Source organism: Phalacrocorax carbo, chromosome 1 (genome assembly GCF_963921805.1).
Source record: "Phalacrocorax carbo chromosome 1, bPhaCar2.1, whole genome shotgun sequence".
Classification (NCBI taxonomy): domain Eukaryota; kingdom Metazoa; phylum Chordata; class Aves; order Suliformes; family Phalacrocoracidae; genus Phalacrocorax; species Phalacrocorax carbo.
Genome location: NC_087513.1, coordinates 138964719 through 139245897, shown reverse-complemented (window position 1 = coordinate 139245897; position 281179 = coordinate 138964719). Strand labels below are relative to the sequence as shown.

The following is a 281179-nucleotide window of genomic DNA, read 5'->3' as shown; positions in this document are numbered from 1 at the left end:
TTAGGGAATATGAATTTCTTTAATTAAATGCATGGGTGTTACACTTAACACTAGAGAGAGTTCTCAGGGTGGGACCTATAACATACCATCTGTGGAATACAAAGGAAGAAATTACACAGTGGTTAGTAGATTCTAAGCAAACATTTTAAAAGCATGACAGCTTCCTTTGGTTTGCTTTGATAAAATAGAGAATATTAGGTTTCTGTTCGCCAGAAATAATTTCCTTGATTTGGTGGTGTTTCTCAAAAAAAATAAAAATTAAGGTGGTGGAAGAACTTAGAAAACACTACAGATCTCTATAATTTTAAGAGCCTCGGGGATTTGTGGAAAAATTTAATAGGGTTTTTTCTAATTACATTAAGAACTTTTCATGATTGCACACAGAAGCCATCCAGTGTTCCTCAGAATCCTCTTTTTCGTGAAGCACAACAGTTGTCAAGCAAAGGCAAATGAATGGCAACATTAATATTCTTGACATGCTCCAATATTGTGATGATGAATGCCACAAAGGAGCCTATAAATAAAAAACATAATGAAGCAATAACGTAAATGGAGGTCATGGGTGTTCTTTCCCCCTCCTTCACTGTTATTAGCAAAGCACTTAAGCATGTCCTTAGCTTTAGGTATGTGAATAGTCCCATCAAAGTTAATAGTACTATTCACATGTTTAAAATGAAACATTTGCATAAGTGCTTTGCAGACTTAAAGGCTTCAAGTAAAATGTTTTACCAAAACTGAACTCATCTTGGATTTAACAAGAGCAGTGACACGAAAATAAGTTTCCAAGCCCTATGTTATCAGCCACTCTGACCTGCCACCCAGAAAAGCACTGATGACAGGTAGAATAATCCGTCAGAGGTCACACACGAAGTCTATCACAGATATTTTTTTCTTATCCTTTAGAAACTCACTGACTACAAAAAGTTTTCTTCTCAAGGAAAACTGCTGAGAAGGAGGAACTGTAGATCTGCAGCCTTTTTACTTTAGAATGGTGGTGGGTAGTTATCACTTTGTGTAGGGCAAGGTCTGAAATGCTACAGTCCAGGAAACAGCCACAGCCACAGATTCCTGCCTTTTCAGTGTCTCACTGATACTTCTCTAGACGCCTCAGGATCAACAGCTACTTTAAGAGCTTGTTGTCATGGTAGACTTCCATCATTATGGTATTATTTATCGGATCAAGACATGTAAATACCTGCAGGGGGATTACAGATGTATTGCTTGTCTGAATAACTGAGCAACTCATTTACACACGGGGGGGGGGGCGCTAAGGAAATTAAAGCCTAATGAGCAAAGATGGCAAGAACTGCCAAATTCCTCCAGTGTACATCTTCTGATATCAATCTTTTTCTGAGATGTTTCCGTTCTTAAAAAATTTACTGAAATAAGAACTTCTCTGTTTCTTGTGATATTTCAGAAACTTGTTTTCCAATCCAACACGTCAAGGATGGTTTTAGTTTTGACAGAATCTAAATGCCTGCATATTGTACGCATCCTCTGTACAATTCCTTAAATAAAGTGTTAATCTTGCAACACAGTTATCATGTTTGAGCACTGTAACAAACATTTATGAGTTAAAAAAATTAATATATTACTATTAAACTATTAAGAAACCCAATAAAACACTACTATCGCCCATTGTTTTCACTGCTGCAATACATTGGATGTTCAGAAGAGTATAAAGCGTTCCTCCTCAAAGAATGACAGACCTGCTTGTGCTTATTCTGTTGCACCACTATAGGTTAAACAGACTTTTGGAAAGCAGTCAGATGAGCTTTGTAGATTTGATCAATCATTGCATTAGTTAACTGTAATAACATGAAGGTCTTGATCACCAGACCTTTAAAGGGTAGTGAGTTACATAGCTCTTAGGCCTGCAGCTGCTGTTCACAGCCTGACTCAATAATTATTAGAAAATTTTATAAATATAATTCAGCATGTAAGATATTCTTAATATGAACATTTTAAAAAGCTAACCTGAATTAATTTATTTAAGAAAGACATATCAAGGAAAAATATACATGTAGAAAGAAATAATTTGGACCAAATCTGGCTTCTGTTGACCAAATCAGAAGACTGTGTAACTCTGGAGGAAAAAAGAAGGTGACTTGTGTCATGAGATTTTATCTCATTTCTAAGTTGGATTTTTTTTCCCCATGGGAGAGAGTCATATTGCAAGTCAGAGTACAGCTCTTTAACTTTTCATGCTCATCTTATTCTAAACAATTTTAGGTTGAAAACTCTTCTTTCTTTTATTATATAAAAGCATCTTATTCAATATGGCTTGATACCCCATGACTCACATCCCACCCTAGGATCTATTTATATATGGAACACACTTCAGTTTCAGATTTTATGATAGGACCACTATATCATGGGCTCCAAGAAAATGGCAATGTTCACACATTGAAGGAACAGCTGGCAGCTGGTGTTTTTAAGTTGGTGATGTATGAACTTCTCCTCTTCAGAATATCTCTGTGAATTAGTTCAGCTTCAAACTACACTGAAGGACGACAAAGATATTAAAGAGGAGCATAATAACTAGGACTCACTTAAGCCAGCAAAGTCCATTGGGGTATCTGACTTGAACCAGCTGAGGCACCAGCCTCTAATTTTTGAGATACATGCTGTAGTAATTTTGGAAGCATAAGCTTTGCAAACTGTAGTGTATAATTATGATATTACATATAGTTTATTCAAAGACAAGACACCTTGAGAAAATTATGTTACTTTTGATCATATTCTCAATAAAATTTTATGTGTTGTTTAATTAGTACTTTACAATTACAGTTCAGCAATTTTATGGGAGCTTAAATTTCTTGGCGTGTCTTTCCAACTGGGTAGGAAGAAGAAAGCAAAATACATTATTTTTCTTATTTTCTTTCCACTACTGTATGGACTTTAGAGACCAGTAACCAAAAAGAACTTCTGAAACATCAACTTTTCTGAGCAGCTTGAATAAAAATATTGTTTATTATCCTAAATCCAAAAGCTGCCTGCAGTTTAAAAGTGAAAAACAATTCCTAACAATTAAGTATGCACTTCAGAGAAGAAGACGTCATCCAGACTAACAACACCTTTTTATGTCTTCTGCTTCACTAACTGGTATTCCACCATACTTACCTTTTTTCTGCTGTTTAATTTAATGTTTTTATACAAGGTAATAGTTATGGGAGAAAAACAAAACAAAACAAAACCAGAAATAAGAAGAGAAAAATATAGCCAAGCGATCAGATAGCATAATGGCACCTTAAAGAAACATAGTGAGAACACAGCTATGAACTAGTACTTTTGCACTACAACATGGTCTGTTGCTACAGGCTAGTATTAGTCCAAGTATTAATATTCTACTGTCACAGGTACAAGCAATTAGGCAAATTATATGAGTTTAAAAGACTTGCTAGTTAACCTACAGAAAACAATAAAAATGACAAAAATAGAGTATCTGAAAGGAAGACCCATGGCCACAACACAGAGTTTTCTTATCACTTATCTCTGCTATTCTTTTATTCTCATCTTCACCTAAAATCATGCCCCAAAATGTCAAGTATCAACAAGTGGTAGAATTTTTAAAAATATGTGTGAAGTAAGATCTAGTGGGTCGTAAAATATAGTATTACAAGGAAAACCACAAAATAATAGAATCACAAAACCACAGAATCACAGAATGGTAGGGGTTGGAAGGGACCTCTGGAGATCATCTTGTCCAACTCCCCTGCTTGAGCAGGCACATCTAGAGCAGGGGGCACAGGAACGCGTCCAGGTGGGTTTTGAATGTCTCCAGGGAAGGAGACTCCACAGCCTCCCTGGGCAGCCTCTACCACTGCTCTGGCACCCTCACAGGAAAGAAGGTTTTTTCTCATATTGAATACGTGTATACATACAGTTTTTCCAGAATATTTCTCTCCACTTCCAACTTGCCTTTATTTTTCCCCCTGCATTTGACTTCTGAAATGTTTTGGTTTGCTTTTTCTTTGCTATTCTCACAATGTGTTTTTGATATATGCTAAATTGAAAGAAAATATAAATCTTATTAAATCTGTGATTTCACTGTCCTGTTAAGCTGTAATTTTAAAATTTTATTTTAAATTGACATTCATTCTTTAAATATATTTTACACATGCTGGGAGTAAGTCAAGAGAAAATTAAAATCTAACTGGCAATATTTTCACTTAAATGTACTTATTCATAGTTATGTGACAAAGTTCATTAAAGCTAAAAAAACATGTCAGCCTACCAGGTCCTAAAAATGTCCCTGAGGCTATCCCTCACTCAGATTTAATAAAGCTATTTAAAAAACTCGAGGAAGGAAGTTATATTTTAAATGTTTTTCCTTCTTTTTGTTTTGAATTTCCACCTGTACTTTACACTGGAAATTAATAGAAAGACAAGCACAGTCTCTTGATTATCATCATGTCAGTCATTTAATCTGGTAACGAGTTTTCTCTTTCAAAATTCCCATTTTTAAGGTGTTGACATTTATGGTCTTCAGACAGTTTTAATGAGGAAGAATTCAACATACTATGAGATACTAAGATTTTAACTTTTCGTTTTCAGGAATTCATACTGCCTGTAATGAAAGTGAGAACATATTTTCCCACAACTCCTCCCATCCTCAAATTTGGCCACAGATGTATAGATGAATGATGGTATATTTTCTTTTCTGAACACAAGTAGCAAAGGTGGAAAGACTTAAATTGCAATACTTGCAATATAATCATTCAGCCAATTATAAATGTCTGTGGTATATAGTGATAAAATAATCACCATAGGTTTCTGGAGAAATCATAAAATACCTGGTTTGCTTCTTTTGATCAGATAACAAACCCAAGTGCAAACAGGAGAATACCAGATGTGATCATCATACCTTGACTTTAGGAGCAGCTAACTTACAGGATATTTTTCATAATCATTCTAAAATGCATGGTCTGACTAAAACCACCATAAATTAAATGCACAACTGCTTGAATATATCACATTCACTGGTTTGCTATCTAAGTGGACAGGTAACTGAAGTGGGCTCTCCAAAGAGTCAGAATAATTCAATATCTTCAGTAATAACTTTGATGATGGAGAGCTGAAAACAGTTACAAAACGTTACCACAGTAAATGGTTAATAAATCACAAGTTGTATTTGAAGGCACTACTGTCATTGATTCTACTGGAAAAAAAATTACAAATCTCACATAGAAGAAACAAAAGGCAGTTATGTCATTTGATACATTGCTAATGAAGCCTTGAAATATTGCATCTGGTTTTGGGCATCACTTTTCAAGATTTTGGACAAGCTAGGTAATGTCTGCATTACATTACTGACCAGTACCTAGCTAACAAAAAATAGCTAAGAAAAGAAGCTGAAAAAAACAGGCTTTTAAAGTTTAAATATGCAAAGATTAAAGACCAGGGACATCATAATAGTTTTCCACTAACTAGATAATATATGGAGACAAAACTGTGAAAGATTTTTTTCCGAGGTCATGGAGGACCAGAGGAAAACTATCCTTTATTTTTTTTTCTCTTGTAAGAAAAATTCAGAATACATAAGGCTTTTTGAACTGTTCCAGATATTAATGAGAAAGGTTATACCTTCATAAAAGGTTATCAAAAGGAGGTTAGATAAATATCTTCCAGAAAGGTGTAACTGTACTTGATACTAGTTCAGTGCACAGACATAGCTAAATTATCTGTAATTGTCTCTTTTCCAGCTGTGATTTTCCTGACACTGTAACCCAACAATTATCCAAATTATCAGAGAAATGTTCATTAAAGGAAAGAAATACTAAACGGTATCCACAAACCCCCAAGGTTCATAACATTATAATCTGGGATGCTAATGATGCCTGTCAAAATTGGCCAGTTTTTAAAATCCTATTGCCTGTTTTTGTTTTCTTTTAATTTTGCTCAACTTAAATTGATGGCATTTTCATGATGATGTTTTAACAGATCAGCTAAAACGGTTCTGTCTTTTAGATAAAGGATGGGGGATTTTCTCCATTCTGAAAATATTATCCTGAATGGGTTTGGGTTTTTTTAACTGTCTGAAGAGGTTTAGAAGTCTCCCCTATTTCTGAAAATGAAGGTTACATAATGGACACTGATATGAATTCTTTTCAGTTACAGCTCATTGTTATTTGACAGTGAAACTCATTTAGGTCCTGACCTCTACATTGAGAAGAGGGAACCTGCTTTTCCTGTGCCTTTAATATCTTTCTCTTACACCTTATTTGCTTCGCAACACACACTCACCACTTTCCCTTCCTCTACAAGATGGTACAGTGAAAGAAGCCATCACCAGAATAAAATGCAGACAGAAGAGGGGCCACAATTGGAATATGCTTGGAGACAGCGTCCTTCATAGCAGCTGAGAACAGCAGCCGAGAGGAAGCTGTGGCAGAAAAAGCTCTCCAGTCCAGTGTTGGGCTCCCCGGTACAGGAAACACATGGACATACTGGGGAGAGTCCAACAAAGGGCCAGAGTTCTGACTAAGGGACTGGAGCATCTCCCCTATGAGAAAAGGCTGAGACAGATGGGACTGTTTGGCCTGAAGAAGAGAAGGCTCAGAGGAGATCTCATCAGTGACTATAAATACCTGAAAGGAGGGTGTAAAGGAGATGAAGCCAGGTTCTTCATGGTGCCCAGAGACAGGACCAGAGGCAATGGGCACAAACTGAAACACAGGAGGCTCTGTCTGAGCATCAGGAAACACACTTTCACTCTGAGGGTGACTGAGCACTCTCAGAGGTTGCCCAGGGATGTTGTGGAGTCTCCATCCTTGGAGATACTCAAAAGCCATCTGGACATGGTCCTGGGCAACCGGCTGAAGATGGCCATCCTTGAGCAAGGGAGTTGGACCAGATGACTTCCAGAGGTCCCTTCCAACCTCAGCCATCCTGTGATTCTGCAATACTGTGACAGGGAACAAAGCCCAAGTGGGCCCTGGCTGCTGCCACCCACCCCACTGCTGGGAGCCTCCCACTCCCTCTCAGCCCTTGACAGGAAGAGGAAAAAAGGAAACAAGCATGCTTCAAATGTGACTTTTGTGGATTTCATCTGAATTCAACACAACTACTTTTGTTTTGTTTTGTTGTTGTCACTTGTTATAAGGGAAACATACAGCTTCTGCAAAAACAGTCTTTTCAAGTATCACAGTATATTTTCTCAGGTTATAATTGCATGTAGACATCAAGTAAGAATGGGGGAAACGGAATATGGAAAAATCACTCAAATTAACTAACAACAACACCCTGATGGTCTTAATTGCTTGTTCAAATAAATCCCCATGATATGTACTCTTGTCACAATTCATATATCTGTCCCTAATATTTTAGAGGACTAAATAAATGTAATCAAAATTATTCCCATATTCTTTACTACCAATTTCTGAGAGACCAAAAGCAGATCAGATGAAAATATTCAGAAAGAGATTGCTTTTCCAAAATTCCCAGACCACTTAGGCAGACAAAACATTTCTTGGACTTTTGGAACAAGAGACTAACACAGATTCAGAATTCATTTCCATAATTTGTGCTACAAGACATATTTCTACTTATTTCCACTAAATTTTGCCAAGCGGCTGATCCCACACACACAATTTATCCTTCATTTCAGATATTGAATTGCACTATTTATTTTCCTTTTCAGACTCTCTCTTTCTAAAGAAAAAAAAAAGGTATAAAGCAACTTGTTGACCTCAAAATGACAAGAGGTTTAAAGCTGAAGAAAAGTAGTGACAAACATTGATAGTATTAAGCTAACAGGCTAAAGCTAAAATATTTTACCATGTTAGGAAGTCTCAAAGGAATATGTGTAAAGTCTCAAAATCAATATGAAATTCACATATTTCAACACTCTGAAAGTTTCTATGCCGCTACTGCATAAAATTCAGTTTCATCGTACAGACAGTTGATAGTAAGTGTGGACCAAATGAAGTGGCTTGAAAATAATCTGTACTGAGCCAAAAAAAGCCTGTTTATACTATGCTTAATCTCTTTCCAGATTCAGGGGAGTATCACTCCTTATCACAAACAAAAAATAAAAATGAGCTCAAATAATAACTTGGAATTCCACCACTCAAAATGTTTTTGTTTTGTATAGTACATTTGTTATAATACAATAAAACAGCAAGCTAAAGAAATAATAAAGTTACCAAACAGTTAAAAAATGTGCATGTTAGTTTTCCAGGTAAAACATGGAAACATTCTTTGAGATTAAGAGTTAAAAGTACAAAACCAAGTTTTCTCATATAAAATAATTAAAATGTTATCCTTTTCACTTATGACTCTTTAAGGGTTAAAACTGATTATTGAAATAAACCTTATTTTCTATGTTCCAGTATTTATTAATTCTTTGTTTTATTTATACCCAGCTGTTCAACATAATTTAGACTGCTTAGACATAAGATGTGTGAAGATCTGATCTGACTCTCAATACCTTAGAGGTTGTATCCAGTTAGCTAGAGAAACCTCTAAATCAAGCATTGTGGTTTAATGTCAAGCCTTTAACATATACCTAGTCTGTTCACTGCCAAGCAACATTTCTGTCAGATGAGTTTGCCTGATTTTTTAATTATTATTTTAGCATCAATCAAAGAAAAAGAATCTTAGTCAGACACAATAAGACCTGAAAAAAAGATGGAACGATTTGATAAGAAATTAAACTGAGATAACACCAGCTGAATTTTAAAAGTGGGATTCAAGGTACAGTAACAACTGAAGCAGTCAGAAGGTGTGGAATTTGTAATAAGGTCATGGCATTCATGCAAATATGTAAAGAAAGTGACTAGAATGAGTGAACATCAAAATACTTTGCTAAAATGTTTTCCAAATGCTAAAGTATTGGTTTGGGTTTTTTTCTTTTTCTTTTATAGCCCTGATGGAGATGTCATGTCCCTCTTTCCATCTCATCCCCATTCGGAGCAAGGACATTAGGAAACACTCAGCCATGACTGATCCCTTAATCCAGTGCTCAGACTGGTGGAAATAGACTTCCAAATCCTAACTTTTATTTTATTTCCCTTAAAACTGCTAAGGAGTTCCTTCTTTTGCCTAAGATGTAGACTTGATAATTAAAGTCTGCTAGGTTGATACTAACAGAGATAGTTTTAACAAACACAATTTTAGTCATTATCAGTTTGCCTTGAAGTCCCTAGCATTTGATCTCAGTCTCACAAAATAAACCCGTCTTTTGCTAACAGCTATTTATGAAACTGAAGCTGCCACACCTAGATCTCTGACAGATACTTGGTAATAGAATTTCAATCAAAAGCTTTTCACACACTGACATGGCTGAGCTTTGGAGCCATTTGGATCTAAACCCAAATGTTGTGACTAAGAATGGAGGTAATTGATCACAGAAGTTCAAAACTCCCAGCTTCACCCAGCTGTTCTGCCTCCTGTTTCCTGCACTATTGTTTGAATGATATTCTTTTTTCTTTCTGCCAGCTATGTTTTATGTTTAGACTTTAATCACATTTTAACAGTTGTTACATACATATCTTCTGACTTACTATCTTAATTTACTTTCTTTTTTGGAGGAGTATTTAATAAATCTAGTTTCCTATTCTGACATTACTGCTGTTTCACAGATCTTATACAGAGTTGTTTTTAAGTGCCCATTGTTGTTATAATGATTAATCTTTATCTCTCCAGCTTTTTCTTTTAAACTGATTTTAGAAATTTATAACAAAAATTTTGTGATACTCCTCATGATGCATGTTTTCTATCAGATAAGGATATTAATGCCTAATCACTGAGTTGGTTGGAACTCTGGCTTCATCTATACTTGTTAATTGATAATGGACAGATCACAGCCCCAGATACTGTCAATGGGTATTCATATAATTATTTTTTATCACTGTTTGAAGGACATTTTTGGCCTGGACTACCCAGCGCCCTCTCAGGAGGTGCTTGGGCATGGACAGTGCTTAAACTAATGGGACTGTGTGGGTCAGGAATCATATTAACCCACTTTATTGACTGGTATACAGGTTGCTCATAAATCTATGAGGTGTTAGAGAACAAGATTTACCAGAGAGGTGATTTTTTTCACCTATTTTCACTTCCTGGTGCAAAGTCTCCTGGGGTCCACTGGGCAACCATAACAGGAGACCATGTTCCAAATGCACCTTCATCAGTACCAAGTAGAAGGGAATAAACCCTTTTTCTCATGAGGGTTACTGTGAGTTTCCACTTAGTGCTTCTCAAATCCATACAACATATACATTCATGAACACCTTAATTAGTCTTTGCAAAGATGCTGAAAAGAGGTGTGAAATCAGTATTGCAATCTGATACACCATTAATCCTAAATAATATCTCTGATGACAACCTTATAGGATATTTATAGAAATTCAATTGTAATTCAGAAGTAGTCCAACAGATAAAAGGATCTGTCTTAACTCCATTTAAAGTCTGTGAAAAATCATACCTAAACCATATGATTGTAAGATAATGCAGGTTGCAATGACCTCAGGAGGTTATTTAGCCCCAACTTCTGCCCAAAGTAAGGACAGCTTGAGGTCAGACCAGGTTCCTTAGGTAACTTAAATGAAAATTTTGTTGGACTTGTTTTTCAGTTTGGTACCCCTCCTTCTCCAGAAACCTTTCAACTGAGATTGAAGCAAGAAAATAATCTTCCATTTTCTCATAGCATTATTAGTGCTTTTCAAAAATAAGTCTTTCTGAATACTTTAACTTGATATTGCTACTATTTTAACCTAAAATAAAAGCAAAATAGTATCTGTAATACAAAAATAAATTCCACCTGCAAGGTGCATTTCTCCATAACGCTGGGTTTTCTAAAAACAGCTTGATTTATTTCTCATCAATCTCAGTCATTTACCAAAGAGTGTTAGAGGTAATACACAATGTTCTTGTGAATACTTATTTTAAAGATCACTTTTCTATCAGTTAATTGCTTGTTTATAAATTACCTGAGGTATGCTTTTATGGTAACTTGAAAAAAAGTTTTAAGTAAAGACATCGACAAGAAAAAAGATCTAGAGGAGGAAAAAATCTCCACTTAGTGGGGTACTTGGTGCTAGTACTTCAATAAGTGAGGGAACAACGTACAGTGTAAGTCTGATTCTGATTATCCCCTCAGCTACATGAAATAATGTCAGAATCCTCCGAGATACATGTGAATCCATCCTCTAAATGTAATATGTGTTGCTGTCAAGGGCAACTGGAAATGATGCATTATTTGTAAATATGTATTTGTATTTGTAATGCAAACAAACAAACACACACAGAGACCAAGAAACTGTGATTCATAGAGGATCTTTTGATGGTACATAAAGGTTCTAGCTTTGTTAATATTATCTCGTGGTATTGTTCTTTTAGCTATATGAAGCATAAAGTATGCCTTATATATGCTTTTTGGATTCTTGCATTTCTATCTGCATATATATAATTCATATATATATATAATCCATATACATATGAATTATATGAATAGTAATTTTATAGTAGATAAGATGCTACCTTCGTATCTTCAGGTACAGTAGAAATTTTCTTGCCATGGGTGATATTGTCATAGAAATTAATTACTGTTACAAAAAAAAAAAAAAAGAAAGGAAGGAAGGAAATTCTTTCAAAGTGAGTTTATTCAAAGCAGAAAAAGATTTCCCAAGGAGGAAGATTCACTGTAGAAGAGTTGTGTCCCAGATCATAATCACAGTGAGGCATACACACTCATCAGTATAGTGCATGCTCCCAACCCTTTTACAGAACTACAGATATGAATGGATTAAAGTAAAATGTATCACAGAAAAAGAACATTTCAAAACAAATAATTTATTACTTTTTTAATCTGTTCTGCTCTATAGGTGACAAAGAATAACATGAGTTTCTAAGTCCAAGCCTTTTATTTAATCTACTGATAGATAATAAATGGAGTATCATTTTAGAGAAATCACGTTGACCTGTCAAAATTTCATATAAAAAGCTTAGCCCTGTTCTGAGTAGATTTAGGCAAATCTCATAGAGCTACAAAGTCAAATCAGGACACTGGGATTTTGAGCCCCATGCTTAGAATCAACTGGACTCTGTAATAGGTTCTCTGGCTGGAAGATACTCAGAAAAGCTGTGTAGAAGCAAAAACCAAGGCTAAAATTCATTATGGAGTATATCCTTGAAGCTAAAATTTAGGAAATTTTTTTTTAAACCCTTGAATCAAAACTTTAGGGAAAGATGTTCCTTTAGTCTTCCACTGGCCTTAGCCAAAAAAAAAAAGGTTCTTGTGCAGACTGGAAGTACAAGCAGTTTAATACAAAATATCATTTATACATTCAGCAGTCTTGATATATCACAGACGCTGTATATTCAGCAAATGAAGAAGGTAAGATTCAGGAACAACAAAATAATAAATCTTTTATATTATTTCAATACAAAAGGATCTTGAGGATCTTGACAGGAGTTAAATACATCATTTAAATCTAATAATATCCTTCAATGCAATAGTATACAATTCAATACTCAATAATATTTAATTAAATAGTGTCATAGGAAGGAAAAACAGTGCTAAAGTATTGGATTTACAGCTTGGTTAACCAAGGCAAAAAAGGTTAATAGATTTGCCCCAAATCACAGAACACCACATTACCAACAGTTTATTTAGGATATACACAGCCATACTATTCAAAGAAGTTTCCTTCACTTACACTTAAGGTAGCTTCCCATGATATCTTGTGAATGATGAAGATACAGTTATGCTGAAGACTTATGAATGCCTTAATGTATCTTAATGGCTCTTACATCCTAGAGGCCCGGTCCTACAAAACAGTCAGTACCTCATAACACATTTCTGCTAGCCAGAGCCCGTACATCTATCTATTCTTACACAAATGTGAGAATGATTATACATAGCAATGTATTTATGTAGACTGTGGGAGAAATGAGCAAGTCCCTGAAAGACCTCTTAAGGAATTAACTCTGGAGCCTTAGACTCCTGAAGATTACCTCTACTGGGACTTCAGGCCTACCTGTGCTTAAGGGTCGTCTTTTCATTCTTTAGTTTCTAGGATTCCCATTCACTGAGGCTTCTGATGGGACTTGTCCTGAAACTTAGTTAAAGCTGCCTGAGCTGTAAGATGTCCCAGTTGTAGCTTCCTTGCTACGTATTTTGTGCAATTCATCACGGATACAGTAGAACATGGCAGAGTATAAACACTCCTGAGTTTACTGTAAAAACAAACAACAACAACAAAAAAAATCTGTATGGGTCCGCTGCTGGCTAAGGCACAGGAGATCTTAGGAGATTGCCTTCTTTTCTTGCCACAGAATTCACACCAGATGCTGTGCACTCAGCTGTGGGCACATTCAAAGTATGGATGAGGACTTTATTTATCTCTGTGATACAAATCATGCTCCTTACATAAGAATTATACAGATATCTTACCCAGAAATAAGAGGGGTGTCTTGCAGCCAACATTGTATGAATGTCTGCAGTAAAAAAGGCAAGGTCAGGGAAGCATAGACAATGTGGTTTGGACTTGAGAGTATGGGAAAACATGAGAGGAGCACTGTGAACTGCCTTTAATCAGTATGGTTCTGGTCATCATACAGTGTGCAGGGAAAAGACTTGAATGTAATCCCTGATTTTCCTGCCAAGGAAGCCATCCGGCTCACTCAAAAGTAGAATCTGAATGTCAGCTGACATATCAGAATATGGGTGACTAGGGCGTGGGTCTGAAGAAAAACTGGAACCCACATTAGTATAAACATGTAGCAGCTGTGCAATCAGCTGTAGTGTAGGTTAAATTCACCATAAAATTCACGATTGTGTAAGTTTCTGCAGTTGAATAATTTTGATTGTGAATTTCTTCTCTTTCCTTTCCATATTGAAAGAAGAAAAGATCTGAAGATTACCTGAAAACGCAAACTCCCAAAGCAATTGCCTAAACTGAAAGATAAGCCTCACTGGGCAGAAAATACAAATAGCTTGGCTATGACAAAAGCTTTCAAGAGAAATTGCAGAGATTTTCTTTGAAGAGAAAAAAGTTAAAAGAACAATACTGAAATAAAATTAATGAGATTAAGCTCCTGAAACAACAGTGGTGTTCAAAATACTGTTGAAGTAAATGTCTAGCTGTAATCAATGAGAGAAAAACACCTTATGCTTTTACAGTTTGGAGCAGGCTCTATCTGAGTAGATTAGAAATGATGTCATTTTGCTTTAGAAACTAGATAGAAATTTGGGGTTAGCAAGTAAAACAGACTCCTCTGGCTACTTAACCTAAAACATAGTTAAAAACAATCATTCCTGAAGCATGTCAAACTCATGCACAAACATTCATAAATTATAGACAGAGTGAAAATAGCACAGAACAGCTCTCTTGTGCTCTAAGGTTCAACAGGATTTTGGGGAAATTGACAGGGAATTAACCTATCAGAGACCAAAAGAATATTGATAGGACCTCATCAGAGAAAGATTTTCCTGTCCTCTCTCTTCCCACACTGTTACAGAGCAACTTTCATCCCTAGGAGTACCATTTCCCTCAGAACTTAGGTCTTAGATTCACAAGTTTCACCAGCCTTAAAGGTGGGAAATAAGCCAATGTGTTGTATAGGAAACATTATTAAGATACTATTTGTTTAAAAAAATGGACTGGACAAAGTAGTGAAAACTGTATTATTGAGACCAATCCTCTCTTAGCAGGGGCATGACATGGAGATATTGCATTAGTACTGAATGGCTATTTTACATAGCTGAAATTTTGCAAATGCAAAGAAGGAATTTATAAAAATAAATGCTGGGGGAAAACATACATACTCCTTTAATATAAATCAATATTGTTGACAGTTCACTTGGACTTGTTACCAAAGAGTTTCACCAATGAAGGTGGCATATTCTAGGAAGATGTCAGTTCAGACAGGAAAGAAAGAAATACAAAAGGATTGCAATGGGATGCTCTAACAAGATAATTCCATAAACTTTGTGAGCTGCAAGCCAAATCAGATCATTTAACATCATTCAGTACTAGTAGCTCTTTGCACCTAGCTCTAAATTTGTCAGTGGTGAAATAAACTGTTTGCAGCCTAATCTTCTGCCTCTGTGAGGTTTTGTTGTGTTTTGGTTTTTTGTTTATTTTTTTTCTTTCTGATACTAACATCTAATCCTCCACCTCTAATAAAAGGATCTCTCTACAAACAAAGCACGAGCTCTGACTAAGCCTAGTATTACTGCCAGTGACAGTGGCTCATCTCCAAAATTGGATCCAGAGAAGAAAAGAGCAATAGGGGTCTGTAAAACTCAAAGGAATATGATTGTATTATAGCAGAGAAGGATAAGTGCTTGACTTACTGTTCTCTGACATCTTTACCAGCTGTTGCAAAGAGTGTGATCCATTCTCTAGGCCCTGACACAGGGCCTAGGATGTTAGTTTCTGGTCCTAATCCTGCCCTGAAGTGATCAAAATGCTTTAAGGACTGTTTTCCACTATTTTTTTCCTGCCATACTTTTTACCTTATCACCTCTCTGTTGAGAAGGATATAGTGATCTCATTGCAATAGGAAAAAAAATGCTAGTAATACATATAACCAAATTAGCGAGTTGCTAGTTTAGCAACTTAAGGCAAATAAATTTCAAACAACTATCCTAAGTTAGTACTATTATGCTCGTGTTCTCATATACAAAAGCCAACAGTATTTCTAATGAAAATGAAATGCATGTGATGTTTGCTGGTGTTAACACAACTGTAATACACTTTTAATTTTGTTCTCATACTTCAGCCACTAGATTTTTAAAGCTGCATTGAAGCTAAGAGTAAAATCTTGTAAAATAGCTAGGGAGGCTTCTTCTGTTCGAAGATCATAGGATTTACTAACCTTTATAAGAAGTATCTGCTGCTGGCTGCATTTGTAAATGATACACTATGTTAGATAGTGTTTCATTCTTATCAAATATGGCAATTACTGTGCATTTCTTCCCTGCAGAGTGACTAGGGCTGCTCAGGTAAGTAGCAATTCACTGTTATGAAGCCATGGCCCCTTATAAAATAATTTAAGACTATTGAAAAATAGTAGCATCCATCACTAAATGGATTAATAGTAGCTACTTCCAAGTTTACTGTTCATTCATAGTATTGGAAAATAGCACCTTTAGACATTCTTATTTTCATCTGCTAGAAGAAGCGTTGTTTACTGCCAGTTGACATTACAGTAGCTCTTGTACATTTGCCAAACTCAAACTTCGTCTCTCTTCAGTGGCTATTCCAGAACGTCATCATATATCTCAGTTAAATTAAGAATACCTAATCCATTACACTGAGAATTAACGTGAAGCAAGTGTGCGAAAGTTCAGTACAAGTACATTACTTATAAAGAGCAACAGGAGAAAGTATTTTAGAAGTAGTTGGTGTGTCAACATATAGTAACTGACGAGCCTGAGAAGAAGTAGCACTGGGAATCTCAGATTCTTGCAGATGCTTCCAAATGTCATCTGCAGAGGTTGATGGTGGACGATACAACTGCTACCTTCTAGCACAGGGTTCAGTAGCCTTTTTGTGTTCACTGGCCTGATGTAGTTGCACTAGTATGAGTACATTACACCTTTAGTATGCACTACACAACTTGCTTCTATGAACATTGCTTCCAAAGCATCATAATTTAAAAGAATGTAGCTTCTGGACACAGACAGTGTACTGTTTAAAAGCATAGGTTCTGTTTCTGTCACTGGAATATACCATGTTAAAGGACATGTTATTCCTTCTCCACAATTGCACTTCCCATCTTAAAATACACAGAAAGATAATGGCTTCCTCTGTAAACAAGCAAACAATGGCAAAGTGTAATGTAAGTATTGACTTATTTTAAGAAAGTGTCTAGAATTGTGTCCACAACATAAGAACATCGAAAACAAATAAACACCCTGCTCTAATAGGAAGCTTGCGCGGTCTGGTTCAAAGACTTTGACCTTTTTCTTGTTGTAGCTGTAAAGTCCAAGAAGATATTTTGCCTTCAAAATCCCTACAGTCTCACTGCCTGACATTAGCTAGAGAACAACATCCTTTGTCCCTAGAGAAGACCCTGCCCTCAGTGTCATATATTGCATAGTGCAGAGCACATTGTTGGCAATGAATGATCGTAATAAAGGCATTTGACTTCCGAATGCAGCAGCTAAATGTGTAAAAGACTAACTCTACTGGGAAAAGAGGAATAGGCAATTTCCAAAATGTTCTGCTCCTGATGCGTGTTAAGCTTTCTGGCTGTATAGGTTGAGTGGACCGCAGCTCCCACACAACCTTGTGCCAGAAGGCACTGATGAATGCAAGTTTGGGAGCAAGCTTCAGGGGAAAAGAATGAAGTGTTTTCAAAAGTATTCCAGATGACTGAGGATCTACATGACATGTCCTTCTGAAAGTCACAGTAGTCAGCAGAATATCCCCCACAAACATCTTGCTGCTGGAGACATAGATGTATGTATATGTATACATACTCACTCCTCATCTTAAGCATTTTTGCTCATTGTTCTTCTCATTAATTAGGTAATTAGAGGTGAAATCTTTGACACTGAAGCATCTAAAAGCTGCATCTCTGGGTATAAGTTAGCATGTCTTGATTTCCTTGATAATTTGTAGTGAGAATTAAATAACGAGAACTCCTTGTCCTTTCTTAAAATAAAATGAATGTAATACTGTGTAACTAGTTATTTTTTGAAATGTTAATAGAGCCTGAGGGACCACCTAAGACTTACCCATCTCAGTTGGGGCAGGCAGACTAGGCAAGATGAATCCCACCAGGCATCTTTAAATTCACGTGAAGAACAAGACCTCAGTAACTGAGGTAGACAAGCAAGCAGAAATCTATGAAAACATGAATGAATGACAAAGCTGAAAGCATAAACCTGAAATGTGATAGATAGCAGGAGAGGCATGCAAACAAGAAATCAATGACTTTAAAGAAAGTTATCGGAAACATGGCAAATTTATCCTAAATGTATTTTTAGTTTAATTTCTCATTGTTGAGGTAAGGCTTATAGCAGTTTCTGTCTGTGGTTTTGGAGGGTTTTTACATTTGAGATATAATTTGTTATGTGTTAACCCGATTCTTGTGTCCAGGTGCAAAATGAGATGAAGTTTTGCTTTTTTCTCTGTGTGTAAACTGCCCTACTTTTGCTGAAATCAGCAGAGCTATTCCAACTAACTTCTGCTAAGGATCTCTCTACAGCCCTGAAATAGGAGGAAGGACCACAGGTGGAAAAAACCTATAAGTGTAAGGAAAAAAAAGACAATATTCAAACACAAGAGTAACCATAGCAAAAATCTATTAATAACCAAAGCACCATAGGAAATGGATGTTAGTGATGTATTTTAAAGAAATCATCCTATCAACACAAAAGGGAATCAGCTAAGAGATAAGGAAAGATAACTATTACATGGAAATGTAAATTTTATTTTATTTGATACATAGTTGCTATGATATTTTCATGGAAGGAACACTTTTCAAAGGTTAAATCAAAGTTGAATAATTCTTACCAACTCTGATGAAACTGCACATGCTATAGTGATGCACATGAAGGGGCACAATGGAAAGCAGAAAGGTGCTTGGGGGAAAACTGGACTAGTCCAGAAAGCTGTCTACCTTTGCTGGAAGAGTAGAAGCAAGAGCATTTAGCAGGCACACATTTGTGAGTGCTTGTTTATGTAAATGTTTGAAAGTGAAGCATAATCCAAAAGTGGATATGCCCTACTAAATCCCTTATTAACTCTCCCAGGTATAGCAACCTTAATGTTTCACGTGAGCAGATACCTCTTCAGACTCATGCAGAGAAACAGGCTCTCCTGTGTCCCATCATCTATCATAATCCATGTCTATCTGATGATAAATCGCTCTCACCAAAAGGGAATCTATTGTTGATTAAATGTGATGTGCATATTTCAGCAGTTTGTAGCACTTAAAGCCTGAAGTTTTGTACGCTTTCTGATTTATCCCCTCACTCTCTTCAGAAATACTGAACATATTCTTGAAGTGATATTTTTTACCTTCATTTCTAATCCTCAGAGATACTGTGCCAGCTTATCTAGTCAGTTACATTATAGTATCAAATCAAGGTTACTGTCACAGTGACACAGAGGACAGAAAACTTATAAAGAGTAAGAAGCTATCCTTCGTAAGTCAAAAGGCCCCATGATTTATAGCAGTATAAGATATGCCTTTATGGAAACTAACTTTGCTTTTCAGGTGCCTTTTTCTAACATGATGAGGCTAAAAAGCATAAAGGTAAAATTGAGTTAAAAATGAATTCTTTATGCAAATGCAACATTTTACTTTCAAATTCCTAAGTACAATTATCCGTCATGTTCCAGAAAAATGGTGATAACTAAAAAAAAGCAGATAATGGATACGTACTGTAGCAGACCAATTATAGTGAATGCTAAAAATTACTTCTTTACAAACTCATTCTCATCCCCTTCTGTTCTTTTGATTTATGTGTCATATGACTTTTTAATCTCTAGATTTTATCCTTTTTTGAGATACCCCACTAAGCGGCTTACATTTAAGGGAGGTTGGGAAATAGAATTGGCTTTATTTCTCTATAAGGCAGATTGTATCTTTCCCAAAGACTTTTTTATGGTAGTTCTTTGCAAAAGATATTGCTTGTGCTCTGTGGATACCTGCAGTATTCATCCAAATTAGTCTTGATGTTATACAAGAAGTTTCTCATTAAAGGTATAGGCAATAACTGTTTGCTTTTTCCTCCAAGATTATATCAGCAACATAACATACCAAAGCTATCTGGCAAAACTGTGATGTTTCTGTGAAATGAGGAGGAGACAGATGAAGGAAAGATTGTGGTTGAAAGGATGAACAGTAGCTCTCAAAATTTCACGGAACAAACAGATACCTTAAACCTATTTTAGCACAGAACTTCCAGAACCGTATCAGGTTATAACTGTGTACAAAGATCCAATGCTGAGGCCAAAAGGCTGTGCTACAATCAAGTTTAAAACAGCTGACCATACAAAACACAGCTCCATGTATCTTTGCAAATATCTCTTTCCACAGTGCTTGTTACAACATCTTAAAAAGTTCTAAAGAATTAATTTTTCTTATATATTTCATTTTTATAAAATTAGAATTAGCACTTACTGGATAGACATTTCATCTGATTCCAGTTAAAAAGCAAGAGAAACATTCCACGTCAATTAACAGCAGGTGGATTATGTCATGTGTATTTTGTCAAGTTATCATCTCATAGAACCTAACAGATAATGGGGAAAAGCATTTTCATTCAGATACTTTATTTAGCATTAGTAAGGAAATCCTGTGTGTCTGTATTTTATGACTCCCTATAACACTTCCTAAGGGTGTAACATTAAAAAAAAGGTTGCAGAAAAGAGGGCAAGCTTCACATTAAGGCTCTCTGGGTCTTTTGTCAATACCTTGCAATTGTAGACAGATACTAGATTCTCAAAATCTCATTCCTATGACATGTTCTGCCCGCTGCATCAGCATTTATTACTGAAGCAGTCACAACAACTTGTTTAATGAATTCATGAAACCACCATATCTATTATGTGAGGATTCACCAAAAGCAAAGAGGTTTTAGACTGAAACAAAATTGAAAAGCAATGATTGTTTTCTGTGACAATGTTTGTTTTCTCTGTGGTCATCAGCAATGGCTGCTATATGGGAGCTCTATGTAAAAAAAAAAAAAAAAAAAAAAAAACCACACCCCTACCAACCCCCAACTATAATTAGAACAAGAATTATCTTATTGAGCAGATAATTTTGTAATGGTCTTTCCATTCATGAATGGAGTTATAACCCACAAACATTAAAACATTTCCACTATGAAAAGTAAAAGCAGTAAATTTCAGTGATCCTAGTTATGGTGAGCCCTGAAACAACTGCAGTTTGCAGCAGTCAAAAGTTAAGATTAATATTTGCTAGCAAATCTGAACTCTTAAAAAAACCAAACCAAAACAGAAAAGCCCAAGCTTCTTACTATGTCTTGATGAAGTGGGTTTACTTTGTGACTAAGTGGTGATGAGGAACACTTGCTCATTAACATTCTAGTGGGAATTTTCTACTTATCCACAGGAAAGAATATTAACCAGGTCAAGTCCAAATCACACAAGTTGCATGATACCACTACAGCATTCAACCTTCCCAACATAATACCATGTGTCCAGTTCTTAGAATGATTCCGTTCTTTCCCTTTACTACTTCTCATGAAATATGACGCAGGTACAGGCAGCACCTGATTTTTTTTAAAAATAGTGCAATTTCTGCTACAGTCTTTGCAGTGTTTTTAAATGGACAATTTGAAATCCAGAGAAAAGAAAAAACAAAAACAATCTAGGGCAGGAAAGTTGTAGTTAGTTGTAGACATACCACATAATCATTTGGTGCGATATTCTGCATACAAACTGTGGTACTTATTCACATTTCCAGTGTTGAAATGATTTATCCTGACTGCTAAAGCCCCTCCTTCATGTTACACAGAAGCTCAGTATATACTGACAAAATGCAGAGCAAAGAAACCCATTTGCTTTGTGGCTAAAATATTTTGAATTCTGCATAACTGTGCCATGAGAGAAGGTATACCAGTAATTATATTGTAACTAGTTTTTTTTACCTTCTTAGGCATTGCTTTGATCAGTTGTCACTTATTTTTTGTTTAAATAGTTTAGGGAAAGCAACAACAAAAAATGTATGCAATTATTTTTTAACATTGCAGAGAAGTCTGTATTACTGAAAACTGGTTTTCAGTACAGATACTTGGTATTTCTTATTCTTATTGCTTACTCTCTATTTTATTTCTGAAAGTATGCAAGTAGTGAGAAAGAAGGAAAACTTAAAATCAATAAACCAGAAATTAATACATTACTATTTTGCTTTTCTGTTTCTTAGTGAGGTAAGATTTCAGTATTAAGAATACTTACATCACTTGGTTGTTTCATTAAATGACTTCTATGAGCTGTGTCACTTAGACAGTCTTGTATCCTACTTTCCAGAAATAGAAATAGGACAAGTCCTTTGGTCAAAAAGCTCAAATTCATCCAAATATCAAATGTACAGCAGCTGTTCTGCCTGCACTAGATTCCACTAACTAGGGAGACTTAAGTATTAGACTGCAATGACGTTGGGAAGAGTCAGAAATAATCATTGCCATTTGACTTGGTTAGAGATTGCATTAAAATTCTCCCACTGAGAATCACACCTACCTACCACACACAACGCCAAGGTTTGAGTGTAGGTTTGAGACATACACCTGGGTCAATGCAGACATGCATGAAGAGTGCTCTGTGAAGCCATAGTGGCTCTGCCAAGTCAAAAGGATGCCCTGGAAGAGCCACTAGGGCTCTATTAAACAAGAAGATAACACAGGAAGAGACGTGATGAAAATGTAGGTGAATTAATTTTTTCCCTTTTTTTAGTTTTGCTTTTTGCTCCTGACATCTTTGTTTCAGAAGGTTTTCAGGTAGTACCATATTTAATATACAATATTCAAGCAGTATGAAGGAAAGGAGGTAAAAAACACCAAAGTAGCTTTTGACCTTTTCCCAGCGTTTTAATGCTGCTGCAAATAAAAGAGGTGAACTCATTCCAGAGAGAAAAATGCTTCATACTGTTCTCTCATACAAAAGCAGTATTTTTTTCAATGAATCAGCTGAGAACTAAACTGAAATTACTCTTTTTATAGATAAATAATAGAAGCCCTCTAGTAAAGAGGTACAGTGGGGAGATGGATCATCTTTGTCAATCACTGTCTGAATAGCAGCTGCTGAGTAAAACTGTTATTTTGGTTGCTAATGTTTGATAAGTCAATTCCATGAACCTCACCAAAGACAAATAGAAAAAGAGATAAATCCATTCTGACCCCACCCTTTTTATCTAAACTCATTAAAAGAAAGCTGAGCTTTAAAGGCAATGCATATTTTAAAGGTTTGCTTGGTTTTCCTTCTGTGGGATACAGAAATAAAGGAGGGGGAGAGAGAAAAACATGCAAAAATCTAATCAAACTCAAATTGTGATTGAAGTGGCATTGTGTCTTTAAGCATTGATTGGCATTAATCTCTACAAGTGTTTGTATTCTATGTTAAACTGTCATCCTGTTTGCAATGTGGATTATGCTCTGATATGATCGGGGAGTCTTGGACTTGCCCCTATGTAATACTATAAAAGACTCCTACACACTTTCACTTGGCCTGTCCCTCCTGAAGTGAGACAACTGTTCATAACACTGGGATCTACAGAGAGTTTTTCCAATTGTTTATATGGCATCAATTCTGTATTTTCTTCCTTGTTTGTAAGTCAGGTTGGTCTAGACTGATAATAATTTACAACCTGAGTCTGAAAACAGAGGTTTAATAGTCTTGAATAATCTAAACTCTTTCCAGTCAAACAGTGGTGCTCAACCTTAAACCCCAATGTCTTTTTCTACAAACAGCTACAAACATTTATACAAACTAACTTTTCAAAGTAATATGGAAGCACATAGTACTTAGCCTTTATATTATGGGACACATACTTCACACAATGCAGCTCTCTGTCATAGAGAGCTCCCAATGCAAGAGGCTTACCAACTCGGTTCATCCACCCAGTGCTACACAGAGACTAATCATCTGGATCCTTCCAGCCAAATAGCAGCCTTACCCCACTGCTGTGCCTGAGCTAGAGCTGTCTGCCCTTCAGGACTCATGGGAAAAGCCCTACCCACTTTCCCTTCTTAGGGGTATAATCTGCTTCTTAAGTAGGACAAGTGTGAATATGCTTCCCTGAGAACTGGTAAGAAAGTCTTCCCAATTAGCACTTATTACAGCTTTAGATGGCAAGTCAGGGGGGAGGGAAAGATTATGTCTCTTGGAGGCCACAACTCATAATTTTGAGGGTAACTAGTTAGCTATGAGTAAAAGCCCAGCAAAAATGCATGGTTGTGTTCACTCCTATATAACGTTTGAATATTTATTAGTAATTTTAAACAGGCCTAAAACTTGCATTATTTATAACAAATAGAAATAGCTACCACAGGCAGTTAGATTTTAAGGTTCTCATGTAATCCTATAGCACACAGCCCCGTCATCAAATGGGCATTTATCAAACTGCTGCTTAACTCCATAGCAGATTCTGAATTATCATGCTAAATTTTTGCTTCTTTCAACTGCGTTCAACCTCTGTTTATGTTATGAGAAGAGTGTTGTGTTCCTGAGGGCACCACCAGCCCTGCCTGTCCCTGCCCAGCCCCCCGGGGCCCCCCGCATCCTGCCCAGGACCCCGCATCAGCCCCCCGGGGCCGCCAGCCCCTGCCTGCCCCAGCGCCGCCGCGGCAGGGCCGGCCTCCAGCTCCCCACAGCCCCGCCCTGCCCGGCCACGGGCCCCGCCGAGCCGGGCCCACCCGCGGGCCCGCGGCCCGGCCCGGCCCCGGCCCGGCCCCGGCCCCAGGGAGGTGCCCGATGGCGGGGCCGGGGCTGCCCCGGTGCCCCCCGGCTGCCCCGCCGCCTGGCTGGGCTGGGACGGGCCCGGGCTGCCAGGCCCTGCCCTGGCCCACCATGGGGAGACCCCAACCCTCCTGGCCCCCAGGGAGCCACCAGCCCCAGGGGTCCTGGTAGTGAGGTATGGTTATTGTGAGCATGTCCAGTACACAAGATGAATCAACAGAAAATGATAGGACACTTCAGGTCTTCTTTACATATGATCCAAAGAGGAAGACAGATAATCTTCTTACAATCGTAAGTAATCTTTCCAACTGATTAGATGGAGAAATTTTCTCAATATTTTTAAAGAGAACTGTAACCTCCAGAAAATCCTTCATCCCTCCAAAGAACCACATGCCAAAGAAAAGAACAAATGTAGGCCTCCTTAGTTTTTAATTCTGTCTCTAGAACATCCTAGAAGTTTGTTCTTTGATTTTAGCTGACATATTTTGCAGCGATCAGTCCTTTGTTCTTATTTAAGTTCACAAATGGTTTGGATCATGCAGTTTTACAGAATCTGGTGGGACTCTGTACTGAGGAAAGGATGTACCATATCTATCACATTGAAAGACCAGGACTTCACATATAAACCAAGCCTCCCACCCTGAAACAACCAAAAAAATCAATAGCCAATGAAAGAGCTGATAGGAGACAACTTTTTCTGTTCAGTATTTTTTTGCTTTTAACATCATTCCTCTGTTCATTCTTTGAAACCAAGGAATCTGAATGCGTTGCTTCATAGACACAGTGTGTACTACAAAATACAAGAAATCCCTTAATATTTCTAGCATTCCTAATGAGCAGAATCTTCTGCATTAACCTTTCCCCATCATTGGCTTGAAAAGCTATCTAAACTAGGCCAGGGCAAGAAGTATAGAGCTTGGCAGTCTTCAAATCTCCGGTGAACTATTTCAGGGAGTGCTAATTACAAAGCAATAGCGAGAGCATGAGCTGCTTATCACTGCTGAAGCACAAGTCAGCATTTGTAAATGGTTCACTCTGACAGCCGTCTGCTATCTACACTCCAAAGATCTCCCTTTTAATGTGCTAAAGCCTATCTGATAGCAAATCTCTTTCTCTTTTCCCACATTAACTGTTAAATACATATAGTCTTGTTTGCTTTGTCTGCATAGCTAGTTAAAATAGTAGTCCATAAACTTAAAATAGCTGCATGCATACTTAACTAATTCACCAACATGCAAGGGAAATACAAAACCAGATGTTCCTACAGGCACCTAGGAACAGCTTATCCCTACAGCATCATTAACCATATCACTGCACGGACTGGTTCATATTTCTATTTCATTTCTTTTTATGTCCAGATTTTTATGTCTCTCACCTATATTGTTGATTCATGTTAAAAGACATAATTAAAATTTTTATTTTATAAATTATTTTCTCCCTAGAAGGAAAAGTCTTCTTTAAATTTTTAAAGCTAGCTGAAAAAGTTAGCAGTGGAGTCAAAGTTGAATCAAGCTTACTTAAAAGGACAACTGATTATTGAAGATTTTACAGTTAATGGCGATAACATGAAGAGCGTTGTTCTAGAGGAGATGCAAAAGGAAAAGACATGCTTAAAGAATCTTTGAGCAGTATCACTCAATGACTAAGTGGTGTTTGATATTCATTAAATAGGCAGGTAACTCATAATCTTTAACTGGTAAATGATTAAACTAACAGTGAAAAATTAGATTAAATTTGTGATGATTGGGAAAACTTTTAACCAGAGGCAAGCCAAATCACTACAAAGTAAACTGAATGATCTCAGGGGAAAATAAATTGCTTTAATGGACATTATATAAGGGGTTTCATTAAACTTTTTGTTCTTGGTTTTGTTTTGAATACATACCTTATTTTTTCTAACAAAGTCTAATATACTAAATAAGAGATCATCCTGCTTACTGTAAAATATTATGAAAATCAAGCAGGAATTTCAGGTGTATTCTACTGTTGCTTCTGTTTGCAACTAGACAGAAATGAAAGATCTCTGTCATCTTGAGAATCATTGGTCACTGCAGATATACAAACTTTGTGTGTTTCTTTTATATACGTCCCAAGTTACCTGGCAAACATAAGGAGTTCTTTATAAGAAGGAATGACTGCAGATTTTTGATTGTCATGGTTATATGTTCTCAGTACAACTTTCTCCTGGGGAATGGAAGAGGTCCCTGGTCATACCTGCCAAGCTTCAATATATGTTTATGGCATGCAGCATAACATAATTCATAGCATTAAAGAAGAAAAAATAGAGGGGAAGGGGAGATAGTGTGCAAGATGACAGAATGAAAAAGTAGTTTGAAGGTATACATCCTTCAAAAGCAGGAAGAGAAAAGAACTAAGAATAAAATTGTGATTTCAGAAGTTCCTGATGTTGACCTAACTCTATTTCCATCAAATCCTTTGTGTGTAGTCTCAATGGGAATAGAAGTAAACTAATACTGAGCACTTTGAGTACAGAGTGGCACAGACAAAACAGTCAACAGGGAACAATTGTTCATTGTCTTTTCTAATCAAAGTTCATAAATATCAAAATAAACCATTTTATTTCAGGTTTAAAACAATAAAAAGTATGATTTCTTCACACAATGAAGAGTTAAGCTGCATTTTTACTACAGGATGTTGCAGAAGCAAAATCTTTATGACTGGACAAACTCACAGCAGAAAATCCATCAGACTATTAAACACAAAACCAATACCTCTCACTTCAAGCACTCACTCTCACCCGTTACAAATATCTGAAGGATGGGAGAGTATCTCAATAAAATATTATCTTATGATTGCCCTGATCATATATGACTGACTACACTATTCTCCCAGTATTTAGTATGGCCATTGTTGGAGACAGGAATTTCAGACTGATTTATGCAGCTGTCCTAGGTTTCTGAAAATAAATAAATATGTGTACCTGAAGTTGATGTCTTTCTGAGATGACAAAGTGTTTCATTAAAAGTGATAGGATATTTAGGAAGTAATGTATCTTAGAAATGTATTTTGTTCTTTTAGTGTGTTTGGGCAACTCAAACCACTTAATCATTGTAACTCAAATTACTTCCAATCATATTCTTACAGACTGAAAACTGATAATCAAAGACAATTTGAGTTCTCACAGTCAGAAATATGAAGGAACTGCTACTTTATGTGCCCATAATATCACAAGCTGCTTGAAGAATTAGGAAAAAAGAAAAAGAAACATGGCCTTATTCCATTCACTTCGAGATAATCTATTCTGGAATGCAATAGGTTTCTCTGGCCTGAAAAACTGAATTTCCATTATGTTTTAAGGGTACTCATCACTCAGAAAGTAGTTCTGTTCCAGACATGTAGTAATAATGTAATTAAAATGACTAGTGCCCTTGTAATACACATAAAGTAATTCACATGTTTTCACTTTATGATCCACATTTTTATCTGATGTAAGCTGGTAAAAGGATAGAATTACACTGTCAATACCATTACTGCTAAAGTCTTTCGGCTTGCAACAAGAACGGCTTAGATGTGCTCTTGTCAGGAGATGGAAGTAAAAGAAGCCTGGTGAACTCATACAGACAGATGAATTAATGTGCATGCTCTGAGAAGTTATACCATGATGATGTAATGATAGATTAACAACTAATTTCAGATTTCACTGAAGTTCTGCATTTGTTAAAAGACTAAAAATTTCAGCTGGTCTGAGTTTTCTGAGGAATCAGATTTTTTTAATTTAAAACATTTCAATACAACAATATTAATTATTAAAACCTTCTGAAGGAGTACAGGCAGAATTAATTCCAAGGTTTCATGCCAGCTCATGTGCCACACCACCAAGAACCTGACCTAGTCAATTCTGCTAAATAGAAGAGGACTGATCCATGACCCTGAAATCAAGTGGCAAAAACTGATTCCCATCCACACTCATTAAAACTAGTCTTGTGTAAAGCAGATTGCCCATGTGTGTACTGAAAAGCTCTCTGCCTTGAATCTCCCCTGGGTCCTTTGTGCTCTATTTGATGAATTAATAATTTTTTCTGGAAATGTGGGGCATGAGGCTCTCTATAGGTTGCCTGAGCATACAAAGCTGTTGAGAGAGAGATGGACTGTCTAAAGGAAAAAAAAATCAAGCCTGGTGGTGTTTGTTAGTACTGCTTTTTGAGATTTGTGTCAAGGCCAAGAGTGCAGCACCAGGCTCTGCCACCGTTCCCTCTCCTCAGGCTCTGGCTGCCTGTTCTCAGGTCAGCTCTGCTGCAGCCCAGCTGGGTAACCTGGGATCGAACTGCTGGGATAGAGATAGGGCAGAAAGTCCTTGGAGACGCCTCATCAGGGCCTGCCCATGAACCTTGGCTCAGGAGATGCATTTGTGCTCAGGCCCATACAATAAGTGCTTGCATTAGCAGTTTTGTACATATGCTTGTACCTTGCCAAACCTTCTCTGACTCATGAACTCAACATCCTTTAGCCTCAGACCTGCCTTGTCACTACAGATTTGTCCAGCAATCACTTGGTGGTGGCTGGCCCTATTTGTCATTTCCCTGCTTTCTTCCATGGGTACTGTGGGAGTAGGGTCCTTTGCTGACACTGCCACCCCCTTTGCCTTGCTGTCACCCTCTGTTCCCAGTTCCCTTTCCCTTGCAGAGCAGCTGGCTCTCACTGCTACCTGACCATAGGTCCCCAGAGCTCAGGCCCCAAAGGATGACAGCTAGGAATTGCATTGGCAAGACCTAGTCAAAGCAAGTGTAAACAGAAACTGAAAAAAAATTAACAGCTGAGCTATGTGGGTAATCAGTGCATGTGCGCTCAAACTTATTCCCTGTCCCCCTTTTCTATAGCAAACCTGCCTGGCCTGTGATTCTGCCTTGCTTCACAGTGCAGAGCCCTTCAAAGGCTGCACAGCTGGGAACCTGGCAGCTGGAATGCCCTCACTGTGCTGGTTCCACCCTCCATTTCAATGTTGACAGCAGATAGCCTGGAAATGGTGAGCCTGTGCCTCGCACACGCTCAGGGGAAGCGTCTCTCCAGAGTGTGCCTCGAGCCCCTCGGCGCAGACACCAAGCTTGAAAGTGGCAGCTCATGTCCAGAGCAGATTTGCTGAGGGAATCAGATCACAGAAATAAAGGAGGACAACATGGGGTAAAATCTTATCCTAACATGAAGTCAGAATTAAGCCAGTCCTGGCGATTTCTGGTGTTTTCAAGGTATCAGTTCCTGGTACCAGTTCAGCAAGGAAAGTAGAAGCAATGAGAGCCCAGATATGAAGTAGGGTTATTCAGGCTTCTAATTTTTGTCACTAATGTGGTAGTCCTAAGGTGATAAATTCACTAAGGTGAATCCTGTGGGCTTGGGCTGAAAGGGTTTGAGGCTTTCTGGGGATCTGTAGCTCCAAAAGTATTAATCTCCCAGTGCTCCTTTGCTTTGCTGGTGCTGACATCCAGCTAGGAGCCTGGAGAGCCCTGAATGGACTGAAAACACTCTGAGAGCTTCCCACTGAGTGCTTCCTCATACAGGAGGCTTGTATAGAGGAAAATGCTGGGTGAATGCCATTGATCAGTAAATCCTATCATCATATCTGATTGCTAGGTAGGTAAAATTGGTTTTCACTGTGCAGTGCTGTATATGAACTTGGAATAAATCCATAATACAGCATGATAATTTGTTTCTTAAATAAAAATTAATTAATTTTGTGAATAAATTATTTTGAAAACATTATTCCAACATTTCTAGGTAAAGTTATGGAGATTTTTTCCAGCAAACTAGTTCATTCTTTTTGGCTAATAGGGATTTTTTACTCAAAAAATAATAATTTTCACTTGAAAACCAAAAAGAAAAGAAGAAGTGAAGATGGATACAAAGAGTTTAACAGCTACTGGGTCTCAAATTAAAGTATAATTTAATGTTGAAATCCAAAATCTGCTTCTGTTTCTGTTTCCCAAAAAAACATAGCAAAGAGAAAACATTGGGAGTTGGACTCAATGATCCTTATCGGGTCCCTTCCAACACGTGATTTTCTATGACACTATAATTCTGTGATTTTACAACACAGCTTGAGGGCATTTCCATTATATAGTGTTTAGTTTATAGAATATATAGAAACAATATTTTATTGCTGGTTTTGAATGTGGTTGATTTTGCAGTCCAAACATTACTATCTGTCTTAACTACAACCTTTCTTAATTAGCCTGTAAGTAACACTTTAATAACAGTAATCTAATTTAAAATTACATTTTTAAACAGTTGATGAAAGGCCCACTGTTATTCAAAGTAGCAATATAAAAGCCCCATTTTCCTAATTCCAGCTACAGTAAAGAAGGAACTGTCTAATAATCTGTAAAGTCTAATAATATCTAAAGTAAAAAATCACTGTGGACAATACCTGAAGACTACCGAAGTACACTTTTACACCTGACTAAACTAAGGTTCCGCTAATATAAGGACTCATAATATACTAAGCAAGTCTGAAATTAAGATTTTTAGCTCATCAGCCAATGCAAGATTTTGACAAAAGCCTCGACATAATGGGGATGGTGTGGGCTTTCTGATCAGAGAGAGTTTTTTAATATGATAGTTCACATCTATATTGCATTGTGGAGTTTAGTCATTTGGGAGACAGCAGTCACTAAGAATGCATAAAACTGCTACTGAGATACCAATGGACTGAACTGACATGACACAAATCTACAAATAGCATGTGTCAGAAGTGAGAAATGGCTAATTTTTTTTCCTGCTGCAATATTTTCCATTGGAAAATGCAAATTCAGCAAAATCAACTCATTCTACAATAATATCCATTTCATTGACACTTCTGTTGAAGAACTGTACAAATTATTTAAGAAGGTCAAAGAAATAGATCATATCGACTTTTGTATTAATATAGTGCAATCATTGTGTCAACAAAATCAAACCAAAACATTTCAGCCTTACCAAACCCAACCTATTTTAAATACACTTAAGTGGAAACTTTTTATAAAACCAAATGAAATGTTTTCAATTTTCCAGAATGCTATTTTTGTATTCCATATTTTTAATTCCTTTTGGTTCAGAAAATGCAACTGTCAAATATTAGAAGTGTTGGAGTTTAAGAAACTATTGTTCCATGCTCTGATGAACTATGCCTAGAGAAGAAAAAATTAAGACTGCAAGAAACCAGTAGTAGGGCCACAATTGTTTATAATGACTAATGCTTCTGAGTGTTCTATTTGGCTTTGAAAGTACCAGTTTCTCAGAAAGTGATGGGTCATATACAACAGGATTTATCTTTAACATGTGGTTTGTAAACTTCCCCAGGCTCCCCACAGCTGATACAGCCAAAATATATTCTCTCTTAGTTAAGAGATAAAATTAAATAAGGAAGTAAAGTTAAGTTTATCTCTTAGTTAAGACATAAAATAATTCACCTCTTAGACTTCAGTAAGAAGCATATAAAAATGCTATTCATTCTGGTAATTAAACAGTTTCAAGATCCATTAACTGTTTTTCAACCCTATCGATTTCTTGTTCACCATCCTTTTTATTCCTTCTCAGTGGAGTTGTAGACAATTTCAGAAGTTCTGTCCATAAATTGCATCACATTTATAAGTTTTTTTTTCTCAATTGCCTTTCACAGAACCCTTTGAAACAGCTTATACAAACCCTATATTTTAAAGCACTGGATACCAAGTCAATATTCACTGAAGGAAACAGTGATGTACTCCATAAACATCTTTTTACAGATCTTGCTTTCATGTAAAAATAAATTTTCACACCCTTTGCCTGTGGAAGTAGCCTTCATTCTCTAAATCAATAGATTTCTGTCTTGTTCACTCTGCAGTCAAGAGAGACTGAACAATATAACACCTGCAGAGGTGTGGATGGCTTTCATCTGAATAGGATTTTAACTTCAAAGTCAGTATTTGACTTTTTAAATGCTTAGGGTTCAATTTCCGGTTTGTAACAAACTGCAGAGAGTTTGTAACCAAAATCACAGTTTAGTTTCCAGTTATTCCTGTTTCAGTAGGAGTAAACCTGAGACTGCTTGCTTCCCAATGTACCTGCAAGGAACTACAGTCTCGCCACCTAGATAAGCACCCCGGGGAGCAGCTTTCTGCACAGCTGGTGCTGCAACTGCAGTAAGGCTAGTCTGGCAGGGAGAGAGCGCGTTCCTCCAGCTTCTTTGCTGCATAGGTCTGTCGAGGGAATTACAGCCTTGTCCCAGGGTTCACAAGACAATTTAACAAATAGATGCCAGGTGGCCAAACTTGTATTTTTACATGCAGCATCTGACACATACATGGGATGCTATGCAATCTTACTTAGGACAAGCAATAAAATGTCTTTTTTTGTTGTTGTTTTACACAGGTGAGTGGAAACCAAATCAAACTGCATGCAAATCAATTTTGCCCTTCGTTCTCTGTGGTCCTTAAGTCCCAGCCATAATTATAACCATTTCTATAGTTTAAAGACTCGTTGACTTCTGATGGAAAATATTGACAGACGTTCAATACTGGGAAACAATCTGCTCCCTCATGAATTATAATGACAGAGAGCCTCCACTCTACCGTGGTGGAAACACTGATTAAAACAGTTTTGCTTATGTTTCACACTTATGATAAAAATTGTTTGTATAGATTTTCTTGTAAAAGAAGAGAGGCTATATTGACAAACATGTGAGTATCTAATATTATCGGAAGACATTGCTGAAAACACTTAAGATTTTTAAAGTATAAAACATTGGAGACAAAAATAAAAGCAGGATTAAAATTGTAATGGAACTTCCTGAGAGCACTGTGAAATAAAATAAAGCTGAGATTGTCTCTTGGGTTCCAAGTGATATAGATAAGTATCTGTATCTGAAGTGTGATGCAACACCTCCAAACTTAGTGTATGCTTATGCTGTATGAGTGCTTAGCCCCATTTTTTCCCATTTACCAGGACTGTTCACGTGTTGTGGATCTTAATTTCTTTAGGTACCACAAATTAACCTCAAGTTCCTTGAACCAGTGGCCCAGGCAGACTCAGGGGAGTCCCCCTGCTGTGAGAAGAAAGACATTTACTTCCATATTGCTGTGCACAGATAAGTCAGCTTATGAGAGATGCCTGAGAGGTTAGATGTGGTTAGGCATTTCCCACATAGGGTGTGGAAAGTTTGAGCACAAGGTTTTTGTTCAGCCTGAGGAGCATGCAGTCCCAAAGGACCATCAGACTGTGGGCTATCCTTCCTTGGCAAAAATGAGAAGAGTGACTTTTTGTTAGGACAGGCATTTCTATAAGTACAAAAAAAGTACAAAATATACTTTTTTCACATTTTACACAGCAAAAGCAGTATAAGTAATAAAAAGAAAACAGAGTAGGACTGAAAACATTTTTTCAAAATATGTAACTTAAAAAAAGGTTAATATTCCTGATATCATTTTTCTTATGGCTTCCAAAAAACAACTCTTAAACATCACTAGCAGTCTTAGAAAGTCTTCAAAAGGATAACACATACTAAAGAAATTCATTAGTTTGATTCAGTAGGGTTAGCAGCCATTTCATGCAGGCTTCCATATCACACAGGCTGTAGAGAGCAGGAAAAGAAGGCTGTAAGAATACAGCTGAAAACTCATGGAATATAAGGTTAAATCTACATCAAGAATTTGATGCTCAAAAATTCTGTGCCTGTGACTTGATCACTGTGGTGGAATTTGCATTATTCCAATTAGAAATTTGAACAAGTTGAGAATTTTAGATATAAAAATTCATACAAGATATAAAAAATTATATAAAATTTCATGTCCCATAATAATAAGAGAACTCATCTTCACAGAAAATTATGCTTTCAGCTAAATGAAAGCATTTTTGTTCCAAGAATTTCATAGCATAGTTTTGAAAAACTAAGTTTTGTTACTCTGGTGGGTTTACCTTGGCCAACTGCCAGACACCTACCCAGACACTCTCTCACTCCCCCTTTTCAACAGGACGGGGAGAAAATAGGATGAAAAATCTCATGTACTGAGTCAAAGACAGGGAGATCCTGTACCAATTACTGTCGCAGAAAAAACACACTTGATGTGGGGAAAATTAATTTAATTTCTTGACAGTTAAAATAGGTATAGATGGTGAGATACGAAGAGAAAAAAACTAAGACACTTTCCCTCCACCGCTTCCTCCCAGGCTTAACTTCACTTCTTCATTCTCAACTATGCAGCCTCACCCCATCCTGAAATGAGGGTTATGGTCTCCTTCTTCCTCTCCCTGCTCCTGCATTGAGCTCCTCTCCACAGGCTGCAGCTCCTACCAGGAGCCTGCTCCAGTGTGAGCCCTCCACTAGCTGCAGCTTCGTTCAGGGAATATCCATCTGCTGCAGCATTATATCCTCCAGGGGCTGCAGTGTGGATATCTGCTTCACCATGGTCCTCCATGGGCTGCAGGGGGACAACCTGCTCCACCTTGGCCTCCCCATGGGCTGCAGGAAAATCTTGGGTCTGGTGTCTAGGACACCTCTTCCCCCTCCTTCTTCACTGACCTTGTATATGTAGGATTGTTTCTCACACATTTGTATCCTCACTCTTTTCTCTCACAGGCTGCCATGAAACGTTTTTGCCCTTTCTTAAAGATATTTTTCCAGAGGTACTACCAGCATCGCTGATGGAACCAGCTGGAGTATCCGGCATAGAGCAGCCCCAGGCCTTTTCTCACAGAAGTCAGCCCTGCAGTCCCTCCTCTACTACTAACACCTGTACATCTACACCCAATACAGTTACAAAAAAATCTGACACATCCTTTCTGAAAAATAGAAAATAGTTTTCAATTAGCTTTTTCACTTCTTCCTCAGTAAAAACTTCGCAGAAGGGAGTGAGCTGGTTTTACACCACATTGAAGCTTTCTTCCTTTCTTGCATTTTAATGCTTACAAGATTGCCTTTTTTCTTTTTCCATTTGCAAAAAAAAAAAAAAAGAAAAAAGAAAAAGCAGACTTTTTCCTGACTGTGATTAAAAGAACCATAAAATTATGGCTTAAAAAGCCCTATGCATTCTATTCTGTATTCTGCAAATGTTCCTAATTAGCTCACTGGCTGAAGTGATAAGATTCATTAACAAAATGCAGGGGGGTCTGGTGTTTTGTTTTCCTAATTAGAGGTCAAAAATCCTTGGAACAGTATCGAACAGAAGTAGATGCAGGACATACCTATAAGGCACAAGAAACATACAGCTCAGAGCCGTTGGAACATGTGGATGTCAAAAATGTATATAAATTAAAAAAAAAAAAAAGCATTTGTAGAAGAAAGCTATTAGAGGCTGTTAGAAACAGGGATTTCACTCTGGCTTTATCAGCTGATAACATAATTCTAATAGCACATAACTCCTTTCTTCTAAGTACAAGAATAATTAATATGTTAGGACTGAACAGAAAATAAAGAGTACCTGCTGGTCCGTTTATTCCTGTGACACTAATAGCTCCAAAAGTGCCCCATCTTTGTGAGTGTAAACTCATGTATAGACTGTTTTGCCATTTGTGCAATTAATAAATTAATTTCAGCAGAGGATGACCCCCAAAATAACTCTGTTCCTATAAATTGGAAGGAGGAAGAGCTATTCATAAGGAACAGAAAAACAGAACTGATGGAGGAAGAATTTAAAAATCCCAAATGTAAAAGAATATACCGTTCTAGCTCCCCTATGCCCAATGATGCATTTCAGACTAATTTTAGAGGTGAAAAGCTGCAGTAGTTGACCCTGAAACCCTAAAGAAAAGTTGCATTAGTTTTCCATTCTACCATGTGTCAGAGGATCAGTTGGTAATTCAAGACAAGGCAAGGAAGTTGTTTTGGCTACGATATATGCAGAAAGTAAATTATTTGCAAAAGGATGGTAGCATTTGTTCTGTAATTTCAGTGTGTTTGGAAGAGTGCACAGAGGAACTATAGAGAAACTACAGGCTCTTCAGTAATAATGCAGCTAATTAATAACAATCCATTATGTCATTTATACTATATAAAACTTAACTTTTCTTTCAGGAGCCAGATGCACTGCTCAATAATCACTCAGAGCAAAAGGGTTTTACACTTTTAAACCTCAATGCCTAAGTTCTAGCTGATCTTGTATCTAGCTGATGTTGTATGACTTCAACATCTGTGCACTCCAACTGGTTCCAAATGCCTTTTTTAAAAAGTTACTGGTTTTTAAACTGCATTTATTTGATTGAAGTTGTAGAAGCAATTTAAGCAGCAACCTTACACTGCTATTTTTAGTCTCACTTTAGATTAAAACTAACCTCCTTGTTCATTCAAGCAAATCTACACCACTAGATTGATTATAAATTGGATTGGTGACAGTAGCTACTGTTTCACTGGCAATGCTGAAGAACTAGAAAGGTACAAAGGGCAAGATTTGCAAAGTCAACTTGGATGTGTATATGTCTTGTTAGGTGTCACTGGCAATTACGAAATCCAAGTTATTTGTCACCTACAATTCTAAATTTCTGTTTGTGCAGTGAATGATTGAACAGATTTTATGCTTAGTTTTCAGCTAAATTTGAGACTGATTTGCAAAACAACCATTCTTATTATTTCACTTACCTATGTACTCTGATTCAGTAGCTATGCTCAGGGCTTCTGACTCTGCATAAATAAAGCCAAGAAATTACTTTTCAATAAGCAATTAGGGTTTGTGTATTAAATATGGAAGATCAGATGAAATTCCTTTCTTTAATCTTTGATCTGGAGTATGAATTTGTACTTGAGTTTCTCACGTCCTCCTTCCTTGTCGGTAAGGCAGCACAGGCAGCAACTTATTTATTCTTACTCTGGTCTGCTTTATGCATGCTATAACACTTGCTTTGCCAGAAAATAACAATGACTCTGTGGACAGATGATTAGCACAATCACCAGGTCTCCAGATCCTCATTAACATCCTCCTCACTGCAGAGAAGTTCAACAAGAGAGACTTTGCCACACAGTAATATACCTCAAAGAGACATATAGAGTCAACTCATGCATAAAAGCTTGTTTCACATGGTTGAAATGAAGATTAAAATTAATAGAATATGGGAAACCAAATTTTTAATTAGAAGACATGTCTGGCAAGACTATCCAGTGTCCAAAGTGGGAATACTGTTTTGCAGCCAGAAAGATTTCTGTCTAAAAGTTAGATGTCAAGTTATTGGACTAATCAGTTAGACTCTGTCTATGGTATTTCCTAGCAGTTAGCCTGGGTGACTCCCTAGTGAGCATATGGATTTACCTGAGCCTAATATCTAGGTGTCTGCCTCCTCCTGTGATTGTAAAGTATGTATCCCTTATACATTTATGGACCCTGTACATATATCCTTACACATATATCACCAGGTCCCTGAGGGCACTACCAGGCTGTATTGTCCCTTCCCAGCCCCACCTACTCCCCACCTCACCGCCCATGGGCCCAGGAACCCCGTATCAACTCACCCCAGGGTCATCAGTCCCTGCCCCAGCCATGTGGCTGGAGTGCCAGTCTCCAGCCCTGTTTCTGGCCCTGCCTCCCAGGAGCACCTTGGCACTCCTCTGCAGGTAGCTCGTCTCTGGGCAGACCCTCAGGTGCCCCCCTCCTTTTGCCCCTTGCTGGTGCCCCTGGATGGCCTCTGGCCCTGGCTTATTGCTTGCTGTGCCTGGGGTTTTCAACAACCCTGTTACCACCACATGGTGCTGCCCACCCTGTGCAGGCCCTGTGGGTCTCCTCCCCTTGGAGAGGGCACAGCCTGTGATGGGGCTACCCTCAGCCCCCAGCTCCCTGTCCTTCAGGGAGCTGCCAGCCCTTGCTGCACTCTTACATGTATATCCTATGAGCTTAATTAAGAGTTGTGTATTTCACTAGGTACATTACCATAATATTGTGACACTTAGTAATCTTATATTAAATTCCTGTTGGAAATATAGATCCAGCTCCTTGCTGAACAGTAGGTCCACCAAAGTTCTTCAGGGAGAGCAAAAGAAACCCAAGTGAACCCAGGCCTAGGGAGAGACAATGGCTGGAAGAAGATGTTTGATCTCCAAATGAGATTCTTGATTTGGGGAACAAATCACCTGTATAGAGCATGTCAGCAAACTCTCACTTGGACAAAAAATGAGACAGAAAACTCCATAGTCTTGAACTGACAGAGAAACCCTTGGTATCCAAGGGGAATTGATTGCATATTTCTGAAACATTTCTAAAAGGCAGAAAGTTATAGGATTCTTTCAAAAGTATAAATGCCTGTTATATTCCCCCAATCCTTAAGTTTCTGTGAAACAAAGTGTTTTAAAGATATCACCAACTTAACCCACAATGTCTCTTTTCTACCCTTTTTGACTGAAAAGTGCACCTAGGCACAAAAGTTGTGCAGTCATCTTGAGCTGCATTTGGGATGAGTAGCCAGCTAACCACGTCCTGGGCTTCAGGGGTTATGAGCACTGTGCTAACATCAAGAACCACAGTGCAGTTCCTTGTCTTCAGATCGCTGTCCCTAAAGCTTAGTAGTCAACTGTGAAAACACATTGTTTTTCTCCCATATGTTGATAGTCATTGATAGCTACTTCAGGCAACCTTCTCCCCTTCCCTTCCCTTCCCTTCCCTTCCCTTCCCTTCCCTTCCCTTCCCTTCCCTTCCCTTCCCTTCCCTTCCCTTCCCTTCCCTTCCCTTCCCTTCCCTTCCCTTCCCTTCCCTTCCCTTCCCTTCCCTTCCCTTCCCTTCCCTTCCCTTCCCTTCCCTTCCCTTCCCTTCCCTTCCCTTCCCTTCCCTTCCCTTCCCTTCCCTTCCCTTCCCTTCCCTTCCCTTCCCTTCCCTTCCCTTCCCTTCCCTTCCCTTCCCTTCCCTTCCCTTCCCTTCCCTTCCCTCCCCTCCCCTCCCCTCCCTTCCCTCCCCTTCCCTCCCCTCCCCTCCCCTCCCCTCCCCTCCCCTTCCCTTCCCTCCCCTTCCCTTCCCTTCCCTTCCCTTCCCTTCCCTTCCCTTCCCTTCCCTTCCCTTCCCTTCCCTTCCCTTCCCTTCCCTTCCCTTCCCTTCCCTTCCCTTCCCTTCCCTTCCCTTCCCTTCCCTTCCCTTCCCTTCCCTTCCCTTCCCTCCCCTCCCCTTCCCTCCCCTCCCCTCCCCCTTACCCTTACCCTTACCCTTACCCTTACCCTTTCCTCTCTTCTCACTTTTATGTCTGGCATTAGAAAGATTCTTTCAGCATACTAAATTAGTCTGATTATTTTGGTCTGCTAAGTATATATCTCATAAAAGGTGCATCCTTTACATTAAAGGCAGCAGAACTGGCTGTTAAACAAGCAGCCAATTCCTCTGTAAAATATTTGGTTGTCCCCTGTGCAAATTGATTAAATCAAGATATTCACTGACTAAAGCAACAGTCTCACAAACTCTGCAGCAATCTCCCTCAAGTCACTAGAAGTGTCGTAAAGCACCAAGTTAGAAAAAAATATGCTGTGTGGGCTAAAATCTCAGACATACTCAAGTGTATGCCTATCTGAATGTCAAATTTCTACTACAATCCCTGTAGCCAGTGCCACTTACTTCTGCTTAAAGTCATGTTTCTGCTGCCAGACTTATGCAAAGTCAATGCTGCCTTCAGCTCAGTAAGCAGCTCAGAGCTCAGCTCAACCTCAAGCTTAGACAATCCTTCAAATCAGTCTTGTCAGTGGCATGAATCAATAGCAGGTGTCAATTACAGAACAAAGAGAACTTTCCTAACGCACTGCCAAACATCTGATTGTGTTACCCCAGAACAGTTATATATTTAAACCACAATAATTTTCCAGTGTAATTCTGAAAACAAGGGAGGATTCCTGCCTAACCAGAGCTAGACAAGTGAGAGACCTGTTCTTTCCCTGCAGTTCAACCCTGGCTTGCCTAAGGCAGTTGCCCTCTGAAAAATCTCAGCTAAGGCACGTACCTTGTGGCAACAAGACACCTAGGAATTGGGCATTGCAAAGCCAAAATGCCTTCAAAGTCCTGGACCTACAGTATTATTTCCCCTAGATTTCTTGTTTTCTTCAGATACATGTTTCATTGGATTTCTGAGCTTCATCTGGGAGCACAGGAAATTTACCATGTCCATTGAAGTTTCTGATGCCTGAGACCTTTGTTATAATATGCTCCAAAATGTGGATCAGAAGCATGCTCCATGAACTCCATTGGCCATAAATTGCACTCTGCATGACAAATGGAATAGCTACTCATCTGAAATGTTTTAGAAGTCTCTATCATTCTGCTTGTTTTTGCAATTAAGGTAGGTCTGCAGATCTTTTGGTTCAAAGGTACTCCCCCTTTACTCAAATTTAAAACTTTTATATTCTGATGTTAAAACAGACTTCAGGCTATTGTGGCACTCCGGTTAGGTGAAGAGAACAGAGTGGCCCTTTTTCACATAAATTGCTATTTGTTTGAAGCTCTCCTGGCATTTTACAGGCAATAGAGAAAATGATAAACCTTATTTTCTGACAGATCTGCAGTTTTAGGAGCTTTGTTTGTTTAAAAGAAAGGTTTGTCCTTTGTAAAAGAAATGATAATCATACATCTTTTCTACTCTGTTCTGGCTATTGGTTCCAAGAGACACAATAAAGAATCCAGATGTGGCAGAAACTTGCAAGTTACTAAAGTTTTTCTTTTCATTTAAACCTTGCATTTTAATACATCACTCCTTGATGAAACTCAGGAACTGCTGATCAACCAATAGATACCTCATACCAAGCAGGAAACATTTCAGGAATTGCTATACACTTATAAAGTCATGGGACATATAAGTTCCCATAAGAGATTTGGATCAGAAAAAAGTGCTGTTCTCCAAGCAAGTCTTAAAATAGTCTTAACTTACCAGATGTCCTCCATGAATCCTGGGTATTTAAAACTCCTTTAGGAATCTAGCTTTTTTCAACTGGGAACTGGTGGAAATAGAAAGCTCTCAATTTACTAAATACCTGATAATTGTATCTCATCTGATTAAGCACCATCGTTTCATGGCTTTGTATCATATTTTCAGTGTACAAAATGATCAATGAATTCCTCTTTTAAAATTAATTGCAACACTGGCAACAAATTGAAAAACACTTTGCCTCAAAACTGGATGAAAATATATTGGTTTATAGAGACAGGGATTATCAGAAGAGGGAGTTGACAAAATTGACCAGACATGCTTTGGTTGTTAATGCTGTGTTTAATAACACTATCAGCTATTAAGTTCTGGCACCCAAAGAGTCTACCTGAAAGTCAACTGTAATCTTTAACATGAACAAATATAAACAGGACAAGGTCTAAGTTCAAAAGTAGATCAGTACTATTTACCTGGAGTTGGCAGAAAATGGCATCAATAAATCTTACACTTCAGTTGACTTAACATGGTGCCTTTGTGTCAAAATGAAATGAATTTTGTGAGCTACTTGGATTTTAAGGTATTTGGACATAAGCTGTGTTTCACTGTTTTTGTTTTGTGTTCCAAAAAAGTTTTATTGTGTGTGTGAGTGTCTCCATAAGAATTAAGTCAGGCAGAAAGTACAAACCTGTGACTTTGAAAAAGCAGCAGTCTCTCCTAAAAATGACAGGACCTGGGGATATATAAGTCTCTAAAGACACAGAGTCTTTTCAAGCACTGTACAGAATTCTTTAATGAGTGTTCACTGCAGTTATATACTTGATACGATGACTCAAAAAAAATGATTTGGTGAATGGAAGAGCAGACTCACTAAATAGACTGATAACGTCAGAAAATCATAAGTTCTAAGGCAGAACATCTAAAATTGACTTGAAAGTTATTTGGCAAGCTTTCTAGTGGCATACACTCATAAAGGATATTAAAGAAATTAAAACAGGGTAATTCATAAAATAGATTGTGAGTTTAAAAAAAATCACAGAATGGTTGGGATTTTTGACATTCTGAAACCAATGTAAATTATTCCAACACAATAACTGCCCCAAACCTTTCAAACTCTGGGTGTATTATGGGTATTCCCAGAGCATCCAGTGAGATTTTACCTTCTCAATAAATTATAATATTATTAAAGCTGCACTAATCATCTGTATGCTTTCACTTGTATATGATTGTACTCTTTAAAGCAAAATAGCAGAAGGACACTTTGCTGTGTCAGGATAATAAAGTCTTCATTACACTCAAGTCTAGTCCAATTTTTCTTTTTCTTTTTCTTTTTTTTAATGGAGAAAGCTATTGCAATCTTTGCTAATGTTACTAGGCAATGAAGAGACTTAAAATAAGCATGTACCCTAAGGATATGCATTAAAGAACAAGCTCATGCATTTTTTCACCCTGGAGGAGGTGGTAGGTTTGTGGGTCACTGATTCAGCAAGACTAAGATAGAAGCAGGTGACCTGAACACTGACTTTTGCAATAGCTAGAGAGAGAGGTTAAAGGGGAGCTGGTTAACCTTTACATCACTACCTACTATGCACAAATTGCTTTAACAAAACTCTGCTTCCTGAAGCTGATGGCATTCAGTGCCTTTCCCATACCAGGGCATTCTCCTTCCCTGAAAAGCTATAATTTTGGTCTCTAGCAATGTCTCAGACCTATTTCTTTTTTTTTTTCCTCTCTTTTTTCTCCCCCCCCCACCCCGCGCCCAAAGGCTGGTTTAAAAGGCTAACAAGAGGGAGCAACTGCCGCATTGCTGCCAAGAATATTAATTGACTATTTATGGTTGAAGTGAGCACTGGGGCCTTCATGTCTTGGCCATGCTTCCCACAGCTCTTTTCTGTTTCTGGGGGCAAGAGCAGGGTTTTACTCACAAGTGTTTCCATGACTTCTAGAGATTCCAGTGAGGATAAAGTTAAAAGCATTTCTTTTTGCCCCCTTTTAAGTTAAGCTTCCTTTCCACTTGGGAAATCGACACTTCTTCCCTTGTCCATTAACTTCCTCAGGTTTATGAAAAGATGATGGTGAAAATAAAACCACAAACTCTCCTTTATGATCTCGTGTGATATGTGAAAGTATGTGGATGGTCTTGTGAGATATTCGTTCCTTAATAACTCTGATTTGGGGGCAGACAGGCAACAAATAAAATTGAAATCTACCTATAGCTATTTTAGGTTCTTAGAGCCTCTAAATCAAGACATATAATGGTCTAGACAACACTTTTAGAGTAAAACAGGCTATTTACTCATTGATCTTCATTTTTTCAGAGGAGAAAAAAGGCTGGAAAATGCGTGAAGCAAAATCTTGTTTTTCCTGATCTTGACATCATAATACCAGGGGTGTTAACTTACCTCTTCTACGGTAGGAAACAGTGGTTGGGGTAGCATTTTGGAAGTCCTCACCTCAGAAGTACTGAAGAACTTTGAAGAACCACTAGAACTGAGACTCAGAAGCCCCTTGAGTATAGTCATCAGCAAATTATTTGCTGAGAGAGCTTATACTGGAAAACTGGTTATAAAAACAAAATTAAACAAAAGGGAATAAAACAAAACATAACACTGCTGGTTAAGAGGAATTCAAGCAATAGCTTTGGATGACTAAATGATAAAAGGGTAAAAAATGAAATATTGAGATAGTTCATTTGGGCAGTTCCAAAACACTGTTTTTCATTCATGTAGAAGTGAAATTACTTTGATGAATGGAATTATCCCTAGGAAACCTAATTAGGCAATCTAGTCTCATCTCTTCTGCTTACCTAATTCAGAAGAGGTCCTTTGACCAATTTTTCTCACTGTGTCAAGGATTTCTTTTAATATTAGTCTATAAACAATTTTATATGAAGTAAATCCGTTTCAACATAATCTATGCAAACAACTCAGTGTCTCTTTACAGCTGATTTGGTAGTTGCTATAAGGAAGAAGAAGGCTTCAGAGATGAGACAGAAATGCAGGCTTTGTACTGGGTTTCTAATATCCTATCATAATAGGATAACCACGTGGTAGAAGTGGAGAGAGAGATCAGCTGCATATTTCTGGTGTGGCAGTAAATGTTTGCTATTGCCAGAAATGCCCAGGGAAAAAAAAAAGAAAAAAAAAGGTTGCCATAAGTCATTAGCTTTTAAATGAGTTGACGATCAGGAAACAAAGTTTGGAGTGAACCTCAACTGGCCTTTTTTTTCTCTTTCATTCTTACGACTTCCTGGAAATTTTTACTAGAAACCTAACTTATATCACCAGTAATCACCATTTTCCAGAGGGAAAAAAAATTCATTATTTTCCTGTATAAAAATAACATATATAAAATATTATATTTTTAGGTCAGTTTTATTAAATATTGATAAAGCTTCAATTTGTTTTACCACAGGAAACCTCAAAGTACTGGGCTTTGCATTTGGACTAGAAAGTGTTGAACCTTATGGTCTTTCTCAGTTTCTCCAAGCAGTGAATTCCATTATTTTATTCTAATCTCCAAAAATATGACAACTCACCTCCTTTCTCATGGGGTTAGGCAGTTAAATTCTGAGGGTCAGAGAAACCCTGGCCCTGGTCAGAGACTTGGAAAACACTAGATAAAACATTAAACATGACTCAGTGTTCTTTCTATAACAAGTTAGTGCCAAGAGCAGAACAGTGGATGTAGGTACTCACTGTGTTCAGGCTTCAGTAAGCTTCATCATGATAATTAATTCATGAGATAAGGAAGGTATACATGATTAAGGTTGTTTCAGCACCAAACAAAAAGTGAGAAGAAGTGTCTTAGTCCTGGTGTTTGTGTATAGGTTGCTATTTATAAGTCCAGGTTCAGAGGGTTGTCTAGAAACCAAAGGCTGTTTTGATGATTTGTGCGACATGTCTTCAAATGAAGAAGCGAATATGATGGAAAGCTCCCTAGGGGTTTTCTTCTGCCTGCAGGCATAACCTCTTTCTTACTTGGATTTAGTTTCAATTAACTCCTCGTCAGCTATGTGCTGAGCTCAGCCAGGCACCAAACCAGTCAGCAACCTTGATAAGTTGCAACAAACAAACAGATCTGAATATAATAATAAAGAATGTACCAGAGCACATCATATCCCAGCCTTTCTTTCATGTTTTGTTTCTAACCACGGGTATGCTGATTCAGCATTACTCTGCATTTTTGCTATTTATGCTCCCACACAGTGTCTGCAAAAACGTACCTTCTCTAATCTGATCATCTTTTGCATCCTTTTTTTCAGTGGCAGTGAACGGATCTCTACACATTTGTTTTATATATTTTTATGGGCTACGTTGTTTTGCTTTCTACCTTGACGTTTGCTAAGTAACATCTAAATCTGTGTATCCCCAAGACACCTAAATCACTTAAAACCTGTACAGTCAGCAACAATATCTATATTTATTATTGTAAAAGGGTTTGACCCAGGTGACTAATTTAAATGCAGCCATAAAAAAAATGTTTATCCAGAACAAGGTACCTCTTAGAATGTATCTGAAAACTGCCTGGAGCTGACCTGACAAAAGGAACATCTTTAAATGTTACCGCTAGTAATGACCTGATATTAAAGTATCTTTTCTGTGCTATCACTTGAAATCCAGCTTCTGTTTTACTTTCATAGGGTTGTTTGGTATGTCAGAAACTGGGATAAAAGACACTGCCTACGTCAAAGCTATCTGACAGAGAATTCAGCATCTTATTCGAGGAGAGCATGATGATGAGACAAACTTCTTAAAAACAACCCCAAAACTCTAATCAGGAGGGTGCCTTAGGGTACCTTGGGGATCTGGACTTATTCTAACTGCTTAATGGAGTAGGGACCTAGACAAGTATTCCTAGTACAGAAAAAAGCTCTATCTCAGAAATTACTTCAGAGGTCCTTTTATGTACCTATAATGTTCCTACAGGCAATGTCCACTCATAAACTTTGTGTGAATCTGACAAGTCTGGGAGAAATCATTACAGAATTCCTCAGTACATGTAGGCTTGTTTTTCTTTCGCTGGTTAACACCTGGGAAGGTCCTCAGGAACCTAAGCGGTATCCAGTTTCTTCTTACATATCAAGTAGGATGTGGGGAAGTTACCAAGGTAGTTGCAGAGGCCTATCATACAGAAGATAGTCCTTTCCAGGAAAATCAGAATGGAAGATGTGAATGGCATCTCTCCATCCAACAACACCTTATTTTAGTAAGTAGTCTCAGATACCACTTCTCCCCAAACAATAGGTTATTTTTGCTATATTCATTGTACAAGTTAATATTGACCTAGCATTGTAATAGTGGTAATAATTTCCATCTGTGTTTGTTACTGCTGAAAAGGGCTTTTTTCTCCCTTTTAGGTATTACAGAAGAATGTGAAAGAGTACAGACTGAGTTTTTACTGGCTTTTGTCTAACACAGCATGATGAAATCTGGTCTAAGAAAAACTTATAACAAACACTGTACGTTATGGCTTGTCTTTGAGTATTCCTGCAGACCAGGTGACACCTCAGATGCCTGCAGAAGGTGCCTTAAGAAGGATCCCCACTGATAGCCTATTAAAATGTCATTTTCTAAGCAATGTGTGGCAATTCAATGCATTTCTATGGTAACTAGAAGGAAAGAAGCCAAAATACTTCAAGTTGTATCTTCTTCCTTTTTCTTTTTTTTTGTTTAGTTTTGTTTTGTTTACAATAATAGTGTTCTCATAAGCAAGGGGGAAAGTAGATTGAATCAGCTAAGAGCAAGTATTGCATCTACTAAAAGCGGTAAATATAAGTAGCCAAGTGGCAGAGCAGAATGTAGTTACTGCAGGACCATGGATATACTTCCTTTTCTAGGTCTGGTAGTGCTCAGTATTTTCATTAATAACCAGGATAGTGGAATAAGGTGATTAGAAAATGTTAAAACGACATTGGTCAGGAGGGGGACTCGGGCCCTTTGGAAGACAGCCTCAGAGTTCAAAATGATCTCTGCAGTTTGCCATGAACATAAGTTGTAAAGTCCCGATACTAGTGATAATACCAAATGGGCAGTGCTTACTAGGTAGACAAGCAAAGGAGAGCAAGATTGAACTAAGAGGTAGCTAATGAGCACTAGTGGCAATGGAAAGGCCTCTGCTGGTCATTATACATTGATTTCACAATGGCATTCAGGAAAAGTTTAGAATCAAAATGACACCATCAAAATTACTAAAAAATTTAGAATATTTGAATGTGAAGACAAGTAAAAGGTATTTGCCTCTGATTAGAAAAGACTGCAACTGAATTTTCCAGTATAAAAGGTTGCTATTAATAAGCATGATAAATTGTTCTTTATGTCCTCTGAGTGCAGTACATTAAGTATTCAGCTTAATTTACAGCAAAGAAAATTTTGGATAGATCAGGAAAACACACTTCTAACTATAAGGATAGTTAAAAGTCAGAACAGGCTGTTTAATAGGCTGCAGAAACAGTATAATTTCAAGCTTTAAAAGAAGTCATATAAGCTTCTGTCAGGGACTGCTTGGCTGTACTTTAATTGTCTCCAAACAAGGAGCTAAATGATCTTTTGAGTTGAGGATTGATTCTTCTTTCTTTTCCATTTCTATGCTTTTCCTGTTTAGGAAGGTTTGTTCTTAATAGAGAAAATTTACTTTTCTGTTCAATATGAGCTTAACATGAGCCCATGATGATTTCTCAGGTTCAAAACATCACACCCAGTTTATCAAGAAACCTGAAAGCTATTAGGTTTATAGAAAATTCCCCCTATCTTGCTTAGCTATTCTTGACACAGCAGTAATAATGACACCGATATGTTAAGCCAGGTTTCTGCTAGATCAGCTACTGGTAATCACTAATACCTAGAAAAATTTTAAATAAAAATATTAAAATAAAGCATACATATGATGATAAATTGTAGAAATGGAGGCAAAAATTACTAGTTACTAGTTTATTAGCAACGTTAAACTGAATCTTAATGTAAAGATAATGCAGGATTGAGTGAAAAAGCTTTAGAAAACTATTTAAAAACCCTGTGAAAGCTACAGAACAAAAGTTGTCAGCCTTTGAAACATTACCTGAGGAGCAATTATATAGCCAGAACATCATGTAGCCAGAAGGGTATCAACAAAACCTGAAGGACATATCTAAGAAGGAAACAAAGAAGCTTTAGAACTGCATGCAATTGTTACTTAAACCGTGGGTCATGCTGAAGCTATCAGAGGCACAGAAATAAAATGCAGACAGAGAAGAAACTAAGAGTCTTCCATAATGAAAGGACCAAAACAATCCAGCTTCAGCAAACAGACAGAGATTCTTACAAGCACAAGGGTCCAGCAGAAGAGAATGACTTAGAAAGATCCCCCAAGATAAAGTAGAAGATCAGAGTTTCATGGTCACAGAAAAAAAGCATGTCATATCCACCTTCAAAATCTTGGAAATAGCTTATTAATGCATCGCTTTAGACTGAACTGAATAGGAACTGAGCAATAAAACTTCCCTGTATCAGTTTAGTTATATAATAAGAGAACTCAGCTGAAGAGGAGTTATTACTTTGTCCAAGAAAATGTTGGTGCTGCCTCTTTTTAAGTTTCTAGGAATCAAAGAAAAAAAAAAAAAACTTCATTAGCTACTTTACTAATCCTTATGAAATATTTCCTATTGAGATCATAATGTTGATGTAGCCAGATTCTAATATATTTATAATACAAGGGCAATGAAAAAGTTTGCAATCTATTCTTCTGATATATATAAAGCTGACTTATTCCAGAAGACTTATACTACAATTCATCTTAGTTGTATTAATTGCATAAAACTAGGCTGCTGAATGAGAAGATAGGTGGAATGACTGTCAGAAGGTAAAAGCTGAAAGAAATAATCATAAATTCAGGGAAAACAATAAAAATTTATAAAATCTGAGTAATAAATGGCTCTCAGGAGAATGCCACAGTGGTGAGGTTAAAATCTCACATCTCATATTTCTAGCTCAGTTCCTTAAGATAGGAATGAACATTCAGGAAAGGAAGTCTAGCTAACATAATGAAAGAAAGAGACAATATTCAGGTGTTATTCCTAAGTATGAGGTTTATGGAAGTCAAAATTACAATAATTGAAGGTAAAAAAATGAAAATACATATCTCAAACATGAGCAGATCAGTAGGATATCACAAATGTAGGGAAGAATGTTTGTGCCTTTCATGGATATATGAACTATGATATTTCCCCCAAATTATCCAAACCAGAGACAACAACTGAAACAATTCATCTATACATCGCATAAACTGAAGTCAGTGTCAATTCTCCTTTCTCCTCTTACAAAAGACTGTTAAAACCCATGTGGAGTATTGTATTAAATTTCATTTTCTTGCATTAAAAATTGTGGAGATATTCTGCAGTTAAAGCATCCCGATTGATCTGGATATTCTAAGAGCTTACGTGTTCTGAGTGTTCAGAGGAGCTGTAGGGTGGAATTCTGAGAGATCGAGAAATGTGCTATGGGGTAAAAAATAATGTTTTATCATTATGTTCTTGAATAGAAAACTCTGTATTTGGAAAATAAGGACGGCAGTAAATTTGGCAGAATGCTTACGTCACGTGGAATACCACAGAACACTAGCATTCAGAGAAGTTAGTGAAACAATACTGAAATTAGACATGCTCAAGTATTTTGTGTTCAAGAGGACTCTGAACGTAGACAGTATAGGCTGACAGGTGTTGTTATTGCTATGGTAATTTATAAGTACTTTAAGTCTTTTACCCTGTCACATTGGCAAGTATAGCTGTAAGGAAGCAGACTGTCCTGTACAAAAATCCACTCCTGAATAAATAATTTCTTTTAAATCACAGTATTGGAACATGGAATAAGAATTTTTAAAATGTTTTAATTTCCACCAGTGCATACTGCTGAAATACTCAAATGTCATATTTTGCAATAAAAATGCATGAAAACAAAAGAAACTGAACTGATCTACTTAACTACATTTTCTTGAAAAATAGTCTCTGTGGCATTTTCTTCTCAGACAGAAAACTGCTTGTTTAAGTTTCTGTCCTATCATAGATCCAACATTCCTTTTATTGTTCCACAACTATTTAATTTTAATGAACTGTGCCTATGTTTTAACATCCATCATTCTTATATTGTTTTGGGAAAAAAACTATACAGAGCCTAAATTTTCAGTTCTGCAGAAAAAAAAAAGTTAGGACAAACATAATAAAGAAACAAGATCCTCTGAGACAACTCCGGTAAACTGCAGGAGAGAAGGAAACTAAGAAAAACATTGTACAGCTGCTTTTGGGTGTCCAAACTGAGAAAAAAAAAATAGTATATTTTTAAACCAGAAGAGCGCTCAGCACTCTGTGGAACATAAAATGTTTTCAGCTGATCAACGAGAAATCCTAATTACTTTTAAATTTTGAAAAAAATTATTTCCTGCAAAAAAACTTGCAATTTTCCTCGTCACATTTAAACAAATCTTATAAAAATGCACATGGACATCTACAAAGGAGCACAGCATTTCATCTGTACAAGCTGAGTTCATCAACTCAGTTTGCTATCAGAAAAGTATCATCAAATTACACCAGCTCAGGTCTAGGCAATAATTTATATCTATTTAAACAAACAAAATCTTGTATTTTTATTTTTTCTACTTAAAATACTTGTGATTTTATTTATTATACTTAAAAGACTTGTGTTTTTTATTTATTCTACCTAGTACTAGGATTAGATTACCACTGTTGCTCCCCTCACGAGCTCTTTTATTATAAACTGGAAATGTGTAATAGGAAATCAGTCCCATTGTTGCTTTCTCATAAAGGTGTATCCTCTTAATATGAATTGTAGCCCATCCATGTTCTCAATCTTTTAATTTTATCATTTAACATCACTGAAATTCAATATGTAAATGAAAGGTTTTAGCCACAGGAGAAAAGATGAAGCCAGCCAGACATGGACTTGAAGCTTGAGGGAGAGAACCGGAAACATTGCACTTCATCTTTCTGCAGGGCTTTCCATGTTCAAAGTGCTGTATGAGCATTCATTAACGAAAAATGTCTCCTTTCATCCTCTCATGCTAATTACTGAAAGAAGCAGCAAAATGTTAGTAGCGGTAATGTGCATATACACTGCACAATATAGTACTTTACCATGTATTAATTAGCATGAGAGTAGGAGAGAAAACTTTTATTGGAAATATTCTGGGAATGCAAAAGCAGCAGGAAGAAAAAATAGTGTTCCAAAGCACTTGAAGGTAACAAGACAGAAAAGCCAAATAAAATAAGCAAATATGAAGAAAATAGCTGGCTGCAATATTTTGTTTTTTTAAAAAAAATTTTCATAATGAGAGGTGAGGTGTTTTTTTAATGATGAATCTCCACTCAGTCTCATTCATCTTGTTGCCTATATTCACGGAAGAGTTGCTGTCTGATGACTGAACCTCAATTAAATATTATTAGTAAGTCGTCTTCCATTATAACCTTGTTTGTTCCCCATAGTGAGCTTGTAAATTGCACAAGTTGAGCATAGCGCCTTTCTCAGATGCCGTGCAGGGTGAAGACTGTGATCTCTCAAACATTTCTTGGAATTTCTCTCTTCCCCTAGGCAGTCTCTAACTGGAATTTTAATGTGATTTTCCACTGGTTTGTTTCATTTTAGAAGTCTGTGACAACACCTCTTTTTTGTTTTAATCAATTTTCCCACTAATTTTCTTTTTCAATGAGAAATGCAAAACTTCATAATGCTTTTTAGAATAACATCTGTTCATTTCCATGGAGAAAATCTTATTTTATCTGTTATTTTCTCATTCCACTAGTAACTAACAAGTGAGGAAAATTGAACAATCTTCTGGCAGAAAGGAGAGAACGAAGAGTTATTTTTTCCCTATATGTATGTAAAGCTAAAGTTATATAGTTGTTTAAAATTCTACCCAAGAAGTTGTATTTACATACTTTGAAATAAAAAAAACCAAACCAAGAAACTATAACTGTTCAAAGATAATAGTCTAAATACTACCAAATATTTTGCTTCAAAACAAGCATTTTGATTAAATAAAAATATCAATTCCTGTACATCAGTCTTACATCCTTCAAAGCCACACATGGAACATGCAGCTGAATTTTTCAACAACACGAATGCTTAGTTGAGTAGGATATGGCTTTTCTCCCACCATCTTCTTTAAGGTTTGAAATCCTTGTGGTATGGGATACTCCTTAAAAATATAATTCACATCTGGATTCTGAAGTTTTTAGGCACATAAGGGAAGACAGAATATCCTAGCAAAAGTCAGAGTTGATTGAGAGAAGAATGCAGCCATGTGGAAAATCTTATTACCAGATGTGATTTAAAAACATAGATGAGGACTTAACAAAATGGAGTAATAATCTGATGTTTATTCATCCACAGATGCAAGGGTGTGCCTGAACATTGCAGACTGATTCAATGGACTGATATACTGTAGGTATGTTACGTACGTTCCTTACTGATTTGTCAGAAGGTTTCTTCCCTGACAAAACCCCCTCTTTTTAAATTTTTTTTTAAGAGTCAATTTCAGCTTCCTTCATGTCTTTGTTAACAAAAGAGTTAATTGCTGAAAATTGCTCTGATATGATTTTCCATAAATACTTCATAGTCTGCCTTTTATGTGCTGTCCTAACATTAAAAATACATAATATATTTTGGACAACCAAAGAGGTAACAAGCACAGTTAGTTCTCTGTAAAGCCCCGATATATATCTATGATATTATAAAACAATTGATAAAGAGCAGATATCACTAATAAATGGTGTCAATCAGTATCTCTGTGCTTTTCAAGTAACCAGATTTAGGATGAAGGTCTCTGTACTCTGCAATGTGTCTCCAGGGTATGGAGATAACTATGGTCATTTTTCTAGGTTTTTTTTCCCTGCTAATTATCTGTCTTTCCCAAGAGAATCAAAAATTCATCTCCATTGTAGAAAAATATCATACTGTATAGCAGGAAAATGCAATGAATTTAGAATTTAATATTCAGGTTTTAAGTTTAATTCATCACACAAACCTTACACACTTTGCCTTCACTAATTTTAAAAAAAGTTTCAGTAGGGATACTTTTAGACTTGCAGATAGAAAATATTGAATTATATTTGAATACAGAAGAAAAATCTCAATAACCAAAAGCTCTCCATGTCACTTTGCAAGTAATTATTTTCCATATAAGTAATTGAAATTCTGAATAATTTGTGAATCTATTTCATTCTCAGAGATTAAAAACTAATTGTAACCTTCTAAAATCTCAGATTTGTAATTCTCAGTTTTCTGCCAGCAAAGTGTTAGGATATACTGCACTGAGCTCTACTCTGTAGCAGAGTCATATTTTGCATGCAAGTGAAATTATTTATTTACAACATTTCAGTCATTTTGTGAACAGTGAACTTTGGAGCATCAAAGACAGCAAAAGAAACAAATAAATGAAAATGTTTAGAGGACAGACTCTTCTTCATTTATATCATATATGCCATCCTCGCTTGTATCTTATCGATGCTGCTACTATGACAAAACTCCAAATAATTTTCTTACCTGAAAGCGGACATTAATATCTGTCAACCATAAATCAGGTGAAACACTGAAGATTTCTTCCTTGTTCATACATTCAAATAACAGAACTGTACAAAGTAACTCTGTTGTGGAGGTGTTGGTGGTTTGGGATTTTTTTTTCCTCTTTTGGTACTCTAAGAACATTATTTCTAAGTAATGAAATAGTAAAATAGATAGATATATTTTATTCTCTGGCATCTTTTGAGAGGTTTATTTAAAAACATAACTACACTGTGAGAATATAGATACTGTTTTAAGAAGACTCAAGAGACACATTCACATAATCATCAGCCTTACTGCCCAAAGTATTAAAAACGGGACAATTTTATCTTTTGAAGGGGATTTTACTTTCATTGTTTCCACATTGACTTTCTTGGACTACAACACTCCTATGTGGATGATTCTGCAAAATACTACAGTTTAAAATACATAGGCATAGATATCAGATACAACAGTGCCATCTAAAACAAGCATCACCCATAAGGAATTGTCAGACAGGGTATCTATTGGAAACTAATATCATAAAAGTCCACACAATTTTTATTACAAAGCTATTGAGACCTTGCATGTATCATCCTTGGGATCCCAGCATCTGGAATAAAGCCAGTAGAAAAACCCACAGACACAGAAATCATTAGTGTATTTTCCATTACTGGAGACTTTAGCTAGCAGCGACTTTGCTCCAGTTCTGTGCTGTGCATTGTGCCAGGGTTTCTTTGCTCTATTTATTAAGCTGGCAACACAGGCAATGTTAACTCTGGCATTGAAATTCTGTTTGCAGTCAAAATTGGTTGTTCCGGTCAGAAAAGCCAAGCTGAGAAAGTAGCAGCATACTGATCATCTTGCAATAACTTTCCATCCAAACTTCCTTGCAGAATGTGAGGGAGGAAGCGGACTTTTCAGCATACAGCCAGTGAATGAACTGTCAAATCTGAAAAACCAAGCTTTCATTCAACTAAGTCGTATCATCTCCTTTTAACCTAGGGGTCTGGTGGGTCCAGTGTGCTGAGGTAACTAAGAAGCAGTGGTAATGGAAAACTGCCTGTTGTGGGGAGGAGGGATGCTCAAAAGAACAAGGAGGCCAAGATCCTGGCAGCAAAACTTTTCCTGTTCCTATCACGTTTCTATGGCCTGTTAACACCATATGCAACTATTCAGAGAACTACAATGTTGGTCAGAATCCACGAAATCTGCCCAAGGCAGGAGCAGTGGTTTATTTAGATTTGTAGGAACGATGTAAATATATTTGGATGTCATCTGGCCTGTTCCCTAGCCCAAAGGCAGGGTCCACTGAGAGTATTCCAAAAACACAGAACAGATACTGTAAAAAGCAGAGACAAGTACTCATAGTGGGTGACTCTGTTAAAAGGCACTGAGGCACCCATCTGCCGACCTGACAGGGAGTCATGAGAGGTTTGCTCCCTTCTGGGAGGTGAGATCCGAGACATCGCTGAGAGGGTGCCACAACTTGTCAAGAGCACAGATTTCTATCCTCTCTTACTCCTCCATGTGGGCAAAAATGATGCTGCAAGCCAGAGCCTGGGCAGAACCAAGGAAGAATATAAACCCATGGGTGAGCAAGAGAAAAATATTTGTGCCCAAGTCATTTTCTCCTCCATCTTCCCCATTGGAGAAAAATGGGCAACTAGAAATAGGTGAGTACTGCAAATCAACTCCTGGTTATGTGGCTGGTGTCGATGTGAGGGTTTTGGCTTTTGTGACAATGGGACATTCTTCAGCAACCATAGCCTGCCAGGGGGGCATGGAATCCACCTGTCTGGAAGGGGCGAGGGAATCTTTGGCAGCAGGCTGGCAAACTTGGTGAGGCGGGCTTTAAACTGAGGGATTTGTGGGGTGGGGGACAAAGAGGCAATACTAGTGCCGTCACACACAATGGGGAAATAAGGCAGGACAACCAGAGCAGTGACAAAGGTGCCTCAGCTGCCTCATGAGATGACAACCAGGAGACCAACCACTTCAAGGGTGTGCATGGCTATAGAGGGTCCTCGTGCACTTCCCTGTATGCTCAAGTACCTTTCTGAAATGCCTGTACACCAACGCATGTGGCATGGAGAATAAACAGGAGGAAGTAGAGGTCAGTGTGTGGTCGCAGGGCCATGATCTCACTGCAGTCACAGAGACATGGTGGGATAGCTCACATGACTGGAATGTGGTCATGGATGGCTACAGGCTTTTCAGGAAAGATGAACCAGCAAGGCGAGGTGGGGGAGTTGCTCTTTATGTGAGGGAGCAACTGGAATGCATCGAGCTGTGCCTTGGAGTGGAAGGGGAACAAGTTGAGAGCCTGTGGGGAAAAATTAAGGGACAGCCAAATATAGGCGACACTGTTGTGGGTGTTTGCTACAGGCCACCTGATCAGGAAGAGGTAGTTGATGAAGCCTTCTACAGGCAGCTGGAAGTAGCCTCACAATCGCAGGCCCTGGTCCTCATGGGGGACTTCAATCACCCTGATATTTGCTGGAAAAGCAACACAGTGAGCCATGCGTGATCCAGAAGGTTCCTGCAGAGCATCAAGGATAACTTTTTGATGAAAGTGGTGGAGGAGCCAATGAGGCAGGATGTGCTGCTCGACCTTATCCTAACAAACAAGGAAGGGCTAGTTGAAGATGTGAGAGTTGCGGGTGGCCTTGGTTGCAGTGACAGTGAGATGGTGGAGTTCAGGATCCTGCATAGTAGGAGCAGGGCAACAAGTAGGATTACAGCCTTGGACTTCAAGAGGGCCAACTTTGGCCTCTTCAAAGACCTGCTTGGAGGAATCCCATGGGCTAGAGCTCTAGAAGGCAGTGGGGACCAAGAGAGCTGGTCTGTATTCAAGGACTACTTCCTCCGAGCTCAAGATCGGTGCATCCCCAGGAGGAAAAAGTCAGGCAGAGGAGCCAGGTGACCTGCATGGATGAGCAAAGAGCTTCTAGATAAACTCAAATGGAAGAGGGAGGTTCACAGTATGTGGAAAAAGGGACCGACCACTTGGGGGGAATATAGGAATGTTGTCAGGGTGTGCAGAGAGGCAACAAGGAAGGCCAAGGTCCACTTGGAATTAAATCTGGGTCTGCATGTCAAAGATAAGAAGGGCTTCTTTAAATACACCAGCAGTAAAAGGAAGACGGGATGCAGTGGGCCCACTGCTGAATGAGGTAGGGGCCCTGGTAACACAGGATGCAGAGAAGGCAGAGTTACTGAATGTCTTCTTTGCTTCTCTCTTTACTGCTAAGGCTGGTCCTCAGGCATCCCAGCACCCAGAGGTGAGAGAGGAAATCTGGAGAAAGGAAGACTTCCCCTTGGTGGAGGAGAATTAGGTTAGAGATCATTTAGGCAAACTGCATCCTCTCTGCACCTGTGAGTGCAGAGGGAGCTGACAGATGTTCTTGCCAAGCCACTCTCCAACATCTTTGAAAGGTCATGAAGGACAGGAGAGGTGCCTGAGGACTAGAAGAAAGTAAACGTCACTCCATTCTTCAAAAAGGGCAAGAAAGAGGGCCTGGGAAACTATAGGCCAGTCAGCCTCACCTCCATCCCCGGGAAGGTGGTGGAGCAGTTCATTCTGGAGGACATCTCCAGGCATGTAGAGGACAAGAAGGTTATCAGAAACAGTCAGCATGGATTCACCAAGGGAAGATCATGCTTGACCAACCTGATAGCCTTCTATGATGGTGTGACTGGCTGGGTTGATGAAGGGAGAGCAGTGGGTGTTGTCTATCTTGATTTCAGTAAGGCATTCGACACTGTCTCCCATAGCATCCTCACAGGCAAGCTAAGGATGTGTGGGTTGGATGAGAGGACAGTGAGGTGGATTGAGAACTGGTTCAACAGCAGAACTCACAAGGTCGTGATCGATGGAGCAGAGTCTGGATGGAGCCCTGTCACTAGTGGTGTTCCCCAGGGGTCTGTGCTGGGTCCAGCCCTGTTCAACATATTCATCAATGACCTGGACGAAGGGACAGAGTGTCCCCCCAGCAAGTTTGCTGATGACACCAAGCTGGGAGGAGTGGCTGCTACACCAGAAGGCTGTGCTGCCATCCAGCGAGACCTGGACAGGCTGCAGAGCCGGGCCGAGGGGAACCTCATGAAATTCAATGAGAGCAAGTGCAAGGTCCTGCACCTGGGGAAGAACAACCCCATGCACCAGTACAGGCTGGGGGCTGAACTACTGGAAAGCAGCTCTGTTGAGAAGGACCTGGGAGTGCTGGTGGGCAGCTGGCTGACCCTGAGCCAGCACCGGGCCCTTGGGGCCTAGAAGGCCAATGGTATCCTGGGGTGCATAAAAAGGAGTGTGGCCAGCAGGTCGAGAGAGGTTATCCTCCCTCTCTCTTCTGACCTAATGAGATCACATTTGGAGTACTGTGTCCAGTTTTGGGCCACCCAGTTTAAGAAGGATGCGGAGCTGCTTTAGCAAGTCCAATGGAGAGCTATGAAGATGATCAGGGGACTGGAGCATCTCCCTTATGAGGAAAGGCTGAGAGACCTGGGTTTGTTCAGCCTGGAGAAGAGAAGACTGAGGGGGGATCTCATCAATCCTTATAAATATCTCAATGGTCAGTGTCAAAATGATGGGACCAGACCCTTTTCAGTGGTGCCCCATGACAGGACAAGGAGCAATGGGCACAAGTTGGAACACAGGAATTTCCACCTGAATATGAGAAAAAACTCCTTTCCTGTGAGGGTGCCAGAGCAGTGGCATAGGCTGCCCAGGGAGGCTGTGGAGTCTCTTTCCCTGGAGACATGCAAAACCTGCCTGGATGTGTTCCTGTGCCCCCTGCTCTGGGTGTGCCTGCTCAAGCAGGGGGCTTGGACAAGATGATCTCCGGAGGTCCCTTCTGACCCCTAGCATTCCGTGATTCTGTGATTCTATGATTCTGCGATTCTATGATTCTGCATTTGCCTATCAACAAGTGAAGCTGATTTTGGCAATACTGAGCTGCAGTCAGTATCTGCTCTGATAACAGCTGAGACATAAAAGTCTAAATTAAAAAAAAAAAAAATTCTGCTCATCCTATATTTTGCTCTTTCTTGAGAAGTCCAGTCACTCAGTGTATTGGTGAAACTCACTGTCACCACAGTTCATAGTTCATTATATCTACACTAGTAAATTAAATCTGGCTAAGGCATGGTCTGAAGTCCAAGCATGAGAGCACCCCTTCTGCCCAGAGGTTAGCTTGCTTTTGGGCATGGCTTTACCTTGTGCCAAATAAAACCTGCTTGAGCACTGTTCCAAGACATAGTACAAGCCACAGACATTTCCCAATGTTCAGACAGTAGAGCCTGTGGAAAGATGAGAGTTTAGTCACACAGGTGTAAACTGTGCTGCACCAGGGCCACAAAACAGGATGTGGCCAGGTTTTTTTTTAATATTAGTGCAGTTACATTCACTAGCAAAGTGGGTCAGAAATCTAATTTTCCTTAAACTTTTCTCATTTTTGATGGTCTGGGATTGATCATGTCTTTCTTTTGGCTCAGATTTGCATAATTCCTGTGGCAGAAGCAGGGATACATCCTTGTCCATCTGCAAATCCATATTTCTAGCATCACAGAATTCAGGAGTCAAGGATTTTCAGTACTTGAACCAGATGAAAAGGAGGCTCACAGCAGGACCTGAGGCTGGGTCCATGTTTTTCGAGTTTCATCCCAATATCTGAATCTCAGGACTCTGCTTTATGATACCCAGCAAGCATTTACTGCTTGACTCTGTCTTTGTGGCATTTTGTTAAAAAGGTAATGTTGCGTTCATATCCCAAATCCTTTAGTGCACTCTGAAATCTGTCTAATCAGTCAAATTTCCACATTCACAGCATTTACAAACAACCTAGGGCAGCTTGACTGCATGGATTACATGCCAAAAAGACACAGTATAGTCACCATAATGCGGCAATAACAGCACTCCCAAGGTTGCTTGTGACAACTGGATGCAAATATAGGGAGGTGCTTATTTCTTTTTCAGGAGAAAAGATTATGCATTACAATAAGGAGCTTGTGCATTACATAAACATGTACAACAACTGCATTTTGAAACCATTACTAACCATTTCTATTCTGTTCCAAGCAGTTCCATATCATGCTTCAAAATTTCCTTGAAGTCTGCCAAAGGCCCTCTGAATACCTCATAACGTTGACCTCTTCCTGCTGAATAATCACATACGCCACCCCACCATCAGTATGCAATTATATAACATTCCTATGGCAACTACAGCAACTGCTTGCATGGAAAATGAGTATTAGAAGAGTAATATATTTTTAGCCATCTTCTAATGAAATTTTGCTGCTGAAAATCTCAGAGGAATGGTACCACTGTGAGAAAGTGCAGCTCCTTGTGGCACAGCAAGGACTGCTCTTTGAAACTGAGGGCTGCTATGTTATGTGGCTACTGGGATCCTAATGAACATTTTCACCTAGCACTACTCTCCTAATCTGAGAGCCAAATCAGATTTGTATTCCAAGACATTGCTTCTAAAACAATAAATCAAACTGAAATATTCCTTGGCCATCTTCCAATGAGCTGCTAAATGCTAGTTGCCTCCAAAAAGTAGAAATCAGCATCACTATCAATGCAGAAAAAAATAATTATAAAGCATATGGCTGTGATCTGTGAGTATATTGTCTCTACATATCTACATTTTCCATTCTCTTTTACTGTCAGAGCCATTTTCAAATGGTCTGAAACACTGATGAAGAACAAGAGACAGATTAAGATTAAGATCCCTTGTAATCTTAATCTGTAAAAAAAAATCACTATTTTTCAGTGATTTCAAGACCTTAGACCTCACACAAAAACCTATAACAGCAACCAACTAGATTCTCTAGGTGCTGATTTGGCAGTATTATGCCAATTTGCACCAAATGACATCTAGTGTGTTACATTTTGCAACTGTATGTGCAAAGTTTGGGAGTATGATAGCCCTGACGTTGAGTAGACAAATACGTGTTCAGTATAACAAACTGTTGCCTGCCTGTATATTTTTTTATTACCTAGCATCTGGGCAGGTCAGAAACGCAAGCATCTACTCTGTCGTTTAGGAAGAGCTTTTGGATTTCCTACAGTCCCTAGAGGATTTTGGGTCTTCTAAACTAATCAAGGATTTATGAGACATAAATACTACATTATGTCTGTGATAGATGACTTTTTTTCCCCGCTAATGATCCTCTGGCCAGTCTAAGAGCTGAGGAAGGTTGTTGGATGAAAAATAGATATTGTAATACATTGCCTGAGGACTGTTATACCAGAGAGAGAAATGAAGGACCTTTTCCATGGGTGGTCATACAACCGTAAAATAGACATGTTTTTAGATATTGTGATTGTGGAAGCTTATTTGTTTTGCATATTATTTGGATTTTAATGAATACTAAAAACATTTTATGTTCAATAACTTTGTTAACTGCACAAAATTTCACGTTGTGCAGAACATCTAAGGAAAAAATGAAGAGATTAAATTAATATAAAAAAGCTCCACTGGCACAGATGAAGTCACAGTGGTTTATATCAACTGAGAATCTATCACAAAAATGAGATGTGGCTAATGGTTGTGAAGTGCACTTCTTTTTGTAAATTGTGGAAGATGAAAATGTGATATTTTTAGAAGCAATATTGTAAGAGACAACTTATGCATACATGATATTAATGGCATAAGACATTAAGCTCTGAATGATTGCTTTTCCCTGCTTGCATACCAATGCATTATTTTATATTTAACTGATATCTCAGATGGGTATCTGTTCTTTTGGCTCCTTTATTTATGTAAGATGTTTTCTTCTTTTTCTCTTTTACAAGTTTTGTTTGCTTGCCTTGATATTTTTAGGGTCTGCACATTTATTCTGGGAATAGGTTTTGTTTGTCAGGATGAGTCATGCCCACCCTCTTTCTCTCATCCATACAAGCACACAGGCAGAACTGAAATGTCCCTTGTGTCTTCAGTGCAGGAAGACATTCTCTTGGTAACATGTAATTTATTTCATCTAATAGATCCCTTATCACAGGTATACAGTGAAGAAGAGCTACTTTGACTCCTTTACAGGTGGGTTTGGTTTTGGTTTGTTTTCTTTTCAATCCCAATGGAGATAATCTTTGCTACAGTCATACTCTTTTTATGACCTGCGGGCTAATGTAAAAGCTGTTGGGTACCTTACTCTTTAGTAAAATACATACTTATTTACTCTTAACATAATTTTACCCTGCTTCTCAGATTGAGAGGTTAATATTCGGTGCATGACCATACATTGCTTTATAGACGATGTGCTATATGTCTCCACTGAGAATTTTATCTTTCATGATTTTTGTAATAACAGTGAAGTTTTTAGTACTATTGTGCATTTGTTTTGTACACAAGTAATATTTCATTCTGTTGCATCTCTCTGTACTTCCCTTGAACTGAAATATATGCAGGATTGCTATCAGTTATCATAACTGTAATACCTCTTGCACTTAGGACAGTGATACTTTTGCTCCCTTGACACATGCACACGCATGTGATGCATACATGTTGCAGACCGGAAAGTGATAATTGCTAAAGACAATAAATTGGAAATACATCTGGTTTTATAAGCATGTGTAGCTATCAGCATTTTTTAATTTTCTTTTTAGAGTTACATTTATGGCTAAAACTCCATGTTAAAACTGTAGCTACTGACTACAATTAGAAAGTAGGTTTCTCTGGATAACTAAATCGGCATAACCACGGTAAGCATAATTTACTAATTTTTTTTTTTATTCCAGTCCTGGTCACAATATGTAGGATAACCTTTTTGTTCTACTTTCAACTCCCACATTTCACTCAACTTTTCTTAAATTGGATTAGAATCTCTTGAGTAGAAGCAAATACCTTGGTTCCTTAAATTCTCTGTCAAAGAAAGAAAGCCTTTGAAACATAGTGGAAGGAACCATCTTTAGGTTTATCTGTCCTTTGCTGTGAAATCTGCCAACCATTTTCCAGAGAGGATGTGAAAATAGGAGGAGTTGGTGAGGAGGGAAACAAAAAACATGTAAGAAATAAATACATATACTTTTGTTTGTATTTCACTTTTTTAACTTCATGGTCATAAAACCGAAACTAATAATTACTTTTAAATTTGTGTAATTTATAATCTTTTAGTCCTTTCAATTTGTCTGCACCGGTCTTTGTGTGGTAGACTCACAAGTACATTAACCTCAGCTACTGTAAATCATAACAGCGCCATAGTGGATGTATGAAGTCTGTAAATAATTACATTTTTGAACCTTCAGAGTCACAGGGATATACTGAAACCACAGGAATACATAGAAATGTAGCTTGCAGCCTTCTTATCATCTACAGATTTGTCCACTGATTCTAACTGAACTTGAGAGACTAAGCTTGCATGAATTACATATAGAAGGATCAAGAGAGGCAGATGTAGAAGGGAAAGCAAAATGTATAATGCATATACATCAGTTCAATGCACAAAAGTGATCTGATGAATACTTTATAAAGCTAATTTATAAGTGCGCCCTGATTCCCTCAGTGTGCACTGTTTAAATTCAAAGTTTGCACATCCTGTATGGCATACTTAGATCATATCAACACTCAGAGCATTTTGTCTCATTCCCAGCAGCAGAATGTGCTTCTTGTACACATTTTGCAGAGTAAAGTGAGCCCCAATGCTAAGATACACAAGAAGGATATTGCTGTGAGCTTCCAAAGTGTTTTGGCTAATTTCCTTCAATTCTTCTCATTGCTTAAAAATTGAATACATACGAGAATTTTTGTCAGCTTAGTTACAATGTTACTGTTAATGGCTTGATGAAGAAGTTGCAGATCTCACACACAGCTAATGTAGGCTAAGACAGAGTAGCTCAGTTACAAGGACCACATCAGTGGATGCATTATAATTTACACATCCACAGCCTTCTTGAATCATTGTTCCTGCAAAGTAAAGAGAAGGATGAAGATGAGTTGCTTAGGAAGAGACAGGAAGGACTTCTGTCTTTATGGAAGAGTGATAATTCCAAAAGCATACTTTAAAAAATACCTCCCTTAGGAATGGCATGTTCTAACCTCAGAGGAAGCTCATCCACAGATTACCTCCAAAAAAAGCCTAAGTAGGGCCTGGAAACTTACGGGTACAAAACCTTTAGCAGGCATGGGTTTCTTAAGAGAATCAGTTGCATTAATTTTCAGGTCAAAAAGAATTAACTCTGTATTGGGAAGGATTCTTGTCTTCTCAAGCAACAGTTAGCTGATTCATAACTACTATCTTCACAAATGCATAAAATGTACAAAGTTAAGGATACAAAATATTATGGTCAGGTCTATGGAGCTGCACATTTGTCCAATGCCTGACTGTAGCTCCAGACATGTGGTGAAGGAAAAAAGGACCATGAAAACTAAAGGACTATGATTAAAGGTAAGTAGTTGTGAGGGACTGAAAGAAGTAATGTCTCAAACATTTTTGTAATGTTCTCTCTCTTTATTTCCCCCACCCCCCTTCTTTTTCTCTTCTTCTTATTTTACAATTATTCTTAATAAACCCCAAAGTCAACACTTTTCCATATTTTCAAGTTTGAGTTGCCTTTCCAAGTTCAAGTTACATCTGCATTGAAATAAAATGTTTAATTGATTGTTTAGTGTTGATTCACCTTAATTTAGTCTGAGGGGATCATTAGAGCCTCTGTCACTCTCCCTTCTCCTCTCGGGTTGGGACGTGACAGTAGTGTGTATACAAAAGCATGTATCCTGATTTGTCTCATGAATAAGACATTCTGCCAACAAGAACTACCAACAAAAGTAATACCTTTATGCAATGAAGAATATATTTTCCCAGATCTTTTCCAAATCCAATATATGCTTATAATTTATTTTAGATTTATAATTATTTTTTACTTCTCTAAGGTTGGATGTATTTAAAAACTAATTTCATTTAGCTTTCCAGTCAAATTACTTTTTAAAGTTTTCATGCCTTAGTTAAGTTTTTGCTATAAATTCTAAAAGGAAATTTTTATCTTAAGAAAACCTCAAACCCTGGTTTATCTTTCTTACATTATTAAAAAAGTTTCTCAGCAGGGTTTTTTTTCCTCTTGCAATGTCTATATCTTCAAGTTTGGCCATATAGTCTCTTTTCTAAGGAAACGTTGAAGAATTAAATGCTTAATGGGCAGGATACTACAAACTCAAGTTCCAATAATTACAATAAAGTATTGTGACTGTAAATCTGCATTATTTCTCTCATAAAGTACCTGTATAATTGTCCAGACAAAAAAAAAAATCAAAATTGCTGACTTTCTAATTTCTAATTGCTAACTTTTTAATGCTAACTAAAATTCAAACTGCAAATTCAAGCATTTGAAAAACTGTAGATCTTAGAAGATCCACTAGATAAGGTTACATTTTCTGTTTCTACTGCTGAGGGCAGAAACAATACTTTCTGTTTTAACAAAATGAGGAGAAAAATCCCTCAGCAGAATATTTTGGAGCCTGTAGCCCTTTGGACGACTATGACATTTTCTGTGGAAATCTGTGCTACACTATTAGCACAATATACAGATTAAAATACATGAGGCGGGTACGTCTTCAAGGACATAATATATGCACGACGGAATAAAAGAGAAATGTCACTGTAGAACAAAGAAGTTAGTAGGGGTGATTCTCTTAAAATCTTTCATATCTGGGGGAGGTGGGGAGGGAGGCATCTTTTAAATCAAAAGGTCATTTAGGTCTAGCATTCTAGAGCATTCTGCTACACAATCTGGTTTGCCCTCTACGTTTTTTCCATTCTTTCAAGTCAATGTTTTTAGCACTCAAAAACAGGTGGAAGGAAATATTTACATTGGAATGTTAAATAATTGTTTTTTCATTCTTTTGCTTAAAAAAAAAAAGTATGCAAAAATGGGTATATTATGAACACATACTTATGTACAATCTACACATATACATAGCATCACAGAATCGTTCAGGTTGGAAAAGATCTTTAAGATCATCAAGTCCAGCCATAAACCTAACACTGTCAACTCCACCAATAAACCATGTCCCTAAGCACCACATCTACATGTCTTTTAAATACCTCCAGGGATGGGGACTCAACCACTTCCCTGGGCAGCCTGGTCCAATGCTTGACAACCCCTTCAGTAAAGACTTTTTTCCTAACATCCAATCTAAACCTCCCCTGATGCAACTTGAGGCCATTTCCTCTTGTCCTATTACTGGTAACCTGGGAGAACAGACTAAACCCACCTTGCTACAATCTCCTGTCAGGTAGTTCCAGAGAGCGATAAGGTCTCCCCTCAGCCTCCTCTGCTCCAGGCTAAACAACCCCATCTCCCTCAACCTCTCCTCATCAGACCTGCTCTCCAGACCCTTCACCAGCTTTGTTGCTCTTCTCTGGACACGCTCCAGCACCTCAATGTCCTTCTTGTACTGAGGGTCCCAAAACTGAACACAGTACTCAAGGTGCGGCCTCACCAGTGCCGAGTACAGGGTCACAATCACTTCCCTGCTCCTGCTGGCCATGCTAGTCCTGATACAAACCAGGATGCTGTTGGCCTTCTTGGCCACCTGGGCACACTGCTGGCTCATGTTCAGCCGGCTGGCAACCAACACCCCCAGGTCCTTTTCCACCAGGCAGCTCTCCAGCCACTCCTCCCCAAGCCTGTAGTGTTGCATGGGGTTGTTGTGACCCAAGTGTAGGACCCGGCACTTGGCTTTGTTGAATCTCATACAATTGTCCTCAGCCCATCGTTCCAGCCTGTCCAGATCCCTCTGCAGAGCCTTTCTACCCTCAAACTCCTGCCCAACTTGGTGTTGTCTGCAAACTTACAGAGGGTGCTCTCGATCCCTTCATCTGTATCATTGATAAAGGTATGAAACACAACTGGGGCCCCTGGGGAACACCGCTTGTGACTGGCCACCAACTGGGTTTAACTCCATTCACCACCACTCCTTAGGCCTGGCCATCCAAGCAGTTTTTTACCCAGCGAAGAGTACACCTGTCCAAGCCATGAGCTGCCAGCTTCTCCAGGAGAGTGCCATGGGAAACGGTATCAAAGGCTTCACTAAAGTCCAGGTAAACAACATCCACAGCCTTTCCCTCATCTACCAAGGTGGTAATGTTGTCATAGAAGGAGATCAGGTTGGTCAGTAAGGACCTGCCATTCTTGAACCCATGCTGACTTGGCCTGATCACCTGGTTGTCCTGTACATTCTGTGTGATGGCACTCAAGATGATCTCCATAACCTTCCCTGGCACCAAGGTCAGGCTGACAGGCCAGTAGTTTCCCAGATCCTCCTTCCAGCCCTTCTTGTAGATGGGTATCACATTTTCTAACCTCCAGTCAGTGGGACCTCCGTGTTAGCCAGGGCTGCCGATATTTGATTGAAAATGGCTTGGTGAGCACTTCCGCCGTCTCCCTCAGTACCCTTGGGTGGATCCCATCCAACCCCATAGACTTGTGTATGTCTAAGTGGTGTAGCAGGTCACTAACCATTTCCTCTTGGATTATGGGGGCTTCATTCTGCTCCCAGTCCCTGTTTTCCAGCTCAGGCAGCTGGGTAACCCCAGAACAACTGGTCTTACTACTAAAGACTGAGGCAGAGAAGGCATTAAGTACCTCATCCTTTTCCTCATCCTTTGTCACTATGTTTCCCCCCACATCCAATAAAGGATGGAGATTCTCCTTATACCTCCTTTTGTTGCTAATGTAGTTATAGAAACATTTTATTGTCTTTTACTACAGTAGCCTGTTTAAGTCCCAGTTGGGCTTTGGCCCTTCTAATTTTCTCCCTGCATAACCTCACAACATCCTTGTTGCCTGCCCCTTCTACCAAAGGTCATAAACTCTTTTTTTTCCCCCTGAGTACATAAATAGCATTTCTTACGTTGAATTATGAACTATTTAAAATAATGGTCTATTAACCTGCTTAATTTGAATATGACATGGTGAATTTGATAATGGTTAGAAATAGTAGTCTTCATCAAACTTTTAAATACTGTTACAGATGAGCTAGACAAAATATTTTCCCCTTCTCATCAACTCTGGTATGACGATCTAATGCTTTTTTTTTAATTATAAGTACTTTAATATAAATAAAGTAAAGATTTGGGAGGTTTTTTTAAGCAAAATAAGAAAATTATCCCTTGAATCCTCCCCCTGGTCACACTTTTTTGTTTTTGTTAGTACCTTATTAAGAGCAACTGTAAAATGATTAATATTTTCATAAAGCTTTTATGTCACTGGTTGCATAAGATCACTATGGGGACAACCTCTTCATTCACCTTACCATTCCTTTTTCCAAACTGAAAAAACGATGATTTGTCTTTTCTGGAGGGAGGAAAAGTTAATGGCTATATTGCCACCACTGTTCTCTGCATTCCTGTGAGCAGGGGTATTTCTGAAATTCTTTTTTGAAAAAAAAAAAACCACCACAAAACCCAAACCCATGAAAATTCATTGTCAAGGTATTTCCTGAGATATTATATTTTACATATTATACCTTTCTACCTTAAGAGATTTAAAGCTGAATCTAATTTGGGAACATAAATTGTATTTTATAGTGAAAGTTTCACAATACAGCTGTGTGTCTCTAATACCCATAAAGAATGATGGTTGTCCAGAAAGCTGTACTATTATTTTTAAAAATTGCTGAATTGTTTTTGAGATTAATTCATATATCTGGTACTAAAAAAGCATTAAAGATTATGCCTGGCTGTTTTCTCTTAGTAAAATAACTTCACTTAGCAGACCTGGACATGATGTAAAACGATGTTTCAACTCAATGTTTCAATGGGATGAAAGACTGGGAACATTTTTCAGCAAGGGCTAAACAGCTCCTAAAACCCATTTTCATGGATTATGAGGCAAAGTAAAATTATTATGCTCTTCGCATCTGATCTACTCCTTGACAGACAACGAAATATTTCCCTGAATTAGGTCTTGCATGAATTAGGCACAAATTTAGAAAAAAAACCCAAACAACCAAATGAAACCAAACCAGAGAACTTTCTGATTTCAACATTTTGAAAAACAGTGAATTCAAAACATCAATTGACAAGTTGTCCTAGCAACAGCATCCTGTTCCAAACATACCTACTTTCTAATCTTAATTTTTCTGTCTTCAAATCTAAGACTTCTGTCTTACAAAAACCCTGCTAAACTGAAGAGCTTCTCAGAGTTTCCTTTCCCATAGCAGTGGCACGAGTGATGAACCCAGAGGCTACTCTGCTCCTGCCTGACATTTCTCCAGGCACACGTGCAAGGCTGGCTTCAGCCCTTCTGCTCACGTCAGCTCTGCCTCTCGTACAAGGCAGAGGTGTACAAGGGAGCCCCCCAAGCACGGGTGCCCTTCTGGATGGGGGTACCCAGCATGGCAAGTGCCTTCCAGCCTGGGGACCAAGGATGCCTTTGCTGGAAATGGGGGTACATGGAGGGGTAGGGGGTGTGTTCTCAGTTCTGGCTTGAAAATTAATGTGTTGCTGGGTCCCAGAGTACAGATACTGTTCAGCTGCGTGATAAAAACACTTCTGGGCAGACTGGCTGCCTGAGCCCAGCTGCTAGAGGGATCCAGACCATAGATGTGTACATATATATATTCTCAGTAGCCAACCTCCGCCCTGCTCAGGCAGGGTGTGGGACAGGCTGAGTCCCTTAGGGCCGCCTGTGTTTGTGCGAGTGCTCGGTGTGTCTGTCTCTGATACCTGTGCATCTGACAATTTACTGAACTGTACTATACTGAACAACGTATGTGGTGAATATGTGTGCTCGGCGGGCATGTAGCTGCTGGGAATACATGCTCAGCCTCACTGCTGGCTGGACGTGGGGGCATGGAGCTGCACCTTCCCCACTGCAAGGTTTTGTAACTGCTCTCCGGTACGTCTGCTGTTGCACGGGAGGCCCACTTCCTGAGGACCCACCCAGTGTGATCCTCAGCGTTTTCAGAGCTGTGGCTTACCAGAACAGAGTTCCTGTGGGAAAGGACTGCATTCATAAACACTTTACTGAAAGGCACAGTTCGTAACCTGTGAAGATTTTTCTTGACCAGTATCCAGTCATTCTGCCTCCAACTGCTTGTTCCCTCCTTCTGTAATTTGTGCATCATTTGAAGACTGTATCAGTACTTATTTCCCCCCAAGACATTCATATCCTTGTTAAATAGCTTAGAGCCAAAAACTGATCCTTGTGAATCAACGTTCGTAGCCACTTAACAAGTCCTGCTTATAATTACACTGTATTATTATTTAGATAACTTTTAATGGGCTTTATGTATAGCATGCAGATTTTTTTAATTGTTTCACATTATTTATCAAGATACTGTGCCGTATCAGGTCAGAATAGAAATCCAAGAATATTACAGCAACGGTTCTTTTACAAGTCAAATTTGTATACAGGAAAAAGCCCTCAAGCTACTTCGACAAGATCTGTTTTCCAGAAACCTGTGTTGATTTGCATTAATTAAATTACTCTCTTTTAGTTCTTTATACACTAAGTCCATATTAGGAGTTTAACTTTTTTTCCTTAGACTGATTTTATGATGATAAGCTTATAACTAAATAGGTTATTCTAGTTATTATTTTTAAATATGGGCACAACATTAATTTTTCTTCCAGGTGTTTCCTGAATGTCCTCCATGTTTCAGTACCTTTGAAAATCAGCCTTGACAGTGTAGATAACTCCTCTGACACTTCTGTTATAATTCTTTGATTCAAATTACATAGGCATGCTGATGGAACATCCAAGTAAGAAGGAGAAAGAGCTTAACATCCTTCAGAGTAACTTTTGTAATGGAAATTTTTTTTATCATTGGCTATGACGGGACTGTATGATCTGGATGTTTCCCCCCCCAAAAAAAGAAAAGAAATACTGAAGGAAACCTTTTACTTTGTCCAATGATAATTGTTGTGGATTCATTATATTTTATTTTATTCCATGTTCAAACACAAAGAAGCCGTGCCCCAAACAGAAAATTAGCTACACATTTTCTTTGCTGATTTACTACCCTTGAAGCTTTGGGTCCATGACTTAGGACAGTGTGTTGGAACACCTTTGCCATGATGGGCACGGATGGGAGCATTCCCAGGAGTCCTCCTGAAGCTCCACAGTCGCATTAGCCCGCAGCCAACACACAGCAGGGAAAGGCACAGAAACAATTTCACTAAGCAGCTGAAGGTTTGCAATCACATTCAGCTCACTTCACTATGTCTTTCCTTTTACATTGTCGTTGGTCACATTTGCACTGGAACAAAACTGAAAAAGAAGCTGAATCAACAATCTAAACAAAATTCATTTGATGATTATCTTTACCCTTCTCCATCCCCCTAGACCTGAAGTATGCACTGCTGTATCGCTTCCAGTTACCCTGGATGTAGGTAGGCAGAGAGGGTTTTTTTTTTTTTTCTCAGTCTTTAATACTTTTTATTATTATGAGATGCTAACTTCTTATTGTGTTGATCAGAGGAAGTACACATAATAATCCCACATGACTAAGCTCCATATTTGAAGGGATAAAAGATAAAAAAAAAAAAAAAAGGGATAAAAGAGTTGTCTCTTTGTAAAGAGAATGGACAGCTAGGGATTTACAGGTATTCTAGATTTAGGAGCCATTTTTTATTTGCTGTTACAGGTTTTACTTTATTTTATATGAGTTTTTAATCTTAACCAGAAGTTTGTAAAACTTACAGCTATAATTAAAAAATGAAAGGATTTGGAATATGGGTAAAATACAGCATTTGGGTAGATTTGACATATTCCTTTCAATGGTGATTAAGTTGTGCAGTTACAGTTATAATATTCCTGACAGCAATGGTCTTATAAAAAACTAGTTACAAACGGTTTACTTAAAATATTATATAATAACATTAAAGCAAATTTCCCGTTAAAGAATCCAAACGCATCACTAATATTTTCCCAATATTTCAAATCTCTGTTTACATTCTGGCTTACAAGTTTTAACTTTTATGATGCAGAATTATATTTTTGTGTGTGCGTTTTGTGATTAATTGCATCTGCAAAGCTCATGTCTGCTGATTACATCTGTAATCAGCTGTGCAATCAGACAACTAAAGGAGCTGAATAACTCAACTAGTTCACATACACTTCCAAAAAAACCTGTAAGAACAAAAGGGGAAAAGTATGATGCTGTCATTAGCGAACTATAATCAAAGAGTTCACGGCTATGCTTTGGACTTTAGAAAGGGATATAACTCTGTAATGGTGACAGTTCTCACTTCAAGCATTTTGGGTACACAGACAGTTCTGCTTTCCTGGTGCAAGGAGCCCTGTGCGCTGAAGGAGGCCCCTGATGCCGAGTGAGCTCTGAATTGCCGCCTGGCCGCTCTGCAGTGATCAGTCGATCACTGATCGTATACGCATTTTGCTCATAGCTGTTGATACCTTTTTGCTGTCCTTCCCTTCAGAGAACATGACTAATGGCAGCTATTTTATCATGTAGAAGCTCTTCCAGCATACGATAGTCCAGTTATTCACACCGACTGCACATGGCAAGTGTGGCCCACGCAGTGGGTTGGCTTTGTATTGCCAGGAGTCGCAGTGTATTAAGTTTAATCTTCAACATCAAAAGTGATTTGTGTTCAGCTCACTAGCAATAACTGTGCCAGCATGCTGGGCTGTAAGCTGAGAAATCTGAGAATGAGATTCACTGTAAAACAAAGATCTAGGTAGTGTTTCCCCAAAAGACCTCTTGATGAGGTGACAATTTTTACCTTTTGACAAATAAATCTCAGGTTGTTTTTCATTTCATTAGAAGAATGCACTTTTTCCCTTTGTACATTTGAAATGGCTTATGTTTTCCCTGGGTACCTTTTAGGTCAGAATCTGATATCAAAGACAAGGTCTCTGTCTAATACATAAGTGCAAACAACTGGTTCCTTGGAATTCTTGGAATCTTCAGTTTTGAATGGATTGTCTAAAATTTTATCAGACATTTCTTTGGACATTTTACTTACAAAGAGATGAGTTACTGAATAAACCAGACAAGAACAATAAATTTTTACTTTTTATACAGGTATTAACCTCAAATATTAAAAAAGAGTAATAATTTGGCAAGAATAGTTAAGGGGCTTTTTAATTATCAAGGCAGGTAGGATATTTATTTGAAGACAGCATTTATCTTAATACTTTTGATGTAAACCTAACAGAACCAAAAAATACCATACCGAGAATGACACCTCAGCTGTGGAACCCAGAAGGGAAGATGGCATTTAATCACTAGTATTAGAGTCCCATGTACGTTGACAACTTCTTACGTTCACAGATGAATTCAAACAAGCCATAGTGTTCAATCATGTAAAAAGTATGGATCTACTGTTAGGAATTTAAAACTTATTTTAATCCTTGCATTTAACTTTTAGCACATGCTAAACCCAAATGTTTCTATGTGGTGGGGGAGGGGAGGAGAGGTAACAGGGTGAGAGAGGGAGGTGGGCTAAAAGGAAATTGCCTGCATATACTTGTGTGATGTATAGCCCATTTAACAGAGGATTTTATGAGCTGCAATTACCTGTACCTCTCATGAGAGATATTTTTCCTTCATTCTAGCCATCACAGTCAAACAAGAAATGTGTGTGGCCCCCTTATCACTACCACTGAACCAGGTAGGCAGACGGTGGGATGATTTCTCATAAATCATCATAGTCTGCAGTATTGTTTTTAAATTTTCTGTAGAGCTGTGTGAACAATTCTACAGGGCATGTTAATTTACATCAATTAAGTGTTGATCAAGTTTGCTGACCATCACAGCACAAAGTGGATTGGACATTTAGCTATAGAATAAATTCCGTGCAAAGCAGTGTTAGAATTCTTCCAGCAAAAGCCATCCCTCCTGGAGTCAGAGGTTTGTCTAGTCTCTGATGTTCACTTGTCCCTAACAGGGGGTTAGAAACAGCATGTCTGATAAAATACATTTTACTGGTGCTTCTCTGAAGTGACTACTTTGTTCTGCAGTTACTTAGTTCTTATAAAGAAACCAAAAATCAAGCAACCAGCCAACCAAAAAGAAAAACCCAACAAAAAAAAAGAAAAACCCGACCCAACCCCAAAAACTAATACTCTGGAGAAAAAGACATCTTAATAACACCCAACAAGGCCAATACTATGAACGTAATTTCAGATGGCTTAATAGAAAGAAGAGCGTAAGCAGAAAGGTTTGTAAATTATCAAACTAAGAATGTAGGGATTTGTATAAAAATCATGGGCAGATTAGAACAAATAACTGTGATAGTTCCCAATGGATGGTCCCGGTCACATTTGTGAGAGGATGTCTCAGATACTCAGATGTAATCACAGATACACTCTCCTAAATGTGCAGTCTTTGGTGTGGTCATTATAGCAGTTAGAAGTTGATATAATACATGTCCAGATTATCTACAGAATAGCTAGACAGAATAGCACAGAGATAGAGGTTGCACTAAATCTTAGACCACAGGTGAGGAAAATATTAATGCAGTTAGCTTGCTCTGAAAAGAAGGCTGCTTCATGTTAGGTGCTGTTATTAGCTAAACATCAGACTAGGTAGTCTACACCCAGTTCAGTGTCACTGGAAAAGGGAAGGTAAACCTCCCTGTGGGGTGCTCATATTAAGCGTTTAGTCCTTTAAGCAGCCTCTCTCTTTAAAGCAGAATTTATGATGGTAAGGGTTTACTTCCTGGGGAAGGTTGATAATCTAAAGAAATGTTATTGAGAAATACCTTGTATTTTTAAAGCCCGTGGAGTCTCCGCTTGGAAGGAGAAGAGCCAAACAGATCTCATAATCATAAACATCTTACAGGGCCAAACTGGTGGTTCACTTGACTGAGAAGGCTTGGAGTCAACTCAGTGGGCAGGGTGGCATTCTGCGGCTTTCTTTCCCTTCTTTTCTCCCTTCCTCCCTTCCCTCCCTCCTTCATAGAGCTAGATTTGGCTGTTCACTTCCCTTCAGCAAAATTTCACATGGGTGTGAACTTCACTAAACATCAAGCACTCTCTGCTGAGTTTATAAGTATTAATTTTATATCAGATACAGCAGTGGTTTTAAGAAGTGCAGATGACAGCTGTGCACCAGCTCCTTTCATTCAGATGTCAAAACGTCCTTCGTATCAGAAGAGGTTTACAAGCTGTTCCTAATACCCTTGAGTCTTTACTAGAAAATCAGAGCTGAAAGGACCTATGCCCCATACTTAATGTCACAAACCACCCTCCTTCAACCATACGCACAAAAAATTAACAATAATTTGATAAGATAGCCATGGAATGTGTTTAGTACGCACCAGACAAATGCATTTCAAGCCACAAATTTTAGTTATGTGCTCTGTAACCTTGATAAAATCATTACTAACCACAGTTATATAACATAGGCAAAGGAAATATGATAGGATGAAATTATACGATTAATAATTTTCCTTACAGAAAGATTTGCTTTAGAGAGGGTAAAAAATTCCACCTTGTTTTCCTCCCTCATATTGCACTGGAAAACATACAAGTCCCTTTCCTAATGTATTCGGTCTGAAGAAAGTGAATGCCATGGGTTTTACATGTTTCAGATGCAGCCATCAATAAGAACAATGTTGAGGGCCATAATCGGTAAGTTTACAAGGCTGCACTCATAGGCCACCAGGAAATCCATTTTGACTTAATCAGCTTTCCAATTTTTCAGGTAAAATATAGCACTTCTGGATCATATCCAAGCAATGAAGACACAGTAATAAAATGATTCGATACAGTTTGCACAGTCTTCACAATTTTTAAATCAAGGTAGTATTTTAGCGAAGATTAACACTTGGTTTCCCTCATCTTGTGCACCCCATTCCTCCCCCTTTTTTGGTACTGCAATAGAAACTGCGCCCTCCCTAATTAAAACTGGCTTATGACATCCATGTGTATGTGGATATTCTTCAGGAGGTTAAATGTGTGAAATATTCGTATGTGATAAAAATAGTGTTTGCTGACATTACATCCTGTTACAGCAATAAGACATTTCACAAGGTACAACACTATTGAATGATTTTCAGCATTTTATGAAGCGGGTGTCGTGGTTCAGCCTCAGCTGGCAACTGAACACCACGCAGCCGCCCGCTCACCCCCCCCCACCCCTGTGGGATGGGGAAGAGAATCGGACGAGCAAAAGAACTTGTGGGTTGAGATAAGCACAGTTTAATAACTACAATAGAATGATGATGATAAATGATTATGATAATAATGACAGTAATGTTAATATAATAAAAGGGAAAAGGAAGGAAAGGGAAAACAGGGAAAAAAACCGCAGAAACACGAACGATACAACCGCTCACCACCCGCCGACCGACGCTGCCCGTCCCCGAGCCGCGATTGCGCCCTCCCTCCCCCGGCCAGCCCCTCCCAGGTAGCATACTGGGCATGACGTTACATGATATGGAATATCCCTTTGGTCAGTTTGAATCCGCTCCCTTAGCTGTGCCCCCTCCCCTCCCAGCTTCTTGTGCACCCAGCAGAGCATGGGAGGCTAGACATGTCCTTGACTAGTATAAGCGCTGCCCAGCAACAGCCAAAACATCTGTGTGTTATCTCAACAGGTTTTTTTCCATGCTAATTTCAAAGCACAGCACTATACCAGCTAGAGTGAAGAAAATTAACTCTATCCCAGCTGAAACCATGACAAGGGAAAACATTTTTTTTCCTCCCAGTGTAGCACTTACCTTCTCTTTCTTGAGCTCACCTACCACGGTTCAGTGCTTGAGGTGCTGAGTGTCTCAGCTGACTAACTAAAGAGCATGGAAACTGCAGCTGGGGCAGCCACTGAGAACCGCGGTTGTACTGGTATGTCACAGAGATACGCGTTTGAATTTCTGGCAACGTATAGAGAGAATTTTCTGCAACTGAAGCCCCATTACATTTCACATATTTTTGTCTACCTCTAAAGTTCATAAGCAATAGAGAAAACTGCGAACACGGATAAAATTTGTGTATCTGAATTTGTTATGCCAAAGCAATAATGGCTAGAAGAACTCCTCCCCTTTTCTTGACCTCAGGCACCTCCTCTGGGAGAATCAAAGGAGGCTCAGAATGGTTGACCTGTGTGGCTCATTTCTACTCTGCCTTCAGAAAAAGACATTAGGAATAGAAGTATGTTGTAGAACTATCACGTTTACGTTCTTCCCCAGACAAGCGCATCTTTGTATGAGGAGCCCATGGCGAGTGTGTTTTTCAGATCATCAGTTGTAGATCCACATGATCCCCTACTAAACACTTCCTTTCACAGAAAGTAGGAGGATGACCTGGACAATGAACCTCTAGTTTGACGCTCCTAATTCTTTGATTTTATCACATTTGAGTGTAAGCTGGCAGTTTAACCTGCAGTTATACGGTGATTTGGATTGCATACTGTTACTATTAGACACATTGCCCACACCCTAGGTATGTAGGTAGTAATCTATTAAATTAATAGCAAGACATCCAGATGATAGAGTGCAAACTGCTTTGTCAAATCTACAGGAACTTAAGCCTCTGTTCTCCAGCTTCCAAAGTTCTCTGAATGAGGAGGAGTTGCTGGCTAGATAGTGTTATTGCTCTTTGTGAAATGAGGAGCAAATGACACCACCACAACACAACTTTTTAAAGTAACCATGCATGATATCATTGATGAAAGACAGTTGAAAGTCCATTTCCAATATCACTGTCTATGAGCAAATTGCTCTAGTTGCCATAGAGGTGTTGTTGACTTCAAAGACATGAAGAGTTCACTCCATCAATATGCAGTTTGAGCTAAAGATGATGGAGAAAAATGGTATGCAGCAGGTTTTTTTCAGTTGCCTTCAAGCTGATGACATACCTTTCTGTTTTGTAGTTGTTCAACAAATCCAAAATTTTGAAGTCAAAACTGAAACATTTTCACAATCTTAGCAGCATCTGAACTGAGGCTTCAACTGATACATTTTCTGTATTTATTTGTGCTCTGAGGCTCATCAAAGTTGATTTACACATCTTCTTTGATCCTGGATTTGAACTGCTTCATTTTCTTTGGACCTTGATTTTAAGAAATGTTTCAGGAGGTTGACTCTTATCTCTATAAACCTCTGTGCCACATAACACAATGTCTTTGAATATGTTTTTGACCTGGGTTTTGCTTCTGTTAATGCAAAGATTTTCCCTCCATAATTACTGGTTTTATGTTTTTGCTAAGGACAAATGGAAGACTTGACTCTTCTGTTTCCTCTTCCTTCATTTCATTGGAGTGTTTGGTTCTAGATGCTTTATACCATGGGTTGCTTCCTTGCCTTCAGCTCCCTTCTTCTACCATTTTTTCCTCCATCAAATAATGCCCTCCCCGCTATGCTTTGAATAAAAGAAACCTTGGATATTGACAATGATCCTGTTAATTTTTCACTTCATGTTCCAGTTGCACACTGCAGATATTCTGGGGAAAGAGCTGCAAAGAGAGGGGTGATGGCTGAAATGCTTTCTCCCTGCTGAGGTTTGTTTTCATCACGAGAGCAAGTCAACTTCTAACATATGATGGCTTAGAGCCCACAGGCCAAAGGGCTGAAGAAATGAAGAGACCAACAGCCTTTCTCATGCTACCCCCTGCCCTCTAAAACCTTTTTTATTTTTTTTGTGCTGAGCTACCTGAGCCACTGGCACACTCAGAGAGCCCTCCTGCCGGGGCAGGCTCCTCAGCTCTTGGAAGCTCTGGTACTGGCTTTAGTTTGAGTTCTCATCCACTTTCATAAGGTGATTGGACCTACAATTTGTGAAAACTCACCCAAAGGGAAGGTTAACATTAAGTGTTGATGACAGTCATGTTTCTCTTGGGACACAGAAGTGTTCTGAGAGAGCTCTTTTTCCTCCAGTCCAGTGTTTCCATTTATTTCCACTAATTTGCCAAAAAAACCCAGTTCTGTCCTCTCAATGTCAAAACACAGGAAGTTCAGTAATGTTACAAAATGGTAAACTAGAAACAAATAAATGGAAACAAATTCATTAGAAAAAAGGTTTCTATATTTTCATTTATTTTTTGTTTAATATTATTCTAATATTAAAATATTAGAAAGAAATTTTTCATATGGCCCAGGTAATTGTGGAATTTAGTGCCTAGCTAGAGTTTTTGTGTCTAAATTTATCAAGAAACAAAGGAAAAAAAAATGGTTTTCTGTATGGATACCCAGTATCTAGAGCTAGTAATAAAGCAGAAAATTTCAAGCTTCATTCTCTAATTGTTAAAGATATGGATGAATTTTAATGCAGAGGAAGATAATTTACTTTCTTCTTACTGTGAAGTTTCTTGCAATTTTTTCCAGTTTATCTAGTTTGGCTTCTGCTGAAGACATTTTTTTGAATATATGCAACATGAGCTTGATTCTGGGCAGAGGTTTCTATGCTTTAACTATACCATTCTTTAGAAAGACACCTAATCCTAACGAGGAATGAACATCTCATCTTTTTCTGATCTTTATTTGTAGAAGGCAAATACCAAGCTTCACAGAAGTCAGACTGAATTTTTAAATTCATGCTGTTCCAATGCAATGAATTTTCACCTTAATGTATCTGCTGAAACTCCTGTATATGTGTATCTTCGCAACGTGGAAATTCCACCAAGATTAATCCCATTGGAGTTCCAGTAAAATGTAAAACCTAATTCACTTGTGAGGCAGAAAGGACTTTAGGTTCCAATACAACACTTTATACATCATTGACTTTTACATTTTTATTTTTTTTTTCAAATATATTTTCATGTCAGATTTTAGCTCCATCTTGCTGCACTCATCCTATTTTTCCAATGGTAAAAACTTGGTCATGAAGTTTTGCCTTTATTTTGTGGAGGCTTGAATTCTTCTCAGGATATGCCTGAAGCACATGTTCTATATTAAGCCAAATAAAACTATAGGTAACCTTAGAATTAAGCTGGTGCTTACTTTCTATGCTTAATAAAAAGAAATTAAGCATGCACTTAAGTATTTGTTGGGATTGAAGTCTGTGTGCTGAGATGGAGATGACAGGATTTTTAAGATTACTATAGACGAAGGCTTTAATTTTGTGTAATCTCTTGATTTCTCATTCAGTCAAGAGAAAAGCTAACCACAACACTGATACCCGCTTTAGTAACAGTCAAATGGTTCAGCACAGGACTGGGAAGTTGGCCAACAGAAAGCAGTAAAGTACATGGAAGGGAATTATACTAAAAGGAGGGGAAGGTTATATCATATGGTTCAGGTTCACAGATTTCAGTTTGGGACAATGATCTGACTGACAACTGTCAGGTGGAATAGTAAATTCATGGAAGAATAATTCTAAAGGATAGGATTTAGTGTCGAGTTAAGAAGTGATAGTTTTCCGACTATTAATTCTCAGCAAAAGATAAGGCTATTAAATTAGAACTGCAGGATATGCTGATCTCATCACGGTGGTCATGATGAAGTAATTCTGATTTTGTCAGTGATATATTTATTAATGTCTCTACATCGTTAAAAAGAAAATTTAAGACTTTGATGACAGTTCCTTCGAAGTAACTGTAAATGAGATGTGCTTCATTTTTATTTTTTGTAAAACTCCCTAGTTAAATTAGATATATGCAAAACTTTGAAAAAGTTACTAATTACAGCGTATTAAAGCTTGTTCTACCTAGTAAGTTCCCTGGTGGAATTCAGTAATTATGAACGAAGGGGATCCCAACAGGCACCTGTTTTACACTTGAAAGCTCAGAATTAGTGCTCTACAGTAACACTTTCTGTTATGTAATGTAAGTCAAAGAAGGAATTATACAGCCATATTTCTGTTATCTTGTCTGGAAAGAATAGAAATGGGATTCATACTGGATGGTATAGGTTGCTGTCACTGTACAAACACTAATGACTGCAATATCCTAAAGAAATAACATTATATCCCAAATACCTACACTGAAACAATATTTACCCTTTTTTTGAAAAAATGTTTCCAGATCCTTAGATGAAAAGCATTTAACTTCAAACCTTTGTACTGTAAGTACTGAAAATCTTCTGGACCATCTAGGTCATATTTGACTGACCATATGAAACAAAATTTTCTTAATGTTTTGAGGTATGAACAGACTACAGTAGCAGAAAATAATAACAGACTACATAAAAGATGTAAAAGTTTGCATTTTTTTTTAAATCCAGGAGGAAAAAAAATGGAAGGAAACTCACACTGATTATTGAAAGGTCTATGATTCATTAAGTTTTGTTCCTGGTGAAAAAACCTTAAACCTAAAACAGTTAAACACCAGGAATGCCTAGAAAAGATTTTTGTGAGGAAGATCATAGATAAATAGATTATATTAAAAAACAATTAGGTCAGAGAATTCTTCTCAAAATTCATGGAAATTATCTTATTTGACATATATCATGCTCCTTGTCTTTATGGAGTTTGATATTTTTCCAAGATTTTGGAGCACCTTATGGACACTCAATTAGAAACTTAGTTTTTTAAATGCTGAATACAATTGCTTATTTTATAGAACCCTACATAAGATAGCTTTCTTTAGAAAAAGCAAAAGACATTGTTTCCACCCTGTCATACATATACTTGCGGATTCCAGCAAAACCTGTCTACATGTCTAGCGTTTTCTGAAGAGACCCTTACCCTTGTCCTGACAAGATGCCAGAAACAGACAGAAGTAAGAGGGTTAGACGACAACATAAACATTTTGAGGGAATTATGGTATCCATGAAAATAAATTTCAAGTATTTAAAGAAACCAAAACTACAAATTCTGTATTTTAAAAATAGATAGCAAAACTCTCTGTAGGGAACTTGGCAGAAAAAGGGCTCAAGAAAGAGGTAAGAATGCAAAAATACAGATGGCCTACAGAAAGCTATTTGGATACAAAGGAGTTAAGGCCTTAACTTTATCAGAATCGAAGCACGGAGACAGGATGGATTCATTTCACAAGAATGAAAGGGAAGCTATGTGGCAACATGGAAAATGAGAAGAAAATAAAGAACTGAAAGAAGGAAGATGGAGAGCATTTTGGTTGAACTGTAGGATCACATAACCTTGCATAGCTCCTAGCAGGCGATCACCGTGCCAAAAAAGATAGTGACAGAATTATAGAATAACAGAGGTTGTAAGGGACCTCTGGGAGTCATCTCATTCAACCCCCAAGAAGAAAACAAAATAAGAAAACACAGAAAGAACAACAAAAACCCTGCAAATAACTGGAAAAAAAAAGAGACAACATGATACAAAGGGGAATAGGTGGGCAAGTACAGGATGAGGAAATGGATAAACAAGTTGATAGCGATAACTTTATAAAAAAAAATGTAATGGTATAAAAGCCAATCCAGAACAGATTTATGGTTAAGATCTAAAGAGTAAGTCACTCAAGTGGAAACAGATCAAGAAGCTTCCAATGCGGTTACAATAAATTCTCTAAACAGTTTCATAATATACCCAGAAAACATTATGATATGCAGGGAACAAGGCTGGACTCACTTTACAAGATGAAATGCTGCTTTAATTTAGCATTTATCACAAGGACAAATCATTAACAATCCAGTCAATTTTCAAAGGTACTTTGTGGAAGACTTGGTGTTAACAACATTTTTGTGCTCTAGTTTTGAGGAAGAGAGGAAAAGATGCAAAACAATCATAAAACTGTAACAGAATTTCATTCCACTTTACCGACCTCCAGGCAAGTGCATGTTCATAGCCATTAGGCATTAATCATATGCTGGTAAACCAAACAGTTCTGGTTTGAAATCCTCCATGGAGCTCAGCAGTAGTGTTGCGTCCTTTTTGAGATCCGGATTTAATTTTTCATCTGGAATCATAACCACTTGCATTCCTGCTGCCAGGGCTCCTTTGACTCCAAGTGGTGAATCTTCAAACACAAGACACTGAGAAAAGAGGAGGTGAGGAGAAAAAATTAAAGAATAATGTTACTAGGAACTTCTAATTTTTTGTTTTAAAAGAGAAAATGATGCCGCATAAAACTTAGTAGGAAAGATAAATTCACTTCCTGGCTTAGACACCCCTAATTAGAACAAGGGCAAACCTCTCAGTTTGAACATCTGCATGGTAATTAACCTTAAATTCATTTCAATTCAAAAAAACATGAACACACATACTTAAATCCCAGCAACTGGTTATCCAGATGTTCCTAAATTACTGTTTTTACAGGGATGGGTTTAAGCCCAAGCTTAAAGTAAAGTTAAGCAAGTGCTTAAATACCTTTATAAGCAGGCAATTTAACTCTACAAGACCAACTTTACAACCTGCAAAATGGTAAAAGCAGTGCTTTCACTTACAGGTGTGGCTTTTTCTACATACACAAGATGGGGGAAACTATATTACCTAGGTCAATATTAGGACTTCGGATGAGGGGAAAGTAAGACAGAAGTCACTTATCAGAAGAGTGCTGTTGAATTCATGCTCTGTTTGCTTAATTCCTCCAAAGCAATGGTGAGAAGGAAATTCAGCAATTATACTGGAAGGGTACTTTTAGAGAAGAAACAGTTTAGTCAGGTAAAAGATCCATGTCTTACAACAGTCACAATCATTTGAGATTGCAGTTTAGAAGCAAATTTGTTAAAAATAGTCAATACATTATTTGCATTAATTTTGTAATTTAACACCAGAGTTTTGAATAATAAATATATAAAATAAATAAGTATACAACAAATTATCTAGTGTGAACTTTTATACAATAACAGGTAATGCCTCTGGAGTTCATTCCAGAATGTATACAATGAAGCATCTCCTCTTGACATTGCCCAGTCTTGAGTCTGGATTTTTGGTATTGACAATCCAAAGCAATCCTTGGCATCCAACCATTTGAAAAATTCTGACCTACACTGGTAAGTGGTTTCTATCACTTCTGCAATTCAGACTGCATTAATTATCAATAGCATTAGCACTGCTACTACTAATAATACCAAAATTACTGCCACAACTAATTTCAGTAATTCAACACAGATGTTGGGATGGTTAGTGCACTTTTCCCCACACCCATCAGACAGTGTAACTCTGTCTTATCACAAATTTCTCTTCTATATATTAAGCCCTTCTCTACAGTCTTTATCGATCTACCAAATCCCTTCCTACATACCCAGGATGGATTTTCTTATCCTTTCTTCACAACACAATAGACTGTGGCAACTAATAGTGAATGGGTAAGAGTAATGACTTGCTAAACTTAGTTAAACTTTTGACTGAATCCAGACTGGGAGAACACACAACAGCATATTGACTCTTCTATGCTTTCTAACACACAACCATTTCATCAGGGTAGGCATGTACAATGCTTGTCTGTTCTGGCTGTGCTCTAAGAGAACCAAGTTGCAACCTGCAGAAACCTTATTATGTTCAAGGAAAACATTTTTGCAAGATGTAGAATGGTTTGGGTTGGAAGGGACCTTAAAGATCATCTAGTCCCAACCTGCCCTGGACACCTTCCACTAGACCAGGTTGCTCAAAGCCCCATCCAACCTGGCTTTGAACACTGCCAGGGATGGGGCATCCTCAACTTCTCTGGGCAACCTGTTCCAGTGCCTCACCACCCTCAGAGTGAAGACTTTCTTCCTTAAATCTAATCTACATCTACCCTCTCAGTTTAAAGCCATTACCCCTTGTCCTATCACTACATGCCCTTGTAAAAAGTCCCTATCCAGCTGTCTTGTAGGCACCCTTCGGGTATTGGAAGGCTGCTATAAGACCTCCTCAGAGTGTTCTCTTCTCCAGGCTGAACAACCCAAACTCTCTCAGCCTGTCTTCATAGGAGAGCTGCTCCAGCCCTCGGATCATCTTCATGGACCTCCTCTGGACTCGCTGCAACAGGTCCATGTCCTTCTTATGTTGAGGGCCCCAGAGCTGAATGCAGCACTCCAGGTGGGGTCTCATGAGAACAGAGTAGAGGGGGAGTATCACCTCCCTTGACCTGCTGGTCATGCTTCTTTTGATGCAGCCCAGGATATGGCTGGCTTTCTGGGCTGTGAGCACACATTGTCGGGTCATGCTGAGCTTCTCATCAACCAACACCCCCAAGTCCTTCTCCTCAGGGCTGCTTTTAATTGATTCTCTGCCCAGCCTGTATTTGTGCTTGGGATTGCCCTGACCCATGTGCAGGACCTTGCACCTGGCCTTGTGGAACTTCATGAATTAAATGTCTGCACTATATATACCCCTCTATATCAATGACTGGAAGAGGAAGATGGAATGAACACTTTCTTTCTGCTTTCTTTTCTTTTAAAAATATTGATTCTTGCCCATCAACGTGTCAGCAACCAATTGGTGTCTGCCAAGAGCAAGTAAAAGGTGCTTTCTACCTTGCATGTAATAAAGTACAAATTAATGATTTTTAGTGAGCCAACGGAATCACATCAATCTCTTTAGTGCTCATTTCCTTTGTACAGTCATTGAATTCCAGTTTGAACAATGTGATATTTTCAAACATTGATCATTATCACTATTACTAACTACAAATATGTAACCAGCTGATCCTGAAAAGCTTGGAACAATTGCTATTAGAATGGAAGCGTGGTTCTGCCTATAGGTTTTGTTCTTAACAGTACCTTAGTTTGTGACCCTAAGCACTCTGAGGACAGTAAATGAAATGCTGACAGTCTTTGCCTTTTGAAGAGTAAGTTTAAATATTGCACAGAACAGCATTATTAAGGCCTTTCAGAAGCCTTTTCTAATCCATCCCATACAAAGAAAGGTACTTCACTGCTCTGCCTTGAAAGACCTAATTGACTTCCATGATGTCACTAAGCTTACTGTTCCGAAAGGAGCCAATGATTACAGAAGGCAATATACATATTGAAAAGCTTAAATAATTCCCTGGAACTAGAAGCAATTAAAATTCTTAATTACAAAAGAAGCCAGGCAAATGACCCATAATTCCAGTGGCTTCAATGTTACAGGAAATAAGTGTACTAGGTCTTCCTCTAGTCTTTCTTGCTACTGACACTTATTGTCAACAGCACAGCAACATTTTTAATGGATGACAAAAAGTTTAGAGGTTCGCATACAAAATGGATTTATTAACTTTGCTGCACAGAGATGTTATAAACTGTTCACTGTCCCAGCCCACCCACATACTAAATTTAGAGATATGAAAGCAGCCAAGTTCTTCCGACTTTGCATAAGTATTGCAACATCAGCATCGCTCCAACTGAGAGACAGATGAGATTTATACAGACTTCAGCTGAGATTCTGGCTGCTTCTCTGCATTATTTCTAAAACTTGTGTCACTGATCAATACTACTGCTATGAGATCTCTCAAAAGGTCATGCTAATATAGGACAGTTTTCACTTTGGAATGAACTAGATGCTTAAAAAAGTAAAGTAATAAAGCCTACGAATTTATCTTTCACTCTATGAATCTAGTAAAACAAAAATTAACACTTAACCAAAGGAAGAAATAATAAAATCACTGCATCATCTCATTTCCTCATCTTCCTACACGGAATTTAAGAATATAAGAGAAGAGTGTTATTTAGCCCCTTGGTATATACAGCAGGCCCTCTCCAACCTACATACTATAAATGTCTGGATGGAATATTTATGTAACTAACAGGTATATCTATAAGTGTTATTGCTATTAGTGATAACCAAGAAGTCTGCAAGGACAAAAGGTTAAAATCAGTTTTGAAATTAAGATTTTGAAAAACCTGTGAACAGAATATATATGCACAGGGAGTGCTTATCAGACAAATATTCTTGACTACATACGACACTACTGTTATCAACTCTAAAACAGAATGAAGGATGAAACTAAAGACAGCATAATTTATACACATAGAACTCATCTGCATATTAAGCACTACAATTTACTGTTTTATAACAAATTTTCAAAAAGCTCCACTACAGACCAACTGTGTTACCAGTGTGAGTGACCCAGGGATTTTCAATAACCGTAATATAATTCAAAATACAACAAAGACCCATCTATATCCCTTTCAAAATATTGAGATACTGAAAAGGCACTGTTTATGATTTATGGGAGGTCATGAAAATTCACACAAAGAGAGAGGAAACATCAACAACTTCACTAATATGTCATAACATGGATGCTGGGCTATTTTTTAGGTAACTTTTGTTTTCTTTCCTCCTATGCTTTGATATACAAAGTATCTAGAAACAAGGGGAAAATGTATTTATGGGTGACCCATTTACCACCAGAGTTACTTAAACATTATTGAATAAATGCATTCTAAGCAGCTACAGTATTTGCAATTTTGGCCTCCCACTGTGTTAACTCAATGAAGAATTAACAAAAAAAAATAATGAAATGACTTGATTAATGTTTCTCTCCTAATCTTTGAACTTACAGTCTTTCCAGAAAAAGAGTCAATAGCAATAATGAATGTAATTTCATTTTATTTTAAGGACATATACCGATTTGACTAGCCAGGGATAAGAGAATCATACTAAATATGCTGTTTAAGAAAGTCGTGCAGCTTACAGCCCCATGACTTAGTTCCATTAAGGAAAATGAGAAGTAAGCCAAGATGTTTTTAAATGCTATAACAAATGAATAAACAAGCTGGAAACTTATAATCAAATGAATTAAGCATCAGAGTATCCAGAATACTAACTACCAGCCACCATTCTTTATGATTCAATGATTCATATTAAGAACTGTTTGGTAATTGTACGCACATATGCTTTTTAATTCAGATTTTTATTAACTCGCTACTAGAAGTACATTGCAGACCAGTACAGGAATCAAATTATTTACCAGGAGACTTATAAGATAAAACAAAAAATCACTAGCATAACTTAAAAAAATGAAAAGGAAAGGCGTTACATCTGCACATAATTAGATCACTCTGCATTTCCAGCTCTTGCAAAAATGACACTTTACATTTCAGCCCACACGAGCACCTACTCTCTCACAAATCAGTTCACAGGATGTTATGTTAAGGTGGGCCAGAAGGAGTAGACTGGTTTGGACAGGGAAAAAGGAGGAGAAATTTCAAATTTCTTGCTTGTTTCTAAGACTCGATCAAGTCAAAGAAAGTGCTTCTGTGAGTGACAGTCGGACCCAGACACAGCGGCTCTGTGAGGCAGGGAGAAGGTCACATTTACATGCGGGGTTACTCTGATCATTCCGGATGGCTGGAGCACTCTTTTCACAGAGGACTGTGTGTTTAGAGGACAGCACACTGGGAACTTTGTATGGCAACTTGTGTTACAGGCCTCAAGAAATTCCCAGGCATTTCTGAAACAGTGTCCAATTATCCTGGCAGCAGAAATCTAACTCAATCAACTGCAGCTTGGATTAGCCATAGAAGAGTATTGTTCTTTTATGGAGAACACAAGGCAAATACTCAAGATGCTCTCTACTGAGGCTACTCATACTGCGTAGCATGCTGTATTTTTATGCCACTTATCTCTAAAAATGGCCTAAAAAAGAATTCTGTGCAATGAAATAGTTAATTGGTACTGCCTTCCCTTCCACACAGAAATAGCTTTACTATAACCACTTACTTTCTTGACATGTAATACACAACATGTTCAAGTAACTGCATCTTGCCTGCAGAGCTCAGAACCACAGGATAATTTACACTGGAAGGGATCCCTGGAGGCCATTTAGAAACAACCCTTACTCAATGCATGTCCAGCCCGAGCAGGCTGCTCGGGGCCTTGACCAGGTGAGCTTTGAGTATCTTCAAGGATGCAGATTCCACATACCTCCTGGGCAATGTGCTCTTGTATTTCACCATCCCTATGGTGAAAATGGTTTTCTGAGCATCTAGGAGGAGTTTCTTGTGTTCTAGCTTGTGCATGTTGCCTACTGCACGATCACCCTGCACCTTGGGAAAGAGGTTGGCCCCATTTCATGAGCAAACACATCAGAGAGACAAACCAGATACATCCAAAGGAGGAGCTGTTTGATGAATCCAAATTCCAAGTATCAAACTGAAACTGGGAGTACGTATCAAAAGTATTCCCTGAATAAACGCAATGATTTTTTTGCCTCAGGGAATGTCTACAAAGTTGCAGGTGCAGCACAGTAGGCTGACGATGGCAGGTACCCTGCCTGTTTTGTGTAGCTGGACACCATTGCTTGCCTATAACCAACTCAGCAGGAGCTGCAGAAGGCAGCGGATTCTCATGGAGCAATCCAATTTTTTCAAGCGGTACAATTTTTTGCTAATAGTTTCTTTTTGTTCTATAATGTCTCCTTGACCAGAGTTACTTTCCCACACAGGAACACCAGCCTGCATATAGAAATGTACCTTAATCTGATCTAAACATCATGTTAATTATTGCATAATCTTTGACAAAAGTGTTAATAACAACCCACATATGCTTCAGACAGAAAGTAATTTCCTAATTTCTTCAGGAAAGAAAGAAACAAAGAAAGAAAGAAAGGGTGAAAAGTAGCATTCACCTTTAAACAGGTTTTAATTGGGAGTGAAAAAAAGTCATGGAAAAGGTCTTTTTTTCTATTCAGTACAAGCTTCTCATTGAACTGTACACAACACAGTGTCACTGGTCTGGAGTGACTAGGTGAGATGTAGCTGTGTTGCACTTTAACTCTTCAGGGCCAGGGACAAAAGCGGTTTTCTTTCAAACTTCAAACAGCTGAAAGTTATCTTTTAGAGAATATTTAAGATTAATAGCATAAAACTCGAAGCACGAAGCCACAAACTAGCACCTTTAAGTAGAACAAACAAAACACTAACAAAATTCTAATTACAATTTACTTCATATTTCAACTACAGGAAACAAATACTAAAAATGGCAACTCTTTGTTCTCAATATAGATTTTCTAAGAGGAAGGTGGACAGCGAAGGACAAAAGTAAGTTGGAAAAAATACTAACTTCTAATTTGTTGAATTTCAGTAAACGTGAACTGAATCGTAAAGACCTTCTGTTGGAAATCGGCTTTTGTAACTTATAAAAGAAAAAAATAAACCATTTTTTATGACATTGCTTGGAAGAATAACTTAATAGTACTGGCTTCACAAAAAACAAGAGAACAACAGCAGGGAATTAAAACCTGGTTTTACTCCAGTACAAACCAGACCCAAGAATTCCTAAAATCTTTAAAAAATATAGTATCTTGGAGATAGTCACACCTCATAAGAGGGTTAAAGAAATGGAAAAGCCAAAGAAGAGGAATAAACTAAAGATAATCAGCGCTAGCAAGAACCATTAGAATCTAAAATAAAAACACTGTTTTGAAAAAGGAAATAAATTAACACCATAAAGGGATACAAACCTGTGAAGCTTCGGATTTTGAAACACAAGAGTTCAAAGGTTTGACTCTGGGTCATTTTAGGGGATGCTTGCTAAAACAGAATTACTTCAATGTTTTCTTTTGAACTCATTGATATTCAAAGTACTATTTCCACTAAAGTATGAACTTGTAAAATAGCAATAGTAGCAACATTTTATAAAATTAGTCTGTTACATCTCTGCAAGGATAGTATATGCTTCAATTTATTGAATTTCCATCATATACCATTAGATTAAATTCCATGTACAAGTTTAAGACAAAAGCAAAAGTGACCAAATTAGACAATTTTCTCCTAATCAGGCTCCTAACCTGTTCCTAGGAGGTAGTTTCAAAAGCAGCTGAGCCAAACCATTAGCTTGCTGCCAATGAGAGATGGCTTCTTCCTTCTTTTTCTCTAATCTCCTGTTAACCGGTGTATGCTTCCGTCTCCTAGTGATGAATGTTGCGTTTGTGCGCCCTTCCGTGAATCAACTCTGTAACCTAATAGAAAACTATTCTCCTATTAGGCTCATAAACTGGAGAACAACCACGAAACAGCTGGGAGTGAACAGGAAGACTGAAGAGGAACATAAATCCTCCTTTTTGGGCAGTGTTTAAATAATAGAAGGCTTCATCCCTTCATACTAGTCCTACTCCTGGCATGCCTTGCGTTTGCCTAAAGCAGTCTGTATGTGTAAAACAACAAAATGGTTGTGCAAAGTTTTGCAGAACCTGCTCTTTCAACACAAGCCCAACTGTGGCATGGGATTACGGTTATGAACGTTGCAATTCCAAAATTTATTTTGCCATAGCAATCTAAAAATACCACATCTGAAATGAAATGCCTTATTACACTGATCATCAGATCTATTTAAGTAACTGCCCTCATGATTTCAAAAGATGATTTCTCAGTCTCTTAGTTGTGAAAGCTGCTTTGACTGTGCAGGCAAACAGAGCTCAGAACTCCAAATTTCTTACAACATTTTCTCTACCTCAGAAAGTATTCCTGTGTGCTAAAGACAGTATTTCTAAAGAACATGAAATCTACCATCAAAAGTAACAGAATTAATAATAAACACCATACTTCTACATATACGATGTATGATATACCCCTTTTCATCTATTTATTATGAGAAATACTTAATTCAATGGAGATCACTCTCCTAACCCTGAATGAGGGATTAACTTTAAGTGCACAGCAAGATCTACTAGATTGATACCATTATTATCCTTAAAAAAAAAGTATTAAGAATAAGAGGAAAGTTAAAAGAAAACATCAAATTATTTTTTTAAGAGTTCAGTAGAGAAGTAATCTCTTTCACATTAATCTCTAGCTTGTTTTTATCAGGTTGCTGTGTTTATTTTAGGAAAGCAATAATTGTCCAGGTATTGCAAGCTATGAAAACTGTAAGACGGAAAGCCTGTGAATATCAAGCAGTTTTACGCGATTAAATCATTAAAACAGACTACTCCTCTAAAAAAATTTTCCCACTGTAAACTCCAAGTTCAAATATTTCTATAAATATGAAAATTAACATGCTTTAAAAATGAATTTATATGTAGAAAGTTATTTAAGTCTTAATCTCCTGTGGCAATGCATGTCAAGACACTTCTGTCAAAATTCCCCTAATAATATAATCTAGCTATTTCAAACACTGCATGGAAACACTTTTTTAAAAATGCATTGATGACCCACAGTTATCAAGCTATCCCTATTTTTCTATTAGACCAGCTCCACCAGATAAGAGGATGCTACTAGTCACCTCAACCAAAGGCTATCGGTTCTTATTTTGACTCGAGCATGCTTACAGGCAGAATAACAGGCCATTTTCAGTGAAAGGAATAAGGGGCGTTAAGATGTAAGTGAATGTTTCAGTGTAAACAATGAACAAAAACAGGAAAACATGCTGTGTATGTATGCATGTGTATAAATATATGGTGTATATACAGTCTTTATTCAGATAGTCTCTTTCTCTGTGGCCTAAGGCTTATTCAGTTTAATATATATTAGATTAGCAATTAACAGAACCATGACACTGGCTTAACATTAGTATTAGTCTGGGAATCACCAGCCATGGTATCAGCAACTAACTACGCTTGTCACACAACTTCTGCCATGAGTAACTTCTTTCAGGTACTCTGTTCTTCAAACAAGCAATTTATAATTTCTGAGTTTTCATCAACTTTTTCTTAATATCATTTGTATTTTAAAACCCTCTCTTCTGTATATTTCAATCAGAAGTAATATCCAGCTGTCAATAGGGTATAAAGCTGACAGATGACAGACATATATAAAAGGAAAAATACCACTTATCTGCCTGTAAATCAACCTCTCATGGGAAAAGCCCTCAAAACACTGCCACAGGCCATATGCTTAAGTGAAAACTATTTGCTCATCCAACACAATAAATATTTTATATTAAAAATAAGAATCAGCACTTACCTAACAAACCCACTGATCTGAAGTTACTGCATTTGCTGACCTTAAACAGTTTGAGTGAGTCTTTAGAAAAGGTATGAGGGTTAATTTGCCATTTAAACTAAATGTGTCCATTTCTCTGTGATGGTTGGAATTGTTACTCTAAAGCTTGCTGCCATGTTATTGTGCTACTATGTTATGGATCACAGATGCCCACACATAATATACATACAAACTCACATAGAAAATAAGCAAATGCTACATAAATCTTGTATGGATTCACAGAATCACAGGATTACTGAGGTTGGAAGGGACCTCTGGAGGTCACCTGGTCCAGTCCCCTGCTTGAGCACGGACACTTACAGCCAGTTGCCCAGAACCAGGTCTAGACAGTGTTTTGAGTATCTCCAAGGAGGAAGACTGCCACCTGTCTGGGCAACCTGTGCCAGTGCTTGGTCACCCTCTCACCAAAAATTGTTTCCTGATGCTCAGAGGGAACCTCCTGTGTTTCACTTCATGTCCACTGTCCCTGGTCCTGTCACTAGGCACCACTGAAAAGAGCCTGGCTCCACCCTCTTTGTATCCTCCCTTCAGGTGTTTATACGTTAATAAGACCCCCCCCCCGAGTCTTCTCTTCTCCAAGCTATACAGTCCCAGTTCTCTCAGCCTGTCCTCATATGAGAGATGGAAAAGTCCCTTAATCATCTCTGTGGCCCTTTGCTGGACCCTCTACAGTAGCTCCATGTGTCTGTTGTACTGGGGAGCCCAGAACTGGACACAGTACTCCAGGTATGGCCTCACCAGTGCTGAGCAGAGGGGCAGGATCACCTCCCTCAACCTGCTGGCAACACTCCTCATCATCAGCCGCCTTTGCTGCAATGGCACGTGGCTGGCTTATGGTTAACTTAGTGTCCACCAGCCATCATAACTATCGTTTTTTTCTGAGAGTATGAAATCAATTTGCTTTTCTTTCCTGTTCAGAAGTGTGCAGCCACACTCACTGGTGCAGAGACAGATGGCACTGTAAGGGAACTTCTAAATTTAAAGGTTTGAATGACAAATGTGCAAAAACTACAGACAAAATATATTGCTAAGTGACCATTAGAGAACCTATGCTGAGAATATAAACCACACCATTAGGAAGTGTCCCAGTCACCCAGTACTGACATAGACATGTTTCTTCACAATTAAGTCAAAGGCAAATTTCGTTCTCTGCAAATGCTTGCAGTCAACTTACAAACAAGCACCTGAATGAGAGTTAACGTGCCTATAACACATACGTATTTTGGGAAAAAAAAAACCTAAGTCATCTCTGCCTAAGCACAGGCCACCCCTCCTTTTTAAAATCAAATTATGTATATTTATATATTAGTAAGACTACCATGGCATATCACAAACAGGGATTTTACATTGCTCTAACCATCGCAACACATGACCTGAAAGAAACCACCTCTAATACAGCAGCATGATCAGTTCAGAAATAGATGCTGCCACAGGTATTGCCAAGAATCTGGATAAACTGACAGGCAGCTGAGTGCTACCAGCAGCATTTTGCTGATAACTTGGAAGCTTCAGCTCCCAGACAGTATATAAGGATTCCCTTGGGAAACCAGACTGCAGCAGGTATGCCCAGGTGACAAAGTACCACTGCCATGCAATCTATTGAAAGGTTCTGGCTACCAGGTAAAATATGCTGTGACTACAAAAAAAAAAGGAGGACAGGTTGTCAGGTGAAGAAGCAGAGAATCTCAAACAGCATGATTCAGTATACAGGAAATATCTCAAGTAATTTTTTCCCCTATTTTTTTCTGATTAGAAGTTGTAGTGTTTTCTCTCTCTATTAAATTTAAATACTTTGCTAATCGATTTCAACTACTTCTAGTGAGATACAGGTAAGATTCATTACTGAATAGAGGAAATTTATAAATCAGATGGCAAATATGTCTAATGAGCGAGGACTGAAATTTCTCATCCATTAAAACTGCCTTGGGGATATATGTTCTAGGTTTGCAGGTCTTGAAGGTGTAGCTAAACACATCTGTTTTGTATTCTTCAAAGGTTTGTAAGTTCTAGTCTTAGCAAGGAAAACAATGTGAGAAAAGGCACAAAAACTTCTATTTTCTCCATTGACCCTGCGTCTGCACATAAAACACTTCAATACCTTCAAAGCCACAGAGAAAAGTCTCCTCACTGACAAGTAAAGCAGTAATTTAACAAGTAGTTCTATGGAATATCAAGAGATAATGGGTTAAAGCCAGAAAGAAACAATTATTCTATCTAGAACAACTGTCATTATAAGCTCAACCAGGCCAAGTTTTAATTTTGTTACAAAAAAGAAACTGGAAGAAAATCTTACAAAATCAAGTGACAATTGTTATTTTGAGCTTCTTCAGATTACCAGCATCTTGCATCTAGATGGAGAGCAAAGATGTTGCTCATGACACTCTAACTGCTTTTCTCAATCAGATGTTCTTGTGCTTAGCAGTAGCAGCACGCAGGCTGCCAGCCGATGTTCTTCACTCCCACGTGTTCTCCTACTTCCCTATCAACTAAAAAAGTTTTTCTGCTTTGGGTGCCTTTCTAACTACCCTCCTTGGATGAAAGAAGCACAGCTTAGGTGGTCAGTTTTTAATTAATAAGGATCTTTCCTTCCAAATATTCTGTGGTTATGAAACATCACATTACTAGTAAGTCCAAAGAGAACCTATAGAGCATTAGCAGTTAAAATTGCCAACGACGTTTCTACAGAGGGGTATCTGTACATTTTCATATCTAGAAATACATATATATTTGCACATCCATATACAACATACGTTAGTTTATGAAATAGAAGTGCTCATCTTTGCACACAGGAAGAAGCACAGCAGGAGCAACAAGGGCAGGTGGGGGAGCCTGAATCGCACCCTGCCCCTCTGTTGCCAGGCCCCACAGCAACCATCAGCCTACTAGCAGCTCATCCCTGTGCTGCCTGATGGCGAAGGAGGCCCAGGGGCAGGGGGAGCCCCAGCAGCACTGCAAGGGCAGTGGAGGCCCCTGGCCCAGCCAATCCTGGTAACACAGGAGCCCACGGGGGCCCTGGGGCTGGGCCAGACCCACCCAGATGTGCCAGCAGGAGAGGCTCTCCACAGGTTGGGGCACCCCATGGGAATGGGGAACAGAGGGGGCTGGTGGGGTGTTAGCCAGCCATCAGTCCATGTGCCTTTCTGTGCCTGTGCCAGCCAGTGCAGCTTGTTCTGTCTCCTCTAATTAAACTCTATTTCTGACAGTTTTCCTAGGCAATGGCTTACTATTGTGCATGCACATGTGCGTGGAGATCTCTGTGCTGGCCCTGCCATGGGACCAAGGGTCCCACGTGCCCACAGTGCAGCACCTGCAGCGAGAGTGTGCAAGTGAGCGTGCGAGCGCTAGTGAAGAGCATGCTGGACTAACTGGCAAGTAGGTGAAGTGGCCCGGGAGCCAGGTGTGCCTCTACAGGTGAGAGCACAAAGAGCGCTGTCTCTTAGAGGACCAGGGTAGGCATAGGGTAGCCCTGGCCAGCTGCTGTAGAGACTGTGGCATCTGGGGCTGTCCGAGAGACCCATCTGTGTGTGCACGAGAGACTCTCTGTGAGAGGTGATGGGGGGAGCACAAGGATCCAAGACCACTGGCTGGGCTGTGTCTAAACCGTCCACGGCGTGGGTGTGGGTGAGAGGAAGGGGAAGGGGAGAAGGATCCACACCGAGGGCTGGGGTGGGGCAGTGGCCTTGAGGGCTCATGCCACCAGGTGCCAACAACTGGGGAGACTGAGATCTGGGGCTACATGAGTGCCTAAGGCCAGCTGCTGGAGGGATCCTCATTGCACATACCTACATATTTTGCACTAACAGACCTTCATCCTGATCAGACAGCGTGGGGAACAGGATGAAGCTGTTGGTGCTCTCTGTGCTTGTGTGAGTGCTGAGCATTTCTGCTGCGCCGTTCTGCAGGGCTGGCATATGCAGGTGCATATGTGCGTATCGTAGACACTGTGTGTGCTCGTGTGACTACTGGGAGTATGTTCTCAGCCTCACTCCTGGCTGGATTTGGGGTCATGGAGCCGCAGCCTTGCTGCTATTGGGCTCCTGGATTTGACACATTTGTTATATACAAATGCATATATGTAGTATATGTAGTTTAAAATATCTATCTGCATGTATCTCTATACAGATATATATCTTTATACAGAAAAAAAATTGCATGCATTTATAAAGCTAAAATCAAATGTAGTAAAATGTCAAGAACAGTAATTCAGGAAGGGTTGGGGAGAAAAAGGCAACTTACATGACACTTTGTCAGGACTGAACCAAACCCCCAGGGTGATGGGGATTTGGCAACAACTTAAAATGTTCTTAAATTCAATATAAAAGTACCACCAGCATAGCATCAAACATGTTTTGGGAAGATATTGATAAACCAAAGTTAGTAGTCTTAAATTCTACATTATCTGATATTTCATTGTTAAATGTTCGATCTAATTCAAACAGATGCAATACACTTTGCCTGTCTGAATGATATCTAATTGGAAAAATCAGTGGGTGACATCCTTGCTAAAATTCCTAACAGATTTAGCAAAATAAGCAGTAATTCATATCCCACACTTCCATGTGATATTGCTGATAGATACTAAAGTATCTCCAACATGACTGAATTTATGTATCACAGTACAGTGTACCACTGATATTTGTACCCAGTTTCCTACTGTTTTCTCCAACTGCTTCTATCCTAGAAACTGCTGCTGAATCTGAAGAAGGCACACAGGAAAAATTGAGACAGATTTTTGGTTTTATTCTTCCCAGCGTCCTTCTGTATTCTACTAAAAATCTGTTTCTAAACAACTAACAAATAATTTTCTGCTTTTAAAATTAATCATGACATCAATAGCCAAGCCCTAAATACTTTTATGATACTGCCTCCCAAGCCTTTTAGGAAAAGATATTCTAGTTGACTGTTGTTGCAGCTGGAATATATGGTACATTTGTCCCGTTTGTCTGTGCATGAAAGTGATAAAACAGATGAATCCAAAGGATCAACTCAGGTACAGGCTTGAAAACATAGATTTAAGTTCTCCAAAATTCATAAGCTTATTGATACTAGCAAAAGTATTCTGCGAAAAGCTTATGAAGTCAACAGAAGGTTTGTCACTGCATAGTCTGCACCATGAACATGTATACTTGTTGAAGAACCACAGCATTTTTAACTTTTTGCCAATTAAGGTGATTTTTCTTTATGCTCTCTGCAACAAAACAAAAAAAATCAACCCCAAACTGTGCAGAAGACTCGTAAATAAAGGCATTTGCAAATAAAATGAAAGCCACAGTCAGCTGGAATAGTACTGAGCCCTTTGCTGTATTCATAAAGAAACGCAAAAAGCTGTTTGGTTTGTTTGTTTTTGTCAGGCAACACAAGCTTTTAATATGTCTAGTCATTCAGACCTTCGATTGAGATTTATTAACCTGTCAAACAAAAGCGATTTTACAACATATACAATTGCAGTTCATTTCAGAACATTCATTGCTCTGTAAACAGAAAATCCAGATTTTCCTTAAACAATCTGTCCCTTTTCTTCTCCTTGAAGCAAGAAGAAAGTCATGGTAGAGAAAGAAATTCTAAGAGAAACAAAAAGAAGCGTTCATGAACTTGCTTACACAAAGATATAAAAAGTCTAAAGTTAGAAATTAAAACAGACTTTTTCAGTGACTACCTCTACTGAAAAAATTCTTTGGTACCATTAACTTACATCGAACAAAATCAAATTGGGGCATAGAAATGAGAAACAGTTTAAAGATAGTCATGATACTGAAAGGAGGATGGCCTCGGCCCAGGAGACGATGTCGATCACCCCCCACATTTGGGTAATATGGATGAGAGGGGAAGGGGAAGAAGAACAGGGCCACAGCTCTCTGTTTACTTTGTGTGCTTTGTGCTATGCAGCCTCCTAGCCATGAGTTGAAGTTAAAGAAGCATCAGGTTTCTGTATGCTCTTCAAATCTTTGAACACAGAACAAAATGACAACTCCAAGGAAATCTGAATATTTGTGGAAGGCTATTTGGCTCATAATTTAATATATATCTGTTGAGCAGAAACTTGACTATGAAATTCTGTCACTATTTAGTATCAAAATTCTCAAATATGCAAGGATTATGTTTGAAAAGTTTATTAGTCATTAAAATTTGGAAAGAATAAAACAGAAGGATGCTGATAAACTTCAGGAATTCCAGCAGAGAGCCATCAAGATGGCTGGGTTTCTAGAAACTTGCCGTACAAGGAAATGCTGAAGAAGAGCTTGGCTTGTTCAGCCCAGGGAAGACTTCAGGAGGGCCAAAGAGCAGCTGCCCAGTATCTCCGAGGTCATTAATGAAAAGATGGAGACAGCCTCTTTACCAAGGCGCATACTATGAACATGAGATGATGATCCTAAATTGAAATAGGAGAGGTTCTGTCTGATGAGATACAAGGAGAGAAGGGGAAAAAAAAAAAATCACAGCAACGATTAAGCGCTGGAAAATGTTGCCCAGAGAAGCTGCGTGGTCTCCGCCCTCAAAGGCTTTTAAGACCTGATTGGACAAGCCTGGAGCAACCTGGTCTGAATTCAGTATTGACCTGCTCTTAGAAGGTTGGATTAGTTACTTTGCAAGGTTCATTCCAACCATAATCACTCTACAAAAGAGTTAAAACAATGTATTAAGTATCATTAAGCATCTCTCTGCTTCACTTTTCAATCCCTCAAAGAACTGGATATTGACCTTTTGTACGTACTGCATGTTAGAGCAACTATTACCTAAAAGAAGCTGTGCCTGCCAGGCCAAAGGGAAATGTTTTCTTTCTTGTACACTCCACTTCCTGGCATCTCTGCAATACAAAACAAAATCAACAGATATCTGAACAACTGAAAGATTTTTCTTACCGTAAACTAAGATGATTCTATGATAACATAATCAATATTAACTTTAGACATCTTTTGACCTCTTAGTCTACGGTTAGACTATGATGAGGACATCTCACTTCCTGAGTCAGGGGGTAGGGAAAGTGGGTAGAATAAGCTGATGTTCCCAGATGGGAACAAATGGGGCAAGACTTGTCCCAACAGAACTGCAGTAGAAAATATGGGAGAAGATATGATACTGTAGATCTACTGTAGATCCTACAGTAGAAATGGAAACTAGGATGGAAGAGCTCAAATGGCTGTGAGAGATGTTTAGAAAGGAGGGTTTTTATTAGGAGACTGAAACAGAAGGACTAAGATACCTACCTGGAACATCTACACCTGAACCAGTTATCCAGTCTCCCTTCATGGAGAGAAACATGTGATCCCAGGGAATGCGTTACTGCTCTTTGGGAATAGGGCCTAATCTGGTAGCCTGAGAGCAGGGAGGCAGCTGCTGCAACATGCCCCCTGGACCAAACAGTAGCTAGGCTAAAATGTATCCCCAGCAGGTGCATGCGCACAAACACATACATAAATATACATAAAAATAATACATAAAAATACATGGCTAGCCACACAGATCAAGGCAGCGACACTCAGCACTTACATGAACCCACAGACTCATTCAGGTGGCTCTTCACTAGTGCTCGCACACTTGCCCACACTCAGTCCAGTCACTGGCACTGGAGATGCATGGGGCCCTGTGACCTGCGGTCCCACGCCAGGGACTAGCACTTGTTTTCATCCAGCTGCTGGCACCACTGACACATGGCCCAGGGTCTAACTCCAGTTGCTGGCCACACACAAGGAACAGATGCCCTTCAGCCACAAAAAGAGTTAGAAGTAGAATTTGATAAGACGGAACAGACTGCACTGGTCAGGAGAAGGCCATGGCCAGGCAAGCGTGTCACCTATTTACACACATCCAGCCTTTTTTATCCCCTTATCCCTCTATTTCCCCGTAATAAATCCTGAACAATCCCAAAATGCTTTCCCTACATCCCATACTGTATGCCATGCCCCAGGGAGCATTTCCCCTCAGTCCAAAAGGGGATCCAGTGTTGATCCACCTTGATTGGTCTCATGGCTGGATGATTAACCTTGATTGATCTCCTGGACAGCCCTGGGAGGGCCCAGAAAGGTTGTCCCTCCTTCTGAGTCCTTAATCAGGGCTCCTGTCTGCCTTTGGGACTCTGTGCTCCCCTGGCCTTGTGGGGATAGGCCTCTGATGAGCTGATGGCTCCTGTGGTGGGCCTGGGAACAGCCAGGCAGGGTGTGATTTGGGATCCCCCGCTTGCCATTGCCTCTCTGAGCCCTTTCATGGGTCTGCAGACGAGCTTTTGTCACACAACCTAACAACTGCATCCTGTGGTGGATCTTCCTTAGGATCTATCCAATTCTATGCAAGTTTATGTCTTGATTCCTAATACGTAAGACCAGGAATCCAGGTAGTTTCTTTCGAAGGTCTTTATAACTAGGGTCTGGCATACCATACACTATGCTAAATATAGAAATCAATAGGAGAAAAAGAGATGCTCAAATTGGACACCCTACTCTTCCTTTCTTCTCAATGCTGCTATTATTCCAATGTTCAGTTTGATCCTAAAGCAATACAGCACAGCATGTCACAAGCATTATTATGTCTTCATACTGCCGGGTAACTGAAATCCTTTTATTAAAATACAGCATTCTGTGATGGATTTCTTCATCCTTGGACTGATGTTGAGCCTGAAGCTCTTACTGGTAATCACTTTACACAAAGCCAGATCACATACTCAACTCAGACAGAGAAGCTAAGGACTCAATTCACAGATTTTTTAAAAATGGTGTGAAAGCTGGTGAGACTGAATTGTTCCTGCAAAGAATGGATACATTTCAAAATTTCTGAGAGAAACTACACTGAAGGCTTTTTCTGAATAATTGACTTATGGAACGTTTTATTCATCCTTCAGTAACACTGTATTCTTAAAACAAAATCAGTTCCCCAAAACATCAGAGAAACAAGCAGAAAGTTATTCCACGTAATATTAATCATCTTAAAGAAATTTAAGGCTGTCATGGATTTACACCACAGCTGTAAAGAAGAGCTGTAAATAGTAAGATATCAGTAAAACAGACTTCCACCAGCCTACTCAAAGTCAACTATCATCTTTCAAGCATACTTGCTCTTCAATTGATTGCTAAGATGATAAGAAAAAAGTAAGTGACAGGAGAAAGGGACAGTAATAAATTGTCCAAATGCCTTAGAATTACTAGCTAATGCACGACAGAATAGAAGATGAAACTCCAACATCAGTGTTTCTGAAGAAAACCTCTTTACTTTGAGAGACACGCCAAAGCACACTTTTGCAGCTGACTTCTTTCCACTATCTTAATGAGATTTTAAATTTAGACATGTAGGATCCTAAATGTTTGAAGAGTTTTTGCTGTAATGTTAGCCCTGTCACATCATCTACCAATCCTCTTGAGACAGAATGCTTAGCCTCAAAAAAGTAAATCCTTTTACTATTTCAGTATATACATCATTAACTTATCTACTGTTTCCTCACTCTTCATCTACACTCCCTAAAAAATGTTTGGGAAAGCATGAAGGACAAATGTGCTACTGCACGCTATTAACTCTTCTTAATTTATAATGAAGCTATATAGATTACTTAATGCAGTCACAAATTCAAGTTTTCATTTTCACCTTCAAGGGCCTATATTATCTTACCAACAATTACTGTATGTCTTGCTTTTATTTCCTTCTACTCCCTAGACATCTTCTATCCTTTCACTTAATTGCGTTCTTTATCTTTTTCTCCCACTTTCAGCTGTATGTCTTATATTATGCTGACCTCTGTGCCTTGTACAATCTCCATGCCTACACTCTTCATCCTTCTTCGGCAGTATCTTTAAAAATACACTCTTTCAGGAATCATTGGTACATTCACTCCTTCCTCTTCTTATTGCTGAGCTATTAACTGAAATTTGTCTTGCTCAAAACACTTTTGCTCCTTGTTGGACCAGGGTGGCAGAGAATACAGCTGCAAGCTAATGCAGAACTGGCTGATTCACTTCCTAATTCTATCATAAATTAACTCTGTTAACTCTTTAACTCTGAGGAAAATGGAGGGACGGTACTTGCTTGCAATCTGAAACAGGAACTTGGAACCTTGTTCACTAAAAAAGCTACAACATTCATCAAATAAATGCCAATCAGCGTGCATGTGTGGGGAGTGATTAGTTTCTACAAGCTACATCTATACTTCTTATAGACTTAGATGTTTATACGTATTTCACAATGCTTTGCCAGTTGTCCAGAGCAGGCTCCATGCCTATCATCCAGTATACACGGATTTGATGCTTCCCCCCCCAGGGTTTAATATGTACTTAAATACAAATGTGATGTACACAGTGAGCAGCCATGGCACAAAAACATGAGGAACCTCAGGAGCATTCCCAGGTCTAGTAATAGTCATAGTATGGTAAAGTCATAGCATTATTCCTGACTCCTAGAACACCTGACTGCAGGACTCCCAGCTTCCCAAACTTCAAACACCTGCCTTACACAATATAACTCTTCATCAAAGTTATCATATGACCATTGTACTAGTTATTACTATAATTAGAAAATATTATTATCTCCTGAGGAAAACATTAGAATAACTGCAAACACTTTTTGATGATGTTTAAGAAAAAAAATATTCTCAATGAAAATTTTTTGCCTGAAAAATTAAAAACTCACAACTGAATGCAATCTTTGAAGGATATATCATAGCTAATCTGAAAACTGCAAATGCTTTCTACCTAAGAAACATGATCATTCTTCGTAGAATAAAAGGTTCTGTTGGCATTCTCTTGGGATAACTGCATTATTGAAAGTGAAAAGCAGTAAGATAAGTTACATACTATTATGCTTTTTGCCCACGGCACTTTTTCTGAAGCAGTAATATTTTGAGTCTGTAACAGCTTTGAAGCTCAGGACAATGGGTTGCAACCTCTAATGTTTCCACTCTTTAGTCTGAAGCTGCAGGATGCAATAACGTGTTCTGGAGACAGCTGCTGAACAGATCACTGTGACCAGGTATCTGTTCAGGAGAAAGGGGACAATTTCGTAACGGAGGAAAACAAGATACTTTCAGTAATGGATGAAATCTCATCAGCTAGTCTTTGCTAGTCAGCAAGACCCTGAGGCTTTGAAGCAACTATACTGTGAAGGAGTTACTAACATTAAAAAACATTTCTCATTACCATGCTACTATTTTAGAAAGTAGTTGAAGATGCATTTTAAAAGAATTCTGGTGTAACTCAAGGAATTATTGACTAGTAATCCTTACCTCTATACTTGGTAAAATATGCTGATGATACAAAGTTATGCAGGTTAGCTGGGATGAGAAACATCTGTAAGAAACTTGGAGGGACAAGGTAGTCTACTGGGCAGTCAATTGTCAAATGAAATAAAATGGTCAAGAAATGTAAGCAGTACACATTAGCTGGAAAAAATAAATGACAGGTACATCTTGTAACATTCAGTTTAAGCACTGGCATCACTGTAGACAGCTCAGTAAAAGTTCAGAGCTTGGGTGATACTGTATTTATTAATAGACATATATAATGCTGTCTCATCTGGAACACTACGTACTGTATGCCACAGACATTATTCCATGTTAAAATGTGTTCATAGGAAAGGTCTGAAGAAATGCAATCAGAATGCTTGTAAGCAAAAGAAAAAAACCAAACCAAACCAAACCAAAAAACCACAAACATCCCCCCGCTCCACCACTCCCTCCAAAAAAAACAGAAAAAACCCACAACCCTTTCAGATGGTGAGAGTCTGAACAGAAGTGTTTTACCTACAGGGCAAGAAATAAAAAGGGATGTGATGAGTAGTACTTAAAATACTGAGTGGCAGATCAATTGCTTCTTACCTTTCTCACTAGAAACATAAAAAAACCCCTAACATTCAATGAAGTTAAAAGGTGAGAAATTCAGAACATATGCAAAAGATTTACAGAATTCGTTGTCCCAGGTAGTCATCAGCCTCAAGACAAAAACCAAATACTATGACAGGGTTACTAAATAACCGCCCCCCCCTCCCCGGGAGCAACAGAATTTAAGTGCACAAATTAAGTCCCTCTAGCTAAAAAGCCATTATATATATTATATATTATAATACCTCTGGTGTTAGCTGTCATCAGAGATGGTACCAAATAAGATGGACACTGAAACTGAGCATGAACAGCAATTCCTATATTCACTACTGTTTAGACAAAAAAGAAAAGCTTTCTTTGATGGAATAGGAGGTCAGCATTTCTACCACTGCTTGGAATTGTTTTCTGCTTTAAATTAGAATTGCTTCAGTCTTACTGAAGCTTAACTTGAACCATTTCCTTCTTGGTGTTGAATCATGCTATTATTCTAAGATGAAGAGATGCTGGAATGGAAATGTTAAGCACCCTTTTGTAGCAGATAAAGCTGTCACTCCTTCAGCTCTTGTGTGTGCTACAAGGTCTTTTATCTTTATACCACCAGTCTATCACAATAATAATAAAAAGAAATTCTCAAACATTACTTTATAGAGTACAATTTGTAATCATCTTGTAAGTGCACTTATTTTCTGATACGGCAATCAGCCTGAGCAAAAGGCTTTGCCCTGTTTAGACTATAAATAATTTGTCAGTGTTAATTGATGGTCCTGTATGTACGTTTTCTGCAACTGTGCCAAAAAAAGACTCTTACAAGTTCTTTACCACGCATCAGAATAAGCAGAACCCTGTCACAAATACCAGCTCTCTGAAAATTACCTACAACCGCATCTCCACAAGTGCAAGTAACTTAAAACAAAACAAAACAAAAAGCAGCAAACAAATGAACTCTCCTTCCCCAGCCTTAGTGCATTAAAGCAACACATAGTTGAACTTAGTCTTTCAAAGGTTTCTGGAGGTCTCTCTATGACAATAATTTACAAAGGAGCAACCATAAAAATACTGCTAACAACGCAATTCCTTGTTTCAGTTTTCATTCTTTGTCCTGAAACTGTTGAAAAACATTGTTACAGCAAGCTCTGGGGTGATTACAAAGGTAACTTGAGATACAGAGGATCAGTGCACTAGATCTTTTTGAAAGAGGATTTATTCATGCTTGCTATAACCCAAAAGACATTGAAAACATTTTTGGTGAAAATTCTTGTTAATTAAAATCTAATTATTCAATGACTGCTCTGTTTAGTGTCTCAAAAAAACGCTCAAGGTCTTGAAAGAAAGAAAAGATAACTCAGTGAACAATTTATCATAAAAGAAGGATTTTCCCCCCTCTTTTTTACTACTTATCATGCATAATTAATATGTGATAATACCCAGAATGAGTTCCCTAAAACAATTAGCAATGCATCTCCAGTGACCTGCTAATCTGAATATAATGGTTTTAGGATTTGGAGGTGTACCAGTCTCTTTGTGCTTACACACTCACCTCACGTAGAAGCAAAGGCGGCTGCAGAACATAATTTATTATTCTGCATCACATTTCATCAAGTCCCTTAGCAGCTACTTGATACATTATCAAGACAAATGCAAGGAAAAAAAATTATTCCTGCCTCCCCACCCCCCAAGCAGGGTACCCCAAAGACTAAGAACCAATTATAATCCTTCTTTCCTCTTCCAATCAGATACATTAAGTGAAAGCAAACCTTGGCGAGGTTATTTTTTGCATGGAATTTCAATGACTTTTTTCGTCTCCATAAGACAAATACATCCATAAATAAACATGCACTGCAGTAACAAGGGCAATGTCTGGAACACTTAAGAGCTAAATTACTTTCAAGCCATGCAACATCTCATTTTTCTTCCACAAATATATAATAAAGACTGCCAGCATGGCAGGGGTGTGTGGGTGTGTGTGTGTGTGTGTGTGTGCATGCATGCACACACACAAGCACACATGCCTCAGGAGAAGACAGAGGAAGAAAATCAATCATGAGAGCATGATAACTGAAAACAAAACAAAACAATTTTATAAATGTCTCCTTCAATTGTCTTGTAAATATAAAATAGTAGGCTATTATGGATTTAGGGAAAAGGTGCATGTGTATAGCAGATCTTCAGAAGTCCTGGATTGTTAGATGTGGTGAAATATCTCACATTCTCCTCTCTACAGCCACGTCCATTACACTTATGAAGCTGGAAGCTGAGCTTCATAATCACAGACTTCATCATCCAGTGTGAGAGACACAAATAAGGGCTACATGCTTAGACTATTTAGAAGCTGAGGAAGGTGCATGATTCAGCCAACAGACTGTCCAGCAGCATATCACATAAGAAGCACATTCCACTAGAGTGCCGTGATCTTTGCACCCCAAGCTGTAAGCTTCTAGCAGTATTTCAAGATGGAGGTCTTAACACATAAAACTCTACATTGTTCAATACCTACTTACTTTAAATTGCCTAATAGGCAATTTAAAGGTATAATTTATTAATAATTTATTCCTTGAAATTTCTCCAGTGTCTGTCTGTACTCAATAGCTTCTCCTGCGGGGAGGGGCGGAATGTAAAACGAGGAGTTATGCTTTTTATTTTTTTGCACTGCCCCACAGTAGCAGGAATTCAAGAGCCAGGCCAACAACACATACTACATACTCAAATCACAATAAGTCTTCAGTCACACTGCGGAGCAACAGAAGTAAAACCTTTATGAATTCAGGAAGAAGTTCTAGACAAGAACCTTCCTGACAAACAGCTGGTGTATCGTGTAGCAACTAGGACAATCCCCAAGGAAACCCAGAAACTGGAAGACTGAACTCCTCAGGTTGAAGAGTGCTCAAAAAGCTGTTTTCTTCTTTTTTTGAGGAAGTATTCCACGCAGTGGAGAAGACAAGGGTGACCCTCTCTTCTGATCTGCTTTAAAAAGAAAACAGAAGTCCCAGGTTGCTGTGATGTTCTCTATGGAGCCGTTCTTTCTTCACATTTTAGGAATGCGCTGGGACTACTTTTCCAATTATGCTTTACAAAAGATCAACTGCAAGAGATGTTTACTTCCTGAGAAATACACACAAGCTGTTGAGATTGGGCAATTTTGGATGTACACATTAAAACAAAAACCTCGTTTCTCAAAAAACTACAAAGTCAGAGAGTGAGGTTCCTACTGAATTTGGCACCTCATCTTGGTTAGAAGGCAGACAGGTGGAAACATCCTCTTCTCAAGCCAATAGGATGACCCTTTCAGATTTCGTTTGTTATCCACTCTCAACAGTTAAGGGTGTGTCTGCACGGAACACTAATTTGGGTGCACGCAAATGACGTGACCTTCTTCATTCACCTCTCAATCACCTCATGTACAGTAACAGTAAAATCTCGCATATGTAATCTAAATTTGTCAAGGGAGTAATCTCTGCTTTTACTGCAAACTTAAGCATGCCATGTGTACATAGAAGCAGTGGTTTCAAGCTCTTGTGACACCGAACCAGCTGCTCAGCGGTGCCATCATGTCCCAGGGAGCGCCATCCCCACCACACAATGCACTGCTGCCAAGGGAGTCTTCCCTGCTCAGTTTGGAAGTTGGCCACTGTGCAGCACAGGAATGCTGAGGGAGCACAACCTTGCAGACAAGGGACTCCAACAGGGCACTCCGCAAGCAGCGAGGAAATTACCACCAAAAAAGCCCAACAAGAAAACACACACACCAGAAACACTCAAACGGCCCAGGCCTTCAGTCACTGTACTAACCTCCTGGCTACAGAGGAGTTGGCACCAACAAATCAGGCAGCAGAGGAAGTACTTTATTGGCTCTAATCCATCAACTGCCTAATTTGAATTAATTAATGAACTGTAATTACATCAGTACAAACAAGAAAGTCAAGTGGCTTCTGAAGAGAAAGCCCAAATTCTGTCTTCTACCTCAAAAGGCACCGGAAGCTAGAGCTGCGGAGCAATGCTGACCCGTCCCCATGCAGTAAGTGGCCGCTGGCACATGCTCTACCTGCTTCTGTACAGACTGCAGCGTATGTCAACAACAGTGGTCTAGTACAAACTCTACTTCATGTGTTCCACTGAATGCAGCCTAATGCTTTAAAAGCCAGGTGGACTATGCCCATTACGATCGCAGGCTATACCACTGGAGGAAGCAAATATCTAGCAATAAGCTAAAATAATGGGTAAAAATTGTGAGTCCAAGGAAATAAGACAGCAAAGAGTGGGTAAATCAGAATTGTTTATACCATGAACACCTGTTTAGAAGAGTGTTTCAGCTGAGGAAAAATTGGGCACGTAGGCCTATTCTAATGACAGACTAGAGCCAAAGTTGAAAAGACAACCATTGATGTAGGTTTGAACTAAGTTGAAAAATGTCTATGTGTTTTTCCATTCAATGCTTTTGTTATTTCTAAAATAAAATGCCTGATTTGTGAATTGTAAATATTTAGGAAAAAGTGCAAGTCAATTTATTAATAAAATCGAAAAGCAGCAGATTTATGATGACTACAATACGTGACTTCAACAGCAGGGATTCCAATTTACAGCTCAATACACCACCTAGAACATCTGTTCATGCCTTTGTAATTTCTGTACCTTATTTAAAGTACCCCTAATAAATTCAACCTCCAGGTATACATAAGGAATAACAGAGACATTGCTAATAAAATAACTGTTTATCTGAAAACCATACTACGTGAAATACATACACTACATGCATACACTAAAAGTGATGCAGTTGAAGGGGGATGAAAAAGTTAAAAAAGAAAAAAATGAGGGAGGATAAGAAATAAGAAATAGATTTTGGCATCTTTTTTACACAAGCTTACAATACTGACGGTCATGTTAAGTGCTAAATCAGCCTTCTTCACCCTCTGTTTTTCTTGTACAATATAGATGAAAATTACAAAATGGTCACAATGTTCTGAATGTCTATTACTCCTTCACTACATCTTCTGCAGCAAAAAAGTCTCAAAAAATTTATCTTTGAACTTCTCTTTTCTATGATATAAAAAGTCCACTGAGACTCATAAATCCTAATGCCGTTTAATCAGTCTGAAAAATTTTAATGAGCTCTCCCTAGATTTGGTACAGAGATTATTCGTAACTATGGGATCAATTAATTAATTACAAATGGAAGAAACTGCAAAGAAATGGTGTTTTAAATTAAGGCGATGATTTACATCACTTGGAACTTTTAAAATAGAACAGACTGATTCTTCATAAGAGAGTTATGACCATTTGTATTACTACAACCTTTTCCTCCTTTTAAACAATGGATATAAATAGTATTTGGCTTTTTCTAGACTACACTACTGATAAGGTCCTTTGTTTTACAGAAAAGCTATAGGCAAAACAACCAAAATACTGGAAAGAAAGGCCTTGACCTGCCACATCTTCAGGCAGGTATATTAATTAATATGTTTTTATTGACATAAGTATATTGGAAATACGTATAAGTGTTTGCATGGGAATGTCTGAAACCCTCTGAGTTAAAGCCATATTTGAAATAAATTTAGTGGCATAACATTATTGTTACTATGAAACAAAATTGCTTCAAGATAACATTGAAAAGTTATAGTTGATAGATATCTTATATAAAGATACACACAGAAACACAAATAGCAATGTTCTGATGAACTCTTTTAAAACAAAAATACTCTAATATTTATAAATTCCAAAAGCATGATTTTAAATAATTTCAGCTCTTTAAATCAAATGGAACAGAAAAATATTGTTTGGCGAAAGCACTTTTGTTTCCTTATTTTTTTTTTTCCAGATCAAAGCTGTGAAGTGAATCACCAAATCACAAGGTGACTGAGGTTGGAAGGGACCTCCGGAGCTCATCTAGCCCAATCCCCCTGCTCAAGCAGGGCCACCTAGAACCTGTTGCCTGGAACCATGTCCAGATGGCTTTTGAACATCTCCAATATGGGAGACTCCACCACCTCTCTGGGGCAGCCTCTGCCAGTGCTTAGTCACCCTCACAGTAAAAAAATACTTCCTTGTGCTCAGACAGAGCCTCCTGTGATTTTTTGTGGCCATTGCCTCAGGTTCTGTCACTGAGCACAACTGAAAAGACCCTGTCTCTGCCTTCTCCCTTCAAGTATATATACGTATTATGAAGATCCCCCTGAGCATTCTTTTCTCTTCACCAGCAAAATGCCCATCAACCAGGTCACGAATGAAGATGTTAATCAGCACTGGACCCTTTATTGACCACTGTGGCACACCGCTAGTCACTGCAGCCAAATGGACTTCGTGCTGGTGATCACCACCCTCCGGGCTAAGCTGTTCAGTTTTCAACCCACCTCACTGCTCATCCAGCCCATACATCAACAGCTTCTCTATGAGGATCTTAGGGGACATTGTGTCAAAGGCCTTACTGTCGTCCAGGTAGACAACAGCCACCGCTCTCCCCTCATCTGCCAGGCCAGTCATTTAATCATAGAAATTTATCAAGTTGGTCAAACATGACTTCCCCTTGGTGAAGCCATACTGACTACACCTGATGTTTTGCTTGTCCTTACTGTGCCCAGAAATGGTTTTCAGGATTAGTTGCTCCATCACCTTTCCAGGGATCAAGGTGACGCTGAGCAGCCTGTAGTTCCCTGGGTTCTACTTCCTGCTTTTCTTCAAGATAGGAGTGACATTTGCTTTCCTCCAGTCTTGGGCACTTCTCCCAGTGGCCATGATGAATCAAAGATTATTGACAGTGACCTTGCAAGGACATCTGTCAGCTCCCTCAGCACTCATGTGTGCATCCCATCAGGGTCCATGGACTTCATGTCCAGTTTTCTTACATATTCCCTGACCTGATCCTCTTCCAACAAGGCTACGTCTTCCTTGCTCCAACCCTTCCCCCTGGTCTCTGGGACCTGGCACTCCTGACTTGCAACACTCAGTACTTCAGCCTTTCTCATGTCCTGTGTAACCAAGTCCCCCACTTTATTTAGCAATGGGCCCACAGGTCCCCTAAACTTCCTTTTGTCTCCTATGTAATTATAGAAGCACTTTTTGTTGTCTTTGACATCCCTTCAGATATATAGCTGAATTTATCAAATTTCACAGTAGTGTCATCAATGAAACTCCAGTTTTGCTTCTGCAGCACATTTTAAAGGTTCCCCTAAAAGGAATTCCCATTGCAAAAATTTGAAACATAGTAAAGAATCAAGTAACTAATTCTAGAAAAATAAGAAACAACTTATGATCATATAAATGTAGGAAAATAATAAAAAACCCCCCAAAAAATTATACCTTGATTTTTTTTTCAATTGTCTAAATAAAACATATGGAAAAGAACACAATGTTTTGAACATCATGGCCTGAAGTTTCTACAATATTCACACACACACTGTTTCTACATATGTACAGCTCCAGCTGGTTTTCTTATGAGTTGCGTCTGTGTATTTGACAGCAGAATTTGGCATATATTTAAGAAAAAAAAACCCCTAAATTTTAGTAAAAGACAAAATTTCTAGTATTAAATCTGCAGATTGCATTTTGATTACCCGACCGATTTAATGAATTACTCATATGACAGTGCATTGTTAACTAGTGTTGGAAGTTCATATGAAACTTCATGCATCACAGATAGTAAGACCTAGGCTGAATTTGCAGGATGCATCTTGTTCGAAATTCCTGTGCTATGGTTTCATCATTACGCTGATTAAGTTCCTAGTTAACCAAAGACTGCAAACCAAAAGGTCAACATTTAAGAAATTCCCACATGGACAATTATGACATCCTTCAATGATAGTAAAGCAGCCATCATCCGTTTTTATATCATTTTAGAACTGCCTACTTGTAGAAGTATGCCTGCACAGCAACAATCACAGGCTGGTATGCCACTACAGTGAAATTCTGGATTTGGCCTTCAATGGCTACATTGTATTTTTTGCTTGGAGCAGCTTTGAAGTTTTGAAGCAAATCTGACAAGTCGTAAGTTGCTACTCGTGCTAACACTAGTTTTGGTGTGTACTAGGCTGCTTTAGCAGGACGCTAAAGTGGAAGACCTCTCCAGGTGCATATCAAGCAATCTCCAATGCTTAAGTGGACATGCAGCTCCAAAGAACCTTATACAGTTTTCAGCCAGGGATCAGAGTAAATCTCATCCAACGGAAAACATTCAAATCACATATAGGATAGATGTATGGGCCTAAGCACCAAATACCTTGCTCTAATAATCTGTTTCTCTTGAGTCCAGTTACTTGCTTATGCAGACATTGCCTACACCTCCTGATATTTTCCTGCAAACTTGCATGTTACTGATTTTTAGCATGAAATCCAAACCTGTAGCTCTATTAGTCCACTGCTTGGGACTAAACACTGCAGATGCCATCACTACACTGCAATTGGTCATGAATGTTTCAGATAGTTTTGCATGTACTGGTTTAGTCACCTCCTTCTTGGGAGTTCTGTGCTTGTGCTAAATTCCCACACTTTGACATTTGTGACTTTTGTAGACACGACAAAAAAAAGTTCAGTGGAATTATCTGCACTAAAGGTAACTATGAATACTGTTAAACTTCATATAAAGGAAAAACATGGGTTCAAACATTTATGCTCTTCTTCAAAGAAAGGTTAAAAATAATAACTATACAAAACTATGAGGAACACTGAAATTTTGTCTAACACCTTTAAAGTTTAAAATTATTAAGTCTAATACAGATGCTGTTATCTTCAAATATTTTTTCATTGTTAACACAGCTATGGCTACTTATTGCGGAATAAATAAAAATATCTACAACACAGCGTCACTATTTTACTGGTTGTTGTTTGGTTTTGGTTTGGTTTTTTTGAATGTTTTTGTCCTTTTTAATTATTAACACCTCATGACTTTTCTGAAATAGAGCCAAATACACTAAGAGCTTTGGGAAAGCTGTCCCCCTGGATATTAATATTAGGCTCCTCACATGAAATAATAATTTGTCATTTACACAACTGACATTCAACTTCCTTACCTCTCCTTCAGAAACAATACCAGTTATGACCCAGTTTTATAAAAATTATCAGTTATTATTATTTTTAATAATTTTCAGTACTTCTCAATTATTTTGCTCTTTTACTTCCAGAATTACAGAACAGCTTACAGCCACATCTCCATCTAGCTGAAAAGGATGTATTACACACCTCTCATTTTGTTTCACGGAAAACACACCATACAACATTACAGGAACATACCCTGATTTTTTGTTCCCTAGACATACAGTCAAGCAAGAAAGAATAATTTTATATGAAAGCAACATTAAGCTGTGGTTTAAGCTTGTTTTCAACTTTTTTCTTATTCCCTCCAAATCTTTGGGCTGCTTCCCAATATTTGCTCTCAATTGAGTATTAACATGCTCAAAATTCATAACTACTTGACTCTAAGGTGATATTTACAGCCTTAATGCTCACATTCTTCAACATTTGGAACGTACCATACATACAAGGCCTACTCACACAAGCACCTAACATGCCCATACAACCTCAGTCTGCATGAACAGCATGTATATTTGGTGTATCTTTTCTGAACATCTAAGTTTCCAAATTAAGTTGATGCACATACACAGAATGTCAAGAGAACTTGCAACACAACAACAACAACAAAAAAAAGAACAAAATCAAAACCAGTTTGGTTAACACTGTTCATAGTAGGTCACATTGCATCAATCTTATTTCACTTTGTATTCCCAGGCAATGCAAACACTATTTGGACTCTTGGTGAGAATTTGAAGTATGAAAGGCTGAAGAATCTTAGCTAGTCATTCCATATGTATTTGTTAACCATTTTTCCCTCAATAACCCTACTGAGAAAAGAGTAATCACAGCCTAATCCACCTAAAATTGTCCCTTAAAAATTAGTATGTAATGCATTTTTCTGCAGTAATGAAACTCTAAAACTTCAGAACTTACGTTCCACTCAGGATAGACAAGAAGTGAGAAAAATATTTTAAGGAGAAAGGCAATTTAATTTAAAATAAAAGCAAAAACATTGTTTCAGCTAGCTCTCAATTTATCTTTCAAATATTCTCCCTAAAGTTTTGTATTTCAGAACCAAGTCTGGAAAGTTATATATCAGAAACTAAACACTTCTACTATTTGAGAAAGTTGCTCACACTGATTGGTTTTAAATCAGAAAACAAGAATTATTATCTCAGAGATTTAGAATGCAAGAGGAAAGAGATGGCTTAGGAAAAATATATGCCCTCTTTACAAAGAAGTATCTTTAATGTTTAGACACTTAAGAGGTAAATCAGCCATGAATGTATGAAAAATAAACTGATCTAAGTTTAAATAACTGTTTCCAAACTTTGAGTAGTGAAGTTAAGTTTGCAGATTTATGCATACAGCAGAAAATCATTACACTTTCCTATTACTGCACACTACCATGTAGTAAATCAGAGCAATCTGCATTACAAACATTATACGTAGTGGGGGGAAATGATGCTTTCCAATAATCTCTTGCTTCAACATTATAAACATCTTTGAAAACAGAAGTTCCTGATTTTCATAATGTTTATATTAAATATTAATATAAGTACTTATCACATTAAAAAAAAATATCCAAATACAGCCCAAAGGGAATATTACTTACTTTTCAGTTAATTTGTTCCCTCCCCTTCTTACCTTCTCTGGAGGTGCAGGGGGGTGAAATCTCTTTGCACAAACGAGAAATGCATCAGGCTGTGGCTTGCCACACTTCACTTCAGGGTCATCTCCCAACACAATATGATGAAAAAGACCAAAGAAGTCTTTGTGTCTGGCTGTTTTCATCTGAAATGTCACTTCGGCTGAGCTGGTGGCAACAGCTATGGGTATGTTGTGTCTGTGCAAATGACGGATCAGCTTATCGACTCCTGCAAGACATATGTACATTTTATTTTTTTATATATATGCACATATGCAGGTATATGTATAAATACTTATACCTACTTACAATATATTTAGCAGTATTTCAACGATGTTGTCTTACTGAATATAACAACCTATTTCAATCAGTTACCGTAGAAGAAAATTCTTGTTATATCTGAAACGTTCCTTCTCCACACAAAAATCATGGAACATTCGTCAAAGTATATTCTTGTTCTGTCATCAAATGATGCTTTTCTCAAAATATGCGAAAAATGGGTTCAATATCATTGCATAAGTACACCCACTAGAAGCTCGTTAAGCAATGTCCCCAACATTATGAATGTTTATTATTTCAAACCCTCTGCAAGTGAGAGAAAAGCACACAGGGGAACATTCTGTTTAATACAGAGTTATGCACCTGAAAAAGAAAATCAAAGGTAAAAGAAATATACTTTTCTTACTGAATGGCACAGTTTTAATTTCTGAAGCAGGTATCCAACTGGCTGAAGCCAGTCCCTAAGAGAGCTCAGTTTCTCTTTTGCAATTACTAAAGCACGGAACGTTGGGCAGAGGAGGGGAGCTGTCAGTCACAGATGTCAATACCAAAGCTTTATCTGTTGATGCTGTGAACCCAGAGTAACTAACACCTCAAGCCTAATGGGTAGAAACTTCAATCTGATCCAGTCTTCTAGGGAAGGTTAATGCAGGGAACAGTGAAAACAGCAGTCTGTGTAAGAGGGAAACATACTTCTTCATCTGGTGCAAGTTTTGAGTTTCACATGCAGAGATTTCAATTCTTTTTCACTGCAGTATTCTACATGCTGGATACTTATCTCAGACAGAACAATTAGCAGTGTCTAATGGTGAACGAGAGTGGATGCCCATTCTTTACCAAGTCACAAGAGAAAACCCCTCTATATCTGTAAAATCATTTTGGCTCTGCTTCTTGGCATGAATCCAAACTGTGCTGGACACAGGATATTAGTTTCAGGTAGATAAGCCTCCAGTTGTTTTTTGGCTCTTTGAACAAACTTGAGAACAAGTCTTTGTTTTCATCTTCCAAATGCATGAATTCTTATCCTTACAGCTGCCTGGCAGAGAAGGACGTGGGGGTGCTGGTCTACAGCCAGCTGAACATGAGCCAGCAGTGTGCCCAGGTGGCCAGGAAGGCCATCAACATCCTGGCTCGTATCAGGACTAGTGTGGGCAGCAGGAGCAGGGAAGTGATTGTCCCCCTGTACTCGGCACTGGTGAGGCCGCACCGTGAATACTGTGTTCAGTTTTGGGCCCCTCAGTACGAGAAGGACATGCAGGTGCTGGATCGTGTCCAGAGAAGAGCAACGAAGCTGGTGAAGGGTCTGGAGAGCAGGTCTGATGAGGAGAGGTTGAGGGAAATGAGGTGGTTTAGCCTGGAGAAGAGGAGGCTGAGGGGAGACCTTATTGCTCTCTACAACTGCCTGAAAGGAGGTTGTGACGAGATAGGTTTTGGTCTCTTCTCCCAACCTACTAATGATAGAATAAGAGGAAATGGCCTCAAACTGCATCAGGGAGGTTTAGATTGGATACTAGGAAAAATGTCTTTACTGAAAGAGTGGTCAAGCATTGGAAAAGGCTGCCCGGAGAGGTGGTGAAGTCACCATCCCTGGAGCTATTTAAAAGATGCATAGACATGGCACTTCAGGGCATGGTTTAGGAGACATGGTAGAGTTGGGTTGACAGTTGGTCTTGATGATTTTAGAGGTCTTTTCCAACCTTAGTGATTCTATGATACTATGATCTATCTGGAAATATGACCTGTAGATGTGGCCCTTTGCAGATTTCTTCTCTATTCTCCAGAATCTTATTAACCAATTAATAATTAACATTTCCAGCTCTATGCTTGTATTTGAAGACAGCCTTTAACCTATAAATACACACACTTCTGTGATGTTAGATTTCCAGTTAGACAGAAATAACAGCGTTAATCCTCCTCTATTGTCAACGTGTCACCTATTTAAAAGCCTTCCTATGCCCCCTTAATTGGTTATAATAATAATAAGCAAGTGCATTTTTCCCCAAATGATGGTGCTCTGTTCTCTCATTGAAATATAATGCTAAACGCAAGTTAACTTTTTTACTCCAGATACAGATTATGTCTTCATTCTGAAACATGTGAAGTAAGTCCATATTAATGGAAGTACTAAGATCTCTTGATGTAAAGCAGTAGCCTAAATGTCTCTTTTTAAAAATAAAATGCATTCATTCAGAGGAATTTATTCTAAATAATCTACAACATTTAGCAAGGCTAGCATATCCTGTGTGTAGTAATATAAAGACGTCTCAAGATTACACAAGTAAGAATACTTTTTCTATCTCCTATGCCCTTGCTATGGTATAGGTAGCTTTCTCTAAAGTTGTGCTCTTTTCAAACAGCTAATTTTCTTCAGTCCCACTGCATCACAGCTTCTGTTCATCTCTCACAGGATATGTTTATTCTATATTTCTATTGGAGGTAGCCAGCCACAGAAAAGCACTGTTGCAGAAAGGTTATTTCTTCAGGGTTCTCTTTTATATTCCCCCAGCACGTGTCATGATTTTGGTGTGTAAATGTGTGCATATGTGTGTTTACATTCTCCTTTTGCCTTCCCTTGCTACAAGGGAGCTAAAATGCAGCTGTCCCTAACAGCTCCAGAGAGCAAATATTCACATTATTCAGAAAATGCACTTTAATAAAAATATGCCATTAAAAAAAAATATTTGCATATGTGTAAACATAGCAAGATAGATTAGGAAAAAAATACAAGGGAAAATCAGCTGTGTGGAAAAAAATTAAATTGCATATAGAATAATAGCTAACATAACTTAACAAGCTCAAGATAGTAGCAGCTGAAAAACATTTTAATTCCAGGTTTATTTCTTTGTAAAAGCTATAGATCAACAAAATCCATTTTTTATTGCATCAGTTACCTCTAGTATAGATCCACACTTTGCCACCACATCAAATTACTGACACGATTGTACTAATTCAGCATATAATCCTTCATTAGGAAGATAATATCTTTCTTAGTATCTTTCTTGTGCTTTTTTTTACAGAATATGTCAACAGAAGGGGAAGTGGGAAACTGCTTTAAAGATCTGTAAGAAACTTCCCCTGGCATATACTTTGTCATTATAACTTCTATAGCTACATAGATTTTTCGATCAAATGAAGACTTCAGTTACATCAAAAACAACCAATTAAAAACTCAATGGCTATGAAGAAGTATGGTGAAAATTCCTGTGAACTTCTAACTTACTTGTAGCTACCATGTAAGGGATCGAGGCCCATCCATCGCAGGGGGACCTATCTGCCAGACTCCTGGGACCATCCTTAACGTCTCCTACTGAAAGCTCAGCCACAAGCGAGTTCTTTTTTTTTAATTTTTTTTCCATTTAGTATCTTTAATTAAAAAAAAAATTAAAGATGCAAAGAAATAAGTAACTCTCTTTTTCCAGCACAAGGATACACTTTGTATCACAATGTGGTACAAATGCAATAACAATCTGAGACAGTACAACATAAATTCTTCAAGTAATCATTAAAAAAATCAGGAATAAATATCTCACATTGCTATGTTTTATTTCCAAATGTACTCTGTCATTTCAAATAATCAAAAAGGCAAGTACTGTTTCTTTCCTCTATCTCTCTAAATATTGTTTTAGAACAGACAGAAGCTTACTATAATCTAAGTGTAATAGTTAAACATTGGTGATTATTGGAAAGAAAAAAAGGTGAAAAGAATTGTAAGCTGAGTTTAGATACAGAAGCTGAAAAGAAGGATCAACTTTAAATGTTAGCATCTTAACCCAGTTCATCACAAATATCAGTGAAGTTAGCAACGTTGGGAAAAGAAAAAGAAAACAAACTAAACCAATAGAAAGAAGTTATTTCTTCTGAGACCACAGACACATTTTAAAGGAAGAGATCAGCACTTTTGTTCCGAAAGTTGCAGAAAACGTGTATATTTTTTTTAAAGAAGTATTATTTCTCCATTAGACTCCCAATGTGGTGTTTGTTCTCTTTAGATTCAGCTGAAAACGCTGTGACTAATACATTAGATCAACTGACAAACTAAAATTAAGACTTACACTGAACAACAAAACCCTTGGGCTAACTGTTGCATCTTCCTTTTCATTGACTAATACAAACACGTACAGCAAGAGTTCAGGAAACCAAATAATGCTATGCTGAAATGATCTCATGATAGTCCCTACCTAATTATTTATATGCTATTACAACACTTTTCTACATGATGGTTTTTTTCAGTTATCACATTTTATAATCAAATGGCATTATTCATTATGAAGTGAAAATTACAAGACAAAACTCCTGAGAGCTAATTCAAATTGATGGAAAACAAAGGGAATTTTTATTTTCCTTTTAGCTTTATAGAAACATGAGCTCTGTGTCATACAGAATACTTCAGAACTGTGAACAACACATAAATTTTTGCTACATTTCATTTGATATACTTTCAAATTTTTGTACCATCCCTTTTCTTTTGTTTGTCTACCACTGAACAGAACACTGTTCTTAACTTACATCACTTCTGGAACCCCAGATTCAAACCTATTTCTTGTGAAATGCCTCCAGACAAATAAGGAGCTAATATAAAGCTTTTTTTTTTTTTTTAATATTTCTCCAAGCACTTTTTTTCTTACAAAGCATTTTTTATTTTTCTCTTTTCCTAAAGTAGTGTTGCTATGAACATGTTATAGTAGACTGTAAGAATGCTTTTCAAATAGAAAAGAAAGTGATCTCAATCACAAACTCAGCAAACATTTGACATAGGGAAGAGGATTATTCATGCCGCCTTAGCACTGAACCATAATTTCAGTTTCCTCTGTTCACCAGCTGAATGATTTCTGGTGTTCTTATTTCTACTTGCAGTCAATTCATTTGAAGGCATAACTACATCATCAGGCAGACAATCACACACTAAGCTCTGCCAGTACCTTAACCTGAAAATCCGCTGTTTGATGGTCTTACTATCACAGATGAAGTCCTACAGTCTTACAGCTTCAGAAATAGAGTTGGCTTGTGTACTGCCAGCACAGACTGCAGGAAGAAAGTCACATAAATGCCCAGGCCTACACAGGCGGTCACACTGTCCTTTCTAATGCCTTTTTCAATCCTAAAAAGATGAACACAGGCTATGTAAGAAAAAGCCCTTCAAAAATGAACAGAACTCCCATAGGCCTTCTTTTAAGCAAAAACATGCATTGTAAATAGTCAGTATCCTAAAATTTACAAGGTAGCTTTTATCAAAGTTAAGCTTCAAAATTACATTACAGAGCTCCTACCTGGCTGAGAAGGCCTCAAATAAACAAACAGTGGCATTTTCAGTGGCAAATCCTTTCATGAACATCACAGAGTACCCTACCTCTTTCGCATCTCTTTAGACCTTCCTTGGGTGCTACCTAGGTACTAATTACATCTAATTTCTATTTATTAGTATTTTAACCATTATATAATTCCAGGAAGAGAAACAGGAAATCAGTGGGCAATAGAGAAGACTCTGTGTGTGCGTGTTATGTCTTTTTCTAAATTTGTTATTTGAAAGTTAACATGTTCTGCTAGGAAGGACATTTAGCTGACACATCCCCATTTTTCCCATCCTCAGACAAAACCCAAACAGCTTACAGGGGTTTTAGTTCTACACCAACCATCATAAATAATACTCCTCTATAGTTTCCAACTAATTTAGCTATGGCGTTAACCAGTTTAAGAACATTCTGATCAAGCTGGAACAGAGAGCCATCATATACATTAATATCTTATATTCTTCCAAATCAGGGATGTCCTTATTCAAACAATTACAGTGTCAGACATCTCATAATCAATTAAATAGTATAACATAGGATTACTTTAGTTCAAGATAGTATATAATGAAAGAAGAACCCTCAGAACAAACAAAACACCACAAATACAGCATATTCCTTATTCTAATTAAATGCAAGCAGCAAGTAACCAATGAAATCAGGTTACATTTTGGAGTTTCCATAGATTCTGCCTGTTCATTTTCAGATCCAAGTAAAAGTTCAAGCTAAACTACTACAGAAAGCTAAAGGCTACATTTATGGAAATTATGAAAGCTTTGAATAGACTTAAAAATATTATTTTGTGTCTTCCTCTTCATAGTTGCCTTTTTAGAAAGCAAACACATATGAGCTCTTCAGAACCATCAAAATAGCAAATGGGTATTTTGAAACTGATATGAAGATGACACTCTATGCCCAAAAGCTTCTCCACAGTTCAGTTAGTTTAATGAAAGATATTACTTCTCATTTAAAACCTCCTCTCATATAGGCCTCAAATCATTATGATTATAGTAACAATGTTACTGCTATCTACAATGGCTGTGTATCATTTGACATAGTTTTAGGGACTACAGAAATACTTTAGAAAAAGTGAGTTATTTAGGACATTTTTCTTATTAAATTGTCTTATCTGCCTCCCCAGTTAGTTACTGGTTATTTGATTACTTATCCGGTTAAATTCCTGTGCTATTCTTATTTTTCGTCTGTGTTTTGTAATTGCAACATGTAATTTGTTCTCCAGTTAACTGGTGAAAAGATACTCAACCACCTTACTTCTGTAAGCTATACAGGCCACTCTCATTCGACAATTTAATAATGAGTACTATTAGTCACATTTGTTTTACTGTCAACTGTAATTATAAGCCAAAGGAATGATTCTCTCCCTAAGCTTTTTGAGAAGAAACAACCTTCTTTGAAAAATGGAATGGGGTATTGAAACATCCCACAAAGTTCTTTTTAATGGAGAAAAAAACCCTGTATTTCATGGGTAATCAAATCTTTCCCTATGTATATTTTATTGTACCTATATACACTTGTGTTTTCTTGTCGGGGCGTGGGGGGTGATAATCTATTTATTTAATCTGAGCTACTTACTCTTGTCCAAAAAATATTCTTTTTTGTCTTCCTTTTTGTATCAAGTTTGACTAGTCCGCTAAACCACTTTCTATCCCGTTTCTGTCTTCCTTCACTGCTGTACGCGCATGTTTTATTTCTCTTTCCCTGCTATACTTTCGGAGCTCGTCTACACTATGTAGCCCGTGCTAATATAACTGTACTTGCTAAATCTTGTAGCTGAGATGCAGAAGAAACAACATGGCTACAGACTTTTTTAGAGAACACTGTCTTGATCAACAGACCTTTGCCCTGTGCACTGAAATTTTTGTTGGAAGAGCTATAGTGGTCACCATGTTCTTTCTTCACATAGCTTGCACACAAATGCCGAGCCCAAATGCAACTTCACACTCTTTTTGCAGACTTTCAGCACTCCATCTAAGATCTTCATACACATCTATCAGTGTTGCTCTTTATTCACCACTGTGTGGATACAGTTAGCTTTCTGCTCACTCAGACAACATGAGAACAGAGGACACCTGACCTCTGGGGCACCAAAATCAAGGCTCTTTAGACACCCATATTCAAGTTCACTTCATTTAGCTGTAACATTACACAAAACAAGCTGTCCAGGAGCGTTCAGTGTATATTTGGAAGAAAAGATTTACTGCTGAGAAAAAGACTAAAGGAAACCAAAATGCTCCACACATTGTTTAAAGTAACTGCATATGCATTATGCATGTCTTGATGATTTATGTCCGGTTGTGCACAAATGGAAATCTTAAGGATATAGCCTTTGAATGAAAAGACTGCTCTTCTTTTTCAAAATCATTTACAGTTCCTACATTGAATGTGATATCAAACCAAACTTAAAAGCTGTTCAAGATATTATCACTCTCTTTAATCAAAGAAAAGCTAACATTCCCACTTAGAGCTTTGTTGAGTTGAGTGGATTTCTACCCAATCCAATGATAACCCTTTAAGTTCATAAAAGCAATTCTATGGTAAAAACCTCAGCAGCCACTGAACACTAAAAGCACCCAACAAAGAAAAACAAATAAAATAATCGCACTTAGAACAAGCAGCAGCTGTCTGTTCATGTAAGTCACAAACTGATTAAAAATATCTTTTATGTAGTCTGGTATGATACAACAGTTGCAAGCCCATCAGCAGAGTGCTATTAATTATCTATACTTGCCCTCAATCCTCAAGTGAAGACAGTATTGCTGCTGTGAAGGTGAGAGTGTGACAGAGATGGAGCTGCCCACCACTTGGTGTAATTGCCATGAATGCTTTAACTTGGCCAGCTCTGAATTGGTCAGGCAGTTGGACTAGGTGATCATCGTAGGTCCCTTCCAACTGGAATAGTCTATTATATTCTTTTTCTGAATCTCTTGAGACTATGGAAACATAACTCGCAGATCCACCCGTTTCTTTTTTGTTCTGAGACGTTGTTTAAAATATGATCAGCAATTGTGTGTTATCCTTTCACTGAGCTACAAAAGTGGAGGTGGAAACTAATAACCTACTCCCTAATTTGGAAGGCAACTGGCTATTAATAAAGAATTCTGTCTTCTCATCTTATTGCTTTCTAAAAAGTACCAAAGATCCTTCTGGTGGAAGAGACTACCTGTTCACCAAATCGATAATCTCATTTTAGTCTGGACATACTGACACACGCATGGCTGTCATAAAAATATAAGTACTAAATTTTACACAGTTCAGAACCTCTGTCAACTGTATTGCTGACTTCCTGGTAAAAGCATTTTTGGGTTGCAATAATTTTGGATTTAATGCAAAGGCCAAATGTTTGGAATTAGCCAAACAGCATAACTCCAGTTCGCAGCTAATTGATAGAGATCAGGGACTATAGGCTCACTGTGCCCACATGGACTCACTAGAGTTTCCTACCATTTAAACAATAAAAGCGAGTAGAAGAAAAGATAACATGGTAGGAAGTCTGTTTAACTGTTACAGGTACATCATGAATCAATGAAGCAACAGCTGGAGTACACTGCTGGTTGAATGGAACTGTTCAAGAAAAAACTATATACTACTTTAAAGTGAGTTACCCTTGGAACTTGAACTGTTTTTCTTTCTTCTCTTTTTGTGGTTTCTGACTGGCTTCATTTGGTTCTAAAGCTGAGCTATGAAATTACCTCCTCATGTCAGCAAGAGACAGTCAACTGTCCTTGAACGAGAAAATAGTTTGCACATCACATTCTGCACTGGCTGAACAGGAGCTGCAACAACAACAACAAAAAAATATCCCAGTTATCATGAAAATGACCCAGGAATGGAAAACATCTGAAAAGCATACACAACCACACAAACCTTAAGGATCTGTGCTTTGTGGTGATAATGAGCCAAAAACCAGACTGCTATGAAAGAATTGCATTAATTTCATTACCCTGACATGATTATAGTAACTGTTAGCAGCTGTGTAACTTGGGAGTTAGGTTTTTCTGGCTCTGTGTATATTCTGGGTTTATGCTAAGCAAAAGCACACCTATACATGTATAGGTGAATGTCACTTCTTATTCTTCTGGTAAACCACTTCCCCGCAATGTAGTACTGCATTTGCAGAAACAGAAAGCCTACTATGTTACTCTTGCAGATAACAATGCCTGTATTCTGTGACAAGAACTATTTAGAAAAACAGAACAAGTGGCAGCCTTGTCATTTTGTCAGTGTTGTTTTGGATTAATTTCTTTCTCTAGTGAATCAAAACTAGCCTTCCCTAAGATTCTTTCAGAACTAAAAATAAATCTGTGAAAAACTCTCAAACAGTTGCTGGAAAATTCCATATTAGAAATGGATAGATGAAATCTTCATAGATTAAATCTGTATTTTGACCACAGCCTGATGTATTGAAGCTTGTCAGTCAGTTCATCCCTACTGAAATAGTCAAAATTCTGTCTTCAACCACTAATGCCTCAGAAGTGTTGCACATTAAGTGCCACGGCTGTAATATAGCCTGTCAGGCAAAGAACTGCTTTGCCAATCGTGTGTTCATAGAAATTCCACACGATCCTTAACCATCACTGATATACCTGCCAATTACTTGATTTGGGGATTAACAAAGTTGTTATTGCTGGCAAAAACATGTGCATAGCTGATTCATTCTATGCCCAGAATGCTGCTTTGCTTGAGTCATTTTTTCAGACATCATTGGTTGTCATTCAGCACTGCTCTCCACCAAACCAAACTTAAATCTTATTTTTTGGAAAAACAATAGTAATTGATTGAGAAATAGAATCTCACCTGCCTATTAACTGTCAAAAGATGGCCATAAACTCAGCATGTCAGAAGCCGTCTTACGCCATTAATGAATCTGACAATTAACTTTCATTTTCCTGTATTTAACTGTAACTAACTGAAAGATTAGTTTAGTCAGAGAACACTGTAAACTCAAAATATCACTACAGTCTTACATCTTACACAACACCTGCATGAAGTCCGTTCTTAAAGAACATAAAGAGGCTGTAGAATAAATCCATAAGGATTGCATTAATAAATAACCTCAGAAGGTACAAAAGGATATAAGAAAAGTATCAGATTTAAAAAACCTGGTTATCAGATTGAAGAACAGGCCAATTCTTAAAGAAACTAAATCGTAAGCAGCCACAGCCACTTCTTTCTAGATTATTAGCTGACATCAAACTAGTTTCCTCAAAATTTGTTGCAATTCAACTTGTACCTCATATGCTGCTACCAAGTAAAGTCCAGATCCCATTACTGCAGTGATCAAGGCTGCCTTGGCTCCCCACGATGGCCAGTGAGCATAAAGTATTGAAGTTCACATCAATTCTGCTTTAGAAAACAGCCTGAAGAAAGTTATCAGGGGTATTTAGCTGAACTGAAAAGATAATCAGTTGAACAATTCTGGCGATGATAAAAACGTTTACTTGCTTGTCACAGTAAGAATTTTGCTTGTTTTATCTATAATAGCCCAGCTTCAGTGACCCCAGAATTCACTTTTTGAAGGCAGAAACAGAGCAAAAGTTTACGTTTCCTTCAGCTAATCTGTTCCATCACCTCTCTGTTCAAGCCAGCTCAGCCACATTATCACAATCCTCAGCAGGCACAGAATATCCACTTAATGGCATCTATTACCTGTGCTGTTATGTTACAGCAACTCTGCTCTGTGCCTCCTAACATTTCACCCAGTCTGTCCATCTGGCGTTTTCTAAGCCCTGGCTAGGGTTTTGTTGTTTGTCTTGCAAAACATATAGCTGCAAAGTTATATGAAAGACATGAAAAATGAAAAAGACATCCCTCCATCTTTCTTGTTGTCCTGGAGAGTTTAACTAAGCTTAGAGTTTTAGGTGGATCTGCAAGTGAGAAAGATGCAAATTTTAAAATCTTGCATATAAAAGACATCATGAGATAGCTAAATAAGTTGGCTGCACAAAGTACTCAAGTTTTTAAGATGCCTAAAAATATTACACTTTTTTTTGCTGCTTATTTGTTTCTAAAATATCATGTATTTTTAACTTTCATCCTCTTAATGCATTATGAAACTAGGTATAAAAAAGCATCTGAAAATTAAAACATCATTAATGTGCTGCAGAGATTGTCAGAACAAACAAGCACACATTCAAAGAGAAAAAATTATAACAGTTAGACTTGTTATAGTGACATGCAGTTATTTAATTTTTAATACTTTTTTTAATTCCTCCCCCTCTCCTCCCTCTCTCCTCCCTCCTTTTTTTTTTCCCCTCATAAATTATTGATATTTGCTCCAGGAAGTTTAACATTGTACAAAAAGTTAACAGCAATTCTAGCTTTAGGTATTGCCTGTCTTGCATGACTGAGGATTTTTCTCTAAGCATTTCAGATGTAAGCATAATGGAATGTAAAAGTATGAATTCACACCACATAAGATTCATCCTCTTGCTTGTCTTGAGGTACCTGCTTTAAGCCACTCATTGTGGCTTCCTGCACAATCACCGGTAAAAGATACGTATCTTCAGAAGATGATGAAACTTACCTGTCTTAGGATAACCTGAGAAACCCTTCCTCTCCATTGACATGCAGCTGGCTCGGACACCTTGCTTAAGTTTCAATATTTAGGTTAGATGATATGAATCCCAGTTGAAAGAACACATGGAGTCATACATTTGCCTGCACATTTAGAAGTGTATTTGGGCTCAACAAAATCAGACTATGCTTATAGCCAGAGAAAATTAACTTGCTGTGTTATACAGCTACCAACAACAATTATAAAGAATGTCTGGTTTACAAAACAGAATTAATGCACATTTACCTAGTCTTTTTTTGTCTTTTAAAACACACAGAAAAAAAAAGCTGTTATCCAAGTAAACAAAAAAAAAAGTTTTCAGTACCCTTTAACAGGCAAAATACGTCTTTAACAGGTAGATATGAGTAAACTTGCTAAAACAAGAGTGAGTGGTGAAACTGAATCTGTAAGAAACTGTTCTGTGGAAGGCAGATTAAAAACTTCTACCTTAGTATTTAAGTAATTCCACAAGCAGTTTATGAATACTGAAGAGAAACATACCTGGCATCAATTCAGCAGTAGGGAATATCTTCTCCTGCTTCATTTTACTTTCATGTAATAACTCTTCTTTGGTTATTGGAAGATCTAGAACATCTCGAATAATCTGTGCCCCTTCTAGGGCTTTTTTACCCATGACCAAGGATTTCACATCCCAGGTATAGGTCTTTCCAAAACGCCCACAGATCTCTTCGAACACTACTGTATAGAGATGCTCAGTATCTGCCAAAAAAAAAAAAAAAAGAAAAAAAGATTAAAACCGTATACAGACAGCTGAGCAGCCAATTCTACAAGTAGGACCACAGAATGAACTGCCAGGAGCCAGACGGCATACCGAAGTGGACAAAATTGCCTCCTTTTATTTGCACAGGGGAAGCTAGACTTCTAAGATCACCTCAGAGGTACCTAGGTTTCTCAAGCTGTCACTTCTGTGTTAAGAAAAGTTACTGAGAGTCACAACAAAGAACTATGTGGACCTGCTCTTTTATAACTTTTTTTACTATACAGGTTAGCAAGCAGTGTCTTAATTAAAATGCTCTATTCTTTCCAGGAGAAAGAAAAGAAGGGAAGGAAATCTGGTACTTGGGGGATGTCATTACATATTCAATGTAAATTGAAAAAAAAATTAATTATTTAAGAGTGTCTTTGAACGGAAGCTTCAGAGTGCCTTCAAAGACACTATAGTCATTATTACAGTGCTGCTGGCATCTCTGCATTTGCATGAGATTACTCAAGCAGAACACACCCACTTGTATTTCCAGGGGGTTTCTGGCAAGAGTAAACTTCAGGTTGAATTCTGCAAGAAAACTATCAGCCTCTATGTCAAAGGTGGTTTTAGTTTTCAAACTATTTTTTTAAAAATACAAACAAACAATCCTTCCTGTCTTTTCCCCCAGACAAATCTTTGAAAAAGAAGGTCAATAACATTTAATTTAACACAAAAAGGTCCTTTCAACTCTTGGCTTCATTTCAGCAAAGATCTTGAACAGTGACTTTTCTACCAGTTTGTTTATCTTTTTGTCTCCTTTGAAATGCCAGCTACTGCTGTTAATCATGCTTTAATTTCCTTCTCATGCATGTCTTTGCCTTCTGTATCTCTAAAGGTATGTTTATTATTATCATTTTAGCAATGAAAGGCAAAAATGAGGAAAGTAGTTGCTTCTATGAGATTTATTTAGAGAAACTGGGGAATCCACTTATCAACATGTCCTTTTATGTAAAAATATCTTTACAGAGATAATAAAATAGTGAAATTATTCATGCAGACATGGCCTTACTTTCTGAATAGATAAGAAGTATGCAATGGAGTTTAAGCTTTAAGCTTTAACATAGGTAGTATGAAGAAGACGCACAGACAAAAGAAAGAAGAGCAGAGCCCATGACTACAATATACACGATGATCTTCCCTGCAGTCTGACAAATGCTTGCTGCTTAACAACAGTAATCTACTTGTCTTGAGATCAGCAGATGATTCCAATATGAAATCAAATGAGATGCATAGGGGGCATTTCCCATCATTGTACCTGTCATCATGTGAACACACAGCAGTGCAGAAGACATGCTCTGCCTCCTGCCAGAACACTCTTCACCATGTTCCTCTTCAGTAACTAGAAGGGACATTGAGCCAAAAGATCAGCTAAAGACCCAGTGTCCTTGTCTGGACTGCTTAACAGGGCAGAAAATGGTTCACAAAAACCTCTTAGCACCTGTACAACTCTTTGCAAATGCTTCTTAACCAATGACACTTAAGGAAAAAAAGTTAAGAGTAATCCTGAAGACTCATAAAACACACGGGAAAGGTGTCACAGCAGAAACACAAGCAACGGGGCTTTGAAGTATTAAGCTGCCTAACAACAGGAAGGGGAAAAAAGAAAAAATATATCCCCCAGTTTGCTTGATACTGCCAAGTGGTTCACTCTGCAAGCTAAGGTGAATTAAGAATTCAGTGTTTAAAATTTCACAGTTCTCTCTTTTTCTTTTTTCTGATACACTAATTTTTCTTCCATATCGCAGACTTACCAGGTGAAGGACATAAAATTCTTACCCCAGATTTAAAACTGAAACTGAAAATTAATCCTCATCCCATTAAGTAATACATAGCAAACCAAGCAGAAATAGAGAAAAAAAAAAGAAAAAGGAATCAAAAAGTGTAATTGTAGAACATGAAAATCTTCCTACAGGTGTCTAAGATAATTATATGCTAATCTATTTGAAAGTGAAAGACTCAACTGTATAGCTAAAGACACTCAATTTAATAGCCTCCTGATTTTTAAATATCACATACCAGACTTATGAACAGAATTTTCATTTTCTTCTTATAGAAATGCTTAATAATGTCCAGATTGTGGACCTAAAAATAATATGTTATGCAATGTTGCAGTTTGTCAACTGAATAGCTCTCATGAACAAGTTTGAGTCAAATTTATTAAAATAATTGTTATCCTATTTGCATTGTGTTAGAATTTAGAGAAAAACTCGAACACAAAACAAACCAACCAACCAACCAGTCAACACACCACAGCTGATTGCTGGCTACATTTAATTTAAATGTGAGTTAGTCTCACGTATTACTCAAATGTTTAAAGCAACATAAATGCTTAAACACGCAGGATGTCAGAAAGCCTTCTTTACTTCCCTCTCCTCATTAATTATCTGTTAAATTATCTGTGAAAAGAATTGGATTACAAAACCTCCAACTTTTCATTCAAAAAGATCGCTTTCACTCTGTCTGAAGCCATAGCATTTGGACCCTGGACATCAACTTGCTTGCCTCTTCTAAGATTCTATGTATTTGTAATTCTTGAGAAACAATCATGAGAATTAAAATCACATTGGATGAAAAAGGATAGAGGTGGACACTTTACTGGCTCAAATAAATGTTTCACTACAGCACATGAATAAAAACTGAAATCTGGGGGGAAAAACTACACAAACATGGGCACGCACACAGACACACACACTGCAAAATCTCAAATCGGAATCTGAGGAGACTACTGCTGAAAAAGCTATGCTTCCTACATACATGTATAACAGATAAGGACATATGTTTCTTTTCATCAAAGTCAAAGGAAAATATGTATGCCCCCCTTATAATTAGACAGCAGCAAATAAATACTAAATCATGATACAACTTCAAGATTTCTTATTGCCATTGAAATGGAGGAATCTCAATGAAAGTGCTTAACAAATATGAGGTAGGCTAGTGTTTTTGCCATTGTAACAAGAAATAAACCATAGCACAACTGATTGATCAGAGTTTAAGTACAGCAAAGAATCATAATTTCAAACGACTATAAATCTGCAATGCAATAAGAAATTAAATCTCATGCACACACATGAATACAATACATAAATTAAATTAAACAAGCAAGAGGAATTAGAAGTTCAATTCAAGTGCCTAATTAGAGGCACCTACTGGTATCTTAGGCACCCGAGTATGTTCAAGACATCCACACACAGCTGACATTAAAAAAAGTAATCTGGATGAAACTCACACCCTACTGCATGAGCAGCCAGATGCCCTACAGCATCCCAAGTGGTAATAAACACACACATTTCAGCAAGATAATCCAGCCCCAGCTACTAGCTCCCATCAGGAACACATGCTGAGAACACAGCAGGACTCAGGTGGCAGTGGCCTGTTCTAACAGGGGGAAGGAAAAACAAGACTTCTTAGCTCCTGCAATTTGCAGTAAATGTATAACTTCAGCTTCATTCTCTTCTGCCTTTCAAAATACTTTTCATCCCTCTAGCTCTTGTCCCTTGATATATATTTTATATGGACATTATCAGCACGATGTGCTGTCCATCCACTCACTACATTTCACTGGGAATGAGTGATATTCATTCCCTAGACACATATCATCTTCTAGTCATTTTTATAGCAACCCTTCTTCTATATAAAAAACACAGTCAACTCCACTGGTGCTGTTTGCAGTGTGTAAAAGCTAGTCACCATAAATACAAATAAAGTGACAAGAATGACAGAGGCGCTGGATTACTCAGTTTGTGATCTGGCACAAAAATATGCTGACGCATATTCAGAAAAACCTACAGGTCACTTGGCATCAGACCACAGCACATAACTGGAGTGTATGATCTGCTCAAATCACTGCAGAGTTAGAAGGGCAGATCTGCCTCGGTTGGGGGTACAGCAAGCATCAGTGCAGTATCTAAACCTCAGCTTTGTCAACCACTTACATGTGAAGACAGTATAGGATTATGACTTAATGAATGAATATGAAACTTGATTTTTTCAGAAGGTTATACACCTTCTGAATTTATTAAAATTCTTTTATTGTAATTCTAAAATAATATATAGTTTATCAAGGAGATGAGGTTAGTAGGCATGAAAGCTCATAGCTCACCTTAACCATTGGTTCTGAGTTCTTTGTTTGAATAACCCATCCCATCTTCACATCAAGGTTCTCAGATGAAATGTGTGATTTATCCTTCTGATAGGAGTCCAAACAAAATTTTAATTGTGTACATTTAATATATTCCAGTAAGTCAAAATCAGATCCTGGACACCTAAGCTCTGCAAGATTTTTATTTCGATGAGGGACAAAGAAATGGTTAAAGGGAATAATTTTAATTCAAGCAATAGGTTTCTTGTGTCTGTACCTGTGAGGCAGATTTCTGTCCATATGTAGAAAAGAACCATCTTCAGTATTTGATTTAGCCAAATTCAAACACTCTTAGTAATTTTTACCATGATTTTGGCCCAAGACAGAGAAAATCTCTTAGATTTTGTCACCATCAATATTGAATGAACACACTAATGACTATGATTTTGCTTTTCTATCACTCTTTCAGAATATTCCTTTAATCTCTTTAGGGTATGCAACTGTGTTAGAAGCCATACAAATTACTGAAATGCTCATTTGGGGTACAAGAGATAAGTATAATTATAAACCAGAACATAATTAGAGAAGGGGAAACTTTTGCTTTGGTTTTTGCAACTCAATCCGTGGCATTTAGTATAAAGTGTTGCAAACAAATCTATGCAATTATTGAAGTGGTGGGGGCAATCACCATTCCAGAGACTATTACATGTTTCTTCCACTTGTGGAGCTACAGTAAAAGTAATGACATTTACTTTTTCTCTCATTTCTGGATTTAAGTGTAACATGGGCCTTTGTGTGCTTATTCTCCCGCTATATCAACAGAACAGTGTTAAAGAGCACAGGATTTAGACACAGTAATGGCAAAACCAAAATAGAGGCAGATTTCCCATCGACAAGACTAACTTTGTCAAGTCCTGAATATCACATGGAGAACTCAGTCAGTGGTCCTCCAAGCTTCATGCCCACTTACTTCAACACCTGCAAAATTATGAACTCGCAGCTCCCTTCCCTCTCTCTCCAGCCTACAAAAGATGTGCCTGATCAGCTCACTGACCAGTTGTGTCAAGTCTGTGAGACTCAGGAGTATAACAAATGCTGCTGCACTGCATGAAAGCTGGGGGACAGATGTCTCTCAGTATGGCTTTGTGCTCTAAAGAGGTCCATCATCAAGCTGCTGCTCTACAGCACCTCTCCCCACAGGCAGTACATGTTCTTAGCTTGTTCGATTACAGAAGTGAACCAATTCTTGAAAAATCTGTATAGCTAAGAACAACAAACAGTGTGGCACATTCACCACGTTTCCAAATGGTATGTGGACTGTGACAGAGTTCAGGAAATACCACTGCCAAGATAAAACCCACATAACTATCCACAGAACTTGCAAGATCCTGCTGGTTTTGGTAAGCAGGAAAGAAGAAAAGAGTGGGAAACCTATGGCCTCTGAACAGCAAACTTAGAATGGAACAAGGAACATCCTCTCAACCCAAAGAATAACTCGAGATATTACTATCCACAGTTGATAAATTACAGCTGCATCTCAAAAAAAAAAAAAAATTAAGAAGGAATAATATGACAAAATTCTGAAACATAAAAATACAACAGTGTTCTAAAAAAGAGTCACTGAGGGAGAAATAGGCTACGCCACTGAATAAAGCATGGTGTATAATTCATTCCCCATTCTTTTTCTGTCCTTACCATTTCTTTCAGTGGGAGTCTGAGACTTTCCCCTTAAGATATCAGCAGTCAAACAAGGCAGACAAAACCAGTACAAGTAATGCAAAAGACTAGCAACTACACAACTGTCACTGGCACAGGTGTGAAATTGCAAAAATTAGTTTAAACCACCCAGAACCACTGAAGAATTAGAGCTGAAGGCTCCTAAATTAGGAAAACAATCAGAAAAAAAAAGGAAAGGAGAATTCAAAGATTTTTTTTTTTTAAATAAACCATCTTTTGTAGGCAGCTATCTTGCAATTTCTGGCAAAAGGTCAGCCTTGCAGTTCCCTCCCAATATCCTTCCATTCACACTTTCACTACTGTGAAAGCTAGTTTAAAAATGCGTGATGATGGTTACCCATGATGGCTAAGAGGAATAAAAACCAACAGTTTAACAGCTGACCTCAAAATCACTTACAGCAGTTTGGCAAGAGTGGGGATGAGGAAGGCAGGCAACAGAAATTACTTTTTGTACAATGCCTAAGTGTTACAGCACTAGTCCAGAAAATGAGACTCAGCCTTTCAACCTACCCTTAGAGCCTGAGCCTACTTCTCTAATATCCCATGAGATTTTGTATGCTATTATGCTATATACATATACAGACACATAAAGCATTTATATCCTTGTATATACATATATAAAGCATATAAACATTTTTATATATACATATAATGTGTGTGTATCTATAGAGACAGAATATTGTGTTTTAAAGGTAAAAGCTGCCTTTTAAAGAATAAAATTAATCTAAGCGCTAACTCGTGAATCCAAATCAACCTGGAGCCTATTGACTCGAGTGCTCATTAAAGGGATGCCGGTTCAAACCCCTTAGCAAAGAAGGCCTCCTGAGGAGATAAGGAACAGGAATGATCTATTCTTTGCTGTAGTATTCCCCCCATTCCTTCCAAATGAACTTACTTATGAAGAAAAATAAAATCTATATTTATCACCTTACAGAGACACCCACTTCAGTCATTGTCACAGGAGGAAATAACCACTTTCATGCATACTCAAACAAAATATCTAAGCCATGGCTAAATTTCAAGGCATGCAGTACTGATGTACCCAACCAGGCAGGCTGAACCTAAATGCAGTCTGGCCCATCAAAGCAAAGCAAATGCTGCTGCAGTTTTATGTCTTGTACCTTTCAACTGATCTATTCTCACAACCAGTACCATTTAAGTCCATCTTATTGTTACTTGGAATTTAAAGGAAGGTAAAGACTACATTAAAATAAACAGCAAGCACCAAATAATGGCTACTTCAAAATCATAAGCTAGTTAAAAAGAGCAAGCTGTTCGGTAAACCATTTTACGTGACTGATAAACCATAACTTCCAAAGATAAAGAAAAAATAATGACTATAATTGCTGAAAATTAAAATTACTGCTTCCAATTTAATTGAGTTATGATTTGCAAATCATTATATTTTTGATTAGCACTTAGAAAAATTCACTGAAATAATCCATTATTCATTTTAGTAGGGAGCAGGTCAGAGTCTATTCTGGAGCTGTAATTTTTGCAAATCTATTTTTTTTCCTGTTGTAATAGACTATTAATATAAGTACACTCCAAGATATATGAATATAGTCCAGGGTGATTACTTTACTAAGTCCAGAGAAACACACTGCCACTGTCTAATTCAAAGTGCTGTCAGTCTGTTTGCCCTTCTCTGATATGAGACATACTACCATGAATTCAAGTTATTGCTAATAGGCTTAAAAAGAAAGTTTAGTGCCCAAATAATAACTGCATAGAGTTATTCCCATAGAAGTATCACATATTTGCCCCCTGGGCATATATTACTAGGAGAATTCTTCAACTGCAGCTACAGAGGAAGCCAATTTCTCATTTTATATGCAAAAAAACATTTTACTTCTATAGGGAGGGGAACAAGCTTCTAAACAAATTCAAAAGGCTATTAGTTTACATTAATCCAGCAGACACATCTTAAGACTACCTTATATTCACATATGCACCTTATCCTGCTTTTTAATGCCACAGAATTTCACGAATAAACCATGCAAATATTCTTCTGATGTGGAGCTGTAAACAAATACTCCACCACCAATACAAAATAGCACATGCAAAAGTAAAGAGAAGTCTGTATTTCAATTCCAGAGCATGAGGGAACCCAACTTTGAAAGAGCAGGTAATACATATGACTTAATTCAAAACATTCTAAAACTGTACTTATTAAACATCAACTATGTGACAGCATCTCATTAGTTTAAAAATAGAAAAGCTATTGATTCATATAAACTGCCTGATATGCTTTCATAAGCATTCACACAGGCCCTTAACCATTACAAACAGAACTATCCAAACAGCCGTTGATATGGTACCCACACAATCCCGCTTGCTGGGCCAAAAGCTACGGCTAACAGAGACATAAGTTCTTAAAATGTGTATGACAAGACACAAATCAGGTGACAGTTACACTGTTATTAGCATATGAGCTACTATAACAAGGCAACGGTATTACACAAGGACTGTTTTCATCCATAGGAGCAATTACTAGCTCTGGAAAGAAAAGCTTACAGCATGTTCAAAAGGAAGTTAGCCTGTCACCAAGGTGGTATCCCTTCCTCTTGATACATTGCTGACAATGCATGACAGTTCACTGACCTGAGGGATGCAAATCAGGATATACAAAGTTGTTTTGAAATGAGATAGAATCATTAAGGTTGGAAAAGACCTCTAGGATCATCAAGACCAACCGTCAACCCAACTCTACCATGTCTCCTAAACCATGCCCTGAAGTGCAACATCTACATGTCTCTGAAATACCTCCAGGGGTGGCGATCTACCACCTCTCTGGGCAGCCTGTTCCAGTGCTTGACCACTCTTTCAGTAAAGACATTTTTCCTAGTATCCAATCTAAACCTCCCCTAATGCAGTTTGAGGCCATTTCCTCTTCTCCTATTGCTTGCTAATTGGGAGAAGAGACTGATACCCACCTCACTACAACCTCACAACCTCCTTTCAGGCAGTTGTAGAGAGCAATAAAGTCTTCCCTCAGCCTCCTCTTCTCCAGGCTAAACCACCTCATTTCCCTCAACCTCTCCTCATCAGGCCTGCTCTCCAGACACTTCACCAGCTTCGTTGCTCTTCTCTGGACACGATCCAGCACCTGCATGTCCTTTTCGTACTGAGGGGCCCAAAACTGAACACAATATTCAAGGTGCGGCCTCACCAGTGCCGAGTACAGGGGCACAATCACTTCCCTGCTCCTGCTGGCCACACTAGTCCTGATACAAGCCAGGATGCTGATGGCCTTCCTGGCCACCTGGGCACACTGCTGGCTCATGTTCAGGCAGCTGTTGACCAACACCCCCAGGTCCTTTTCCACCAGGCAGCTCTCCAGCCACTCTTCCCCAAGCCTGTACCGTTGCATGGGGTTGTTCCGCAGATGTTGCAAGGCACTTGGCTAAAACTACCACAGAAGGCAGCTGAAACCAGAAGGGTCACTATGTTATCAAAGTCAGCAGAAGAATAACCAAATATATATTTTTAACTAAGATATACTTTCTTCAGGAGAAGCTGTAAGAAATATAACCTTCCCTGAACAGACATCTGAGAGCTGTTGTGCTTAACCCACAACCTAAACAAGCAGCAATGGAAAACAGAACATTTGGGGGGGGGGGGGAGGGGGGGAAGAGAGTCAGAGAGCTTTATTCCTCCCTCAGAAAAAAAAACAAAAATCAAAATGAGACCAAAGAGAAAATTCTCTTCAGCACACCCAGTTCTCTTCTAATATCAACCTCCTTTTTCTCAGAAAGCTTTTGCTTGCCCAGGAGACTACATATATGTAAAGACTTAAGTGAGGTGCAAATTCAAGTTGTTTTCTTTTCAGTGTTGCATGTTTCTAAATCACTTTCTGTAATACTGTCAAAAAAGTCAGTTTCCTAAACAGTGGAAACATTTCAAAAGACAGAGTGACTTTAATAGAAAAGAAAAACATTATTTTTCCAGTGTGGCCTTGGATAATATTCTAAACTTAATTGCAGCAATGTGTCAAACATACTACCACAAAGGAAGTACTAAGAATTACAGATTAATAAAGCTGATCTCTTCCATCCACTCAAGAGTGCCTAAAATTTTTAAAGTAAATCCGCTGTTGTAGTAATTTCTCTGTGGTGGTAACACTAAGAGGAGAAAACCAAACATCATCAGTGTGCTTGATTTTCCAAAAGAGAGGATATTTCATCATGGGTGACCACCTACAGTCAAGAGAAAAATGTCAGAAATACTGCAAGAACTGATCATAATATCTCTTTAAGTTATGTATCAAGAACTCCTAATCCTAACTAGAACTTAAAATACAAAAAATAATCAGACCTTTGAGATCCTTGAGGCAAGTATGATCTAGCAAACTGAAAATTATGTTTTATGAGGTGTAATCACTGTTTGAAAACTGTAGACGAAACCTCAGAACCATAGTACAGATACTGATTTAAGGGACTTCCAACACCATGTGGCAAGTGTGGACTTCTACCCAGGCAAGCCACAGGTTTCTCTGAAGTTACATGACCACAGCCCTCTCCTCCCACCTGGGCTGAGGATCAGAGTAGAGAGCTACTCTCACAGATCACTGAAAAACCTCACATGGTGACAGCAAGAGTTGTTCTACCTCCAGACTCAGCAGTAAGCTGGAGGCAGGTCCTAACTGACTCCTAGGACAAACAGAGCCTGCAGCCTAGAGCAGGACCGCTCAAAGTTAGTGGACTACCACAACTGACGATACACGAGCTTTTTTTGTTTCCTAACATCATTGGTAGAAGCACAGAACTACTGGAAGACTGTAATTTGGTTTAGACTATAATCATCTTGCTTATAATTGGCATGGTTATACTTATAAACTTATACTTGGCCATACAAGCTTTTAACTAAGCCCTGTTGAACCCACTTAGAGATAGGTACCTAAATCATAGAATGGTTTAGGTTGGAAGGGACCTTCCAAGATCATCTAAGTCCAACCCCCCTGCCATAGACAGAGACACCTTTCACTAGGTCAGGTTGCCCAAAGCACCACCCAACCCCCAATGCTTTTCTGTTTCTGAGCTTAAGCACCATTTGCACTCCAGCACCTGAACAGCAGATGCTGTGCGCTGAGGACAGCTCGTATGGCAAAAGGGACTTTTCCTATTCCCAGGAAATGAAGGCAGTCTTGCTACTCAACTGCATTAGTACTAGATCTTTGTATTAATGTTCCCCAATAAACTTACACTTACAGAGTTCAGTATGCAGTAACAGTTGTTAACAGGATTCTTTTTATTTTCTTCATAAGCATTTACACACCAATTCTCAGTCCTGCTGCTGAAGAGCTGTATAGTTTTCCTCCCAGTACATATTTGCAATTTTGCTGAAAATCTTTGGCCTCTCTGCATAGAAGATGTAGTCTACCTAGTAATACTAGTATATAAAGTCACACTAAAAATAAAAAATATGTTAGCCTTTATTAACTAGAAAATCTTATCAGCATATTTTGAGCTAGGCTTCTGTTGTGAAAATTGTTGTATGAGGTTGTGTGAACTGCCCAGGTACTCTACCTCCCATCATACAAAGCCTCTCCTTAATATGGCAGATGCAAACCGATTAGGAAGCCTGAAAAAACCCCAACGCAAATACTAGGCATCAACTACAGTTCCTGTAAGGCATAGAGGAGACATTTAAAAAGTAAACATTTGGTGCATAGTACCTGTGAAAGTGTTTCAAACCACCTCAGTTCTAAATCAACCCAGGGACCTCCAACTGGAAAAAAAAGCATCAATCTCTTCACTGCACAAAAAAATAATAATTTTATTTTAGAAGAATTGCTATAGAGTACACTTGAAAATCTGGCACATATCAGGTAGCTAAAGGTGAATGTACTGGATCCAGTCCCACTTTCAAGTAAAATATTTTAGCTTTTAAAGCTTTTCTAAGAGTGGCATTCCATGGCAGAGAGGAGGTGACTAAGAACATATCCACCTCTTAAGTTCTGCACTTGGATCAAACTGACCTAGTATTATATGAACACATTATGACAGTTCTAAACTAGCGTAAGGTCTTCAAACATCAAAATCCACTTAACCTAAACTCTACTACCTCTTGTTTAATACAGGGGAAAAATAACTAAAGTACCAGGGAAGTTTTATAAAAAGACATAAAACTTACACACACTGGAAGAGTCCAGTGATTACAGAAAGGTTCAGAGAGAGAATCTCAGTAACACATCAGTGAACCCAATTCACATGAGGACTACAGGAGAAATAGAAAGTTGGAAGAAGACTCTCTGATGGTAGCTATTAAGGTTATATTTTCAGCTATCTCAAAGGGGAGAGGCTGAATCTTATTTTGCTAGAGTGGTTGTGGGCATAATGGAAATATTATATTATGACTCTGTTTTGAGTGCAATATCTTAGAGTTACAAGAAACACCGCTGCATATCCTACTAAATGAAATTAAAAAATATGTGTTCAGAGACTCAAAGAGTGCAAGAAACTTTAGTCTGTCATCTCATTCTTCCGTATGTTTTATGTGTTAAAAATAAAACAGATATTGTGAACCAAACAAGGAGTCATTCTACTGCCACTCAATCTTTCCTCCCTTTTACCTCAGTTCTGCAAGCTGAGGTCAAAGTTTACATCTTGAGACACAAGCATGTTCACTCTCCTGCTGGTGGAATTTAATAAGCCAGACACAGGAGTTACTTCACTGGGGTATGCTCTGTTCTACTGCAACAATACTTGCAAAGGACAGGCTGGCAAAGTATATGCTCAATAAGCAGATAAGAGGAGGGTTTCTACTTTATTTCCAAAAATTCCCAACTTCCTTCCCTCCAACCAAAAACTACAGAAGAAAAAAAAAATCCAGTAGCCGTTCTCTCACTACTCAGAATTAGGTATAAATCTACTGAAATCAGTTATGTCACAATGGTACATGCAAGAGACAATCAAACTCACAGTTTCTGAATATAAATACATTAGGTAAGGTATGCATTTCCAATTCCACAGTAACTAACCTGAAATTAGATTTACAACAAAAATTTCTTTGCTCCATAGCAACAATTTGCTATCGTCCTGCTCATAAATGGGAAAATTCTTTTTGAAGGTACATTGCAAGCTGCTTAACAGTTAGAAAGGGGTGAGAAGTTTAAGGGAATTAGGAAACTAATTAGTCTCTCTCATTAACACCTGACAAGGTGTGGCAAAAATAACAGCTAGAAACCATTAATATAAGCATCACTTATGTAACTATATATAGTAACTATGAAAACTATTATGAACAGCCGTATTCAGCAGTATCTGAGACACAAAATCTAAAATGATGTGGAAGTTACTAACACCTGAATAAGAAATAAATCTGAACAGTGCCATTTGTAACAGACACTGTTCAAAACACAACATCCCTGACCCCATTCCAGTAATTTCCTTTTGCTTAATCTAAAAATCAAGCTTACAATCAGCAAAATAAAGTGTCTGCTTCATTTACTGAATACTTAACTGAGCCACTTGAACTTAAATGACTTTTAGGCAAAAAGATGAAGTCCTAAGTCTACACCTTTTGACCCTTATGTTTTAAAACTGTTAGAAGGACTACCATGTCCTAGGCATATAGTTAAAGCTGCATATCCAGTTAAACAGGGTAACTTACATGTTTCCTAAATGTAAGGAAAAAAGAATAAGGAGGTATACAGGTTGCAATAACAACACAGTCGGTCACCGAAGACCTTTGTCTTCTGAAAAGAAGCAAATGCACTATAGGCCATACGTCTTTCTCACAGCCTCTGGACAGTAGTTTTCAAAGAGATGGAAAACTCTGCACAAAAATGCAAATCTGGTATCCCATCAACAAGCTGAAGAGCCTCTTGGTTTTCTTCTGTTGTCTGAAGAGCAAATCCAACAATCAGTATAAGAATCCATTTGTATGAAATGTTGCAATCAAAGAAAACAGACCTGAACACTATTGAACACGTCTGCAGTCTACCCTCTAAAATGTAAAGGGCAACTTTAGTCACTGAGCTTGTCATAAGTGAAGAAGTTGGAGGTTTTTTGCTTGTGTTAGGTCGACACAGTTCGTTGTAGTATTGCCACAGGGCTGTTGGCTTGTCATCACTTCTGCTAAGAAACTTGTATTTTCTAGAGCTTTTTAACTTTACCAGTAACAAATAAATGAAATTAGATTATACATGAATTAAAGCTGTTTTCTTCAGGAAAGAGATTTCTTCTGACAGTACCCTCTACCTTATTATTATTAATAATAATAATAATTAGAGAAAATCTAGCATGTCTCTTGAGAATTTAACTCACTCCCATGGAGTGTCAGAGGAACTTAAGTAGGTCTTGAATTGAAATGGGAAGCATCTACATTGTCCGTACTGAAGCCATTAAAATGCATCATCATCACTCTGTGAAAAACATTATTTCCTTGGTACTCTGGAATTGTCTCAAAGGCTCCATTATAGACAATTCAAGTGGGTAATACATTTTTCAAACTTAGACTACCACTGAGTACAGTTATACAATACCTGTAATCATTGATCTTTGTAAACTATTTTGTTGAATATTTGATTTATGCTTCTGGGTCTCTATTATCAATAAAAACTCACAGTTTGGAGGAAAGGGGTAGGTACTGTTATTTCAACAGAACTGTAAGGTTTTATAACATCTGTGTCAACTCCTTTACTTCTATCCAAGGAAAGAGCGATATCTGTAAGATACACTTTATTACACCTCTGATACGGTAAAACACCTATATATTTGGCACCTTGTACCCACTCATAAGCACAAATATAATCTTTCTGAATGATGTATTTCCATTCTGCACTCGTCTCTAAAAAAAAAAAGAATGGCATGAAAGAACAAGGGTTTGGGGAAAATTTATTGATAAGCACTATCAAATCAGCTGCCAAGTCAAGAAGACTCAGATAAGATGAGGATTTCAAGACTTTAGCAAGAACAATTCCTAGGAAAACCATATCAAATCTCAGTTGGGCCTAAACTTACAGAGTATTTTTTTTCAAAAGCAAGTCTGTTTTTAATTCACAGCACAAGAAGACTACTTTAAATAAATAGGTGAAGAGAAGAAAGATAAATATAAGATCCAACCCAGAAAGAATGAATGGGTACTAGAAGCACTTTTGTTACTGTAACTCTTTTGAGGTATACTTAGGAATAATGTTAGAACATCAACAAAACGTAATTTCTTGTACATAAATTAGAATATAAAGCAGAGAACTGAAGCTCATAATTTCAGTATGCAAGATACTATAAAGAGGAAGGTAAACTAAATACTGAAGAGTAAATGGGAAAAATGTATTCTGCCTTCCTTTTCTTTATATACTAATACAGAAACATTTGGGTCAAACAGAAGTATTTGTTTTAGTCCCCTGAAAGCTGCAATTTTAACACAAGGAAGAAAAAGAAAACATTGATGTATTAGATGTTAAACTACAGTGTTAGAAAAGGGAACCGATGAAGAGGGGAATAACTTCCACGGTTTTGTAACAAATCTTAGAATATGGCTTTTCTTTTTCTCCTTATTAGAAACTATATAGCCATTTCTCAATTAACCAGGGCAATAAAGACAGAAAAAACACCCGAATACACAATTTAATCATCTTGTAATATTGGCTGGGGGAGAGGCGGGGGGAAACATAGAAAGATGTATGTAGAAAGAAGCTTTAACCAGTATAATGCAGACAGGTACCACCTACAGATCCTGAAATGCCAACTCTTGAAGCCAAGAGCTTTGATTAAGGAAAAGCAAAGCCTATTAAATTCATAAACCATGTAATCCAGTTTTATTGTTAACTGTCCGTTATGCAAAGAGACGTCTTCAAGAAAATTTTGACATTTTTAAGGCATTTTTCTTTGACAACTCCAGAGTTACTGAAAAGCTGCTCATTATCTTAATAGTTATCTTAAATGGAAGAAATCCTCTCCTTTGCATACATACACACACATGAAAAGACATCTCCTGTATCTCTAAAGCTTTATCCAGGAATTGTAGGGTTTTCTAGAGCACTGGAAATTTCCAGACTGAGAGAATATTATTTGAAAGATTCTGAGGCCTGTAAAACAGATACCTAGGGGAAAAAAAATAGCATATACAGAAAGCTTAATACTATGATGAACACTTCACAGACTTTCTTCTGTTTATGAAATACAGTTGAGATAAAAGCAACACCCAAGGAATGATATCTGCAGAACTTTGAACATACTATTAGAAAAACCTCAACAACAAAAATAAACATAAAAGAAGAAAATTTCTAATGCTATGACACTTCCCAAGATGCCATCAAAATTCAGAAGTTTTCTCAGAGACCAAGATACCTCATGAAGATTGCTATACAAAGTATATTTGTATATATTATTAAGTATTGGGATAAATTCTTATATGTTGTTAACACTGGCATTAATGTGTACAGTTACTTCTGCAGGTACAACATATACATTTTAGAAATCATAGGCCATTTCTAAACCCTGGGACCTAGAAGCACTCAGGCCCTATGTTATTTCAAATCTCTTTCCAACATACATGTAGACTGCCTCCTCTCTCCACCATCCTGCTTTCTGTAAGAAAATAACAGTCTGCTACAGCAGACTCCAGAAAGCTCTCCTCCCAGGGAAGTTTAAGGGCCAGCTTGGACAGGGGAGGTTGCGTGTGACACATTACAGCCACCCAGAAATTTTGCAGTGGTATAGTGTGAGGTTTTTAGGAGATGCAGCTGTTTCTAAAGGCATGAAGACTCAAGTAACAGGCAGCTAAAAAATATTCTTTAGAACTTTGAATACAATTAGCAGGTGAAACCAAAATATTTTTTTTTTAAATCTGTAAGGGAGAACTCTAGAGTTTTTTTAATTAAAAAAAAAAAAAGAAAAAGAAAAGAAAAGGTAGAACTGGCATTATTATAACAAGTGGTATAAAGATGCAAAAGTTTTTTTTTTTTTAACTTAACCCTTCGAACCGAAAACTTTAGTTTTGTTATTCTATGAAGTTTCCAAGGGCACACGCTAATTACCTACTCTCTGTAACAAGTTCCAAGAGAGGGAAGGGGCATAGTTCACTTCTTTTTTGAAAAAGGCAAAGCTATGATAAACAGTAAACTATGCAAAGTCAACAGTGACTCAGACATTTTGAGAAACTAAATTTTACAATACTGTACAACTAGCAATCAACTGTAACATAAAAAGTTTAAAGTTCTAGAATGCACAAACCAGAACAGCAACATTACATCTTGCTCTTTACTCTTAGATATCTTCACTCACTGAAAATGACAAAATTCAAATTAAAAATGGGAGAAAGATAAATATAATAAAAATATGATCTACAACAGTAATAACAATGCAAGTTATTAGGCAGCTGAGTAGCAATTAGATACACTACAATACCTTAGTGGCTGAAATATTTTCATTTTCCTGAGATATGTTCCCCATGAAACACTGTTTTTAATTTTTAAAGACTAGAAATTTATTGCATTGTGGTACACTCGTCGTGGCTCCATCTCCCCTGAGCCACAAAGCAAAGAAAGTTTTGTAAGTGCAATAATAATATAATGCTACAGAGAGGATTCAGTCCAAGCATAAAAAAATCCACCATTTCACATGGTGTAATTTTTTTGCAGTAATGGTATTGTAGTAGAATGATGACATTATGACATAATCTAAGGTTATGTCACTTTGCAGACATACATGGGTCTATCCTCTCGCCCTGAAGAGACAGGTCAAAGGAGCTTTCCATATGTAAGTTGCAAAACCAAAAAAAATCTTTACCATAGAACTGAAATGATGTTTCAGTGTACCTATGCTCCACCTTAAACCCATTAATTTCTCCCACTTCAGCCCTTCTGATAGACTATAATCCAAATTTTTCCATTAAATACATTATCTTTCATTCCATTCTTCTTCCAGTATTAGCACATATTTTTTCTTCTTCCTTAGAAATGGTCCCAAATGAACAGTACCAGTGTCAAACTCATTAAACTTCCCAATCTAACAAAGACACTTCCTCTCATGACTGGTCAGTAATCAAATAAGGGTTTATTAGATTGAATATGTACTCTGTGGCAGTTTACATTACACCCAAATGGACCGATTTAAGCAGAACAGAATTTTACAGACATGATGTTCAAAAAGATGCCGTAACATGAGCAGGCAATTTGTAATATATGGCAACACTGTGAAAAAGAACCTAAGTGAACCAATATTTATGCACAGCAGACAATCAATGCCCAGGAGTGAACAAGAGGGCAGAGCTGTTTGGCAGCAAACCCAATCGGTTCAGCACCCACAAGCACAGGACTGCTGCAAAGGACTGGCACAGATCTATCCTTTGGAGAGCGAAGGTTACACAGGGGCTGCTGGAACTATTACACCAGGTCAGAGAATATGTATTAATGAGCTGGGAGAATTAAACATGGAATAACGCTGTACATATTATACAATGACAAAGGTCATTACTAAATTCCTACTGATGTTAGATAGAAAGACTGGTCTAATATAGTAAATAATAGTAAACTGGGCTTTTCTCCCACTTGTCTTGCATTATCTTGAGACAAACTGAACATGACACTTGCCCAAAAGAAACACACGCAGGCACAACAGCAGAGACAAAAACTAATGGCAGAGGGGAAAAGTAATATATGGAGTGTTGATACATAGCCAGTGCCCAAAGGAAAGATTTCAAGAACTAGAATTAAACCTGCCTCATCAGAGACACACAGTCCACTAGAAACAGGACTTATCTGATCACTTCATCTACCTCAAAAGGGCATAAGGAAGAAAAGTAAGAATACATTTTAAAAAGAAACCAGCTATTATATATAACAACAGCAAAACCATATTCGGGAAAGAGCAGTGTCCACTTAGATGCAAGTTCTTCTAAATTACAGGATCAAATGTGCTGCCAAACTACTATGGAAAAATAGTATTTATTAGAAAAGGAATTAAAAATTATTAAAAGCTGCACAAGAACAGAAAGCATATATAGAGACAGCAAACATTCATTCTGTCAAAAGGTGTACAACCCTTCAAGAACCAAAGTACTGCAAAAAAAAAAAAAAAAAAAAAGTTGTCAGCCACCAAAAAAAGAACCACAAGAAACTGAGACAAGCATTCCTTACTGGTTAGTGAAGAAAAGGAAGTCAAAAGTGAGATAAATTAATATCTTGACAAAGGTTGGCAGTACCTCAGTGCACTTTGTGTCAGAACACTGATTTTATTATTGTTGTTAAGGAGGAGGAAAGGGATAAATCAAGATCCGGACTCTCTGTCAGAACCATTACAAGATACAAAAATTATATTGGTTAAATACTTCTCAGTAGTCTTGTGAAAGAAATGAGGATCAGTACAGAGAGGTACAGAAACACATAACAGAAGCAGCAACAATCACATGTAGTGCCTACATTGTGCAAAAGGAAATGAGTTGTTCATAATGAAAGCAATAGATATCAAGTTTGAAAGGAGAAGATATTTAGCTTAATTGCTTTTGTGTTGTTTGCTAACACAGTTCCTAGCCTTTGAAAGACCAATGCTCATATTGTAGAAATTATCATCACCATTAAGGTCTGCTGCCAATAAAAAAAAAAATTAATAAAAAAAAAGTTTTAAAATGGTTAAAAATAATAGCAACAACCAACACCCTTCCCCCCCAGCATTAGAAGTATAAACACCAGTATTCAAAAATAAGATTGTCTCTCACAGAAAATATACCAGCAGAACTCACAGAGCAGAATTTTGCTGGTAAACTGTCCTACCCAGACAAATTAAGGTGTCCTTAAAAATTCCACTCTCAATACTTCAATTAGCCAAGTCACAACACGGCTACATGAACAAATTACAACTACTCAGAACAGGAGCTGCAGAGTTGGGCCCAAGACAGCATACAGTGCAACTACTGCCAGTATGCAGAATAATAAACCCAGGGTTGTTAATGTTGTTTTTCCTCTTAAGGAAAAAGAAAATTGGAATGCAGCAGCTGGAAATAGTGTTATTATAAGGGAAAACTCTATGCACCTTTTCTTTGTGTGAAATTCTGTTCCTTATTATTTACATTCAAAGCAAAATAATTGGAACTTCATACACAAACCAGTGTATGTAGCCAACAAATATAAAACCTTATCATCTACAAACAGATTTGCAAATCTGCATTTAGGCACAGAAAGAGACTAATTTTTATAAATGGTAAAACCGCTGTGTGCATCTTTAAAATCACTGAACAGAACCTTTAGACTCCCAGCACCTTCAAAACATACTTCTCCACTTGTTAAAGGCCCTCTATACAACTGAATGTGTGTAAGAGTCAGAAAACGAAAACCACATTATTAACAGCAGAAATCTGAAATCTCTCAGGATTAATTTATTTAGCACCTTTGGTTTTTTTTTCTTTTAAAACCAAATGCTTTGGGTCTGGTGCAACTAATAAATAAATAAGCACCAAAATGTATTGCATTTGCGTGCAATTTATGTGCAATATTAAAATCAAATCATGTATTTTTCAGCTTGGGAGCATTCTCCAGGGAGAAAAAAAGATGATTGCTAATGCTGCCCATGACATTTTGAAATGTGGTAACCATTTGAAATGAAAAAACCCCTGTTCTACAGATGCTGAACTAAGCTCCAATTCTGGATTATTCTAACCTCAAACAACAGGCGACCATGTGGACAATTTGCAAGATGATCATGGGAATAGCAGAAGTTAGATTCTAGGTTAGTACGTTTGTTATGTCCTTGCCAAAATTTTCCTTGCTGTTAAATTAAAATGCTAGCTTTCAAGCACCTGACAAATCTTATTTACTCTATTCATGGTTCGTTAATTCTTAATGAGAAGCTTTTTTGCTTATCTCCCAAATTTGCTCATGAAGCATCTATGAGGTATTTTAATCTAATAATATCCTTAATCTCTTTGTTTTTGCAACAAGATACAAGTACAGAACACAGGTGCAAGATAGCATTTTTGTTTCCTTCTTTGTTCCCCAAAATCAGATGGAAATGGAGAATGACAAGAAAGCAAGCTTCCACTACCTAGAAGCAGAAAATAGGTTTACAAGATTGCCAGTTTATAGCCTAAGAAGATTAATTCCTGCACTTAAGCCATAATAGAGGACAATCTAGAGAGGACTGATGTTTAGTTGAATTGGTGCTATTTGCTCTGATGCAGAAGAAATAGGAAGCTGGTTTAACCTCCCATTCACACTGTAAAATAAAAGACAGCATGCACATAAGCAAACTCCAGCATAGAACTCTTACCAGTTTTCTTGTAACAGCGATCTCCTAGGCAACTTGCGCAATGAAATGAGAGTAAGAGTACATTTTTTACTTCTGACCTTGTGACAATGGGTAAGTAACACTGGGGAGAAAGAGAACATGCCAAAGCTCTAGTGAATTTCACAACACTGCAATGAATGTAACTGCAAGTTAATCTCTTTTATAGTCTAGACCAGAGATTACCTGTACGACTAGCCATGCAGGCATTGCTGAGAAGCGGCACACAAGAACCAGCAGTCTTCATTTGTTGCAAAAGCACCAACTTCTGATCCCAGTTGCCTGAACTACTACTTGCCTCTCTGCAAATGGTCAGAGCAAGCTGGCATACCTGCGCCTGTACAGTCCAACATGACTTCGAGTTACGGTGAAGATACCTTGCAAAACTAAGCTGCTTTAGAAACCATCTCTCTTTCAGATCTACTTGAATATGCTGACTTATCTTATGTAAAGATGCTGTCTCACAACACTAATGGACACCGGCAAGGATAATAATTTACATAAAACAGACACTACTACTAACAAAAATTTAAATACAGGACTAAACTTTCTATACTAGTGTCATGTTCTCTGCATGTTAACTTAGCTTTAGTTCAGCTTTAAGTACAATGCTAAGAAACACCTTATCTTTGCAGCAGATTTCCTAAGTTCATTTGTCAGTTATGAAATGTTAATATTATACATGCACCTTGTACAGAATATAATTTCTAATTTAAAATATTTTCAGCCCCCTACCAGTTTAGGCACAGATCAACTAAGGCAATATTCAGTCTTAACTGTGTTCTGGTGATGGGGCAGCTATTATGGCTACAACTACACAACAAAACCACTTGTCTTAGCTCAAAATACAATCTATGCAGTAAGTTGAGAAGATAGATCCCAGGGAGCATTACTCTAGTTGCATATTTCGTACAAATTCAATAGATTTTTTTTCTTTCTGTATCTTCAGTATTTGTTTTGTGTGGTTTTACAATATGCTAAAATGGCAGGATCAGATATTAAACAGTACAATTATAACAAAAGTATTTATTTAGGTATCAAAGATATTTAGCTTCTGTTCTTTTATTTTTTTATTTTAGGCAGCTACCCTGTACTGTCTGTGTCAGATAAGCACACACATAAGTAAGTTTAATACTTCTAATTACATTGCATACTAGCAGTTAGAATAGTAGTCTTCTGTAGGAAAAGACTAAAGCTTTTTATGAAAAAGCAATCTACTGTACAAGTTCTGAGCATTTATTGTTAGGATTGCCTGTAGGAAAACAAGTAGAAATTTAACACTATGGAAGTGTTGGTTTTAAAAATAAATAAATACATTTTAAAAGTACAGGAGTACACCAACAATTAAAATTTAGTTATTCCTTTTCCTCTGGTTTACACTACACAGTGAAGCGAACACCACTTATAAACTACGTTAACTAAATCTTCCTGCACATGTATAATAAAGCAGGATGTAGCTGTAGTAGCCTAGCACAAAGGCTGGTATTTCTATTACAGCTGAAGTTTCCTCCAAAAAAAAACCAAAAAAACAACCAACCAAAAAGTCCTTCAATTAATTTAATAACAAGCTATCTAGAGGTGCTGTTCACATAGTTTACTTACTAAATGAGAGCACTATTTTCCAGTGTGATAATTTCCTGGCAACTGGAACGACAGACAAAAACCCCTAAGATTTCATCCAACAGCTCAAATGGAAAGGACAGGTAATCCAAAAGGAGAAAACTCCAGAAGGGTGAACCACATTGATTATAAGGGCTGAAAAACGGGTGTTAGATTAACACTTCAAATAATGATACAGAAAGACTCGGAATGAAAGGGATGAAGTACTTCCACTGGCAGTTCAGGGGCAAGAACTTCCCTATTAAAGGTAAACTGATACATCAAGGTGGGACTCAAGGACAACTTAATCAGTCTCAATTATGTTAAAGAGATGGGGTGGTAAAGTCACTGAAGATCAGACTCAGCAGCACTTTCACATAGCCTAGTGTTAGCCCCTAAAGAATATGGATGCAGGTTCTATAGGGTAACACGTGGATTGCTTCCAAAGTCAAGAACCCTGTAAGTATCTGAGACCTCATTTAAGGATTTAACACTTACAGTTATGAAGTACTCATTAATATTTTGCAAATCTTCCTATCAGAAGATAGCCTATCCTCTTTAATCAGAAGCAAGTATGTGAGGTATAGAAAGAAATTTAATGGCACGTTACATTAGATCAATTTAATGTTCAATTTTTCATCATTTATAGATCAATTAATATTTGTTCTTTAAAATCGGCAAGGTTTAGATGAAAACTTCCAAAACCAGTCATATACATTTTCGAACACTACCTTGTTGTGAAAACTATTGCAATACCTAAAGCTTCAGATTCTGAAAAGTGCAACCAGCTATGGAGGTACTTGAGAAAGTTACAAAAGTGTAGTTATAGATATCCAATACCAAAAGTTTTGTTTGCACTCTTTCAGAAGTAATTTTATGCAGATTTCCATAGCATCTAGAAATATGTAATTCATTTTATCATTTTCAATAAGCATTATGTTACACATTGAAAATTTTGTAAGAAAACTAAAGATAAGGATCTTATTCCTCATGTAGGTCTACGTCAGTATAATCATTTGTCTCATCCAAAAGATTTACAGCAGACAGGTTGGGCAGAAAGCATCTAACCTGTGCATCCCTTATTTCATTCCTTCCCCAAAATTATTCCAAATTTCTCGAAACATTTAGGAATCCTGGGGAAGTCCAAGCAGTCTCCTGACTGCCTTTTTGCCTCCTATGTGTGACAACTTGTCCTGAAATAAATAGGTTCACCAAAAATTATGTTAAAGTTGTGACAGAACTCAAAGTATTTAGAGGCTGAAACACTCTACAAGTCCTCTGACAGCTAGTGTACATTATGCAAATCATCAAGGTCACGTCCCTTTTATGCCTCTGTACTGGAAGATACTTGAAGAGTATTTCCAGTTGAATTTTATACATAATTATGGCTTTCATCAAAGCTGAAAGATTACTGAAATACAACACATTCTTGCTTCGCAACTTTTGTAAAATAGAAGAAATTGCATGTTATAGCATAACAGTAAGTAGGGAAATGGAAACACAATACAAAAAATATTTACGGGTGCAAAGGGCGCCTCACATCTAGGGATAAAAATAAATTATACCAGCATGCATAAAATCTTCATGTAAGTATATTTTATATATATGCACACAAAATGCCATCATTTATGTCTGCTATTTTATTTGAATCCAGAAAGTGACAAAATATTTCTCTGGAGCTGGACTTTAAAACTGATAAATTTAGTAACAGCAAGGAGTAGGTTTATACCTTGAGTGTCTCAATCTTGGCAAACTTATGTCCAAGAATTATGGAACCTTTATAATTACTTTCCCAGTATGAGATACAGTTCATACAGTATTTTTACTGCTTTTTCACTGTATGAACCCCAGGCATTTTGAGAACTAAACATGACTCAGAACCTCAATTTGTATTGTATTTTGCCTGTTTGGAATGTTACAGAAAGGCAATTTCTAAATACAGACAGGACAGCATCTGAGAAAAATGCCTTCAGTTCTCAGAATACTGTCCGAAGATAAAGCACCTATCCTGTAAATACCTGTGCATAATAAATTCACTTAAAACTGATAGATACCTTACACATGCATATCAATGCCTAAAGAATTATATTGCTTACCTGGACTGTCCTGCTCAGGTGAATATTCTGTGTGAAGCAGATTTTCAAATTATGCTAAAAAGCAGTAGTAACTACGAAAGCTTTCCTGGAACTTCTAAGTAGCAATGAAGTAAAAATAATTGGTTCTGGATTAAGAAAAAAAAAACATAACCCCCAGCTATTTGAGACTCCAGTGGTGAAAATGAAAATGAAACTGAAATAACTCAATCACTGTTTTGCACAGTGTTTTGCACTGAGAGTGCAGATGAAACAAAGAGAAACCAAAGGCTCTAAAATGCTTGAAAAGATCCATGATAGTGTGAGTAAAGTCATTCTAAAACATGATAATCGAATTGCCTTCGCCTGTTACATGTGTGAAGGAGGGAAAAATGCATGATTCTTGGAAACAGAGTAACTCATTAGAGTCCACAGCAGTCTTTCTAGAAACTGCAACAATTTGGGTTTTGCAGCCTGAAGGCACTGCCTCATGCTCACCATTTTTAAAGAACTTACCCACATCCAAAGCTGCTTCCTGTGCAATTATCCACACAGGCTATTAAAAAAAAACCCAAACAAAAAATAAGTGACATGCAAAAATATTCCATTATTCTACAGGACACATGCAGCAGAAAGGCCCTGATTCAATAAATAGTTAAGAGCAGACATAAACACTGTTCCAGTCATACTGATTATTGAAACCTCAAGATCCAACCTAGCTGTAGCATGAACGATGGACAGATTAGAATCACGGAATCATTAAGGTTGTAAAAGGACCATCAAGTCCAACCACCATGGCCAACAGCATCCTGGCTTGTATCAGAATGCTGTCCAACCATCAAGTCCAACCACCAACCCAACACTACCATGTCTCCTAAACCATGCCCTGAAGTGCCATGTCTGCACGCCTTTTAAATACCTCCAGGGGTGGCGATCTACCACCTCTCTGGGCAGCCTGTTCCAATGCTTGACCACTCTTTCAGTAAAGACATTTTTTCCTAATATCCAATCTAAAGCTCCCCTAATGCATTTTGAGGCCATTTCCTCTCATTCTATCATTAGTAAGTTGGGAGAAGAGACCAAAACCCATGTCGTTACAACCTCCTTTCAGGTAGTTGTAGAGAGCAATAAAGCCTCCCCTCAGCCTCCTCTTCTCCAGGCTAAACAACCCCAGCTCCCTCAACCTCTCCTCAACAGACCTGCTCTCCAGACACTTCACCAGCTTCGTTGCTCTTCTCTGGACATGCTCCAGCACCTCAATGTCCTTCTTGTACTGAGGGGCTCAAAACTGAACACAATATTCAAGGTGCGGCCTCACCAGTGCCGAGTACAGGAGCACAATCACTTCCCTGCTCCTGCTGGCCACACTAGTCCTGATAAAAGCCAGGATGCCATTGGCCTTCTTGGCCACCTGAGCACACTGCTGACTCGCGTTCAGCCAGCTGTTGACCAACACCCCCAGGTCCTTTTCCACCAGGCAGCTCTCCAGCCACTCCTCCCCAAGCCTGTACCGTTGCATGGGGTTATTGTGCCCTAAGTGCCCAACCCAGCACTTGGCCTGGTTAAACCTCACACTATTGGCCTCAGCCCATCACTCCAGCCTGTCCAGGTCCCTCTGTAAAGCCTTCCTACCCTCAAGTAGATCGACTCTCCCACCCAACTTGGTGTCATCTACAAAATTACTGAGGGTGCATCCGCTCATCCAGATCATTAAGATATTAAACAAGGCTGAAATTTCAGAATAACCCTGAAATATTATTAGTTATTTCAGAATAACCCTGCAAAGCTGAAAGTCTACTGATATAAAAATTGGGAGATGACTACTGCACTCCAGACTTTTCAGCCGGAGGCTGCCAACTCAAAGTGCTTAGAAACGCGCCCCTGCACCTGCGCAGGGCAAGCGAGGCCCAGGGTGAGGGGCTGGCTGCTCTCGGCCGCCCCCGCAGCCCCCCACCCGCCGGGGCGGCCCTCGGGCTCCTCCAGCTCCGCAAGCGGGAAACCCGTCCTCCCCCACACCCGTCCCTCAGCTCTGTCCCCCGCAGGCACCCCAGCCCGCGTTCAGCCCTCCGCTGTGAGGGGTAAGCGCCCCTTTCAGTCTCAGCCCCGCATCTTTTAATTCAGGATATATTTGCCCACAAAAGGCTGGGGGTGGCTGGAGGGGGAGAAGGAGGAAATACATCGTTTCCTGTTGCTTTAATCCCTTCAACCGGGTAAAGCAACGCCGCCCGGGGTGCCCTGGCCGCCCGCCCGGAGCGAGGAGACGGCGAAGGAGCGGCCGCTGGGGGCGGGCGGGCGCGCAGACAGGCTGGGCCGACCGACAGACAGACCGGCCGGCACTGCGCGGCCCGCCCAGCCCCGGCCCCGGGAGGCGCCTCGGCGGAGGGGCGGCGCGTCGCGGCGGGCAGGGGAAGGGAGTGAGGGAGGGGGCTGCCCGAGGCCAGCCGTGGCCCCTCGTCCCCCGCACAGCGGGGCCAGGCCTGGCCAGTGCAGCGGGAGCGGCCACGGCGGGGGCGGGGGCCAGGCCGCGGCAGGGGCGAGGGGCGAGGGCTACACACCCAGCAGGAGACCGTCCATGTCAAAGATCAAGTGAGTGACCGGCCGCAGCGCGGCGGCGGAGCACGATGAGGAGGAGGAAGCGGACATGGCGAGGCCGGCGCAGCCGGGAGCCCGTGTGGCAGCGGCGCAGGCGCGCTCGGCCGCGGCGGCAGGAGCCGAGGGGGCGCGGCGGGCTGGCCCCGCCGTGGGGCCGGGGCTGTGTGGTGGCGGGAGGGGGGGGGGGGGGTGGTGCGGTCAGCGCCTTGCGGCGGCCGGCGGGGCACAGCAGCGCGGGCTCGGTGTTGGGGTGTTGATCTGTTTTGTTTTTAAATGAAGTCCCTTCATCTGCGCGGGTCTCTTGTCGTGGCGGACTTTTCTTTTTAAACTCTGCCTGGCGCTGCTGACGGGACGGGAGCTGCTCGCCTTTTGGCGTTTTAGGCAGCGTTTCCTCGCAAAGCTTTTGCGTGCCTGCGCAGATATTTATGAGGATAATATTGCTGCTGGATCGTAACTGGAGCTGTAAACAAAAAAGCGCGAATCTGTGTAAAACTGTGAGGAATGAGTAAAGAGATGTTGTGTAAACCCATCTCTTAAAGGTTGCTGAGTGTGAGGATAGTTAATTGTGGGTTTTTCTCCAAAACGTTCAAGGAACCCTGAAGTTCAAGCAACAAGCCAGTATCCTTCAGACGAAGCAAAATCTTCCAGCACGGGCACACCATCTGATTTTGACTGTCCAGTTGTGAGGGAAGGAGGTAACTTTCCTCACTAGTGTTCCGTTTTATTTTTTCATGCAGGTAACTCACCGCTGGGCATCAAGATTGTTGAAGTACAGGTTGCAGAAGCAGACATGAAAAGAACTGTATTAGGCTACCAAGGTGACATACCGGCTTGAAGATTTCTGCTGCTTTGCAGTTCTGTGTGAAGGCAGTGGTTAGTTGCAGCTTCACATAAGGGAAGTCCCGTCTCTTTTGCCTGTAGGTAGGCCTCTCAGCAATTAATTTTCTTCTGACAGTGCCTTCATTTGAGGTGGCAATACTTCACCATTTCAGCAAGTTAGTGGTGGTTTTTAAAGCCCTAACTGTAGGTGTCGTACAATCATATTTGAATTTTAATTTAGCTTCCTTATACATCTCACCTACCCCAAAAACGTATCCCTTAAAAGAATCCTCACCTTACCTTTGTGAGAAGTATCAGACACAACGTCCTCATACCTCCTCCTATCTTGGAAATAAGATTATGAATAAAACATCCTTGGCCTTTACTCATACCCTTTTAATAATAAAACTCGACTTTCAAACAAAATTTTTTGAGTTTTGGGTTGGTTTTCTTTTTTTTTTTTTAACTTGGCTCATTTTGTAATGATTCTGTTTGATAACGGTACTTAGGCACTACGTATGTAGGCTAGGAGAAAGACTGTGCACAGTGCCTTGTCTTTTTAAAATGTCATGAATAGTCATGACATGCATCTGTTAGTTCTTGCATAGATTTAAGAAAATGGGTCCTCCACTTCCAGATCAAATTTTTCTTTGTAACCTTACAAGTGTTAGGAATGCCCGCAGCTATTTTGTTTCTGCGGTGAACACTCTGCAACAAGACAATGATCCAGCTTTGCTTCAGACAGCAAATATGTTAGTTTCCTAAGCAGTTCACTTAGGCGGGAGCATAGTGTCAAAAGAAAGGTCAAGTCCTAAATAAAGTATGTCCAAAAAAGCCTTAATGTGTTAAAAGGAAAAAAAAAATCATTATAGTAATTTCAATACTTGGAATAGCAGAATATTACTAATAATGTGTTTGTGCTATAAAAGGGTATGCTGTTGTGGCAAAAATTTCAAGAGGGTGAGTAATGAGGTTGTGTGGCAATTGGACCTGAGGTGGATTCATCTACTTTCTAATTATGAAATATTCTAAAAAAATCTATCTTTAATTGTATTTGCTGGCATAGTAACACCTGTACTTGTTAACAAGAAAAAGCTACATCAGTCAGGTATCTTGATTCATTGTTCTAATTAGAAAAAAGCGTTAGTATTTGGATCACAACTGCACCTCCTTCACCCTCCTCAAAGGGGGAGATATTTACTGTTTTTAGTGTGTAAACCACCAGTTCACCTCAGAAAATATAAGGCTTATGCAAAACTTTTGAGTATTTAAAGTGGAAATAAATCCTAAAAACAACCTTTATGAAAAATCACACAAAATTGAAGTGTAATACATGAGATGAACCTTTTTAGGGTTAAGTGGTCCGTGTTACAAATCTTATTGTGCACATTTCAAGACAGTCAGGTTACCTGACATGCTGCTGACCTCAATTTGCTTTGCTTTACTCTGGCTCATCAGTGATAATCAGTGTAATGTTAGCTTACTTGATTCTTCAAAGCTACATTCAAACACAGGAAAATCTTCCCAATGTAGACAAACTGTTTAGGTTTATTCAGCGTGACTAAGTCTTCTTACCAACAGAATGAAATAGGATGAAAATCCAAGCAGAACTTCTAATTCATGGTGGACCGTAATTTTCTAGATGCACAAGTAAGCAGAAATGCAGATCTAACTTTTATTTGAGCTGTCTTAAAATGTTTGTCTCAAACGTCTCTGCATTGGTAGCTGTGGTTTTTTAATATTTTTTCAAAGATAAAAGAAGTTGAGATTGAGAACTGTGCAACTGATGTTTTTGTTTGCTACTTTTATTATTTATTTTAAGTCTGTTTCAAGTGATGAGGACTTTAATAACTTCTGAGGTATGGGAAGTGTACTGCGGTGGAGGTACAGTAACCATGAAAACCGATAGTTAATTATATGCCTACGAACCTGATGTCCCCTTATTGAGAAGGGTGAACTTGGGTTACTGAGATGTAATCATGCAAGTAGACGTGAATCCTGCGAAGTCTGAAGGACACAATTAAATTCATGTACACTTTTTAATGAATTTAACTTGCTATCTGGACACACACCAAAGCAGATGAATAAATCTGTGCTGCATTTTGAATTTTATGGTGTTATGTGGTACATACCCATGCTGGGTTTCCAGGTTTTTGAATGACTGTAAATTAGCTGCCTATAGGTAGCCCTTCTTACCCCAAGCAAGTGTATTTTCTCTGGCTTTGTAATAACATGTTAAAATCATTGTTTTTATTGTTCTTGCATGTGAGATGAGGTGGAAATACTCAGGTGTATATCCATGGGGTTATTAAGTATGCAACACAACATTTTACCTATGCAGTCCTCATAACCTTTTTTAACCTTTGTATGTTTGTTTGGGTTTTCTTTACCTTGAAGCTAAAAAGTTTTCCACATCACTGAAACTTACCTGACGAAGTTCTTTTCCTGGAGAGTAAAATCTCCAGAATATGCTTAAGTGTTTTCTTAGGTAATACACTTGACTCAAAAATTGCAGTTTGCTGTTTCACTACTTCATATTGTGCTTGTAACATGGATTCACTTACCTATTTTTATACCATTGATAGGAGCATCATGCACTATGTGTTTCACACAGAAATGACTGCATTTTTCTTGTTCTTCAGGCACCTTGACAAGGAGGATAAACAGATTATAATCCATTTTGGTTTGAATATTAAAAAAGAATCTAAAGACTTGAATAAATCCAGTAATTTAAAAGCTTTCACAATGATTTACATGAACAGCTGTTAAACCCACTATTAGTAACAAATTACTTGGAATGACTTAGAGTTCAGTGTAATTTAATTCAGGTATCAGCTGAGATTCACAGCCCTTGCTATAGTTGAGCCTATAAGCCCTCAGAAAATGAAACCCCTCCCAGTGCTGGATGTCACCAAACAAGAGCTTTTCACCCTAAGAATATGAATTAAGTGAATTTTATTGTTTCAGTATGGGTTTTTATGGCTGCAAAAGGGAAAATGAGCATATGGCTTAAGGCAGTGAAATAATACCATACACCTGCTGATGTAAGTCATGTTTTATTGATTACATAAGTCAAACAGGAGTATATCCTCTTTAATGAATCATATGGGTGTTCTTACAGGCAAGCAAGTGGGGGGAGGAGAGCCGTCCATTTTCTGGATTTTAATATTTGCCACCAATTACAAGGAGTTAGTTGCAAAGGCAAGAAAAATGACGTGTTACGCTTCAGGAGAACAAAGTGAAGATATTTTGGTCATATCTAAGTTTAGATGTGGCACTATAAAAAAGTTCATAAGCAGCAACGAGGTGAAATTCTAGAAAAGCACATGAGAAGGAACAGAGGATCTAAGATATTTTTAGATGTCAATTGCTGTATTTATTGATGGGATTGACAACAGAATGAACAGTTTCTGAAGCTGGGAGATGAAGGCTTACTGCCATGTTCAGGACCTTTTTTTTGTTTGCTTTAAAGTCAGAATCATTTTCTCTCCTCCATGGCTTGTGAGTTAGCTTCAGAACATTTTTGGTCTTCCAGTGAAATACTGGCTGCACACAGGCAAAGTGTTCAGGTGATTAGCAGTGTGATTGTAATAGAAATCCTGAAGTGCTTAATGGGTGGGTCCCACTTAGCCTTAAACTATGAAAGATTAGGGCATAAGGGATTGCATCCCCAGATAAGATCTGGTGTGTTGTATCTTGTTTTGTTTTTCCTGTGTGATACAGGTTTCCTCTGTGTAGCTGTACGCTTCTACGGGAGAACTTATCTTGGGCCGCATACCTCCGGGACACAGGGCTCTACCCACCCTGGCGACAGTGATGCACAGACACCAATATGATGGATACAAAATGTCCGTCTATTTGGCTGCGTCACACGCTTATATAGCTCTTGCGGTTCCTGTTCCTGCCACTCCTATGGGAAGGAGTCTATCTTTCCGTCACATCCCGTAATCTTCTGGTCGCCGATCCCTGTCTATTCCCCTACATCTCCCCCTCCCCATGCTACTAAAATTCTACAAAGCTACTTGCGTAAGCGGATACATATTGCGGTCGGGTCTATATTCATGTAACGCTCGCAGGCGCTCTTTGATTTGTCTTATAACACAGCATAACAATGGTAGCCCACACCTCTGTAGGATCACTTGCAACTTTTATTTATTTATCTAACTTCCCATTACTGCAGGAGCCTAAAATGCTGGTTATGATTTTTGTTTTCTTTCCTGTCTGCATGTGAGTTTATGGCTATATTTTTTTCATTTTACTACAGTTTGTCACAGGTTTTTGGGAAAAAAATTGTATTTGTAGTGTCATGTAGAATACGCGTTCTTTCAGCCTTCCTGAGCATGACATCTATTGCTTGGTTGCCGGCAATAAGGGTGGAACTGAATGTAGTCACCCTTCCAGTGGTACCTTTCAGTCTTGTGTTCCAAAGCTCAACCTCTTCAAAAGCTGAAGTAATTACATCTTCAGATGGAAAAGAGGGAGAAAGCATTGTGATTCTCTGGGTCACAAGGTCTCTGACCCACTGACCCGTAATGCTCCAGATTCAGGTTTTATGTGCGTATTCCCTACTCAGCACATGACCAGCTGGAGAATTAAAATCTCCAGAGCTCAGATATTCTGCCTGCTTTGTGGGTGCATGCCCTTACAATTTGGTATCTGCCCAGAAGAGTCAGAGGTAAATGAACTTGCTGACACAGCCCAGAATGTCTAGTAGGGCAAACATGCTGTCAGCCTAAGTAGCTCAGGGAGACTGTTGGGAGGCCAAGTGTTGTACAGTACCACAATCTTTCTTTTTTTTTGCAGTGGTTCTAGCAGTCTTGAGTGTCTGCATCTGTCTAGCCAGAGAAGCCATAGCACTGTACTGGAACATACGAAGTAGCAACTCTGATCAGGAAGCAGAAGTGGTGGTAAGGGAGGGCAGAGGGGGCAGTGCCTAGCAGAGTTAGCCAGCTGCTTCTTGAGACGCTGTTGCAGCTGAGTTATATTAGATATATTGGCTGGTCTGGACTAGGGGGAGTTGGGACTTATCCTTAGCTGGAGGAGTTAGTGTACCTCCCATCCGAGTCATAATTCCCTTTTGGGAATTCCTCTCTTCCGTTGCGAAGCTACTGCCTTCTCTTCCTCTCCATACGTGTGCAGACACACAAACATGCACTGGTAGCACACAGTTGTGGACAGCCAATATCCACAAAGCTTTGTGATCACTAGCATGTAGGGCACTGACTAATTTTTAGGTGAGGAAATAGTCCCTTCATTAGATTGTCCACCTACTTTAACTTAAGCATATGTTTACATGCCTTGAGGAATTAGGTTCAATGTGTTTTAACAAAATGTATGATAAAATAATATAGCCTTATTTAGTATATTATACTTTGAACTAAAATGTTCTTAGTAGATCAGTAACAGATACTTGTTTTCATAAAACATTCGTAAAACAAGAAACTCCATTTGTAAATTCTGATACAGTTAGATATTAGGGATACCTACAAGGAAGTGTTGTCTCAGTGCTGTCAAGCCAGTGAGAACCTGTTTATTTTTTTTCTGAAGCCAACTAGCTCCACCTGCTAAGTGCATCTCAAACATTTCATCTTGGGTTCTGTAAGGTGCATGATGGATCACAGTGACACTGCAGGATCGAAAAATTCCTAGGCTGCCATTTCATGTGCTTACATATAGGTAAGATCATAAGAGATGTTCAAGATCTAGATAAATTCTTTGCATTGAGACAGAATTGTAAATGCTTAAAATGTCTGTTCAGACATTATGCCTAAAATTGTCTAAATCTTTCAGTGAATCTTTTGCTCTACTAAGATATCGTATGTTCTTCCTCTACTCTTTTTTTATTTAACAAACTTCATTCCTTTAACCTTTCCTCATAATTTATGCTTTCTGAAGCAGTTAGCATTTTGATTGCTCTTCAGGATTCTAGTTTTTCTGTATCCTTAGAGAAGTCCAGTACTCAGGTAATTTTTTGTAGCTGTGTGTTTTATAAGTGACAAATAGAAAGGCCATCTTCTACTAATAGACTGCTTTCTTAGTCTGAGATACAGAATTCCTTTGAATTAACATAAGAACTGAATAACCTTTTTTGCCATAGTTCTATTTTGTTCACTAATGAACGATCTGTAATTCTTACAAATATTTTTAACTACTGCTGCTCAGTCAGGCTGTTGCCCATTTTGTATCAAGCCAAAAGGTGAAAACTTTTGTCATCACTTGCCCAATTTGAAAATTTATTCGTGGATCAATTCTACCTGTATCCTTATTAGTTAAGAATAGTCAGTATTATACTTCACTGAAAGATATCAGTGGCAACATGTCTAGCCTATGAAAAGCTTCATACCTCTTCATACACTTTGAAAGATTTTTCTGTGTTTTTAAGTATGAAAAACAATATATTATCTTGCAAGCCTGATGAGGCAACCATCTGCAAGAAGCTGTGTTACAGAATCTGTATCACTGTTTCAAAAATGTTGCATGTGTTGTTTAGACCAGTGGCTGCTACAAGCAATAGTGAACAAGTATTTCATTAATGACCACGTTTGACAACATGGCTCCATAATCGGTTTTTCACTGTCTTTTCTTTTTTAGGCCAACAGTTATGCTCTCATCTGGAAAAATTAGACTAATACAAATTTCCAAAAGCTATTAGCAAGATATTCTAATATTAAGATGGCAATATATCTTAAGTAGGATTTGCCATCCAGGGACTAGCCACCTTGTGTTGTGGTCATGATATGAGGTAGGGTTAGGCAGCATTCTTGAGTTGCAGAGCTGGGAGGAAAGCCTACGTGCTTCAGGAAGCATAGAGCTTCACTCAGTAGATGGCACTCTTGCCACTCAACCTCTGCCAGCGTCTTCTGGGGTGGTGTCTACACTAAAGCTTTTTGAAGTTGGTGGAAATACAGTAAACCCTTGCCCAGTTGCAATTTTTTTATATATTTATCTCCGTGATTTCTTGCTTCTTGAAGGACCTACAAAGGGACCTGCAAGTTCACCTGCTTTTTCTGACTATATCATATCCAGGAAATATAATAAAATTTATTATGTAGTTCCAATTAAATATATTTTTCCTGCCTGCTCAAGCCCATCTTTCTTTAAAGATCCTGTTCTGTGTGTGATTTTAGGTAGCTTAGACACGTATTGTTTGATAGTCAGAAACTATGTAGTGGCTACAAAACCTGGGTCTTTATTCTTACGTGACATAGCTGATGTTTGTCCAGCAAACTCCTATTTGTAAGTCTTAACTAAAGGTAAGCATGGCCATGAAAGAAAATACCAAAATCATTAGACCATGTCACTGAGTTCCATACATAAAAGCCATTGTGACTTCCCCAGAACTGCACAAAGTCCTCTGCAATCCACAGATCTCACAAGTTCATATGATGATTGTCCATCATCTTTCATGTATGGCTTCACTACATGGCTACAGAATTTTTAGAGTGAAACTTGTCACTGGTGGTTTCAGACTAAGATGAAGAATGAATGAAGTTGGAACATCTGTTTTTCATTGAAGATTTGTTGCAAACTAAATGTCATCTAGCATCCAGTAATCCAGTCTGTATGTACAAAGTCCCTAGGAACAGCAGAGCCGTATCTTTTAATTCTGGATATGCGTGGCTTTCAAAAATATCTTCTGAAATTAGCTAAGTTCCTTGGATTTTACTGTGATAAAAGAAGTTATCAAACAGCCTTTTTTCCATTTTTAGGACTGCTAGTTGTGTATTTCATTTGAATCCCTGTCAAATGCAAGTTTGAATTACCAGGTTTATGTGGAAGCCTAAGCATTTAGATGTGCACCAACATTCAGCCCGTCTAAGACAGCAGTGTTCTTTATCATGTTTTGTTTTTACAAAGATATATGTACTGTACCTGGTAGCTGAACAGTTAGTGGAAACTTTTAAAGCTTTGGTGGATATATTCTGATGAACTGAGACAAAGGTCTATCTCACTGCAGCTCTGCCCTTCCACTAGATACCAGTAAATCCAGTCATGCATCTTTCTAGCTCATCTTCTTCCCAAACACTTAAAAAATAATTTCCTTTACCATTCGATGAGTTGAACTCTGTTATACATATGGATGTTCATATATAAATAAGTAGGTACTGTCTCACACTTGGTGACAAGAAGACTAAAGTATCTTAAAAAACAATTTTCCTAACAAATTATGAAAGAAAAAACAAAGCTGGACTCTGTGCTTACAGCCATATGGGGTTGGGGGGCATGGGGGAAAATCCACCACAAAAACACCTATTGGTCAAAACGCATGATATAATCCATTAAACAACACAGATCTGTTCCATATAATTGGGGAGTACGTTACTGCGTAATGTAGTACCCTATTTACCATAGCCTAAATGCAGCCTGCCTGTAGCATTTCAGTTTTCAGTCCTGCTTATGCTTTGAAGTCACTGAATAACTGTTGCTTTCGCACCCTTTAGTGACCTCTAATCAAACATGGAGGAGAAACCCAAAGAAAACCCCTCTATTCAGTGCTCAGATTTGGATAGGAGAGCAGGAGGATGTTTTTTTCACTCGTTAACTCAGTGTAATTTTTGCATGCTGCTTTAGTTAGAATCCATAGATATTTTTACAGTGCATTTTGCTTTTACATATCAAATGCCCTGAATTGTCACATTTAATTAGCACAGACAAATCTGTTTTTTGTTCAATCCATCTATATTTTGGCATGCATATCCTTGTTTTATCACTACTTTCTTCCAATTTACATGATCACATATCTCTTGATGTTGCTTAATAATTTGTTTTAATAAAATTTATTTTAAGTAATATTATTATACATCTCTGAAGAGTTGCAGTGTATGTACATAAGCAACTTGGTGAGGTACAAATATTTTTGTGTTTTGCCAATGGATATTGCATCTCATCTGTTGTCTCTCATACTGCTTCCTATGTCAATGTGAAGGATTTTTTCTCAGTACTTTTTAAACTATGATTTATTTAAAAATATGATTATCAAAAAGATTAAAAACTAGCTGGTTATATTTGGGAGGTTGACAAGAGTTTTTAAAATTGTCTTTATTTCTACTTGTTAATGCTTTCTGCATTACAGCAGGTGCAGAGTTTTTCAAAGGTTTAAGGTAAGCTAGCATTTCCTATTTGTATTTGAGACAGAGGGAAGGTTAGCAATTCAAAATTGTTTCAAAGTTGTTACTGTACGATGTTATTTTAAAGTAGAGGGAGTTAAAACACAGGAAAAAAAGCTCTGAACAAGCTGTACTGATCTCTTAAATCACAGAAAAATATAATTTAAACTTTGCAGCTGTTCAAAAACGTTGGTTCAGTTTGATTTCTTCCAGTGATTATTAGCTTTAATATTTTGCCTGGAAGAAAAGTAAAATCTTATATTTAGAATGTAAGGATTGGATTCTGTTAAGTTTCAGTGGCATCAGTTGTGACACATCTTTGAGCATACATCTTTCTCTTCCTGATCAATTTTCCCTATGAATAATGCATAAATTTTGGGGGGAGGGAGAAGTAAACTAGCTAGCACTTCTAGAAGTTTAATGAATGATCTTTCATATTAGGGTGCTTGGACTTCTGGGAGCAGTCATTTTCTGGGGTCAGATACAGTTTCTAAGAGACTGCATAATGAGCAAACCAGGACAGGCTATGGTGTACAGTATTTATGCAGAGAGAATTACTGAACAGTTCTGTGACTCAAATGAAAAAGTTTGAAAACCACTGATTGGAAATTATACTTAAAAAGGTGTATTTTAATCCAGTTTCTCAGAAGTTGCTATGTAGATATTCTGCAGAAATGCTTACCACATGTACCGAGGGCAGAAAGGTACCTGAGATTGCGGCACTGCACTTGTTTTCCAAAAATAGGATGCCAAGTCGCTAGCATTTGAAAAGCCTAACAGGACATCTTCAGCAACAAGCTAAAACAAGTGTCTTGGTTAGGCATGTGTATATATGCATTATGAAAACATGTTGAGACTGTCTCCTGCTAGTGAAGTAATGTCTTATCGAGAAATATTGTTGGCATTGTATAATAAGTTATATTTTTCAGTGTTGTCCTTCTTTCTTCCCCTCCACCTTTCTGTTTCAGTTCTGTGACTGGACTTTGTACCCATTTACTGATCATAAGCGCGCAGTCATCATGTTCGAAAACGAGAGGCAGAAACTGAAACAATTTTGTGGTGCAAGGTAAAATGTCCCTCCTGCCCTGAAGTCTATAATTTATATATAGTTTCATTGTAAACACTGGGGTCACGTATAGTTGGAGTTCATATTCTTTCTCAGCTCAAAGCAAATTCTTCATGGCAGGAAATTAGTAATTATGAGAAGTAATACTGTGCAGTGTTGTCTTTTCTCCATTAACTTAATCCAGTGTATTCTATATAAGAAAGAAAAGAAGAATGCTAATACTGTCTACTCTTGTCTCTAAGATACTATGAACTATAGTAGCAAATTATTTAGTAACAAAATGCTGTTCGTTATTAGGTATTGCAATGGAGTAGAACGTTCTCTGCTTACCACAGGTTAAGAAGAGTACAGGCTTTACTTGAATCATGAAAGCATTTTGAACAAGAAAGAAAGCAGGGTTCTTATGAGCTAGAACATTTTCCAGCTGTGCAACACTGGTTTTTCTCTTAGCACTTAAGCTCTGGTTGTTTAAAAAATAATGTTAAAAGTGTATGTAATTTTGATTATGGACTCTGTTTCAAGAATCAAATGGAGATGAATTGTTAAATAGTCTGGGAGGGTGTTAGGTTCTGAAATAAGCTTGTGGTTTTGAAGTGAGTCTGGTTCGTGTGCAGTGTAGGTAATCTGACAAAATCAGTTTGATTCAAAGGTGGAATCCTGCAAGACTCAACTGTAACTTTTAAAATGATATTAAATAAATCTAATCTCTTCCTTTGTAATCTCATACACATCCAACCTGCTGACGGGGGGTAAGCACAGCTACTGGGGGGACAGTATCTGTAAGAGGAATCACTAAGAGAGAGAGTGTATGACAAGGAATAATAGAGAAAGAGAAAAGGTAAGGAAAAAACAATCCTTTCTGAATAGGTTGTACCTGCCAGGCTTAAACAGAAAGGCTACACTTGGGCAGCCACACTGAGACAAGAATGAAGATGAAAGAGGAGAAGCCTATTTAACCAAAACAAGTGTTGAACAGAATCCGGCCACATATACTGCTTGCTATGCAGTTTAGTAATGACCTGTTAATAATATGGATTCCATACATCCTGTTTTCTCACAAACGTGTATTTTGCTTCTGCCCTTAGGGGGCTCTTTAGGTGGATTTTAGTAAGTGCAGTCCTGTGTTAAATCCCTGTCAGACCAGCAGCTGAGGCAGCCTTAATACCAGGAGAGCCACAGTCACCAATAGGGAGCACTGTATACTTGTGGTGGGTGGAAGAGCCTGTTTTGTGGGGAGGGATGGAGGAGGCAACCAGCAAGACACAGCAGCATCAAGACTGGTAATGGTAGAGTGGTAGTGATAATAGCAGTACCTGGGCAAACAGAATTGGAGGAGTCGAGCAGCTGCATCCAAGAGGCATTCAGTCTGAGTTTCGATCAATGGCACATTAATCTGGGATTCTTGAGTAGGAGGGGATTTGGAATAGGGTGGGGCATGGTTTAGAAAGATAAGGATGGCAGAAGAGTGTGTGGTGTGGCTTCTTCATTGTATGAGAGGAAGCTTGGGGATGAGGAGGAATGAAAATTAGGGTGAGAAGTTTAGGGTGAGAAGAGGGATGGGGGAAGACAGGACATTCGAGATGGATTGTTAAGAAGTGCTTAACAAGAATTGTGGCTGTGGCACTCTGGGCTGTGAACATACAAGTTGGAACTGCTTCAGGTTCATAATGATTTTTCACGTCCTGGACAAATGTTTTAAATTAAAAGGTAATGGTGTAAAAATGGCCTCTTCTTTTTTCTACCGTGCTAAAGAATCAGTTGATCAGCTGTACTCATAAGGAAATCTTAGGGCACAGAGCTCAGACTGACCTATTTTCCTCTGACATTCTCTTAAACTAGCCAGATTGGTGGTTGTATGGTGTTGTATGCAAACATGCTTTCTGCAGGAATCCCTGGTGTTAGAAAATCTATTTACTTAGAAGTCAAAGTCAGCAAGCTAGAAGACTATTTTATCCTCCTGGTGGTTTTTTTTTTATTGGTTAATGTTTATATTCTGCACTGCTGACAGAACTGGCAACTATGATGAAGAAAATTAGAAGCTGTTGACATGAATTAGTCGTTTACAGAAGTTACTCTTAGCTACGTAAGAAGTATCATATCTCCAGTTCATAAAAGTTATTAAGGTAGACAACTGGATATGTAGTCCATTATAGCAGTTGTCTAATAATAGCAGTAAAGTATCAGTCCTGAAAAATGCATGTTGGACAGAGGGAGTGATATGTTCTTCACTGATTAACAGAATGCATCCTTTAAAAACATAAGGTTGTGTTGCACGTAAAGGCACTGAGCGAAGGAAATTGTGCTTTCTGAAAAACTTACTTAAAGACATGCTGCTGATATGATTGAAAATGTTATTCACTTCAAACATACTTGCAGCATGCTACAGTCCAGGCCAAAAAATAATGAGACCCCTGGAGCTATTATTGAGAAACTGTTCAAATGTTAAAAGGAAGTTGATACTGGTGTACCACAAGAAAAAGTGTACCACAAGAAAATGGGAAAAATGCGTTTTTGGAATACTATTTATATTTATTTATGCTCTTAAAATGTCATACAAAATAAGGTGAAAATGAAGTGAATTACTACAGTCTTGAGCTAATGATGATTTTTATTTTGTCATGTTGGGGTTTTGCCTCTTAGCTCCTGTGTGCAAAGGGATGGTGTTCTGTTTTAACAGCAAGAATTTACAAGTTTCCTAGAGTCCCTGTGAAAGAGAGAAAAAATGAACTAGAGAAAAAAAATGGGAGGGGAGGGGAAGGAAGTGGGAAGGAAGAGGGGAGGGAAGGAGCAAGAGTTTTTACTCACACAGGGCAGAAGGAACCTGGATACCTTGTGGCTTAAACTGCTGTTTTTCCTGTAATGCTGAAGTACAATATATGCACTTCTACACTGTTTGTTCAAGATTTTTTTTTTCTGTCACACTCTAAGGACGCACTTCGCCTCTTGTACTGTAGGCAGATATTTTGAGTCTTAGAATTATTTGCTGTTTCAGATATCCTTCATTTTAAGACTTACATTCTATTTGTTGCCTAATCCTATGATGCTTAAATTGTATCCTTCAGATATTTCACCAAGCTAAGTGTATCCACAATTTTAATTTTTATTCTTTTTTCTTAATGGAGGAGTAAGTCAGTTATTCCTTTGCATGCTTACTGAACTTAGTAAATGATCAAATCTTTGGAATTGGGATAAAAGGTTGGCTACTGTATATGCCTTATTTTGTAAATGTCTTTGCCCTTTGGCTTTCACATTTTTTAGCAGATTCTGATCTACATAGTTTCAATCAGGCAGCTATATAACCACTATGCAGCTCGTAATCCTTCTTTTTCTAATTGTACAAGTGTTCTTTCCAGCGTAAATATTTTCCTGGTTTGTAAGACCTCCTAATTTCACGATCCTTGCCTTTTGCTTTCAAATCTGTTTTCCAGTAATTGTATTGGATTTTAAAGTTATTTTGTACTTTTAGCGTTTACAGTGAATAATGCTAGTGAAGTATCTCTGCATTAGAGCTGGTTAGGAAATGACTTACCATCTTACTCCCCCCCCCGCCCCCCCCCCCCCCCCCCCGTTTCTGAAGCTTTTTTTTCTCACCATGTTAATTGGAGAAAAATAAAATAAAAATTATGAATGGATAATTCTATCCTCTTTGTTCTAATTCTGCATTAGGTCATAAGAAATGGGTGGTTTGGGGTTGAATCTTTTAACCGTGTTCAAAACAACATATTAAAAATATCTCCTGGCCCAGAAGAACAATAAAAGTGGTTTCGTTTCACCTTGTAAATGCTAAACAGGCTATTTTTCTAGGTGTAAAAGGAGAAGAATTTAAATTTTAAATTGCTACATTTTAAAAGACTTTTTTTTCTTTAAATTTTTTTCCCCCACTAGAAAGATTTTGTCAAAAGAATTCCAGACAATTTGTCATGAGACATGTTCATGACTTTGCAGAATGAGGACGTACCATCCCCTGAATATTAGTTGTATGACGGAAGTAACATAAACCAGATTTTCCTTAGGTTTATAAACTGTAGAGAAGGAACTTGGTCTTCAAGAAGCAGCTACACTTGCTTATTTTAAATGTCTCTTACTTGTGCAAATTGAGAGGAAGGAGAAGCTATTTATTTATGTCTTGTGAGCCTCCTGCTTACACCAGCAACACCAGCAACACCATAAGTCATTTGATCTCAAATTGAATTATTTTTTACTTAAAAAGCTTTGCCATTTCTCTCCCTGGAAAAAAGGTTCACTTTTAGAATCTAGATGGATTGGATCACAGAAAATAAACTTTTGGCTAATGGTAATCGATGAAAGTAATTTACCATTGGATCCATTCATCCCTTTGCATTTTAAATGTGGTGAGTTAACCCTGGCTAACAGCCAAGCACCCACACAGCTGCTCACTCACTTCCTTCTCCCCCCTCCCCAGTGAGATGGTGGAGAAAATAGGAGGAACAGGAGTGAGAAGACTCATGGGTTGAAATAAAGACAGGGAAGTCACTCATCAAGTACTGTCATGGCAGAACAACTTGGGGGATTTAATTTATTGCCAGGTAGCATATATATTTAATTACTGATTGGAGTACTGGGAAGCAGCAAAAAAGGACAAACATTGAAACATGCAAGAAAATCCCCTTTCCTCCCACTTTCACTGGCTCAACTTCAGATTACTCTTTTCTACCTTTCTAGTCCCCACTTCACACCTTCACTCCAGACATCTCCTCCTGCTGTGTTAGTGCTGCAGGTTGCACTCGGTCCCTTCAGCAATGGGTGGCACAGGAGAACGAAGTCAGTGTTTAGCCATTTCTCTCTGCCACTCCTTGTTGCTCACTTTTTTCCTCTCCTCTGGTGTGGGCCCTCCATGGGCCACAGTCCTGCTCCAGTGTAGAGTCCTCCTACTGCTCTGGCCTTGTTCTGTCCTCCTCCTTTCTCTCTGTCCCCCACCACCTTTCTGTGTGTTCCTTCCCCATAGTGTTTTCTGCTCTTTCTTAAGTATATTTCCCCAAGGTGCCACCAGCTTGGCTGATGGGCCCGGCTGTGTCCTGCAGTGGGTCCATTGCAGAGCTGGCTGGAACTGACTGTGTTTGGCACAGGGCAGTCCCTGGTCTCTTCTCACAGAGGCCCTCCCTGGAGCCCAGCCGCTGCCAACATGCTGGTGCCTGCATCCAATACATTACCATGAAAAAGTGGTGTTGGTTTTAGTAGCTTGGTAAACAGAGATAATCCAAATGCAGATACAAGTGATATTTTGTTTTGATAAACATGGGAGGCATGTTTTTTTCTTATACTCTAATGTGTTTTCTAATATATGTTCTTTCTAATAGTGTTTCTGGGGAAGAATGCAAAGGTTGGATATAAGTAATAGTCCAGACACAACCATTTCCTCTCAGTTAGTTTACACACCTTCTAATACAGCCATTCTCAGTCTCTGCAGTGGGACAGATTGAACTGTCCTTCTCCAAGGAAAGTTGAGACACAAGAAAAAGGACAAGCTTTCTCCAAGCCCCTTGTGGACAAACAAGAGAGCTGCTTGCAGTACCTCTTTTCCCATCAAATGATCTAAGTGTATGTATATTGCACGATAAGTACACCATTACTCTCTCTTCTACCCCTTATGTGACAAGCCAAACATATATTACTGTCCCATGATGAGAATTAATGCATCCGCCATGGTGTGATAGGGTTGGGGAACATGTGTGATACTCGAGCATATGAGTGCATTCCAGTGACATGACCAAAACGTTCACTGTCCATGTGAATGGCTGGACAGTGCCCATGCACATTGACAGACTTGTTCTTGTCATATATCAAGACCTAAAGTGTTTTTCCTTCTGTGACAAGGACCTCATGAAAGAAGGTGATAGGAGCTAGTAATGACTGGCCAGTCATAGGCTGTTTTGGTTGCCTTGTGTGTGTAGCCCATAGGCAAGAGGGCAGCAGGGAGTAGGCTGTGAACCACGGACAGGCTGAGCTCACAGTCTGTTGGTTGGTAACCTCTGACAACAGCTTCCCTGAAATATCTGGCTTGAGTAACAGTGGGGAATGTAATTTCTATTCTGTCAGAACTCCGTCAGAGATAACATTTATTTGTCTGATCAAATGTGATTGTAACCTAAATACAGGGTTGACTATAGCTGACTTCAATCAGAGAATTACCAATATTTCTATAAATTAATCCTTGATGTTGGATGTAATCACTCATATCAAATATATTTTGTTTGAGAGTAATGAAACAATAAAATATTTTAAATGGAATATTCATCAGATTGATATACAATCTGGAAAGGAAAAATACTTCCATACAACTAAAACTGATGAAGAGTTGTCCCTAGTTCTCAGATTTCCATGAAATTACAGAGTAAGAAACTGTTACACCAGTAGGGCTGGTAGGGCACGTTATACTACTTGAAAAATGTAGTGGTTATCTATTCCATAAAATTGTTTTTTCGTATTTTATGCTGAGCACACACAGGCAAACCGTCATGAAGGTGGGATTTATTTCATGTAACTTTATTCCTTTTGTATACATCTAGTCTAAACTAGGTGTTTAGGCTCTCTTTCTAGTCTGTGGGAAAAGATCATGAGCATCACTTCCAATATTTCATTATACCAATCTTAAGAAAAGATGAATCATCCTCTTAAGGTGCCTGTCTCTTCCTATTAATTAGAGAGGAAGCCTAGATAATTAGCTCAGACTAAATGCATAACTTTAAGATTAATAAATTCAGATGGATTGGTTTGCAGCATGAGTGTCTAGTTGATATGGGCTGTCTAGGCATTTAACTTCTACATGGGTAAAATTAATATTGGCTGAACACAGACTTTTATCAATTTTTTTATCTCGTATAATCAGCTGTATTGAGAGCCCTTGAGTGTTATCATAATGCAAGTATAAATAACAATAGAGCTGTTTTAAAAATAATAATCCCATACTTTAAGAACAAATTAATGCAAATGCAACTTCTTTTTTCTTTAAATGAGACATCCTTTTGGAAATAGTATAAAATATTGGATCATTTTATTGATGTACTACTTGCTAGTTTTATGTAGCAAAGAGAAATTAACTGTCCATTTCACTGCAATTTCTCTGGTAAACCACTTTAACTGGAAAAGTGCTTTATAGAGGAATATTATGTTATAAAATCCAAAGCTTTGATCTTGAGAGACTCCAGAGGATGTCAGTGAGTAACCCAGGGGAGAAAGAAGGGGGTTTTTTTGGTCTCCTGTGTAGGTTTCATGTTTTGCTTTGATAGGCATTTAAAAACTACCATTTCACTAAAAGAGGCTTAGAAACTGCTTTCAGATTCAATGAAATAAAAATCTAGTATTACGTGATTGGCCACTTGTCTTACTGTCCTTCCAAAGACTTACAGCAGGACTTACAGACCAATCTTCACATCTGTGCGCTATCCCAGTGAAGGCAGTGTATTGGTAGTGTATTGGTGTCTTAGTTCAATGTTGTGTGTAACTAGCCCTTTTTTTTTCTTTTTAAAATATTTTATGGACTATTACTTTGAATATGAATGGAAACTCGGAAGAGACCGATTTGGCTATAGTTGGGTGAAGGTGAAGAGACTGTAACCACAGGCCTATAAGCCTGACCTTGGTACTGGGGAAGATTACGGAGTAATACAGCTTGAGTGCACTCACCAGGCATGTGCAGGACAACCAGGGGATCAGGCCCTGCCAGCGTGGCTTCATGAAAGGCAGGTCCTGCCTGACCAACCTGATCTCCTTCTATGACCAGGTCACCAGCTTAGTAGATGTGGATGTTGTCTACCTGGACTTTAGCAAAGCCTTTGACACTGTCTCCCACAGCATCCTCCTAGAGAAGCTGGCGGCTCATGGCTTGGACAGGTGTACTCTTCACTGCTTAGAAAACAGGCTGAATGGCCGAGCCCAGAAAATTGTATTGAACAGAGCTAAATCCAGGTGGTGGCAGATCACGAGCGGGGTTCCCCAGGGTTCAGTGTTGGGGCCAGTCTTGTTTAATATCTTTATCGATGATCTGGATGAGGGGGTCAAGTGCACCCTCAGTAATTTTGCAGATGATACCAAGTTGGGGGGGAGAGTCGATCTACTTGAGGGTAGGAAGGCTTTACAGAGGGATCTGGACAGGCTGGAGTGATGGGCTGAGGCCAATAGTATGAGGTTTAACAAGGCCAAGTGCTAGGTCCTGGACTTGGGTCACAACAACCCCATGCAATGCTACAGGCTTGGGGAGGAGGGGCTGGAGAGCTGCCTGGTGGAAAAGGAGCTGAGGGTGCTGGTCGACAGCTGCCTGAACATGAGCCAACAGTGTGTTCAGGTGGCCAAGAAGGCCAATGGCATCCTGGCTTTTATCAGGACTAGTGTGGCCAGCAGGAGCAGGGAGGTGATTGTGCCCCGTGTACTCGGCACTGGTGAGGCCGCACCTTGAATATTGTGTTCAGTTTTGAGCCCCTCAGTACAAGAAGGACATTGAGGTGCTGGAGCGTGTCCAGAGAAGAGCAACGAAGCTGGTGAAGGGTCTGGAGAGCAGGTCTGTTGAGGAGAGGTTGAGGGAGCTGGGGTTGTTTAGCCTGGAGAAGAGGAGGCTGAGGGGAGGCTTTATTTCTCTCTACAACTACCTGAAAGGAGGTTGTAACGACATGGGTTTTGGTCTCTTCTCCCAACTTACTAATGATAGAATGAGAGGAAATGGCTTGAAGCTGCATCAGGGAGCTTTAGATTGGATATTAGGAAAAAATGTCTTTACTGAAAGAGTGGTCAAGCATTGGAACAGGCTGCCCAGAGAGGTGGTGGATCGCCACCCCTGGAGGTATTTAAAAGGCGTGCAGACATGGCACTTCAGGGCATGGTTTAGGAGACATGGTAGTGTTGGGTTGATGGTTGGTCTTGATGATCCTAGATGTCTTTTCCAACCTTAATGATTTTATGATTCTGTGATTCTAACCAGTCAAAGAGATGGAGCTATGGTTTATATCTTGGTGCAATTCAAATGGACATAAAGAAACTCTTCTGTTAATTCCATGTGTAAGACTTTCAGTCCTGCAGAGCTATACAGTCTTTATCTGCTTGCTTCTCATAAAAACAGAAGTACAAGGTTTTAGTCACACGTGTTCTTCTTCCTCATGTCCATTTGACACTCCTGAAAAAGGCAGTATCAAAAATAGTCATTTCACATATCGACTCTCTCTGGTGTATTAAAAAATCCCTGACTCAGCAGCTTTCAAAACCATTAATTAAGCTAGATATTGTGGATGGGTTTAGATAAGCCCTCAAAGTATGTGAGCAAGTGTCATATTACATCTGTTAATATAGTGTTATAAAGTTCTTACTCTAATAGACATACACATTAGAACAGATAATAATAGCATATGTCAACAGCTTTACACGTGTCAGTCAGCGTCATGTAATATTTACGGAAGTTGATACAGATTTCAGAAATGAAGCTTTCTCATCTCTCTCATCTTTCTGTTCCATCAACATGTAGTGGTAGTTTATTATGTATTTATGATAAACACAAAATGTATGCAGAGAGATACAGACCTAAAATCCTTGTGTAGTGGTGAACTGTAAAGACAGAGCACAGCTGCATCCTTCATACATGCTCACGCATTTTAGTAATGTGCAATTACTGAATCTGAAATGTTTCTTTTAATTGTTTAGAATGCTTGTTTCTGGTTGCAAGGAACTGACATGACACAGTCACTAGTAGTTACTCATGATTAGCTTGGGTTGTGGTTTTTTTGGAATGAATGAAAAGTTTTTTCTCTTTCAGTATGGTGAATAGCTGGCAAATAGGATGGCTCCCTGTGTTATCTTGTGATTCTCCTTTATTATATGGCTGACCAGAGCCCATACTCAGAATTAAGTTTCTGATAAGCATTTGGCTAACAGAAGGAAATTGTGCAACAGGAATCATGGAAAAGTGTATATGCTCTAATATGTATATGTAATTACACAGATATTTTTTTTTTTTGTGACAAAATAATGGCATTATATCACAAAAGATAATCTTCTGTTCAGGTTTTAATTTACTACAAGAAATAATGTTTATTGTTTACTCATACTGCCCTCAAGTTCTGTAATTTTGTTGAGGTGAAACTAGCAAATTATTGAGAGACCATTTTAAAAAGATACTTAAATTGAACGTATATCTGATGGAGGCTGTGCAGCTTTATCTCTCTTTGATTCAGACCCAGTTATTAATCATGCTTGAACAAGAAACTTGATTATTTGTTCTGGTGTTTTTCCCATCTTGCGTTAATTGAAATTTCTGTCTTAGAACGAGACAACTTTTAATAGATTAGACACAGATTTTCATTTATGTACATAGTTACCTGAAGATGCATATTGAAATCTAATGGCACTTTTCCAGAAAACATTCTAGCTTTTTTACTAGCACAAATACCAATTTACAGATACAGACAGACCCAGCCCTCTTTGCCCACACTGTGAGAGGACTGAATGCAAATCAGTTCTATCCTGTAAAACAAATAGTTGTCCTAATGTGGCACTGAATCTGGAGTTCCTAACCAATAGGTAGGATGGAAGATTCCTGTGTCATTAAGCTTTTCCAGAGAAAAACATGGAACAACTAGTAAGCACGTTAAATGTGCCTGGACCTGAGGAAATGGGAGGAGCATGTCCGGCACTCAGGGCTGGAGAGGATTTTCAGAAGATGTCTTACCAGGAAGGAGAAGAAATAGCAAAATATTAAAAAATTAGCATTAAGAAATAGTGAGTTTACACTATAAAAACGAATATTAGGAGCAATCATATTAATGTGATTGAGTTACCAGTGATTAATTAGGATGCCATTAGTAATCAGGATAAGGATGAAACAACTAGCCCTATCGTGAGCCAGTTAGCCTGGGGGGGTTGGGGTGGGCATGGAAAGGCAACTCTTTGGCTTCTATATGATCTGCCAACATTTTTTAATTTAGAAAACTAAAAAGAAGTGTTTGGTAAATTCATATGATATAACAACAAATAGTAGATTATATCTATTATTTGTTTCCCTCCATTTGTTCTTACATATTTATACTTAATTTGTTTTAATACAAATAAAAAAATATGTATTAGAATTCCAGTAATGTAATTTGAAGATATGTAGATAAAGCACGATATGTGTGCACATACACCCACATGCACATGCAGATGTGTATCTCAACGCATCTATGTATGTATGCATGTATATATGTTCATATACAATGATTAAAGTATTGTATTGGCTCTTGTAGGAAATTAAGTACCTTCTTAAATCTGCTCAATTTAGCAGCCTGGGGAAGAAAGGAGGTACCATTATTCCTATTATACCACAGGAAAAGTGAAGCAGGGATTAGCAATTGCACTTGTGTGTCCTACATGGAATTAAGGAAAAATGTTGCCACCTGAATCTAGAACATAGGCCTTCAAAGCTGAAGCCTACTGCAGGAACATCTAAAGCATGCTGTTGAAGTAAAAATAAAAAAAAGAAAAAAAGCAAATTGTTTCAATAAAAAAAAAAGTTACTTGGTTCAAAATGTCAAAATGTACTAAAACAAATTCAGGAAGGTAAAAAGATCCATGGGGACGTACTGAATACAGTGCTCTCTTGTCCAAAATACCCTAAACACTGACTGCTAAAGGCTAGAACAGGCGCACTAGTAAAAGAATATACTTGGCAAATTTCTTAAGTTTTTCCTTAAGCATTTGGATTGGCTGCTGTTGGAGACCAGCTATGTTAAGTGAAAGCTTCACCTGATCTGGTGCAATAATTTTCATGTTAGGTCTGCACGTGCCTGTCTTTTCACCGTTAAAACCCTGGTGTGACACAGACGAGCCTCAGCATTCTCAGAGCTTCATTCTTCTCACGTCCTTCCCTTTTTACTCCTCCGTACTTCTTTGCTGTTGTCCGTTCCACTCAATTTCATCCATCCAATTTCTCTTGCTTTCTAAGCACGTCCCTTCAGAATGCATGAAAATCTGCTGCAGAAGGAGTACACCAGAGAAATCAGAGTTGTTGGAATTAATTTTTTCCTGTTTTGTTGTTGATTTCACTTCAGGGGCATGTTATCAGATGGAGGCAAATAGCCCAATGCAGGAGGGTGTCTACAGATCCTCCTTCAGACCGGAGGAGTATTCAGTGATGTTGGGTCAGAGACATCTTTCAATAACATTTTTATTGTTGATTTGCCAAATGAGAAATGGAAGTACTAAATGAGGCTAACTTCTCCAGGAACAGATCCAGACAATAAGAGATTTTCAGCCACTTTGCAAATGACAGTGATCCAGCTGATACTGGGCACAGCTGTTTTTACTTTTGCTGTGTAGGTTTATTTTAAAATACTGTATGAGGAGGCTATGTAGCATATACAGCAGAAGATTTTAGATTTTGACCAAGGTGATTGATTTTCTTGGGTATTTTGGTGAATAGGTTATTTTCCTGCTGATGTTGTCTCTACACAGACTTGAAATCACTTTAAAATTCAGATAAATTGTAGTCAGTGAATTTTTAAGATATTTCACTGGTTTTTCTTTTTAGCTTTTTTTCATTCTGGAAAATAAAATACATCTAATACTCTGGTTTAGAACAGTAGCTTTGCTCAGTAAAAGGAGAATTAATTTGTTCTGTTCATTAGTGGCTAAAGACCTACACATATTAAAAAAAGACTACTCTCCATAGCTCCATACCTTCTAACTAAAACACAGGATGTTTTGCTTGGACCAGTTAAATTAAACCTTGGAATTACTGTCTGCAAAACTTGCAAAACAACTAGCTTTGTGCCATTAAAATGACGGTTTTATTAGTGGCAGGAGTATATATTTCTAGGTTTTATTCAGACAATGTTAAGCCTACAGCAAAATTGAAGGCACTCTGTGAAATAAATGTGCAGGTCCTGTGAGCATCCATGCAGCTCTGTACATAATGTCACCAACATATACGTCACCCTTTTCAACATCGCTATTAGCATGGGCCTTGAGACCCTCGCAGTCTGAGCAGAGGAGCAGGAACAGAAGATACGGCAGCAAGTTGTTCCTATCCTATAGGTCAGTGTGTTAGTTGTTCTCTTGCAATGCGTGGGAAGCAACTCACGCTTGTTTATCCTTTCAGGGAAGAAGGTTGAATCTACTGCAAAGACGAGAAGTCTGTACTGTGGCAGGTGCTGCACAGCTTCATTGGTATGGTAATTTGTTGAGGGGTTGGTTAGGTGCATCCCACCAGGCAGAACTTGGTTGGTGTTTTAAAGTTTGTGTATGTATTCTCCATGTGTGAAACAAAGTAGATTGCTTCCCATGAAGTAAACTGGGTAACGATCTGTTGCTACAGTGATAAGGCCAGGATTTTCATGTGTCGTCAGCTGAAGCCTAGACCAGAACTGTCGTCATCAAAGTGAGGTCAATGGGTTATAAAGTGTACATTGAGCAGTAAAAACCAGCTAATATACTTCTTAGTGTTCTATCTGTATGTGAACGAGCACTAAAAAAAGCTAAAATCCTCTTTGCACCTGTATTTTCTGACAGAATGGCAATAATGAAGGTTGGGAATCAGAAGCCCCAGTCTGTCTCGGTTGATACCCACTATCTTCATCTCTTCTTACTTGTTATCAGTCCTGAGTCTTATCTGCACAGGCTCTTCTTTCCAATCAGTTCCCTTCATCTTCCTTAATCGTAACTCCTCAACTCTTTCATCCCAGACACTCCTGTCGTTCATTTGTTTTCCTATCTACTGTCATACTATCCCTTCCAGTTTCTTAAACCCTCTACCATTTCAGCCTGCGATTCTTATTCTCATTCCAGCTGGGTCTCAAGCTTCCCTTCTTGCTCTTTATTCAAGTCAGTGCAAGCTCTTCCAGTTCTGACTGCTTCATCTTCGCTACAAATACTTTTCTACCCACCACACCTTCCTGATTTATGAATCTGTCTCCCTTGATGTTTAGTCTCTTTGTACCAGCTCTTCCAGTTCTGGCTTTTTTATTTTCTCTTCAGTTACTTTTATCTGCCATAACTCGCTGATTTCCAAGTTTTTTCTTTCGTGACCTGCTGTCCCCACTCTCTCTGGAAATTCTTGTTTCTAGTTTCTACTCTTTCGCTTTCAAATTTCTACCTCAGTCTTGGTTTCTTCTGCTTTCCTTCTTGTCCCAGTATAATCCAGAGTGCAGGTGTGACTCATGTCTCATCTGCATTTGAAAAAGGCTGCCTGCATCCAGAAAAGATGGGAGTATTACTAGGGGCAGAAGGGTGTCTCTGTTCTTTTTTGATGTGTCTACCTGGCACAGTCCATCACAGCCTAGAGGCACTCAGTTTCAGCCAGAGCATAGTCAATGCGGTTTAAAACAGAGATATGACAAGTCCTTGTTTAGGTAAAATAGCGTTAATAACATACACATCTGTAACAGTCTGTGCTTTTATCATAAAAGCATATAATTTTGTGTAGTATTGTATACAATACATTGTTCTTTCTGTTTTAACTTAGCTATAGCATGAGCATTGTTTATAGAACATTGTGATAGGATATAAAATATTTTTACATAATTTTCCTATAGTCCCTGATATTTTAAAAAAATTATTAAGAGCTTTTTCTTAAACATCCCTTTCAATAATTTGGCAGTGCATTTCTTCATCCCCTTTGCCGTAATACTTATTCCTGTCAAGAAACTCAAGCAGGATTTTTTTCTCCCTTGAAGAGAAATTCAGTCAGTAGCAGAATTCAGCAGCAGAACTGATTAACTTTTTTTTCTGCAGTGAATCTTGGAAATTTTGGTCCTAAATGATTTCAGTTTCTGTGTTCCTGAAATCACACCCATACCTAAAGAAAAAAAAAAAGCCTTGTTTGTTCTCATTATTTACTCTTTTGTAGTGCGTCTGTGATGCAAAAGTATCATCACTGACGTTGTCATTAGTTCTTTGTTCGTCATTACTTAAAGGCTTCATCTGTGTAAAGGTGTGGAAGGAAAGTTTAGCTATATACTAAAATTTGCATTTTTATTTTTTAAAAATGCAACAGAGAAAACAGAGTTTAAAAAAACCCTCTTGAGGAAAAAAAAAAGCCAAATGAAAATATTCAATCTCATTTTCTTTTTCTCTTCTACTATACAATCCAGGGCAATAATAGGTTTAAATTAAATTAACAATTAATAATAAAAAAAAAAAAGGTCTTTATCTATTATGTTTTCCGCCTATTCTTATACACCAGGAAGAAGATGAGACTGTTTTTATTTCTGGTAATTTGCCAGTGTGCCGTAAACAGCATCAATACCCACCACGCTTCAAATCCCAATGTCATTTTACTGATGGCTGATGATCTTGGTATTGGAGACCTGGGATGTTATGGGAACAGAACCTTAAGGTATGATGATATGTTTGGGGGAGACATAGCTTTTGTAAAATATACTTAGTTTGTTATATTTTAGGTTTATCAGATTTATAAGTTCTTTATAAGTAACCAAAGTTAACAACATCTCCAGAGAACAGAATACTCAATATTTATTTTCTTTTAGTAAAAAAGAAGAAAGACTTATCTGATATATTTGTCCCACTGAAAAGTTGCATCATAAACAAAGAATTGAGCAACCAACCTAATAAGGGTAGGTCTAGTGAAGCAAAGTATAATGAACAGTTGTCTTCTAAAATATACGTGCCACAAATACTATGGATCAAGCATATTTTGAAGCACTCATGATTTGAGACAAGTTTGTCACTAACCACTTGGAAATAAAGTGCTGATTTTTTTCCTTTTATCTTTATGCTTCAGTCAATAAATTCATTAAAACAAATGTTAATATACCTGAGTAATTCAGCAGTGTTCCCCAGTATGATCCTTACTACCAGCTTAGGTATGATAGTTGTGTAAACAGCACAAGTTGTACCTAGTCATTGTGTTTCAGTGGTGCAAACTCTTTGATCAAGTTAAATGCAACATTCAGACTAAAAGAACCATCCTGTCAAATATTGAATACTCTTGTTCTTACTGAACTTAGTTGGAAGTAAAAACCCCTCATAACTCAAACTCAACAAAAATCACTCAAGTTACTGCTTCTAGTTTTAAACAGGAAAAAGATTATACATCACCGACACTTGGATCACTCCCCTCCCAAGGACCAGAATTCCTCCAAGATCGATGTTCTCTGATGTGACAATTCAGAATTAGATCTTTGGAGTGTAAAGGAATTATACTTGTTATAATATATATATTATACATAATATATGCTTGTTACCAGTAGGTGATGTTATAGATAGGAAAGAAGCTTGTTGGAAAATTAATGTTTCTGACTCTTCAGAATTAGATGATGGGAGCACTAGTGTGCCTTGAGGTCATGGTCATTAATTTCCCAGGTCAGGGACCTATTGGAGCATGCTGCAGCTCCTGACCAGTCTGCATTCCTAGTTTACTTTCTGTAGAACCAAAGGGACAGGATTTCTTCCTCCAGGAACCGATTTTCATCTGCACGATGAGCCAGGTCACAGGCAAGTTTCCCATGCAGATATAGAAACCTGGATGTGCTCCTGGGTCTAATATTGCAGACATAGTCATGTCAGACATGTAAACATCATTAATATAGAGCCTAACACAGAGTCATGACCGTTTGAATCTCCCCTAATAACTGACACCACCACGCAGCATTAGTCCTACTCTGAAAAGCTTTTGCTGGGGAAAGGGAGAAGTAACACCAAGTAGGGGGTAAGGCAGCACAGCTTTTCTCCAGTTCCTCCCCATTGCTGAAGCAGAAAGGCCATTTAAGTAGCGAAGTTACAGTTCTGGGTCAAGGAATGCATTAAAAAGGGTTTCAATGTAACACGTCCAGGTGTCACAGTTTAGCACTGGCCATGAAGAGTAGATGAAAGCGGGGGAAAAAAGATTTTTGGCACAGTGCCACAGTGTCTCAGTTCAGCGTTGACACATAGAACAAAAATATTTGGCATGATAGTATAATAATTGCAACACTGCCATGGTTTTGACAATTTGCATACAGTATATCTTTACTTGATTTTCCTGATAGTTTTTGTCTTGAATGCCATGATCTCACCATGTCCATTTCCCAATAATCATCTTTGTGTATTCCTTTTTTATTTCCCTGCTTATGTTTTTCTAGAACCCCCAATATTGACAGGCTAGCAGAGGAAGGAGTGACACTTACTCACCATATAGCAGCATCCCCACTTTGTACTCCAAGCCGGGCAGCTTTCCTGACAGGGCGATATCCTATCAGAGCAGGTAGGATCCCATTACTTTATTTATATATAAATATCATATTTTATTTGCAATGAACTGTGTGTGTTTTTTCTCTGGCCTTTTTTGATATCTTTATCATTACCAGGTTAGGTACTCATTCCCCTGACTAATCAAGCTCAGCGGAGTTGGTCAACGTCTGAAATCTGCCATATGGGAAATTTTCACATTTCAGAAGAGTAAACAGAAAAAAATAAAGTTTTTTTTTATTGTGAGAAATATATTTTTTTAAATACAGAGGAAAATATATGATCATGGTTATTTAATGTAAGGAGCAGACAAATTCCATTGACTTCCTCCACTGTCCAAATGACCGTGGGCTCTTTGCCTGCTTCCCCAGTTGTATTCAGGCTGCTCGCAGGATGTTGGTGGTTGTTGGGATGTTGAACATGACAGAGATGCATCTAGAAAGACACAGTGGAAGAACCCAGTGTGAATCCTTCTGCTCAACATTTCTGTTTCTACAAAACCTTTTGGATTAGACAAATTGTTATTTTTTTCAGGGGAGGGGAGGAAGGACAGTTCATGAAGGTATTCCAGCATCCCTTAAAGCTGGGAAGAAGAAAGCAAAAAATCTCCCATCTTTCTGAGTGTTTTTCTTCTCTATCTACCCATACACAGTGTTAAGTATCCTATGAATACATGCATTTAATAGCTTCTCTTGCTTTTAAAGTACCTTATCCAAAGCCCATTTGATTCAGTAAAGATCCAGTCTGTTTATTTTAGTGTGCTGGGACTGAGCCCCTTAGTGCTTAGACATGCAACTTTAACATTCCCTTAACATCATTTTTAGCAAGGATCATTATACATTAATCAGATCACTTGTTCATTAGTGATAAAACATCCTGTCCTTGCTTCTGGGAATGAAAGCAAAGCAAGACTCTGGAGCCTACTTGATGTGTTCATGCTCATTCAAATCAAGTAGCAAGCTTCTGCAAAAGTGCCAGCTAATATAACTTGCTAAATTTTCCATTACATTCAGCTGCAAAGGAAGATTTTATATACCTGTAACAGCTATATTGCTATTAATATTTACCGTAGGTAAAGCCACGGGTCACTTTCCATTATGATCCTTGTTCTTATTTGTGAAAAATTAGCATTTAAACTGATTTTTTTCTTAACTGATCTGCTCTTAGTCATACCTAATCATTTTAATATAGGTGCAAAAATTAAACGTTTTCTTAATTACAGAATTGCTAAATATGGACTACTTCCAAACATCAGCGAAGAACTAGAAAATGTATTACTAGAGAAGATACTAGAATCATGATGTTGTATAAAATGTTAGAAATTTAAAACTCCTGCTAATAGAGCTGAAGAAAAACATTCCAAAATACAGTATTTGATGAGGCACAAACTCAGAGAAAGGTAACAAAAAAAAATCCAACCCAAATCATGGTTCTGTATTTTCATTCTGGTAACTTAAGGGAATTACACTGATTTCAGTTACAAGAGATCAAAGTACATAAAAATAAATATAAATAACTATATTATAAATAAAGTATAGATATGTAAGGGTGACTAAGACTACCTAAACTATTGATCAATAAAGATAGCTGGGGTGAAAAACTGAAGTCAGCATTTGAAGGATAGGTTGAGCTCTATTTAATAAACCAGGCTACGTCTTTTTCTCATATAACCACAAGGGATACCTGAGGTATCTACATCAGTCAGGTAACTTTGGCACTGCAATCATCCAGTTGCATAATTCAGACTTCCTGGAGAACTCTGCACAGATCTGCATAGATATTCTGTGTTCTGTCTGTCTATACTCAGAGGCAGCTCTCATCTGAAATCCTAGTAATCTAATTTTCATGGACCTGAGCTCTCAAGTTCCCCATCCTAGGAGTAGTTTATAAGCTCAAGTTTGTGTTCCTCAGATTCCCAGTATATAGAAATTACTGTGCCTTATTTAGTTGTTGCCTTGTTAGCTGATACCTGGTGCTGCTTTAATGCACTCTGTGTGCATTGAAGCATGTGTCTTCATGCCATTGGAGCACTGATCCTTTCCCATCAAAACTTAGTGCGCTAGCCACTCTGTTTCCAGATCAGACTCTCTCTTGCTTTTTTCTGACTTCATGATATTTACATGCCCAGCTGTAAGACTGACCTACTTCAACTCCCTTCTCTCAAATACCCCGAAAAGCTTGTAGAAAGCCATGTATGAGGAAAGTGGAAGTTCTGAGAGTAGAACTTGGGAGTGATCTCACTTAGTCCTCAGCTCCATTCCTTCCCTGTGTACAAGAAAATAAATTATGCAAGATGAACTTCTTTCAGATATGTTACGCCTTAGAACATCGACAGAAGGGGCTGCAGCTGTTTATGTGAGTGATGGTTGGCCCCACAGTTATAAGCAGAAAATTTTTTCTCCACAGGTGAATTTCTGGTGTCAATACAGAAAAGGCCTAGCTCACCTAAATGGGTGATTGTATCTGCCACTCACAACATTTAGTGTCTGGTGGTAATAAGTCATTTAAACGATACCACCTGAGTCAAAAAAGTGCATGCAGGAAGAATGAAGTGTTTCATTATATTATCAAAGTCTCATTCATTCTCATTGTATTCAGGAATGGCTGCCTTCTCACGAGTTGGTGTCTTCTTATTTTCCGCCTCTTCTGGGGGACTTCCTTCTGAAGAAATAACTTTTTCCAAACTCCTGAAGCAGAGAGGTTATGCAACAGCACTAATAGGTAAAATTGCATACATACACAGCGTTATTTTTCATTCATTTCAATCAAAAGAACATTAGCTTCCTGTATAGGCTGTTAAAGGTCCGCATTAAGCTTTTTTCCTCCACGGCATAATGAGTTTATTTTTCTGGCACAAAGCTGAGCACATTCCCATGCATCTGTGAAACGCTAATCAGGTAAGTATGTCTAATTCACTTGTGTAGTTATAGTCTCATTGTGCAAGGTACTGAAGAAACATGATGAACAAATTGAAAATTAGTCAAGCTCTTGAAAAGTTTTCAGTATAAATGGGAGTTTGATTACAACGGAGAGACAGTGAGGGATCGATCTCAGGGTACGAGTCAGCATAGCGGTGGGTTTCATTTCACCAGTTTTCAAATATCCATAAAGTAGATAATGTAGTACCTGTGCTAACCATCTGGATTATCTTCTTGGTCATCAAACAGAAATGGGTATTTCAAGGAAATTTGTCTCATCCTGTGGTGGATGTTTAATATAAAAATGTGTTTCTCTTGCGTTATAAAGATAGTTTTCACAACTAACTGCAGCATAAATATCCTGTGGTGGGTAGAATGCATCCTGCCAGGTGAATTTTAAATTGAATTGAAATGAATATCGTAGAGGTATAGCATTTAAATGATGTGATTTTTTTTTTGCCTAATTTGGCCACTGACTTCCACACTGCTTACATTTTAGAAGATTTTTGTGAAATACAACTTGTAGTGCATAATGTACATTTCTATAGTGGCATTGCCAGGAAGTAGTTGTTTAGAGAACATCATACTGGAATGTTACAACGTTCTTTTAGAAGATGAATGCACCCAAATTGATTTTTAAATGTAACAAGACTGCAATTTTGGGAGTAATTTTTGTTTAAAACTCAGGCTGTTCAGCAAGGCTAACAGTTTACACTGTTGTTCAAAAAATATCAATATTATGTAGGTAACCATTGTTGATGTTCCTAATGAAAAAATCCTAATTATCTATACCCCAGTCTTAGAAAGTATAAAATACCTTAGGTCCTGACAGATTCAAAACAGAAAACAAAATCTTCACAGAAGTATATTTAGTGCAGGTGTATTTGAAACATAGTGCAAAAAGGCCATTCATAATTCATCATGTTCATCATGGAGTTAATTCCTATTGCTCCATATTCAATTAAAGACTGCAAAAAAATCATTCGTCTGTTTGTAACAAGCACTGTAATACAACTCATTTTCTGGGGCTGACCTAGTTCATGTTCTTTTTTTAACTACTTTCACTGCAACATGACAGCTTGCCACTTAGATCTCCAGACATTATCTCCATGATGCTTAATGAACAATTCTTCCAAGTGGCCTGAATGACAGCTATGAAACCATAAGATGTAATATTACCATATCCTTAGTGTATAATGAACGCTTCCAAAAATCAAGAAGTGCATTAAAATTAAGGATAAAGTATATGTAAATGACAAAAAGAAAAATTATGTAGATCTGAAGACTAGATAGACAGACTCTGATTCCCAACCAGCCCATTTGCTGCCTTTGCTGGTATTCTTACCATAACATGTTGGTCTAGGTCAGGGAGTCTTTGCTTGGTTCAGTCTAACTCAGCAGCTCCCAAACAACTGTCAAATCCTGCACCAGTGATAGATTGGCATAAGGGTAATTTGAAGCCTTTCAGTTCCTCAAGCCTGTACCATCACTTCTTTTTTTTTTTATTCCTCTTTACTCTCTAAGGACATGTTTTTCTTTCCAAAATGCATTTTCCTTTCTCTTTAATTTTTTCCCTCCCCTGAATATATGCTTCCTCTTGCTTGATACGTCCCTAAATGTATTTTAGCTATAAATCTATTTTATGTATACCCTTTTTTACCTCATTGTTTTTCCCCTGTGACACAAAGAAGGTGACATCCAATAGATCTGGCAGGAAAAGACACATTCAGGAGATCTGCAACAAAACCAAGTTTTCTCAAAAAAGGCAGATGCTCTGAAGATGCACTGAATATTTCACCAGTTAAGGATGCTGGAGAGTAGCAAGAAATGTTGATTCTTTGTAGGAAGTAGCTATTAATAATGCAAAAATTTCACTGAAAGTAGATGGGTATTATTTTAACTACTGCTATACTCTGTTGTCCTATGTGTTGTCTAGCATCCAGAGAAGTTTAAAATCCTCCTGTGTAGCTTATCTCCAAAGTTTAAAATAGTAATGGACAAACTGGGACGTGTATCTTTCCTCCAGAATGAGATGTTGTAATATTTGGACACACCATCACAGTAGTGAGGAATACAAGATTGGCTGAGTCTATGAAGTAGGATTCATGGAACAGTTATTAATAGAACAGCTTAAAATCTGATCCTATTAATAATATATATGTATATACTTTATACTATTATTGCTATGTATATCTTATATATTTCTTTAAGCACACAAAATATTTGTTTGCATTTTGCTCTGCGTCTTGCATCTTACCATTTATCTGAAGAGCTCAAAACCATACCAAAAGAAATATATCAGTATATACAACTCAGTTTTCAGATTGCTCCTTTTTTTCCCAAAACCATGGATTTTTGCAGCCTTTCTTCCCAGCATTCCGAGTTCTGAAAAACTGAGTTCCAGATGAAGTTTCTTGGCTGAATAGGACTTGCCTCTCGTTTCCACCTGCCTTTCATTGCATTGCTTTTGCTGTGCAGAAATCTTAATTGTGGCAGAAGGAGAAAGAAAAAAGTCTAGGTCTCAAACTATTAAGGCACTTGTAATTTACAGTTAACAGCATAAATCTCACTCAGAAGCTTCGTAGAGTCTGCTGAAATGATTCTTGTGTGAAATGTCCATACCATGAAGCTTCACTTGGCAAAGAAGTGAGAGCATTTTGCGCTGTTCTCAGATTCAGAAAGGCCCCAGAGCGTAAAGCACATTACAATAATCTGTTGAAATGCCACCTCAAGGCAGGGGTTATTGTCACAAGGAACAAAACAAAATGTGTTGTGGACCCAGTCATCACTTGCTTTTTCAGAGTAGCGCAGGACCAATCAAACCCCTCTACCTCATCAGCCATTTGAGAATGGCTGTTGTGTCTTTCTGTGCTTCTGTTGCTGTTCCCAGCTAACCTGCGCTCTGCTTCGTTTGGCTTAAGGTGCTTCTGAACAAATCTCTTTTTGAGGCCCAAGTTCATCTTGACATTGAACAATTTGTTGTGCTTGCTAAAAATGTTTCGATAAAAATAGTTCCTATATTTTCCCCGTCCTAATTTGTTGTTGCAAGACTCCTCTGTCCTAGCTTGCTATGTCTAGTTTTATTGAGATCCAGTTTCAACAGACTTCTTTATATCATAATAAATGACCTTGAAAGTATAGTTATATTTTGGGGTTTCTTTTTCATTTTTTTTTTACTGAATTATAGGTGCTTCGCAATTGACTAATAATAGCAAAAAAATTAAAACTTAAAGCTTTAAGATAATTTATGTTCGTGATTATAAGCCTCTACCTCTGTTTCAGTTATCTGACTTGATGAGAATTGTTTCACGCTGGCCTTGCTACAGATCTGGCTTTACAATTATTCTGTAAAGACAGTCATGTAAATCTAAGAGGAAACATTGAAGAATTTATTTTCCAAAATCTGTGTCTTTGCTTGATGAGAATGAAATTCAGAGTTGCAGTCTTAGTCTGCAACTGCAGAGTTGCAGTCTTAGTCTCCCTGCAGTTGCAGTCTCCCTTTATGGCACCATCATAACGTCTCAAAATTCAGTATGGTGGTCTGCATTGCTATTTTTGTAATTGGCCACAATAATGTTCACTGGACCACGTCAAAAGTAGTGAATAGAGCCATTCTGCCTGCAGAAGCAGAATACCACCTCAGATGAGGGATGCCGTCTGACAGTAAGTGAAGAAACTTCTGGTGGGATGAGAAAGCTGTAGAGGCCCCATTCCACTGGCACGTAAGCAGACCTGAAAATGCTTTTATGCCTGCTTCTGTGATATACAGAAGGTATTTCTAATCTAAGACCATCAAGAGATGTATGAGGAGAACTGGACTCTCAACTCAGCGCTCAGTTAGGCTCAAGATTCCTGTGGTATTTTTCTCTCCCTTTGCTGATGGGTGAACTTCGGCACACGGCATTCCCATCCCATACGTTAGTTTTGTCATTTATGAAAAAGAAATAACGGCATCGATCCCATTTGTGAAGTATTATTTCAAAAAATCAGAACTGACCCCTGTCTTCACCCTCCTCGGTAGTGCAGTACCCGCATGTGTCATTGCCAAAGGCAGAAGTGCAGGATGAATACGCAGCTCTCTAGACCCAGGAGATGCTCAGGACTGCCAGCATCAGGACTTGTTCTTAGGGATGTGTTAAAGCTGGGGTGGTGCGGGAAAGGGGAAATTCTATATGTGCTTTCTTCCTTTCATATACTTTCTACCATGTGTATTCTGAAGCCTTGTTACTGTTTCTTTTTTAATTTGTATATATAATATATAAAATAAATAGATAATTAATCTTCCTCATTATATACACAAGTGAGGGAGATTGGCGGTTTCAGAGATTTTGCAATCATTTAAATAATAAATGCCTAAATGCCTTGGTAATTTCACTATTCTTGATTTATTTCCTGTTACTGTTTTCTTCTGCTTTTTTTTTTAACTAGTCATTTTTTAAAATGTCAGTGATTTGCCAGAAAAATTTCAGAAAGGATATTTTGTAACTCCATATTGGCTCATCCTAAAAAAGTGGTAGCTACTACAAAACAGCATTTTCTTACGACTACTTAACTACGCATGCACAAAGGCTTAATTTTCAAATTCAACTATCTGTTAGGGCTCTGTTGTTCTTCACTGGCCTGCTAGCCCACTCAGAATTTAATGGTCTCCATCAGGAGCTGTGCCAAACTATTTCTAACTAAAACGAAGAGGCAGACATGAAACAGTCTTTGATGAAGGCATAAAGGAAGATTATATAGAAAATAGGGATCCACACAATAAATCTTGGGGATGGGGGATATCATTCAGACAGTGACAGTTTGGAATAACACACATTGTAAGTTTGGTGATTTAACTACAAAACTACTCCCTGTCTTTCTCTCTTTGTAGGAAAGTGGCATCTTGGGATGAACTGTGAAAGCAGTAATGACTTCTGTCACCACCCCCTCAGTCATGGATTTGATTACTTTTATGGGCTTACCGTGACCAATTTTAGAGACTGCAAACCTGGCCAAGGCAGTGTATTTTTAAAAGGGGTTCAGAAATCCTTTGTCATCCTAATCCAGGTTGCTGGAATCACCCTGGTCTCTTTGGCAATAGTGCAGTTCGTTGGCCTCCTCAAAGTACCTTTCCAAGCGTTGGTTTACTCCTTTTTAGTAACCGCTATTTCACTTGCGGTTTTGATATTTTTCTTTTATCATTTTCGACACCTGAACTGCTTCTTAATGAGGGACCATCAGATTATCCAGCAACCACTATCCTATGAGAATCTTACTCAGAGACTGACAAAGGAAGCCGTGCAGTTTATAGGAAGGTAGGTTTCTGACTCTGTTATAAGTTAATGCGGGCATTTCACAATGACGATGCTTCTGAAAAAGTAGAAAAGAAATGTGAACTGGTGGGCACGAGGAATATGTCATTACATATTATCATCATTTTTTTTTCCTTTAAAAATGACTGAAGTTAATCTTTTCAGTGAAAGTGACTTTTTCTATCAAGTATGTCATTATTTTCTCTATAAAAATTAAAACCTGTCTATGTTTACATGTTTCAGAAAAATTTTACCAAAAAAATCTTACTTTTTTCATACTTTCATTCTTGAGAATTTCATGTAACTTGAAATACGAAAATCTTTTGTGGTGTGACTTAATTATGTGAAAGCACAATGCAGACTCATAATCCCTGACTTTTCTGGAATGGGAAACTGTTCTTCATAATTGATGTGACACATCCATTAGATGGCATTCATAAGGCCAATTTTTTATGATACTGTCATTTTAGGTGCCTCTACTTTAATGCCAGATTAATTTTTAAAAGATTTGATTTACAGACGTTAGGAAATTAATGGTTTTTTGAAAGCAACAATTTCTTGATAGCCATCACATTGGGTCATTAAAACATTGGATGTACAAAATCATCCTAAGCCATTCTTCATTTTTCTAAAATTAGCTACTTTGGCATAATTATCACTACAGGGTTTTTAATGGGATTGAATAATAAAAATTTATATTTATATATTCTGAAATATAAATCAATAATTTGGAGCAAATATACTTCATCCCTTTAAGTTCTTGAAAAATACGCCAAAGTGTTTTTCTCACTTTGAAACAGGTTGCACCATTGCTAAAAATAAGCAAAAGTAAATCAAAAGTAAAAATGTGTTCTAAGACATAAGAAATCCCTTAACTACTCCTCTGAAAAGAACGTATCAGGTAGTTACTGTGGATACATTCACATGGTGTTGTTGCTGAATGAAAACTTATACCAAAGAATCAGAGGTTAAATTTTCTAGACTTAATGACTGCATGCAGTAGTCATCAAGACTGTTAGCAATAAAAAATGTTTATCTAAAATCTTGATCTCATACTGCAATTTTTCTATAATTTCTATCATTATAAATATTTGATGTAGCCATATCTACTCATCATACCAAAATAAAATGGTTTTTATATAAAATTTCTTTAAGTGAGTAAGTCTTCCCAATAATCAACATTCTTATGAGTATTTATAAATAAAGCATCTTTATTTCCTCTTGGCAATGGTGATAAAGATACCTTCACATCTACATTCTAACTTATTTAACTGTGAAGTACTTTATTTACTACAAACACACACACACATACCCCCCTTTGAAAATTGTTGAGAAGTTATTTGCTTAGTGACCAAAGAGTTGGTGATTTTAAGACTCTTTGAGTACATTAACTATATGTCGGCAGGTTCTTCCATGGTTTACAATTATATAATGTGCCTGTAGTGATTCATAATGTTTTGTATATCTCTGAATGTTTCATTTATTTCAGTGCAATGACAATAAAATGGTAGCCCCAAAACGGGTGAGTTCAAGATCAGAAATCAATGCTAGAAAACTAGTAAATCTTTTAACTTTATTAATATTCGTAATGTGCATGGTGTTATTGCATAGCTTAGTCAGTGTTTAAAGCCGGCAAAACAACATATCATCCAGGTCAGCATAGCTTTGTTAACTCAGCTGGGGGTAAGTGGCTTTATATCAGCTGTGCACTTGGCCCCAGTTCTTAATGTAGTTTCCAGACAAAAGTGATGTTAAATTGAAATCAAGGTTAATAGCACATATTCATGATTTACAATAAACTTTACTAAAGGAATGTTGCAATTATAATAAGAATTATAACCCAGACAATTCAGAGTTAATGTTAAATTAAAGAATATCCAAGCACATTAAGGTACTGAGAAGCAATTAGGGCATTCGAGCAATCTTAACTGTGGCCTGTAGTGAATTCACATGCAAAGTATATGACCATAAATCTTGCTCCCAGGGATAGGATTAATTAGATTAATAATCACTGAACTGATCTGTCCCATATAATAGTGTGAGCAACAAAATCAATATTTGCTTTGAGACACTGGTTCTGACATTATATAGTTCATACCTGTCAACTCCAGTGCACCAGTAGGCCATTGCTTTTATGACTGATGTACTCGCTTTGGCCATTTGTAGGGGAATGGCCGTCAAGAAGTAACCAGGTTGCCGCAGCAGTCAGACATCTGGCACTCACGAGTGGAGGGCCACCAGGTTTTTGGAAGCTCCACAGCGTTCTTGTGGTTCCACTTCTATCAGCCTCCCTCAGCCCTCCTTTAGCTACCTGTTTGACTCAGCACTTGATTTGTCATATAGGCTTCTTTTGTTTAAATAATACATTAAGTAGCAAGCTTAGTCCTGATCACCAGTAATCCCTGTGCACAAGTATACCAGAGTTCAAACAATCCTGAATTTGAAGAATTCAGTCATTTACCTTCACTGGTTCTTAATACATTTTATCATCAGGCTAAAAATTATCGTGTGTCATGCGTGTTTTAACTGATTAATTATCTTTACAATAAATATATGATGAAACTCCAATCTTCAACAGCACTGGTACTTCCTATCTAGCCCTTTTAGGCTATATTTATATATAGTATATATGATCGTATATATAGTTATATATATATAACAATAACAACATAAATGTTTTGTCTATATAAGTTTATTATACCTATTACCTATATTACATTTATAACTTCTTCAGAGTTCAGGCAATGGAATTCCTGACATTCTTCTCTTTTCTAGGTATTTCTCAGTCATATTGTCAGCTTTATGTCTTCTTACCATTATATTTTGCATTTTTCAAGTCATCTTATTTCTTCATAGCGTATGGCTATGTGCTGTTACACTTACTTTGGTCGGTTTTTTGGAGAGATGATATTGTATTTGTTCTTCCTTAGACTAGGATATGTGTATTGCTATTTTCATTTGTTCCTATGTAGACTGAAAGAGAGCAAATACTATATTGAATGCTTAGAAATGGTACTGGAGAAGAATATATATGATATACAATTACAAGTGTCAGATCCAGTGTGTGAAAGCACCTACTAATTTATTGCTCACCATAACTGTAAGTAGGCAGGTCAACTCAATGTGTTAATTCTAATTACTTTTTCCCCAAAGCAGGTGTGTGTACACATTGTAAACCTATCGGTACACTTTCTAGATATTACAGTATATTTGAAAGTCAAATGGATGCTAATTATTTCATGTTAAGTTCAATGTGATTGTCACTCATGTCTTCAGCATGACCTTCAATGATCAGCTGCACAGACAATCCAAATTTGGGAAATGCCAGAGACCTGTTTTTAACATAACAGAAATTAACAAGACAAAAGTACCACTCTATGATACAGAATACTTCTCTGACAGTTTCAGGTAGCTGGTCACAATTAATAATAAATTTTTAAAAAACAACCTTTGTGACATCTAACTTCTGGAAAACAGTATTTGCATGCAAACATATTTATATTCAAAAGCAATGGTGAAGTTGACATTGAACAATTTTCACGCAGTTCTGTTTTTTCAATCATGGATTGCATAGCCATAATATTCAAATTTTTGTGATGTCAGTTAATACAATTTTTATTTTATTTTTATCTATTCTATTTCAGTCCTTGAAACACTGTTATAACACATATTCAAATTTATTTTCATGTAATCCAGGAGACAGTAGGTTAGCGGTTTTCCATATATCACTAGGTCTTAAGATCAGGCAGTTGGTTTGTTGTACTGGAGTTAGAGTTGAGAAATCAAGTGGTTTTATGAATGCTACAAGAACATTCCTTATAGATTACAGCAAAATACAAATTATGGAGAAAAGTTTGTGTATCTTTGTATACACATGATGTATATGTGCACATATATTAAAAAAGGGTAGTAAACTTTTAGCCATAACTATTCTATTGGATCTTCATCCCTTTCTCTCAGCCCTCTGCTTGTTCCTTTTGAACAGCAGAGCTAAAGTATTTATTAATAACCTTTAGGGCCATCTGAAAATGGAAGATTTTAGTCACTAAAGTAATTTAGGAATGATTAAGTATCTAACTATTTCTGCAGTGAGTGATAGACTGCATTTTAAATAAAACACTTCTAAAAAGCAGTATATCTGTATTCTATGCTCCAAAGTTTTGTGGGGGAGAGGGATTTAGTAATGAGTATAGTTTGTAGTAGGTGAGAAATTGCTTATTTTTCCCCATGTTTACAAAAATGTACTTTCTGAAGGGGAGGAAAAAAGGTAATATACAAAGGAAATAAAAACATAAATTGTGTACCTTAAGAATTTAAAGGAAGAAATAGGCATGAACTTAGGGATGTCAAAAGTATCTTGGCTCTTTGCGTGGAAGAATCATTTCGCAAATGCAGGTATAGCAGTAACACATCCGACTTTTACTATCTTCTAGAAAGAATCAGGTTTTCCATATTTTTACTTTTTTCCCCCCTTTCTTATTCCATTTGCAACACCTTTTTTGGGTTTGAGAAGTTACCCCCAAGTGGCCTGGAGTTCACTTTTCTGATCTTGAAAAATTTTGAAAAGATTTGTGTTTTAAGGTGTGTCTTTTAAAAGAGTAAGACAGAAATATCCTTTCATTAATTAATTCATGCTAACAAGGGTTTTAGCACTGTCAGCGGTCAGAACAAAACAAAATCCAGCTTGTAGGACAAAGTCCTGCTTCGATACGACTAAGCCAAGGTTTACCTTTTTCTTCTAGAGGAACAAGGCTTAATGAAGTGTATTCAGCCAGTCCAGTCACAAAGGCACTCTCTAATTGGTGATCTAATCTGGAAGTAGAGGAGGGGGCCGTGGAGAATAAGCACTGAATGAACGCATTCACAGGGGGCATTGAATAATATTTTTAGTAAAAGGGGAGTTACAGCGAAAGAAAAGTTAGGTTTGTGTCTGCCTGTATTGACACACTGTTACATATTTATGCTGAAAATGTATCTTCAGATTACATACTGCAACATTTTTGTTTTCTATCATCTGAGCTGTGACATCTAGCCAAAAAAAAAGTTGTTCAGAAAGATTGTACTGTCCATCATATTAAAGGTTAATTTAGAATATATTCTGAAAAAGTAAAATGGAGCCCTGTCAAATCATGTTCCCATCTTGTTTCCAGTACAGAATCATACTTGAAATCTCAGTTTGCTCTGACAACTGCAGGCCAACAAATTCAGAGCCCCACCTGTTGCTCTATTGCAGCGGTTTTAGGTTAACATCAATGCACAGAAAAAACAAACAAAAGTACACAAGGAGTTTTCAATGCAGTAAGTATTTAGAGCAAAATTGCAGTAAAAAAGTTAGCAGACCTATGTGTGAAGCACAAAATCACATTAGTTGTAACTTAATCTCTCACCCACTTTAAAGCTGTGTTTTACAGCTCAGACTTGAATTGAATCCTTGAGTAATGTAAAGACTCCTCGTACTATGCAATATGCAGACAGGTCTCTGGCAATGTGATGCTTCTAGATGTTTTCAAGATCAGTTAAGCACACACTAAAGGGTGGCCTATGCCAGATATGTGTAATCTCTCTGGCTACTCAGTAAATTGAAAAGACTCTGTGAATCGTGTTAGGATAGAAAATTTTATTATGTTTGGGTAAGTGAGTCTCAGATCTTTGGAAACAGAAGTTCCCTGTGGTTGAACTTCTTGTGGTTTAAGCCGGCAGGCAGCTAAACGCCACACAGCTGTTCACTCACTCCCCCCACAGTGAGATGGGGGAGAGAGCAGGAAAAAAGGTAAAACTCATGGGCTTAGACAAAGACAATTTAATAGGACAGAAAAGGAAGGGAAAATGTAATAATAATAATAATAATAGTAAAAGAATATAAAAAATAAATTATGCACAATGCAATTGCTCACCACCCACTGACTGATGCCCAGCCAGTTCCCAAGCAGCGGCTGTGACCCCCCGGCCAATTCCCCCAGCTTTTCTGTTCAGCATGACGTCATATGGTATGGAATATCCCTTTGGCCAGTTTGGGTCAGCTGTCCCGGCTGTGTCCCCTCCCAGCTTCTTGTGCACCTCCAGCCTCCTTGCTGGCAGGGCAGTAAGAGAAGAGGAAAAATCCTTGACTTAATATAAGCGCTGCTCAGCAACAACTAAAACCTCAGTGTGTTATCAACATTGTCCTCATCCTAAATCCAAAGCACAGCACTATACCAGCTACTAGGAAGAAAATTAACTCTATCCCAGCCAAAACCAGGACAGAACCATGTAAAAGATAGTGACAATACATTTTTGAAGGAGCTGTTTACTGAAGTGTTTTAAGAGTTAAGCTGTTATTGTCAAATTTGTCTCCCGCCTACTAGCTGATATTGTCATTCCATTTTCAAGGTCACGGTAAAGGTAGTCAGTTATGATTCTCCTCAGAGAGTTTTGGCAGGAGATAAATAGCTGCCTGTGATCTTTTATAGGATATTAATAGGTGAGTCACTTCTCTACCTGACAGCGAGTTGTCAATCAGAACCTGTCAATCTGAGTTGCAAAGAAGAAAATGATGTAGTCCTCTTCCATATCAATCGTTGATTCGATGACTCTTTAGGAAAGTTAGATCTTTGTGTCAGTTCAATTTAACAAAAAAAACCACCAGACCTGAGTTGTTATCTCTTTAAAAAATCATTTAAAGTGGAGGCTTTTGATCCTCACCTTTAGCAATAGAGATACACATTTAGAAGTATGCACTATCTCTGTGACAGTAGAACAAGGCAGTTTGCATGAAAAGTAAGTTGTGCCTCCACCATTTTAGCAGATTTTTGTGGTGTTTTACCCTAGAGTTTGCATACTACTCTGAATTCAGTGAACTGTGTTTAAGGAAAAAGTCAAGGATAATCCCATGCAGTAAAAAATGCAGGTTGCAAAACAAAAATCAGCTGCCTTGCAGAAATGTTCTTTAATGAAAGGTCAGTGTTACATTAATATACATATGAAATATTAAACTTAAAAGTATACATCTTTCTTTACTTGAAGTGATGACATTTTCAGTCTTTTTAATTGGCTCCAGAGGTCTCATGTTTTTTGTTGCTACAGTAATGAAAGGTTTTCACATATATGACCTCTCAAATAACAACAAACACAACTTCATGGAAAATGTATCTTTTATGAAAAATATTGCCTTTTCTTTATTTTCTGAATCTATATTTTATAATACTAAGATAATACAGAATACATGCACGCATATTTGAACAGAATTAAAATAATTTTGTTTCCATTTTCCATGTAAAACTGTTCTCTTCATTCTGTCATTTAAAAAAAAAAAAAAGAGAAACTTTTTATGGAAGAATAAGTCCTAGTCAGAAACACACTTATCAAGTGAGTAATCTGGATAAAATTTTCCCATTTTTTGTTTATGTACTGCTGCCTGTGCCAGTAAAAAAGAAATCTTTAACCATGCAAATTGTGCAAAAACAGATCCAACCAAGGAGAGAGGAAAAATGGATCATAAATATACTAGGTTAAACCTAGTTATTTTTCCTTGAGAGTAAAGTACTGATATCATATCAATCCTTTTTATTAAAAGACTGTTTTCAGGTTCTAAAGGTTAGATTTTTTTTTTTTCATTTTAAAGAAACAGTTTGTATGTGCATGTCAGTATTGTTCCTTCCCCTTTTAAAGGGTGGATGAATCAGCTGCGTGAGGAAATATATGGTCTCCCTTTGATGTTAACGTGAATCACAGGTATTATCCACCACAGACTGGCAAGGGAAAATGTGGTAAATAAAGCCAAAAATACTCTGTAATTATCTGTGTGCTTTATGGTGCGATCCAGACAAGTTTTCTGAGTAAAGCTTTTGTGATTCAACTGATATTTACAATATGTGTAATGTTCTACAAATGCTGTTAGAGCATATAGCAGTAAATTTCACTAGTACGGCACAATTTTAAGTAAAGTTCTATAAATAATGCATAAGAAAAAGTTTTTACTTGAGCTGTGCTCTCACAGACTGCTGGAACTGATCATAAATATTGTGTTGACAGATCACATGAACAGCAAATTTACAGAGAGTCTATTTATTGCACTCTTGTACCAGTTCAGGAAACAGACTGAAGATGGTGGAGGCTGTTCATTATTGTGAGAGGAAAAATATTTATATTAGTATGTACTTTGAAATTACTTAATCTTTGGTACAACATACTTATAGTGTTATGTACTGAGCACATGCACACACACACAGAGCATTAAATGACAAGAGAAGATTTGGTCCTATACCTTAGTCCAGGATCAAGAAGGCGGAAAAGTACTGGTATATTTGGTTTGACATAGTCAGTGATATTATGGGATGTTTGACCCTGATTCTCATCATAGTCTAGTTGATCAGCTTCCTTATGACTGTGAGGAAGGTATCTGCGTTTCACATATATATGTGAAGTTCTGAAGGTATGTCTTTAATATATATAGCAAACAGTAATTAGTTAGATTTTGTTGTTTATTTTTGCTTTCAGTTCTGTATACAGTTAAGAATGGCATTTTTACTCTGTGTGTGTGTGCATTCAGGATTACCCTGTAATCAGTTACAGTATTCCTTATCCTCTTTTTTGGTTTTGAGTTGGTTTGGGTTTTGTGTTTTGGTTTTGGTTTGGGTTTTTTTTTTTGTTTTTTTTTTAAAATATTTTTAGCTCTACTATAGAAAGATTTCTTTGTAGAAACTTTGTTATAAAATATACTAAGGGTTTGGTGTCTGGTTTGGTTTTGGTTTGTTTTCCAGGAACACCGATGCACCATTTCTTCTTGTCCTGTCCTATCTTCATGTCCATACTGCTCTATATGCTTCAGAAAATTTCAGAGGAAAGAGCAAGCATGGTTTATATGGGGATGCAGTGGAGGAAATGGACTGGAGTGTAGGTATGTTACATGTGCTTCTAACATCAATGGAGGGACTTGATGGAAGGCTTGCATTCATGTCCTTCAAACGCAGACTTCTGCAATTTGGGTGTCTATGATATATCTGACATACTTGTCCTTTATATTTAGGGGAAAGAAAGGCACAATAATCTCTTGTAATATCTACTTTATGGCCAAATTTATTCTGTCCTATAAATGCCTGCTCTCTTCTTTGACTATGAAGGTAGTCTATACAGTATGGACTTAGCAGAGATATGGACACCTTAACTGAGAACATTTGAAGCAGAGTAGTTGAATCCAACACCATGAGCTTCTGGGTGCCATCTGGCCTCTGTAGGTTCTCCTCATAAAACAAGGTACTAACCTGAAAAGTGACCACGTGATATTGGTATAAAAAATTTTTCTAATATAGAGACTACAATATGCACTGTTAGCAAAAATTAGTTTGCTAATTATTTCAGTGAGTTCTCTGAATTAGTGAAGGCACTCAGGTGAGGTCCACTTCTGTTCATGAAGAACAGTCCAAACCAAACAGCTTACCCTTCAGAGCCTTCCATTCTCTCTGAGGCTGGAGAACAGTTGATCATTAAGCCTTTCAACAGGCTTTCCTTATTTCTAGATGTATTGGAATGACTGTCTGATACCAGATGTAATCACCTGTGAAAATGCCTAACAGTTCATATTTTAAAATAATCCTATTGGAGTAGAGCAGTATTAGGAGCTAAAGATTAGCTCACATTACATAACCCAAGTTGATTTTGTACTCAGTACAGCCCAGTGCAAAGTGGCTTTCTTCAAGAAAATGTTGCTTCCTTACTAAGTTGCTTATAAACAGATATTCAGTTTTTGTGCATATGTATTTTTAAGATATACAAGCATGTGCAGCTAAGTATCATGTATATTTATTTGCATATTTTGCGTCAAGAGGTCTAGTTGCAGAAGGTAGGGGACAAACAGCAGCACGGTACATTTAGTGATTGATGTTTTTAGTGCAGTATTTGCAAAAACGGGGAAAACACTTGTGGGAAACTGTGGAAAGGTTTTAAATGTGAAAGGTAACAGAAAAAAAAAAACTCTTTTGTAAATCATGTTTTGTAAAGAGAGAGTGGCTTTCATTCCAGTTGTATTACACCCTGAATCTTTAGCAATTCTGTCAGAGGCCACCAGCATTTCCTCAATTAAGTGCTTGCATTAGATAAAAGTGTGCATGTGTTGTCATTTCTGTTTGTATCCATGTTGTAGTAAGCTACTGTGCATTAGCTGGTCTTACGGTCTCTCTTTGATTTTACTATTTCTTTTTCTGTTCCATGATATTTAGCATATCCTAGGCTAATTGGTCATTTGCTGCTGCCATTATGTTTTGCTGCCTCCTTCAGGAGAGTGGCTCTCAGCTTTAAACAACAAAGTTGGAAACCAAGGCAGCTGACATGCTGCTGTTTCAGGTTATTTAATGATGCAGTGGTGGTAACAAATTGAAAACCACTGCTCTCTTCCAGAATGACCACAGGCTCCTGGGAGATGTGTCAAACAAACCAAACCAAATTGTAGGACAGAAGCATATTATTAAAAAAAGCTTGGGATAAATCAGCTATACAGATTTAGTGGTGATAACATAGGATTTTTGAACAAACTCAGAGAGGAGATATACAAGTTTCCCTATGTATTGTCCTTTACAATCCATCACAGGAGCATCAGGGGCAGCAGAGCTAGCTTAATCAATCAGGAAACAGATCTTCATCTGTCATGAAGTAGTATACAAGCATCAAATCTTGTTTCAGTTGGGAGTCTGGTTACTTGTTTTCACTTATGTCTTGTAAGGCTCCTCTGTTGACAGACTGTGTATTTGCTCCAGGAGGTAGAAAATGTGTTTAGTTCCTCTGTTACTTTCTCCTCCATTATTGGAAAGATGGAAAAAAAGTTATGGCTGACATTTCCAAAGGAGTCTGAAGGAATAATATAGCTTTTTTTTTTCCCCCCCTCCAACTGAAGGGAGTACTTATTTCCATTAACCTCCACTGAAAATTCCAGTCTTAATGCATCAACTGTGTCAGACAAAGTAGATCTATTCACTGTACTGCTGACGTCAGTAACCAATATTTTTTTGTAATGCCTCTGAAGATGTTACAGTAGAAAAGTCAAACGAAATTGTCTGGAAAAGCTGAAAAAGTGAAAACTAAGCTTTCAACAAAGGGAGGTTTTATCATTCACTATACAGAAATTAGTATTTACGCATAGATGAATGTAACCTGCAAAAGCAATGAGAACAAAATAGCCCAGGTATAACAATATGCTGCAAAAGCTTCTAATTAAAGACAACACAAGCATAGGAAGAAAAATGAGTGTATGGAAAACTGCAGTATAGTACAACATCAGAAATATTTGGCATCTGGCAGGAAAAGAAACACCAACTTCAACTCAGTTCTAAAAGAAACTTACAATGTGTTATCTGCTGAGTGGGAAATATTGTGGAAACCGTTGTGGATGACGAAACAAAAAAGGGTAGAAGAGAAGTTAGAAGTAGAAGTTTGGACTGTTAGGTACCAGTGATGAAAAAGTTATATCAAGATTGGACCATGAAATGCAAATGGAATATTCCTGATTTGAGAGTTCAGCTGGAATCAGACAGAAGACTTCAGCTGCCATTTGCAAGCGAAAAAGTAACAGTCTTTCTAGTAAGACAGAAGTCCACTCAGATGTAGAATTCTAAATAGAAGGCAACTTTCCAGTTTCATGTGTTTATTTATTGAGAATCAATTACCTAATTGGACAATAATTCAATTATAAGGCAATCTCCATGATAGGAGGAGAAAGGCCTATAAGACACAGGAATAAAATACTCTTTTTAATATTTCGTGTTTGTGACTTGTTAAACCAATACTGAAGAGTATGATTACAGTCCATGTCAAAAATAAAAAATACAAAGTCTCTGGATAAGCTTTGGGACCATATATGTCTACTGCTTCTGCATATTGATGTGTGTATAACAGAATTCAATGTTTAAAACATTCACAGTTACAATGTCACTGCATGTGAGTTATTCTCTGGCTAATAACATTAATTTTCTTTAAATGTAGGCTAAGCACCTTGTTAATGGTATTAATTATAGTTCATATGAGAGCAAATGAAAAAATCTTACAGTCTAAAACTGGAAAAAGAAATGGTGAATGAATGCAATATTATCCTTTTCTTTCTTCCTCCCTTCTCTTCCTTCATTCCTTCATTCCTGATTGAGTATAGGAAGAGAAATGGCTATGTTAAGAAACTGGTTTTGCTGTAAATTGCATTACACTAATTTAATCCAAAACAGATCACTGCAAAGAGTTTTGGAGCCCCCTGTAGACTTGCATGCAAACTGTGTGAAGACACACTAATTCAACACCACTTTTGCAAATGGCTGTTTATGGTTCTGTTAATAGTAGCAAAACTACATATCAGATCTTAATGCTTTGTAGGGCAATCACAACTGAATGGCTTAAGTGTAAAAAAGTCTCAGAAATTGTAGTCTGGACAACCTAGGTAACTGTAGAGTGGGGCCTTGTCTGGATATCTTTATTATGCGAATGCCCTGCAAGCTGAAAAAAACTTAACTGCCTCTCTGCCATGATTTTTTTACCTGTCTTAGGATCAAGTTATGCCAAGAAAATATTACCATCATCTGATGGCAATTAGAAGAAAAGGAGTGGAATTAAAATGCCAATGCATCTTACATGTAACTTGTGTTTGAAATATCTTTAAAAGTATCATAGACTTATATGTGAAGAAAGTAGCTCTGTACCTCTGCAGTACAAGAGGGTTATGGACCTACTGGACAGTGTCCAGCAAAGGGTCACAAAGATGATTAAGGGACTGGAGCGTCTCTCCTGTGAGGAAAGGCTGGGACTGGAGCTCTGTTCAGCCTGGAGAAGAGAAGGCTGAGGTAGGGTCTTATTAATGTATATAAATACCTGAAGAGAGGGTACAAAGAGGATGAGGTCAGGCTCTTCTCATTGATGACCAGTGACAAGAAGCCATGGGCACAAACTGAAACACAGGACATTCCCCCTGAACATCAGGAAAAACTTTTTTACTCTGAGGGTGGCCAAGCACTGGCGCATGTTGCCCAGACAGGTGGTGGAGTCCCTCTTCTTAGAGATATTCAAAAGCCATCTGGAGATAGTCCTAGGCACCAAGTGGCCCTGCTTAAGTAGGGGCTGTTGGGCAAGGCGATCTCCCTTCCAATCTCAAGCATCCTGTGATCCTGTGAAATGCTGAAGAAAAGAGCTATTCACTAAAGTCAATTCATATTTTGAAACAAAATCAGACATAACCTTTAAAAGTCAATCTAGAGGAACCAAGGAACAGTTTACTGAGGCAAACAGAAGCAAGATACTACCATGATACTATCCTCCTCTACTCTCTTGTGAGACCACCCCTGGGCACCTTATCCAGCACAAGACAGACATGGACCTGTTAGAGCAGGTCCAGAGGAGGTCGAAAATGATCAGGGGGATGGAACACTTCTCCTCTGAAAAAAGGCTGAGAGAGTTTGGGTTTTTCAGCCTGGGGAAGAGAAGGCTCCGGGGAGACCTTATTGTTGTCTTTCAATTTATAAAGGGGGCTTATAAGAAAGACAGAGAGACTTGTCAGCAGGGCATGTAGTGACAGGACAAAGGGTGATGGTTTTAAACAGGAAGAGGGTAGGTTTAGTTTAGATATTAGGAAGAAATTTTTTACAGTGAAGGTGGTGAGACGCTGGACTAGGTTTCCCAGAGAAGTTGAGGATGCCCCATCATTGGCAGTGTTCAGGGTCAGGTTGGATGGAGCTTTGAGCAACCTGGTCTAGTGAAAGAGGAGTTGGACGAGCTTTAAGGTCCCTTCCAACCCAAACCATTCTGTAATTCTGTGTTACTACAGTGATGACAAATTTTGAGGATGCTAATGATATCTTAAATAGTTTTTTTTTTTACAAGGAAGTACAGTGCCTAACTTTTTTTAACTGTAAGTACTTATACAATTAAAACCCTGGCTATGTGAATAAATGGAACCTTACCTGAGGAACATTTATGACTTGTCAAAGCATATGTGATACTCTGCTCTACAACCCTCTGGGCCAATATGTGGCCTGTAATGAAATAGAGCCAGGCAGAAGTAAAGTGTACTTCATTGAGAAAGGCCAGCTAGGTTACAGTCTAGTAGGACTAAGTGAAAATCAGACCACTTTTCACACTGTTTTTCTTCGATTCAGCTGTTATCATGATTAAGAATTGTCTATACATGTGTATCTACACACAGCACTTCCAAAGAGGAAGGGAAGAGTAAAAGCTCTGCCAAGTCAACTCCAGACCTTTGTGGAAACATCTAATTCTTCCATAATTAGATTACCCAGGGTTGTAGACGTGATGATATCAATGTGCAGGATTATGCTGTGGCTTTTAATTCCTCCAGTGCCTAAATGTGAGATGATAAAAACTTAATGCTTATATGCCTTTCATCTGATGAATGTGTGCATATTTAAATAGATAATATGCAATGTATGGGGATTGATCACGTACTTTACTTTTAACTTCTGTTCAACTCTGGAGTGATATGAATCAAGGGTCTAAGTGGGAACCATTCTGATTTAATATAAACTATTTTTATTGACCTCTGCGGCTTTTTTCTCTGTTTTAGTAACAGATGTACCACTGCTTTAGCAACAGATGTTTTCAGAAACAAAATGAAAGCTACATTCAGAAAACTGTAAAATATTTAAAAGACGGAAAACTGAACTATGCCCACAAGACTTCTGGTAAAATTCTTACTCTGATGAATGTATCATAGTCTAAAGTATTCACACGCACACACAAAAAAAAGAAGGGTCTAAATGTTACAGCCAAAGAATTCCTGAGGTTCTGAAGCACGTTACATTCCCCCAGTTTCTCAGTTTTTAGGTGCCTTCATAACAGCATGTGATCTGTCTTCAGTTCCTTAGTAAAAGCATTTTCTTTCTCATTTTAAAATAATTATTTTAAACGTACAAACCTATGACTTATTATTTTTAATTACAAAGCCATTAAAATATAATTTTAATATTTATTTCCAGTTATTCTGCCCTGAAATTCTATTCCTAGTTGTTTGGTGTTTTTTAAATGTTCTTTCCTTTATTAAGCAGTAACTGTTCTTCTGGGAAAGAGCGTAGTATTGGTATGTTTCATCTGAAATCTCTCTTCTTTTACATATCATTGTTAGTGGCTGTTATTGTGAATTCTTACATCTTTATTTCACTTTACAGTGTTTGTATGCTTTCAACTTCTGTTTAGAATCCTACTGCATTAGGATCAATCTAAAAATGTACCACAAATCACCTGAGAATTCTGAATTATGCTAAAAATCAAAATAAACATTAATAATATGAAAGGAAAAACAAATTCCTATTGCTTTGACTAAAAAATGAATGAGTTATCCTTAATTTTTTTTCAGAAGAAAATCTTGTACACAGAGATAAACCTAATTTATCCTTGCTTTTCACCTGATGTAGTAATTTGTAACAGTGCAAAGTTGATTTAAAAGATAAGCAAAGCAGAATGATGCCACATTATTAGAAGTGGTGGATAATCAGGCTTAGATTGTTTTTTCCAGCTGTTATGAATGTGACATAAAGTTAGGTGAGCCTGAAAACTTAAAGATGGAACTAAAAATCTGGAGAGCGATGCCTGATGCAAATGGTGCATTCCTTGACCTTGCTCTCCTGAATTTATACTGGTGTATGTCTCAAGTCTAGGGGCTTTAGTTTTAAGCTGTTTTTGTTATAATGAAAGGTGTTCAGCCAGCGTCTCTGAGGAAGAAGGTATTCAGCCAATACAGGTACTCTGTGACTAGAACAGCATTTTCCCACCCTGTTCTGCCACCCTGCTCTTACCCTAACATTAAGAGACCGTTTCTTCGGCTAAGATAGTAGTTAAGCTCTTGAAGCACCTTCGCTCTTTTGGTCAGATCTGGGGAAATAGTCAATAAGTGTGCAGATTACTGGCATTTGTCATTCCGCCTTTTATGATGTGGAAGCTTTCCAGTTATGATATGGGCTAAAACCCAAACTCATTTCATATGGCACTAAGCAGCAATGGCTTTCAGTCACTACTGAACAGGACTGAATTGAAGAGGTGGCTAAGTGATGAAAGACTTCCATTTCCACTATGATAAGCCTCCTGAGCTACCTAATCCTCCTTAAGTACAGTTTCCTTTTGCCATATTACATCTTTGTATACAGCAAAGCTCCTTCTTAGAACATTATTTACAAGATTATAAAGCACATCTTAAGCAGCCATTCCTAAAACATTTTTTTAATTAGTCAAGTTTAAATAATGTCTTAGTAATGCACGCTCCATGATGGAAAACTTCAGTGTAATGCAGCTTGTGGTGGTAGTGCTGTGTTGTTAAAAAACTGGGAAAGCATTTCAAAGGAAGCTACTCAAGATTTTTCTGGTGGAGTGCCTCTGCATAGCAGCCTTTTTAGCACAGATACTGTGAAGCTGTTAAGAGGAATTGCATTTTCCCTGTCCCAGACACTCTACAGGAATTTACTCAGTTACCCAGAGCAAGGGATCAGGGTGGGAGAGACATGATTTACAGCTCCCTTTGCTCACTTTGGTGAAAGTGTCCCTGTTGTGAATCTGAAACCTTCAGCACTGACTTATGAACATGATTTTGCCATCCTTTTTCTTCAACACTTGAACACTGAAAGCAATATCTGTCGAGGTATTTATAGAGCTTGTAATCATGGTTTTAATAAAGGATGCAACTGAGCTAGTAGGTGAAGGATATTGCTGGTGGAAGTTACATCTCTGTGAAAGAAGCCTAAATGTGAAACAAGGGAACAGAGAAACTAAAGATACTAATGATTTTAAATTTGGGTGTTTAAACCTTCTCACCCACCCCCCTTCCTGGTACCTTCAGATAGTTTTGTAGTGGATTACCCAGTACCTTAATATAACTGATACAGTCTGTGAATAGTTATTCATTCATACAGACATGCAGATGGCACAAATGAACATTGTAAGGCTATGAAGTCAAGTACTCAAAGATAGGAAAAACCAATCTTCTTATGCTTGTGTCTTATGGTACGGTTTTATAAGCGTATGTTTACATGCCATTTCTTTTCCCATTGGAACCCTATCTCCTCATCACAGAGTGCCTTAATGAGCAGCTACTGAACAGTAGGTGTATTCCTCACTGTTAAATATAAATTCTCATGTTTAATTTAACACACACTATTGAAGTTCTGTTATGAAGACAGATTTCTTTGACATCTCTCATCTTTTCTGCGGCATTACTTCACTAGAGTATATAACAGATTCGCAAATAAGCATTTTCACGAAGTCTTTGTAAGATAGGGGGATCTCATTAATCTGTTTCCCAGAAGAAGAACTGAGGCACAGAGATGATGTTCAGATTTACCTCCTGAGGTATAGCTTTGCTGCCAGTCACCCACTAATTCAGCTCTGGATCTACAGTAAATCATTAGGACTTTAATTCAGCTGGCATAGAATGGGGAAGGGGGGAAAGCAAGGCATTCCAGGTCTTGATCCACGCTAGAGGTGAGAAATGTTTAGAATGTGCATCTGGACTCAGGAACTCACTTTTTCTTCAGATCATGGGGATTAAGTGATATTTTTAAAGGATAATTAAATACCTTCACCAACATATGAATGATAATGGTATGGACAGTTCATGTGATGATTCAGGAAACGTCTTCCAGCCTTTTACCATTTTTTCATAGCTGGCTGCATCTCAATTTAACTGTAGAAAAAATCTAAAACTGACCACGTGCATTTGAGTTTAAGTGTTGATACTAGGAAAATTAGAGGTTGTTTTATTTTTTTAAATCATCCCTACTGTTTCTTGGACAGAGACATGAAACTTCGTAATGCTTCTTTTGAAATGTACGTTAATTATTTTGCGACCATACTGTTAAAAAAGAGGGGAACTAATTCTTAGTGAAAACAATAATTATACAATAAAGTTTATGACAATATCAATCCTGTGTTGTAAACTGTTGTTCATCAGCAGGCTGGTTCCTATTAGTGAATTGCCATGCAGAAATCTCAAACTGCTGAATCATAAAGCTCAAATTCCAGGTGGTAATAAGCCCTTATTGATGAGGTTGGTAGAACTGCCTTTTTATTGACTATGGCTGGTTGTTTTTTTTTCAGTGGTACATCTGACTGCCAGAACAACCACACCATATAATAAGCAGGCTGGTAATACTACCAAAGATCATTATTCTTCTAGAAACCAGTTGTGTATTTTGCATCACAGAAAGCTTTTTATTGCTTTCTCTATAATAATGACATATGATAAAGAGATAAATAATGAAATTTTTAAGGTTAGGGAAAGCATTAGAGTAACGATGCTGTGATTAGTGAAAGGCAGGCTGGTAAAGTGACAACTTTGCTCTTCTCCAGCTTTTTCCCTCACGACTTGATTGTTTAAAAAGGCATTTATGTTTCAATTTAAGGTGCTGTTTAAGAAAACCTGATACTGAATCTTTATTATGCTTTCCTACCTGTTATTTTTTAATGTTACTGTTTTGGGTGTTCTTTGCATATTTTGTTTACTGTACTCAGGGTATTTTTTGCCATTTTGAATACTTTCTTTTTGTTTTCTCTTTCTTTTGGCTTACTACTTGTATTTTGTGTACACACTTCTCTTTTTAAATCATTCTCTCTCCATACCCACCTCTGGGAGCCTCTTTAAAACATTTCCTCACAAAGAGCACATTGTAGTAACACTGAGAACACCCAACAGATTCTGTGTTACAGTAGTAAGCTCAATATCCAAAGGAACACCTGACCCCTAAGGGCTGAGTTTGCTTGAGATGATGAAGGAGACACTCCAGGGTAATCAAATCCCTACCTTAGACCAGCATGAAGTTATATTCCACAGCTGCAGTGGATATTGCAGCTTGCTGTTACCACAAGACGGGAGGCAGAGCACCCTTCCCTCCCTTCCCTCCTTTTTCCTAACCAGCTTCCAGGGAAAGCAGAAAGGAGGAGAAGGAGGAGAAGCATCTTTTTTTCAGCAAGCGCCCTTTTAGCAAACTACTAGATGGACTCATCTGTAATGTCACACTTATTTTGCCTAAAATTATGTGTGATTAACTTGGCCCTTAGGTGCTTCAGTTTACCAGGCTTTAAAGTACTGATGCCATTTCTGTGTTATGAAGATAAAGGATTTAGGCTCTTCAGGCTCTTGTATTTCAGTGGATGAGATATTTGTGTGTTAGAAATCCATTTTACTTCAATTTCTGAATCACAATAGAATTTAAAAACAAAGCAGGCAAACAAGAAATAATACAACTGTAAATGTGCTTTAAAGAAAAGAATGGCCTGGCCCAGAAAAGCAGTATGAATTTTATCTTCCTGCAAACCCGAAGATAACTTAATGCCAGATGTTTGAAATAAATGAGTAGCTCAGGATGTCTCAGCATTTCTAGCAAAGTCATGGAAGATACTGGTTTTGGCAATGTGAAAAGTATAGCTGTGTGTATAGTATATGGCAGTGTGAAAGGTATCAAAGTGCTTCTAATCCAGCGTACAGTTGATTTTGGCACCACAAAACAGCAGAGCACACATTAGGCAAGTAATAAATGAATACATCTTTTTCTCTATTTACAATCCAAACAGATGTAATTTATCTGTTCAGTTAGGTGGATGAAAAATTGGACATGAGCCGGCAATGTGCACTCACAGCCCAGAAAGCCAATTGTACCCTGGGCTGCATCAAAAGAAAACTGGCCAGCAGGTTGAGGGTGGTGAATCTGCTCATCTACTCTGCTATGGTGAGAACCCACCTGGAGCGCTGCATCCAGCTCTGGGGCTCCCAGTACAAGAAAGACATGGATGTGCAGGTCTAGTGGAAGTCAGAGTGCTGGAACACCTCTCGTCCTTGAGGATGCACTGCAAGACAGGGACTGGGGAAGCAAAAAGTCCCTCCCACTGTAAGAAAAGGTCAGATTTGTGACCACCTGAGGAACCTGGACATGCATAAGCCTATGGGACCTCATGAGATGCATCCCAGAGTCCTGAGGGAATTGGCTGACGTAATTGCCAAGCCACTATCCATGATATTTGAAAAGCCATGGCAGTCAGGTGAAGTCCTTGGGGACTGGAAGAAGGGAAACATTGTGCCCATCGTTAAAAAGGGTACAAAGGCGGACCCTGGGAACTACCAGCCTGTTAGCCTCACCTCTGTGCCTGGGGAGATCATGGAACAGATCCTCCTAGAAGCTATGCTAAGGCCCATGGAGGACAGGGAGGTGATTTGAGGCAGCCAGCATGGCTTCACCAAGGGCAAGTCCTGCCTGACCAAACTAGTGGCTGTCTATGATGGAGTGATTACATCAGTGGACAAGGGAAGAGTTATGGGTGTCACCTCTCTGGACTTCTGTAAGGCCTTTGCCACAATCCCCCACAGCATCCTTCTCTCTAAATTGGGGAGATATGGATTTGATGTGTGGATTGTTTGGTGGATAAGGAACTGGCTGGATGGTTGCGCCCAGAGGGCGGTGGTCAGTGGCTCAATATCCAGATGGAGACTGGTGACGAGTGGTGTCCCTCAAGGGTCCGTACTGGGACCAGTACTGTTTAATATCTTCATCAGTGACATAGTGGGATTGAGCGTACCCTCTGCAAGTTTGCACATGACACTAAACTGAGTGGTGTGGTTGATATGCCTGAGGGATGGGGTGGCATCCAGGGGGGCCTGGACAAGCTGGAGAAGTGAGCCCATGTGAACTTCATGAGGGCCAACAAGGCCAAGTGCAAGGTCCTGCACCTGGGTAGGGACAACCCCTGGTATCAATACAGGCTGGGGGATGAAGGGATTGAGAGGAGCCCTGCCAATAAGGACTTGGGGGTAGTGGTGGATGAAAAGCTGGAAATGAGTCAACAATGTACACTCGCAGCCCAGAAAGCCAACCACATCTTGGGCTGCATCGAAAGAAGTGACCAGCAGGTCAAAGGAGGTGATTCTGCCCCTCGCTCTGGTGAGAGCCCACCTAGAGTACTGTGTTCAGCTCTGGAGTCCTCAGTACAAGAAAGACATGGACTTTTTGTAGCAGTTCCAGAGGAGGGCCAGAGAAATGATCAGAGGGATGGAACACGTGTTGTATGTGGAAACACCAAGAGAGTTGGGCTTTTTCAGCCTGGAGAAGAGAAGGCTGCAAGGAGACCTTTTTGTGGCCTTTCAGTACTTAAAGAGGTCTTTAAGAAAGGTGGGGACAAATTTTTAGTAGGGCCTGCAGTGTTAGGACAAGGAGTAATGGCTTTAAACTAAAATAGGGTAGATTCAGACTAGATATCAAGAAGAAATTTTTTAAGATGAGGGTGGTGAAACACTGGAACAGGTTGCCCAGAGAGGTGGTAGATGCCCCATCCCTGGAAATATTCCAGGCTGGGTTGGACAGGTCTCTAAGCAACCTGATCAAGTTGAAGATGTCCCTCCTCAGTGCAGGGGGGTTTGGACTGGACGACTTTTAAAGGTCCCTTCCACCCTAAACCATTCTATGATTTTCTGATTCTATGCTATCTCTGAATAAATGCTGAGAGACCTAGGGTGGTTCAGCCTGGAAAAGAGCAGAGTCCAGGGAGATCTTATTGGTGTCTTTCAGTATATGAAGGGAGCTTATAAGAAAGATGAATAGAGACTTTTTACTAGGGCCTGTATTGACAGGAAAGGGGCAATGGTTTTAAACAGGAAGAGGTTTAGACTGGAGATAATAAAGACATTTTTTACAATTAGGGTGGTGAGACACTGGACTAGGTTTCCCAGAGAAGTTGAGGATGCCAAATCATTGGCGGTTTTCAAAGTCAGGTTGGATGGAGCTTTGAGCAACCTGGTCTAGTGAAAGATGTCCCTGCCCATCACAGGGGGTTGGACTAGATTATCTTTGAATGTCCATTCCAACCCAAACTGTTCTATGATTCTATGATCTTCACATCATCACATCATACTGAAACTTTCAGAAACATTTAATGACATGTAATGTCAAAAAAGTATAAAAGAGCCATTCATTGTCATTACATTTTTTTCAGATTATCATCTTGTAAAATTCCTCGACTCCTTAGCTGTGAAGTTTGTAAATCTGAAGTCAGAATTTCTTTTGTCTGCTAAAGAAGTCTGTGGTTCAATTTCTTGCTGACAACTTGGGTTGATAAGAAACCTTTAATGATTGTATTCAAATATTTGCTATGGATGTTAAATAGTAAATAGCATTTTCTTTAAAACAGAAACAAGAGATTAAAAAAAAAAAAGATGCAATACCTTGAAAATATCAGAAGCTTTGATAACCAGTATTTGAAAACAGGCCTCTTCTATTTATAAAACTTTTCATACATAATTGAGCTACTTCAGTGGCAGTCGGGAAATGTATTTTAACAAAACATCTGTGGTAGGTCTGTTACTATCTCTGAAGATGAGACTTCTTTCCCTTTTGGTAGGTTCTTTACTTTCCCTCGATGTCAAGAGTCATCTTGGCCTGTTCAGTAGTATACATATAGAAATATAGTTATAATGCAATGGTCCAAAAGCAGAGCCTTAGCACCAGCTTCCTCTCTTTCATATTGATATGAACAGTCCCGTTGAACTAAGTAGTCAGGATAACTTTACTGTATTTCCATATCTGCAATGCAAGATTAATCTTCCTTTAACTAAATTTTTGCCTTCCTGATGTGAAAGAGGTGCACTTTCACCTAAGAGTTGAATCTGATCTTTTCTTGTCAGTTCCTGATATACCACAAGCAGAAAAATAATTATTTTTCTTTTTTTTTTTTTTTTCTGTTATTCTTTGCTAGTTCTTCCCAATGGATTGTCACAGGAGATCACACTATTTTTTTCCCTCCACTTGGCTCCTTTTCACTGTTTGGCATCTCTTACAATGATCAGTCCTATTGATAATAGCTTATTGGAACACTATTCTTCAGGCAATTCTGGAAAGACTAGGTTTTAAGAAGGAGGTACAGAAGTCTCATACAACTGAGATTAAAAGGGTGATACCAGTTTGATGTACTTTAATAATGTACCTTTTGGAATGTGCCTCTTTTTAGATGAGCCAACAGAACTTTTTTATTTAATTTAAACTTTTATATATAAACATTTCTCAGTTCCATGCAACTCATGTATTAGTTATTCTTCCCTAAGAGTTGAAGAAGGTACCTTCCTAAATTCAGAGAATAAGATTAAGTTAAGAAGATCAGGATCTTTATGTAGCAATATAGAAGTGTTTCTAGTTGGCAGATATCCAGGCCCCTCAAACTACTTTTGTTTTTTAAAAAGAGATGTTTTTCAGGGACTTGGTTGGAAAAGAAGAAAGCGGTCACTCGACTAAGCAAGATGTTAAATTCCTTGAATAACCCCTGTTCTTTTAACCATGCTGGCTTAGGATTTCTGTTTGCATAGGATGATGTAACTGCATTGAAGTCAGTGGAACTGGGCTGACTTGAAGTCAACAACCATGGATGTTGTATGAAAAGGCTGTGATTCTTTTAAAAAAAAACCAAACCATGCATCACAACCTTCCAAACAATCTGCATTTTCTGTTGATTTGTTTTTAATAAAAAGGAAAAAAAAGTGGAAACCATGTAATAGAAGAAGCATATACATAGTTTCAGAGTTTAACCATAATGTCAGAAAGATGGTAAACAAATGGTCCGCCTTTCTAGTACATGCAAGACAGTGCTAAGTATGTGGCTAGCAATAGCTGGCAAAGCAGAGGAGGTAAGCAGAGGTGGCTGCCAGCAGCTCACAGGCAGGGAGCAGCACCACACAAGTGCCAAATTCCCATTAGCAGAAAACTAGAGGAAAAATCAAAGCCAAAGGTAATGATGGTGCCTTCACGGCTGAAAGTGGGCTGAAATGCCCCATCTGTGTCATGCAGTCCTGACTGGGGCCAGTTTCCAACAATATAAAAAGATGTGGTTCAGGACAGAGCGAAACATAATGCAGGTTCTTTGTATCCACCACAGCACATCCTACAGAACAGAGTTTGAGCGTCTTAGCACAGTGTTATGGGCAAAGTGCTGCTATGATGGCTTTTTTACCAGTCTTATTTTAATAAGGCACAAAATTGACAGCTGTTCCTAAAAAAATCCATAAAACATTTCTGTAGGACATATCCTAAATATTCTTGCCAATTTAGAGCTGAGGTAGTCAAGTCCTATATCCCAAATTTCTCAGTCCATTCACATTTCAACTTTTGTGTGATTCTGCTGTAGTTTCATCAAGCAGTTGTTGCAAGAACCCCCAGGTGCTGCTCATAAAAAGTAGATGGCTGAGTTAAAGAGAGCTTTGAGGACACTTGGCAAAAAATACTAGAGAATTATATCACATTTTTCTCTCAGAATGTAAACTGATTTTCTGATGTGACATTTAATTACTACCCTTGTTCTATAGTAACTTTAGGAATACACAATAAGAGAGTAGAAAACAATTGTTTTAAATAGGAGGCACTGGTATAATAAATACACTATCAGGAAACATATGCAAATGCCCTATCCTACTGTAGTCCTATTTAATTGTTGACTCTTGATAACGGTACACTCAGTTGCTGAGTATAGCTAGCCATGCTTTTCCAGCACCTTCAAGAGCAGAAATCTATTTGCTGTTGTGCACTTACATCTGTCTGTATGTGATACTGAAACACAAGTCTGTTACGAAACTATTCGTGTGAAATGTGAAGATTTCAAACCTTTCCTGTTCAAGGATGTCTATCTATATACAACTTCCATAGATTTGATGTTATAGGTTCAGAAAGAACTAGTCCTTTAAAAAAATACATTAATAGGGAGGGACTAACCCTGTACCTACCTCTCTATCCATGGGACTAGTGCTATTCCCATAAGTAAGAAACGTGCTAGCTGGGGCCTTCCAGTGGTTATTTACCACCTGTGCTTTGGGGACTTTACCTTGGCAATAACTCCTCTCTTCCCCAAATACTATCTATTTACAGTTAGATTAGTTTGTTCTCTGTACCTATGTTACTATTTCAGCTGATCTGTGGTGTTGCTATGATAATGATCCGTCCTCGTCTAAAATTTAGCCTTCAGATTTAACCTAAAAAGCACATCTCACTTTGATCCTTGTATGCCAAGCAGAGCCTTTCCAGAAATCTCTCTTGCCTTCACACAGGAAGGTCTCATGGGTCCATTTTTGTAACTTCCCATTACAAACCAAATGGCACATAGCCATATTGTTGAAACTTTGTAAACTCAGATTAGTAACTATATTAGTAATTTCACATCACTTATTTTCTTTATTAATGAGTAAACATTAGGTAGAGAAAAGGCAAAGAAATGGGTCTGATCTCAGGACCCTCCATTATCTCATGCCCCCACCATGTCTTGGGGGCATCAAACACATCTTGGCCTAAGCAGAGACCTCAAGTGTTTCCAAATCAGTTTAAGATGAGAATGATGTATTTTTCTTTCCAGGCCTTGGACCAGAAAAAGGCAGAGGGTTTTTTTTGTTTTAGACATCTACTGAATACTACTCTGAAACTTCAACAAAAGATCTTTTCAAATAGGCTGGGAATACTTTTTCAAGAGCACTTAGATGAATTAAGGAATCAAAGTCCTATTTCATAAGCTAGTGAGCAACCTTCTGAGCTAGTCATCTATGATCAATGAGGATGACCTGAAAAATTATTTGCCTTCCCTTCTGAAAGGATCCTCTGGAGTTTAAATCAGATAGATACTATCATATTGAACATATACACACACCGGGGAGTGGGAGAGAAAGAAGGAGAATAAGTTGAAACAAACGCTGAATCATAAAGAAAGATTTGTGGCCTTCAATTTATTTGTTGTTTTTTCCAAAGTTCAGAATGTCATCTAGAGAAGACGGATTGGAGTTTACATTCATTAGTGGAAGATTCCCTTGAGGACAATTTTCACAGCCAGGCTTGCTTGCTTATTGGTATTAACAGTGTCTGTACAGAGATTCATTCACAGCTAACATGGTTTGGAATTGGTGATGGCACAGTAGGCTTCAAGTGTACTTAGGCACAAAAGCCACTGAGTTGCCCAAGAGCAATTAGAGAAGTAGGTGAACTACCAAGTGTGCATGGTGATGGTCATGTCAAGGGGGAAAAAAGGCATCTTCTGTTTTGGGGGTGAGTTAATGCACACCTACTTTCATGTAAGATTATATTTGCACAATTAAAATCAGAAAGCTCAGAAATTAAAAGAATTAAGATTTCATGAGGATTATTAAATCAGTCTTGATAAAACCCCTCTTAACTTTATGATATATGATTCATAGCAAATGTTGAAAACCTGCTCCCAAATTCAGCAAAGTTTAAAAAGTTTGGCTCTTGAAAGACATGAAATATTTGGCCTCTGATGTCAACCAGTTTCATCCCAGTTCCAATTTTATTTAATAAAACTTATAAAGATGAAACAATCACACTGACAAATACTTTGAGATTTTCAGAAAAGTGCAAAGGATTAAAATCTGGGGTTAAATGACTTGCCCGGTTTTAAATTCTTCATAATTCTTCATACTTTAATCTGGCAAAATATTGGCATTATGCATTTGGATCTAAGAGTATATACATATTCAGTTTAAAACTTACTCTGATGTTAAAAAATGTTTAAACCTTTGAAGATAAAGTTCCTTTTATCACCCCACAATTACTGAACCAATCACTATCAGCATATATTGGAATGATAAAATAGGTTTTAGCCTTTAACTTCACCTCACAATCTGATTCAAAAATTAATATCATCCTTTGGTTGTCATTACAGTTTTCCTACGTCCTACCTAAAGAAATGCCATCCAAATTTTGAAAGAAAAAATGGGACACCTGAAGTGGGGAACAAGACAGTGTCTTTTGCATAATGCATCTTAGTTGTATGTGTGAACCCGCATCTTATTCTCATATGTGTGCAGAATGAAGATGCAAACTTACTGAAAAAGTTATCACAACTGTCAAGCACAATGCAAATGTGATGGACCTTCCTAAAATTGCACGACCATCTCTCATATTTTAGCATTTTAAGTAGGTTAAAAATTAAGATTTACATTAGAAATACATAGCCTTATGTTCAACAGATGTAAGGTCTAAAAGTGAATTTTGAGCAATGCATTTATTAGCTAATTTAAATACTAATAAGTAGATAGCCACCAAATAGTTATACTTTTGACCTTTAATGATCCATTATTAGTGTTGTAGTACTGATGTAAATACGAAAACCTTTCCATCCTGCATTGTCTATATTGAAGCTCTACTTACAGGTCTTTACAACTTTCATAACTGCATCTTAACACTCTGCTTTATTATCCACATTTATTTGTATATGTGTAAAGTATCATTCCAACTTTCACGTTTACAAAATAATTTGAACTCTATAAGAATGTGGTACTCATCTCTAGGAAACACTTATCTTATGCATAATTATAAGTCAAAATTTGGTTGATTTATTCAGAGCTGCTAAGCTGCTAAGCAGTGCATGCCTAATCTGCTGTGCACTAAGCTGAGAATTTATCCTGAGGGTCTGAAAAACACAGTATACTTATAAGGCTGTATAAACAGTCACAAGCAAATTACAAGTTTACATTTACATGGCAATCCAAATCCAAACAGAAAGCAAATTCATACTGATAGCTTACCTGGCCCCACACCAAAGCTGCCTTGGTTTTTTTAAGACCGCCCTTCTCCTAGCCCTTACACTGATTTTACATGTCTCACCCTGAGTTGGCAGAATGTCCTGTTGACATTGAAGATCCCACTAAACTATCATAGTAGGAAATCAGCACATTTGAGACTCCAGCTTTGTACTCTGGAGAAGACTTCGTTGTACGGGCTGTTTCCATTGCGTAACTTTAAAAATAATGGTAGCATAGTAAGGCTAATTCAAGACTTCCCACTGAATCTATGCTCCAGTTTATTCCTGCAGGGATGATTAAATATTTTGTAATTAGTTATGCATTTATTTTCTGTTCTTGTCAAACAGTTATATTAGCTAGTATTCACTCACTTTTGAGGTTCATATGCTGATGCTTCCTCTATGTAGAATCACTTGTCTTCTTAGGTGGATGTGTTCTGCTGACTGGCTAGACAATGTGCCGTAACGTCAATCTATTGCTTCATCCCAGAATTTCCACTTTCCAGTGGTTGTGTTCTAGCTCTGAATGTTAAACAAGTTGCATGCAGAGTTTATGGACTGCTCACCATATGTGCAGCCACTTCTTGTGTTGCTGTCAATGGTTTTATTATTTTCCATCTTTACCTCAAGTGTTGTGCTCAATGACTAAGTCTGAAAGTGATAATTACTTCCCCACCACAGAGACAAACTGATTTCCATATTTATCAAGGGGAAACTGGATGGCTCTAAACGTACCATAGAAACATTTGCATATTTATAACCTGAAATACACAAAAGCTAAAATTAAGATAGGGTTATCTTGGTCTTAGTTACTAAGCTTATTTTTATACAAAGGTTTTAGTCAGTGGACTTTGTAATCAGATCAGTGCATTAAAAAGTGAAGTATCTTTTTTCATCACACAAAATCAACATAGAGATTAAAATGATTGCTAGCTTGTGAATGATGGTGTGCAGAAGTTGCAACATTAAGTTTTCATAAGGTGAAAACCTTAGCCTTTGAGCCCTGAAGAGATGATGAACTGTGGAATTACCTTAATTTAAATCCTGTAGTAGGAGGAGGGTCCCAAGAGGTTTACTGTGTAATGGCTATATAGTTGAATGGCATCAATATATTTTCTGGGGGAAGTACGGGCTTCCAGATGCTTATGCACATAGGGTTAATTTGTAGGAGTTTGTGCATGTATTCAATGCACTCCTGGCTTGCCACTCATGGAGGTGAACCCTTTCAGCTGACTACAAGTTAGTTGTATTTCTGGTTAATGAAGCTGTTCAAAAACAAACATTTGTGTCAGTAGGGAATTCTGAAACAGCAAATAAAAATAAATAAAAAATAAACCCAAAACCCAAACTGGCTCTTCTAGGCAGAGATGTGATGGCTGATCTTCCCAGATCACTCTTTGTCCAATAATTGTCTCAAGCTTATTGTAACTCTCTGGATACAACAGAGGTATGTGAAAGTCTGCTGGAGTGGGAAAAGAATGTTATATTTACAGGAATTCCCTTTATTGTGAACTGTCTTGTCTGGAGACAGATCCTTAACCCTCATTCTGAATCCTGTTTCTTCGAATCTGGCAAACTGCTTTAAAGTTTTCCTCATGAATAGAGAGTCTATTTTGTCCTAATGCCTAGATTACACAAAGGTATTCTGTAGTCTACAGCTTTTTATTCATGTTTTTGTCAAGACTCTACATTATTTAAAATTAAAACAAATTACTTTTCTGTCCTATTGACTTCAGATGACAGTAAGCTAATTTATGAATCAAATACATTTGTTCATTTGCTTGCTTTACTAAACCTTTGAACAATTTTTCTGAATCACTAACACATTTTTAAACACTTTATTGTTTTTCAATGTTTGTACCTTGTTTTTAAATGAAGTAATTTTTTATAAACCCTATATCTTAATGTAGATGAGTACAGTAGGAGTTTTACATGGTTCAAAACTCCAGAAATTATGTTCAACATTAGAAAGGCTGGTGCAGCTACCATTCGTGCTGTGTTAGAGAAGTTGAACAGTGGCATGGCACTCTCAGTTTCCTTCTGAAGAACAGAGTCAATTGCTCTTAATACTTTCACACGGCTATTGCTTCATTGAAACTGGCATTTTCACTTTAAGAATGAAACAACTCTTTATAATTTAACATAGCTTGAAGCAAGAGTAGAGAGCAGAATGTAGAGAGCGGTCCTCAGTATATATGGGAGGACGCTTTACTTAGATTTTGGAACGTCAATGTACTAATTAAAACAACTACCATTTTAATGCTCTCCTTAAACTGTTTTGTATCTTAAAAATACAAATGAAAGAAAACCGTCCAATGATCTAATCCCTTTGGCTGATACAATGTTAGCCACCTACATTGGGGTATACATTCCTAAAACGGCAATAGTAGAAGAAACTTGATTTGAAATGCTAGATGCTAAATAGCTTCAGAAATTATGCAGCTCCTTCAGTGTTAGATTGATTTTGTTGTTCAGAAATGTTGTCTCTCCAAAACTATTCTGTTCAAACCAGAAAAAATGTATATGGTAGCATCCACAGAGATCAGTGCACTTGTTAATTTTTTAGAATATGGCTGTCAAGTGAGTGTTTTCAATCAAGAATCCTTCCATTTTTATTGATAAGTTTTACACTGGGGATAGCAAGCTATTGTTGCTTGAACAGAGCTACAGTTTTCCCAGTGTTCTGGCTTATTTATCCTACAGTTTCATATGCAGTATAAACTCTTTACATCCAAAAAGTCTTTTAAAATTTGTATTGCTTTCTACAACCAGCAATGGGACTCAAAGGGGATACTAAGGCAGCTGAAGTCCCATTCTTGTAATTCAAGAGCACATGATGTAGGATACCCTCCCAACCGTATTTTGTGGATGTAGCAATATAGTTTTACCATCTTCTCTTACTCAGAAGTCATTTATCTATTCACCACACTTATTAAAGCGTGTTGCTCATATAGTTGCATGTCTAGTACTTTGGGTGGGACTCATCTTACTACCCTTGATGTCTAATATGAAGGTGTTTAGTTTTGAGCTAGTTGCCTGTTTTCTCTTTTTTAGTTAGTCAACAGGCAAAAAAGGCCTTTTTGCGGTTTGCCTTTTCCTAATCCTCTTCCAGGATTAGAAAGCTAAAATAGGTTAGATGAAACTCCTCCTTGCTCATTAACTGGCATTTCCTGGGAATGTTTATACATTGATTTTAACTTAACTCTAAAGTCTCTGTGAAATCTACAGAAATAAGAGTGGAGAAGTTAGAGTAAAAAAGAAATTAAATTGGTATAAGGAAACAGTAAAGGATGTATTTTGCCTGCTTGATAGTGTTTGCTTCCAAAAATGATATAATATTGCATGCAAAAGATATCTGTTCTTAGAGAGCCACAATACATTCTTTGCATTTTTCTTCTGTATTGGCTACCATTTAGAAATGCTAATAAGTGAATGTATTGCTTGTGTTAACAGTAGCCGCATCATTCAAATGCACTTTAATGGGTCTTATCTCCTGGTAGCACACACTTTATTGCTTATTTATAGTTTTTATTCTAGAGGATGTCAGTGTTCAAGATGAAAATAAAAATGGAAGTTTTGCTTCATTTCTGCAAGTGCATTGTGACTGCCATTCTCTGACAATAGTGTTAATTGAATTACTATTAATAGTCCATCTGTAATGAAAAATGTTGTTGCTAAAATAAACTGTCATTTTAGCATTTGTTACTTAACCCTAATGTAGCCAATCCTCTTTGTGTTTAATAATCTAAATGAAAGAAAATGAAGTTTTACCACTGAGTTCAACAAGCTTTAGATGAGACTTTCTATGCATTTTACTGGGGTGTTTTTTTCTGAAATGGTTAACACTTGAATGTCAGATAATTTTATTTTTTTCAGGCCAATTCAAGCTACTCAACCTTGTTTCAAAAAAAAAAGTCATCATAATGATGACTGATTTATTTAATTTATTGTGATAGCTAGACATTTTTCATTGCTTCTCATTTTTTTCCCAGATTAATTAGGAAATCAAAATGGCCATTATTGAATGACAGCAGATGTCTCTGATCACCAGAGATCATTTAATGTACTCTACTGAGTGAGATTCTTGTTTTATTTTCATTTTATATACAGGATGAATTTGAAAATCCAATTTCATCATGCAAAACTTTGTAGATAAAAAACTGCATTTGTGCAATCCTATTTTTTATTATTATCATAAAATCTTAAAATCATACATAGGTACAGGGTGGAAGGGCACTCTGGAGATCAAGTGGCTGAATACCCACACTAAATGTCCTAATCTATCAAGATACTCCACTTTTTTATCATCATTGCCACTTTTCCAAGGGATATTATAATTTATTAGCAAGTACATTCTCCAAACAATCTCAGAAGCTAATGGGAAATTGCCTCTTTCTTTCCTGGCACTAAGTCGACCTGCTGCAGCAAGTGAATGGCTTGTAAGATGGATCTGCGTGCTTTTCCCTCAACCCACCAACTTTAAAATGTCAGCCTTTGAAACAGATTTTCCTCAGATCTGTTGGGAAATTTCAACTCCCACAAGGTTTCAAAATTTACATAAACAAATTCTCCTACTGTTACATTTCTTCTCTGCTCCTAGTTGATAAACAAGACCAACAGGTAATCACTTACTTAACTGCTGATGTTCCTTTATTCATGACCCAATCATTTGAGCTGATGAGAAATGAACACAGTCAACCTTTTTAACAAGGCAATTCTGGAATGCTATAACATTAAAAGACAAGTAGAAATGGTAGCAATAAGGTAAGATAACTACTCCTTATCCAGAAAAAAGAGCATAGCAACAGAAATGATGATCTGAAAATAGTTAAAGAAGACTCTGTATTTCAAAGTTTTTATCTCATCCTCGGACATAATAATTGGGCATCAGCTGATGAATTAATTCTTGGTGGGCAGGTGAGCAAATCAAAATTGCCATTCAGATTGGACCATTGTTGGATGTTAAATGAAAAGAATAAAGATAAAAAGGTTGTGAAGGCAGAATTATCTTTATATGCTCTGGGATCCCTAAAGTACAAGGTTAAAGCTCATTTGCAGGCTGATGTGAACAAGTATATTCTTACACTTTGGTTGGTTTCCAGGACCAATAATTTTAGATTCCTATTCAGTATAAAATTCACTGGAGCAAGTTACAAAGAGCGACTTCACTCTCATTCATACAGAAACCCTCTTTAAAGAACTCAGTCTAAATAGGTTTAAATGTAATTTATGTGCACTGCAAGGCTCTCACAGTGCCAAGGTAGTGTGAGGAGCCCTTTGTGAAAATGAAATGTGAGCCCACAGTGCCTTGGAGTTTTAGGGCATATCCATGTGGATTATTCTTTCAAATGCTTGCACGTGTGTGTGTTTATTACCTTGCACGTTTTGAGTTTAGTCAATGTCTAGTCTTATATAATGAGAAACTAGGGACTAATTAGTAGGTTTGATAATGAAACCGTGTGGTGTCCAGAAGCACTCCATATATTAACTTCCTTTTTTATCTTAGAATGTCTTATTCTAACACTCACACTGAGTTTTTTTGCCATGCTGCCTCTATAGGTTGCTAGGCAGCAAAGCTTTACCCCCAAACCCTTAGCTCTATTCTGCATGCTGAGACTCTTTCAGATATCCTCAGCAGTTTGAATCTTCTTGCTGAGGGGTTTCCTTGATTGAAAGCAACTGCTTCCAAAGGTCACTGGCTCTCTGTGCATCAGCCCTTTTCTCTGATATGCACAAATCTCATTTTATACTTTAAGAAACCCTGCAGCAATTGAACCATGGTCTTGATCGCAGCAAGCCTTGTGCAATTGTCCGCTACTGTATGCTACATAGTGCCAATTGTTATGTATAATAAATAATGTTTATATGGAAAGCAATCTTAAAAAGGCATAAGGGCAAAAATATTTGTACATGCCAAAGTTAATGAAAAAAGCCACTTGAAGACATTAAAGTTGTTCTTTTTCTTCTGTTTGTTTGGTTTGGGTTTTTTTTTTTTTTTCTATTTTAGGGCAGATTGTGGATGTGCTGGAGAAGTATAATCTGAGTAATAAAACTCTTGTATACTTTACATCTGACCAAGGGGCTCATATTGAAGAAATATCCAGTTCTGGAGAAGTCCATGGAGGATACAATGGCATATATAAAGGTGAACATTCTCTGATGATTCTTAAAAACTGTGTCAGAAACTATCATCTCTTTGGTTTTTCTCCAAAACTGTAATTTACTCTGTGGCCAAGAAGGTCAAAACTCAATTGCTTAATAGTTAACATCTCACAACTGTCAATCTAAATTCAACCATAGGCAGTAAATATAAGGGGTTTACTTGTCAAATACAGCAGCTTAACCAGAGTACATACTCAGCCAAAGCTCTGTGGAGTTTTCACACTAGCAAATATACCCTTGAACTGGGCAGAGATACAGCTTTGGAAGGATGTCAGTTCATAGTACTTTACTGTAGTGGCTGGACAGCAGAATAGGAGGGGAAAAAAGGTGGTTGGTAAGCCATCAGGAATTGTAAGTAGGAGCTAAATACCATGGAGTGAGTGAGATCATAGGAAGATAGGATATAGAAAAGGTGGGAGAACCAGTAACAGAGTCCAGTGTATTCGTTACAGAAAAAATAGAAAAGGATAGTTAGATTAAAAAAGAAAAATGAGGAGTTGAATTGAGTTTGGGATGGGCAAGTTCAACAACAGCGAGAAGAAGACAAGGTTTCAACCACAAAAGACTGAGTTGGAGAAGAGAGTTTTGAAAATAATGCATAACACACGTACTGAACTGAAGACTGATTTGGAAATGGAGAGGCTTTAGTTAAAAGGACATAGTTTAGATGTATTCTTTCAGTGAAGGTCTTGAGGAGATTAATACTCCAAAATCCATTTATTCTGTGGAGGCTTAAATTGTGTTTAAAGTCTACCTTACTGTAATACACTTTCTCCCAGTAATAGCACACACCAATACTGAAAGGTACTGTTTTTGTTGCAGTAGGGTGACCTTGAAGAAAGAAAAATTCCAGCTTAGCAAACAGCTGCTTTTACTTTGTTCATTCCCATGTCCCTGGCATGGTGATCCCTTCACTCAGCAGGAACAAAAACACACCACTGGATACATCTGAGAACGTGGTTCCAACATGGGGATGAACATAATTATTGTTAGCTATGTATTTTTGAGAAAGGCAGAAGAACAGGTAATAGGATAATAGGATGAGAGAATGAAGAATGTGGAGATGGAGGAATTCTACTTGATAGCATGGCTATAACAGTCACGGATTGGTCATAATCAAAGATTATGATTATTCAGTCACAGATTGCTCATAGACAAGATTGTGAAATAGGAAATAAAGGATTGCCTTTCACAAACTGCAGAAAACTGTTTTCCAGTGTGCAAGTGGTGGACACACAGCGTCAGGAAAAGGAAAGTCAAAATGTTGTTAGTAATCTTCAATGGTATTGAAATAGGGTAAGAATGCTTGGGTTTATTATTTATAATGAAATGCAGTGAATATTCTTGTCCTTTTACCAGAGATAAAGTTCTTTTCATTCTTTCACTAGGAAGTGGCTGTATAATTTGTTTTCCTTTCATATTTCAGGAGACAAGATCAAGGAAATCCAGCAGGTTTTGGAAAGTCATTTACCAAACTTAAAACTTCTAGTTGTAGAGAGAAAGAAGTAAATTGCCTTTAGGTACCATTTTTTAAAAAAGAAGTGCTGCAGAACTACAAAATCACATAGTGGTTGAGTCTCGCAGGCACCTCCCAAGGTCTGTAGTCCTTGCCCCTGCAGAGCAGGGTCAACTAGATCAGGTTGCTCAGGGCTGTGTCCTGTCAAGTTATTAAAATCTCCAATGATGTAGACTCCACAGTCTCTCTGGGAAACTTGCTTCAGTGTTTGATCACACTCACTGTAAAAAAAAAAAGCTTTTCCTGTTGTTTAAATGGAATTTTCTGTGTTTCAGTTTGTGCCCATTGCCTCTTGTCCTGTTACTGGGCACCACTGAAAAGAGTGGTATCTACTGAGGTAAATCCATGTATCCGTACAGATGGGTAACATCCCACTGAACCTTCTCTTCTCCAGGCTAAACAGTCCCAGCTCTCTCAGCCTCTCCTCATAGGTCGAATGCTCCAAACCCTTAATAATTTTCATGGCTGTCCTTTGAACTCACTCCAGTATGTCCATGTCTGTCTGTACTGGGGAGCTCTGCACTTGGACCCTGCATGCCAGCTGCGTCTCACCAAGTGCTGAGCAGAGGATAAGGATCACTTCCCTCAACTTGCTCAAAACATTCTTTCTAATGCAGCCCAGGATGTTGGTCTTCCTTGCCACGGGGGCAGATTGTTGGCTCACGTTCATCTAGTTGTCCACCAGGACCCCCAGGCCCTTCTCTGCAGAGCTGCTGTCCAGCCAGTGAGCCCCCAGACTTTGCTGGTGCTAGAAGTTATTCCTCTGCAAATGCAGGACTTGGTATTTCCCTTTGCTGAACTTCATGAAGTTCTTTTTGGCCCATTTCTCCAGCCTGTCAAGGTCCATCTGGATGGTAGCACAACCGTCAGTGGATCAGCCACTACTACTGGTTTTGTGTCATCTGCAAAACCGCAAAAAGGAAGAACGACAGACGTATACAGTAAGCAATAACAATACAGTGAGGTTTTCAAGTGAGAATACTCCCCAGTTTTTAGTCAGTAGGTATCTGTCTGAGAAATGACCCTTATATTTTAAAGATTGCTTAAAGAAATGCCACACAAGCAAAACAAGCAATGCCAAAGTCATGAGGTCACCAGCTATCACATGGGTGCCCTTGGGCTAACGCCAGAGTGAAATGTGTCTTGAACATTAGCACATAGGCCTTACATAGTGATTTAAGTAATTAAGGAACCATATGGTTACATATCTGTAGCTGTAGGCATAGCCTGAGGTGTTTTAGAAGCTCTAAAAAATATTTGCTTTCTAGAATGCCAGACGTAAGATACAAGATAAATGATGAGGCGAAAAAAAAAAGACAAATACACTGGGGAATATGCCTTCCTGAGGAACACTGATTGAATGGAGTCTTTTCTATTAAGCCTTGCAAAATTTTGTATTCACTCACTTAAAGAATGGAGAACAATTTGAAATCGATCTTACATGAATTAATAAAAAATCTGATTGATGGGGTTACTTGGGGAGTGATGTGGCTTCTTATTTTTAAGATAAGTTGTGTGGTTTACAGTTACCATCTATGCTATGCTGGCAAATGTTATAATATACTGTGGGAGAGAAAATAATCACTATATAAGAAAGAAAGTAATAATTGTGTGAGAGACATCCTTAATAAAATAAAAAGAGCTTAAAAGACCCAGGCAATCAGTTGAATATACTTTTACCATTTTAAAATACAATTAATTCTGCTTTATCTTCCACCCTCTTCATCTCCATATCAGTTCTCAGCTTAACAGATATATTATGCATTATTTTCAAAAGGGCTGAAGTGGAGGTGATCAATTATTTGCATAATTAGTAATTTTCATATCTAAGAATTAATTCATATTAACAGCCATGTTCAATGAAAAGTGTTAAAGGTCTGTACATCCCTGGCAGATTTAATGAAAACCAGGCCTGTGAAGCCCTAAGTCTCAGGCACTGAGGTATCAATGTGCCTAAAAAAATAAAAGAACAATCTTTATCATGTGTGCATGCACTAGGAGTTTGCTTCATCTGATGAGTAGTTTATAAAACTGGGAGACATGGACGTCCTTTCTCCCTGTCTCTGCTAGACAATCTCCACTACTTACCAGAATATGAGTGCTGCATGAATGCAAATATGAATCAAGCCACTTAACCCTCTTGTCAGAGCTGGAGCAGTATGTTCAGCCATAATTGGTTCCACCCTAAAATCAAAAGCTCTCAACAGATCTCCACAATTCAAATTCACTGATTTGTCTTGATATCCAGCCAAATGAGCACCAATAATAAAATTTAAGAGGAGTTTGGAGAGTTGGGCTAGTGCTGTAAGGCTGAATGCGAAAAGAGGAAATTGCTATTTGAAGATTTTATTACTCTGGATTCTGACTGTAGAATGGTCACTGTAAATTTGGATAGCCCTTGAAATTAGAAACTAGAGTTAACATAGTGTTTAACTAGTTGCTGTCATATACAGTCTGGTTTATCTCTTCAGTATCCTTTCTGAGGAGACATTATATAGTAATATTGAAGTGATGCGTCAAAATAATGGTGTCTCTTTCCAGTGGCCTTCTGATGGTTGTCAGGATCGGAAGCCTCAGAGGAAGATGCAGGAGCTCTGCCGTGAATAAAGACGATCTCTTCCTAATCCTAGATAGTATGACCTTGGATTAAGTTGTGAATCCTGACAATTTAGATTCTACTAAGAGTTATAGCATTAGTTATATAAATTTTCATCATATAAAGATGGAATTCCACTTTGAGTCTTCCTAAATTCTTAGCATAACCTAATAATACTGTTTCCTCACTGATATAGGATAAAGTAGGGAAAACTTATTATACCTTCCCTAGCTTACCTTTGTTTTGTATACTTTTAATGTGCCTCTTTCCCTTTAATACCTCATTCAGAAAATAATTTTCACCAGTCTCTTCCATCAATCTTAACTGATGATTTTTTCCTTGTCCATAATTTATTGTTAATTTCTTCTGTGAACTATTTCTAATTGTGCAATATATTATTTTAAAACAACTTTACAAGTATTACCTTTTGGGTTTTCCCATGAAGTATCTACTACCTGTTTATATACTTACTTTTTAATATTATCGTTTTCATCCTATAGGCTCCCTGTTGTCTTTGTATCTTACTGATTACAGATGTGCATTAAGCAGCAGTTTTTGCATAGGTCTTTTTTCTTAAGTATGCAGTGAAGGTTACGTTATGAATAACTAAGACCATAGACCCTATTTCAGTTATTTTTTCTCTAATTTTCGTTGTACTGCAAATATTTTTACAGAATTTGAACTTGCATCTTGTTTCCTGTTCATTCAACATGGTGTCAAGTCCATTATCTTTTCTTCTGAATTTGATCAGCCTGTGATACTTTGTGTCCTACATGGATTTTTCAATTCCACAACTCACTTCCTTCCAATATTGAAGTAAATATATTAAAATAACAAGGGACTTAATACAGAATAGCATCAAGGTAGCTTACTATTGACTTTTTTGCAAAATGTTGTTTGTTTTATCTCTTTGTTTCCTGCCTGTTAGTCAGATTTTGATTCATAGCAACCTTTTGTCTCCTAACCCATGATTAATGCTCCAGAAACTTTTCCTGAAGGTCCTTGTCAACAATCTTTCAAAGGTTTAAATCTAGATACAGCAGCCTCTAAAACAAAAAACAGTGGCTATTTTAGTATTAATTTCTTCCCAACAACTCAAGATCTTCTGAACATCTGAAGGACTCCTGGGTGCATACATGGTAATATACTTTTCCTGGCTACTTAATGTTTTGATCAGAAACTGATCAGAGAAATTTAGTTTCTCTCAGAAACCTACTAGTTCCTGTGGACATATTGGGCCAATGGTTCCTTTATGACATTTGGGCTTGTTAGTTCCTTTGGGAACTTCCAGTTCATGATATATTTTTTTGAAAAATATTTGTTTCTATGCATTTTCCTATTTAGCTCTTTATTGTTCATACCAGATCACTGAATGCTTTTTCATATATTGGCTTATAAGTCATATATGATGTATAATTTATAACCTTTAAGTTTTTTCTAACATATAATCGATTATGGCTTATATAAATTATGGGTTTTTTAATCCTGTTAATATTAACATTTTCAGATTGAAATATGGAAACTGTTGTGGTTAATTTAAGTCTCTTCTTAAAACTTTCAATTGAATTTTTTTATCTCTTCCCCTCCCCCCAAGTTCTGTAACATTTCTCTGTTAAAACATATGGAACTTTCAGGCATTGCTTTTATACGTCATATCCAGGATATCTGCTCTGACTTCTCCTTAGGTATTTTTCATTATCTTTCTCATTAGTATGACATCTACAATTTAAACATGTCTATTTTAGCTAGTCACCTTAGCATTCCTTTAGGAACAGAAATAAGGTTAGATTTTCTGAAATATTTAAATCTCTACTTTAGAATAAACTGACCAGAATAATAAATAAATGGAGTATTCTCTCCCTTGAATAAACAAGAAGCTTAAGATGACTGGTCTAAAGGATGGCATTATATTCTTCTTTGGTACTCTGAGATACTGAATCTAATTATTTTGTGGTGATTTTTATTTAGTTGCTTAGTGAATAGTTTCTTGAATTAACTTCAGCGTGTTACGAAAAATATATCTCCTGTTGCATACTTTATAGCAGTAAACAATCAAGCCATTAAAAACTACTCTTTACATCTTTTCTCACTATACTATTTCACCAGTACATATGCAGGCAGTGGAAGCCTTCCTTCATTATCACTTATTAATATCTATCCCACTCTGTTACATATGGGTTTTTCTATGGAGTCTCCTTGCATCTTTCAATACTCTTACTGTCAGCTCCTTTTGGACATGTAGATAAATATATTTTGACTGTACCTTGGACTGGCACATTAGGAACACTGTCTTTCTTTGTATTTATGAAGCATTTAGCACAATGGATACAGACAGTTAGCTACTGTCATGCTTCTAGAGTGGGTTATGAGTTATGCTGCTAGTGGAAACGGAGTCAAATGCTGTTAATGGCAAACCATTTAAACAACATTATTTTTAAGTGCTTTGTGCCTTAGAAATAGATATATTCATAGTTACTTTGTTAATATCCATGAAAAATAACAAACTGATGTTCTTTAAGGACTTAGATGCTGATTTTTTAAATCACATCTACTGCAGTTCTGTGAGAGCTAAAAAAGGGCTGGAGGAATTGACTGTCTAATATTTTATTGAAATTTATTATTTTTATATTATTTCATTACTGCAGTGATATGTTAATTCAGCAGTGTTTCTTGAATCTATAAGTAAACCTTTTCCTATCTGTAAGCCACAGAGAAATCAAACTGACCATTACTTTGGCCTCAGGAACTATGCTGTTGCATATTTAGTGATATTAGTTGGAGTTTCACTTTTGACTTTAAGGAGAGCAAGAACTGACCCTTTTTTCAAATGTTCTGTATTTTTATATTCTCTCTGAAGTGATCAATTTTTTTAAATAATCAACCCATCTTGTAATTTTGACTGAAACAGAAGGTATCTTGAGAGACAATTTCATTTGACTGGAAGAAAGATCAGATGAGAAGATGTCCAAATGAGCTATATCTATTAGATTCACCTGTACAAAAACAGCTCAGGCTGAAAATTAACAAAAGCAGTACATGGAACAGATTAAAAATCAGTAAAATAAAGGATGGCCTTGCCATTGAAAAGAAATTGTTGTATGTTTTATAAGGTAAGCAATAGTAACCAGTTTTCATAGTTGATATTTGTAGCATAAAGTCCACTACAGATGGGCAGAGTAATTAATTTCCTTGTATTTTTTCTATCATTCAAGAGAATAAATTGGGTTTGGAAGCTTTCTTTTTAGAAGAATATAAGGAGAAAGGAAAGGGTAGGATGGTTTTAATTCAAGTGATCTAAGAAAGTTATTTTAAATGGTTTTCATCATTCATCATTCAAAATATTAATAGTGATACACCACAGAGTTCTCCTTTATATGTCATCTGTTGTAAAAGCTCTATTCCCAGAGTTAGGTAATAACAGTCAATTTAAACCAGAGGGAGAAAAAAAAAAGATATATTCTTTTAGCTAAGATTTGAAATAAGGTTAAAATGGAAATTTAACATCATGTTGTGGATGACTGCAGAGAGTTATGTCTGTACTTTGCCTGCTCCTGCAGATTTTTCAGGAGAGGTGAATGTAGGCTATTGTTCAGTGTAACACCAAAGGGTGCAACTACTCAGAAAGCATAGATAGCTAAGCATGAAAATACAGCCTGGGGTGTTTTATGCTGTTTTAAAAACGTTTTTAGAAGAATTTAAGGGAACAAAAATAATATATAGCTAGGCTTCCTAGGGTTTGCCAGGCATACAGACTACTAGGTTGCTGCATTTTCTCTGTTTCAGTGTTGTCAACTCCAAGCAAAATACAAAACTAATGAGTCAAATCCTGAAATATCAAGAGATTTTATTTTTAAATAACGACCTTTTGTGGATTTTTTTTTATTTTCCTTCAAATATTTTAGCCATTTGGATGTTTACTTCATGTTTCAAGCATTAGTAGTAAAACCTTGATTTATTTTTTAAGGAAAAAGGAATGCAGATAGCTTGAACAATGTTTAAAAGCTAGAGTTTTAAAGGCATTTTATAATAGGGGATTTGTAATCATATAATGGCACTAAGTAACTCTAATGATGTCACTAAACACAGTTCTAATAAAGAACACCACCACATAGGCATAGATAATAGAAGACAGTCTTCCACAATGACCTATAATTCCTGCCCTGGTTCACTGCTATTCCTAACCTCCAGAGATATCAAAAAATTATGCCCCAATTAGTCTTTTGAAAGGAAAACATCAGTCACTCCTACATAGATATAAGCGAGGAGATGGCCCTGCTGTGGAGTCCATTTTGCTTTTTGTGCCTCACAGAAGGGAGGCCAAGTTTGCTGAGTACTCCCTTTGTGCTTGGGTAATGTGCAAATTTTCTGTCCTGTTCTGTAATGATTCAAGAAAATTGTACTGTGAACCTAGGAGCTGTGAAACTGATCCAATATCTAGGTTTTAAGAATTGCAACATGTGTGGATTCACCACTTACCTTGAAATTGCTCTTTCTTCAGGTTACACAGGAGGCAACAGTAAAATGAGAATTTATTTAAACAATACAATCTAGCTAACACTGTTAGTAGATTCAGACAGGTCTACAGAAATAAAAGAAATGTTACTTAGAGCTACCTATAGTATAGATTAGCTCTTAAGAGTTTTCTGTCTGTCCATACTGTCCAGTGAACAAGCTATTGTGATGTTTACACAGAACTAGGATCCAGCTCATGAACTAAATCATCTCCCCAGCATAATTGTTAGATGAACAATATCTTATTTTGAGGATATCTGTAATTTTATGTTCTTATACTTTTCCTGGATTTTTATTCAGATTTAATTACTCCCACTCAACAGGATCTGTGAACCATAACTCTGGATATTAATATTGACACTTCCTGCTAGCTAACAAATAATCCCCACCAAACTTTTAAAATACTAATGACTGTTGTACATGGATAGAATCACCTTTTCTACAGATGCACACAATCTATTGACATCTACACTGGTCTCAAACTAACCGTATTAACAACCCATCGGCATACTGTTGGGTGAACACTTCCTTCTGCCAGGTGACAGGTGCTTTAAACCTCACCAAATAACAGCTTTATAAACTTAAATCTACATTTTCTTTAGATTTTTGTTTTGAAAATCTCTTTTTTACAAGAATGCAAACAAAAGTCATTCATGCATCTCATTCCTGAGGTTTAGAATAGGTAGCCATGTGTGTTATGGTGAGAATGGAATCACATTTGACGCAGTGACACAAGTAAATTTTTAAGACTGCTTTAAAAGATGGATAGTCTTATTGAGATCTGAATTTGGCACTGCTTTCCAAGAAAAACTTAGCAAAGACTGTTGCTTGAAGTAATGTTGGATATTAGAAAGTCTGAGTTTTCTGATGTCAGACTAGATAATCATGTGTCCCTGACTAGTCAATATTATAAATTCTGTTAAAGCCCATGAAAAAAGTAAGCAAAAATCTGGTACAGCAAAGAATCATGAGCTAAAGGTTTTGCAGCCACAAGACTGTTTATATGTATAATGGGTACAGATCGCTGCAAAACATAGTTTTCTCTCTTGAAGTTGCCACTCACCTCTATGAACAGTAAAAAACCTGTAGAAAACCTTACTGAGCACTGAAAAACCTGTAGAAAAAACATGTGGATTCTGAATCCCCCATTGCTGAAATAGAGAAGATCATTGAGGAGTCAGTAAGGTGACAGCATGTATGGCAAAGCCATATGCATTGAATTGGATAATTCAGTAACATAGTTAATTAGTACATTCTAAAGTTATTAAGCACCATTTTTAATAAAATATCATATATCTTCTCTGGGTTCATACCTCATAGGCATACATCAATTTATTTTTCATTCTGGGTTTTTTGGTTATATCTTCACATACCTATGTGGCACACTTATCTAGACCAAATTCTATATGGCTATTTCTACAAGGAGCCTCTTCATCTCCTACAGCTGCTATGTAATTTCATTTGTAAACTAAATACATTTTATAAGCTCTGTCTAATACATATTAGTAGATTTACTTTTAGAAGGGTACAGATTGTAGGTGGAAAATCTAAACCTAGCAAATTAAAAATAAAAGAAATTAATTTAATGAAAAGATTCTAGCTAGACAGAACGTTTAATATTTGGAAATTGAATCTTGCGGGGCGTATTTTTCTAAGAAGAAATTGATTTTCTGGCAAACAAAACTTTCATTTTTCAGGTGGAAAATCAATGAACTGGGAAGGAGGTATTCGTGTGCCAGGGCTTCTCCGTTGGCCTGGAGTCATACAGGCTGGTGCCTATATCGATGAGCCAACAAGCAACATGGATATATTTCCTACCGTAGTCAAACTTGCTGAGGCACAGTTACCCCCTGACAGGTACACTGTGTAGTTATCTCTGTTTTAGAGAAAGTTTCATGAGCGTTTTGTACATCCTAGTGATGTCTATTAAGATACAGGTTAGAATTAAAAGACAAAATTACATTTTAAAAGGACTTTTTTGTCATTACTTACAGTAGTATGTTGTCTTTTTTCAAATTGACATACTGATATATTTTACAGAAACATTGTGTGTACATGCAGCTTAACTTGCAGAACAAGCACCGAGCAACGTGAGAGTAAGAGGATACCACCAAGAGCAACATACTGTCAAATCATGGCCTAGAATTATTTACTAACAGCAAAAATGAATGTATCAAAAAAGACTCTCTTCTGCATGAGTGAACGAGGTAGAAAAAGAAAATGCAAGCGTAAATTATTTTAAACTTTACGAGCTCAACCTTGGCCTTCTTAGTATAACAAAACACATCAAAATGCCTTCTCACAGGATTTTTTGTTGTCTACCAAGTTAGTGAAAATGATCCCTTATGGAGTTTTGGAGCCTGATAAGAAAACTCACTGGACTTCTAAAATTAGTAAGACGCTTTACTGGCATTCCTACAACCCTGTGCTTTGTCTTGTTCAGGAGATAACCAGTCACGGCAGCAAGGTGTCTCCACCTAAACTCTGTTGCCATCCATGTCTTGTAAGTGGAGAAACTAGGTGATATGCATATGCTTTGAACACTTCTACCATACACAAACAGCTTTTGAACACAAAGCATCCAGAATCTGCATGAGAAAACCAGTGGTGAGCAGAGACACTGTACTAATGATGATTCATTGAGTGCCTGAAGAAAACGGCAGGGCAGGACATGTGTAAGACATGAAAAATTAGTCAGACTGGTCCTGAGAGATCGCCTACAAGCAGTAACAGTCGAACCTAAGCAGTTGAAATTGTTCTTAATGTGGTCCAATATTATGCACTTTATTTTCATATTGCTTGAGTGAAGACTAAGCACTGATGTTTTATTTTGATCCCCTTGATAGAAATCCCAATATACGAATATAACTTCCACTTGCAGCTTGCTCTGTTCTGATTCTTCTGTGCAGACTGTGCTGTAATTACTGCTTCATGGTCGGTCAGAGTGGGATGCCATAGACTAGCTTGAAGCATCTTTGATACAGCAGCTGAATTCCTATCACTCCATTCATTTCCTCCTGAGAAATAAGAGAAATTACTATGATTAGGATTCAGTCACTAGGAGGGAACAGGTTAGAAAGGGAAGGAGGAGGTTCTCCTAGTAAAAGAAGAAAAATAAGTCATCAGAAAGAAAAGGCTCATGTACCCTCCCTGAAACCAGCAGATGTGGGAATGCAAGAGTACTGGACACATGTTACTGGAGACAGCCTTTTCTCCAACAGCCTGTAGAACAGAAAGTGCACAATAGGCATGTGTGTGTCCTGCTCTTAGCTTGATAGTAAGCAAACCTGCAGGGGCAAGACAAGAGTGCATTACTCAGGAAGAAAACAGGAAAATTTGAGAGTGGGAAAGACCTTAATTCACCAGACCCCCGTGGACAAAGATGCACCCAGAAAGCAGAGTTATCAGACAACATTTCTTTAGGAATTCCAGTATGTTTTCCTGCCCATCCTTTGAGAAAAGTCCTACTCAGAATTGTGCTGTTGCATCCAATTGCTGCCAAAAAGTTCATAGTCATATGTAGCTCGTGGCTTAAAAAAGTGAAGATGGTACCTGTCTTGTAATAGTTACACTAATGTGAAAAGGGTTTTACATGGTGACGAAAATTAACATAGACATTTAAGGTTTTAAAAGTTTCAAGAACGTTTTTATGAGATGTTGCTCAAAATACTTAAAAAATAATTACCTGCTAATCTGTATGTCAGCAAAAAGTAATTTCCTATAAAACTTATTGTAAAATTTGTAATTCACACCAGGTCAAAAATGCAGATTGTGTTTTCTCCCCCGTCAGCTGATTCTAACTATTCATAGGCTTAATTTATGGAAACATTTAGATGCCTTGCTTATTTTGTAACTCCATTTTGATGTAAATTGACTGATGACTTCAAAGCATGATCAGAATTGTCCAGCAGAATTTAGAGATTTTATATATATGTGGGGGGGAGGGTGTGTGGTGTTGTTGATAAACAGACATTTAAATATAGTTAATTTTCAATTTCAAAATTACTAGCTGTGTATTAAATCCTGGCATGCATAATATGGTGGATAGAGTTCTTACCATTACTTCCAGGGATGTTAACACGGCACAGCATATATTTCGTGGTTTAGGGTGACTCTGGCCAGACGACTCCCAAACAGCTTGAGCAGGTGTCTGTATACCTGGAGGGCTGTGTTGTAGCAATGTACTCATATATGTCTGGTCACCTTCTCAGAGAAAAATAAATAAAAAGATAAAAGATAAAAACGGGTTGAGGAAGCAACCATTATTAATGGCAAAATGTAAAATTAATGTTTCCTCATATAACGTAGAAATCAAAGGGGAAGAGTACCTGAAGGTTTCTTCTCCAAATTGACCAAGCAGAGGAGGCCATTCACCTCATGAGATTTACTTTTTTAAGGAGTGGAAATGCAGAATTATAATATCTTCTCAGTAAAGTGAGGTTTGTGTTATTCTTCTGATTTTGAAATTATTTCTTACTCAGAATTATTGATGGACATGATCTGATGCCGTTACTTCAAGGAAAAGTTACCCGATCCAAGCATGAATTTCTCTTCCATTACTGTAATGCATATTTAAATGCAGTGCGCTGGCATCCAGGAAACAGTAAGTAAACTTGCCTGTTCACATTTTAAATATTTCATATAATTTTTGTTGCAGCTTGAAAAGCATCAGGAAAAAGCATCCACTTTTCTTTTTGCTAGAGTGCACCGATTCACCATTTTACTGTTTGACATTAATTTGTTGCTATGCATTACTGTTACGTATCAATACAATACTGAGGTCTATGGTATCTGAAACTATTTTTTTCTAACTTGCCTGAGAGAGAGTCTGTGTCACAGAATGAAGTGGTCATGGCTAACTGTTTCATCTTCCTAAAAACGTACAGGTAATAGGATGGCTTGCTGAATAACAGCACAAGTGTGATGTCAGCCTGGCCTTTTTTATTACTGAGATAGCAAAGTATAGAAGAATCACTAAGTCGAAGTTATAATTATACAATAAATGAATGCAGTATTAAAGTGTCCCTTTTCATGGTTTATATGAATGATATAATTCCACTTTGTAGGCCAAGGAGAAAAGCATTTCCTACTGATCCGCTCCTTTTAAACTAACAACTCACTGTATCCGGTAGCAACTTCTACATTAACCAAGGCATATTTCCCTTTCTATAAAAACCTCTATGCTGAATGAAGACAAACACAGCTTTGTCTCATCTCAGTTGACACTCAAAGTGACAACTTGTGTTACAGCTTCAAAATGATGATCCAAGACAGGCTTTGGTGTACCATTTTTTGGTTTAAGTACCTTGGGAAAGGACTTGCTTAATACTTATGTACAAACTTAAAACAAGTTGGAAACTTCATTTTCTTGGCCACCTGTAGAATCACTCTCTACCTGTCTTGGGCTTTAAACTAGGAAAAGAGAAAATATTACATATAACATTTATTTACCACTACTTTGCCTTCATTTGATCAATAGTCATAAGGAAGAACCAAGCAATTGGAAGAAATGGTTATCTAGTACCATTATGGTTCTGAGGTTGGATGAAATTATTCTGTGGGATGAAGAGAAGTAGGCAGAGCTCCAGGCAGGCAGAGAAGCTGTTTTGCTCAGACATACACTTTTGCAAGATGAAGTTCCCCTTGTCTGAGGAAAGGGTCATCTTTGTTACTCGCTGAAGGTGAATTGAATGGGAAATGTACGGGAGCAATGATGAGGAGCTGGTCTATTGTATTTACCTGAGGGGCAGCAATGTAGATTGTGGTTCTTCCTTTATCCTTCCTCCAAGGCAATCACAACAGAAAGCCCACTCAGAACCTGGCTATAACATTTTCATAACACTGGGCTGATTTTTGTATGGAAGCATTTTTGTAATATGACATTGTCAGCTTACAGGTAGTGTGAGAGTAGGCAGTAGCCAGATATTCCTCTCTACTCTTTTTTGTACCAGTCCCCTGGAAGCGCTCAATGCCTGCTTCTTTCTTACATCTCCAGTCTCAGATCTTCAAAAATGCCTTTTCTGTGTAGACAGTGCAATCATATTTCTAAAGATACTTGTTGCAGTCAGCTTAAGGTTGGCTCCTGTTTATCTCTCTCCATGTGCTATTGTTGTATAGAGATAAATATACTGGCATTACAGCTGTACGTACCCAATACTATCAGCGTTGCTGTGGGTGCTCATGTGGAAAAATGACTAATGTTGGTTTTTCTTTTGATATATCAGCAGCTCTGTATGAAGTAACTGGTAAGTTCAACATGCATTATATTACTAGTTAGAGTGTTATTGTCTTCTAACCTCCCACCACAGCTCGATCTTTACAGCCAATCTCAGAGTCCATCCACAGCCACTATTTCTGCTCCTATTAAGTGATATTTTAGTGTATGAAAATGAACACAAGTAAAGCAGAAATATAATGCAATGCCTTTTTAATTTCTTTTTCCTGGAGAAGCAATTATTTCAAACATTTAATATAAAATGTTGCAGAGCTTTTGCCTAGCAGCAAAGAACTAGAAGTATCGTGTAGCAGCAGTTCATTCCCTATGCTTAGGAGTGCATCCCAGAAAGTGAATGAGGGCACGTTCATTAAAGACAGACTAGAAAGCTGGAAAATTGTGCAACTTTCACTTAACCTCAGCATGCTACTACTACCAGTTACAAGGCTGTAAGTCTTTGGGGTTTGGGTATAGACTGATCACCATTCCTATCTCCATATGTACTCCATGCCTAACACACTTTATGGCCTAAGTAAGTACCACGCACCTCCACGAGGACACACATTTTCCAGTATGGCTGTAGGATCTCTCATCTTTTAGTTGCACCTTGCCAGTGACTGTAGTCAGGCAAATAACAGTTCACAGAGGACTGCCAGAATCAGATACTTAATATTCTTATGGATAGTCTTGAAGTGGTGATATTCCTATTCTAAGAAAAATCAGGACATTCTTGTATAAAAAAAAAAAGTCAATCAGGAACAGTTGTCTCTCTTTGTGTATTGTAAATTATATTTTAGATTGGGAAAGGCATGTTGTTCTTGATCTGTGTTCCCCAGATAGTTAACTAGATTTAATGCAGCTACTTTGGAACTAAATAAAACCATGCTACCTGCAGATTGTGCCTGTATGTACGGGCCCAATGCTGACTAGCTCTGCCTCTCACTAGTCCTGAGCATTAGTGAAAGAAACTGAGATAGTGTGAAATTAATAACTCCAGCTATGTTCAGCATCTCCCGCACTGCTCTGCTGATGGATCCTTATTAAAAGGATAACTAGTTTGAGACTACATTATAGCCTGCTGATGTCTCCAATAAATGTGTAATTTCTATTAATTTTAAAGATGTACTTTTTGAAGAAGAAAGCAGCAACAGCCAGAAATTTGTGGAAGAGAAAACGTACAACTGCTAAGGAAAATTATATTTATTTATTTATTAACTACCGTACAATCCATTCTAAATAAAGGATAAATGGGCATATATTGCATATATTCACTTCTTAATGTGTATATTCTCATATTTATTACTGTATTTGTTTTGGGGGAAGTCTTAGCTTCAGCTTGTATATTCCAGGTTTTATCCTAGATACTCAAAGTGTAGAATTAGCTTTGATCCTAAGGAAAAATGTATATACCAGGAAGTGAGAGGGAAGGAAAATTTCTGCTTAGTCTGTCATTTTGTACCGTGTTGCCTCCATCACTCCACAGTTCCCTTAGTAACTTTATCTTTGCCATTGTTAGATTTCCACTGTGCTTCAGTCAGAAAAAAGGACTTTTGTTTTAATTTTTGACTCTTAGGCTATATATATTAAACAGGTAAATTTAGTGTATGTGAAATTTATAGTATTTGCACACCTATCCCTTTCTTGCAAGCTTCTGAAGACTGACTTAAGCAGATGTGTTCCTCACATTATCCAGGTCAGAAACTTTAGGGTGAACAATTACCATTTTATGTTTATATATTTAAAGGCTAATCATTCCTCATAACCAAATCAATACACATCTTCATTAAGACATATTAGTTAGGTCAGTTACTGCATTCACAATATACTTTCCCCTTCATCAGCCCTTTGAAGGGGCATTTAGAGGATGTGTGCTACATAATGCTCTTCTCAACCAGCACTTCAAAAGTTAAGCCTTATCCTTTCTAGAGAAACATGAGGAAAAGAATCTCTCTTTCCTCTACCCTCCTCTTTCCCAGCCTTCTTCTTCATCTGTCTTTGATTCACTTACATTTTGCCTGATATTAAAATATAGTGCACATTATTCTCCACAGTCGGAATTAAAAAAGGAATGAAACATCTTCTTTGCTCATGATTCATGTCTTGCTCTCACAGACCCGTGCATGGTGGCACTTGCTACCAGTGCCTTTTGGAAACAACCAAGACATATAGTCCTAGTCATTGGAGGATGATTTCCTGTTATTTTGAAACCTTATAAACGTGCAATTTCATTGATCTGTTAAAGATACAGAGAGGAAGACATGCTAAAACAGTCAGCAAAGTACTGTGATTTCTCATTTTCAGTGCTAATAAGCATTGAGAATACTCCACGGCTGCCTGGTGTACCGTATAAGTACCAATATACGAAAGCAACACATTTGGAAAAAAAAAAAAAATGACCAACCAACCAAAACTTTTCTTTGTGCCTAGTAAGGTGTAATCACTTAGGTTTTTTTATTATTAAACATTTACATTTAAAACAAAGCAGGTGTAGGATTTGCCGTTACTTTCTTGAACTGAGCCACCCAAAGTTTTACGTAGCTTTCTGTTAGCTGTGTGTCAGATTATGCTTTGGCCTAATTTAACTCTGATCACATTTTCTTCTGCTAGTGCAAGTAGACCAGTACTTGTGTATTTGCTAAACTTATAATTTAGCATAACTGAATACTAAAAAACTATCAAGAGCTCTGTTTCCAGAACATTACTGGCATATGAATCAGTACTATTAAAAATTCATTGCTATGACAACTTAATTATAAGGACAGAATTAATCAGATACAGAGCAAATCTACAGTTGAATGGGGCTACTGCGTCTTTCAGACTCTTCTGATTTTGCACAACATTTTCATTTGATAAGGAGGAAATATAATGTAATCCTGTGTAATGAACATTGAAAAATGTAATGCAATACAGTCTGTACTATACAGAAATAATAATCTTCACAGTATTTTGGTACTACTAATAAAAATACACTAATGTATCTGATAAATGCTAGAGTGACTTTACTTGCAACACTTCACCTTTTCTATTTCAAAATAGATTTCATTATTCAGTGGAAAATTTCATTCAGTAAACAAAAGAAGAGACCTGCTATGGCAAGTTAAATTGAAGCACAGTAGACAATAGAATCAAACTAGCTTAAAATGCAAATATAATTACTTTTAAAGGCAGTAGAAGTTCACTGAAAAACTTTACGTGGAAATTTTCCATTTAACAAATAGGATGCACTTCTGAGTTTCATATGTTGTGATTTACGGCGATTATTGAAAATAGTTCAATCAAATTCACTAACCAGGGATTTTTTCATTATTATTGTAGAATTCATAACTATTGTGATTCCTGAGTGTTGCAATGTCCTCCAGCATCCAACTGTCTACCGTATTTCATGAGAGGTATTTTGTTCTTTGGCTAGAGATGAGGGGATATTCCTAGTCCTGCATTTAGCCTTTTCTGCTGTATCAGCTGTTACAGGTCAAAAACAAAAAGAGAATGAGAGAGGAATATTTGCTGTTTTGCGGTTTCCAATTTGGATACATAGGATAAATTTACTGATTAGGCTGGGATTTTTAAGGGATTCCTCACAGTTCTGTTTGGCTAAAGGCATTATAGTCATAAAGAGAGAACCAAGCAGGAAAAATCTGATCATAAGGGCCATTTTGTAACAACTTCTGGTTTGGACAGGTATAGCCTTTCTTGTGAAATGGAATTAAAATAACACCCATTTCTGAAGAAATTAAAATAAGAAGAGGAATACCTGGCACTTTCCCTTATCTCTCGAAAGGACTATGATATGTATACCTTAAGGGGTAATAACAGTTACTTTATTAATTAAGAGGGCTTGCATTATTTACAGTGCCATTGTAAGCTTCATTTTTGGCAATATCACATTGAGTCTTAATAGTTAAAAACTGTAAACTGAATTCATATGCATAAAGAGTGCTTAGTTATGAACACAGTACTGTCTTGAGGAAGAGAAAGTGCAGGAGACAGAGTCTAGGCAGGTAGCAAAAATGGAAACCTCTATGAAGCTCTATAGAATCAGCTTAAAACCTTTTTTCTACAGTCAAGTTCTCAGTGTGAGGCTGGTGAGGCTAGCGGTTGTCAGTGGCAAATGGAAATGCATTAATTTGTATGTGAGAGATATTTTGGAGTGTAAGTGATGACAATATGCTTCTATTTGAAAATTCCAGCCCTTTCTTGTTCGGTCTTCTTAGAGCATTCAAGAAATATAATCATTCAGACATCCACAAAGTAAATTAACAGTTCTGTTTTCTCTAAAATAGGAAGTATTAGAGATGTTGCTAAATATTTGTTATGTTGGAGATATCTCTTAATATTTATTTTACTTTCTCTAATATAAACAAGAAATTTCAATTCATACATTTCCTGAAGCCTCGGAAGTGGTTTTCCTACCCGCCTCCTCATTACTTTCTTAGTGACAGGACAGCAATTTTTCGTTGTGTTCTTTGCCATGCAGTGAGTGAATCCTATGGCAGCTTCATACGTAAACTGTGGGATGTGCTTGTCATACCTGGTAGAGTCACTGGCAGAACCCATACCCTTGCCTAGTTTTCTCCTCCTATTTTTTTGATTGCTTCCCTGAGGAGCTTTTTCCATTTATGGTTTACTTGCTTCCTCTGTGGTGAACAAAGGACTTAGAGGATGCTGTTACAGATTAGTAAGGATTCACATTGACCCTGAGAATGCCAGCAGTTATAGTTACTTTCTTTCATTGCTTAACAATACAAAGGAAGGTAAATTTAATAGAAGTTTGATCCAGGACCTTCTTCTTTTGCACAGCATCTTCAAAAGGATAGATAATACTACCATGTGATTATAACTGCTGTCAAGGAAACATTTTGTTTTCTTACAAAGAAATTTTTTTTTTTTTTATCGAATCTTATCAGACCAACCTCATATCTTTTCCTTGGAAAAGGACAGATAAAATAGGATAAGAAAGAATGGATAAATATTTGAAGGAGTAAGACTTTCCTATTGTCACAAAAATTTTTGCTTTCTAGCTAGAAAGAATAGAATGTTTTAGTCATAGTAAAACTGGTGCAGGAACACTTTTGTTTCAGACAGCCATTCCCCCAGTGAAAGACTGGTAAATGTCCTTTGACATTTACATTGTACACACAGACTTTCAGTGATCATATCGTAGTGCTTTTTCTTCATATAAAAATAGCAACCATAACATACTGGTCTATTGAATTCAAGATATCGTGACCTAAATTAGTAATGTTCTTAGTGAGCAGAGAAAGGTTGACAGATTTCAGTGATCATGTAAAGGCAAAGGCATTTAAAGTAGCTAATTCAGTATTATTTAAGCTTGAATGGCTTGCTGTCAGATATTGTGTCATGCACTTGTGACAGTACAAAATAAAAACCTTACAGATTTTTTTTTTCTGTATACTCCACAGCTAACACTTAAATAGAAAAAAAAATCTGAGTTAGAACAACTGTCTGATAATTTTTTATCTATTTATAAAGTTAGTGGTAGTCAAAACAAAAAAAAAAACCAACTACATAAAAGAGTAGATAAAAATGCACTGCAACTTTCAAAAATGAATTTCAGCTTACCAAATAACATAGAAAGTGGGTCTTTAACGATTTCTGGAGCATTAACCTTCCAAAAATATCTTTAGTTCAGTGTTGTATTTGAGCCTGCAGCATTCTGCTTGTTACATCCAGAACACGGTGCTGATTCACCCTAATTTTAAAATCAGATTCAAATGGCATATGTTGTCTTAGGCAATGTTCTTCAAGGGAAGTAGTTAATGCATGCACAACCTACACAGAGTATTTTGTGTGCCGCAGCCTCTGACGTCCTATTACTCCTGGAAAATAAGGCAAAGTATTTGTTTGTTAGAGAAATTCCTTGGAAATCTGACTATCAAGAGAAAGATGACTTCTCAGTATGCCATAAAAGACTGTGCCATGGAAGGCAGAAGAAATAATTATAGAAGAAAACAGTGGGTGCTTGGAGGATGGGTGCACCTGGACAGTAATATTGTGGAAGCCCATGCACATCTGTGGATGATGTGCACTCTGTACCATGTAGTTGCTTCTGAATACAAGTCCTGATCAGTACTTTGGAAAGACAAACACAACCAGAAATGTTCAATAATCAGTGTAAATGTCCTTAGCCAGAGAAAAGCTCACATCCCAGTACAGTGATCTTTCTGTTTACTTCAGAGCTTTTTGTGTTGTCTCAAACTATGAGAGGACACATAATGCATTACATTTTCAAGTATCTTTTGTTAAGACATCCAGAATTTCCTAAAACTAAAAGAAAGGAAAAAAAGTCTAGCTTTTAAAATTTGTTTCTTGTTTTGCTGTTCTTAGTAGGGAAATTCTGTAGATGGATTTGAATAAAAGCTTTTTGAAACTGACAGAGACTGCATTTCACTAAAAGTTTTTTGTCATAGTTCTTTCAATGACCTCTTAGTAGAAGTACAAAGTCCATGAAGTAGTATAAAACAAGTTCCTATAGATTGTGACACTTTTCAAATTTATTCAAAGTTTTATCCAAAAATTTATTGAAAATACTTCTACAGTTACAATTCAGTCATATTCAGTTCAGGCAGTTCAGGCTGCAGAGCTGGGCTGAGGGGAACCTGGTGAAATTCAACAAGAGCAAGCGCAAGGCCCTGCACCTGGGGAGGAACAGCCCCATGCACCAGTACAGGCTGGGGGCTGAACTACTGGAAAGCAGCTCTGTTGAGAAGGACCTGGGAGTGCTGGTGGGCAGCTGGCTGACCCTGAGCCAGCAATGTGCCCTTGTGGCCAAGAAGGCCAATGGAGTCCTGGGGTGCATTATAAGAAGTGTGGCCAGCAGGTCGAGAGAGGTTATCCTCCCCCTCTATTCTGACCTAGTGAGACCACATTTGGAGTGCTGTGTCCAGTTCTGGGCTTTGCAGTTCAAGAAAGACAGGAAACTACTGGAGCAAGTCCAATGGAGAGCTACCAAGATGATCAGGGGACGGGAGCATCTCCCTTATGAGGAAAGGCTGAGAGACTTGGGTTTGTTCAGCCTGGAGAAGAGGAGACTGAGGGGGGATCTCCTCAATGCTTATAAATATCTAAAGAGTGAATGTCAAGAGGATGGGGCCAGACTCTTTTCAGTGGTGCCCAACAACAGGACAAGGGGCAATGGGCACAAATTGGAACACAGGAAGTTCCACCTAAACATGAGGAAAAATTTCTTCACTGTGAAGATGACAGAGCAGTGGCACAGGCTGCCCAGGGGGGTTGTGGAGTCTCCTTCCCTGGAGATACTCAAAACCCACCTGGCTGCAGTCCTTTGCCCCCTGCTGTAGGTATACCTGCTCAAGCAGGGGTGTTGGACGAGATGATCTCCAGAGGTCCCTTCCGACCCCTGCCATTCTGTGATTCTGTGATATTCAGCAGATAATAATATATAATATATAATATATAATATATAATATATAATATATAATATATAATATATAATATATAATATATAATATATAATATATAATATATAATATATAATATATAATATATAATATATGATATATAATATATAATATATAATGTATAATGTATAATATATAATGTATAATATATATGTTAATTATAAATAATAATAAACTGTATGTAATAAATACATATAATTATAACTATAATGATAACAACTATAATGCATTTCTTTTTATTGACACTGTGGTCTCCTAGATGTGGGAATCTAATACAACCATTTGTGATACTCACTCCTCTCAATTTTAAAGCAGTATAGGTTTCTGCCATTCATAGTAGGAGGGGGAACTTAGAAATCATGGTGCAGTCACAACACTAAAAGTCAACAAGACCGTAGAAGTGCTGTAAAGATCGTGATACTTTACCACTTTGAATTAGCACTGGTGCAATCAAGAAAGGCTGACCCTTCTAGTATTAGGAAATGTTAATCATCCATAAGATAATTTTGTCATTACCAAACGTGTGCTATTTTTTTCATTTGCAACCTTTTAACTGTCTGTTTTACGTTAATTTTTAGATGGCATTATATCACAGAAGCAAGTTTCTCAGTCAACTCACTTGCTCAGTGAGAAGAGTAGAGACTTCAAGACTCAGTAGAGTCTTCAAGATTAACTTAATTATATTATCTGGGCTCGCTTCAATGCCATACTATGATGTACAGGCAGGTTTTCAGTCTGTAGCTCTGATCCATCCATATGGTCCTCTTCAGTGACAAGTGAAGACTGAATCTCAGTCCTAAAAACATTATCGTTACCTTAGTGTCAGTTCATATCCTTGATGACAAAACTACTTAGCCAGCAAAGCTTTATAGTTTGGGCTCAAAAATATCTTGATCTATTGTGCTGCTGCTTATTCCAAACCAAATATAATTCTCTACTCTCACCCTTCCTTATAGAATTGTCATTTTGGAAGGTTTGATTTGATTCACAGCTTTTTCTTTTTTTTTCTGAATACACAAAGTACACCTCACACACACACACTCCAATTCCAAACTCTAAATACTTTATGTCTTCCAAAAGCCAGCACTGTTAATTAATCATTTGGTGGAGCTGCTAAAACACTACTATGATACATATACACAAAGTTAAATAGGGAGAGGGAGTGGGAAAGTGTAAATGGTCTCATGAAGATTTTGTGTCTAGCACTATGGAAGTATGAGGTAGAAATGCTAGACAAGTCATTGTGAGTAGATAAATATACCTGAGTGAAGAATTACTTATTCTCTAAAAATAGTATCTCAACTCTCTGTGGAGTATCTTTTGAATACATTTTTCACCAATTTTAGAATGCTGTGGAAAACATTAAAATTAGGACTCATTAGTTCCTCATGGCCATGGTGTCTTAGAACTGCAAATCCTTTAGTCCAGCTAGGGTCTAGGTCCACTCTTTTTCCTACAGCTGGTCATGGAAGCACTTTCATGCTCGCTCTTTACTTTTCTTCATCTCTCAAATTATCATAACATTCAGCCTAGCAAGTGGGGATTTGTTGCAACTACATTTCTGTTTGCTTTTAGTCAGTTGCTACTTTTTTGTCCTAGACACAGTTATGTTGTAGTAAGGGAAAATGCAGTTCCTGCCGACAGCATGTAGACTGTGGATATTAAGGCATTTATTTTAAAATGGAATTTGTTTTATCATTTCCCTCTCTTTTTTATGCAGTATACCTAACTTAGAAGCTAAAACAATGCTCCCATTTTTTTTATCTGCATCAGGTGCACTATATGATATCACATTTTTATTGTCTGATTTCTCAAAGCCTGATCCCCAGCTCAAGTTATGAGTTCACCTGTAGAGCATGATACTGATATTTCTATAACACTGAGTGGTAAATTACTTTTAGTATTTATAGCTGACAATGATTTTTGTATTCTGAAAACAATGCAATTGCTGCTAAAGCCAATTTTCAGCTATAGCCGGAGGCTCTAAGATCATATATCTTTATGATTCAGAAACAGCTGTAGCCCATGAGTGTTCAGGTCAGTTTTCAGAAAGCAACTTAGAGGAAAGCCAAAGGGAAACAAAACTTCTGTTTCTTCCAGAGTAAATCAATTTCATCAGTAAGGACTATTCAAATGTATGCCATGAAGACATGAGCTTATGTGTAAGTATGATGAGAAACACGTTTCACAGAAGTTAAGATGTTTTGAATTGTGCTGTGAGAGGGAAGTTTTGCCATAAAGACTTGAAATTTGATAAAATCCTAAATATCATCTGGAAGAATTCATCCTAACAGAGCTGGTCAAAATAAGAAGACCAAAGCTAGAATCAAGCAAATGAGGGAGAGAAGAAAATGTAGGTGTAGTGTCATGCTGAAACTAAGGGTTTGAATAGCTGACTTTTTTATTTTTTAAATAAATATAGAAAGCACATACAGTTCTTTCTGGAGTCCTGTTTGCAATGGTCAGTTTTAAACTTCAAAAGAAAACTTTGAGACTTCACAGATTATTTTGATTTTCATTCTCTATTTTTATCTTTTTAGTATGGAAAAAAGGTTAGTAATCTTTAGTTTATATCTAGCTACAGAAACATGAGAAATGGATAATGGTACTTGAAATACTTGGATTGTGACATTTGGGTTTATCAAAATCAGCAACATTTACAGTTGTTTTTTTTACAACTAAATTATTCTATTAAATATCATACTTTGACACTTTGCAGGTTTATCCTTCTGAAAATCTTGCAAAGTGCATTAATAGGCTTATCTTAGCACAAGGGTAAGTATTGAAAACGAATGTGTCACTTTAGTTTCACATTCAACGGAAACATAATCAGTCAGTGGATAGAAAAACAACCGCAAATTTCAAAAAATGTACAAGAATACAGGTTGTTTGCTCACTTGCTTCAGTTCATTCAGCTCTGCCCTAGCAGAGCTGCTAGGTCATTTAGAAGTTCTGGTGATCTCAAGAATGCCAAGTAGCTCCAAACACCAGGACTATTTGGTGGCAACAAAAGGCTGGCTTAGAAAACCGTGCTGGTGTTCACAATGAGGCTCTAAGTCAAGAAAAGGTGCTGAGAAATGCCTTAACTGGATTTTGGAATGTCATACTAAATAGATTATACAATGCCCGTAGCTCCTAAGCATTATCAAAGGCCTCTTTTTTCCCCCCTTTCAGATGCCAAAATATTTCAGGTCTCCAGTTAGGAAGTGCTTTAACTTCTGCCAGTGCTTTTAAATAGTTATGACATACTGATTTTTGGGAAAAAATAAAAAAAAAGAAAAAAAAAGAAAAAAATCTAAGTCTGAGAAGCATATTTGAATGCTTAGCAACTAGCAGTTTGAATGAAAGAAATGTACTACTTGTATTTCACAGAATATTTTTGAGTACAGATATTTCAAAATGTTTAAACCAATTATAAGTAACCATGAGAAGTGTTCATTTTGAAGATAGAAAATATGCAAAAGTCAACGTATTACTTTGTCTTTGTAACATACTTTAAACTTGAAGAGGTGTATAGATTGTTATCTTGCAATCAAGTGAGAAAATTAAGTATAAATTATTTGAATGCTGCAAAGAATTATTCCATTAGTGGATACACCTCAAACTTAAGATGCTGGCAAATTATTACGAAAAACAAAGACAGTGTCTACATGCACAACGGCCTGAGCATTCCCCACTGAATATTTCTTTGTGTTGTCAAGCTTGATAAATCTGTGTTATTGCCATGGCATGAAAGAGTCAGCAACATGTTTATACCTCATTGACATGTGAACCTCAGTGCTTGGCCAAGCCTGTCAATGCAGTCTCTGCTTAGACACACAAGAAGTTCCCACGACAATTATACGTGGTCTTTCCTAACCAATTTCAAGTGATTTGTTCACTTTGTGGACTAAATTGGTCTCAGATATATCCTTAGCACTATTCACTGTTAGATTTTGTATTTCAGTTGCTACCTGTTTGAAAAGGTGTATGAGAACACATTATGTCTCAGGCAGGAAGAGGAGCATCTTTAGAAAGGCTTAAACTATCTGTGTTCTTGGTCATCTGAGGACCTACATGGCTGTGCAATATGTCTTTATAAGGGCATATTATTCCTCCTCCGATAAACTTTTGTCTGTTCTTGGGGAGATGGTTGTGAAAGCAGACAGCCTTTTTTACATTTGTTTTTGGTCTTTTTATAGATGGACAAGAAGAAAGTAGTGATCCAAAGTTTTGAAGTTTAAACTAGACAGACCTCTGAGATTCAGCAAGGCAGGAAAACATTTAAAAGTGGAGGGGAGGATCTGGGTAATAGGAAAATTGTTTACCAAGTCCCTCTGCCTGGACAGACTTCAATTTGAACACAGTTTGATGATATTTCCTAATCTTTAATCCTAACTGAATTTCAGTTTCCTTTTTATGTCTACACAGCCTAAGTGCCAAGACTTCAGTTAGGAATACTGACTCAGTATTAGTTGAGAAACCAAGTTTAAGCTTGGGCATGTTCAGCATGAATGCCAGCCAGTTAGAAATATCTTTGGAAGTGTAAGAGAAGTCTATGCAACCCTGTACACATTGCCTGAATTAATATGTTTTATTTAATCACTAGACTGAGATTGTGGTAAATGTCCATCAGTGTGAAATGAACTATTATATGAAGCAGAATAGATTATTGCAGACCACTGCTGAATACTAAAACAGACCTGGTTTACAACTGAAAATCATTCATGTAATCCATTTTCTTTTCCATTGAAACAGATGAGGAATGTGTATAAGGTTACTTGCCTTGTGGAGAATAGCATAAAAATGTATAGAAGAAGAAGCCGTGTTAGTGAATACAACAGGAAAACATTTCCTGGTGTTTCCTGTTACTGTTACTATTGTCACAGGTCTTTAAAGAGTATTTTAACAAAGAAACCAGCTAAAATCAAGAGGAAGACTAAGTTTCCAGAACTATGAATTAAAAATTGAAAGTAAGCTTCAAAAGCAAAAAAAAAACCCAACAGACCTACCAGTATGCAGATGTTTGTATTTCACAATATCCTTTGAGTGCTGTCATCACTCTTAAATGCAGTAGGGAGGGAGGACACATATAAAATTTATCTCTTGTCATGTCATGCCAAAAGCACTTTCAGTAGTTTTGAAGAAGTACAATGAGTAACTGAATGACTTTAGACTGCAAGCTGGTTGATATTCTATTTATTTCTCTTACTTCCTAAAATAATGGGTTAAAGCCCTTAAATTAAAGCATAGTCTACAGGAACATACTTTTATACCAGTAAAAAGATGTAGGATTTCATGCTCAGAGATGAGGCTGTCTTTGTTTAACTTATCTTTGTAACTGTCATGCATAACAAACCTGGATATTATAGTGCCACAATAAATAATAATAAATGTTGGATTAACTTTGTGATGTTAGTTCCCTCTTCAAAGATACTTCGGGGCATGCTAGAATTATTGCACTGAATTATATAGCTAGTTAAAAATAGGAAGCAAAGCCAAAGAGAAGAAACATTGTCTTTACCACCTCATTCACAGCAGTGGTCTACCTACCCTGCTCCAACAGTGCTTCAGAGATTGGAGGGAAAAAATAACTGGAATTCATTTTGCCACTCCTGTATCATGGAAAAAAAATACAACCCTTCCCCCCCCCGACCCTTGTGGCCCATGAAAACGATTGACTAAAAGTGTTAAGTTAGAATCTGGAATATAGTAATATTTAGGAAAGAAATCAAACATTTCCTGAAGTCCTAGCAATTTTATCTTTTTTACACATACAAGTATAACGCAGAGAATCAAGGACAATGGCTGGAGTTTCCCCACTTTGTTGATGCTTTCTTCTGGTTTGAGATAAACTCACTCCAGGACTGATTGCACCTCAGCTGAGCGCTCTGGATGTTGTGCAGGACTATGCTATGGTGCCGAATCTCTCCATCAGACCCAAGGGATGGGAAGGGCTTTGTTCAAGTGCTGCATCCAGGTTCATGTACCACGTAGCTCAAAAACACCTGGACTCACCAAGATGTACTAGGTAGTATTTCACGTATACATATCCATGTGTATGCCAGAAGAAAAAGAGGAAACAAGATTTTACCGATGGGAATTTGAGTAACCGAGGAATTTATGTTTGGAGTTAGAGGATTTTGCTCAGCAGACATGAATATATTCTTCAGAGAGGCAGGATCTGAATGCTCAACACTGATTTTTTTCTACAAGGTAGGGTTGTCCATTGAACAGGACACTTGTCAGACTTGGTAAAACTTGATTCCGTTTTCTTCTTCCTATAGACTTTGAGACAACATTAAATAAGTCACTCACAGTGTATCCATCAGTATCAGTGTAGCAAAGACATAAAACAGTGTTTCTTAACTGTTGTATTAAGAAACAACACAGATTGCAAAAAAAATAAATTACTCAAATTTTTTTTTTCTCAAATAGTTTGAAGCAGGAGATTTGATGGGAGTTGAGGACCATAGGTAGATCCTTGCTTAATCAGTTGAGCACACAGCAGTTTCAGTCACAGATTGCATTGTACTTTGCTAAATTTAAGCATGAGGTTATTATTTGCATTCTTAAGCTAAGGTAGAAATACTTTGTTGAACTGAAGGCAAGCAAACAAGATGAAATCATCCCCTCAGTAAATTCACATTCAGTTCAGTGCACCACAACCCTACAAAAGGCATAGAAATGGAATTTAGAATAGGCAACAGGTAATTGAGGGATGGGGCAATCCAAATGAACTCTGAGACAATCATCTGCACCAAAATCTTTATTTAAGCGCCAGTGAAAGTTCATGAAGGATCTGTATTTGAAAAAGTTAGTAGATAAAACACTAAGTGAAAGGAATGTGCCAATAGAATGTCTTTGTCTTCTGCAATAAAGGAAATGAATGATAGTAGCACAAAAGTTACAATAGAAGACACCATCCATCAGGAGAGCTCTTAAAAAATACATTGTAGGGAACAATTGTGCAGTGGCAGGGGGATGAATTAGAGGACAAAAAGAAAATTCATTTGAAGTATATAAAATGAGCTTTTGTTCTTATTTGCTACAACTGAAGCAGAGGAAACTGCATACATTAATGTGAGAAAAATACAGGCATCATATAAGCAGTCAATGCACATGTCCTGTAGCTAGTGACTATATTTCAAAGGTCATTGAGTGATCATTAAGGATGAGTAAGGCTCATTAAAAAAAGTATACAGAAGTAACGTGTATGAACAAGGAAGGCAAGCCTGTCTATATTTTCTGGCCACGTCAGTTAAATATGTAGGTTTTACATATACTTAAGAGGATGAGATGTTTAATCCACTATCTATGAACACTGTGGGATCTTTCGTAAGCAGCAACACCTTGTAGATAGATATTTGATCATAGAAAGCAAAACTAAAGATGGGCTGGAGAATGCTGGAAAGACAAGAAGCTTGACTCTAACTTGGGGTGATGCTTCACCCTAAAAGTGACTCCAGCAGAACTGTACATGACCCCAGCACTGCCGGTGCCTCTACTGACAGAGCAACATCTTCCAGCACCTGAGCAGAGCGAGCAGAAGTGGGTGCTGATAACAGGGTCTACCAATAGTCCCTGGCAAGGCAAAGTGGTAATTCAAGTTCAGGGTCCATCCAGGGAGTCCAGGCAGGAGCAGGAGGAGATGGAAGCACAGACAGAGCTGGAAGAAAGGCTACAACCTAGGGCCATCCAGAGACAGCGCTGGGAACCAGCACTCCTGCAGCACCACTTGGGCAGGGACTGGTGGCCTTGGGCTGAGCTGAAATAGGAATCCCAGTCCATGGGCAGCGTGCTTGGATGGGGGTCCACCCTAGAGCTGGGCAGGGCCAATGAGGCTCTTTAGTGCCCTCAAGGCTCCTGACACCATAGATTTTTAGCAAATTCTGAAGATGGTGAGGACAACATGTAGCTGTCTACAGTGTAAACACCTACAGCTGAGCTAGCTGGAGCTAATCACGCTCATCAAAAGAGAAACAAGCAGAATTCTTCTCACCCTAAAGCAGACTTCTAACAAAGGTAAGAGGCAGATCAGTATAGGCTGGTAACTAGCTTACATAAAGAACTCCCCATCACAGTGATCCAAAATCAGGTGAGGTGACCAGATTGTCAAATTGCTTCCTAAGCAGGAGCATAGTGATGAGCAATAAATCCTACTCAATACCTTGAATTTAAAATTAGAAATGCCTTGCCAACTTTTTCACATAGTAAAAAACATTAATATTTTGCTCTGTGTCAGGAATGACACTATGGGAGTCTCTTGAAGTTGACTGGGAATTTTAGGATCAGGTAATTTAATCAGTGTAATTTTTTAAAAAAAATCAGCAGAGGTTCAAATAAGGGCCTGACTACAAATAAGCAATAAATGAGATAGCCAGGTTAGGTTAAACTATGTAGTAAAATATATAGAGAGAATTGTCTTTGTAGTACAGAATGACATTTTACCCATGCATCAGTGGTGTGAAAGAACTGACAAGGATGGTCAGAAAAGAAAAACATGGATGAGATACAGATTCTGGTTTGAGTTACACTGGCATAAAAATCTTTAAAATCTAATTACGAAAATGCCACTTGCTTGCTTGTTCAATTTTCCTTTTAACACAAGACTAAAACAGTCATTTACCTTGTCTGTTAGCTATCAGCTCTCTGCGAATCTTTTTATTCTTTGTTACAGATAAATGTTGTTGGTGATTGGGGCAGCTCTTAATGTGGAGGCATAGATGTCCTTTCCCAAAATCACTTTATAAACTTCATTAAGTCTCTTTAAACCTCATTCCTTGTCACCAGCCTTTGTCTTAATAGCAACATGCAATGACAATGTAGTCTATCAAAGAAATTGCACAGAAACTCATAACAGTAACAAGTTTCCATAGATACATAGATATATATTTTACTGATATTTGCACATTTGCATGTTATAGTCTAAAGCAAAGTGTTGTGGTTTTTTTTCGTGAGATTTCCTCAACAGTAGAAGGCAAGTGCTGCAGATCACTTCTCTGGTTTTGAGGGTCACCATACATGAAAAACACAGACGTGTCAGCATGATGTGGATTTATGTCTGTTCTCCACTGGTTCAGCTACACAATCCTGTGAAAGACTAAAATAGCATCAAGTATCTAATTCAGAATATGTAGGTCGTGGGAGAAAATTCACTTTTCCTTCAGTAATAACTCATGAGTCTTCAGATTACTCAATCACATCACATTCTGTTGGACTAAGAGCAGCCCCTTTCTCCCCTCTGAGCTATGTCCTTTTACCCTGTTTTCATCCTTTTCTCATCTGTTTATTCCCCTTTCCCTCAAGCTTTCTGAGCATCTGTTCTCACTGATAGTGAAACTCCATTTGATCCTCTTAATTGATCAAACCCTTGTCTTTCCCTTCTGCAACTGCAGAAGCTGTAATAAACTGACTGTCATGAAGGTTTTCCTGTCATTTGCGTTTTCTGTTCAGCCTCACAAGTTCCTTCACTTCCACTGTTCTTTCTAGAGAAGCCTCTTATCTTAGAATTGGTTTTTGGGTGGTTTTTCTGTTTGTTGGTTTGTTTTTTGGTTTTTATTCTTTTTTCTTTTTTTTTTTTTTTTAAGTTCTTTTTGGCTTCTTTCTTTGCTCCTGGTTTTTTTCTTTGATAATATTAAGAAGACATACTTTTTGCACTGTATCAAACATTTGAGTTACTTATTACTGTTTCTTGCTGAAGTCAATTACAATCTTTTCATCTACCTGATTACTGAAGATATTTTGTTTCCCCTGCTTCCTAACTTGCTTTGTGAGCATCATCTTCACTCTTTGTTTGCCCATTTGTTTGGGTTTTTTTTGTTTTCTCTCTCTCTGCCTGATCTTGCCCATTTCATGGAGGCATCCCAAATGGTCTCCCAAATCCCTAGTTTGTGTTCTGTTTTTCAACCACAACAGCTGGAGGAAGCAGAATAGGCATCAAGTGTCATTTACCTAAACTATCTCATTAAGTACTTTAATTTGCTATCTTGATCCTCATATCAGAGCAGCTGCAGCTGAATTTGGATGACAAAGTATGGGCATATTATTTGGTAAGTGTGAAATAACATAACTGCCAAAGGGGAGAAGAAGATTTCCAGCCTGAACAGACACCACAAAAGTGTTTACATCAAGCTCAAGAAAATTGACCTAATCAGCTGATACACATTTCTGGTAACAATATTTTAGGTAGGAAAATGTTTCTCCTGACAAGCATGACAAATACTGTTACAGTATTTTCTTGCCTCTGCTCTGCTTTGTGACAGTGGCAGCAGAGTTATTGTTAGGCTCAGGCAGAGCTGTTTATACCCTGAGACTTGCCATGCTCCTCTCCCTAGAAGCATTCCCCTACTTACTCTGGGAGACAGAGACAAATAAAGGGAAAAAAAAAAAAGAATTAAATCCGGACCTTTTTAAAAAATATTTACCCTATTCCTAATGATAGTAAGTACATAGTACATAAACCCAACTTCCTAGTCCAGTTGGTTAAGTTGAAATGAAATAGAGGACTTCTCTTCTTTTTCTTTCTGTTTTGTTTGTTTGTTTGTTTGTTTGTTCTTTTCTTATTTGCACTTCCCTTTCTCCTTGTTTAGATTGCAAACTAAGGGACAGGAATGACTGCAGTATGGAAGGCACAAGCCAACCCTCCTGTACAGCAACCCAGTGAACCATTCCTTATTTAAAAAAGAAAACAACAAAACAAAAAAACAAACCAAACAAAGCTCCACAAAACCTTTTATTATTTTGTTTATTTCATGCATGACTGAAGTGAACAGAGTGTACTAGCTAAAATGATTTTGGATTAATTGAGTGACGGATCTGAAGTAACCTTTCATCAAAACAATTCTGACCTGTCCATTTAAGTCCTGTATAAGGAACAGTTAAAATGTATTAATCTCATCTGCAGCCCCAGGAGACAGTTCTCTGTTCTTGTTTTTAGTAAGAAGGAAATTTTAGCAGTTTGTAGCACTTCAGAAGAGTAAAGCTTGTTCTTCACTATGCCACACATATTCGTTCCTTAAAGCTTGAAATCAGGAGGAAAGGTTTTTTCCCTTTTCCATCACTTACTGTCATCTGGAGAATAGCTGAAGGTCTCTGCATCCATCTTGCATACCACCAAGACAAAAAAATATTCCTATTCCTTTCCTAAAACTCTTCAAAATCAGGCATTCATGCTGACCGGAGTACTGTGAAATGAAGTTTAGTTTTTGCATAGAGGTCCACACTGGCAAACTGCTGGATTTCTCTGAAATACCTTAACCTTGAAGGGGTCCATGTGAAAGCAGAAAATAGACCTCTAGAAATTTTCTTAGGAATAAATTTATAGAACAGTCCCTGATGATCAACTTTAAGAGAAGATCCTGTGATACATACTTGTGGTGTTTTGAGGGATTTTTGCATTGTTTGAACACACACTCATTAGTCATGTTATTCTGCATCACAGACCTTCAGTAAGCTTCTGTGTTCCATTTCTTCAGATGTATTCGTTCCAAATGATAGTCTCGTAAGTAACTTAATGAAATAAGTTTAAACTTTCCTATGCCGTCCAAGACTCAATTTCCAGCTGTAACACTGGGTATTAGAACTCCCCCAAGCTATCAGGTGATATCATTTTTTGTAGTTCTAAATGGCTTAATGCCTACACAATTTATCCAACTTTTATTTCTAATAAAAACAAAGGATGCAAAATCCTATTTACTTTCAGCTATTCACCCCAAAGTTTAACACCATTTGTAATCTTTTCCTAGTTTCAGATTCTGGCAAAGATATGCATTTTCCAACAGTGGGACAAAACTTTTGTCATATATTTCAGATGCTAAACTACACATACTATAATTTTTACAATAAAAACAAAATTCAGTTAGTCAGAATTTTTTTTTTTAATATTTAGGGCTGACTGATACTGAGATTTTTGCACCTATCACTTAGAAATTATTGCTTTCTTTAACTCATTCTTTTTTTACTCTAACAAGAGGAACCCCTTTGCTATGTTGTAATTTATGCTTAACTGATTCAATTTTCAAAATAAAAACATATTTTCAGAAAATTTCCGAAGTAGCTTAGTAGCTTTTTAAAAGTAAAAAAAAGTAATTCAACTACCTGAGATCTGTAAGGAAGCAAATTCACCTTCTTCCTCAACTTTTAAAAATAAAACAAAATAATATTCAGTATTCTTTGGTAATACACAAAATTCCAGCCTACTGCATTTACAGAATTTCTACTTTCCACTGTTAAAGTAACTTTTCATAGTTATTTCTTTGGTTTTAGATATTCTTCACATAATTTAAAGGTTAAACATGCTATCAATTTTCAGATTAATGATTTGGAATACTTCATTAGCTTTCTGTGCATCAGGGGTTTTTTTTGACATCAAAATTTTGAAAAATTTCTGGAGAAAATAATTTATAAAGAAATTCCTGTGGATGGTTTTGATTTTGGTTTGTTCAAACTTGTCTGAAAATATTTGCAGAAGTTGTTTAGGGCTTCTTTTGCATCTTCGTCTCCTATATCTGCTCAGTATCAGGAAAACTGCTGTCTGAATCTTGCAGATCTATTCATTTCACTCCGAATGATTGCATCCACTTTATGTAGGAGAGTAATGATTGTCCTCAATTTATTTTCTGGTAACAAAACCTTTTTGAAGGACAAGAAGCACAAAAGACAAAACACAATTCTGAATAGGTTTCTCTTTGGATTTTGTCATCTTTGGCAAAGTGGCTGTGCTTTGTTACGTTCTCAAGTGTGTTGTCGTCTCGGCTCTTGACTGTGTTTCTTACTGACTCCAGCGGAAAACCAGTGCATGCAAATCAATACTATTTATCTCACAAGCAATAAAATAAGGCTTTTCTGTTTTCAAGGACTTTTGAATATAGGTTGGGAATGACAAGTAATTTTTATTGTGCCAACATTAGCTTCTGTCTTCAGCATGCCATCAACTGCTGCTTGGATGAACTGAAAATTCAGCAAGTAAATAGATTCTTCAAACAAATCTTTAGCATGCATCTGGATTATGTGCATCACATTACTATGGATGGAAATTTTTTCCAGGGCAACATGTATTCTTCCATGTTGCTGTTAACTAAGACTTCCAGTTATGAGGCATAACATTGCATTAAAGCACTTCCTATTTTAGCAGCGTAGTTTCTATACACACGGATTCTTCCCATTTGGGAGTTTCTTCAACAAAAAAAGAAAACACTGTAAATGATTAATCAATTCTTTTTGAAGATGATGATGAAAAATTCAGGAAGATAATTTCTTTTTCAGCTGCTACCATTCAGCACATAATCTTGACTTTTGAACAGAATTCAGTGGAAGCTTCTCGTAACACAGCACTTAACTCTAGGTAATGAGCTCAGTCATGAGATTTCTGTCTTGACTTCAGCAGCCTGAGCATGGCTTCACTATGTCATGTATTCTTCCTCCAGCACTGGTCCAGCATGATTATTAGGTATCCACCAATGTGCAATCCTTTCTGTTTTAGAGGATGATTAACACTGCAGTTTCTATCCTTAAGATTTTAACATCACTGCTACTACTGGGGTGTTTTGATGTTTTTACCTCAAATACTGTGTTCTGCACAGTTCTTTATGCAAGTCTGTTCTAGCAGCAACGGACTCTCATAAACTAACAATATGTCTTTGAATATCACTCAGTTGTTCTCCACCTACATTGGGACATAACGTGCTGTCTTTTGAGTAGTGTATCTACATAACATTATAACATACCCACATACTTAAAACAGGTATCTAAAATAATTAAAATTTTCACTGAAGGAACAGTAAAGTAACAATTTTTTTAAACTCAAATAGCAGGTTTTTATTAGCTGTTTGAGGAATGCATGTACTCACAAAAATAATATATATATTTTCTTTATAGTAACCAAGGCGTATTGCCTACGTGCTATATATAGTTCTACAAGAATTAGCAGCCAAAACCTTTTCTAAGTTGCTAAATTATTGAAGGCTTGAATATATACACGTGTAACATCTACTTTGTATAAGATTAGCAGAGAACCTAACCATTCTAAATTACTCTAAAGATATAGGAAGGAGGAAGAAAGGATTCAATCTAACAATAACAACAGTTATCTGAAGACTGTCATTTTCAAGTGAGTTGCAGCTTTCGTCTGCTACTCTGTTGAAGAGCTGGCATGAGTTAGAGTGTGGGAGCTGACAAGGGCTGCAGAGCACACTCGAGATACAGGAAAAGCCAGTGGGCAAATTACATTGGTGCGCTATACCCAAAGGGTTATGCTCAAAGGCATCTGAAGTCAAGGAGAGACCAGCTCCCCAATTTACAGTGAAGAACAGACTTGTTTAACTTGTTCTACTGAAAGAAGGAACAGAATAATATGAACAAAGGAGATGGCAGTAGCAGCAAACCTTTAAGGCTACTGTTATAGATTAAATGCAGCAAAAATGAGGTCCAGGCAACAACACAGCAATAGCTTCTATTCACTTCGAGAACTGCTTATCAGAAAACACCATTTAGCCATCAGTGATTAAGAACAGTGCTCTTACAACAGAAATGACATCCATATCCAGTGTGTCACTTCATCTGGGAAATATTAATATATCTTACTGAGAGACTTTTATTTAATCTCATGGCTGCTACCTGTCTTTTGGAGCTATGGTTGTATGAGTATGAAAGGATAAATAGGTGGGTGAAGGGTAATAAAACAGAAGAGGAGTCTGTTAGGGAGATCAAACTCTGAACAATTATGGCAATAGCATATTTCCTTGAACTAATTTCAATCTGTTTTAATCTGAGACTATTTATATGCACAACTTTCTGTTTTTCATGATGCATAAAGGAAAGGAGTATTCTGAGAGCTGAATAGGTGAAATTGTTGGACAATTCAGAGAGCTGGAGAATTGCAGGAAAAATGGGTGCTGAATAAAGTAGCTGTGAAGCATGGGCAAAGGATCTTGAAGGGTGCTGCAGTCCTAAGGATTGCCTGCTGTTTTAGAAGGGACCTGATATACTCTACTGTGGGAGAGTCCTAACAATTTTACTACTAACTTCACTGAGGAAGAGACATAGTTATCTTTATATAAAAAGAGAGTTTACTGTCCAGATGCTTTGCAGAACAATGGTATCATTAATTACTGAGAGATCGACTTGATCCTTGTAGTTAACCCTCTGACAAAATGAGATTTTACGTCAGCTGAGAAAGACTGGGAGAGAGCTCTCTCTTTTTAATGTTAAGCCTTATACAGTTCATCAGCTTTACAGATTAGAAGTCTGACAGCTCTTTATGTCTCCTACTATATTACACTGGCTGCTCCACAGCCACAGACACTGACAGATATGCTTTAGTTTTTATAATGCTTAGGAAATCAGCAGTTAAAGTCTGTGCTGCTGTTCCTCCAGCACCCCACGAAGTTCCAGATCCTTGCTGAAACATCGCGGCAGCGCAACAGATGAACATTGCACAATAACAGACTTCGCTCTCCCAGAGCTCAGTGTTTCGCACAGTATAATCATGACATTACATAGCAACACAGCTGATAAACTAGCATCAGCTCTTCAAAACACTGGCAGTGCGGTTCAGACGTGATGTGATGTCACACATGCCCTGCCCCCAGCTACACACATGATTTTGTAACATGCCGCATGATCTGTATATAAGCAAGCCTAAACAATTCTTTATTCTCTAGGGGGAAAAAATACGATGGTAGAGCTTCCCTATTTCTTTCTTTTCCCCATGTCTTACCTATATGAGCTGCTTGTACTGACTTGCATTAATACAGAATCCCCAACTTTATATTGCTGTCTGTAAGTGCTTGAAACTGGCCTGGTGCTACAGTGCCCAACACCAAAAAAAGTTGGCTGAAAATTTCTTTTCAATGTCATTCAGCACAAGGGTACCATCAAAGATAGATGTGTGGTAAGACAGCCTGACCACAAAGTTATCATGTGCATGGCCTTACGGGAATTTCTTTTAGTTGACATTTTACTAGCTATATAAATTTTTTCTGCTCTTCTTCTATCAAGGTGTTATAGTGCCCTGATCAAATTCTCAGGTCGGGCAAATGTTGCGTGGTCTACAAAGGCACACTGATTGATAAAGCCCTTTGGCTTTTTCTGTTCTTCATTGTCCGTCTGGCCAATTAAACACTTTTAAAAAGCCTGAAGGAATGCTTAGTATAAAATCATATACCTTCCCAGAATGTAAATTCTAAATCTCAGTAAATGAGAGGCATATTTATGCCCTGGGAAATGTCCCATGCGTAAGTTCAAAGAAATTTAAAGGGGAATGTTAGATTTTGTTTGTTTATTTTAATTCTGAGAAAACAGCAAAGAATCAAGTATCAAACCAGCCTTTCAAAATGTTATTAAAAAGGTGGATGAAGGAATGCTGTCTTGCCTTGCCTTTCCCTTCCCTTTTCCCCAGTAAGACTGTGCCATTGCTGCTGTCACAACCAGAGCCTTTTAAAGCCTGCCACGTCCTATTGTCTGTGCCAGCAAGTCACTCTCAGACTTTAAAGCTCCTTCCCCTTTGCTGACTTCCAAGCAGCATTCAGAGGGTTCTCCCAGTCTAATGTGTATAATAACCATCACCCCTCCGACCCTGATTTAAGTGCAGACTAAGTGAACTGGAAGTCTCCAGGCTCTGTCATTGAATTGGTTCCTAAAGGTAAAATCTCTTATAATGTGAAAAATGCTGTGGGATAGAAGAAGCTGTAAAGAATCTTAAGGTCACCTACTGTCCTTTAAATTCATGCTGTAGCCTAGCACTGCAGCCTGTGACTCTCTAGTCCACTGAAACATTTCTTTCTTTGAACCTGTTTTTATCTTTAAAAAGCGAGTGTGATATAGTTACAGCATGGCATGTACCAGTTCATCTCTGGCCTTCTCACAGTTTCTAGTGCTTTCCGTTCTGTTGAACTGAAGAATTGATTGATGAATATTAACCACTGTAGTGCACGTAAATCTGTGACTATTTGTTACTAGATTAACAAGCTTTCTGTGAAATTAACAAAATTCAACAAAATACCAAAAAGAGGTTTTCCCCTAATCTTTAAAAAAATGAGGTGATACAAACAATGTCTTTCACAACAGGGTGCTGAGGAATGTAAGCTACTGATGCATATGCATTTCTGGTGTCTGTGTACACTCAAGTGGGTAGGTAGTCTGACATCATAGACCTTAGCTGCTTAGTATGTTACTTTTATTAAGAATAAAGTATAGAATTTTACTCTAATTAACTATTCCCTGGTCTACTTCTGAAAAACTGTATGCTTCCCTGGCTGTGGGAGGACAGCGTGCTTTCCTGGAAGTACCCGTCTGTTCCTGCCTTCCCTGTCTGTTCTGTGATACTTGAGGAAAATAGTAGCCATTTGTTGTTTATACCTTTCTTGTTAAGCATTTTCAGATTCTCCAGTGTACTTTCTGTTCAAGAGTACTTCTTGAAGGAACCAGCTGATATCTGCTTATTCTTAATCCAGGAAATAATTAGCATTTTTTAACAATTAAAATACTGACTGAAATTACACTAGTGCAGACAGTTCAGTTTCTGTACAGAGCAAATTAAGCTGAGAGAAAATGACCAATCCATAAATAAAGACCTTTGGTTTCCATTTTACAAAGCAGAGTGTCATCTAAAAATTGAACTACTGTAACAGTTGTTTATTTTTGGAACAATCATCTAGAGGCCTCAGACAGGAATTTAGCATCCATTATACCTTTTCATGTCATCCCATTTAACAGAATGAGAAACTCTGTCTCCAGGTGTTGGCAATGAAGGCATGTGGCAGAGGTCAATGGGTTAATAGAACAAAGAGAGGAAGAGATAAAAAGGTAAATCTGAAATTATTTTGATTAGCAAAATGAGAAGCAGACATGGCCCAACAGTGTCTGGATATGGTCAAGAGGTACAGGGACATTGTAATAAGTCTTGAAGAAGACAGTGCAATGGCTTAGTAAATATTTATGCAAATCTTCTTAGCCCTGTCTATGTACAAACGCAAAGGTCTTTTAAGTCTTCTATGATTTAGTTAATTAGAATTCTTCCAACGGTATGAAATGATCATAAATATTTCATAAGTATTGTGTAGCATGAAAATTGCCATATTTTGCTTATTTTTGTTTTGCTCAGTTTTGTTTTACTTTTTCAGTAGATGGGAGCTCCTGTACAGAGCAAGGTTGCACCAAAAGACTGGTTTTCCATGGTGTAAATTAGAGTTTCATAAGACTAGGGGACTTGTAGTTTGTCATTTTATCACCAGCTGGTTTGTGTCTGTAAATTGCAGGTGAATCTGTCTGGAAAGCCTTCTTCTTCACTCCAAACTTCAGTCCTGAAGACTCCAATGGTTGCTATGATTCTCACGTTTGCTTCTGCCATGGTGGATTCATTACACGGCATGATCCCCCACTGCTCTTTGATCTTTCCAGAGACCCTGAAGAGAAGTTCCCGCTGACCCCAGAAACAGAGAGCCGTTTCTACGAAATCCTCAGGGTCATATACCTAGCAGTAGACAATCACACCAGCACCCTGCACGCTGTCCCTGACCAGCTGTCGTGGGACAACCTTCTCTGGAAGCCATGGCTCCAGCAGTGCTGCTCATCTCTCTTTCAGTCTTGCTACTGTGACTATGACTCAGAAGGGAGCCTGTCGGAGGTGCACTCAGGATAAACAAGCTGCAGTTCCCTTTCAGAAACTGCAACAAGAGAGTGTGGGCAGCTGACTTGAACCACTGCAGTACTAGCCTTCAGAAGGTTTTGTTATGTAGGAGGACCTGCCTTTAAATACATCATTGCAGTTGAAGAGGATTGCAGTCAAGAAAATGTGCCAAGAGACAGAGGGCAAAATACACCTATTCTGACTTTATAATACAAGAATCAGTATGAGGCACATGTTGGCCGTTCTCATCCAGAAATGTGTAGGCTGTAGGCATTTTCAAGATAAGGTCATGTTCTAGATCTTCAGCTTCAGCTTCTTTCTTACATAGCAAGGAATTTACCTACAGTTTCTGTCAATTACAACCACTGAATGCACACTTTCCTGTCCTTTTTGCTAAGTATTATCCACCATTAGTAGGACATAGCACCAAGTAATTAAAAATAGAGAGAGAGTAGTGGAGAGGCCCACCTGTGACTATAATTTGATAACTGATAGATAGGTAAAGAGCAGACCTGTAACAGCAGCTCTATCAACAAGCATCATGGATATGAAATAATAAACAGATTGTCAACAACCTAGCGTTGCATGTGCCATAAAAATGTAGAGAGCTATGTAGTGGAAGACCTTGTGTCCACATTAAAGTGGTGCTCCCCAGCTGCCTATTGCATGGCAGCAACCTTTGTTTCAAAAGGAAACCACTTCAAGTGTTCCAGTCACGTGCTTGAGTGTGTACTATAAGTCTCTGTGTTTGGGTGTGTATATATATCTATATATACATATATGCAAGCCAAATTCATAACCCCCCAAAACCCACAAATCCTTCAATCCCTGATATAGACACACCCTTATGGTCATAGCCCATTTGCTAAAATGAAAGATTTGGTCCGTACTTGATATCTGAGTTCCAAATTCTTGTGATACTTCAGAGGTATCTTTCACTATCTACCATATCTATTCTTCCACTGATTAATGTAGTGTGCATCACAAATAAATAAAACTTGGCCTTCCATTAAATATCTTGGCCATTGTTTAAGCTCTCTGAATAGGGTGTACCATTTTCTGAGAAAAAATTGGGCTTGAGCACTTATAGCCAAATATAACTTTCTCTGAGTTGTTACCAAGGCCTTGGGAAATCTACAGTACTTCGGGGCTAATTTCTATATCCACTTTTATCTGCATCTTATTCAGTCACATTTTTCTTTCTACTCTACAGGCAGGCAAACTATTTTCTTTGGCAGGTTGTACCAGAGGGGAACATATCAGCAAAATACTAAAATGATTTGATGACCGATAACAGAAGGTGACTTGCTCCTTATCAGAAAACACTTGTTAATGTCAACATTGTAATTTATTAAAAACTGTTTGGTGGTATTAGTACATCACTAACCAAAAGTGATCTGTGATGTTAGTAATGCAGTAACTTCAGTCAGCCGACGTTATGGTTGTGACTTAGTTCCTGGGAGCTGTTGGAGCCTGTCCTGTAAAATTATATTGTGATATATGGTATATTTCTCTGTCTGTAAAACCTAGACTTTATTTGATTTTTCTGCTGCAGTTTCAGTCAAAACTTCATTCCTAACAATATTGAGATGCCTGCCCTGGGAAATGTGCTCTTTCCTTGAAGTCCTGTTTTTGATGTTTCACCTTGTGTTAACGATTGTGTGTCTTAAGTATATCCTCTGCAAGCTCTCTGTAGGCAGCAAAGTCATGTGTGTGCTAATAAAGTTAGTCTATTCAGGTATTTCCCTACTAACCACTCCGGACTGTTTATATCGTACCTGGAAAGCTGTCAGATGGCCATTCATGTAGCATAATTCTCCCTTTGCTTTATTTAATCACTGAATGTACTACATACATAAACTTAAGAAGAAAGATGCCTGCAGTTTGAATACAAGTATTCTTCTGCAGTGATCAGTGGCTGTCTCTCAATGTCATGGCAGGATCCATACATCCCAAATTTTTGGTCCTCACCATGTGGCTCAAGAGCCCCGTGGGGCGCGGTGCTGGTGCCTGCATGCCGCCCTCTGCAGCGGGTGGGCAGCCCAGGCTGCGGCCAGGGTGCCAGCTGCCCCAGCACTGAGCACCATGGCATGGGAGGGTACTCTGTCCAGCTCCTGCAGCTCTGCTGCAGCTTACACAAAGCTTTTCAAGCAAATAATCCTTCTGAAGCATGCAGGAGAAAATATGTTGTGTGCTAGGCATACAGCAGTATAGGTGTTTTGTGGCACTGGATCTCTTTTGTTCCCACAATTGCTGGGCTGTGACCTTAACAGGGATCTCAGATTAAATGATCAAGGACATCCACATCTACTTCTTTTCATCAGGAAGATGCTATGTTGCTATTATTTCTTGTGTTTCTGCAGGTGCAAGAATTGTTTGTTCTGTTAGGCATAACAGCTGTTCTGTGCTGCCTGACTGGGGTATCAAAAATGATAATTTTTATACTACTTTGATTTGTTCTTCCCTGAATATGGCCTTTCTTTTCGTAGAATCATAGAATCAGATAATGTCCTGAGTTGGAAGGGACCAGAAAGGATCAAGTCCAACTCATGTCACTGCATAGGACAACCCCAAATTTCACACCATCTGTCTTAGGTGTGCAGCCTCGACCGGCTGCAATACAGTGCTTGATGCACCCCAGGACTCAGTTGGACCTCCACTGACAGGGCACACTGCTGGCTCATGTTCAGCTTGCCATCGCCCAGAACCCTCAGGTCCCTGTCTGCAGAGCTGCTCTCCAGCCTTTCGTTCCCCACTCTGTATGTACATCTGTATGTACATCCAGGGTTGCCGTGCCCCAGGTGCAAAATCTGGCACTTGCCCTTGTTAAACTTCATACAGTGGGTGATTGCCCAGCTCTCCAGCCTGGCCAGATCCCTCTGCAGGGCCTCTCTGCCCTCAAGAGTGTCAACAGCTCCTCCCAATTTTGTGTTGTCAGCAAACTTGATTAGTATTCCTTCCAGTCCTGCATCCAAGTCATTTGAGGAGACATTAAAGAGCACTGCCCCAAGATGGAACCCCACTAGTGACCTGCTGCCAGCCTGATGTAACCCCATTTACTGTGACCCTTTGAGTCCGACCCATCAGCCAATTGCTCACCCACTGCATTACGTGTTTATCCAGCTGTGTGCTGGGCATTTTGTCCAGGAGGATTCTGTGAGAGACCGTATCGAAAGCTTGACTGAAATCCAAAAAGATCACATTGACTGGCTTTCCTTGGTCTGCTAGGTGGGTAACCTTTTCATAGAAGGCAATTAAGTTTATTAAGCAGGACTTTCCCCATGAACCTGTGCTGTCTGGGACCAATGACTGTGTTGTCTTTCAGGTGTTTTTCAATACCTCCCAGAATAATCTTCTCCATAATTTTAGCAGGCACAGAAGTGAGACTGATGGGCCTGTAGTTACCAGGGTCATCCCTGTTACCGTTCTTGAAGATTGTGATAATGTTTGACAGCTTCTAGTCAACTGGACCTCTCCAGATTCCCAAGAGCTTTGAAAAAACCTTGGGAGAGGTCTCGCTATGACATCAGCCAGCTCTTTAAGTACACTTGGATGAATCCAATAAGGTCCCATTGAACTACAGGGGTCCAGCTGGAGCAGCAAGTCCTGCATAAATTCAGGCTTTATTAGGGGTTTATCATTCCCACAATCATGGTTCTCTAGCCCAGTGTTGAAGGCCGAGGCGAAGAAAGCATTAAATGTCTCTGCTTTGTCTCTGTCCCTGTTTGTGAGATGACCATGCTCATCAAGCAACAGGCCAATGTTATTTCTAGCCTGCCTTTTGCCATTAACATATATTAAAAAGCCCTTCTTATTGTTCTTCACAGTACTGGCCAGCTTCAGCTCTAATTCAGCTTTGGCCACATGAATTTTCTCCCTGCAGAGGTGAACAGTGTCTTTGTAGTCCTCCCATGTTGCCTGATGTTGCTTCCACTGGCTATATACTTTCTTTTTTGCCGTATTTCTAGAATATCCCTGGTCAGGTAAGCTGGCCTTTTGCCTCACCTCCTTGACTTCCTACACTTTGGGATTGCCTGCCCCTGTGCTCTTAGGAGGTGGTACTTAAAAAGGAACCAGCACTGATGGACCCCAGCACCTTCAAAGAGCTTGTCCCCAGGGGACCTTGCTAAGCATTTCCTCATGGTTTAGGAACCTTCTGGATCTTTTGTACCAGCAGTGTAGTATTCCCAGTTGTCATCTGGCCAGTTGAAGTCGTCCATAAGGAGAAGGGCAGATAACTTAGAGGCATCTCTTAGCTCCTTAAGGAATAACTCATCAGTGTCATCCTCCTGGCTGGGTGCCCTATAGTAGACTCCCACAACAACAGCTGCTTTATTTGTCTGTCCCTTAATCCTTACCCAGGGGCTCTCAACTGTGCCATCACCAGCTGCAATCTCGGTGCATTCCAGCTCCTCCACTACATACAGTGCCACCCCCGCGACCCTCGCCTGCCCTGCCTATCTCTCCTACAGTGCTTGTAACCATCCATCGTGGCACACCAGTCACAGGACTTGTCCCACCAGGTTTCACTTATGCCAGTGATGTCATTCTGCTAGGACAGGGCCAAGGCTTCCAGCCTCTCTTGCTTGTTCCTCATGCTGTGCACATTTGTGTAGAAACTCTTCAAGCGTGATTCATTCTGCCCATCGCCACATGGAGCAGCCTAAAAACCTCACCAGTACACAGCTTCTTGAGCTTTGGCATGCCATCCCATGGCTCGAGACTGACTAGCCTGGTATTGTCTCCCTTTCCTCCTTCCCTTTTATAGAATCATAGAGTCATAGATTCATAGAATGGTTTGGGTTGTAGGGACTTTAAAGGTCATCTAGTCCAAACCCCCTGCAGTGAGCAGGGACATTTCCAACTAGATCAGGTTGCTCAGAGACCCATCCAACCTGACCTTGAATGTTTCTAGGGATGGGGCATCTACCACCTCCCTTGGCAACCTGTTCCAGTGCTTCACCACCCTCACTGTAAAGATTTTTTTCCTTATATCCAGCCTAAATCTACCCTCCTTTAGTTTAACACCATTACCCCTTGTTTTGTCACAAAAGGCCTTGCTGAAGAGGTTGCCCCCCATCTTTCCTCTAGTCCCCCTTTAAGTACTGGAAGACCACAAAAAGGTGTCCCTGCAATACCAATACCCTCCTTGGCTTTTGGTGGCATCTCTCTAATCTCCTTTCTTAAAATGTGCACACCCCTTGACTATTCCACCTATTTCTTTGCCACTCCGTCCACTCATTTGCTTGTCATATTGATCATGATGGCTATTTTGCCCTAATTAATCAGAAAATGAAAAGGGGTCATTGTGAAAAGATTTTACTTTTAGGGCTCTTGACTCTGCTAACCTCCTACTTATTTAAGGTCTAGCAAAGATGAACTTTGCATTATGAAATCTAAGAAAATAAAACACACCCAAGACACCCTGAATAATAAAAGTTATTTCTTGTTTGTAGCACAAGCTTCATATTTTCCAAAGTGTAATTTAGTATAACATTTAATATTTTGACTTAAGCAGTAAAATCTGAAATCCATTTTTACTATTGTACCTTCAAGAAAGATTCTATTAAGAATAGGCCAGTATTTTTCATACTCTATGTTAATGCCATTTGATTTAGTGCCTAAAATAAACCATCCCTGTATTGCAAATGTATTAGAACTTTCAGTATTGTACCTTCTGTTCTGGAGATGGCATGTCAGATGATGGTAATTAAAGTAGCCTTGTTTATCTGTAAAATAAAATGAGATGCACAATATATGATTTTTGTAATGGCACTGCCTGAAGTAACAAAAAAAGTTTTGTTTTTCACACCAGGTTATTGATGGAATATACATGATTCACAATTTATTAGCAAGGAAGGCTCAAGGAGAATGTGATGCTCTGGTACTTTGAGACTGACTTTCAATCTATCATTTAACAAGCATCGGTATTGTAACATGGTGCCTATTTGTAGAATTTGTCAGTTTGAACTGAGACTTAAGCTTCAGAGGAAAGTGTATTCCTGTACAGTATTATTTAAGAGTTTCACATCCTAGTTTGTCACAAAGTCCCTGTATGGCCCAGAGCAAGTAATTTAACGCTGTTTCTCGGTTCCTCCTGTGTGCCTGAAGAAGGATAACAGTATTTCTCTAACTGTTGGGAATACTGAAAGAACAGAAAATGCTGAAAGTCGTAAGCTGGTAAAGGTGCACTTTCTAGTCAATAAGGCACCTTTTCTACAAAAGGTACAGTTTAAGAGCTGGAAAACTAAGATGTATAAGATAACCCTATATTAGGAGGTACAAGATACCCTTAACTTCAGGTCTGCAGGGAGGTTCTGTGCTTACTGTTTAGAACATGTAGGATCAGGACCTGGAGGAGAGAGAACAGATGGCTAAAATGGATGCACACTGGGGTTTCAGAGAAATATATTAGTCACATTTTTCTAATTATATTTATTCGCCTTTTTAGCAAACATAGGAAACTACCTGAAATTATTTAAATAGTATTTTCCCCTCAGGGACTCGATGTAACAGGTTGCTGGCTCTTAAAAATTGAGATGTCCTGACTTGCCCCAAATTACTGTGTCAGAAAAAGAAGAAATAAAGAAGAAGAAAAAGGGAAATATGAGCCTTTGGAGATAGGTGTCAGCTTACTGAAATCCAACTGAAAGTTTGCAAAGAACTAAGTGAATATGGTCCGTATCCTTCACAGCTCAGTAAAAATCATCACTTGCCAGCAATAGCTTATTTCACATTGTAACAATGTGAGATCTGGGTGTTCGGATGTGTGGACAATGTAGAAAATTTCACATAAGGTATCACCTGGAAAAAGAAAGAAAAAGAGGGCAAGCATAGCTACAAAAATCCTATGTTCTAATAGAATACATATATTAAAACATAGCGGGTTTTGGCTTACATTAGGACATGATAGCTCTGTGCGTTACACAGACCTTTTCTTTTTCTCTGTCATTTCCTTTTCCTCCGTCATTGCCTGCACACCATCCAAAATATGCTCTGAGGAGCTCACTTTCAAGAGGAGTCCATCCTTCCCAAGTATACTATGAGCAGAGTGGCTGGCTGTGTGGACAGGAGGAAAGACTGGCATAGCAAAACTCTGCACTGGGAACCACCAGGGAGCAAATGATTTCTGGGGGTCCTTCAGGCCAACCTGAAGACAGAGGCCTATGAATTGCTGGTTCCTCTGGATTTTCCAGGAACTGCAGGTGACCAGGAGGAATGAGGACACCTCTGCTGCCAGCTGGACTGCAGTGTGTTCTGCAGCAGTATCCCTCATGTCAGACTGTCAGGTGGACATTTGCTGGGGGCCCACAGGATGCAGGACACCTTGCCTCTGAGTACACAAGCAGGCTACTCCCGAATCAACATTCAGGAGGTGACAGATCTTAATCTGAAGCTCTGGGCCTAAGGCTTCAACAGCCATGCATTTTGTTCCCTGGACAACCAGAAGACCTGAGTCAGGCTCTAGGTTGCTTTTTTTACAGGCTGCTAAAACTGAAAACAATTCAGGGTGTCCTGGAAACACCCTGATAGATCATATGGCTTTTCCAAAACATTTTTATGTTCTTGGTAGCTTTTATTTACATCAAAACCAATAAGAATCTGCCTAAAACTCCACCTGTACAGCAAACAAAAGATGTTGCAAATTGTTCTTAAGACTACCCATGATATCTTTAACCTGCTAGTTCAGTACTGAGAGCAGTGAGCTTGCACTAAGAAAAGGTACAGCTACTGGATGTTTCTTATCCATGTGGAAAGATGCTGAATTCCAGACTCCCACTAAAGCTTGCACTATTGCTGGCTAGTAAGATAAAAACTGGCTTGATTATGCTCACATCTGTAATTGTACTGTCAAAGTTATGAAACATTGCAGACCTTGCAGGATGTGGATTATAAGCTTTGCATTGCTATTACAGCATCTCCTGAATACTTAAAAGATACTCCTTTAATATAAGTGATGCTAGATTCCTTATGTAGATTAATGTTAGTCTTATCTATAAAAGAATGGAGCCACAGGTATTTTCCTTGAAAAAGAAAATTTGAAAAGATTCAGCATATATGGTCAGCTCAGTTAGTTACAAGAAACCGTCCAACATTATTTGTTCTACAGTTAATAACAATAAAACCTTTCTATGCAGATAATATTTTATTGTACCTGATTTATGTGAAAAAATACTGTGAAGTAGCTGAAATTGTAAAGCAGAGCTCTTCATTGTGACACTTATTTTAAGAGAATTTGATATGAAGTTGCTTTGGGTAGCAATATTTCTACCAAAAAAGTAGACACAAAGCATCTCAAAAGCCTTATGGACTCAAGTTGGGCTGCAAGAGAAAAGCTTTTGTTTAGTGTAGTCTTCATTATTCACAAATGAAAGACCAAGCTATGAAGAAAAAACACCCCAACTTTAAAAATATTTTGCCTGTGCTGTTAGTCATAAAAAGAATAGTAGCAGTTTGTACCACACGTGGGAACGTCTTTCATTTTTCTTTATTTTTCTCTCTTATGTTATACCTCCTCCTGCCAAACAGAGAAAATATTGAGGTTTAGGAAAATGTGCTGATTGGTTTGTAGTTGTCAAACTTACACTGTCCTATGTAATACATTGGGAAGTAACTGATTAATGCCACTGTCCAGATAACTGTTTATGCTCCAGGGAGATTGTTAGAATAGGAAATTTTAGATCCTAACACCTGCCTGTCTGATTCACATGAAAAGGACAGTCATCCAGCGACATGTCATCACTTACCAAGCTTTTAAAAAACATATTATTCTGCAAAAGGAGCTGAGGGTGCACTCAATCCCCTCACCCAGATCATCAATGAAGATATTGAACAGGACCAGCCCCAACACTGAGCACTGGGATACACGACTTGTGACTGGCCGGCAACTGGATTTGACTCCATTCACCACCACTCTCTGGGCTTGGCCGTCCAGCCAGTTTTTAACCCAGTGCAGAGTGCACTTGTTCGAACTGTGAGCAGCCAGCTTCTCCAGGAGAATGCTGTGGGAGACAGTGTCAAAGGCCTTACTAAAGTCCAAGTAGACAATGTCCACAGCCTTCCCCTAATCCACTAAGCAGGTCACCTTATCATAGAAGGAGACCAGGTTAGTGAAGGAGGACGTCCCTTTCATAAACCCACGCTGGCTGAGCCCAATCCCCTGGCTGTCCTGCACGTGCTGTGTAATGGCATTCAAGATGATCTGCTCCATGACCTTTCCTGGCACCGAGGTCAGGCTGACAAGCCTGTAGTTCCCCAAATCCTCCTTCCGACCCTTCTTGTAGAAGGGCGTCACGTTTGCTAGTTTCCAGTCATCTGGGACCTCCCCAGTTGACCAGGAGTGCTGATAAATGATGGAGAATGGCTTGGCGAGCTCCTCTGCCAGCTCCCTCAGTATCCTCGGGTGGATCCCATCTGGTGCCATAGACTTGTGAACATCCAGGTGAAGTTGCAGGTCGGTGACTGCCACCTCTTCAACAACTGGGACTTCATTCTGCATGCTATCTCCATCTCCCAGCACAGGGGCCTGACAACCCTGAGGATGACCAGTCTGACTATTAAAGACTGAGGCAAAGAAAGCATTAATTACCTCAGCCTTCTCTTCATCTTTCATGGCAAGGCTACCTTCCACATCCAACAAAGGAGGGAGATTCTCCCTGGCCCTCTTTTTGTCACTGATGTATTTATAAAAAACATTTTTTGTTATCTTTAACAGTGGTGGCCAGTTTAAGTTCCAGCTGGGCCTTCGCCTTCCTAATCTTGTCCCTGCATAACCTCACAACACCCTTGTAGTTCTCCTGAGTCACCTGCCCCTTCTTCCAAAGGCAGTAAGCTTTCCTTTTTTTTCTTGAGTTCCAGGCAACGCTCCCTAGTCAGCCAAGCCGGTCTTCTCCCCAAGGCTGCTCGACTTACGGCACACGGGGACGGCCTGCTCCTGCGCCTTTGAGCCTTCCTTCTTTAATAACATCCAGCCTTCCTGGACTCCTTTGCCCTTCAGGACTGCCTCCCAAGGGACTCTCTTAAACAGATGCCTTAACAACCCAAAGTCTGCCCTTCTGAAGTTCAGGGTAGTGGTTTTGCTGACCCTCTTCCTTACTTCTCCAAGAATCGAGAGCTCTATCATGTCATGGTCGCTGAGCCCAAGACAGCCTCCGACCACCACATCACCCACCAGGCCTTCTCTGTTCATAAACAGCAGGTCCAGCAGGGCACCTCCCCTGGTTGGCTCACTTACCAGCTGCATCTGGAAGTTATCTCCCACACACGCCCGGAACCTCCAAGCTGCTTTCTCTCTGCTGTGTTGCATTTCCAGCAGATATCTGGTAAGTTGAAGCCTCCCACGAGAACAAGGGCTAGAGATTGTGCGACTTCAGCCAACTGCTTGTAGAGTACTTAAGGAGAGGTTCTCCATCCCTCTGATTATTTCTGTGGCCCTCCTCTGGACCCACTCGAGCAGGTCCATGTCTGTCTTATACTGGGGGCCCCAGAGCTGAACACAGCACTCCAGGTGGGGTCTCACCAAAGCAGGGTAGAGGGGCAGGATCACCTCCCTCGACCTGCTGGCCACGCTGCTTTTGATGCAGCCAGGATGCCATTGCCTTTCTGGGCTGTGAACACACTTTGCTGGATCATATTAAGTTTTTCTTCCATTGGTATCTTCAAGTCCTTCTCTGCAGGGCTGCTCTCAATCCACTCATTGCCCAGCCTGTATCTATGTTTGGGATTACTCTGACCCAGGTGGAGGACCTTGCACTTGGCCTTGTTGAACTTCATGAGGATCATATGGGCCCACCTCTCTGTCCTGTCAAGGTCCCTCTGGATAGCATCCCTTCCCTCTACAGTATCAACCACACCACTTAGCTTGGTGTCATCCACAAACTGCCAATGGTGCTCTGTCCATGTTCCTGACAAAGATTTTAAATAATACTGGTCCCAAAAAGGAGCCTGTGTAGTTACTCTAGCCTGACAAAGCCAAAGGCATACATAGTCAGGAAAGAGGTAGAATAAGGATGCCTTTTATGGGACACAGAGTAGGTTTACAAACTGGGGCCTTAGGCATGCTTTCCATCTTCTGACACTGGCTATGGGCCCCAGCGACAAATTTATTGCATACTGTCTGGCCTTGCTCTGCTAGGGGAGAAGGTACAGTGTCTGCGGACCAAATGGGCATGGACAACCTCACGTGGTGCCTATTTATTTTTTTATTTATTTCTTTATTTTTTTAAAAAAGAAGACTCTGAAATTCATCAGAGCATGCATTTAAAAGCCAGTTTAGAGGAGGCAAGACTGTTACCAGGAGGCTGAGGGGTGAATTCAAGATCAAGTGTACAGGCTGGGAATGAAAAAAATATCACTTTTCCTTTTCTAGTTGAAAATGTGCCACTGAGTAGCAAACAATTTTAAATCCAGGGAATCAGGAAGACGGTAATATTCCCGAGCAGTAAGGACACTCACCTGGGTTGTGATGACAGCTTTGCTGCAAAACTTCATGACTCATTAAGTATTTTTAATCACATGAAGTACACTGACTGCCTCTGGAGCAGAGATGGATATACCTTACGGCTATGAAGTCACTTTCTGTTGCTGTTACTCACTCTCTGACCAGGTGAGTATAGGAGTCTCCTACAGAGCAGCAAAGCTTGTACAGGAAGGGCAGAGAAGTGCATTGTGCTTCTCCTTGCCCACCCTTTTCTCACAAACAACAAGCTGCTTAGGGATGGTTTGCTTTAACTGCATGTCCCACCTAGAAAAATGTCAAGGAGGGAAGGCTTTGAAAGAAAAGCTGTGCTTGTGCAGGAAGAACCTCATGCTTGCATCGCCAGGAGTGCTCTGAAAGCAGAATGAGAGTCCTTAGACATCACAGGGAGGATGTATTCCCTTGCTCCAGAAAGATTTAGAAATTACTGTAGGTAGCAGTGTAGTTGTAGGTCTGAGACTTATCTTATTCAAGTTCATACACCTACAATGTAGGTATCTAAAGCTGAGCTCGTCCCCATTTCTACCTAGGGGAGAGAAAAACAAGATGTGTCTAACCTAGCTTGTATGTCTACATAAAGATTAAATCAGTCATGCCTAAAAATATTCTTTTTTTTTGCTTTTTCATAGGTTAAAAAAAAAAAGACTTAGGATAACCACTATGAACAGCATAAATCTCAGGACATCTGTGTTTAGGGAGTTGAATCCCACTTTTGTCTCCTAGAATCGTTAACATCTTTTTTAAAAAGTGAGGCATGTATGAAATTTAAATGCTTTCAAGAGTAGCCAAATGGAAATTTTCACAATCAGAATCTTGCAACTCAATGCCCAAGTTTAACTTAAGGCACTTTTTTAAAGCCTAACCTTCTTTGCTTGCTTGTTGGTTTGCTTTTTTTTTTTTTTTGGCTCTGACTTTCAGATCTTTTTGTCTCCACCATGCTCTGCAAATCAGTGAAGAAACACCCTATTGAAAGTATCTAAAAGAAGTGCAATCATTATACAGGGTCAAGCAATTTGTTTTTAAGGTCATATTTGTAATTTTGTATGCCAATATTTTAATTATTTTAGTAGGGTGAGCTATTTAAATTAGAATAGAAATTAACCAACAGTAAATTAAGACCTTTTCCAATTTACATTTTCTGTTAACGTCAATTATGATTGTGTTGAAAGAACTGGACTTGAAGAATACTGCTCAACTTCTGGTAAAAAGTCATGACATTTAATATACAACTGCCAATCTCTACTATAGTGAATATTCACCTGCTATGTTAAAAAGTTTACATTGTTATATGCATATGATACATTTTCCATCTTCTTATGTCTTCAGAAATACTTCTGTAGCCAAGCAAACAAATAAGCTGCTTTGAATTATGCATGAAAAATTACTTTAGAGCTCCATCTGCTAAGCATTTTTTAGCGCTTTTTTCTTGAGTTAAAAATGTTTACCCTGCATTATATTGGGTATAAAACTAGTTACAATGCCTTAATGGATTTTAGTTCTTAATATTCTGTATTATCATGTGACTAAGTACATATCTAGTAAGAATACAAGAAGAAAGCTCAGCAAGGCATTTGAGCATGGGCTTGCAATTTAGCTGTCTTCATCATCCCATGATGTTCAGGAACTTTGCTGAGTGACATCCTTCAGCAACAGAAGATACACAGACTGATTCATGTATAATATTTCACTCTTACTGTCAATATCTTTAATTTACTCTAAACCAACAATCTTGTATATGTTTTAAATGCCAGGTGTTTCCAACCTTGCCCATTGCATAATTTCAGGCTGTGTCCATCAGATACTTGTCAGCTTGCCTCCAGCCTTGCTTTTTGTTGGTAATACAATGCGAGCTAATATTTTTTTTCTGAGTTCAACAGCCAATTACTTCTGTTACTAGGATACTGTTTACCATAAGGATCATGATGTAGAGTGTACTGGCTAAAAAAGATAATAAAAACCTAACAGAACAATTGAAAGCTTTCAGAGAGGATAAATCCAAAGGCACTGAGGTTCAACTACTATCCAGCTATAAAATGTACCTTTTCACATGGGTCACAAGAAGCAACACTGAATCTGTTAGATTCCACTGTTAAAAAGAGAGGACAAAAAATATTTAAATGAGAGATGGAAGAAGCGTTTTTCACATGGAGTTAGAAATAAGCTAAGCCCAGCATTAACTACCATCACACTGGCTTATGGCTCCATAGAAAGAAAATGTTGTTGGCAGGACTGGAAATAAACTGAAAAATAGAAAAACTGTATGCAAGCATGAAGTATCTGATTTAGACAAGTAACCAGAGAAAGATATAAAAAAGGGAAAAAAAATGTAGATGAGCTCCACTGACCTTATAAGCAAAACAGAGAGGAAAACATGAAATTAAAAAATCTAGACTAGAATAAGAAAGCACGTTTACAATTATTGCTGTGGGTGGTGCATTAGAGAGAAACATTTCTTACTGAAATGAGTAGGGAAAGGCTTATCCTCTAATCTTATACTTGGATGGGAAAAGTTCTGTTTAATTTTGCCACGTATGAAGCACTATTATTGGGTGCACAGGGCAGGAAGTTCCTCTGAATGCCTACTTTTCATAGATAAATTTAGTGCAGAAATATAGATGCCTTTGAAGGTTTCTAAAGGAAGGTCATATTTTTGTCAGTTGTAAGCAACAAAATCATACACATAGGTTCCCCCTCCAGATGTGCTAAAACAGAAGTTTTCAAGGCTAATTTTAGAGGAAGAAGCAATGCAGAAGTAGTGGTTTTGAAGCTGGTGGAGATCTGGGACAGAAGATATCCTTTAGCAGCATCAACAGTGGTGTTTTTTTTTTTTAAATGTTTTCTCTTATTTCCTGAATAAAATGAAATAAACATTTAAGTGTGATTTCTCCAGCCTATTTTGGTCAATGTTATAATATGCCAAATAATTAGACAGACAAAATAAATGCTGGGGCAGATAAAACATGTTAATTTAAGAAACAGGATGAGTAGCTGTAGGGATGAAGAAATTATTCTTTACTTCACCTACGTTCAAAATATTTTATGTTTGGAAAAGTCTTATTTTCATTTGCTTCTGAATGAAAGATGTTAACAGGAATCAGTTTTAGATTTGTTGGACTTAATGCTCTGATCCTGGACTGAAAATGTAATATATACACGTGTTTCTAATTTTGTTTAAAACACATGTATTCTTAGGGATAAGTAAGTTTGTTATGGTATGAATCACTAAGTCAGTTATTCTGCATTCTTGTTTCTCTTCCCTGCTTCAACTCTGCTCTTTACCTACCTTTATTACAATGTAGCATCATGATCCTAAGTATTGTCAAAAAAATTGTCAAACATAATGCAAAAAAAATACTAATACTAGTAATTACTACTAGTAGGAGTAGTAGTACATAAAATTCTAAAACCTCTTAAAATGTAGCTTCCAAAAGCAATAGTGAATAACATTGCTTAGCAGCATAAATTAACCCTTGTTCTTTTCTGTGCTGACAAGGTTATACTGCAAACCAGCAGCTGGGTAAGCTCAGTAAGAAAGCTCCTTCTCTCTACATTAGCTACACTGAAATCTGAAGTACAGCCATATCCAAAGCTGAAGAAATTTGATGTTAGCAAAATATCTGACTCAGACCTATAGCACATGCTTTGCTTTTCTTTTTGCATCAATACTACAAGCACACATTTCCCCACACATTTTATGAATTATTGGCACTGTCTTTACTATAGAGAACAGATAAAGTAGCAAGATACAATATAACCAAGAAACAATATATGCAAAGGATGATGTAGATTTCCTCTGATGGAAAGGACAGATAACTGTCTAAATGGGCTGTGATCCAGATTGTTTGTTTCTGTCACTAACTGTTCCTAATTCACAGAAG

The 281179-nt window shown here is 38.0% G+C and overlaps 2 protein-coding genes across 9 annotated transcripts; one reads left to right on the top strand and one right to left on the bottom strand.

The window, feature by feature from the left end:
- Positions 1-82064: 82064 nt before the first annotated feature.
- On the bottom strand, positions 82065-154992 carry PUDP (pseudouridine 5'-phosphatase). 3 transcript variants are annotated; one of them, XM_064437389.1, is made up of 6 exons: positions 148850-149063; positions 148649-148748; positions 127360-127578; positions 114720-114949; positions 99019-99089; positions 82282-82468 (listed from the first exon to the last, which is right to left on the bottom strand). In XM_064437389.1, exons 1-6 carry the CDS (start codon positions 148871-148873, stop codon positions 82399-82401), a joined length of 714 nt encoding a protein of 237 aa, XP_064293459.1. In that variant the 5' UTR covers positions 148874-149063; the 3' UTR covers positions 82282-82398. The 3 variants fall into 3 exon arrangements, with proteins under 3 accessions (XP_064293441.1, XP_064293452.1, XP_064293459.1); XM_064437371.1 differs by lacking the exon at positions 99019-99089 and having other exon boundaries at positions 82065-82468; positions 148850-149022; XM_064437382.1 differs by lacking the exons at positions 99019-99089; positions 148649-148748; positions 148850-149063 and adding an exon at positions 154890-154992 and having other exon boundaries at positions 82065-82468.
- Positions 154993-154999: 7 nt separating this feature from the next.
- Positions 155000-271581, top strand: STS (steroid sulfatase). Of its 6 annotated transcripts, none has more exons than XM_064437352.1 (11): positions 155000-155843; positions 178994-179061; positions 181076-181228; positions 182973-183094; positions 185677-185799; positions 190867-191290; positions 200026-200162; positions 224787-224924; positions 235263-235422; positions 238047-238168; positions 265455-271581. In XM_064437352.1, exons 3-11 carry the CDS (start codon positions 181083-181085, stop codon positions 265835-265837), a joined length of 1755 nt encoding a protein of 584 aa, XP_064293422.1. In that variant the 5' UTR covers positions 155000-155843; positions 178994-179061; positions 181076-181082; the 3' UTR covers positions 265838-271581. The 6 variants fall into 6 exon arrangements, with proteins under 6 accessions (XP_064293422.1, XP_064293400.1, XP_064293409.1 ...); XM_064437330.1 differs by lacking the exon at positions 178994-179061 and adding an exon at positions 165821-165918; XM_064437339.1 differs by having other exon boundaries at positions 155000-155847.
- The last annotated feature ends 9598 nt before the right edge of the window (positions 271582-281179 follow it).

What these genes read in the sequence shown, in the direction of transcription:
- PUDP (XM_064437371.1), bottom strand. Translation starts at nt 148,873, where the DNA reads ATGCCTGCATGGCTAGTCGTACAG. An exon ending in TCGCTGTTACAAGAAAACTG is followed by an intron (nt 127,579 to 148,648) that starts GTAAGAGTTCTA and finishes TTTTTTTGGCAG; the next exon opens with ATACTGAGCATCTCTATACA. An exon ending in TACTGCTGAATTGATGCCAG is followed by an intron (nt 114,950 to 127,359) that starts GTATGTTTCTCT and finishes TATGTCTTGCAG; the next exon opens with GAGTCGATAAGCTGATCCGT.
- STS (XM_064437330.1), top strand. Translation starts at nt 165,872, where the DNA reads ATGTTCGAAAACGAGAGGCAGAAACTGAAACAATTTTGTGGTGCAAG. An exon ending in AAACAATTTTGTGGTGCAAG is followed by an intron (nt 165,919 to 181,075) that starts GTAAAATGTCCC and finishes CTTATACACCAG; the next exon opens with GAAGAAGATGAGACTGTTTT. An exon ending in TTATGCAACAGCACTAATAG is followed by an intron (nt 185,800 to 190,866) that starts GTAAAATTGCAT and finishes CTCTCTTTGTAG; the next exon opens with GAAAGTGGCATCTTGGGATG.